The sequence below is a fragment of the Crassostrea angulata genome, chromosome 8, assembly GCF_025612915.1.
Source record: "Crassostrea angulata isolate pt1a10 chromosome 8, ASM2561291v2, whole genome shotgun sequence".
NCBI lineage: Eukaryota > Metazoa > Mollusca > Bivalvia > Ostreida > Ostreidae > Magallana > Magallana angulata.
This window is the reverse complement of record NC_069118.1, coordinates 47,689,273-47,977,630: the sequence shown is the minus strand read 5'-3', so window position 1 is coordinate 47,977,630 and position 288,358 is coordinate 47,689,273. Positions and strand designations below refer to the sequence as shown.

The window sequence follows — 288,358 nt, the reverse complement described above, 5'->3', positions numbered from 1 at the left end:
AAAACGTTGAACGTTGTTGATTATCTTTTTGTGTTGAATTATTGAAAATTTGCAATGAAAGTTGAAAGTTAAAACTAAAAGAGATGATGTTATAACTTACATCGATGTAAGGTAAAACATGTTAAGACATACATGTAATTGTTAATGAATTATACTTTCATTACTGCCAAAACAACGTTGTTAAACGTTAGATGAATTAATTCCCCTTCCGATGACTTTGTCTTATTTTGTGATTAAATAATCTATCTCACAATTATTCTCTGCTCAACAACGGCGCATATTAATGATTTGCGTTTTGCCAAAGGGCGTATCTTTAAACTAAACTTAACTTAAGTCGATATATCACTTTTATTCAATGTTATAGGTAGACTTAAGTTTCGACGTCATCATTAATATATCAATGTTACCGCTTCTAAAACATCGGTTATATTTTCACCAGCGGGGCTGCTACGTACTTCTATTAAAAAGCAACAATAAAATTAGGTACATGTATAAGTTATGAAATATTTTGCTGTAATATGTTACCGAACAGCATTGCGTATTAGCTTGGACCTTTAACTACGAATCTGTACCTGTAAGTCATGAGCTCGAATCCTGGTAGAGCTTTTCTAATTTCACCTTTCCCAAAAATGTTTAAAAGATCATTTTTGGTCAAATATTGCAAAATTTAAAAATTCTTATCCGATGGAAGTATTTTCGCTATAATGTACTCATATCCACTTTAATATCGAAATGTGTTCAATACCGCTTTAAGACATTTGGACGATGTATTGTAGGTTGCCAGTTGCTAGTCATGTTTATCTTAAGTCTTAAAGTTAAACTTAATGTTGGCCAGATTACCAACCTATACACATATTTTAAACTAAAACACAATTTACAATCTGTGTTCACTATCCTTACACATTTTACAATATTATCGCTCACCGCTATGATGGTTCCACTATAGCGAGTAGTTGTAAATTTGCGTCTGTTTTTCATTAATGTTACTGACGCAGGTATTTGAATATCATCTCATTCGTCAAATCAAATCCCGTGATAAATTATGTACATTTTTGATAATTTAACTTATTTTTAACACCACATACCTTTTAAGACAGAAACACCAAGTTACATGATTTATAAATCTTCACTGCCCGTTCTTCAGTGAATCCATATCTACCAAAAGGATGAGGTAAAAACATTTAAATATGTCTAATAAAAGGGGCATTATCACGATTTTTGGTCAACTTCTACCTTTTACAATGCTTTAGAAATACACTTTTAATGATACAGGCACGTATCATCAGGGGTGGTTGGGGGAGCGCCCCCCCCCCCACTTTTTTTGTGAAACAAAGCTTTTTCTTAAATATAGATACAAAAAATTGAATTAACATGGAGTTGACCCCCCCCCCCCCACTTTTCTGGGACCATTTAAAAACTGAATTGAAAATAAGGAAATAATCAGTGAAATTGAAGTTAAAGGTATACCCCCTTTTTTGCTGTCAAGATTTTTTGGTTGAGTCTGCCCCCTCCCTAACTTTCAAAAACGATGCTACCTGCCTGTGATAAAATTAAATTCGAGGGCCAGTCGTTAAGTTTTAAGCAAGATACAAAGCTCTCCATGGAGTTGTCTCTTTCCTGTATAAATATTTTACCTATTTAGTACCACTACCATTCATAAACTGTATTTCATTTTTTACAGTATTTTATTATTTGAAATATAATTACAATTAAGAAATTTTTAATTGTAGTGTAAAATTTTATGAAATTTTTTTTATTTCCTCAAAAAATGATTAATGGCCATTAAGTCAAACAGTATGTCATTGACCTATATTTTTGAAAGTGAAAAATGATACTACAATCAAAGGTCATTAACATGCAATAGGTGGCTTTTCATTATCATCAGTGGAGGGTTTTTTTTCATTCTGAGTAAACGTCATCCTTAAGTTAACTTCTTGACTAACTGATTTATTAATTTCATTGGAGCTAAAATTATGTAGCATACTGTAAATTGTATTCTTTTGATGTTATCAAAAATATAAAGCTTAGTCAAGAGAATTTTGAAACAGTAATGAAGAGATTTAAGAAAAATATAACGTTAATTAAAAGTATTCTTTTACTGACCCTTCCCCAGAACATTTTTTCTAGATCCACACATATTGTCTTATGGTCATTGTGAATTATTGAAATTGATGGAGGAATTTTCCCACATTGCCCACCACATTAGGAAAAAGCAGTAATTAAGTGTGTGTGGTCCATATTGTGAATGTCCTCGATGAACCCGCTGTCATCAACGATTTGGAAAATAAAATGTCTAGATCATTGTTTGGGGTTTAATTCAAGCTAATTTCATAAATGATTGAAATTAGTTGCATTTATTAGCATTTTAAAAAGTATATACATTGTTCGCAGTATATGCATTGTTTGGTTAATTTAACATGCGTATATGCTATGAAAATTATACAAACAATCAAAAAAATCTAGTCTTTAATAAAGGGAAAATCATTTTAATTAAAATTTTGCACATAAAGGGGGCTTCAAAATCTCTTTTTATATAACTGATACAGGTATCCTAAAAAAATATTCACACCACACAACCAAAAATTGCTTTTGCAGTATTCCATTTAAAAAAAAAATCACTGAATATTGAGCTGCCAAAAATGTCGAAAAAATCGGATTACCAATGCATTAGATTCCACGTATTTAATATTCCTTACGTAAATAACAGAGATAACATTATATTATTACGCTGTCACAATTATGAAACGACGAGCAAAATTTACCTAAATTGTGCAATGCGTAGATGATCAATTTTAAAATAGTTTGGAAAATAAAAAAACGGGTATCTTCAAAAGAAAACATGCTCTTATTTATTAATACATACTAGAGCATTTGCGCAGTTGGTGAGAGTGCTTTCATAAAAGTGTAAATAATTAAATAATTTTTATGAAAACGAGGATTTGCAGTAAAAAAGTCCACTGAAAATAGCTTTGCTAAACTGGCCTTGCGAGACTTCGACAATGTGCGTATTGGTATTCTTCCTTTAAACTTTTTGATAGTCTCACTTTTGTGTATTTTCATTCCTATTCCCCTCATACCCTTTAAACATTTTACAACCATCCGTGTCATTGTTAGATGCACAAGCGCAATTATTTCAATTTCAAGGGTATCTGCAATGCCAAATGTGAAATTCTTTTATTATTAAAATCTACTTAAAAAACGTCCAGAAAATTTTACTGCGATCGCAAACGTACTTTTTGTATATATTTGGAGAAATCCTGATTTCACGTCTGAACGATTTTTGAGCCAAGCCGATTTGGCGCAAGATAAACTGATACGTCATAATTATAAACGTCAAAATCGCTGTAAAAACGAAATGCAGTGTTTATTTGAGTTCCTCGTCGCTCTCGATAACTATATATCTATATACTGTTGGGTGGGTTTAAGCCCGTACCTTATTGGTCATACTTTCTTATTTCTCTGTAGATATCGTTATACTTTGGTGTGATGTTACAAGACATTAACTATAACACTGGTAGTGCATATATAGTGAAAGGTTTTGGAGGCACGTGTTCAATAACTTTTCGCGTATGTGACATGAAATAATACAAGTACGTTGTTCGATTAATAATTAATATTGATTTAGTACCATAAACTTTAGAAATAACATCCTCAGAAACACAAATTTCAACCATGGCAAAATAAATATAAAGGAGAAAGATGAATTGCATTATTTGACTTTTTATGAGTTATAATGATGTCGGTTGACATTTAACATGCATAGTCTTGAAGCAGATTTATGGTGCATTTTATGTTTTTTGACGTTATTTGTAATTGTATCTTATTGAGGTAATATATGTCAAAATTTTTGAACGATGATAGAATTCTAAAAACATTGTCATTAGTAATTGTTATCGGAAATTATTTTTCTAAAAATGAGTTAGAAAATTTATTATAAAAATAATGTTTATGTCTTGTATGACACAACAAACATTCCAACTGCATTTTCAGAATAATATATTTATTGTCCTTATAAATTACACTTTTTATTTTCATAATTTTTTTTTTAATTCTAATTGGAAAATATAAAATCTTCAATTTAAAACTATATTTCAACAATTTAATCTTCATGAGTTATCATTGATGTTGGTATTCAATGTAAGATTAAACTTGTTTTGTAGCTAATCACCCACCCACCCACCCCCCCCCCCCCCCCCCCCCCCCCGAAAATCATCATTTAATGTCAGATATCATGTATACGCAATATTACACTGCATCAAGTTAAAATTTTGAAAACTGTACTATGTAATACTTTAAATTCTCCATTTTGATCTTACAATTTTTATTCTGTTCACAACAGAATATATATATTTTTTATACTATATCAATTGTATGACCAATATGAAAATAGTTGTCATTTTTCAGCATCAATCCGAAAATGATATTTTCTTTGCTTTTTGGGAAATTCTATTTCTTTCTTTGTGTGTGTGTAGTGTTTATGTAATCATAGTTTTCCCCATATTTATTGCTTTTGTAAATAGATATAGATTATGAAGTTGAACAGATCCAATCAACATTAGAGAAAATTTCCTTGAAATGATAAATGATTATGAGTGTAATTAAAAAATGCAGAAAAAGTATATATTACACTGCTGACGTCTTTCAGGAAGAATTAAACTCTTAGTAATATGTTTATTCAACGGCGGAGTGGTAGGGCCAGATGAAAAAAATTGATAGACTCTTTAACGAATACGCTATTTTTTCGGACAAATTACGATTTGTTCGGATGAAAAATTATCTGTTCGGACGAATTAGGATTTATTCGCACGAATAAGTTATTTGTTCGGACGAATAAAGAATTTGTTCGGACGTCATATATTTCGTAATACAGCATTTCGGTTTACCGTAAAACAACTTTGTTTCTCGTGTGATTCTGGTATTTTATTTTCCAGATATTCTACATTTTGACAAAAGGACATAAAGAGATCAAATTTGTAAATAAATACAATCAATTAAAGATTTTGAAAATGTCTTTTAATCTATACATTTATATTTTTGAATGGGATCAATTCATATACGATAAACATATACCACACATTTGAGAGATCGATTACAAAGATCTTGCAATCAATTTGTGTAGTTCTTGTCGAGAATATTTGCAAGTTCATGTTCATTTAGGGTCTTTATTTAATCCACTTTTTGACCATAAAACTAAACTTATCAACACTCAAATTTACATTTCAATTCATATACGATGAAGATATACCACACATTTGAGAGATCGATTACAAAGATCTTCAATCAATTTGTGTAGTTCTTGTCGAGAATATTTGCAAGTTCATGTTCATTTAGGGTCTTTATTTAATTCACTTTTTGACCATAAAACTAAACCTATCAACACTTAAATTTACGGACTGTGGCTATAAATGTATGCAAATTTGTAAATCAGTAGCTTCATTTATTTCTCTCACATCGTTTACGTCCGTTACAGGATTCATGGAGAGCAAATTAACATACAATACTTATTATAATACGCGAAAATATGATACGTTTCTTTTCGCAGAATGATGTGCATTGCAATTGGATTTAAAATTTTAGAACGCATTTGTAAATAATCGTGACATAATTGATCAATGTTATTTGCGCTTTAATAAATGAAAGCAATCATTGTTTTGATGTTCTGATGATTTCCTCACTGTTTACGTGTTTTTTAAGGCTTATCCAAATCAAATTCAGATAGAAATATATGTGTTTGATTTGATTAGTTGCCAGTGATTACATTATTTTTGTTAACTTATTTAAGCGACTTACATTGTGATAATTTTCAAAATATTTTGTACAACATGATGTCCACGTTTGTCTTCTTGATTGTCTGTGCTGTATCATTAGTAAGTACATGTAAGTATCCAATGGTTTTTAACTATAATAGGTTAAAAAAAACCTAACTACTAGCAAACCTTTTTAAAAAAAATCAAATACTTGAACAAGTATAAATTGATCATTTCAAACATTTACTATAGTCTGTCCCAAGATATTTATGCTGCATATTTGAACGATTTTTAATAAAAATACACATACCTGTGACTGAAGTGCAATTAAAATCGATGAAAGGGAAAATTCCCAAGATAACTTCGTTCACACATTATCATTTTCCCCTCGTAAAAATTCACAGGAACGAAAACAGATTCCTTACGGAGATTTATAATGGGGAATATTGACATCTTTTCTCCATTCGGAAGTACTCGGGACCCCTCGCGCAATTTCTCAACGTTATCATCCGGGCGTCTTCATCTCCTTGGCAATGGAAAAACCTCGTAGACTTTTTATTTTTAGCCGTGTACTGATACACGACAAGCTAGAGGGGGCGTTTCAAAGGGGAAATCTTGGGATTTTTTCATACTATTGAATGAACATCGTCTGAACCAAGAGGTATTTATAAATATTGAATAATTTAAGAAAATATGCGGCAAAAATATCTTGGGACAGACTATAACAATAAGATTAATCTTAATCACAGTGTACAGTAACTACGGAAGCTTTTTGAGGCCAGCTTAGCAGAAAAAATAATTTCTTTTGCGTTTAAACGCAATAACTATTGCGTTTAATCGCAATCTTTTGCGTTAAATCGCAATAAGTTTTGCGTTTAAACGCAAAAGATTGCGATTAAACGCAAATTTAAAGCTTTTGCGTTTAAACGCAAAGAACATTGTGTTTTAACGCAAAGGTTTGCGTTTAATCGCAAATTTTTGCGTTTAAACGCAAAAGTATTGCGTTTAAACGTAAAAAATTATTGCGTTCAAACGCAAAGGTAATATTGAGTTTACACGCAATAATTTTTGCGAATATACGCAAACGTTTTTGCGATTAAACGCAACAATTTTGCGATTAAACGCAATAATCGTTGCGTTCAATCGCAAAAGGTATTGGGTTTAAACGCAATAGTTATAACGTTTTATTGCAAAACTATCTGACTTTTTCTATTCAGACCAAAAGAAGAGGGTTATGACATGTTATGTATAAGTAGGACATACTAATGTTATGCCACAACCATCCGTCAATCTGCCCATCAAACGTTATGTTAGACATTTCTCGCTTTTCTCGCCGTGCTCTCTCCTCTATTTCTAATGGTTTTTCATATTGTTTCTCATAAATCGAATCTTAATTATTCAATAAAATCAAATAGTCCGCACATACACTGTATAACTGCCATCCATATTGCTTTATTATATCATTGTCAAATGAAAGTGATACTGTTTATTCAATATGACGAACTGATTTGCATTTATTGTAATTGTTATATCACTGATTTGAATTAGTGATATCACCTATTGAAAAAGTGAAAGCATTTATTAGAATTGGTATTATTACCTATCAATCACTTATTTATATTGTGATGTGAACAAGGGATATCACATATTTGAAAAAAATGATACATGTATCACTCTTTGAGTGTGAATAGATGCAATCACCTATTCAAATAGATGATTTTACTTTTTGAAAAGGTTATATAACCTATTCAATTTGGTAATATCTTGGAGACAATAAATTTTCATAGTACAGCTATCAATGCAACTGTTTGTGCAAGTTCCATTTGTTTTCATTTGTCACACGAATCGACATGCCTCTATTTATAAGGCCCCTTGACATAATGCTCTTAGCGATGGAGTCTTTTCCGTTTTTTTCAATCCTACTGTTTCGCACAGTCTAGATACAAAGTATTCGTCTAGCAAACATCACTGGTGCATCCATCAATAGCCATTTTGCATATCATCTCTAAGGAAGAATTTGGAAACAAATATAAGCAAAGACTTATTTTTCTCTTTTTTTTATTTATAGCACAACCCTTCTTTACAGGATACGTTTTCTAGTTCTTGAGGCTCAATATACTTTAATTAATACTAGACTTTGACCCGTGCGTGCACGGGTTGACATTGCATATCGGACATTTACGAATTAGGTACATTTACACACCTTATTATTGACATTTACATAACAAAGTTATAAAAATACAATAAAGCTATTAATTTCACTACACTTTCCTTAATTTGAATAATCTGTGTCTCGAGAAAGGCCCTCACCACAGTTAGAATGCCTCCCTTAAACCCGTAATGTAGCAGAAAATTGCAGAATCGCTCAAGAACGATTTTGGAGAAAGTTAAGTTGCCTTGAAAATAACAGTCAAATTCATCACAACAAACCTTTTTGAGACTGCAAATTGCTTTCAACTAAAAATTTTAATCCATAGAATGGACGAATTCAACACCTTTTCACCAACGTACACGTATTTTCTTTGTAAAACTGGGTCCGTAGGACATTATTCATTTTTACGATAAAACATATTCTATCTTCACACTCCTAACAAATATAATGTCACTTTTTGCATGTAATCAAATATTTTTTGTCATCAGGAAGACAAAAGTAAGTACTTAGTTGAAATGTATATTTGTTATTTTATACTTTCTCTCATAAGAAATCATTAATATATATGAACAGAATATATAGCAAAAGTCCAATGAAAATTTACCCTTATTTGTATTATCATTTATGAGTTTATTCATGCAGATATGATATTGTGGAAACATAAGCTAAAGATCCCGTTAGCGTGAATGTATTGCGCAAGCGCAAGATTGTAAAATCCAAACAATCCAGGTGCATTGGGTTTCATTGGTCTGTGGATTTCCCTCCAGAAGTTCTTTGTATTTTAAGACACTCTTCATATTAAAGCTAAGGAGACAAGACTTAATATTTACGACTTAGAAAGACCTTGATACGTATAGACTTTACTTCATCTCATATTGGTAAGCTAACATTAATTATTTCTAACCATAACAGAAGTGCTAATATTTAATTAATGGTACATATCCTGTAATTAAGCAAATCTAATTATCCTTTTGCACTTTCTTAGTAAGAGTGATTTTTGAGTGAAAGAATATTTATTAAAGTATATTGAGCTTCAAGAACTAGAGATAATACCAGTGAAAACCTTATTTTAAAGTAATCTGTATTTTAGTATTACTTATGGAAATATATATGTAATTTGTAGTGTCTGTCTCTGCTGTGTAAGCTATAATAGCAAAGTGCACACTCATAGGGCGTGGGACTGCCCATTCCCATATGAATGGTAAAGATTATGTTTTATCATTATTATTATAACGTATGTCAAATTTAAAGACATCTCATATATAGCTGTAAAGCATTTTTATGACCTGTATGGATAAAATGTGTAATTACATGTATAATTACATACAAGAGTTATTGCCCTTTAATAAGAGTAAAATATAACGTTGTCCATAGTGTATTTTATACATATCACTTACTATTATTATATTTCATTTCAGGGCATTCATTTATTGATCTGTTATCTATTTATTATATATCTGTAATCGCAATAATAAAGGGATGTCCAGAACCTTATACAGTGTTATATATTAAGTATAGAACCAGCACTGTTTCATTGGCGCCCACGTTGGGACATCCCTTATTGTGATACAGATATTCCCACTCGAACAACCATACGGAGAAGTGCTCATAGTGCCACGCATACATGTACCCATGCACATCTGGAAATGTTCCGCGCTCAGCACAGCTTGCATCCCGATTTCCAGTAGACCTTTTATCCGTATAATACAACGATCAAGTTGCGACAGCTAAATGATCCAAGTGTAACACACGGCTCCGGATGGATGATTTTGTGAATATCCTGTGAATTCATATTCTGTATGCATTGTGTCTGTGCTTTCAATGTCTCTGTGTGTGTTCACTCATCTGTGATGTGATTGTGTATTTTGTGTTTGTATACGTCACGTGACTACAGTCTGTACTGATCAACCGATCGGTGAGTGTTTGAATGGTACCACATTTTTCTATTTTTGGCCAGTTTCATTCCATACGTCATGCAAAATGTTGGCAATTTATATTGTTTGTGTTTAAAATAATTGTGCTGGTATTTCTATTGAGTATATAGATTGCAATTGGTGTATTATTCATGCAGCTGCAGTATTTTGGGGATTTAATTAATTTAACATAGTTAATTAGTTAGAAATTCCATACAGATAAATCAGTTAAGGTATTCATAATTGTCAACTTATTTTGAATTTATTCAGAATTATTCCATACGTGTGTGCAAGAACTTGGTAAGAGAGGTATCATATCGCGCAGCACCATTCCAAGATCCAGATATCCCATTATTACTAATTATCTAATTCACCTGAGTATAGTATATAGATATAACTTCTATTTCTTTGACTGATCAACGTTGACTTATTGACACGACGTTTTCATTCTTTTTCAGACGCAGTCCATTCCAATAAATTCGATGAAGTGTAAGAGTCTCTGAATATCATTGTTGTGTAGCCGAGAAACTACAAAACATACATGTATAGTACAAATATCTGGTGTCTTACCTGACAGTATGCGGCAGACAACAGACAATAATCAATATACAAGGAAAAACAGGGTAGCAGGTGTAGTGTGGTATACAGCAGAATCGGAACTGGAGCTCCAGTAGGTTGCACCAGGTAAGGTTGAGGTGGACCAAGGTCAGAGGTCATGCATAACAATACATATACAATAATACAATGCGTTTACACTACATCATTGATGAACAGCTGATTTTTTGTGTTTTGTTCAGAGATAAATAATTATAATTCTGATTTAATGTAGTTTAGGATTATTTGAAAACCGAATAATGTTTATCAGGTAAGAGTGTTTTGTTTGTTTAACATCACCACAGGTACTTGATTATTGATATACACAGGTTATTTATTTACAAGGCTATTTATATTGACAATATTCACATAGCCTTTTGTGTATTGCATCCGGAAGTGCATAATAGAACGGAAGTGCATTTCTATTTTCATTTTTGAAAAGAAAAAAAACTTTTGTTTGTTGCCCAACAGTATTTACAGTTCTATTTAAGAGCTACCCTCCTGTTTGAATTACAATATCCCTAATAGGTGAGTCTAGAGTAGGTAAATTATATACTTTCCGTTGAATTATTTAGCCCAGTGTTTATTTATTTCTATACGAACGACCCTCCTGATCAATTGTTTTAGGTGTATACCTCTTATTTTATTTGTGTTTATCAAATATGCCGAACATCAAAGGTGAAGAATCAGATAATGATTTAGGTAATCCTTCAGGGATGGCTAAACAAGAGACTAGCGGAGAAAGGACAGCGAAGCAACAGGAATCAGGTGGTGAGGAAATGACTCCAGATGACATGACTCAAGTATGGAATGCATTGAAGAAGATGAAGATAAGACCAGAGAATTTCTTAGCTTGGGCAGCTTCAAATTCCAGTACTGGTCTTCAACCTGAACCACAGAGTGGAACAAAGCAGAAGTCAGTCTCTGAAGCTGGATACCTCAAACCTCAACCCCGGATTTCCATATTCTCAGGAGACAGGAAATCTGATGTCTCATATGATTTGTGGAAATATGAAGTAACCTGTCTGATGAAGGAATCTAAGAGTGAAGAGACAGTACTTCAGGCCATTCGCCGTTCTGTCAGAGGTGAAGCAGCGAATGTGATCATGAGACTAGGAGTAAGTGCATCCATTGTAGAGGTTCTCCATAAAATGGATAGTATATATGGAAATGTCTTGGAAAAGGAAGATGTTTTAGCTGAATTTTATAGACAGAAGGACGATGAATCTTGTTCAGCTTGGCGTTGCCGCTTGGAAGAAATTCTGAATACTGCTGTGAAGTTGGGAAAAGTACTTCCCCGTAACACCAACGAGATGCTGAAAACCATGTTCTACAACGGAATGAGACGAGAACTTAAGGATCTTTGTGGATACTTGTACCATTCCATCCATGACTTTGATTTATTTAGAGTTGAGGTGAGGAAGATAGAGATGGAAAACCCAGCAAAGACCACTGCAGACAAACCCAAGCAGGCCTTAGCTAAGGGAGCTACAGTTTCCAAGACTGACACATCTGTCGATGAAAAGTTTGAGGAATTGCAGGCACAGATCAATCAACTTCAGAGCCAGCAGCAATACTATAGACCTCCTTTTCAAGGGAACAGGCAGCGCCAGCTTACCAGAGAGGACGTAGAGGACATCCTAGTGGCAGGGGACAGCCAGGATATACTTACAGAATGTCTGCACATCCTATTGGTCCCAGTGCTCCCAGACCCACGAATCCACAATGGAAGCAACAATCTGATCCAGTCATTTGCTACAAATGTGGACAAGAGGGGCATATCGCTCTAGGTTGTCGAGTCAGATTGGATCATTTAAACGCCAGGTGGTCAAATCCCGGGGACAAGGATCTGACCAAAGGTACAAAAGTCCCATTTACCAAGAATTAGTTGGAACATCAAATGAGATTCTCGTGGCAATTAACGACAGAATGTTTAGCATTATTGGATACTGGTGCTTCTGTGTCCACTATATCAAAGTCATTTTATGACTCCTACTTGGCCCACACTACTCAGTTCTCACCTATAGGAGAACAGTTGGAAGTAGAGTGTGCTGATGGCCAAGCTTTGCCCTATCTTGGATATGTGTCAGTTAATTTTGCCACTTGTGGTTTACCTTCCACTGATGTTTTACGAGACTGCCTCTTTTTGATTGTTTCAAACAGTGATTATGATACAAGAGTTCCAATTTTAATTGGCACAAACATTTTGAATCGGCTATTAGACATTTTAAGAGACGAATATGGATCTAGATTCCTACAAGATGCTGATGTGCATGCTCCATTTTATTTGGCTTTCAGATGTTTAACATTAAGGGAGAGGCAGTTACAGAGGAATGGGAATCGTCTAGCAATGCTTAAGCTAGCTGAAGCAACTAGAGTCTTGATTCCACCAAACAGTAGAGTTGTGCTTGATGCATACATGGACAAAAAGCTTCCCTATCATAAAGTTCTGTCCATGTTGCAGTCTACATCCAACTCCTGCATTCCTCCCGATCTAGATGTGACACCATCTCTACATTATTATGACAATGATGGCACATCATCTATATCTGTAGAGATAACCAATGTCACTACTAGGACTGTATTAGTCCCTCCCAAAGCATTGATTTGTGAGATGCAGCCAGTTTATCTGGCAGAGTTACCATCTACTGATTCAGTACCCAGCAAGCTAGAAAATATCTTGGATAAGATCAACATCGGTGATCTACTTACAGATGAAGCGACAGACAGATGTAGAAGTCTTATACATGTAGGTAAGTACCAAGATATTTTTTCCACAGGGGCAACCGACATCGGAACAACAGATAAGGTCCAGCATCATATCGAATTATCTGACCCAACACCATTCAAGCAGAGATACCAGCGGATACCACCATCCATGATCGAGGAAGTGAGGACCCATGTCAAGGAACTACTTGCTAGTGGAGTAATTAGGACATCTCATTCTCCTTTTTCCTCCAACGTTGTATTGATCCGGAAACACGATGGGTCCCTGCGAATGTGTGTAGATTACCGGGAGTTGAACTGTCGTACTATCAGAGATAACTATGCTTTGCCACGGATAGATGAGATCTTAGATTCACTGTCCGGTAATCGCTACTTCACGGTGCTAGACATGAAATCTGGATATCACCAGATTGAGATATTCGAGGAACACAAGCAGCGCACCGCATTTACCGTTGGGCCTCTGGGGTTCTTTGAATTCAACAAGATGCCCTTTGGACTTGTAAATGCACCAGCTACTTATCAGCGACTTCAAGAAGAATGCCTGGGAGATTTACATCTTAAGTCCTGTTTTATCTACCTAGATGATGTCATCATTTTTTCAAGATCTATTGAGGAGCATTTTGACCGCCTCAAGTTGATTTTTGATCAATTTCGGAGGTTTGGTTTGAAGTTGTCTCCCAAGATGAAGATTCTAATGAAGAGGGTCAAGTACATCGGACATATTATTTCCGAGGAAGGGGTACAGGCTGATCCGGACAAGATAGAGAAAGTGGAACACTGGCCTATCCCGACAAACCCTGAACAAGTCCGACAATTCCTTGGATTTGCTGGATACTATAGGAAGTTCATCAAGATTTTTTCCAAGATAGCAAGACCACTGATTGACATCATGGCTGTCGGTAAAAAAGCTAGAGGAAAACGGGAATGCCTCCACCTTCGTGGAATTGGGGTAAAGAGCAAGACAAAGCCTTCAGCACTCTAAAGGAAAGACTGACAACAGCACCCATTCTTGGCTACCCTGACTTCACCAAGCCCTTCGAACTACATACAGATGCTAGTATGAGTGGGCTTGGTGCTGTTCTCTACCAGGAACAGGATGGAGCCAGGAGGGTCATCGCTTATGCTAGTAGAGGTTTGAGCAAGTCAGAGCGGAATTATCCGATACACAAACTTGAGTTTTTAGCTTTAAAGTGGTCAGTCACTGAAAAGTTTTCAGACTATTATGACCTGACCTGTAAGCTATAATAGCAAAGTGCACACTCATAGGGCGTGGGACTGCCCATTCCCATATGAATGGTATGGATTATGTTTTATCATTATTATTATAACGTATGTCAAATTTAAAGACATCTCATATATAGCTGTAAAGCATTTTTATGACCTGTATGGATAAAATGTGTAATTACATGTATAATTACATATAAGAGTTATTGCCCTTTAATAAGAGTAAAATATAACTGTGTCCATAATGTATTTTATACATATCACTTACTATTGTTATATTTCATTTCAGGGCATTCATTTATTGATCTGTTATCTATTTATTATATCTGTAATCGCAATAATAAAGGGATGTCCAGAACCTTATACAGTGTTATATATTAAGTATAGAACAAGCACTGTTTCATAAATAAAATAAATTACGGTATATTGCACTGAATTATGATCTTATTTACGATGGAAAATGCGAGTGTAACTTTGAACTAAAATGCTGGTGTTTCTACCGTTTCTGAAAAATAATTACATTTTAAATCGTTTTAGCGGAATATTAAAATTACGTCATCTTTTTAATAAAATTGCGTCATAATTGACAAACCGTCAAAGCCTTGTTACAATGAAGTTCAAAGGCAGATTCGTTTCTACAAAAAACTAGCGAGTCTCAATAATTTGGTTGTAAAGAAAAGTGCCACGAATAAAAAATATGACTGAAGAAGACCATGCACCTGCAACAACCTGATTGGAAGAGAGTTAGGAGGTAGGAAGGCGAGTTGTCGAATTGAAATTGCTCGCAGGGGGATTAAAAGAATGTATTATCTGCAAGGAACCATTAAGTCTCATTTCATGCACCGGTGAGAAAAAATACGGATTGGCATATATTCTCTATGTAGCATGTCGAAAGCGCGGTACTACGAATTCCGTACCCACAGGAAAACGCCACAGAACAAGCGGCAAAGGACCAGCACGTTGCTTTTACATCAACACAAAAATGGCAGCAGGTGTGTAAAATATAAAAGAATGTGTAATTTGAAAAATATAATAAGTTCAATCTATAAACATATCAAATTCTAATTTAAAAGTAATTAATAGCGATATCCACATGGGTTATTTCCACGATTCGAAAGGATTGCGTGTCGGTAATCAATGCGCTATTTCTCCATTCTTTTTTTCATCAATATTTTTTACTCTGATACAATGTATATCGTGATAATCGTCCAATACATGTACTTCTTAATGGTTATAATTACCGTTTCAAAAAAAAAGCAACAATATGTCCGACTTATTGAAATTCTCAATGTTGCTTCTTTTTTATTCATCCTTTTCATTAATAGCAGGACACTTTTCCCGTAAACTCATAATATCATATTTTTTTTTTGGAGGGGGGGGGTGGGGGGTGGGGGGGGGGGGTGGTGGTTACATATACGGTGTATGAATTGCGAAGAATGTAAACCTCTTGATTAAATCAGAATTACATGTACTTATTTTTTACAAAAGAGAGAGAGAGGGAGAGAGAGAGAGAGAGCTTCCATTTTCTTTCAGATATGTCAATATCATAAAATATTTGAATTCGTGAAGTAAAAAAAACACTACGATGTAGAACTACGTCATATTAAATGTTATGTCTGCTATTTCAGGTGTTCAACATCTAAAACTTCGCGAAAAAAGTTATTAATTTGGTATTAGTGATATTTCAATGGAATGTTTTTATGATATTAGTGGTGACGCTCCAAGTTCTTCAAGTGCCGTCTCTAGCGACGGCGGATGGCAAAAGAGGGGAACAGGGCGAAGTTACAATAGTTTGTAAGGTAAAATCTAATGAAAACAGTACTGAAAAAATAATTGTACCCATACTTATGAATAATTGACAAAACCATATTGTATCCGTATCTTTATCTCTGTTTCTTTCTCCTCCTATCTATCTACGAGGGTTGTCCCAAAATAATGTAGACAGGACACATAATTTATAATCTGTTCACTACAATTTCATTTGACTTCTGTGATATCTACAATGACCCTTTGGCAAACAATGCTGAAAAGTTCAAATCTGTACTTTATTTATTTCTCGAGAAAATGAATAATTAGTAACAACAAGTTTTGTCAGGCGGCGCAATGTGCGACGTCGAAAATTTCCGGTTTTACGTTGTTGCTAAGCCCTCCACATCGTTCACGATAACATTTACGTTTTATTTCCGAAAATGTCTTAAAAAATATTATCTTTGAACATGTACTCTGCGTGCACATTCAATATATATTTCTAGTTTTGTTTTGTTTTTAAATATTTTCTAAGTACAAACGATCTGTCGGCTCCAAACTTGCCCTGTATTACTTGTTGTCTAACGTCCGTCTTACCGAAATGTGTTGTTCAACATTTTGACGTCCATTGATATCGTTCGGGGTTTCTTTTTTCCACTTATTGTCATCATACTTGTTTAAATATTTTCAATGTTGTTTAACTACTTATTCACAAAACGCATTTCTCATCGATTTTGTTAATTTCATTTACTTCCAAAGCCGCTTAGAATTTATTTCGTGGTCTTTACAATATTGTATCAGTTACTGCTGCGCCGCCTAAAACGCTGACAACGTCATTTTATTACCAGTTAACTTTTCAACTTGTCACAAAACGCGCTATAGAATATTTAAAAGTTTTGTTATAGCCAAAACATTTTATGAGTTAATAAAAGAATTATTATCAAATATCAGTGTATGTTTTATTTGAATTTTTATATTCAAAAAGTACTTTTCCGCCTAATTTTCAATTCATTATGTTGATTTTAACTTTTTGTTTTTGACATTGCGCTGCATGTCGAATTTCTGATCTAACATGCTTACATTTCTCTAATTTAATCTCAAACAATATTCAATTTTAAAACATTGTTTGAATGCAAATTTCTTGAACCCTTTGTGGTACAAATTTCATCTTCCCTTGTCTTCGATTAACTGAATAACGCCACTTGTCTACGCTATTTTGGGACAACCCTCGTATCTATCTATCTATCTATCTATCTATCTATCTATCTATCTATCTATCTATCTATCTATCTATCTATCTATCTATCTATCTATCTATCTGTCTGTCTGTCTGTCTGTCTGTCTGTCCGTCTGTCAATCTCTCCCTTAGTGTATTTTAAAATAAATATTTAAATTTGTACTTCATCATTTGTAACAGGGCATGTAACTGTTCTGGGGAAGAGCACCAAGAAGTGTCTCTCTTTCGGCGTTGCCTGCAAGACATGTCGAAAATGTAAAATCTGAGCTCTACAAACGTAAAAAATACGTCCAAAACAGTCCATCATTGTAGAAAAAATTGGAGCGGGTCTGCTAAAGGTATGGAACCTTTCCTGACTGTGAAATGCCTAAAATCACTGAAAGATAAGGGGTTAGATGTAAAAACTCTGATTATGGACGATGATACGACTACATTTGTGAGAGCTAAAAATACTGTATCGGACCAGCTAAAAATGTGCAGCGACAAAAGTCACATATTGCGAAATTTTAGCAACTCTCTCTACGAGGTCATGCAGAGATGTCCACAAAAAGCTATCCATTGCCAACACCAATTACTTCAAGAAATGCTTCAGTTACGCCATTGAACAAAATAAAGGCAATGAGGAAGGAATTCGCCAAAATTTAATTTATTAGCGACTGTCCCCCATGCTTTTGGTGACCACAGCGGATGTTATGAGGCATGGTGTGGATACATTAAAAATCCAGACACCAATCAACACAAGAGTTTTAACTTTGGCCGAAATTTACAGGGAGAAATGCTCAAAGAGTCCTTATATGAAGTATTCAGCAAATATGCGGAAAATGCGGGGAAACTCTCAAACCTCAGCTCTTCCAACGGAAATGAAAACTTAAATCAGATGTTTGCCAAGAAAGCACCTAAATCTCAACACTATTCTGGAACGGATAGCCTTTCATTTAGAGTCGCTGCAGCCATTGCCCAGAAGAATGAAGGACACGGCTTTATTATAGAGGTAATACCAAACGCGTTTGCGATAAACATAAGTATATAAAAGACTAACAGATTCCATATTTTGAATCCGTTATATAAAAAGCAAATTTTAATACATGTATTTGTATAATTAAATTGTTTAAAGGTCAACAAGGCCAGCTGCCTGTCACCTGGAAAACGGACAACCACGAGAGCAGGATACCTTGACCGAAAAAGAGCTCGGCAACAGACACGACAAAGTTCACGGCAGGCAAAATTAGATCGGCTGCGTCTAAAAGAAGATCGACAGTCTTCATTGGTGTTGTCGGAACTAAACGAAGGCACAACTTACGAAACTAGTGTAGATTTTGCTGTTTCCCCCGAGAGACAAGAGGAACTAATAGCAGAAATCCCATCAACACCATCAACAAGTTCAAGAAAGCTGAAACCTGTGGCTGCTCAAGTGTCCGATTCTACACTCAATGTGGCAGATCTGGAGACTACGGGATTCTGTAAGTAATTTTCACTTATGCAGTTATATTGAACCTGCAATGTAGTAAAACAATTCGCATTTAATAATCTCTTCGGTTCAAAATGTGAACTATTACAATGTTTTTGTTAGAACATCGATATTTATTAGTAATGAAATATTTTCATTTTAGCCACAAGTAGCAGTATTATTCAGATAGCTGCAGCTCCTCTCCATTCTGACGAAAGTTTCAATAGATTCGCGCAACCTTCTAACGGTTTTATTCCTCCAACGATCCAAAAACTAACAAGGATAGCGAAGCACGGACTGCAAATGTATTATGAGTTGACCCCAGTTTCGTCATATTGAGAGAGACAAGCTCTAGTAGAGTTTGCTACGTGGCTGAACAAGTTTTCTTCCCCTTTGATTGTAGCACACAATGCACAATTCGATGCACGTATTTTAGTATCCTGCTTTTCAGGACATGGTCTGATAGACTTAGTGAAAAAACGTCGTCGGTTTGTCAGACACTGTGAAATTGTTTAAGAAAGTTTACCCCGATCAGCAGTCATATAAACTTCAAGATTTAGCTAAGTCGTTTGCACCAGATTTTGAATCTTAAAATGCAGACAATGCTAAACATGATGTATCAATGTTGAAAAACTTACTAACGAACAAACCAAATATGGAGGAATCACTCCGCGATGCAGTTTTTTCTACCGAGTACGTCATCGCAAACAACGAAAAACTATCAAATAAGAACAGAGACATTGGGAGTTTTACTGACTTAATAACCTCAAACATTCTGACAAAGAGTCAAAGTTCTACGCTGGCAGCACATGGTTTGCAGTCAAACCATTTGAAATTCGCGGTGCAAAGAGGCGGAAGAGAAGGTCTTCTTACCATACTGAAGGGAAAACTGAAATCTTTCAACTCTGTAATAGACAAGGTCATTTCTTTCTATAACGTATGAAAGATAATTTTTGTTATGCTGTTATATTTTAGGCGACATTTGAAATCATGTATGCACCACTATTTGATTCTGTTTTCTAAAGATTAAAATTTATTTGTAAATGATTGAATACTGTTTAAAACATGTCCTCCAGGTAAGATTTTGCATTAAATTTAATTCCCGTTTACTAGAGTAACTGTTTTATGGAGATCAATAAATTTAAAATATCACTTCCAAGTGCAATGAAAAATAAAAGTTCTATTCTATATGTTGTCATTCAACGGCTTTTAAATCAACAAATTAAAAATTAATAAATGCATGATTTCATTTGATTTTCTTGTCGAACAACGCCCTTTTTTCGGCACACAGATGCACGAAACTGTTGACGTCGCGCTAACATGGTGTAACGTCGCGATGAAAATGTAACGTTATGTGAAAATTTCAAATCTTTAAAGTTTTTTTGCGAAAATTTGGCTGAGAACACATATTGATTTTTTTTGTATTGATTAATTCCAAATCTTCTTTGCAATTATTGTGCCGAGTAAAATAAAATTCGTCTGATTTGTTTTAAAGTTATGAGTATGATTTGGAATATGGTTACTGGCGAAAATGTAAATATTGCTATATATTTCATTGAAATGGCGTTCATGGTGTTAACAAACATGGTTGTGTTTAAGATAAGATAACATTATAATTAGGCTGACGAATCAAATAAAAATTTCAGGAATAAACCTTTGAAACCAACTGATTCGACAGACAAATTTTTAGGGAAGGTTGTCTCACAAGCAGTAAACCCGCGAGCTACCTTAAATGTCATCTCTTTCAAACTAACGAATTGGAAAGGTTATTTTGAATAAACGACCATAAACTTCATTTTTAATGAGTATAGAATGGTTTTATTAAAAAGATTCCGATAATTGAAAACATGGTATATGTCCTTTAAGATTTAAAAGTAAATTACTACATCAGTTATGGTTAAATTCTCTTATTTTTCCCAATTGTTTATTGTTGTTGGTCAAATAAACTATATGCATAATATATATGTTACCAGGCTTACACATATGATTTGGTTTTTTTTATTGATCATAAAATGATTATATAATAAAAACGAAACGGAGAATGAATAAAATTTCTTAAATACTTTAAAAATATATATTACTTAGAAGGTTTAGTCTACTCAATTATGGTTTAATAATGAGCAGATTTTTTTTTATATTTTCCGTTTATTATTAGAAAGGAATCAATTTGTATAAACAACATGATAACAAAATTCAAAATTCAGTTATCGAGTAACCATAGAGATACAATGATCACATTATTTTGTTTTTTATTCATGCCAAAGTTTCGCTTTAACTGACGGTATATATCGGTAAAAGCTTTGCTTTATTACCAGTGTTTGTAATAGCATCTAATTCGATATAACAATAGCATTACTTCTTCCTTACATGACAAGGAACTTTGAGTTTCGTAGCAGGCATAAAATTAGACAACGCAATTTGCTTGACCATGAACCACTAGTAATATGTAAAGAAGTTGACGGGAAAATATTATTTAAATTTTGGGGTCACATTCTGACCAAGTCCTTTAAATAGCTTTTTTTAAAACTTGGTTCAGTTGAAGGAGGAACTTTTCCCCATTGTCCACCATACGGAGAATTAGCAGTGAGCTGATTTTTTGTGGTCCATATGGGGAATGTCCACGAGGAACATATTGTTATCAACGGTTATACATGTCAAATCTTTGCTGCAAAGGACATTTTCATGGTAAAGAGAGAATATCACGAATACCACGAAAATTGAGCCACCACGAATACTAATGTTTCCACAGACCACCAATTGCAACCGTCGAATTGAGTGTTGATTTTATTTTTTTTAGATTGATGGTCAAATTAATTCCGTTTAGTTGTCGAAGTTAAAAGCAAAGTAAATGTAATAGCATCAGAACTAAAAATAATAACGTCCAAAAAAATTTCAGGTCGGAATTGAAATAGGTATATATCTTAAAGCACTAATTTTTGTCACTTTATGCGGATTTTTCAAGATTTTATCGCATTTGTGACATTGATTTTTGATCAACCCTCGTATGAAATGGTTTACTTGATCATTTTAAATGATTGAATAAATTTAAATGTTAGAAGTCAAGTTTTGAGAGAGATCCAGAGGTAAAAAGTCTTTGTAATGTAAACATAGCTCGAGTCATATCTGTTTACAAGAGTATGGAATTACCACTTCTTTGACCAAATGACTCGTGGCAAACAAGGTAAACTAATATAATGTTTTTAAAGATAATAAGATAAACAGAAAAAGCAACTTTTGATTGAAACTTTACCAATGAAACACATATGTAAAACATAACAAATCTCTCGCTTTGTTTATAAAACAAAACTCAATATTTTACTTTTGATAAAGCATTAAAAGTACCTATATTAACCATTCAAAACATTAAAATTGATAATAATAAAAAATTGATTTTTAGCTAAAATCGTTTCCAGGTCCCTTTAATATTAACACATACAATGAAGGCACGTACATGTAACATTGTTTTTGAACAAGTGGGAAAAAACAGACTTACCCGAAGTATTTTACAAGCGACAACTAAAGCAATTAAAATTTGATATCGATATTTTTACTGTTAATTTATAACCCCACCCCCCCCCCTCCGGGCAAACAATGCTTACGTGAACCTCGTTAAAATTTCCTGCAAACTAATAAAAGTTGTTTTACAGTATACAAAAATATATTATTTCAGATTGTGGAATTCGGAAAACTAAATTGATGCATGCATATGTAAGTAACATATTCGACTGAAAATTGAGTTTTCATATTTATACAAAACAATCATTTGGATTGCTCAATCCTTGTACGCAATGTTTTTTACCGCAACCACAGCGAAAAAGACTATCGTAAGTTTGTTCAATTTGATAATTATTACAGTTTTTAAAGAGAAAATATTTGGAAAGGAGTGGAACAAACTTATGAAATAAGGATAAAATAAAATAAAAGTCTAATTCTTTAATCAAAGTGCACATTATGAATATATATATATTCTGTATACAAAAACCAATTCAAAGGTACGGAGTTATAACATCACATCCTAATTATCTGTAAAATGCCAATAATAATATTAGTAATTTAAAGCAATATGAGCTGCAATTATTATGATGAATTTTTTTTTAGCGAAAATGTTTTTTCTACTGAAATGACAAAAATATCATGGTTTTTTAAATTTCTTTTCGCATAATTTTTGTGAAAAGGGCCGTTAAGGAGCATTAATTGGAGCGAAATTGAATAATTGTCGTCCTGTACAAAAATTGATTTGCTTTATGTTCCTCAGAAGAGATATATTTCCTCTGACAAAAATTGATGATTTTTTCCAACCTTATTTATCATAAAAATTAAAGTTACATGCAGAGTTAGCATACTAGCAAGTTTTTACAGCAAAATAAAATTTTAAAAAATACAGCTCATATTGCTTTAAGAAGTCAGAGAATGATCGCTCTCTCTCTCTCTCTCTCTCTCTCTCTCTCTCTCTCTGTAAAAAATAATTAATAACATTTTATTATAAATAAAAAATAAAATAAATAAATAAATTATTATAAAATATTATAATTTTATTCAAAATAATGCATGAAGTTATTTTAATCACACAAAACATGATAAGACATTACTATATTTCAAATTAGGGAAATAATAAATTATATTTCCAAGCATTGTATCTACTGTTTGACAATTGAAATGAGCTCTAATTACTTTAAGTTGATTTCCTACTGAAATACGTCATCCGTGAAATTTATTCGTTTTCTAGGGCTTAGTTCTTACACTCGTATATCAATCATGTTTAATCCGAATATTCTCTGAATTTTGATTGGATCCTTTAGGTACACTATCTAGACTATATGAAATCATTATCAGAAGGAACAACCCAATCCACTGAGTCTGAAATATGAAGACTTATTTCATTCTGGTCATTTTGGTTAGCGCATTAACTACGATTGACATCGGTAAGTAGAAATTAAAATTAAATATAAAATAAACATTTCTTTGTGTACAGAATTAAAGGAAAAAATGTTGAATTAATGTTGAAATAATATTGGCGTAGATTTCAAACTTTAAAACCTAAGCGATGCAGTGTAATAAGACGAAGACATCATATTCGTCAATATTATTGGATACTCTTATGTACAAGTATGATTCAATATTGAATGTCAACTTAAAATCGTTCCTTATGAAGATTTAATCGTTCCTTATGAAGATTTGAGTAATAATATTACTTTTAATCTAAACAATTTAAGTCTTCCTCGAAGAAAAAAGACTCAAATCAAAAATTAAGAAAGGAGAAACCGTAGTTTACAAGTGCTTTAAATATTCCAGTTCGGGGACGTCATACATGAAATTAAATAGATTGTTGTTTTATACAGGATAATTTTGCAATCTTTATCATCAGGAAACATGTTTTGTCAATTGTCAGTTGTTTCTTTCATTTCTTGAGAAAACAATGTTAAAACAATGTCATAATACTAATCTAATTTATTAATATTATGAACTTTGACATGAACTGCGTAACGTAGATTCTACTGCACGTTAGATGTCAAATCATAAAAGCTATACATTTTATCATCTTCAAGTCAAACAATGCATTTCCGCTCTTACTTTTTTACAGTCGCGGGAGGTCCAGACTACCACTGTCCACCATTTGGAGAACCTGCAGTAAGCTTGTGTGGTCCGTATTCACGCTGCCCAAGAGGAACATACTGTTATCATAGATACCATCTAGCCGATATTTGCTGCCGCTCATGGGGTAAATCATGGGTTTTGGTTTTATTTAAGTGTCTTCGACAATATTGAATGTACACCGAACTTTCGATGGCGTTTTACAAATGAAATCGTTGATCTGACCAGAAATGTTTTTATATTTTTCAGATCATGGGAAATATTGATCGATGGTTCCAGAAAGAGTAGTTATGTACAAGAAGAACAATATGCGAAATAAAAATAAACACATGTATTCAAATGTACTAAATTAAAAAAAAGTTATGATTTTATATATTTCATACATGACGAAAGGTTACTCTATTTATATTGAGGGAAATAAACTAATCAATATATAATACCGGGGTTGTATGATAGAATCTTCCACATGAATAACTTTTACTTAAGAACAAAAGCATACCTGGGATTAATTTCTCCCCTGGAGAGAAAACCGTACAAAGATATTAATGCAAAGTAGTATAAGTCCCATTGCTACAGAAAACAAACAAGTGTGAAATTCAAACTTTAAGGGGAAACCTTTAGATTAAGATATCCGTACTATTCGATAGTGTATGATTAACTTTGTCATATGATTACTGACAGTGATTACTGACAGTGATTTATATCTATCTGAATATCAATACCTCTTAATCACAGGAATGCTGCTAATGTGCTCAGTAGACATTGAATGATTCAAGGTTCTAATTATAGTGATCAAGGAAATTAGTGTTATTTAAATTAATCTGAACTTATAATTAAAAGGTATTTTTTTATGTGAACTTTAATCTGTTAGTCAATGAAATAAAAAAAACTATGGTCATTTATATTTAATGTTTGCGAAAAAATCGAAAACATCTTATTGCAAACAGATTTTGAATACGCAGCGCCTTCCGGCTTATATCATTTGAAGTGCAAATGGTTATTACTTTACATTTAAACAATAAAATACATTTTTGATGATTTTTGTAAGTACGAAAGTCATGACATTGCAGAGAAAATACATAACCTGCGTTATTGGGTTATTATTTTTTGTACATTTAAACATTTGTGATGATATCGTGATATCTGATACTTGATCAAATATCTGAAATGGCATTGATTAATATATTACATGACAGGATGAACTTATATTTAGTGGTTTGTGATGTCTTCTATTATTTAAGCAAGATATTACTCTCTTTGGGGATTCATGCGACACATGAAGGTAGCGACACTGCAGAAAAAATACACATCTTGCGTTAGCAGGTTATTTTAATTAATCTCTGCAATAGTTGCAACCATTTTAAAAAATAACCCACTTGAACCACCATTGAATCGTTCAGTCTTACTTCTTTTTTTCTCTTTTTCAATTTAATGAAATAAAGTAACTAAATCGTTGTTAATAAACATCAGTACGTTTAAAAGATATAAGAAATGGCAAACTCGTTTAATATGGGTAAACGCTTACACGTGCTTTGAATTAACATCCGGAGTACATGCTAGGACTTTTGGAATAAGGAATCATTCTTTGAGAATTATGATGTGATAATTTCGGTCGGGGTATGGTCAAATCCAATAAAGCCCAAAGGGCTTTATGATAGATTTAACCACCCTTCCCAGGAATTATTACCTCATAATATTCAAAGAATGGTTCCTTATTACTTATATTTATATTATTTTCAATTTGTACACTTTAAAACAACATATTAAAACCACAATTTTTTAAAGTAGCACATGTTATATATTACTAAGCAGTGCAGCTTATACCGTTTTTCGGTTATGCTATATGACACGCCTACTTCTGTCACTCATGTTTTAATAAGTTATTTGGCTATTGGCTTCGTAATTGATTCGTTATGTTATGACGGACAAAGACAGTTGAATATGTAAATATAACACATGTTGATCATTTTATATCTTCAAAATGTATATTTGTTTATCTACGCAGTATGCAAGTTCGTCAAACTTCATATTCGGGACCGCGGATATGGTTAAATGTATTCCGAGTCAACAATAATTTGTTGTACATCCTGTGATTTAGCTAGAGAATATAAAATACATGGAAGTCAAAATGTTGAGAGCCCGATTTCTCATGAATTTTAAATAGTCAGCCTTAAACTCTGGTGATCTTAAAAGATTAAGATAGAAATTCTTTATAATACCTTAATATTTCCTGAAAGACTTTAAACAAAATGTAGAAGCATTTCAACGGAAGGACATCGTTTATTTTAAACTTCTATTCCTATACAAAGAATGATTTTTTTTCTAATAATAAAAAATATGTCGCGATCGTAAAAAACATGTTTGTACAGTTTTATTTTTCTTCCGTGACAATGTAAATAAACATTATTTTGTCAACTAGTAAGAATTTTTTTTAATTGTTATGACACGGCATAATGGTATTTAAGGAAATAACCTGTTAATTTAGTAACATTAAAACTATTGTGATTTATTTAAAACACTGCTGAGTGAAATCATGGATGCAGTTAAGCACGTTTTAGACAGATGTTTGCTTTTTGGGAGTTGCTTCCTGTAGAATCAATGACAAAACAAATCCAAATCTTTTAAAAAAATCAATTAAATAGGCAAATTAAAGAAAAAAAGGCAAGTAAAACAGCAAATTAAATAAAACTCCTGGCAATTCAAATGCAAATTTAAGGAATACAAGAATTATGAATCTAACGATTCAAAAATGTAGCCATGCATCTATTTCATATTTATATCATTTTTTTGAGAACAACTCCTTACAGAGACATATTACTTTGTTGAAGTATTGAAACCCAATGCACTCTGAGCTCTTAGAGCGTACATCGGTTTTTTTGACAAACAAACAAACAAAACCTAACCACACAAAACCAAAACACATCTTTCCGATGAAAATATTTAAGAGGCTGCGTCTAAGGTTGACAAAACCCACAAAACCCCACAGAAAATGAAATCATACAACTATAAATGAGAAATTATACGTCAGATACTTGAACTTGAGTTATGTTTCGGTATCTCAGCATTTCATACTTTATATAGTACACTTATAATACAATATCCTGTTTTTAAATTTCTAACACTGTAAAATAACGGATTTGTATTATAAATGTATTCAAATAAGCGTTAGACGTTTTGATTTTTCTACAAAAAGTAAGAAACACTTCTCTTTATTTACGCCCTTCTCTTAAATAAGAGCCTTAAAAAGTGGTGTAGAAAATAAACGAAAGTCAAAACTCAGTCAAAAATGTGGATCATGAATAGTGCAAATAATAAAATCTCGATAAATGCTATTACTTCAACATAAAATCATAATTTTATATACATCTTTCGATATGGTAAAAGAATTATCCATGTTTAATTAATAAAAAATAATTCGTGCAGTTGTCGAACTGGCATTTCAAAATATTATGCCGTTGAATGAATACTTCGCGTGTACAAATTTAAAGTTGTTGGTACAGAGGACGGCACTGAATTAACATTTCAAGCAACGAGAGTTGACTACAAATAGAGATTCAGGAGTCCAAAGGCCAATGGTGATGGACAGTTCTTTAATGAATTTTCAACGGTTCGTGATGACACTAAAGGCAAGATTGAAAAACTGGTCATTGACAACAGAAAGAAGGGCTTCGATTGTCGAAGGAGACAAAGATGTGATATACGTCATTAACGTAAGGGTATAACTAAGATATTTCTTTGAGTTAAATGACATCCATGATCTCTCGTTTTTTTGTGATTTGACATGAGCAAACATGTCTGGCATGGAACCCATTGTCATACAGCTAAGTGGTTGTATTTACTTTTCACATTTATAGCACTTCATTTCTTCTCAAAAACATTGATGAAAGTACGTTTTCGTAAGCGTTTTGCAGCAAAATGAAAGGACAGGAAGTACAAAAAAGAGTATTGAAGGTCCACCGGTGTGGCAGCTTGAGGGTACTTAAAATTTTTCTGATAATTATATATCTCAAAAATGTTCTGTTGTACTGATGGTCTGGAGAGTGTGTGTATGCAATTTAATAAGGATATCATCTAACGTCCATGTTTATATCTCTACAAAGAACAGCAAATGTGTGGTGTTTTACTGCTATGATGTTGATGAAACTGAGATTTTTTTTAGCAAAGGCTGATCATTATTATGTTCCCATTTGGATGGAGTTGCAAGAAACGTTCGAGAATATTACCAAGGTTTACTGTATGGGTAGTTGCACGTTAAATGTGGTACTATACACCTCAATGTTTTAATCTAAATGGAAAGGGTTGTGTTTTAGAGGCTGACGTTTTGAGCATGTGGTTGAACGTGTAATTAATGCAAACAGTTCTTTACATGCAAATATACAATTACAGTCAAATGTCATGTCACATACAGTAGTAGTTTTTCAACATTGTCTGAGCGTACATGTATATGACTCAAAATACGATGTTTACATGCTTCATACCGAATGAACAAAAGGTTTATTCAAATCCTCTTTGATTTGGTAAATGATAAATATGACAAGACAAATAATATGATTGTATTAATTTTACTTTTTATTTTTTTAGATTCTATTTTTATCTTTGTTCTGGTTCAATCACGCCTCTCTCTCTCTTTCTCTCTCTCTCTCTCTCTCTCTCATAATTGTTGTTTCCTCCTACTCAATCTTTCCATTGTTCTATTGATAAAATCTATCTATCTATCTATCTATCTATCTATCTATCTATCTATCTATCTATCTATCTATCTATCTATCTATCTATCTATCTATCTATCTATCATATCTATCTATCTATCTATCTATCTATCTATCTATCTATCTATCTATCTATCTATCTATCTCTCTCTCTCTCTCTCTCTCTCTCTCTCTCTCTCTCTCTCGCTCTCTATTTATCTATCTATGAAAAATTGACAATAACAAACCGTGAATCATCTAAAAAATCCATGAAACGAAATACATATTCAAAGCAGAGCAACACAGACCTCCAGATAGATAGAGGTAGGATATGGTGCCTAGGAGGAATGAGCATCCTCTGCTGACCGTCTCTTTATTCATCTCTTTATTCATTCATCTCTTTATTCATTCGTCTCTTTATTCATTCGTCCCTTTATTCATTCGTCTCTTCATTTGTCTCTTTATTCATTTCTTTATCTCTTTCAATCTTTTTCTCAATCTCCCCTCTTAATCTCAATTTCTCTTTTTCTCTCTAACTATTTATTGTTTCTATCTCCTTCTTTGTGTTTGTGTATCTTTTTGTATCTGTATTTCCTTCTCTCTCAATCTCTTTCGCTTTCTCTTCTTTGCTCTGTTTCTCTGTTTCTCTCTCTCTCTCTCTCTCTCTCTCTCTCTCTCTGACGTAAGACAAACTTACTTTTAAATCCCTATAAAAATGTACATGTTCTTTCGTTTCCTTAACATTACTAACGAACAGTTTTCATTTCCTTTACAGTGATTAAATTTCTTAGAGGGAAAATATTTTAATTTACGGTCTGAACGCTTAGACATTTGTTGTTAAATGCATATTTGATGCATACATTTGTATCGAAGTGATTTTCCTTATGCGTTTATCAGAGCACTCAATATACTGAAAAAGTTGGTGTTATTTGTTGCATCTAACAATATAGCATTGGATCAGAGTTAAAAAAAAAAAAAAAGGTGAGATACACTTTCATGCTTCTTTCTTTTATCTCTCTTGAGAATTTTTGTTATTCTAATTATTGACTAGTGTGTTTTTAAACGTAATTAATAGCATATATAATTGTGATATATAAACCCTCGGAAATATGCGCAGCATAATATCATTATACGAACCTGTTGAATGAGTATAATTCTAATTTTAGATAAATTATTGACGTTCTTTTATCTAAAGGTAAATTATGGAAGTTTGGCCTTTTACGAAATAGCAGCCTTCTTTGTTTCATTACAATCAGGAATGCAACTTTTTGTAAACATGATTAACTGATCCAGATTTGAAGTTTGCATAACGATTACCAAATATATCGGTATATCATTTTGTTAAAAAACAGGACATGAACGATCAAAATACTATTTCACTTGTAAAGTTAACCCTCTACGACACACTACGATACGAAACAAGTTTACAAGTTTCCTTTTAATTGGATAGGTAAAACATTTTATGCAGTAATAAAACAAGATTCACCATTCATCTTATTCAGTACCATTTTAAGGTGGTTAATCATATGGTAAGTTTTCTTTTGATTATAAATGTCTGAATCATTGATTTATCGTACAAGAAAATATTGAACTAATACATTTGTTTTAAATTTTGCAGATCTAAACTTCATAATTCTTTTTAAAGATTTTAATTTGCCTATCATTATGGAGGACATACGCCAGTCAGTCTCCAGAATGTTCAATAGGATGAGAAAACCTTCTATGAAATCAAGTAAGGTTGCAAATTCTCCAATAAAAGCCGGAAAGGTATTCTCTTCTCCAAACTTACTGCACCTACCCTCAGGACAACTGCAGCAAAAAGCATCGACGCAAAAACGGTCACAATCCTTATCACGAATTGCGGAAAAACAACACCCGGCTCTCGAGGAAGTCAATTCTGATGAATTCAATGAGAAAATTGAATCTCTAATGCAGAAGGGCGATATGGACATCAACAGTGTTCATTATAAGGAGAAACCCGTATATCAAAACACTGTGTTGGTAAGCGGAGAAATCTCCAAGATAAGAACAGGAAAACAGAAAAAAATTCCACCAAAACGGCCACCTCCGCCTAAAGTGTTGCCCCAAAAGTATCAGAATAGAATAAGATCAAGCTTACATCGCAGCAAAAGTGATTCACATACTCTTGGTAATGCATGTGTAAATGCAAAATTTGATGAAGGAAAATTAGATAAATGTAACAGTAAAACAACAGACGGTTTAAATTTGTATATGAATGTTGTTAACAAGTCAAACAATCTTCAAGGGATCTACTATTGTAATCAGTTTGATGAAACCGTGAATGTCGGAGAATCTTACATCTCGATGACGGGACAAAATAACGATATGGATGAAAATGGCTATGTGATGATGTCTCGAGATCACAAGCTGACGTCTTTAACGTGATATTTGCAACAACCTTCAGTGATACATGCATGTTCTTTTTATTCCTTGGTCTAATCCAGTTTAAATATATACATCACTTTATATAAATTTTGTTAAATTTCTCAACGCCATTTTGATTTCAAAAAACCGTAAACACATTGTAAATCATCTCAGTTGATCATTATTGATTTATTTCATGTTGTGTGTGTGTGTATATATATATATATATATATATATATATATATATATATATATATATATATATATATATATATATATATATTCTTTACTTTGCATAAAAAATGTGTGCACATTTTGACAAAAAACTGTTTTCCAATGTATATATTTCAAACCGCGGATAGTGCACATAAAGCTCCGCTGTGCAAGACATGAATATAATAGGTAAAGCCTATGTCTTTTGTGTAAAAACTAACGTTAAAATTAGGGGTGTTCTTTATTATAAAAACAAAATGATAAAACTTCTGTCTAGTTCAAAACAAAGAATAACAGATCAGTTTTTACAAAAGACTATACGAAAATATTTAATTCATCAAAGCTTAAGTTGTTTTTGAACGATGTTCATATGTTGAAAAATCTTAAAGAGAGATTAGAATCTAGTATTTTGATATGAAGTAAGCACAATCTTGTCATAGAAAAAAATGGACAGTTGTGTATTTCAATACATGAATTTCTTCGTAATGATTGTAAAACTAGCATAGCATACGTACTGAAATACAAATTTAATCTTTTACATTCAGCTGTTGGAATTACAATCATTTGAAAGTAATTTTAAAGAAAAATTACGAACACGTTTTCATGGAATTTTGTTTTCGAAATGTCAAATTCTCTAAACGCTCAACTATGTTTTAATAGTAAATCAATTGCAGTGAAATAAATTCATTTTACAACTAACGGAAATCATACGGAAATGATTCACTATCTCAAATTTAAGATTGTTTCCTTTCATTTCAATAGGAAATTTAATGGCGCTCAATTTTTTATATGGAGAAATACTAGTAATGATATTAATATTTAATGATAGTAATATTTTAGAAATACATGTGTTTTGCATATGTTGGACTTTTGCCAATTATTGTAATTGTGTTTATGTCTGTTATTGCATATCATTCTATTTTTGTTCTAGTAAATCATCGTTTTATTTACCTTTACGATCGTCAATATTGCCAGCATCTCGATTTCAAAGATATAGACGGATAACGCGTTCACAGTGGAACATTGCAGATGTTTTATCATTACTTTTATATTGCAAACGCTCAAATCACATATAAAGAGTGTTATAGAATTAAATTAGACATAATTTACAAATACAAATGTAGCACAGCAAGTGTCTTCATTAATCATTATAGTTAATACTTGGTTTTAATGCAAACATCTAATCATTTTACATAAATTAATAATTTCCTTGGGGAAGTATATGTACGCTACATTCTTTATTCTATACAAATGGTAACAAACATTTGATATAATGTTTAACATTATAACATATTAACAATCCTTGATTCTTTTCCTTTTTTCTATAGGCCAATTAATGTTGTCTCTTTTTCTTTACATTGCGATGTGGATGATATACACGGGATTATCTGGTTACGATATAGACACAATGTCAACTCAATATATTTCTACATTTAAATGTCGGTGGTGTCGACGATGTCAACGAGAAAGGAGAATTTCAATATAGACACAATGAATAATTCGATGTTTGCGAGCAATGCGATGTTGACATGTATAGTCAGAATTAAGTCCCGATTTTACATCTTTCCGGACACTGGTGACATAGTTACAATGCTTGACTATAAATGAGTTAGATTTTAATACTTTCATGTAGGTGTAACAGGTAACAGAGGTTACTGGTAACCTTGATTAAAAAGAATCAGGTTTGGGGTTAGGGTTAGAGTTAAGTGAGGGTAAGTTAGCATTAGCTTTAGTGGAGGCTAAGGTTAGAGTATGTTAGGGTGTTGATCAGGGTTTGGTTTATGATTTTCATTAGCTTTAAGGGTTTAGTTAAACAAAAGTTAAACATTTTAACACTGTAATAAAATATGACCTTTGCTAAAAAAAAAATTCACATATGCTACCTTTTGGAAACGCAAATACTGTAGAAGCAGAAATATTAGTTGAGGATTTAATTTCGTTATTTTCGTTGGCAATATAAATCAACGAAATTAAATCCATGACAAATTTTTAACCCTGGTATTAATGAATACAAAGAGATTACGATATGACGAAATTAAATGCCAACGAAATCTTGTTTGGTTAAAAAACAACGAAATTTTGACCCAACGAAAATATATGTTTCTACAGTAGTTCAATTCAAGTCATGTTGTAGTATCCTTCAATGGTTCATATAAATAAATAAATTAATAAATCTCTTTTTGACGTATAATAGTTGATTTTTATACATAAAAATATGGGAAGAATAAATTTAATTTTGATACCTGTGTCCTTATCGCGGGACTATTTATACATAGCAATTCAGTTATCATAACGGGAATTCTTTTGAAATTTGTTAAAGTACATACATCTATCTAACGCATGTACTTTAACAAATTTCTCAAGAATTATCATAATGTCCACCCCTATATCATAATGCCTCAAGTCTATTTTATGAAAGTCGACTTGGGGTTATATGGAGTGTTATGATATTTAATTTATTTAGATCCTCGAGATCTTGTTTCCAACATCCCCACACTTGGCGGGTGCCCTGTCTCCTCCTCTATATGGGGAGTAGCCCGTGTCCCAGTCTGTATAAAAGAGGAGGCAGAAAGAAAGACAGCTTCCAGATGACTACTCTTTTATTAATTAATATGACATTTTAACAATAAATATCAAATTAATTACAATGAAATTTATCAACATTAATATTTATTACAAAAACTCTGAAAATAAAATATTAGTTAAACCCTCTGAATCTATTAACTTTATTTTTGAGAATGGTCGCAAGCGTTATAATTAATCTTACCTGTATAAAAGAGGAGGCAGAAAGACAGCTTCCAGATGACTACTGGAGAGCTGTGTTTCCCGCACCCCCATCTTATACGCACGGACACTGCGCTACAACATTCTCCTCCTAATAAGTAAATGCGATCAAGTGCATACTAATGATCTGACGCACCGTGGTCAGTAGAAGCGTTTTATTTAGATTTCTGACCCGGCGTCGACAGGCTCATCACTGGACTTAATAACACATTTCTCCATGAACATAAATAAACATACCTTATCTATCTAACGCATGTACTTTAACAAATTTCTAAAGAATTTCCGTTATGATACATTCATAAATTTAGGTCCTCTGGATCTTGTATTCTGCGAGTAGTATTTTAAAGATGTATAATAACATACTAACTTATTAACGACAATGATTTTATTTTAGGTTATGTCCAAATGTATCAATTACTCTGTATTAATATTCGTTTGATCAATAATCGATAAAGCCAAATCATTGTTAAAAAATTATTAAACGACAAAGATCGGGCGAGCTAAACGGGACCATACAATTTCAATGAGCCATATAACTCTGGCGTAAAAAAAAAACCCGGAATGTTATCTTCCTATTTCTACAGTTCGTTTGTTATATCTGAGTAATATGTAAGTTAAGGTGTAAAACAAACAATTGTGAAATAAGACCCACCCCAGGCACCACCTTTTGGCATCCATCAAAGTATGAAAAAAACTTAAAGTCGCCAACCCATCGATCTCGTCTATTTAATGGTTATGCAGATTTCATTGATATCATTAAGACAATAGCCGACCTTTTATTCCCAGAAATCTTTAAAAAAAAAACCAAAAAGAATGTGGGATACTGATATGCCATTCTTATTAGTCCCCTACCGGTTTCACCGGAGGGGACTATAGCTTTCCTCTGCGTCCGTCAGTCCGTCTGTCTGTCTGTCCGTCTGTTCGTCCGTCTGTCTGTCCGCCCGTCTGTCTGTCCCACTTCAGTTTTCCACGCTTTTTTTCTTTATGCGTTTGAGGAATGACATGGAATTTGCTGAACAGCTTCAAAATATCAAACTACAGATCAAGTTTACATTTTTGTAGCGTCCGGTTGACATATTCTGGAGAAAATTAATTTTTTATATTCCAATTTTTTAATTTTCGGGTTCGGTATCGGGTTCGGTGTGTATTGAATAAACGAGGAAAGTATGTTGTCCGTAATAATATTGTGCATTACTTTGACCATTCCTTTTATTGTTTCTAACAAACAAAAAAGGTATATAAAATAGTTTCAAGCATTGTGTTGTTAATTTAATCGACAGTTTTTTTTGTATAATTACAATCAGGTTGGTCTGTTGATTCGGGGTACAGAAGACGGTAAGAATGATATTCTGCACTAACAGTGCATTGTTTTCACAAATTTCTACAAACCGGTAGGGGATGTGTATTGCTCATGTAATACTCTCAGAATGCTTGTTAATAAAGACACTGTCAAACATTTTCAATCGAAACCGTCTGAATTAAGTTTTTAAGTTTTTTTTATTATTTCTGATGATCTCAATCAAAAGAAAAGTCAAACTAAGAAATGGTTAATGTTCTATAAATCCAGACACTTTAGTGCTATTTAATATTGTTTGGATTACCATCATTATGACCTTTTAAAGCCATGTTCATTTCAATTACGTAGATCGGTAAATTTTTTGATGTAATGCTACTAAAAGGAATCATACATAAAAAAAGTTTGTTATTGTTTTGACATTTATATATCGCTGATGTTGATATCTAAACGCATTAGCATCTTGATTGAAAATTACTGTGGTACAATGATATGTAAAAGGATCATACCTACAGAAAATAACATTGGTTGAGGACAAATTATTATTTTTAAGAATTATTTTATGAAACTGTCAATAATATAAAATGAATATAAACATCATGTCAAACATTTCAGTTATTTAGTTTTTTCTTCAATTTTGTTTAAGAAAACCATTAAAGGTTCTAGCATGTAAATTCATATACACACGTGCCCGGTTTTGTATAATCATGAGCAAGTGAAAAGATGTACAGGCATAATATCCGTCTTAATCTTCAATTAGCCTGCCTGCAACCGTAGATCTCGAAACGCATTGAATGTTTTTACATCTCCGGCTATTTAACTTTTGTACAACATGGAGTCGCATGCATCATTGTGAAGATGTTGTTTGTTTGAGGGCTGGATATTTATTGCCATTCTTAGGTAGCAAGGAACGGTTTCGAATCATGTACTCGTCAATGCAATATTTAAGTAAAAACGAGTGTACTCTATTTGACGGTCTGTATGTATTATGAAAATTAGTGAATTGATCATAAGTGATAATTTTAGGGTAGCAGGAAGTCATTCCTGTATTTTGATGTAAAGCATGTAGGTCTCATAGTGTTTTAGGGGGTGCTTGGGAGTCAGATGCGAAACAGCGGTTGTTGACAGGTGTGCTCACTTTTCGTGCAAGAAGGAAATAGGTTAGACGTTAAGTAAAATAATGTCAAAATGACATGGATGGGAGGTGGGGCGGTACAGACTGGCAGGGAGAGGACATGTTAGACTACAGGTTGCACCTGGGCTCTTCTCTCTGCAGGGAGCGTGGTATGTTGGGGTCTAAATGGAGCAAAATGAGTAAAATTTTGACAGTCCACTGGGCTTTAAGTAGACGTTTTAATTGACTAAAAAATGTGTGGGTGTAATGTGGGTGAATTTTTAACCTTAAAATGTCCTTTCTTAAGTCCGACAGGTAGTTACAAGTCATTTTGGTCAATGTGCAAATTATAAAATTTCCCGCAGAGGTACATGGGGATACCCCCGCCCCGCAATATCATGCATAAAAATAATCCTCTGCTACTTTAGGCTCTATTTACCTCCCTAATACAAACAGTTTTGTATGAATAAATTGAAAAAAATGCTAACCCTTTAACATTTTAAAATGTAAATTATTTAGAAAATTTATTTTCTATATGATAATCAATGGCTACAATTATCATATTTATAAGTTAAAGACATGTCTAATTGGTTATTTGTTAAACACTACACATTTTAAAGGTGTCCTTTGATTATACTATGTATCTAACATAAAAACAAACGGTATTGCTATCGGTGAAAAATGAGGAAGGTGGCAATTATGGCCGCCAACGCAAAATACTAAATACTTTTTCGCAAGTCAGAAAGTTATGATCGACTTTTCCTTGCATACAGGAAATAAATCTAAAGAAAATCCAACAAATATTTGAACAACAATATTATCCCACAGCAAATACATGTATTGTGAAATCTCTAGTTAGATAAATACAGAGAAATGCAGCGGAAATGTGTTGAGAAAATGTCAAAAATAAAGAAAATTGGATTGTTTGTTTTTATTTTATATAACACAAGGACCATTTTACGTCTCAAATATGTGTTGGGCATCGAAACAATATGCACGTACCGTTGAAACTTTATTTAACAAAATACTATACAGTTTTGTGAAGTATTTTACTCTGAAATAATTTTATATTTTGTTTTTTTAATTTTTTCAAAAAATATTTTATTCTCCGAGGAACATATTGAACAAACACAACACAGTCTTTAAATATTCTTTCATTCAAACTTGCTCGTTCACTAACACTCAATTATAATGGAAGAGGTTGATTAACTTTGAAATCATAAAAAAAGATTAAACAAAAATAAATAATGAAAATAAAATTAAAAAAAACAAGGTAAGGTATAAAAAAGTAAAAATTCATTATAATTTTAGAGAAATCTATAAATAAATAGAATGATATACACATTTTGTGAATTTTTGGTAAGAAAATATTTAAGATACTTTGATACGGCACTTACTACACTGTTATACTGCATGATACAGACAGTGAAAAATATCATGCAGCAAATGATTTCCATTCACGTCTAAAAAATCACCGATTATTGTGACAACCATCTTACCAGCTTTTTTAAATAAACTGTTTCTATTAAGAAAGAGGATTTTCTATTCGTATCCTCTTTTTTTCAGTGCAAAATGAAAAATGAACACAATTTAAAAACAGAAATGAACATGAATTTTATTCATTGTTGTTGTTGAACACAACATAAATTGGTGAACCCACCATCGTTTTCACACGAAAGCACATTTTACAGTACCTTAAAACCTTCATATTCCACAATAACAGTCAAAATATTGGTGACTCAACCAAGTTATTTCATCGAATATCTCACTAACGAATAAACTTGGTAGGTCCACCAATAATAAAATTTTGGCGATTGTATTTTTTTTTAGACAGCATCAAATATGCAATAATCGTTTTGTCTTATACTTTACTGATTAAATTTGGTGAACTCACCAAAAAGTGAAAAATGCAGGCAGAATTTCTTTATCCAAATATTTGGTGGATCTACCAAAGTGAAATTTTCCAAACAAATATAGAGTACAAAGTTGGTGCAATCACCAAAAGTTTCTGAACATTTATCGATGGCACTAAATAAACAGAAACACCGCAGCACATGTCAGTTTATATTCAAAACAAGAAAGTTGGTGAAACCACCAAAAAAATTGACAAAATTCAAAATACCCCTACATGGTGGATCCACCAGATATCAAGTTATACGAATTATAATTTTTTTTTTTACAAAATTGATGGATTCACCAAAGAAACTCCAGGCCGGTAACAATTAGTTTATCGCTGCTATTGAATACATAATTGGTGGGCCCACCAACATGAATGCTATGTTCAGTTTACATAAAAGATCAGAAAGTTGGTGAATCCACCAGAAATATCAACATATCATCATAACTCATAATTGCCTTTGGATTTACAATGCCATAAAAAAAGAAATACGTGTAGAAAGAAATTTCAAAGAACATTGAAATATCATGAAGTGTTTTTGAATTACAGTAGTGAAACATTTTATTACTTGCTTTAAACAAAGGGTTTACATATAACTTTCTCATCATCCATGATCACGTTCTGTATTGTGTCTGTACGTATATTCTCTTTTTCATAAAGAGTTGACTATTTATAAAACATTTGACATATTCCTTGCGCATGTGCGAAAAAAATGTCTCCATCTATTTACAGCATTGTTTCTTACTGTTCTTATATAGCTTAGTTTTTTTCACAGATGATTTGTACTAATCAATATGATAACTTATTGACCATTTCCAATCAGTAAAGTGGATAAAAATTCTTTCTTTATAAAAATGCGTTAAAGATGAACGACGCTTAAACCATGCTTGTTTACCTCCTTCGGATTTCTTGTTACATGTAGGAGAGTCACCCATCCTTATGTAGAACGTTTTCACTATCGAATTGTTGATTGTAATCTTCTAGTGAAGTGGACGAGTAAATTTTCTCAAATCACACATACTATTTTGCATCAAGGTGTGAATGTCTTAATTAAATTAAGTTAATAATCATGTTGACTTTAAGAAGTAGTTCAATGGGATAACCATTTCCTCCTCAGTTTTCAGCCTCGTTGCTGAATCATGCATTGACATCCTCATGTGCATAAGAAAAGGTGCACCTGAAAATACATAATTTTTTTTTTCAATCTTTTTAATTAGATCTTTGATAAAGGCAACAAATCTATGTTCCCTATATCAAAAGTGATAATGCATTTCTATCCTTATAAATGAATACACTTTGCCAATAAACAAATAAAGTAACTGATTACACCTTCTGTATTTTAAGTCTTGTGAGAAAATGTCCTTAAGCTATAATTTCATTTTTGCTTTATAAAATTATTGTAAAATTATTTTTTTAAAAACCCTACTATCATTTTTGAAATAGCATAAATGAGAGTGAGGTAGTGGACAGGCTTTGGCGTATCCAAGTCAGTGGGAGTTAGCATAAAAAATATATACTTAAATGAAATAATATAAAATAAATACGTTAAGAGTAAGAATATTAAGCGAGAGCTTTTTACGTGGATTAACTAACAAAAAATCTTTGAAGATAGTGTAGGGCGAGTTCATCAAGTTTCGGGCAGATACATTGGATCGGACAACTTAGGTTCAAAATCTATCCCCAGGGGCCCGTTTCACAAACCATGCTTTTGACTAAGTTATATTTTGTAAAAAAAAAAAAAAAAAAAAAAAAAAAATTCTTAAGTCCATTACTTATCCGTTTCACTATTCAAGTTTTATCTTAGGAAATTCCTAAGTTATGTCTTTACTTTAAAAAGACAGGTAAATCTATGTCCTAACAAACTTAACATGACGACTGTTTATGTCCTACTGAAAAGAATTATACGGAGATTAAAGCACATTAAAGTGGAACAAAAATAATAAATTACACGTATCATTAAAACCTTTTTCACTTTACTTCTAAACTAAAACATTAGAAGTAAAAATATACATAATATATATCGTTTTGAAAAAAGACGACATCAATCAACCAAACTTGTTGTAAATTTATTAAGACCCGACACTCTAGACCACATTATGAGTACACGTTATACACTGATATTGTTATTATGGATGCATAGAGTGTTTCGGTGGTTTTTGTAAGAGTTATGGTTATAACTCTTAAGGCCCGCCTCATCAGGGGTCTACCTATTATGATTTTCACATTATTGTAATCGTGATTGAATTATCATTTCGCCGATATTCTTGTGCTTACTGTAGGCGATTATAGGTTCATCGGTAAATAATTCTTTGCATATTTCATCATTTTTAAGGACATTCCAGTATTTCAGGATGCGCTTTTTGAGACTCTTCAAGTGTGGGTTGTACTTGGTTATCATGACATTTGGTTGTCGTTGTTTGCATTTTATATCTGTTTTCACCAAGTACTTATTCTATTTGTGTTTTCCATTGAAAGCACAATGGGATTTATTTCCTTATCAGAGTAACCTCTCTTTGATAGGTGTGTCTTGAAATCCGTTAGAATTGTAGATAGAATGCAAGGATCACTGGTATTCCTTGTATGTCTGATGCATTCGCCTTTTATGAACCCTTTAAAGACAGAAGGGCTGTGGGTGCTTTTTCTGTGTAGATATTGAAAATTGTTTGTTGGTTTTATATATGATTTAATATCAAGTATGTTATTTTCCTGAAACCTCACGCCTTTGTTTATAGTAGTGTCCAGAAAATTGACGCTTTTTTCTGAGATTTCATACGTGAATTTTAGGTGTTCGTGACATGTATTGCCGATGTCAAAAAATTCTAGAATTTCATTTTGTGTGCCGTTAAAGGCTATAAAACCATCGTCTCTAAATCGCCCGTGGTAAAGAACTTGATTGGCGAATTTGAATTTTGACTTTATATAGTTGGTGATTTGATACATTCTTGTATCTGAAATTTCTGGAGATGGTATTGCACCCATACTGCATCCTATGATTTGTTCAAAGTATTTTCCATTGAACTCAAAGTAATTGTTTTCCAAGACGCATTTCAATAAGAAGATAAGATCTTCGCTCTCTGGATAAGGAATGTCGATTTGTGGTTTGTCTTATTACAAGAAAAATTTCATCTCATTATATTTCACCCTGATTTGATAAAGCTTTGATTCTACCTGTTGGTCATATTAAGCGACAATCCTCGCCTACTGACATTTTTCCGGCAGCAGTTGGTAGACGCAATCATAGTCTTATCTCCTGAAGCGCAGCATGGCCTAAGGTTTGCATTAATTATTCAAAAAAGCCTCAGCATGTTACACAAACAACTCGCTAAGGATAGGTTGTGGGAATTTCGTCTACAACACAAGAGTAATTCTAGTAATCTTATAAAATATAAAAATAAATGATTTGAATAAAAAGCACTTTGAAAAATACTTAATTTTATCCATACATGATACTTGCATTTCATAATTTTAACCCAAATTTGAGAGAGCCTCGACTCTACTTGGTCACATTTTGCGACAATCATCTCATGCTTATTTGTTTATGGCAGAGGTTGGTAGATAAAAGAAGAGTACCAACTTCAAAAGTCATTGTAATTATTATATTTTCAATTAAACACTTTATATCTAAATAAAAAAGTATAACAAGAAAACATAATTATGGAACTACTTTGTGGAAATCTTTACATTGAGAGGACAGAAAAAATGGAAAATAATAATTAAAGAAAGGTCGTGTCTGACCTTAAACGTTAAAATATCCACTATGATCTTAATACATGTACATGATTGTATATTTGATAACATATTAATTTGGTAGATGTGTTTGTGATCGAATCTTATTTTTTAATTAATTTTCCCCAATCATCATAGAGGTTACAGGTACAGGTATACATATAAATACAGGTATGTCATGATATCACAACGGTGCACCCAGAGATCTCGCGAATATTATATCTGTCAGTAGGCTGCAAAATGCGAGGAATTCAATGTTTCGTATTTTGCGCTTTACTTTACTCCTTTCAGGTTGACGCTTTCAGCAGCTGTGATGCTGATGGCGATTGTCCCGACAATGCCGAATGTGATGGTAGCGGTGACGGTATCATGGGCGGTGGCGATGGCGGTGGTCCATCGGAATGTGAATGTAAGGAAGGCTTCGATGAGATCGACTTGCCGGATATTACGATAGATGGCAAAGCAGCGACAGTCTGTATTGGTATGAAACAAAATATTGATCAATAGACTTGTGATATTTTATATAATTGTTTGTGTATACTTAATTTTTTAACCAGTTTGTGCAATATATATTACCGACTTATAAACAAAAATGCGTACCAAATATCAGGAAAAAACCCCACAATTTTAATTCAAAATTTTTTTTTGTAAGAAAGAACCGCCAGTATAAATAATTTGAATTTAATTAGTGAGATTACATTTACCACTTTTCATATTCAAGAAATATCTGTTATTGTCCATAAAATGATTCAATTATTCGTTCTTAGATTTGGGCATCTGCAGTCCATTTGACAACGAAGTAGATGACTGCGGAGAAAATGGACAATGTGTCATTATCCGGGATAAACATGGAATATATAAAGCTGTCTGTAAATGCAAGTATGGATATGACGGCAAATTCTGCGACGGTGAGTACCTTAAAAATCTAGAACTAAATATTAGTTGCCAAGACTATCACTGAATTTGTCAATTATATCTATAACGTTCTCAATTAAACCTTTAATATCATGGGACACGTGACTTCTTCTAAAAATCGACCTATTCATAAACCGGTTAGTGTTTAGAATTTCAATGATGGTTATTAAGGATATTATCATTATTAAATCACAAACTTGTCATCTTTTATTAAATTTAAATCTCTGAGTTTTAAAAAGATTTGAATTTTAAATGATGCATGCAAATTAGAGATTTATACTCTTTTATCAATCCACTTGCCTTGTGGGATGTTAATTTGTAAAATAAGGCATTGTGAAGTTTAAAAGCTTTACACTGAAAAAAAAATAGAGAAATGGACATATGCCTTAAGCATTTAAAATGTTTTAGGGTTTGTTTATGTTGATGTAAGAAGATAATTCAAAAATGAAATTATATATCTACAAAAAAGATTGGAACACAGAAAGGAAAAACTGTTTGGTTTTAAATATATGAAAGATAGGAATTCTCATTATAATAAGATGAAATTTATTCACGAAAACGTTCTCGGTTACTAATTATTGTTAAAAAAGACAACGGATGCAACATTTAACCCACTGCCGATCAAAGATTTTGTTTTTAATTTTCCAGTTAATACAAAATAAACTAAATATAGTTTATAAAAAAACAAAGAAAGCAACAGCAAAACCCTTTTCACTGACTTAAGAAAAGTCAAGGAGTATGTTGGAAACGACATTAACGTTAACAGAACTTAAAGCAATGTACATGTATTGGGAAAATCTATTGAAATATATAGTTGATGCGTCGTTTAGTTGATAAACCTTAACCTTTTATATTCTGTTGTTACTTCAAATATTCTTGAAACTACTACCAGACACAGCGCGACCAAGAAACCTAAATTGTAATTGAATGATATCAGTAATTTGTCCTACTTTAATTACTTATTTTACGCGAGTACTAAATTCCGCGATTCCGCAGTTCTGTATCAAATCACAAGAATATAAAATTGCGTTCACCAATTTTCCGTTATAATTTCATATAGTTCAAAACTGTTTGAAAAATAAAAAGTAGATTTTAAAATTCGCTTCGGGTTGCTTCTAGCGTTTTTACGCGGAAATTATTGCCTAGCGTTTAATTAGGAATCTACAATATTCAATATCAATCGTAGTTAAATACCATCCCAAAATGGCATTGGTAAGAATGATAACATTTTCAATTCAAAAATACGTGTCTCAAAAAAATTAAACGCTAACAATAACAAGCAAAAAAGCAATGGTATGCATTGAAAAAAATCATGAAATAAATGTGTTAGTGACATTTGAGGTGTCATTTAGTTGAATAAGTTTTTCTATCTATATCATATTTTCACTTCAGAAGTAACCAAAACTACTTCAACACCATATTCAACGACTGGCACGACCAAGAAGCCCAAACCGTGGATCCTTTTTGGAGGAGGAGCTATTCTTCTTGCTGTTCTCGCCGGAGGAGCTGCAGTCGCTGCGTCATCATTTAGCTAGTTATCCTCAAGGTCCTCAAGATCCTCCACAAATGATTCTGATTATGTCACTGACTGGAAATTATTTTAAATAAATCATCGATGCAGTTGAAATGTGTCGTTGGCATTTGTATTTCATTGAATACACAATCATATGCTTAATTCAAAGTCACATTTGGTTAAAAGTCTATATGTCAAAATCATTGTGTTTGCTGCACTGCTACGTGCCTTGTATAGTTCTTCAAACTCTCATGACTTCATTGTTTTAAATTATGACATAAGAATGTTTTTCTTGGGTAAATATTTCAAAAGTTGAAAAGGAAAATCCCAGTAATTGTAAAAAAAACAACATATTAACAGTAAGAAAACAATGATTTTCTCAATATACTAAATTAATCACAAAGATGATGCATAATATAATTAGTTTTATGAAATTGCTGATAAAAACGATTGAAAAGGGGGATAAATGGCTAGAAATTTCATTTATGACATTCATTTGAAAACTATGTATGTAGATGCATGTAACACAACTATTTTTTTTAAGTTTCGGAGTATTCGAAAGGATGGCTTTGTGAGGAATTTTCGTATTCTCTCTCTCTCTCTCTCTCTCTCTTTTTTTTTTTAAGGGTTATTATTTTAGCAGATACCATGTATGTTTTGTAAAGATTTTATCACTTTGATTCTGTATGCCTACATTATTCATGATGCATAAAGTCGCATTTGCTTAAACGCTAGAAGATTAAGATGCCTTTTAGACAATTTTAACATGCTCTAACACTTCTTAATTTAAAATCAACTGATATTGCTGAAAATGGACTGACATTGTCTAACATCTACTGACCGTACCACACTGTACATCACTGATTTTCGCTGTACCTTACTTTACCCTACTACACATATCTACTAACCAGCACTGTTCCCCACTGTACGCCACTGTACAGTCCTACTGACTTCTAGTGTACCCCCACTGTACACCACTATACAGGGTCCTGACCAGCACTGTGCCCCATTGTACGCCACTGTACAGTCCTACTGACTTACACTGTACGCCACTGTACAGTCCTGGTGACTTCCACTGTACCCTACTAAACGCTCCTGTACATGGCACTGACCAGCACTGTACCCCACCGTACGCCACTGGCAGGGCACTGACCAGCAGTTTATAATTAGCCCACTGTACAATCCTACTGACTTCCATTGTATCTCACTGTACGCCACTGCACAGTCCTACTGACTTCCACTGCACCTAACTGTATGTCATTGAACCGGGCACTGACCAGCACTGTACCCCACTGTACAAAGCACTGATCTGCACTTTACTCCACTTTACCATGAATTTGAAAGATAACATTTTTATTTTTTTTGTGTATTTCAATACATGAATTTCTTCATAATGATTGTAAAACTAGCATACCGTACGTACTGAAATACAAATTTAATCTTTTACATTCAGCTGTTGGAATTAAAATCATTTGAAAGTAATTTTTAAGAAAAAATCATGGAATTTTGTTTTCTAAATGTCAAATTCTCTAAAGGCTCAACTATGTTTTAATAGTAAATCAGTTACAGTGAAAATAATTCATTCTACAACTAACGGAAATCATACGGAAATAATTCACTATCTCAAATTTGTTTCCTTTCATTTCAATAGGAAATTTAATGCCGATAGTAATATATTAGAAATACATTCGTTTTGCATATGTTGGACTTTTGCCAATTATTGTAATTGTGTTTGTGTCTGTTACTGCATATCATTCTACTTTTGTTCTAGTATACCATCGTTTTATTTACCTTGACGATCGTCAAATATTGCGAGCATCTCGATTTCAAAGATATAGACGGATAACGCGTTCACAGTGGAACATTGCAGATGTTTTATCATTACTTTTATTTTGCAAACGCTCAAATCACATATAAAGTGTGTCATAGAATTAAATTAGACATTTACAAATACAAATGTAGCACAGCAAGTGTCTTCATTATTTATTATAGTTAATACTTGGTTTTAATGCAAACATCTAATCATTTTACATGAGTTAATAGTTTTCTTGGGGAAGTATATGTACGCTACATTCTTTATTCTATACAAACGGTAACAAACATTTGATATAATGTTTGATATAACATCTTAACAATCCTTGATTTTTTTCCTGTGTCGTTTAAGCCAATTAATGTTGTCTCTTTTTCTTTACATTGCGATGTCGACGATATACACGGGATTATCTGGTTACGGTATAGACACAATGTCAACTCAATATATTTCTACATTTTAATGTCGGTGGTGTCGACGATGTTAACGAGAAAGGAGGAATTCAATATAGACACAATGTTAATTCGATGTCTGCGAGCAATGCGATGTTGACATGTATAGTCAGAAATAATTCCCGATTTTACATCTTTCCGGACACTGGTGACATAGTTACAATGCTTGATTATAAATGAGTTAGATTTTAATACTTTCATGTAGGTGTGACAGGTTATAGAGGTTACTGGTAACCTTGATTAAAAAGAATCAGGTTTGGGGTTAGGGTTAGAGTGTTAAGTGAGGCTTAGGTTAGAGTATGTTGCGAAAGTATTTTAAAGATGTATAATAACATACTAACTTATTTACGACAGTGATTTTATTTTAGGTTATTCCAAATGTATCAATTACTCTGTATTAATATTCGTTTCATCAATAATCGATAAAGCCAAATCATTGTAAAAAAATTATTAAACGACCAAGATCGGGCGAGCTAAACGGGACCATACATTTTCAATGAGCCATATAACTCTGGCGTAAAAAAAAACCCGGAATGTTATCTTCCTATTTTTAGTGTTCGTTTGTTATATCTGAGTAATCAGAAAGTTAAGGTGTAAAACAAACAATTGTGAAATAAGACCCACCCAAGGCACCACCTTGTGGCATCCATCAAAGTATGAAAAAACTTAAAGTCGCCAACCCATCGATCCCGTCTATTTAATGTTTATGCAGATTTTATTGAGATCATTAAGACAATAGCCGACCTTTTATTCCCATGAAGTCTTAAAAAAAAAAACAGGGTGGCATTCTAATATGCCATTCTTATTAATAAAGACACAGTCAAATACTTTCAATCGAAACCGTCTGAATTAAGTATTTAATTAAGGTATTCCGTTTCCAACGGAAGACCTTCTTGTTATTGCTTTGTTTCTTTTTCACTATTATTAAGGTCTTCCGTTGGAAACGGAAGACCTTATTGTTTTTGCTTTGTTTCTTTTCCTCTATTATTATTATTATTAAGTTTTTTTTCTGTCACGTTTTCTCAAAAATGCTTCAGCCGATTTTCGTGAAACTTTCAGATCTTATTCATGACAAAATTTGTAAGAAAATTACACGAGATTATTTTGGTCGTCACTTCCGGTACCGAGATATTAAAGATTTTATATTTTTGCTTGTTCACAATTTTTCTCAAAAAGTATTCAAGATAGGACTTTCAAATTTTCAGAGAAGGTAGAAAGTGAACGGCCGCAGTGCCCTTCGCATATCCGAACATCCGCCGTCACTTCCGGTCGTCACCGGAAGGAAATGAAAAACCTTAATTTTTTAATTTTTTGGATTTGAATTTTTTTTATTTTTTCATTCGATAGAGACGCTCTCTAAACTTCAGAATATGAAATTCGTTTTAAAATCAATCCACGAGTTCTTGAGATTTTGGACTCCAAAGTTCTGAAGCGAGGGTCCGCGTAGCTCAGTCGTTAGAGTGGTGGACTTGTGCCCAGGCGACCCGGGTTCAGTCCCTGAGTGCCGAATCTTTTTTCTCTCTCATTTGTGTTTTGATTAATGGGTTTATCTTTAAAATGATGAATTTGAATGCTTTCCGTTTTATTTTTGTCATAAATAAAAAAACGCTATGTAATCTCTCTCTCTCTCTCTCTCTCTCTCTCTCTCTCTCTCTCTCTCTTCCTCAAGTACAAATGTTTTAGCATTTGAATAAGAACTAGTACAGGTAACGTGGAGTAAATTGGATAGAAGCTAAATGTACATTGGCGTCCAAAAATTATACATATTTTATATCAAGTTAGGGGATAATGTCTATGGATTCAAATAATTTGAAATTCATTGTTAAATGATTGTCTTCTTGTCAAAACGCTATGTAATCAATCTCTCTCTCTCTCTCTCTCTCTCTCTCTCTCTCTCTCTCTCTCTCTCTCTCTCTCTCTCTCTTCCTCAAGTACAAATGTTTTAGCATTTGAATAAGAACTAGTACAGGTAACGTGGAGTAAATTGGATAGAAGCTAAATGTACATTGGCGTCCAAAAATTATACATATTTTATATCAAGTTAGGGGATAATGTCTATGGATTCAAATAATTTGAAATTCATTGTTAAATGATTGTCTTCTTACTGGTTGGAAGTCAACGCTAAAAAGTCATTTTTATTAAAGATGGTGTACTTTTTCCTTTTTTGTGCATGTCTATATACTGATACAAATCTGTTGCCTGTCGGGATTAAGAAAAGCCTCCGAAGTTTATACACGTAACTATACAAACGAACAGGTGACTGCGACAAGGTTTAAAAACTGACCACCCGTTTATGAGTGTGTGAGCCTAAGAATAAATAGATGTAAAAAAAATCAATAGTTACATCTTTCAAACAACGCTTATATATTGTTCTAACATATGTATTTTATTTAGAAATTGTTCAATATGTGATATTTAGAATTTAATATTCTTGAATCTATTTTAGAATTTAATACGTTTAAAATAGAAGTCCCCGACCGACCCCCCCCCCCCACCCCCTCCCAATTCATAAAATCATTAGTTTTTCTGGCCCGATTTTCCTTGATTTTTGATCTTGGGCCTTTAATTACAACTAAGTACCATTCTAGATTACTGTACAAATTACCAGACCAATTCCTTCATTATTAACAGAGTTATGAAGTTTTTGGCATTTGAGTTTCAATTGTCGTGTTTGATAGGTACTGTAAAAAAAATCCCAACTCCCAAGCCCTTCACTCAATCCTAATGATAATTCATTAAAATGAACCTCGGACCCCATTCTTATTGTCTGTCAAATATGCAGCGAATTGAACAATCAAGACGAAATTCCTGAGATTAAACGGCACTTATTGCTTATACCTGGAAATTAAATTTACACAGTACACGCACCGCCCCCCCCCCCCTTCCTATTCACAAAATCATTTAGTTTTTCTGGCCTGATTTTACTGGATCTTTCATCTTGAATCCTTATTTTCAACCTAGTTCAAGTCTAGATTACTGTACTAATGCCCAGACCTATTCGTTCATTTTAAGAGAGTTATGAATTTTTGGGCATTTGAGTTTCGAGTGGCGTGCTTGACATGTACTGTAGAAAAAAATTCTAACTCGATCCTAATGACATTTTGTGTAAATGTACCTCGGACCCCATTCTTATTGTCTGCAAAATATGCATCGGATTGAATAATTAAGAAGTAATTCCTGAGATCAAACGGCGAGTATAGCCTGTACGGGGACTTAAAATTTACACAGTACAAGGGATGTAAGCAGCCGCGTGATTCTGTTGCATGTATATTTCTTGTTTTCCGTTTAGTCTGTATCTATGATAGCGTGTGAACTACTTATGAATGTTAGAAATGTGGAAATTACTGTTATCAAATTTTTACCGAATAAATTTACGTGTTACTGATTTCGTTATTTCTACATCTATAAAGATTTTATCAATCCTGCTGAAATAAAACAGTCAAACATAATAGTAAACGACACGAAAAAAAATTCTCAACACTGAAATACATGGGTAAAATGCATCAGTCATTCCTTTAGGACTTGCCCTAATTGTTGTTAGCCGAATCCGAGATCCACACCTCAAAATCTTATTTTCGAATTATTTACGACGAAAATCAAGCACGGGTCTTTTCACCCCTTTCCAGACACAAACACGCATCAATATTTCAAATGACCTCGCACTGTTACCAAACCTGAATAGTCAGACATCTGACACGTTGTTTTTCATCTCATACAAAAACTCAGCTCCTCTCCCGGGCGGAAACGCCGAAAATTCAAAGACAAATTCGGGAATTATTTTCGCGTAAGCCATTTTTTGAGACACCTGCAAAGGCTGTGTGTTCTAAACTCGCCGGAGCTGAGATTTGTTCTTTCTCTCTATTTCTTTCTCTCCTTTTTACTTAATTTTCTAACTGAAATATTCAACATAATATTGAAGCGGAACACCCTTCTTTTCTTATTGTTATTAGGGTCTTCCGTTTACAAAGGAAGACCCTCTTTTTTTTCTTCGGTTTCTTTTTATTACAGGTCATTTGACCTGTTATTAGGTCAAAAGACCTCTTATTTAATATGAAATAAAATGGGGCTGATCCTTCAAATTAGCGATCCAACGGGGTGTATAATCCTTCATCCATCGCTCTTTTAGATCACCAGATTTCCTGATATGTTTCGTTGATGAAGATAAAAGGCAAGGTCATTTCCTCTTCTAAAAATCGGACGGAAGACCTCCTCGTTGCTCGCAACGAGATCGTGTCTAGTTTTTATTCTTCTTTTTTTTCTGTCACGTTTTCTCAAAAATGCTTTAGCCGATTTTCATGAAACTTTCAGATCTTATTCATGACAAAATTTGTAAGAAAATTACGAGAGCTTTATTGGTCGTCACTTCCGGTACCGAGAGATATTAAAGATTTTACGTTTTTGCTTGTTCACGACTTTTCTCAAAAAGTATTTAAGATAGAACCTTCAAATTTTGAGAGATGGTAGAGAGTGAACGGCCGCAGTGCCCTTTGCACATCCGAACGTCCTCCGTCACTTCCGGTTGTCACCGGAAGGAAATGAAAAACCTTAATTTTTCAATTTTTTAAACTTGAATTTTATTTATGTTTTTATTCGATAGAGACGTCTAAAACACTTCAGAATATAAAATTCGTTTTAAAATAGATCAAAGCATTCCTGAGATTTTGAGCTCAAAAGTTCTGAAGCGAGAGTCCGCGTAACTCAGTCGTTAGAGTGTTGGACTTGTGCCCAGGCGACCCGGGTTCCATCCCCGAGTGCCGATTATTTTTTCTTCCCTAATTTAACGATTTTATCTTTAAAATGGTGGTTTTTATTGTTTTCCGTTTTATTTTTATCATAAATAAAAATAATAACAGTTTATTTGGTACAAATATAGTTCTCGTTTTTGTCAGCAGTTTGCATAATTCAGACGCTCGTCGCATCGCCGGCATCAAAGACATGCCGCCGAAGCGCCCCTGCAGTACGACCGCATTAGAGTTCACTGGGTCGCTTTGCCGGCATAAAAGAAATGCCGCAATCTCCATGATTGTATGCACACAACATTTAGCAATGCACCAACGATATTCTACATGGCTTTAAAAGGAGGACTGATTAGTATTTATTCACATAATTATATAGATACACGCATGCATGTATACATGCGTTTATTGACATATGTTGCTTATATATTGATTTCCTGAACACTATAGAACACTATGAAATCTCTCTCTCTCTCTCTCTCTCTCTCTCTCTCTCTCTCTCTCTCTCTCTCTCTGTGATAACCGGTGACTGCGATACGGTGTGAAAACTGACCACCCTTGTATCTGTGTTTGGGCCTATGTATTAACAGATGTAAACACTGATCGTTAAAATACAGTGTTGAAACAAAGAGTCTGATTATTCACTTTTGATTTATAAAAATCATTACGGCAGGGTGGATTGGGATTATAATCATTTACAATCAGTCTTATAAAGTTTATATTTATTTCAAAAGTCTATAAACATGTACATGTTCGCCCAAAAGCGGGATTAGTGATTAAGCAGCGGGGTCAATAATTCTCTCTCTCTCTCTCTCTCTCTCTCTCTCTCTCTCTCTCTCTCATTATAGCTAGATAAACAATGAATGTGCATATCCGTATAAATTAGCCTAGCGAACATTTTATATGGGTATAATATATGTATTAATTTATTAAATCGGAATTTGAATTAATTATTCTCCCCTTGGAATAAACCCCGTTTCAAAATCGCCCTCACTTGGTTTCAGACTTTTGACGAGTCATCGGACAATATGCTTTGCCCTGCGTATAATCTCTCTCGGATGGGGATCCGATTACTATTGATGAAATAAAATCACTATTATTGATGAAATAAACTGTTTTTCAATTAACTTATATAGCAAATTAAAAATGCTGAGGTGGATTGAAAAAACGCTTCATATAACAACAGTTTCAATCCAGTGTTTTCTCAGACGTCCGCGTCAATTTGTTCCCGCCCATTTCAAACGTTCTGACCTGTTGCATTCATCTCCATGTACCTAATGTTAATGCTATACATATATTAGAATAAAAGTAAATATCAAAGAAAAAATCATAATTAAGATTTTGAGATTTTTAAATTTCAAATCAATGGTACAGTGGCTTATACAGCGCTTATACATTGTTCTAACATATGTATTTTGTTTAGAAATTGTGTAATATGTGATATTTAGAATTTAATATTCTACGTTTAATATAGAAGTCAGCGACCAACCCCCAACCCCCCAATTCATAAAATCATTTAGTTTTTCTGGCCTGATTTTACTGGATCTTTCATCTTGAACCTTAATTTTCAACCTAGTTCAATTCTAGATTAGTGTACTAATGACCAAACCTATTCGTTCATTTTTAAGAGAGTTATGAATTTTTGGGCATTTGAGTTTCGATTGGCGTGCTTGACATGTACTGTAGAAAAAAACTCCCGAGCCCCTCACTCAATCCTAATGAAATTTTATGTAAATGTACCTCGGACCCCATTCTTATTGTCTCCCAAATATGCAGCGGATTGAATAATTAAGAAGAAATTCCTGAGATCAAACGGCGAGTATAGCCTGTACGGGGACTTAAAATTTACAGAGTACAAGGGATGTAAGCAGCCGCGTAATATTTCGGTTGCATGTATATTTCTTGTTTTCCGTTTAGTCTGTATCTACGATAGTGTGTGAACTACTTATGAATGTTAGAACTGTGGAAATTACTGTCTTCAAATTTTTACGTGTTACTGATTTCGTTATTTCTACATTTATAAAGATTTTATTAATCCTGCTAAATTAAAACAGTCAAACATAAAAGTAAACGACACGGAAAAAATTTATCAACACTGAAATACATGGGTAAAATGCATCAGTCATTGTTTGAGGACTTCCCCAAATTGTTGTTAACCGAATCCGAGATCCACACCTCAAAATTCTATTTTCGATTTATTTATGACGAAAATCAAGCTCGGGTCTTTTCACCCCCCTCCAGACACAAACACGCATCAATATTTCAAATGACCTCACACTGTTACCAAACCTAACTAGTCAGACATCTTACACGTTGTTTTTCATCTCATACAAAAACTCAGCTCTTCTCCCGGGCGGAAACGCCCCAAATTCAAACACAAATTCGGGAATTATTTCGCGTCAGCCATGTTTTGAGACACCTGCAAAGGCTGTGTGTTCTAATCTCGCCGGAGCCAAGATTTGTTCTTTCTCTCTATTTCTTTCTCTCCTTTTTATTTAATTTTCTAACTAAAATAATCAACATAAAAGGGTTGTTGGACTGTAGTACAAGTTGAAAAACACTCTTCAATTAAGATTTAGACAAAAACAGTCTTTTATTATTAGGGTCTTCCGTCTTCAGCGGAAGACCCTTCTATTCTTATTGTTATTAGGGTCTTCCGTTTACAAAGGAAGACCCTCTTTTTTTTCTTCGGTTTCTTTTTATTACAGGTTATTAAACCTGTTATTTAGTCAAAAGACCTCTTATTTAATATGAAATAAAATGGGACTGGTCCTTAAAATTAAGGATCCTACAGGGTGGATAATCCTTCATCCATCGCTCTTTTAGATCACATCTGTATTTCCTGATATGTTTCGTTGATGAAGATAAAAGGCAAGGTCATTTCCTCTTCTAAAAATCGGACGGAAGACCTCCTCGTTGCTCGCAACGAGATCGTGTCTAGTTTTTTTTATTATTTCTGATGATCTCAATCAAAAGAGATGTCAAACTAAGAAATGGTTGATGTTCTATAAATCCAGACAGTATACTGCTATTTGATATTGTTTTGATAGTCATCATTATGAATTTTTAAAGCCATATTTATTTCAATAACGTAGATCGGTAAATTTTGTGATGTAATGCTACTAAAAGGAATCATAGAAAATAGAATGAAATACACATTTTATGAATTTTGGGTAAGAAAATATTCAAGATATTTTGATACGGCACTTACTACACTGTTAAACTGCATAATACAGACATTGAAAAATATCATGCAGATTTCCATTCACGTCTAAAAAATCACCGATTATTGTGACAACCATCTTACCAGCTTTTTTGAATAGTGTTCTCTTCCACTTGAATATTTGTATTATACCAAACAGGAATAATATGAAAGTTTTCTTTGAAGAATGATTTGATTTAACAGGACTCTTATTACAACAAAAATTTCATCTCATTATATTTCACCCTGATTTGATAAAGCTTCGATTCTACCTGTTGGTCATATTAAGAGCGTGTCTACGAGAAAACCATGCAAAAGGTGGTGGAAGCAAGGTTCTCTGATCAACTTCATATTTTGTGTGTAACAGTGTGCATCTATATGAATTAATTTGCCACAATATTTTTTTGATGTGGTCAGTCTAATCTTGGTTCTGCAGCACTGTTACTAAAAATAGCATTTTGAACCTTTTAAGAATAAAATTTTGTATAATTCACCAAATTATTGTTAAGAATTCTGAGTTTAGTTTAAATATAAATTCAAAAAGTCATTTAGAGTTAACACTAACAAGGTACACTTGTGTTTTTCATTTTGTGAGAATTCCCATATATTCTTTCTGTTAAGTGCAGATAGGTCACGAATCTGGCATGTTTCCAACTTTTTGTAAAATTGTGAAAATATACATTTTTTAAATGCTTAAAAGTCAGAAAATGGCACTTTAAATTCACTTAATCTGTTTTTAGTTAAAAAGGGACATTTATCTTTACAATATATCAAAAATCTGTCTTTGGACTCTCAATAATATTGTAAATATATTGTCTTAAAGTTGGACATTTTTCAACTTTTAAAACTCTCCAGAATCTGTAGTTTGGCATTAGCTTTACATTGTAACATGTATATTATGGGGGAAAAACCCGACATATTCGCGAGCAAAACAATATTTTACTGAACTGAAGGATTGCTTCAACACATTTCAGGTTTTTCTTTTAAATTAATGCCGTTAAAACACGAGAAATCATGGGAAAATGGGAATTTGAATATACATGTAAGCTGAATTGGACTTATTTGCCAGTGCTACACATTGAGACAAGCAGAGTGCCCATTAGATACACAAATGAATAATAACAGGGGCAAAACTACAAAATTCAAAGTACTGAAATACTTAAAGCCGGGCTCTTTTGGTGTGTAATTTTACATATTGTTTACTACAGATTGACAATCTCTCTCTCTCTCTCTCTCTCTCTCCTCTCTCTCTCTCTCTCTCTCTCTCTCTCTCTCTCTGCATGTATTATGTATTGATCTTTTCATTTTTTTTATACTTGAACTAGAGAGTTTTTAATTCAGGAAGTAGGACCAAATTTCAAAGCCCCCGCCCCCCAAAAAAACCCCCAAAAACAAAACAAAAAAAAACCCAAAACAAGCAAACAAACAAAAACAAAAAACAAAAGGATCACCTCCATAAAAAAAAATGATTAAACATATCTTTGTTGAATTTAACAGAATATTTTTAAGAATGTGGAAGTGGTGTGGTATCAATTGACAATGAATGTCCATCACATTAAATGATCATAGAATAAGGTAGATTTGGTAATTATTTTTGTCCGACAGTATAAAGGATTGAACTTTTATTGTTTGAGGGGTAGAGGGACCCGATATCAAGCCTGAAAAAATGTTAATAAAAAATATGATACATCATAAATTACGCTTAGAATTAGTAAATATCAGCAGAATATCAGCGTAATATAATATAGAGATACATTTTATTAGCATTTCATTTTTTCATTTTTTTTAATCACAATACAATAAGAGAGTGTAAAAAATTTTGACTTTTTTATTAGACTGCTTCATAAATCTGGGACCAGGTCTTCTTATGATGGGTTATAATTAAATTACATCTTAAATAACAATCCCACAAAAAAAAGTTATGAAGTCTATTTTAATATTTGGGATAACTTGTTTATATCGGTAGTTTATGTTTATATTTATATGTGGTTTTCGCAGGTTGAGATCCCCGGGGGAAAGGGTAACCTAACACCTCATTTTTTCCTTTACAACTATATTTTAATTTTAAGAAAATGTACAAACTTTAATTTTTTCCAAGAGGAGATCAACTGCTAATAGAGAGGTAGGGAGTAGAACTCTCTATAAATTTCAGATGTACTTAAATTACTGTGTTACATTCTCAAGAACTTAAAAGCCCCAGCCCCCTCCCCGTCATTTCAAGATTCCATGAAGTCTAACCTTAACATCTATAAAGGGTAGTTTTTAGATGGCCAGTGAAATGTACACGTATAGAAATGTGATGTCTATTGCAACAGACAGATGATAACGATGAAAAATTGCACGAGGCATCCTAGTGAATGCCGAATTATTTCAACATAGAAAGAATAATCTTAGCGTGACCAGGCTACGCTCAGGTCATACCCCATTATAAATTAAATCTTTGTAAGAAATCAGTTCTCGTGTTTGTGGATTTTTTGAAGTAAAATATGATAATCTGTGAATGAGAAATCTTGGAAAATTTCCCCTTCATCTATATTAATTGTACTTCTATCACAAGTTGGTATATTTTGATTAAAATTCTTCCAAATGTGCTGCTCAGAAAATAGCAGTTTATCAGCTGTTTATAGACTAGATACAAGTCTCCACATCAAACTTCAATATGTGATATAGTGAATAACACTAACAAGATGGGGCAATTTTGTGCAATTAAAATCATTCAATATCATAACATATATTAACAACACTCACAGCATTTCTCAATACTTAGCCTGAACTTGGACTTGTATACTAAAGCTTTGTCAACAATCTGACTAGTTTACCTTCTCTACAGAAGAGCGCAACAGGGGAGACAATGCTAACAGTAGTAATGAAATGCAAATGTAAGAATTCTATGAGAAACAATAATAACCACTAAATTTTTTTTTAATTAAAAGCAAAATAGGGTGTTTTTTTCATGTTTAATTACAAATATTGACTTCAGTGGATTAAAATCGCTTGTAAAATAAAATTTCAAAAACCAACAAATTTTCATTTTATTTGAAAATGGGATGTTTTTGTTAATTTATTACTTTTTAGTCCTTGAGAGTCCAAAGATGGATTTTATATATTTGTAAGAATATATCAAACAGTTTCTTATTAACACAAAATTTCAAAAAATAATGTGCCATTTTCTGAGAAATTCTTTCTGAAAAATTGACAAAAATATATAATTATCATTTCTTGGCATCCTGCCAACATTTACACCCTTGGGACTTCATGTTATAAATAGATATATGAAAAAAAATATGCAACGATTAAAGGTTTGAACTTCGTCTTTAAGAATATAGTCTTATTTTTTTCAAACATTGTTTATACATTTTGTAATTAATTACTGAATTTGACAATTTTTCTCTTAACTTTTCTGGATTTTAGAGGCTAATTAACCAGAATGCAATACTGGCCGTTACTATAAATAGAAACACCCAGTGCAAAAACAAACATCATATATCTGACTCTAGATGGGTATCCTTTAAATCTATGATAAAAGTTTGTTCATTCTTGAGACTTGCTGCCGCAGCTTTTTTCCATATTTGCATGGTTTTCTCGTAGACATGCTCTTAAGCGACAATCCTCGCCTACTGACATTTTTCCGGCAGCAGTTGGTCGACGCAATCATAGCCCTATCTCCTGAAGCGCAGCATGGCCTAAGGTTTGCATTTATTATTTAAAAGAGCCTCAGCATGTTACACAAATAACTCGCTAAGGATAGGTTGTGGGAATTTCGTTTACAACACAAGAGTAATTCTAGTAATTTTATAAATATAAAAAAATGATTTGAATAAACAGCACTTTGAAAAATACATAATTTTATCCATACATGATACTTGCATTTCATAATTTTAACCCAAATTTGAGAGAGCCTCGACTCTACTTGGTCACATTTCGCGACAATCATCTCATGCTTATTTGTTTATGGCAGAGGTTGGTAGATAAAAGAAGAGTACCAACTTCAAAAGTCGTTGTAATTATTATATTTTCAATTAAACACTTTATATCTAAATAAAAAAGTATAACAAGAAAACATAATTATGGAACTACTTTGTGAAAATCTTTACATTGAGAGGACAGGAAAAAAATGGAAAATAATAATTAAAGATAGGTCGTGTCTGACCTTAAACGTTAAAATATCCACTATGACCTTAATACATGTACATGATTGTATATTTGATATATATATATATATATATATATATATATATATATATATATATATATATATATATATATATATATATATATATATATATATATATATATATATATATATATATATATATATATATATATATATATATACAGGTATGTCAAGATGTTACAACGGTGCACCCAGAGATCTCGCGAATATGATATCTGTCAGTAGGCTGCAAAATGCGAGGAATTCAATGTTTCGTATTTTGCGCTTTACTTTACTCCATTCAGGTTGACGCTTTCGGCAGCTGTAATGGTAATGGCGATTGTCCCGACAATGCAGAATGTGAATCACGTGAAGATAGTTGTGAGTGTAAGGAAGGCTTCGATGAGATCGACTTGCCAGATATTACAATAGATGGCAAAGCAGCGACAGTCTGTATAGGTATAAAACAAAATATGTGTATAATGGACTTGTAATATCTTATATAATTGTTAGTGTATGCTAAATTTTTTAACCAGTTTGTGCAATATATATTACCGACTTATAATCAAAAATGCGTACCAAATATCAGGGGAAAAAACCCACAATCTTAATTCAAATTTTTTTTGAAAGAAAGAACCGCCAGGATAAATAATTTGAATTGATTAGTGAGATTACATTTACCACTTTTCATATTCAAGAAATATCTGTTATTGTCCTTAAAATGACTCAATTATTCGTTCTTAGATTTGGGCATCTGCAGTCCATTTGACAACGAAGTAGATGACTGCGGAGAAAATGGACAATGTGTCATTATCCAGGATAAACATGGAATATATAAAGCTGTCTGTAAATGCAAGTATGGATATGACGGCAAATTCTGCGACGGTGAGTACCTTAAAGATCTAGAACTAAATATTAGTTGCCAAGACTATCACTGAATTTGTCAATTATATCTATAACGTTCCCAATTAAACCTTTAATACCATGGGACATGTGACTTATTCTAAAAATCGACCTATTCATAAACCGGTTAGTGTTTAGAATTTCAATGATGATTATTAAGGATATTATCATTATTAAATCAGAAACTTGCCATCTTTTATAAAATTTAAATCTCTGAGTTTTAAAAAGATTTGAATTTTAAATCAAGCATGCAAATTAGAGATTTATACTCTATTATCAATCCACGTGCCTTGTGGGATGTTAATTTGTAAAATAAGGCATTGTGAAGTTTAAAAGCTTTACACTGAAAAAAAATAATAATAGAGAAATGGACATCTGCCTTAAGCATTTAAAATGTTTTAGGGTTTGTTTATGTTGATGTAAGAAGATAATTCAAAAATGAAATTATATATCTACAAAAAAGATTGAAACACAGAAAGGAAAAACTTTTTGGTTTTAAATATATGAATGATAGGAATTCTTAATATAATAAGATGAAATTTATTCACGAAAACGTTCTCGGTTACTAATTATTGTTAAAAAAGACAACGGATGCAACATTTAACCCACTGCCGATCAAAGATTTTGTTTTTAATTTTCCAGTTAATACAAAATAAACTAAATATAGTTTATAAAAAACAAAGAAAGCAACAGCAAAACCCTTTTCACTGACTTAAGAAAAGTCAAGGAGTATGTTGGAAACGACATTAACGTTAACAGAACTTACAGCAATGTACATGTATTGGAAAAATCTATTGAAATATATAGTTGATGCGTCGTTTAGTTGATAAAGCTTAACCTTTTATATTCTGTTGTTACTTCAAATATTCTTGAAACTACTACCAGACATAGCCCGAACCAAGAAACCTAAATTGTAATTGAATGATATCAGTAATTTGTCCTACTTTAATTACTTATTTTACGCGAGTACTTCATTCCGCGATTCCGCAGTTCTGTATCAAATCACAAGAATATAAAATTGTGTTCACCATGTTTCCGTTATAATTTCATATAGTTCAAAACTGTTTAAAAAAAGAGTAGATTTTAAAATTCGCTACGGGTTGCTTCTAGCGTTTTCACACGGCAATTATTGCCTAGCGTTTAATTAGGAATGGCATTGGTAAGAATGATAACATTTTCAATTCAAAAATACGTGTCTCAAAAAAATTTAACGTTAACAATAACGAGCAAAAAAGCAATGGAATGCATTGAAAAAAATCATGAAATAAATGTGTTAGTGACATTTGAGGTGTCATTTAGTTGAATAAGTTTTTCTATCTATATCTTATTTTCACTTCAAAAGTAACCTAAACTATTTCAACACCATATTCAACGACTGGCACGACCAAGAAGCCCAAACCGTGGATCCTTTTTGGAGGAGGAGCTATTCTGCTTGCTGTTCTCGCCGGAGGAGCTGCAGTCGCAGCGTCATCATTTAGCTAGGTGTCCTCAAGGTCCTCAAGATCCTCCAAAAATGATTCTGATTATGTCACTGACTGGAAATTATTTTAAATAAATCATCGATGCAGTTGAAATGTGTCTTTGGCATTTGTATTTCATTGAATACACAATCATATGCTTAATTCAAAGTCACATTTGGTCAAAAGTCTATATGTCAAAATCATTGTGTTTGCTGCACTGCTACGTGCCTTGTATAGTTCTTCAAACTCTCATGACTTCATTGTTTTAAATTATGACATAAGAATGTTTTTCATGGGTAAATATTTCAAAAGTTGAAAAGGAAAATCCCAGTAATTGTAAAAAAAACAACATATTAACAGTAAGAAAACAATGATTTTCTCAATATACTAAATTAATCACAAAGATGATGCATAATATAATTAGTTTTATGAAATTGCTGATAAAAACGATTGAAAAGGGGGATAAATGGCTAGAAATTTCATATTATGACATTCATTTGAAAACTATGTATGTAGATGCATGTAACACAACTATTTTTTTTAAGTTTCGGAGTATTCCAAAGGATTGCTTTGTGAGGAATTTTCGTATTATCTCTCTCTCTCTCTCTCTCTTTTTTTTTTTAAGGGTTATTATTTTAGCAGATACCTTGTATGTTTTGTAAAGATTTTATCACTTTGATTCTCTATGCTTACATTATTCATGATGCATAAAGTCGCATTTGCTAAAACACTAGAAGATTAAGATGCCTTTTAGACAATTTTAACATGTTCTAAGACTTCTTAATTTAAAAACAACTGATATTGCCGAAAATGGACTGACATTGTCTGACATCTACTGACCGTACCTCACTGTACATCACTGACTTTCACTGTACCCTACTTTACCCTACTAAACATATCTACTAACCAGCACTGTACGCCACTGTACAGTCCTACTGACTTCTAGTGTACCCGCACTGTACACCACTATACAGGGTCCTTACCAGCACTGTACCCCACTGTACGCCACTGTACAGTCTTACTGACTTCTAGTGTACCCCCACTGTACACCACTATACAGGGTCCTGACCAGCACTGTTCCCCATTGTACGCCACTGTACAGTCCTACTGACTTTCACTGTACGCCACTGTACAGTCCTAGTGACCTCCACTGTACCCTACTGAACGCTCCTGTACATGGCACTGACCAGCACTGTACCCCACCGTACACCACTGGCAGTATATTTGGATAATGTTTACATGTAATAAAAATAAAGATACTTGTAAAAGTGACATTGAAATCGTTCAAAGAAAAATATCCAAGATGTCTTCATTCACATATCAGCATTTTTCGCTGAAAAAAAAAATTTCTTAAGAAAATATATAATATGAAATGTTTACTCCATTCCGAAGTAACTCAGAATATCTTTCTCAATTTTCCAACTTTGTCTAATGTCTCATGGTTAAGTGAGAAGGTTATCTATACAGTTCAAAAATCCAGTGATAATCTAGGCGATTGTATTTTCTGGATTTGTTTTTAGATCTAGAGCTCGCAGAATTGGCCGTGATATTCATACTCGTATTTGCAGACATTTCTATAAATTAGATTTTAGTTTTACATATCTGATAATCAACTTTCTTTTATAAAAGTTTTTTTTTAAAGACGATTTCAAAGTTAGCACAAAACGATAAGCATGCGAATTAACTAGGGTAAGATTGTATATTTCTCAAAATTCTTACTTATGATTCAGAGTACATGTATTCGTAATTCCAGCAGGAAAACAACATAGGTGCAAACGCTAGAGGGATCTTTTAAACGGGTTTAAGAAGTGTAATGATATCTGTGACATTACTTTCCAGTTAACCCTTACATAAACGGAAGTCCCACAAACCTATCCGTAGCTAGGGATTTTGTTGGCGCTTCCGTGATTGAGGATTGTAAACCTAAGGCCATGTTTTGCTTAAGGAGCTGGTACTATTTTTGTTTCTATCGATTGCTTCCGGAGAAATGGCGGTATGAAAAAACATGTGCTAAATTAGATAAACAGATAGAGGCGAAGCTTTCTAATTTTGGGGTGAGAAAAAATCGGATAGAAGACTTTGTATCATTCTTATACTCTGTCCTTAGATATTTATACAGTACATTTGGGTAATGTTTAATAAAAATAAAGATACTTGTAAAAGTGACATTGAAATCGTTCAAAGAGAAATATTCAAGATGTCTTCGTTCACATATTAGCATTTTTCGCTGAAAAAAAAAACAAATTTCTTAAGGAAACATATAATGGGAAATGTTTACTCCATTCCAAAGTAACTCGGAATATCTTTATCAATTTTTGAACTTTATTATCCAGCTACTTTCATTTCTTTTGCAATGCAAAATCCATGTAGACTTTTTATTTTTAGCCATGTATTGAAACCTGACAAGCCAAATGGAGCGTTTTAATGAGAAAGAAGAAATTTTTTCATAATATTGTATGAACCTTGTTTGAACCCAGAGGTTTTTATTAATACAGAATGTTTTTTTAAAAATATGCGACATAAGTACTTGGGAGAGACTAGAGATAAAATAAAGTCTTACTGATTTATTACAAATAAAATGTTGTGACCACGAACAGTGTACACACTATTATGTCAAAAGAAAAAATGTACAAAACGGGAACAGAGCAAACACGGGCCTCTAAAAGGTAGAGGTAAGATCAAGGGCATTGGAGGAGTGAGCATCCTCTGCTTACTCCCTACACCCGCCGTGTTCTCTTTGTCGTAATCTGGGAAAATGAAAAAACTCGTTGACAATTAGGTGATTAGTTATGGTCTAACAATAAGTAAATAAGTATTTAAAACATAAGTTAACCTGCGACTAATTGTAAGATTGTATTTGCTGACAAGGTTGTTGTATCAATCATGGAACTTACGAAAAGATGATATTAATGGATACTGTTTATAGTTCTGTTTTATCAACTTATAAGTACCAAATATCGTTTTCAACAAAAGATATTTCTCTTTACCTCCTAAAAAATAGTTTTGAAAAACATAATCTTTTCTTTAAAATTGGTGCCTGATCATCACTTGACCAAGTCACTTTTTTCCGGAAGACTACTTTTAAATTTCACAATGTCCTATCTAGCGAGACAATAGCGTACACATTTTGACAATAACTGTTTTCCAATATATATATTTTAAACCGCGGATATTGCACATAAAGTTCCGCTGTGCAAGACGTGAATATGATAGGTAAAGCCTATGTCTTTTGTGTAAAAAGTAACCTTTTAAAATTAGGGGTTTTCTTTATTATAAAAACAAAATGATAAAACTTCTGTCTAGTTCAAAACAAAGAATAACAGATCATGGCCAGTTTTTACAAAAGACTTTACGAAAATATTTAATTCATTAAAGCTAAAGTTGTTTTTGAACGATGTTCAGATGTTGAAAAATCTGAAATAAAATGATATAAAAAAAATCTAGTATTTTGATATGAAGTACACACAATCTTGTCAAAGAAAAAAAATGGACAGTTGTGTATTTCAATACATGAATTTCTTCGTAATGATTGTAAAACTAGCATAGCGTACGTACTGAAATACAAATTTAATCTTTTACATTCAGCTGTTGGAATTACAATCATTTGAAAGTAATTTTAAAGAAAAAAATCATGGAATTTTGTTTTGTAAATGTCAAATTCTCTAAAGGCTCAACTATGTTTTAATAGTAAATCAATTACAGTGAAAATAATTCTTTCTACAACTAACGGAAATCATACGGAAATAATTCACTATCTCAAATTTAAGATTGTTTCCTTTCATTTCAATAGGAAATTTAATGGCGCTCAACTTTTTATATTGAGTAATACTAGTAATGACAGTAATATCTAATGATAGTAATATTTTAGAAATACATTTGTTTTGCATATGTTGGACTTTTGCCAATTATTGTAATTGTGTTTGTGTCTGTTACTGCATATCATTCTACTTTTGTTCTAGTAAACCATCGTTTTATTTACCTTGACGATCGTCAATATTGTCAGCATCTCGATTTCAAAGATATAGACGGATAACGCGTTCACAGTGGAACATTGCAGATGTTTTATCGTTACTTTTATATTGCAAACGCTCAAATCACATATAAAGTGTGTCATAGAATTAAATTAGACATTTACAAATACAAATGTAGCACAGCAAGTGTCTTCATTATTTATTATAGTTAATACTTGGTTTTAATGCAAACATCTAATCATTTTACATGAGTTAATAGTTTTCTTGGGGAAGTATATGTACGCTACATTCTTTATTCTATACAAACGGTAACAAACATTTGATGTAATGTTTAATATAACATATAAACAACCCTTGATTTTTTTCCTGTGTCGTTTAAGCCAATTAATGTTGTCTCTTTTTTTTTTTACATTGCGATGTCGACGATATACACGGGATTATCTGGTTACGATATAGACACAATGTCAACTCAATATATTTCTACATTTTAATGTCGGTGGTGTCGACGATGTTAACGAGAAAGGAGGAATTCAATATAGACACAATGTTAATTCGATGTCTACGAGCAATGCGATGTTGACATGTATAGTCAGAAATAATTCCCGATTTTACATCTTTCCGGACACTGGTGACATAGTTACAATGCTTGATTATAAATGAGTTAGATTTTAATACTTTCATGTAGGTGTGACAGGTAACAGAGGTGACTGGTAACCTTGATTAAAAAGAATCAGGTTTGGGGTTAGGGTTAGAGTGTTAAGTGAGGCTTAGGTTAGAGTATGTTAGGTCCTCTGGATCTTGTATTCTGCGAAAGTATTTTACAGATGTATAATAACATACTAACTTATTTACGACAATGATTTTATTTTAGGTTATGTCCAAATGTATCAATTACTCTGTATTAATATTCGTTTCATCAATAATCGATAAAGCCAAAATTTAACTTCAACATCATTGTTAAAAAATTATTAAACGACAAAGATCGGGCGAGCTAAACGGGACCATACATTTTCAATGAGCCATATAACTCTGGCGTAAAAAACACCCGGAATGTTATCTTCCTATTGTTAGTGTTCGTTTGTTATATCTGAGTAATCTGTAAGTTAAGGTGTAAAACAAACAATTGTGAAATAAGACCCACCCAAGGCACCACCTTGTGGCATCCATTAAAGTATGAAAAAAACTTAAAGTCACCAACCCATCGATCTCGTCTATTTAATGTTTATGCAGATTTCATTGAGATCGTTAAGACAATGGCCGACCTTTTATTCCCAGAAATCTTTAAAAAACAAAACAAAAAGAGGGTGGGATACTGATATGCCATTCTTATTAGTCCCCTACCGGTTTCACCGGAGGGGACTATAGCTTTCCTCTGCGTCCGTCAGTCCATCTGTCTGTGTCCGTCTGTCCGTCCGTCTGTCTGTCTGTCTGTCCGTCCGTCCGTCTGTCTGTCCCACTTCAGTTTTCCACGCTTTTTTTCTTTATGCGTTTGAGAAATGACATGAAATTTGCTGAACAGCTTCAAAATATCAAACTACAGATCAAGTTTACATTTTTGTAGCGTCTGGTTGACATATTTTCGAGAACATTAATTTTTTATATTCCAATTTTTTAATGTTCGGGTTCGGTATCGGGTTCGGTGTGTATTGAATAAACGAGGAAAGTATGTTGTCAGTAATAATATTGTGCATTACTTTGACCATTCCTTTTATTGTTTCTAACAAACAAATAAGTTCTATAAAATAGTTTCAAGCATTGTGTTGTTAATTTAATCGACAGGTTTTTTTGTATAATTACAATCGGGTTGGTCTGTTGATTCGGGGTAAAGAAGACGGTAAGAATGATATTCTGCACTAACAGTGCATTGTTTTCACAAATTCCTACAAACCGGTAGGGGACGTGTATTGTATATGCAATACTCTCAGAATGCTTGTTAATAAAGACACTGTCAAACACTTTCAATCGAAACCGTCTGAATTAAGTTTTTCAGTTTTTTTTTATTATTTATGATAATCTCAATCAAAAGAGATGTCAAACTAAGAAATGGTTAATGTTCTATAAATCCAGACAGTTTGGTGCTAATTAATTTTGTTTTGATAGCCATCATTATGACCTTTTAAAGCCATATTTATTTCAATTACGTAGATCGGTAAATTTTGTGATGTAACGCTACTAAAAGAAATCATACATATAAAAAGTTTGTTATTGTTTTGACATTTATATATCGCTGATGTTGATATCTAAACGCATTAGCATCTTGATTGAAAATTACTGTGTTACAATAATATGTAAAAGGATCATACCTACAGAAAATAACATTGGTTTGGACAAATTATGCTTTTTAAGAATTAACTTATGAAACTGTCAATAATATAAAATTAATATAAACATCATGCCAAACATTTCAGTAATTTAGTTTTTTCTTCAATTTTGTTTAAGAAAACCATTAAAAGGGTCTTGCATATAGCGTGGTATGTTCGGGTCTAAATGGAGCAAAATGAGTAAAATTTTGACAGTCCACTGGGCTTTAAGTAGACGTTTTATTTGACTAAAAAATGTGTGGGTGTAAAGTGGGTGAATTTTTAACCTTAAACTGTCCTTTCTTATGTCCGACAGGTAGTTACAAGTCATTTTGGTCAATGTGCAAATTATAAAATTTCCCGCAGAGGTACATGGGGATACCCCCGCCCCACAATATCATGCATAAAAATAATCCTCTGCTACTTTAGGCTCTATTTACCTCCCTAATATAAATAGTTTTGTATGAATAAATTGAAAAAATGCTAAACCTTTAACATTTTAAAATGTAAATTATTTAGAAAATTTATTTTCTATATGATAAACATTGGCTACAATTATCATATTTATAAGTTAAAGACATGTCTAATTGGTTATTTGTTAAACACTACACATTTTAAAGGTGTCCTTTGATTATACTATGTATCTAACATAAAAACAAACGGTATTGCTATCGGTGAAAAATAAAGAAGGTGGCAATAATGGCCGCCAACGCAAAATACTAAATACTTTTCCGCAAGTCAGAAAGTTATGATCGACTTTTCCTTGCATACAGGAAATAAATCTAAAGAAAATCCAACAAATATTTGAACAACAATATTATCCCACAGCAAATATATGTATTGTGAAATCTCTAATTAGATAAATACAGAGAAATGCAGCGGAAATGTGTTGAAAAAATGTCAAAAATAAAGAAAATTGGATTGTTTGTTTTTAGCTCACCTGAGCTGAAAGCTCAAGTGAGCTATTCTGATCACATTTTGTCTGTCGTCCGTCTGTCTGTCTGTCCGTCTGTCTGTCCGTCCGTCTGTCTGTCTGTCCGTAAACTTTTCACATTTTCAACATCTTCTCAAGAACTACTGGGCCAATTTCAACCAAACTTGGCACAAATCATCCTTAGGCAAAGGGAATTCAAAGTTGTGAAAATTAAGGGCCACGCTCGTTTTCAAGGGGAGATAATTAGAAATTAATGAAAAATTTCGAGAAATTTTCAAAAATCTTCTTCTCAAGAACCAGAAAGCCAGGAAAGCTGAAAAGTGTGTGGAAGCATCCTCAGGTAGTGTAGATTCAAAGTTGTGAAATTCATGACCCCCGGGGGTAGGGTGGGGCCACAATGGGGGGTCGAAGTTTTACATAGGAATATATAGAGTAAATCTTTAAAAATCTTCTTCTCAGAAACTAATCAGCCAGGAAAGCTGAAACTCGTGTGGAAGCATCCTCAGGCAGTGTAGATTCAAAGTTGTGAAACTCATGACCCCCAGGGGTAGGGCGGGGCACAATGGGGGGTCGAAGTTTTACATAGGAATATATAAAGTAAATCTTTTAAAATCTTCTTTTCAGAAAATAATCAGCCAGGAAAGCTGAAACTTGTGTGGAAGCATCCTCAGGTAGTGTAGATTCAAAGTTGTGAAATTCATGACCCCTGGATGTAGGGTGGGGCCACAATGGGAGGTCAAAGTTTTACATAGGAATATATAGAGTAAATCTTTGAAAATCTTCTTCTCAGAAACTAATCAGCCAGGAAAGCTGAAACTCGTGTGGAAGCATCCTCAGGCAGTGTAGATTCAAAGTTGTGAAATTCATGATCCCTGGGGGTAGGGTGGGGCACAATGGGGGGTCGAAGTTGTATATAGGAATATATAGAGTAAATCTTTGAAAATCTTCTTCTCAGAAACTAAACAGCCAGGAAAGCTGAAACTTGTGTGGAAGCATCCTCAGGCAGTGTAGATTCAAAGTTGTGAAAATCATGACCCCCAGGGGTAGGGTGAGGCCACATTGGGGGGGGGGGGGGTGTTAAACTTTTACAAAGGAATATATAGAGTAAATCTTTGAAAATCCTCTTCTCAAAAACTAATCAGCCAGGAAAGCTGAAACTTGTGTGGAAGTATCCTCAGGTAGTGTAGATTCAAAGTTGTGAAAATCATGACCCCTGGGGGTAGGGTGGGGCCACAATGGGGTGGTTGAAGTTTTACATAGGAATATATAGAGTAAATCTTTAAAATTCTTCTTCTCAGAAACTAATCAGCCAGGAAAGCTGAAACTTGTGTGGAAGCATCCTCAGGTAGTGCAGATTTAAAGTTGTGAAAATCATGATCCCTGGGGGTAGGGTGGGGCACAATGGAGGGTCGAAGTTTTACATAGGAATATATAGAGTAAATCTTTAAAATTCTTCTTCTTAGAAACTAATCAGCCAGGAAAGCTGAAACTTGTGTGGAAGCATCCTCAGGCAGTGTAGATTCAAAGTTGTGAAAATCATGATCCCTGGGGGTAGGGTGAGGCCACATTGGGGGGGGGGGTGTTAAAGTTTTACATAGAAATATAGAGTAAATCTTTGAAAATCTTCTTCTCAGAAACTAATCAGCCAGGAAAGCTGAAACTTGTGTGGAAGCATCCTCAGGTAGTGTAGATTCAAAGTTGTGAAAATCATTACCCCCAGGGGTAGGGTGGGGCCACAATGGGGTGGTCGAAGTTTTACATAGGAATATATAGAGTAAATCTTTAAAAATCTTCTTCTCAGAAACTAATCAGCCAGGAAAGCTGAAACTTATGTGGAAGCATCCTCAGGTAGTGCAGATTCAAAGTTGTGAAAATCATCATCCCTGGGGGTAGGGTGGGGCCACAACGGAGGGTCGAAGTTTTACATAGGAATATATAGAGTAAATCTTTAAAATTCTTCTTCTCAGAAACTAATCAGCCAGGAAAGCTGAAACTTGTGTGGAAGCATCCTCAGGCAGTGTAGATTCAAAGTTGTGAAAATCATGACCCCCAGGGGTAGGGTGGGGCCACAATGGGGGTCGAAGTTGTACATAGGAATATATAGAGTAAATCTTTGAAAATCTTCTCAGAAACTAATCAGCCAGGAAAGCTGAAACTTGTGTTGAAGTATCCCCAGGTAGTGTAGATTCAAAGTTGTGAAAACATGATCCCTTGGGGTAGGGTGAGGCCACATTGGGGGGGGGGGGTGTTCAAGTTTTACAAAGGAATATATAGAGTAAATCTTTTAAAATCTTCTTCTCAGAAACTAATCAGCCAGATGATTCTTTATAATTGTTAAGACTTTGGCTCCAGGACAATTCTTCGGCCTCACAAGAAGGTTCAGAGTTTGATGTAGCTTAATATCCCATATATAAACAATTGTAAAGGATCTTTTTGAGGACTGCAATACTCAGCATGTGATATGACTATAAAATCATCCTGTTAGAAAAGGGACTAATGATTATAAACATAAGAATATCCAGGGGAGAAAATGGATTTTATTTTTACAGGATCTACATGTATTATTGTACATTGTCCAGATTGTTTGTATTATGACTTCATTAAGCTGATTTTATCATACCCATTGTTCCTCAGGTGAGCGATGTGGCCCATGGGCCTCTTGTTATTTTATATAACACAAGGACCATTTTACGTCTCAAATATGTGTTGGGCATCGAAACAATAAGCACGTCCCGTTGTTTTATATTTTATTCTCCGAGAAACATATTGAACAAACACAACACAGTCTTTAAATATTCTTTCATTTAAACTTGCTCGTTCGCTAACACTCAATTATAATGGAAGAGGTTGCTTAACTTGAAATCATAAAAAAAGATTAAACAAAAATAAATAATGAAAATAAAATTAAAAAAAACAAGGTAAGGTATAAAAAAGTAAAAATTCATTATAATTTTAGAGAAATCTATAAATAAATAGAATGATATACACATTTTGTGAATTTTTGATAAGAAAATATTTAAGATACTTTGATACAACACTTACTACACTATTATACTGCATGATACAGACATTGAAAAATATCATGCAGTAAATGATTTCCATTCACGTCTAAAAAATCACCGATTATTGTGACAACCATCTTACCAGCTTTTTTGAATAGTGTTCTCTTCCACTTTAATATTTGTATTATACCAAACATGAATAATATGAAAGTTTTCTTTGGAGAATGATTTGATTAAACAGGATCTTATTACAACAAATATTCCATTTCATCATATTTCACCCTGATTTGATAAAGCTTCGATTCTACCTGTTAGTCATATTAAGCGACAATCCTCACCTACTTGCATTTTTCTGGCAGCAGTTGGTAGACGCAATCATAGCCCTATCTCCTGAAGCGCAGCATGGCCTAAGGCTTGCATTAATTATTCAAAAGAGCCTCAGCAAGTTACACAAATAACTCGCTAAGGATAGGTTGTGGGAATTTCGTTTACAACACAAGGGTTAATCTAGTAATTTTATAAAATAAAAAAAAATGATTTGAATAAACAGAACTTTGAAAAATACATAATTTTATCCATACATGATACTTGCATTTCATCATTTTTACCCAAGTTTGAGAGAGCCTCGACCCAATTGGTCACATTTAGTGACAATCATCTCATGCTTATGTTTTTATGGCAGGGGTTGGTAGATAAAAGAATAGTACCAACTTCAAAAGTCATTGTATATATCTTCAATTAAACACTTTATATCTAAATAAAAAAAGTATTACAAGAAAATATAATTATGGAACTACTTAGTGGAAATCTTTACATTGAGAAGACAGAAAAAAATGGAAAATAATAATTAAAGATAGGTCGTGTCTGACCTTAAGCGTTAATACATGAATGTATATTTGATAGCATATTTATTTGGTAAATGTGTTTTGATCAAATATTATTTGTTAATTAATTTCCCCCAATCATAGTAGAGGTTACAGGTACAGGTATACATATAAATATAGGTATGTCATGATGTTACAACGGTGCACCCAGAGATCTCCCCAACAATATCGGTCAGTAGGCTGCAAAATGGGAGGAATTCTATGTTTCGTATTTTGTGCTTTACTTTACACAGTTTCTGTTGACGCTGCTTTTGGCAACTGTGATATTGATAGTAATTGTCCCGATAATGCCCAATGTGACTCACCGGAATGTGAGTGTCAGGAAGGCTTTGATGAGATCGACTTGCCGGGTATTACAATAGATGGCCAAGCAGCGACAGTCTGTATAGGTATGAAACAAAATATTGATCAATGGACTTGTGATATCTTATATAATTGTTCGTATATCCTAAATTTTTTAACCATTTTGTGCAATATATATTACCGAGTTACCGACTCAGAAAAAACACAATTTTAATTTTTAAAATTTTTTTGTTAGAAAGAACCGCCAGGATGAATAGTTTGAATTAATTAGTGAGATTACATTTACCACTTTTCATATTCAAGAAATATCTGCTATTGTCTTTTAAAATGACTAAATTATTCGTTCTTAGATTTGGGCATCTGCAGTCCATTTGACAACGAAGTAGATGACTGCGGAGAAAATGGACAATGTGCCATTATCCAGGATGAACATGGATTATATAAAGCTGTCTGTAAATGCGAGTATGGATATAACGGCAAATTCTGCGACGGTGAGTATCTTTAAAACTCCAGAAATAAGACTAGACTATCGCTGGATTTGTGAATTATATCTATAACGTTCTCAATTAATCATTTAATATCAGGGGACATGTGACATTCTAAAAATCGACCTATTCATAACCCGGTTAATGTTTAGAATTTCAATGATGATTATTAAGGATATAATCATTATGAAATCAGAAAATTGCCATCATGAATTAAATTTATATATCTGAGTTTTAAAAAGATTTGAATTTCAAATCAAGCAGCCAATTTAGAGACTTATGCTCTATTATCAATGCAATTGCATTGTTGGATGTTAATTTGTAAAATAAGGCATTGTGAAGTTTAAAAGCAACATACTGAAAAAATGATAGAGTAATGGACATGTGCCTTTAGCAATTAAAATGTTTCAGGGTTTGTTTGTGTTGATGTTAAAAGATTGAAACACAGAAAGGAAATATATTTTTTTTTTGAATAGATGAAAGATAAGAATTCTCAATATAATAAGATGATTTTTTTTTCAAGAAACGGTTTTCGTTACTAATGTTAGTTTAAAAAGACAACGGACGCAACATTTAAACCATTGCCGATCAAAGATTTCATTGTTTTAAATTTTTCAGTTAATACAGACACTAAATATAGTTTAAAAAAGACAAAGAAAGTAACAGCAACACCCTCTTCACTGCCTTAAGAAAAGGTCAAGAAGTATGTTGGAAACGACATTAACGTTGACAGAACTAATAGCAATGTACATGTATTGGAAAAAGCAATTGAAATATATAGTTGGTGCGTCGTTTAGTTGACAAACCTTAACCTTATATAGTATGTTGTTACTTCAGAGGTTATTGAAACTACTACCAGACAGAGCGCGACCAATAAACCTAAATTGTAATTGAATGATATCAGTAATTTGTCCTATCTTAATTCCTTATTTTACGCGAGTACTTAATTCCGCGATTCCGCAGTTCTGTATCAAATCGCAAGAATATAAAATCGTTTTCACCAATTTTCTGTTATAATTGCATATAGTTCAAAACTGTCTGAAAAATAAAAAGTAGATTTTAAAATTCGCTAGCGTTGCTTCTAGAGTTTTTACACGGAAATTATTTCCTACCGTTTAATTAGGAATCTACAGTATTCAAAATCAATCGTATTAAATACCATCCCAAAACTGCATTGGTAATAATGATAACATTTTCAATTCAAAAGTACATGTCTCAAAAAAAAATTGACGTTAACAATAACAAAAAAAAAAGCAATGGAATGCATTTAAAAAACATGAAAATGAATATGTATTAGTTACATTTATGTGTCATTTAGTTAAGTAAGTTTTTTCTATCTATATCATATATTTACTTCAGAAGTAATCAAAACTACCATAACACCATATTCAACGGCTGGCACGACCAAGAAGCCTAAACCGTGGATTCTTCTTGGAGGAGGAGCAATTCTGCTTGCTGTTCTCGCCGGAGGAGCTGCAGTCGCGGCGTCCTCATATGGCTAATTGTCCTCAAGGTCCTCAAGATCCTCAACAAATGATTCTGATAATGTCACGACTGGAAATTATTTTGAATAAATTATCGGTGCAGTTGAAATGTGTTTTTATATTTAACTGAATAAAAAAAGTGAATATGCCTAATTTTGGGTTAAAAGTCTATACGTCAAAATCATTTTGTTTGCTGCACTGCTTTGTACGTTGGGAAGCAAGCTTTTAACATAAATATATTCATAGAATTTCAGCTACACGCCATCCTGTATTACATTTATTAAGTTTGAGTGTTTCTGATTTTAAATCAAAAATGAATTTCAAACCAAGCAACAAGCTCACAGATTTATACTCTATTATCAGAGCCCTTGTCTTGTGGGATGTAAGTTAAGGCACTGTGAGGTTTAAAAGTATTCTTCTGGGGAAAGATATTTGGTCAAATAAAGGTCTTGCACATTAAGAAATCATAATGTTTTAGGGTTCATTTGTGATGACATGATAACATTATTTGGAAATGGACAGTGTGTCATTCTCAAGGATAAAAATCCCGGTGATTGTTAAAAAAAAACCATATCAACAGTAAAAAAACAATGATTTCCTCAATATACCGAATTAATCACAAAGATGATGCATAATATAATTAGTTTTTATGAATTTGCTGATAAAAATGATTGAAAAGGGGGATAAATGGCTAGAAATTTCATATTATGACATTCATTTGAAATCTATGTATGTAGATGCATGTAACACAACTATTTTTGTTAAGTTTCGGAGTATTCAAAAGGATGGCTTTGTGAGGAATTGTCGAATTTTCTCTTTCTCTCTCTCTCTCTCTCTCTCTCTCTCTCTTTTTTTTTTTAAGGGTTATTATTTTAGCAGATACCATGTATGTTTTGTAAAGATTTTATCACTTTGATGCTTTATGGTGGCATATCTCTGTCTCTTGTGTGCAAGTTATTTTTCTATCAAATATGTCGACATGCAAGATAAATATGTCGACATGCAAGATAAATATGTTGACATGCAAGATAATTATGTCGACATGCAACATAACTATGTTGACATGCAAGAAAATTGCAATCAGATGCAAATTATACAAAATCTCAAAAAATCTCAAATATTGCCCACCTGTGACATCCAAGATGCTAGATGCCACCTTTTTATGTCGACATGCAACTTATTTATGTCAACATGCAACTTATTTATGTCGACATGCAACTTATTTATGTCGACATGCAGCTTAGTTATGTTAACATGCAACTTACTTATGTTGACATGCGAGATAAATATGTTGACATGCAACTTAGTTATGTTTACATGCAAGATAAATAACTTATAAGTTGTATGTCAACATAACTTAGTTGCATGTCGACATAAATATGTTGCATGTCAACATATTTATCTTGCATGTTAACATAACTAACTTGCATGTTGACATAAATAAGTTGCATGTCGTCACATGTTGGCGATATTTGAGATTTTTTATAACTCTTATTTGATTGCAGTTTTCTTGCATGTCAACATAGTTATGTTGCATGTTGACATAATTAGTATAAAAATAACTTGCACACAAGGGGCAGAGATATACCACCATAATGCTTACATTATTCGTGATGCATATAGTCGCATTTGCTAAAACACTAGAAGATTAAGATTCCTTTTAGACAATTTTAATATGCTCTAACACTTCTTAATTCAAATCCACTGATATTCCCGAAAATGGACTGACATCTACTGACCGTACCTCACTGTACATCACTGACTTTCACTGTTCCCTGCTGTACCCTACTAAACATTTTTACTAACCAGCACTGTACCCCACTGTACGCTACTGTACACTCCTACTGACTTCTACTGTACCCGCACTGTACACCACTGTACAGGGTCCTGACCAGCACTGTGCCCCATTGTACGCCACTGCACAGTCCTGGTGACTTCCACTGTACCCTACTGAACGCTCCTGTACATGGCTCTGACAAGCACTGTACCCCACTGTACGCCACTGGCAGGACACTGACCAGCACTTTATAATTAGCCCACTGTATAATCCTAACGACTTCCACAGTATCTCACTGTACGCCACTGCACAGTCCTACTGACTTCCACTGCACCTAACTGTGCGCCACTGTACAGGGCACTGATCAGCACTTTACTCCACTTTACCATGAATTTGAAAGATAACATCTTTATTTTTTTAGTACGATACTTATAAGTATTTTTCTTAATTGTCAGATTTATACATAATTTATACAGCCTAAATCGTTATAAATTCAAATCGGAATAAGGATCAGAAACACTCGAATTCTATCAATGAAATACAGCATGGCACGTTTCTGAGTTAATTATGGAATTGTACTTTAAAATTATCTTCAAATTCGTCATGATTAGCTGGATTATCAATGCCTTGATTTTTTGAAATTGTCTAATGTCTCATGGTTAAGTGAGAAGGTTATCTATACAGTTCAAAAATCCAGTGATAATCTAGGCGATTGTAATTTTTTTTAGAACTAGAGCTCGCAGAATTGGCCGTGATATTCATACTCGTATTTCAGACATTTCTATAAATTAAATTTTAGTTTTACATATCTGATAATCAACTTTCTTTTATAAAAGTTTTTTTTTAAAGACGATTTAAAAGTAAGCACAAAACGATAAGCATCCGCATTAACTAGGATAATTAACAAGGGTAAGATTGTATATTTCTCAAAATTCTTACTCATGATACGTACATGTACGTACATGTATACGTAATTCCAGCAGGAAAACAACATAATTGCAAACGCTAGAGGGATCTCTTTAACGGGTTTAAGAAGTGTAATGATATCTGTGACATTACTTTCCAATTATCCCTTATATAAACGGAAGTCCCACAAACCTATCCGTAGCTAGGGATTTTGTTGGCGCTCCCGTGATTGAGGATTGTAAACCTAAGGCCATGTTTTGCTTAAGGAGCTGGTATTATTTTTGTTTCTATCGATTGCTTCCGGAGAAATGGCGGCATGCAAAAACAGGTAGAGGCGAACCTTCTAATTTTGGGGTGAAAAAAAAATCAGATAGAAGTATCATTCTTATACTCTGTCCTTAGATATTTATACAGTACATTTGGATAATGTTTAACAAAAATAAAGATACTTGTAAAAGTGATATTGAAATCGTTCAAAGAGAAATATCCAAGATGTTTTCATTCAGATATTAGCATTTTTCGCTGGAAAAAACAAATTTCTTAGGAAAATATATAATATGAAATGTTTACTCCATTCCGAAGTAACTCGGAATATCTTTCTCAATTTTCCAACTTTTTCATTCGGCTACTTTCATTTCTTTTGCAATGCAAAATCCATGTAGACTTTTTATTTTTAGCCATGTATTGAAACCTGACAAGCAAAAGAGAGCGTTTGAAAGAGAAAATATTTGGATTTTTTCATAATATTGTATGAACATTGTTTGAACCTAGAGGTGTTTATTAATATAGAATGAATTTAAAAAATATGCAACATAAATGTCTTGGGAGAGACCAGAGATAAAATAGAGTCTTACTGATATATCCATACTACTTTATTAAAATAATAGACTCAAATTTTCGGTCTTTGATACCGATAAATCGGAAGAAAAATGTCTTTTGTTTTATATATTCTAAACATCATTGGTACTTGAAGATTACCAATTTTTTATTTTTTCTCAGTTAGGCTTCTCTAATAAATAATCAACGAAATTTCCTCAAAAAATTCTGGAAATCATCTGGATTTGTTTGGTTTTACAATCTTGCGCTTGTGTAATACATTCACGCTAATCTTTAGTAAAATCCACGTGTATTATTGCAATGTTAATTAATTGGAAAGAAGATGTCTCAATATGGCAAAGCGGGTTTATATGCTGTATTGTAAATGATACCATATGTATCAAAGCAAATTTCCAATGAAAATTTACCCATATATGTTTTATCTTTTCTGAGTTTATTCATGCAAATATCATAATTGTGGAAACTTTTGAATAAACTTAGAAAAGATAATACAAAAACGGGTAAGTTTCATTGGAAATTTGTATTCTGTTCATATATAATAATTGCAAAAGTCCATTGAGCTCATTTTCGTAGGTAAAAAAACCCCGCAAAACTTTCGCGATATAACGCGTTAGTCTCGCGAGCAAACGCGAAACTTTCGCAAATAAACGCGTAACTTTCGCGAATGAGTGCAAATTTTTCGCAATATAACGCGAAACTTTCGCGATTAAACGCGAAACCTTCGCGCGTAAACGCGAAACCTTCGCAAATAAACGCTAAACTTTCGCGAATAAACGCATAACTTTCGCGAATAAACTCGCAACTTTCGCGAATTAACGCGAAACTTTTGCGATTTAACGCGATACTAATATATAAATATTGCCATTTCATACCAAATCCCTATGAAGAGATTACAATTGAAAACAAACACATTTTAAGATTTATATCATAAAATACCTATTATTCATTATTATTATAATATCCGTGTGACGTTGATTAATGAAGACAAAATTATCTTTTTTGCATATAGATAATGATAAATTTGATAAAACTTTATAACATTTTTATACGTTATATGTCCAAAGTAGATAATATATAAGTTTGAGCATCATATTACGATTTTCATTTGTTCGCCGTCCTTGTGTTCGAACAGGCATTCATTGATTATCTTTTTCTTATAAAATTAATATAAATTCAACCTCCGGAAACCTTTACAATCTAAGTATTAATTTTCAAATCACATATGTGATAAATTTGGAGGACGAATTTACGTAATCTATATTTGAACCAAAGCTTAAAAATTTCAATTCACAGCTTGACTTATCTTTCTGATATTAAACTAGACGTTAATTTATTTCGCGGCCATATACCATATATTACAATGATATCCTTTCAATTCTACAATGAAACTTAATAAAACTTTTAATTCGAATTAAAATTGTTATAATTAGAATGTGTTGCTGCCTCATTTTGAATAATAATACAGCGCCCATTAGAATGTGAGAAGCGCGATGCATTATGTCCTTTGAAAATCAGTACTAAGATTTCAAAGATTTCCTACGTTTGAATTTTATGTTCATTTGTATAAGAATAGATCTAATTCATTTACATCTTTATATAAGATTATTTTGTTTCATTTAAATTAATGTTTTTGTTTTCAGTAATTGTTCTTCATAGGGATTCTTCTGTGAAATAACAATATTTATATTCCAGTCTCGCATTTAATCACGAAAGTTTCGCGTTTTTTCGCGAAAGTTTTGCGTTTATTCGCGAAAGTTTCGCGTTTATTCGCGAAAGTTACGCGTTTATTCGCGAAATTTACGCGTTATATCGCGAACGTTTCGCGTTATATCACGAAAGTTTCGCGTCTATCGCAAAAGTTACGCGTTTATTCGCGAAAGTTTAATTTATTTAGTTATTTTTTTTCGTACGAAAATGAGCTCAATGGGCTTTCTTGATTAATGATTTCTTATGAGAGAAAGTATAAAATAACAAATATACATTTCAACTAAGTACTTACTTTTGTCTTAGTGTGACAAAAAATATTTGATAACATGCAAAAAAAAATTCACATTATATTTTGTAGGAGAGTGAAGATAAAGTAAGTTTTATCGTAAAAATGAATAATGTCATACAGACCAAGTTTTACGATAGAATTCCGTGTAATGTCTCTGTAGGAAAGAAAATACGTGTACGTTGGTGAAAAAGTGTTGAATTATTCCATTATAGGGATCAATATTTTTAGATGAAAGGTATTTACAGTCTCAAAAGGTTTATAATGATGAATTTGACTGTTACTTTCAAGGCAACCTCATTGAGTTTCCCCAAAATTGTTCCGGAGCGAATCTGCTATATTAAGGGTACATGGAAGGCATTCTAACTGTGGTGAGGGCATTTAACGAGACACAGTTAGAATTTTCAAGCTAAGGAAAGTGTAGTGAAATTAATAGCATTATTGTAGGTTTATAGCTTTGTTATGTAAATGTCAATAATACTATGTGTAAATGTATCTATTTCGTAAATGTCCGATATGCAATGTCAACCCGTGCACGCACGGGTCAAAGTCTAGTTACAAATAAAATGTTGTGATAACGAACGGTGTACACAACGGTGTAAAGGTAAAATCAGGTGCATTGGAGGAGTGTGTATCCTCTGTTTACCTGTCAAAGCGCCGTGTGCTCTTTGTCGTAATCTGGGAAAATGGAAAAACCCGTTGACAATAAGGTGATTAGTTATGGTCTTACAATAAGTAAATAAGTATTTAAAACATCAGTTAGTCTGCGACCAATTGTAAGATTGTATTTGCTGACAAGATTGTTGTATCAATCATAGAACTTAGGAAAAGATGACTTTACTGGAGACTGTTTATAGTTCTATTTTATCAAGTGAACTTATAATCACCAAAAATCGTTTACAACAAAAGATAATTGGAAATCCTCTTCTCGTTACCTCTTAAAAAATAGTTATGAAAAACATAGTCATTATCTTTAAAATTGGTGCCTAATCATCACAATTTACTAATCATTTACAATCTTGCGCTTGCGCAATACATTCACGCTAACGGGATCTTTAGTTTATGTTTCCACAATATCACATCTTCATGAATAAACTCAGAAATGATAATACAAATACGGTTAAATTTTCATTGGACTTTTGCTATATATTCTGTTCATATACATTACTGTGGAATCATTAAAATTCGTGGTGGCTCAAATTTCGTGGTATTCGAGGGTAGCCCTCCCCCACGAATTTATATCCTCAACGAAAACAAATTTAAAAAGAGTTATCTTTGTTACTGAATCAGCATCCCCGCGATTGAACAAAATAGTCACAGTCCACGAAAATTGGCCCCCACGAATTTAAGTGATTCTACAGTAATGATTTCTTATGAGAGAAAGTATAAAATAACAAATATACATTTCAACTAAGTACTTACGTTTGTCTTTGTGACGACAAAAATATTTGATTACATGCAAAAAAGTTACATTATATTTGTTAGGAGAGTGAAGATAGAATATTTTTATCGTAAAAATGAATAATGTCCTACGGACCCAGTTTTACAAAGAAAATACGTGTACATTGGTGAAAAGGTGTTGAATTCTTCCATTCCATTAAATTTTTAGTTGAAAGGTACATGTATTTGCAGTCTCAAAAAGGTTTGTTGTGATGAAATTGACTGTTATTTTCAAGGCAACTTCATTAACTTTCTCCAAAATTGTTCCGGGGCGATTCTGAAATTTTCTGCTACATTACGGGTATAAGGGATGCATTCTAACTGTGGTGAGGGCCTTTCCCGAGACACAGTTAGATTATTCAAACTAAGGAAAATGTGTAGTGAAATTAATAGCATTATTGTAGGCTTATAGCATTCTTATCTAAATGTAAATAATAAGGTGTGTCGATGTACCTATTTCGTAAATGTCCGACATGCAATGTCAACCCGTGCATGCACGGGTCAAAGTCTAGTAGCATTTATAATTAAAAAGTCTTAATTTTTGAGTTTTCTGTTTGTCATTCATATTTGATTGAGAATCAGAAACAATTTAGTTTGTAGATAAATCGCAAGATGTAGGTTTCTGATTTAATCATAAGACTATTCTTTAACATCACCATCAAATTCTGTTACATTAGCTGCGATTATCAATGCGTTGAATTTTTGAAAATGTTTCCTTCTCCTGGCTTAGTGAGAAGGTTATTTGTATAGTTCAAAAATCCCGTGACAATCTAAGCAATTGTTATTTCTAGATCTATAAATCGCGGAATTGGTTGTGATATTCGTACTCGTATTTGCAGACATTTCTAAGAAAATGAGTAATGACGGTTTAATATTTGATAATCAATTTTCTGAAATAAAAGCTTTTCTTTTAAAGATGATTTAAAAACTAGCACAAAACAATAAGCATACGAAATCACTAAGGCACGGTTGTATATTTCTCAAAATTCTTACTCAGGATTCAAAATTCAAAGCATGCGTGATTCCAGAAGGAAAACAAGTGAAAAGATGTCAATGTGACAGCAAACCGGGTTTTCTTTTATGTAAACTATATCCATAATCCATGTCAACCCTTATCCAGTGAAATGGAGTACCCTACATGTATATGCAACATTTTGCCAAAAAATGACTAAGTTCAAAAGCTGGTATTCTTTTCATAAATTATCGGAAATCAAAATCCTAGCAATATGCACACCTCTGATATATGTACAATTGATCTGCAAAAGAACAACTTCCTATCTTGAAAACTGTAGGAGGAGTTATTCGTACAATGAGGGTGCCCTATATGCAACATTTTGCCAATAAGTGACTAAGTTCGAAAGCTGGTATTTTTTCCATAAATTATCGGAAATCAAAATGCTAGCAATATGCACACCTCCGATATATGTACAATTGATCTGCAAAAGAACAACTTCCTATATTGAGAACTGTAGGAGGAGTTATCCGTACAATGAGGGTACCCTATATGCAATATTTTGCCAAAAAATGACTAAGTTCAAAAGCTGGTATTTTTTCGATAAATTATCGGAAATCTAAATGCTAGCAATATGCACATCTCTGATATATGTACAACTGATCTGCAAAAGAACAACTTCCTATCTTGAGAACCGTAGGAGGAGTTATCCGTACAATGAGGGTACCCTATATGCAATATTTTGCCAAAAAAATGACTAAGTTCAAACAGCTGGTATTTTTTCGATAAATTATCAGAAATCAAAATGCTAGCAATATGCACACCTCTGATATATGTACAATTGATCTGCAAAAGAACAACTTCCTATCTTGAAAACTGTAGGAGGAGTTATCCGTACAATGAGGGTACCAATTTGGCAGCCGCCCGCCGCCATTTTCACCATTTTAATAACCGGATTTTTCCGTTGGAAAACCCGGTTAACAACGTAGATGCAAGTGCTAGAGGGAGCTGTTTAAAAGGTGTAATGATATCCGTGACATTACTTTCCAGTTAACCCTTATATAAATGGAAGTCCCACAAACCTATCCGTAGCTAGGGATTTTGTTGGCTCTCCTTTGAAAGACGTTCGTGAACCTTAAGCTATGTTTTGCTGAAGGGGCTGGTACTATTTTTGTATTTAACGATTGCTTCCGGAAAAATGTCGCTAAATATGAATTGCAGGTAAAGTCGAAGCTTTCTAGTCTTTGGGAAAGATATAGTGAGATAACAGTATCATATACATACATATAGTATATACATAAGATTTTGATACAGCGCATTCGGACAATATTTGATAAAAATAAGCCAAGATAAAGTACCTTCGTTTAGTAGCCCTCTATTGAGAGAGAAAGAAGAGAGATGGTGGGAGACATTGAATGACAGTCAATCGCACAGCCATTAGCTCCAAATGCTTCGAACTCCAGAATATAAAATCAGTTGTGTTACGTGTATTTACATACATTGATTTCAATTAAATATCACAATTAAATTATTACACTGTTTTGCAGGTACTTATGTTTATAAGCTAAGACGCATTTCATGAATTTCAAGAGACGAATGAGTCCTTATTGTTATATTTTATGTCGATAATGAATGTATTATTGACAATTTATGTCATTTTTCTTTTCAACTACTGAACTATCAACCCATTTCAACCACGTGTTTATAGTTAAGCAAAGAGTTTACCAGAGTTTGAAGAATTATACAAGCATACATTTGGGTAAACAACTGAAATTTTATGCCTATATTTAAGTTGAAAGTCCATCGCAAATATCGCTGCAACAAGCAGAATGAATTTGCTTGCTATTGATATTATGATCAAAGTTTGAATTCGGTGTATTCATACAAGTACAAAAATCATGAACACATTTTGACTACTTCTTTCCTTCATTCCAAATTTCCAATCAGTGACACAATCAGATTCATTTGTTGTAGTTTGAGGATCTAGAGGACCGTGAAGACACCTAGCAAAATGAAGACGCAGCGGTTGCAGCTCCTCCGGCGAGAGCAGCAAATAGAATCGCTCCTCCTTCAAGAAGGATGCAAGGTTTAGGTTTCTTGGTCGTGCTAAATCTGGTAATAGTTTCTGTAACTTCTGAAGTAACAATATAATATAAAAAGGTAAACCTTACTCAACTAGATGACACATCAACTGTTTATTTTCATTGAGTTTGTCAATAAAATGCGATGATTTTGTCAACGTTAATGTCGTTTCCTACATACACTTTGAATTTTATCCTTTCAGTACGTAGTGTTTGCTGCTGTTTGCTTGGTCTTTTATTAAATTACAATCAGTTACATTTTGTATTTATAGGGAAATTGAAAACGATGAAATATTTGACCAGCAATGGTTTAGATATAGGTTCTTCTATCATATGCCGCTTAGATTGACATTACCCATACAATATGCATAATTACACATTAAAAAAGCTCCCTTTCAGTCCTCTGATTTAAGATACTAACGGTCTCAGATTTTGCGTTTATACCCGTATACCGCATTTACGGAGAGCTTTTTATCCTCAATATTTATCCTGGAGAATGACACACTGTCCATTTTCAAATTATGTTATCATGTCACCACAAATGAACCCTAAAACATTATGATTTCTTAATGTGCAAGACCATTATTTGACCAAATACCTTTCCCCAGAAGAATACTTTTAAACCTCACAGTGCCTTAACTTACATCCCACAAGACAAGGGCACTGATAATAGAGTATAAATCTGTGAGCTTGTTGCTTGGTTTAAAATTCATATTTGATTTAAAATCAGAAACACTCAAACTTAATAAATGTAATACAGGATGGCAAGTAGCTGAAATTCTATGAATATATTTATGTAAAAAGCCAGCTTCCCAACGTACAAAGCAGTGCAGCAAACACAATGATTTTGACATATAGACTTTTAACCCAATGTGACCTTGAATTAAGCATTTTCATTTTTTATTCAATTAAATAAAAAGACACATTTCAACTGCATCGATAATTTATTCAAAATAATTTCCAGTCAGTGACATAATCAGAATCATTTGTTGAGGATCTTGAGGACCTTGAGGATAATTAGCCAGATGAGGACGCCGCGACTGCAGCTCCTCCGAGGAGAACAGCAAGCAGAATTGCTCCTCCTCCAAGAAGGATCCACGGTTTAGGCTTCTTGGTCGTGCCAGTCGTTGAATATGGTGTTGAAGTAGTTTTGATTACTTCTGAAGTAAAAATATGATATAGATAGAAAAACTTACTTGACTAAATGACACATAAATGTGACTAATACATATTTATTTTCCTGTTTTTTTAAATGCATTCTATTGCTTTTTCTGTTTGTTATTCTTAACGTCAAATTTCATTGAGGCACGTGTTTTTTAATTGAAGATAAGACTGTTTTAAAATGTTATCATTCTTACCAATGCCATTTTGGGAAGGTGGTTTATAAACTACGATTGATTTTAAATAGGTCAAAATTCTGGTATCATTCAATTACAATTTAGGTTTATTGGTCGCGCTCTGTACGCTAGTAGTTTCAATGACCTCTGAAGTAACAACATAATATATACGGTTAAACTTTATCTACTAAACGACGCATCGACCATTTATTTTGATTGATTTTTTCAATAAATGTACATTGCTTTTAGTTCTGTAAACATTAATATTGTTTTCCTTCATACTCCTTGACCTTTTTAAAGTCAGTGAATAGGTTTTGCTCTTGCATGCTTTGTCTTTTTTAAACTATATTTAGTGTTAAGTCTGTATTAACTGGACAATTAAAAACAATGAAATCTTTGATTGGCACTGGTGTTAATGTTGCGTCCGTTGTCTTTTTTAACAAACATTAGTAACAAAAATCCTTATATAAAATGGTTAATCGAGAAGGTAGTATATACAATTCACAAACCCAGTAATAGTGTAGGCAACTGTTATTTCTTGATTTTAAAGGTACTCACCGTCACAGAATTTGCCGTAATATCCATACTTGCATTTACAGACAGCTTTATATATTCCATGTTTATCCTGGATAATGGCACATTGTCCATTTTCTCCGCAGTCATCTACTTCGTTGTCAAATGGACTGCAGATGCCTAGATCTGAAAATGTATAAATGTTTTCTTTTAAAAGAGAATGATACATATATATTGAATACGGGTTGTCAAAATGATTTAATTACTTTTGTAATGAAATTATTAGTCCTTATAGTACAATCTGACGAAAAATTGATTTTTCCTTTCTGATATTTACCACTGCATTGTTATATTTTAATAAGTGATAATAAATATTTCTCAGAGTTTCTAAATAAATTAAGCATCCACTAACAATTATGTTAAGATAGCATCACAAGTCTGTATCATTTTTTTTATTCCATACCTATACAAACTGTCGCTGCTTGGCCATCTATTGTAATACCCGGCAAATCGATCTCATCAAAGCCCTCTTTACACTCGCATTCCGATGTATCACCGTTACCGTTATCATCATCATAGCCACCGTTACCATCACCGTCACCATTACATTCGGCATTATCGGGACAATTGCCATCATCACCATGACAGCTGCCGAAAGCAGCGTCAACAGAAACTGTGTAAAGTAAAGCAAAAAGTACGATACATTGAAATCCTCGCATTTTGCAGCCTACTGACAAATATTTTCGAGGAAATTCCTCGGTGCTCTGTTGTAACATTATGATATACGTGTATTTATACATATATAGTGATATAACTGTATACGTAACAACATGTATGATTCGCAGAAGTATTAATAAATAAGGTAGGACCACATACACATACATGTTTAACCAATCATTTGCGTTTCATCAAATTAACAAATACTACTATTCAGTAGATATTATAACCTTAAATATATGTCCTGTTAAAAAAATCCAGGATAAAGAAGGAGATCTTTACAATGCTTTCTTTATCTATTTGTCTATTTATTCATCTATTTATTTACTTTTTTTATTTATATAAGCATTTGATAAGAAATTTTAGGTTTATTTTATTTGAAGATAAAAAAATAATTACCCTGTAGGTAACATAAAAAGTGAAATCAATGGGTGCTTAAAACAGAAAAAATATTAATTTGACATTCCAACGGGTAATCAAATACAAATGATTGCGGGTTGTGAGTTTACATAAACAATAAGTGTGTAAATTATTTTGAGGTACTAGCTCTCTAAAATTGTATACAGATTTCTAAATCCAAATGGTCTCTTAGTCCTAACTTTTAATAACCTTTGCATTTATTTATAAATATCCCACAAACCAATCTTTAACGAAAGATTCTTAAAAGACTTTTGTACCATATGTTATGGTTCTTTTTAGGAGCTGGTACTATTTGTGTATAAATCCATAGCTGCAGAGAAAATGTCAACACGTGAGGGACTACGTTAGAAATGACGAACTAGTAGGGATGAAGGAAGTACTACATCATTTTGAATTATTAACCAGTCTTGTTCATTTTTGAAAAGCTATATTTTTTGGATAAATATTGTAAAAATTGATTCTAAGCGCGGGTGGAAATATTTAAATCATAATGTACTTTTATCCACATTAATATCGACAGATGCCCCGTACCACCTTTATGGCGAAGCATCTGTCTGATAAAGTTTGTTACAGAACACTTTTCTTTGCAGTCGGAATTGAATCAAGGCAGCAATGCAAAGAACGGTCTTTTTGCTGCATAACATTTTGTGACAATTGCGACAAGTCATTCACAAGTAATGATTAAATGAAATATTAAATATTAGAAAAAGAGGGTGTGTTCTGGTGCCTACTGATAAAATATTTAAACGTGTACTAATTTGCGCATGTTCATGGAAAACAGTAATCGACAAAAACTCTCTTTTAAAGTAGACATGACAACAAATTTGTTTGATGAAAGCCTACACTTAATGCTTATTCCTTAAGAACTTTAATTACGGATTAATAGATGTTAACAATATAAATCAATAAATAAACCACAACTTTTACATCTGACCAGAGAAATAAAAAAAATCATATGTATATCGAATCATATGATTGTCATGTGACATATCATGTTAAAATCTTATGCACGCTCATATGTGGATCATAAGAAGCAACATACATATTATTCCTATGAAAATTCCTTTTTATGAGGATCATGTGTATATCACAATCCTGTAACGTTGCACATGTTTTTGCTTTTTTATGCTTTATTGTACAGTAATGAAACAGCTTATATAGTCCACATGTGTATTTGCAGACAATTTCCATAAATTGAACCTGAACCTGTTTGAAAGTTGTCTTGTCAAATATTATTCACATTTACGTCACCAGAAGCAGAAAATGGGATGAGAGCGATTTTTAAAATAGGTAGGACTGTCATTATCCCATCCTTTTTCATTAACATAAAGTCTATTTTGCACAACATCGTCCTTATTTAATCTGGTCCTCGTTTATTTTCTATTCACTCGCCGTATTTCTTTTAAAAAGGTGGCTTTTTATTTAACTTTATATATTATGATTATAGATCGTGTGTATCGGAAGATTGTATTACTGCAATTTTGGACACTTACATATAACAATTTTATCTACATAAGTAAAATAAAGCAATCTGTGTAGGTATATTTAAGGTTACCTAATATTGTTTTGAGTACTTTTTATTACTTTCAAGTTCAAAACTCTCTTTGGAACAATAAAATTTAAAAATCCGTCAACCTTGTGAATCAAAAATATCTTACAACAAAGACGTTTTGTTCTGTAATTATTTTTATCATTCGGCATTACTGGTGATAACTCGTGTTAGTTTCCTGTCATACTATACCCATAATTAATTAGCAAGAGATCACACTAATGCTAAGGGCCGAGTGAGATAGTAACAAGGCACTGGTATCCGTGACATTACATTTCGGTTGACCCGTGTAATATAAAAAGTCCCACAAACCTATCTTAGCGAGAGATTGGTGTATGATTGGTGGTTCCCTTATCTTATGTAAACCATAGGCCACGTTTAGCTTCAGGAGCTTGTGCTATTCTTGTATCTACAAATCGCTCCAAAAAATGACAGCAATGTAAGGATAGTCGCAAAAATTGAAAAAAAAGAATCGAGTCGAGGATCTCTCAAATATTTAGGTGAGGGATGATAGAGCAGTATTATACATAGGTAAGATATTAAACTTGGCTCTGGACTAATATTTTTGTTCAAATATTTGTTACACTTCATTTTCTGTAGGTAAAAAAATCGATTAAAGCCTTATGACATGCGGGAAAGTAGACTTGTATTACGTTTGCGGCCATGGTTGATACTTCCCTCATTTTTTATTAATGTTAAAGTGTACACTTAATTGTTCCATATCTACATTTTCTTTAAAGTATGTATAAAGGCTCATTAAGATATGTCTTTTGAATATTTTTTTTTGGTCATAAACTATTATGTATTTAGTTTTAAAATGTGAACATTTGACTAATATCATTAGTCTGCGGCCTCGGGGTTTATGGAATACACATGGGGTAAATCCCCGTACACCCTTTTTTGACCTGAATAACGAGTTTATTCCCATGTTATAGATATTTTAAAATTATTTTGTTTTACCAGTGATATAAGTTTGATACAAAGAGCCAAAAATTAATATTAATTTAAATTGTGCTGAAAATCATTTATTCCTACCAATAGCTAAAGTATTAAGAAATAGGGATTTTGACAAATTATCTATACATTTTAACGTTACATTGTTTTTACCAAAAATGAAAACAAGAAATGCATTGTGACGTCACATTTTATTTACACCCGGCTTCAGCAGGTGGTACGGAAACTTACACCCGGTTTGTTAGCCAATCATATCTTGCGTTATAAGCGACATTTGAAATATATCTTTTTATACAGCGTTTTTAGACGTGGTCACGTGACCCTGTCTTTTGGTTTACTGCCAGCCGAAGTCTCAAACCGGAAGGCACGCGTAGAACACATGAATTGAGTCTACGTGTAAGAAAATAGTGCAGAAAGTTTTCATGCATTTCAGTAAATATGTATTATAGAATCACGCATTAAATCTTTTTAAGTCCTCTGTGTATAAACAAAATTCTATTTAGAAAATAAATAGTTTTATTGATCAAAATATTCTTGCTCGGGTTCAAATGTGGAATGAGTTACTAACTGAATGCACAGCGCCGTTGACGATTCAGTTGGTGTACGAGCTCATTAATCAGTAGAAGAGGTTGATGGTGGAATCGAAATTTAAGTTCCCAAACGCAATGTGCCATTTTTAAAAAGTTGTGAATTTTATTTTGACAATCTTTCACCTTAATACTACCAAACTTTAACTTTGTTATTTATGTCTCTGATTTTAGGAGTATGATTTTTAATGAAAGGAACGGTTGTATCGTAATTCGTGTAGGTGATGCACGAGTTTACACAAAAAAAGTAGTAAGTGGCGAACGGATTTATTTTTACCTATTAATTTTGCATGAATCGCAAATGAAGAAAATCGTGTCAGATAAGTCGGTCTTAAAAATCAAACGGCGACCGTGACAATCCTTTTTATTGTCAAAGTTCTTGGAATCTTATTGTAAAAAAATATTTCTAACGTCAAGTGCCTGTGTTTGTTATCGGTATACAAATGTTCACTTTGTTTGTTAATTTAGCAGTTTTAGAGTTTTCGGGGTTTTCATAAAATTTTTATTACAGATACCGTCCGACTTGTGGATTTTCCCTTGGATCACAAAATTGAATAAATCTAATAAAATTACCTACTTTGATATAGTTGTTTGATTTTCCCGGTTAGTAGTAATTTTTAGAATTTTTCCTTGGGGTCTTATTTTACATAATATACCGTTGTGTCAATTTTCTACAATTATGAAGGCCGGGATAAAGTAAAATTTAGACAAAGTATCAGACAATCGCAAAAAAGCCCAATCAACATAGATTGTAACAAAAATTCAAACTCATAAATTTTGGAAGCATATTCGAGGAAATCCAGGACAATTACAAATTCAAACTTTCAAGACCCCGTCTTTCAGTACTCTCAGTACTTTGATTTTTTTCTTAAGGAGTTAAATAAAGCTTAAAATAGTCAAGACCATACAGCCCTCTTCTACGTAAAAACGTCTTCACCTTGAGACATGCGAGTACTAGTGTGCAAAATGTCAATGCCCGGTGTTGTTAATAAATCCAATGCGTTTTGTGATCTACGCTGGAAGGCAGGACAAGTTATGACTGACACAGGTATCATACCTGTACATTTATTTATAAAAGGTTCCAATATCACGTGTTTATGTACACTTGTAATCTATTGGTGAGTTGTTGGTCACCTTGTCAGGTTCCATTTGAATATTCATTGCAAGGGTTTTAACCGACCGGTGTTAGCGCGGAAAGTTATATAGCGATTCTAATGCTCTTTTTAGTGCAGATAACTTAGATCCCACTAAAGGTATTGTTTTATTTTGTAGAAATGAAGAAAAGAAAAGACAATTTAATGTATTTACATGTATAAGTAAATAAACTGCACTCCAGAGTGCTTCACATCCTAACATATATGCTGTGTTTTTATTTTATATATTATTTATGTTCATATGAGAGGCAACGAGAAAGAACGTAAATCATTCCTCCCACATTATGCAAAATTGGGAACGGTTGTACGGTGAGGCTTCATATATCCGGACACCAGAGATCTGGGGGCTTCAGTTAACGGACGATTTTTTTTAGAAACAGATTGTTTAAACGTTATTTTGTATTTGCTTCTCATATATCCGATATTTGGCGTTCTGAATCCGGATGGTCTGTTTTTACCATAAAACATGGTCACTCTATAAATTTTGCTTCATTTTACCGGACGGTAAACTTTAATGGTACTCCGATTAATACAATAGAAATATTACGCCTTTCAATTGAGTTTCACTCCTTTCTACCTACTAGCCCCCATGAGTAGCTGGTATAAACACTCTCACTCCCCAAACCACTTTCAAATATTACCAACATTGCTGGTTGGACAGGATTTTTCACGCCTCACTGCACGTGGCTTTGGTATCTTTACGCTGTGCACCCGTCAAGTGACACCACTTTTAAAACACTCTTCTGCTTCAAAGGACGAATGTGCTTAATAAATTTGGAACAGTTTTCATAGTTTTGTGGAATTAATATTTTTAAAAAAATATTTTAAACGAAGTGTCTCATGAATGCCTTGTCAGATTAAGCCGAAACCAGAGGTATAGGAAGAAAACAATAAGAAAAGCATTTAAATTGATCGGAAGCGCATTGTTGGAAAATTGACATGTATATATTGTTAAAAACCTAACGTAAATAGGCTCATTTCACACTTAGACGCAATATATTTAGCTACATTTTCCTATCATGATAGTTTGGTTATTATTTCCTTACTAAAATAACATAAAGCAAAGATTCCTTGTAATGTACAGGTGAATATCCATTGAAAAATCGAAGTTTTTGCTATTTAGTATGAAAGGCAAAAAAAAAAAACAGTATTAGAAACCCATTAAAACATATAGATTATCATTTATGAAAAAATAGACTCATTTTAGATATCCAGAAGCCTCACATATCCGGATGATTGGAACGACATAGTCCGGATAGATGATGTTTCACAGTATATGAGCTTACATACAAGGACCAGATTATGTTATTAAAAAAAAAAAAAAAAAAATAACTCAATTGTTCTTTAAAACATGTATTTATTGGCTTATTGTTGTTGTCAGTTTTATGGAATAAAAGAATCCTAATGAACAAAATTTGTTAACAAGAAGCTAATTGGCCATTACGGTCATCTGATTAGCATATAACCAATACATAAACTTGTCGAGGAGTCTCATATTTTCATTTTAATTAGTTAGGTTTCATTCTGGAGTAGAAAACTAAAAATTTGCAATGACGACCACCACCCTGCCTGAAGTCTTTCAAAATGAACTGTGAAACCTATAATTTTGGCAAAAAACTTAAGATCTGGTCTACAAAATCATGAAGTCAGTTTTCCTTTCAGGTGTGTGTGAGCAAAGAAGATAATTTTTAACATTATATGCATTAACACCTATACATCCATTTTCGCCCTGCCCTAGAGTCAAAACCCATACTCCAGGGGGCATGGAAATTAAAATTTCATTAAAAAGTCAGTTTTTTTTTATACAGATCTGTGATAATAGAGAAGAAAATTTTTAAACATTATATGCATTAACACTATATTGCCATATTGCCCCCCCCCCCCCCTTATGTCCTGAACCCCTGACCCAGGGGCCGTGAATTTCAAAATTTAGGTAGAGGAGTTAGTGGACATAATAACGAGGTATTCAGTTTTTTGCCCAAATGTGTGGGAGTTAAGATTTTCTAAGATTTAAAACATTTTTACTGTATAAACACATTGGCCCCACCCGAGAGCCTGAACCCCTTACAATTTTGGTAGAAGGCTTCATGGATATTATAACGAAGCATTTAGTTTTTAACAAATATATATGGGAGTAGAGAAGAAGATTTTCTAAGATTTAATACATTTTTACTCTATGGCCATTATGGCCCCACACTAGAGCCTGAACCCCTGACCCAGGGGCCATGAATTTCACAGTTTTGGTGAGGGCCTCATGGACATCATAACTATGCAACCAGTTTTTTTCAGTAGAGAAGAAGATTTTTGAAAATTTGGCTTTTTTGCATATTTGGCCCCACATGTGGCGACCCGGGGGTGGTAGAGCCATGAATTTCATAATTTAGATTCCTCTTAACATAGAGATGCCTCACATTAAAAATGGTAACAATCAGCCTTGTAGTTTTTAAGAAGTTAGAAAAGTAAAATTGTTCACGCAGGTGACCAAAAAAATCAATTCAGCTTTTTAAAGACAAATGCGTCAATTTTTTGTAAATTTATATGATCCTTAACATTACGTTGCTTCAAAGTATTTTCTTAGATCTGCTGTTGAAATGAGTCCGTCTTAAAAAGAGTATATTCCTCTAACTATTCTTAGAAGCAGTAAGACAACAAAGTAGTGCTTTTAAGCAAAATAATCCCTATACTTGCTGAGTGTATATATATCAATTGTGACATTTTAAATCAGAGTGCTTGTGTCATTTGGCCCCTCGGTAGAATAACAAAAAATAAATATTGTAAACTATTTGAACTTTATATTTATTTTTGCAAACGCGTAATCTTTGGCATTGTACCTTCACGGAATACTATTTTTAACCAGAATGGTTAATCCTAAGCAAGACTAAATATTTCGTAGGGGTACACTGTTAACTTCCAATTCCCTATATTTTCGTTCTGCCCCCTCCCTCTCCCCCACTTTATAAAGCAATCAAACTATATGAGAGCATATAGGTACATTTTCTTCCTCAACTACGTACTAGTTATAGCATTTTATAAAAAATATAATATAATAGTTATTGTATTTTATTTTTTTTAAAATCCTATAGATGTGAAGAAGAAAAGTGTACATCAATGCGCTCAATTCCTCCAGTTAAAAACATTCAAAAATTTATTTTCTCCATTATAACTAAATGACTGTTGTTTACCTTGAGTAAACTCGTGTGACTTTTATAACTTTACTCACACTTGATTGTTGAAAACACTGAAATGAAAAATGTTGTCATGTGACATGTTAAAGAGCTTTAACAATCAATGTTACAGTATTGACAGGCACATCACTCTAATTTACTAAGGCCCACCCATTATCTTCATCTTTATTAAAAAAAACCAAATGGCTACAAACCAGGATAATTTTTCGCTGTAATATTTTCTTTGGAATAGCGATAATTCCTTTATCCCCGCAACAGAAATGTGTCAGAACTATGAAAACTGTTTTTACGGTGTCGTTTTTATTTACTCGTGTCTGAAAATTTATCAAATTGGTGTAGATTTTATATTATTCATTGTATAAAGAGGAGGCACCAGAGAGTAGTTATATATACTGCATATCATCCTTTAACTTTTTTGTACAAGTATTTAACATACTCTAATTCATATAAAATTTCAATTGATCAACCAAAATTCACCGTCAATCATTTAATTATAAGAAAGATAGAGAGCCCACAATTCTGCTAGGTTTGAGTCACCATTTTGTTCACATTTGTTCACGTTTATTACATTCAGCTGAAGATTTTTAACTCGCACTATAAACATGCACCATAACAAATAAAGGGCACAATTTATTTTTAAAAACAAATCATATACATGTATATACCTACGTATTTCTGTCAGAGATATTAAACTCTATTTAAACAGAATAAACACGAGAAAATGCTGAGCATCTTAACAAAACATATTGCATAAATCGACCATTACGCAAAAGATCAAACCGAATTACCGATATAATGAATTGTATTTTAGTACCTTTTAATAAATCCGATTTTGCTTAATTTGCGCAGTTAAACAGTAAACTGTTTGATTTACCGAAGTCTCTGTTTGATTTGATAAATAAAAATCACAAAATACAGGCGATAGTTCCCAGGTTACAAAACATAAATATTGAAAACGAAACGAAAATCAAAACAAGCTAACACCACCATCATATGTGAATACTGTCAACGCATTGAAATATTTAGCCTCAATTTACTTCACAAAATCGGCACCAATGTATTTTGCATGTTTAAAAGATTCCCTTCGTACTCCAACTGTTGTATAACTTACAAATTCATCACTGTCTGATCGACTCATTTTAGTAGTATGGAATACGAGTCTTTGTAAAATGAGTAAGCAAATCCGGGTCGAGGCAAAATAAAACCCGATGTCGATCGGCAATCGTCAATTCAAAAATACGCATCGTTTTGCAGCAATATTCACAGCGAATACAAATATACTGGTCCGTAATTTAATATCTTGAAATTTTAAAGAGATTGGCAAATTAATAACTCCCAATATTTTGTTTTGCCCCTGCCCGGTTTTGTCTAACCATTTTACCAGGACTCATGCATGGATACCGAACTCGAAGCCATATATAAACTGATTGGAACGCCTTTCCTTTATTAGCCCATAATTTTTGAAATTTACATCTTCCTTTCCATAAGGATTATTTATGCTAAATTACATTGAATTTGACTCAGTAGTTCTTGAGAAGAAGATTTTTTAAAATGCACCCCCTTTCTTTTTTTTTACAGTTTTGAGGTTTTCTCCGCTTTCAATGAAAATGTTTCTTTCATTTCTGCAATTTATATTTATCTTTCCATAAGAATGCTTTGAGCCAAATTTGGTTGAATTTGGTTAAGTGGTTTTAGAGAAGAAGTTCAAAATGTGAAAAGTTTACAGACGGACAGACAGACAGACAGACAGACACACAGACAGACGGACGGACAGACCGATGGACGACGGACAAAATGTGATCAGAATAGATCACTTGAGCTTTCAGCTCAAGTGAGCTAAAATAAAGAATTTGCAATTTTAATAGCAAGTGTCAAAATTATCATTTGATGGAAAGAGTTGATACTGTTTTATGTACACCCTTTCCAAAACTGGGAAATTCCCTACTTTCATTTTCAGAGTTCACAATAGAGCAAAATTTTGCCGCAAAAAGAATCCGACTTCACACCAAGAAATTCTAATAAGAGAGAGACAATTTGATGGGCTTTCGTTTAAGGGGTCCCTCGTTGCTGAAATTTGGGCACCTGAGCTATTAACTCTGATGTTAACATTACCGCCAATGGAAAATGAATTAGTGGACTATACCCATATAGGTTATTGTCAAAACAATTTTTAGAAGCATTATATTGTCATTCGTTGTTATTCTTGGTTTTTACAACATAAACTGTTCTTTAAGGGACAACAACCTGACGTTATATGGTTTTCTCATAATGAAAATATACCCTCTATTAATAAAATACTGTTACATATGGCAGCCATCTTGACCTTGTTAAAATCTGTCACTTTGGCTGGAAGGTTACTTGAAACTTATCTGTAAAATTATTTTGCAATCCCCACCGTCTTTCGGACGAAGAAAATCGTAAAATAATTTTACCGTTGAGTCTCTATATTTGTATGAAATTTAGAAAATTTAAGATGGCGGCGATGTGTACCTTAAGATATATTCATTTAAACAATAAAATGTTTTCTTTAATTCATGCGGCATACAAAGGTGGCTACATTCTTACCTTAACCTTAATTCTCTCCGTGCCAGTAAGCACATAAGGCATGGATATTTGCCTCCCACATGTTGCGGTATGAAGCCTCTCGGCGTGCTGTGTTCCAGGAAGTCCATTCCGCCATGTTTCTTTCTACCATCCGTCACCACATTGTCTTTGGGCGTCTCCTTTTCCTTCTTCCTTCAGTTGTCCATCCTTGGGCTACAGCGCAGTCATCTGCTGGATCTTTTCTTAAAATATGGCCGATCCAGTTTTATCTCCTTCTCCTCATCTCTCCGCTGATGTTAGATGTTTCTGCCATCTCCAGTACAGTCAGATTTGATAAGTGTTGTTGACCCTCCTTATGTATTTTGTCTGGAAGGAATCTATCTTCTTTTCCTCTGTATTTGTGAGTTAATAATTTACATGTTTCACATCCACATAACAATAGGGAGAGGCCTAAGATTTTTGAAAAGTCTTTGTTGATGTTAGCTACCTTCCAGCTGTTACCTATTCTACTGAAGGATGAACCGGATATCGCTATTCTCTTCCTGATGTCGGACGTACCTGACATGCAGCAGCTTTGCTTTACGCCGGTCATAACAGGGAAAAGGGCTGTGGTCTTATTATCTTCAATCACATTGTATGGTGCTTTAGCAATTTGGATCAGATTATTTGGTATGCCATACTTTCCTATGATCACCAAAAGACTGTATATTTGCACCTGCTCGAAATCAACCAAGTAGCATTCCACTCGTTAGCCTCCTGCAGGTTGTTTTATAGGATGAATATCTGGTCGGCATGCCTGTACCTATCCTGAAACCCGCCTGTTCCTTTCTTAGTGTGCGTCTACACCGGCCTGTATTCTGTTTATATTAATACGACCGAGAACTTTGCTGGCTAAAAGTTGCAAAAAGGTTACTCCTCTCCAGTTGCCGCACTCTTGAAAGTTTCCTTTTTATGGGATTTTGCAGACCAGCTCGTCACCTGGTCCACTCCTTGGGCACTTTCTCCTCTTCCCATATTTGGTCAAAGGTGAATTTGAGTTCTTAGCTGGTCTGGACTAGGTCTGATGTCAGCATTTCTGCAATTATCTGATCTTCTTTAGTGGCTTCTACATTTCTGAGCCCCTTTAATGCAGCTCGTACTTCTTGTGTGTGGCTTGCAGAGATATCAAGCTCCCATCCATCTTCCTCATACTCTTGTGGTGATAATTCCGGAATCTTCCAATTTACTAGAACTTCATCAAAATGTTCCTTCCCCCTTGCAAGTCTTGCTTCTTTGCTTTTCAGTAGTTCCCCCATCTTTGCTCTTCATTGCTGCTATTTGCTTGTTTCTTGTCCCCGTCAGCTGCTTTACATTGGTGGAAAGTTCCTTTGTCTCCCGTTTTCAGCTGCATTTTGTGCTCTTTCGGCTTATTTTGCCATCCTGGTCCTCCCATTCTCTCTGCTTTGTCTTTCTCTCTACAGCTTGGCGCAGGTGAAAGATGAGTACATTTTTTAGAATATTTTACGAAAATTTGGTTGAGTTCAAGTACAAAAGTGAATCGTGCTTGGAAAATCAACGGATTTGTGCTAATTGTTTGCAAATCGCTTTTGATTAGTATAAATGTGCCTTATTTTGAGGGTTTTTCAATTGTTTTAACAATATTTTTGATAAGCAAAAATCTATTTCGATCCCAAGAAATTCAACATCAACAGTATATGACATAAAAGAGCAGTATTCTTAAAAATATTTAAAGTCATAAATCATCTGCGTCGATTTGATTTAAATAGTTCATTTGCAATGTTAGGACACGCGCGTCACGTGCCAGGATGTTTATGGATTCACAAAAACGAATGAAATAAAGAAATTAACATCGTTGTCAATATATGTAATAAAGGTTTAGAGAAATACTCCCGATAAAAATTTTTTTTTTGGATAATTCAAATAATATTGTTTTACAGCCTTTAGCTTCAGGACACCTAACGTTGCTGTATACACCGCTAGGCTTCCGTTAATCTTGTCTTGATTCTATACGCAGCACTGTTAAGGTTGCATATGCTTAAATTACCAAGAAATATGTCATCAAAAACGAGCTACAAATATGATGGTCGTATTAATCAAAACTCGCATACAGATTTTCCCATAATAATATTAGCTTAACTCAAGTGTCCCATGTGTTACGACACACATGTGCATTTACCGTCATCACGTGCCTATCACGTGACATCGATATTTATAGACATTTTTCTATGTCACACATATTTTTCAATATCGCAAGGGCATACCCCCGTTGTACATTTATTTGTTTTGCATGTATAAGTAAAATGTGATCTCCTTCACCCAAAAATCACTGCTGCTTTAATGGAATCGAGTTAATTACAACGCCATTTCCAAAAATACACTCGACAATCCATCATTTACGGGGGTATCACGTCATTTTTCATCAACGAAAAAGACAAATCCGGAGAATGAAACAAAGCAGCAGCATTTTTCAGTTACCTCAAAACCTTCTTGATCACTGTGTAAAATATCAAAAGTATCCATGCAGGTTATGCCCTTGCGAAAATGCGTTGAAGATGATGTACATGTATTTTCCTTAACTTAACCCCCTTTTCAAACGCAATGCCGATCTAGATTTCGGCTAAGGGAAATAACTCTGTGGATAAAGTGTTGCGGGAAATGTGAATTACATTACGAGCATTTTGCGATATTTTCCCTTCGCTGTATTGCTGGAGGCAAAATTGTAACTTAAGTAGAAATAAATATTATACATTTATAAATTTCAAGTGACAGCGTGGGTCAGTAATTCATCAAAAGAAAAAAAACATGAGAGATAACTAAGACATGCATTACCTCTTTATATTCCATGCGCGGATCCAGAAAGTTTTTCCGGGGGGGGGGGGGGGGTCCGACAGTTATTTGAGTTTGCCAGGAAGGGGGTGGTCCAAGGTATAATTTTGTAATGTAATTTAAATAAATTTGAATTTTGCAGGGGGGATCTGGTTCCCTTTAGCTGACCACCCCCCCCCCCCCCCCAAAAAAAAAGATCCGTGCATGTAATCGGCGACAACCAAAGCCGTGCATTTTTTCATTTTATTTTTTACCTAAATCAATAATTGGTAAATGAAATATATTTTAAAACACATTCTCTTTCAAAATTGCTGTTTATTTTTTTGAAAGTATTCCTCAACATTGCTGTTAGTTTTTAAGAAAGGACAAGCACAAAACTTTTACCCTCACCCCCTTCTTAATAAACAAATACTCAAACAACAATACATGAACAAAAATGTAAATTCCTAGATTTTGAGTGTTGATCACAACAACAAATACATAGATTTTCAAACATTTATTATTCATTTTTCAAGGGAATATTGAAAAAATAACTCATAGTCAGGAAACTGTTAACAAATAAATAATGGTTTAAATAAATAATATTTGCATATGAACATTAATTTTGACTGTTAAAGTTTTAAACATCATTGCTAATAATTTAAAAAAAAACACCAAGAGTTGCAAAATCCTTAGCTCAGATTCAACATATAAATACATGTACTAAGATTAGGTTTGTATATGTATAATTAACATATATAATCATGTTGATATTTCTGTTTGGAGGTTATCAATGCACATAATTGTTTTCCTCATACAAAATTATGCAGATGGTCTCCACATAGGAAAAGCTGGGTAACAGGCAGGAACATAGGGAGGTAGAACCAGCCAATTCACCAATTGATACAGATGGTCTCACGCGTAAGCCTACAAAGTTTAACATACCGGTATTAACATTATATATTTTAGCACTTGCACTTTACAACAGTATAAACTAAACAATGTCAAATGACGAAAAATGAACTTTCACCCTGAGAAATCTTTTTTGATAAAATACAACCCTATGAGCAAAGAGTTACATGTAGCCTCTGTGAAAAAACACACCGTTACATAGAAGAATAATTGGAAATGCCACTTGGACATTTACATGTACATATATTTTATGTTCTTTCTTCCTAAATTTTGATTTCTTTATATATTAAATATAAATATATATTATTATTAACATTACAGATTTTCTTGTGGCAATTAACAAATGTTCCCAATATACTAAATAAAATCAAGAGAACTTAATACTCCAAGATGACTTAGATATAAATGTTTACAATAGCAGAAAGAACCCCCCCCCCCCATTAAAACAATCTTTATCGTCAAGGGATAATGCTAGGCAATCAATGTTTGCGATATAGTGCATACTCTCAAAGCAAGTTTAATTACATTTCCAGCAGAATGAAAACACACAAATACATGCAGTGTAGTCTCCACCCACAGAAAATATATATGTAAGGCACTGTATTTTTAAATCTTACCAAAAACATGTTAAATGCAATTGGATAAATTCAACCTAGGGGCTGAAGCAGTTGATTGTAATGAGTCACTGGAGCATACATCATATGGAATCAAACACCATGACACGGGTACCCCGCATCTTTCACCTCTTCTACACAACACAAGTAGTATAGGAGTCTACAAATGAAATACATGTATAAGGTACAGCGTAAATGAAATCATAAAAATTACCAGTTATTTAGACTTGAACTCAAATTTTATGCAGCGATACAAGTAATAGTTGATTAGTATGAAGTCTTTGAGGCTGGCGATCAGCTAATAAAGGTGTGAAAAACAAAAAATAGCACCTCTTATTTTGAAACCTCAAGGCTATCACTCTTTTTCTTTCTAGATTATGTATTCCGGTCAATTAAAACAAATAAAGTCAAAATTTTACAGTGCACTACATAAAAGCTTTGAATCGACATAGCCGCCTTAACTTCAGATAAGTCTCAACGAAATGTTTTGACTGACCCCTGTCATTGAAAGCAGGGTGTACAGTAATTGCATGATGCGAGTTGAATGAAGGGGATGACAATCTAGTTGTAGCTATTAACAATGTAATGTTACCTAACAAAGATAACTGTATTGCTTTGAAAAAAATCTTTAATTGTCTGCAAGGACAGTCAATGCGCCTGACAAATAATTTCATTTAAAAATTGTTCTGATAATTTAAACATGTTAAAAAACCTGATCATGTTGATATTTAAGATGACACGGGTACCCCGCACCTTTCATTTAAAATTGTTCTGATAAATTAAACATGTTAAACAACCTGCATGATCATGTTGATAGTTAAGACTGGTCAGGAAAACAATACAATATTAGAGACTCAGAGGTAATAATTCTCACAACAATTAACCTATCTTGTATCATCTTTTTTTTTTATTCTAGACCATAATTTTACATATACTGGTAATATAAATTATGACACACTGTTATATTGAAATTAATTCTAAATAAATATTAAGACTATTTAATTTCAATGTAAACAAGCTAAGCAGTGACATTTTCATTTGAAGCCACATGGATCAGCAGTCAGGCCTCGGGATCATGAAGCAATCTTAGACTTAAGTCAAAAATTGTACACTGTCTTAACCCCTCTAGATTGAAATCACTGACAAAATTGAAATGCTACTAACATTGTCTTGATATAGATTTGTCAATTACAAATTTTAATCGATATTTAATGATGAACAATAATATTATGGTTGCCTGAAATTTTGACTTAGTCTAATATTCCTTCATGATCCTGAAGCCTGAAGTGATACTTTAAGGCAATTTGTCAGAGTAAAAATGATTTCTTTTAATTAATTGGTACACATGCAAAAATTAAAATATTGATTATATACCAGTCCATGTAAATATACCATCACAGTCTAAAACAGTGGCACTACTTATCATCTACATTGATACATGTAAGGCGTCGCTGATAAATAATCAATGTGGAACTGGAAGGTTGTGCATTCAGGTAAAATCTGATGTCATGGGGAAAAGCTGATAAATCGCCATCGACATTTATTTGTCCAAGACGTTTTCAACAAGTTGGATTTAAATACTCTTTAAATATTTTTTAAAATAATAAGTTATATGCAATTAAAGTATAGATATACATAATCATTTGTGTAACAAAATGACATGCTAGTGCTTTGAAAAGTAATAAAACTTCATAATTATTTACAACATGTGGTCGTATGAAAACACATAACGTTATCGATCCGTACATCACTTTGTTGTTTCAGCACACAATAAGTACTGCGTTTACATTCTTTGTCATACTGTTTGCGTTAGTTTATGAAATGATTTTACCAATACTTACCATATCTCCTGCATAGTTCGACATCCACACGCATAGTATCAATCCACAACATCTCGGCGCACATGTTTACATCCATGCCTGCCATTTTGCTACCAGCTAAAAATAGTCGACACGTCACGGATCGATACAAGCGTCGGAAGGGAGCGGATCGGAACCAAACGACAATTAATGTTTTCATTGAAAATAAGTAAATAAAGATCATTATTGCACAATGAGGGGTTTAATATTTGATTTAACTCTCTTCAACAAGAAATTAAATCCAAAAACTAATCAACTACCATTAATAGATGCTATTTACGTTAAATTACATATCTAATGAATATTCATGAGTTCAAAGTTGATCAAAATAAGCCCCGCCTCCAAATTCCAGCCTTAACTGTGCTGCGTAAGATCTTGCGCCATCTATTTTTGCTTTAGTTCTCTTTCTTTCATCTATTAGCTACAATATGTCTTCGCTGATCAAAGACTTGCTCTATTCTTTCCTGTAGCCTAGGATTTCTTCTGTTGAGTTTGCATAGGCTATATATTGTTCTATCCTCATTCTCCTTTTCTTTGATTTCGTTACAGCGAATTACAGAATACCGGTAGAGTTTTCAATAGCTTGTTGGATTGCTCAATAGGGTATTGAATACCCTATTGAGCAATCCAACAAGCTATTGAAAACTCTACCGGCATTCTGTAATTCGCTGTAAGTTTCTCTCTCACGCAGTCGTTGCAATTTGTTCTAACTTCCGAGTCTTTTTGATGCGTCCTACGTCCAGTCTTAATCTCTTGAAAGAAAAAGTCGTAGTCCGATCCCCAGTCTTCACCATGTATTGATTGCTGTTGGCATCTGCTCCCCTCATAACTTTGGTGTCTAAGACTGAAGATCTGTACCTAGACTCGAGCTGTTATTATCCTATAACTGATGGGTGTCCATTCGATTAGTAATTTCACTGCACTCTGGCTTATTATTATGGCAACTCCTCCCTTATACAGCTCTTCATCTCCGCTGTAGATGACAATCTGGGCCGAGGCCACTCTTGTCTCTTTTCTGCTCCCGTCCATCGACACTCACTGATTCCTAGAATGTCTAGCTGGTATCCTTTTATCCCTCTTGCTATCTCTGCTGACGTTCCTCCTCTGTACATTGCACATTCCAGTGTCCGATGGTGGTTGTTCGCTTGTTTGTCACTGGGGAACTAGTTGAACGTTTGGCTTCCCTCTGGCTTTCCCCCTTTGTCGTCCTGCAGTCATCATTGGCGGTTCCTGCTTTACTCAGTCTTCTTGTTGTAATACTATGTCTATAGTGTCCGTAACGTCTTGTTTTCTAGGAAGGGTTGTTGGCGCAACGCAAACCCCTATTACCTCGCGAAAATGTGGTTTGGTTCAGGAGTTTCCTTCCTGGCTACTTTCCATCCTTGGATATTGAGCACTGTCTGCCCACTTGGTTTCTTATCGGTATTTTTTTCTTTTTTTTCAAAAGGGTGGCTCCCATCAGCCACGCACCTCCGTTCACTTGACTCTTCTCTAATTTAGTGTTTTGGCGGTGTGATACGAGGTTAATAAGTTATAAATGGTTTTGAAAAAGGAATCGGTTTATAATTTAGGTATTCCTTTTATTTAATTTTACTGCTGCAAATCCGCCTCATCAGGAGTTTATTCGCATTACTGTATATGTATGTACATAGTTCATAAATTAGTTATTGTTTAATTATTGAGGAGGTGAGAATATCACCAATATTTTGATTTCGTTTGTAGGACACAATCAGTAATTCTGAGAAAATTTGTCTACATTCTTGTTCTCTTGTAAGAATGTGCCAGTATTTAGTCAGTTTTTGTTTAAGATGCCGTATGCCTGGGTTATATTTGGTGACAAAAACTAGAGGATTTTTTTGGTTTTTGCCAATTCGCATCACTCTTTACTCAAATTCACGTATGAATTCTCTACCCAAGAAATTAATTTTCTCGATACAACGGTGTTTAAAGGAAATAGATTTTAATCAAATCTAATCCTTGACATCAAAACCTATATAAAACCATCAAATACATTCCAATATTTGGAACGTAGCAGTGCTCATGATTCCTGTGTTTTCAGAGGATTTATTAAAGGCGAAACTATACGCCATTTAAGAAATACAAGCAATGAAAATACTCTACTTAGTATTCTACGTGAATTTGAAATGCATCTCTTAAAATGAGGCTACAGTGAAAAAGAAATCAAAACAAGAATACAAAGTGTACTTGCAAACTATAGCAGAGACAGTTCATTGAAAAATAAAAACGAAACTAAAAACCGAAAAATTCCTCTAGGATTTGTCACCAAATATAACCCAGGCATACGGCATCTTAAACAAAAACTGACTTAATACTGGCACATTCTTACAAGAGAACAAGAATGTAGACAAATTTTCTCAGAATTACCGATTGTGTCCTACAAACGAAATCAAAATATTGGTGATATTCTCACCTCCTCAATAATTAAACAATAACTAATTCATGTACTATGTACATATACATACAGTAATGCGAATACACTCCTGATGAGGCGGATTTGCAGCAGTAAAATTAAATAAAAGGAATACCTAAATTATAAACGGATTCCTTTTTCAAAACCATTTATTACTTATTAACCTCGTATCACACTGCCGAAACACTAAATTAGTGTAGAGTCAAGTGAACGGAGGTGCGTGGCTGATGGGAGCCACCCTTTTGAAAATGTAACACAACTATTTTTTTTTAAGTTTCGGAGTATTCGAAAGTATGGCTTTGTGAGGAATTGTCGTATTCTCTCTCTCTCTCTCTCTCTCTCTCTCTCTCTCTCTCTCTCTCTCTCTCTCTCTCTCTCTTCTTTTTCAGGGTTATTATTTTAGCAGATACCATATATGTTTTGTAAAGATTTTATCACTTTGATACTCTATGCTTACATTATTTATGATGCATAAAGTCGCATTTGCTAAAACACTAGAAGATTAAGATGCCTTTTAGACAATTTTAACATGCTCTAACACTTCTTAATTTAAAATCAACTGATATTGCCGAAAATGGACTGACATTGTCTGACATCTACTGACCGTACCTCACTGTACATCACTGACTTTCACTGTACCCTACTGTACCCTACTAAACATATCTACTAACCAGCACTGTACCCCACTGTACGCCACTGTACAGTCCTACTCACTTCTAGTATACCCCCACTGTACACCACTATACAGGGTCCTGACCAGCACTGTTCCCCATTGTACGCCACTGCACAGTCCTACTGGCTTACACTGTACGCCACTGTACAGTCCTGGTGACTTCCACTGTACCCTACTGAACGCTCCTGTACATGGCACTGACCAGCACTGTACCTCACTGTACAAAGCACTGATATGCACTTTACTCCACTTTACCAAGAATTTGAAAGATAACATTTTTTATTTTTTTTAGTACGATATTTTTCTCAATTGTCAGATCTATACAGAATTTATACAGCCTAAATCTGTGAAGTTGCTGTTAAAAATTCAAATTGGACTAAGGATCAGAAACACTCGAATTCTATTAATGAAATACAGCATGGCACGTTTCTTATGGACTTGTACTTTAAAATTATCTTCAAATTCGTATTTGCAGACGTTTCTATAAATTAGATTTTAGTTTTACATATCTGATAATCAACTTTCTTTTATAAAAGTTTTTTTTTTTCAAAGACGATTTAAAAGTTAGCACAAAACGATAAGCATCCGCATTTAAAACTAGGATAATTAACAAGGGTAAGATTGTATATTTATCAAAATTCTTACTCATGATAGTACATGTATACGTAATTCCATCAGGAAAACAACATAATTGCAAACGCTAGAGGGATCTGTTTAACAGGTTTAAGAAGTGTAATGATATCTGTGACATTACTTTCCAATTAACCCTTATATAAACGGAAGTCCAACAAACCTATCCGTAGCTAGGGATTTTGTTGGCGCTCCCGTGATTGAGGATTGTAAACCTAAGGCCATGTTTTGCTTAAGGAGGTGGTATTATTTTTGTTTCTATCGATTGCTTCCGGAGAAATGGCGGCATGCAAAAACATGTGCTAAATAAGATAAACAGGTAGAGGCGAACCTTCTAATTTTGGGGTGAAAAAAATCAGATAGAAGTATCATTCTTATACTCTGTCCTTAGATATTTAATCAGTACATTTGGATAATGTTTAACAAAAATAAAGATACTTGTAAAAGTGACATTGAAATCGTTTAAAGAGAAATCTCCAAGTTGTCTTCATTCACATATAAGCATTTTTCGCTGGAAAAAAAAAACAAATTTCTTAAGAAAATATATAATATGAAATGTTTACTCCATTCCGAAGTAACTCGGAATATCTTTCTCAATTTTCCAACTTTTTCATTCGGCTACTTTCATCCTTTTGCAATGCAAAATCCATGTAGACCTTTTATTTTTAGCCATGTATTGAAACCTGACAAGCAAAAGAGAGCGTTTGAAAGAGAAAATATTTGGATTATTTCATGATATTTTATTAACAATGTTTGAACCTAGAGGTGTTTATTAATATAGGATGAATTCAAAAAATATGCAACATAAATATATTGGGAAACACTAGTCTTACTGATATATCTATACAACTTTATTAAAATAATAGACTCAAATTTTCGGTCTTTGATACCGATACATCGGAAGAATAATGTCTTTTGTTTTATATATTCTAAACATCATTAGTACTTGAAAATTACCATTTTTTTCTTTTTTTCTCAGTTAGGCTTCTCTAATTGATAATCAACGAAAATTCCTCAAAATATTCTGGAAATCATCTGGATTTTTTTTGGTTTTATAATCTTGCGCTTGCGTGATACATTCACGCTAATCTTAAGTAAAATCCACGTGTATTATTGCAATGTTGATTAATTGGAAAGAAGATGTCTCCATATGGCAAGGCGGGTTTATATGTTGTATTGTAAATGATACCATATATCAAAGCAAATTTCCAATGAAAATTTACCCTTATATGTATTATCTTTTCTGAGTTTATTCATGCAAATATCATAATTGTGGAAACTTTTGAATAAACTCAGAAAAGATAATACAAAAACGGGTAAGTTTTCATTAGAAATTTGTATTCAGTTCATATATGTCAATTGCAAAAGCCCATTGAGCTCATTTTCGTGGGTAAAAAAAAATAAAGCGAAACTTTCGCGATACAACGCGTTAGTCTCGCGAACAAACGCGAAACTTTTGCAAATAAACGCGTAACTTTCGCGATTAAGTGCGAAGTTTTCGCGATATAACGCGAAACGTTCCCGATATAACGCATTAGTTTCGCGAATAAACGCGAAACTAACGCGATTAAACGCAAAACCTTCGCGAGTAAACGCGAAACCTTCGCAAATAAACGCGAAACTTTCGCGAATAAACGCATAACTTTCGCGAATAAACTCGCGAATTAACGCGAAACTTTTGCGATTTAACGCGAAACTGTTATATAAATATTGCCATTTCATACCAAATCCTTATGACGAAAAACAATTGAAAACAAACACATTTTAAGTTTTATATCATTATTATTATAATATCCGTGTGACGTTGATTTATGAAGACAAAATTATCTTTTTTGCATATAGATAATGATAAATTTGATAAAACTTTATAACATTTTTATACGTTATATGTCCAAAGTAGATAATATATAAGTTTGAGCATCATATTACGATTTTCATTTGTTCGCCGTCCCTGTGTTCGAACAGGCATTCATTGATTATCTTTTTCTTATAAAATTGATATAAATTCAACTTCGGAAACCTTTACAATCTAAGTATTAATTTTCAAATCACATATGTGATAAATTTGGAGGACGAATTTACGTAATCTATATTTGAACCAAAGCTTGAAAATTTCAATTCACAACTTGACTTATCTTTCTGATATTAAACTAGACGTTAATTTATGTCGCGGCCATATACCATATATTACAATGATATTCTTTCAATTCTACCATGAAACTTAATAAAACTTTTAATTCGAATTAAAATTGTTATAATTAGAATGTGTTGCTGCCTCATTTTCAATAATACAGCGCCCATTAGAATGTGAGAAGCGCGATGCATTATGTCCTTTGAAAATCAGTACTAAGATTTCAAAGATTTCCTACGTTTGAATTTATGTTCATTTGTATAAGGTTAGATCATTTACATCTTTATATAATATTATTTTGTTTTATTTAAATTAATATTTTTGTTTTCAGAAATTATTCTTCATAGGGATTCTTCTGTGAAATAAAAATATTTATATTCAAGTTTCGCGTTTAATCACGATAGTTTCGCGTTTTTTCGCGAAATTTTTGCGTTTATTCGCAAAAGTTTCGCGTTTTTTTGCGAAAGTTACGCGTTTTTTTGCGAAATTTAAGCGTTATAACGCGAAAGTTTCGCGTTATATCACGAAAGTTTCGCGTTTATTCGCAAAAGTTACGCGTTTATTCGCGAAAGTTTAATTTATTTAGTTATTTTTTTACGTACGAAAATGAGTTGAATGGGCTTTTTTGATTAATGATTTCTTATCAGAGAAAGTATAAAATAACAAATTTTCATTTCAACTAAGTACCTAATTTTGTCTTAGTGATGACAAAAAATATTTGATTACATGCAAAAAAAAATTCACATTATATTTTGTAGGAGAGTGAAGATAAAGGAAGTTTTATCGTAAAAATAAATAATGTCATACAGACCAAGTTTTACGATAGAATTCATTCCGTGTATTGTGTCTGTAGGAAAAGAAAATACGTGTACGTTGGTGAAAAAGAGTTGAATTATTCCATTACAGGAATCAATATTTTTAAATGAAAGGTGTTTACAGTCTCAAAAGGTTTATAATGATGAATTTGACTGTTATTTTCAAGGCAACCTCATTGATTTTCCCCAAAATTGTTCCGGAGCGAATCTGCTAAATTAAGGGTACATGGAAGGCATTCTAACTATGGTGAGGGCATTTAACGAGACACAGTTAGAATTTTCAAGCTAAGGAAAGTGTAGTGAATTAATAGCATTATTGTAGGTTTATAGCTGTGTTATGTAAATGTCAATAATACTGTGTGTAAATGTATCTATTTCGTAATGATTTCTTATGAGAGAAAGTATAAAATAACAAATATACATTTCAACTAGGTACTTACGTTTGTCTTTGTGACGACAAAAATGTTTGATTACATGCAAAAAAGTTACATTATATTTGTTAGGAGAGTGAAGATAGAATATTTTTATCGTAAAAATGAATAATGTCCTACGGACCCAGTTTTACAAAGAAAATACGTGTACATTGGTGAAAAGGTGTTGAATTCTTCAATTCCATTAAATTTTTAGTTGAAAGGTACATGTATTTGCAGTCTCAAAAAGGTTTGTTGTGATGAATTTGACTGTTATTTTCAAGGCAACTCTATTAACTTTCTCAAAATTGTTCCGGAGCGATTCTGAAATTTTCTGCTACATTACGGGTATAAGGGAGGCATTCTAACTGTGGTGAGGGCCTTTCCCGAGACACAGTTAGATTATTCAAACTAAGGAAAATGTGTAGTGAAATTAATAGCATTATTGTAGGCTTATAGCATTGTTATCTAAATGTAAATAATAAGGTGTGTCGATGTACCTATTTCGCGAATGTCCGACATGCAATGTCAACCCGTGCATGCACGGGTCAAAGTCTAGTAGCATTTATAATTAAAAAGTCTAAATTTTTGAGTTTTCTTTTTGTAATTCATATTTGATTGAGAATCAGGAACAATTTAGTTTTCTAGAAAAATCGCAAGATGTAGGTTTCTGATTTAATCATAAGACTATTCGTTAACATCACCATCAAATTCTGTATCATTAGCTGCGATTATCAATGCGTTGAATTTTTGAAAATGTTTCATTCTCCTAGCTTAGTGAGAAGGTTATTTATATAGTTCAAAAATCCCGTGACAATCTAAGCAATTGTTATTTCTAGATCTATAAATCGCGGAATTGGTTGTGATATTCGTACTCGTATTTGCAGACATTTCTAAGAAAATGAGTAATGGCGGTTTAATATTTGATAATCAATTTTCTGTAATAAAAGCTTTTCTTTTAAAGATGATTTAAAAACTAGCACAAAACAATAAGCATACGAAATCACTAGGGCACGGATGTATATTTCTCAAAATTCTTATTCAGGATTCACAATTCAAAGCATGCGTGATTCCAGAAGGAAAACAAGTGAAAAGCTGTCAATGTGACAGCAAACCGGGTTTTCTTTTATGTAAACTGTATCCATAATCCATGTCAACCCTTATCCAGTGAAATGGAGTACCCTACACGTATATGCAACATTTTGCCAAAAAATGACTAAGTTTAAAAGCTAGTATTTTTTTCATAAATTATCGGAAATCAAAATCCTAGCAATATACACACCTCTGATATATGTACAATTGATCTGCAAAAGAACAACTTCCTATCTTGAGAACTGTAGGAGGAGTTATCCGTACAATGAGGGAACCATATATGCAACATTTTGCCAAAAAATGACTAAGTTCAAAAGCTGGCATATTTTTCATTAATTATCGGAAATCAAAATCCTAGCAATATGCACACCTCTGATATATGTACAATTGATCTACAAAAGAACAACTTCCTATCTTGAAAACTGTAGGAGGAGTTATCCGTACAATGAGGGTACCCTTTTGGCAGCCGCCCGCCCGCCCGCCATTTTCACCATTTTAATAACCGGATTTTTCCGTTGGAAAACCCGGTTAACAACGTAGATGCAAGTGCTAGAGGGAGCTGTTTAAAAGGTGTAATGATATCTGTGACATTACTTTCCAGTTAACCCTTATATAAGTGGAAGTCCCACAAACCTATCCGTAGCTAGGGATTTTGTTGGCGCTCCTTTGAAAGACGTTCGTGAACCTTAAGCTATGTTTTGCTGAAGGGGCTGGTACTATTTTTGTATTTAACGATTGCTTCCGGAAAAATGTCGGCATGCGAAAATTGTTGCTAAATATGATATGCAGGTAAAGTCGAGGCTTTTTAATCTTTGGGAAAGATATAGTGAGATAAAAGTATCATATACATACATATAGTATAAACATAAGATTTTGATACAGCACATTCGGACAATATTTGATAAAAATAAGCCAAGATAAAGTACTTTCGTTTAGTAGCCCTCTATTGAAAGAGAGAAAGAAAGAAAGAGAGAGAGATGGTGAGAGACATTGTATGACAGTCAATCGCACAGCCATAAGCTCCAAATGCTTCGAACTCCAGAATATAAAATCAGTTGTGTTACGTGTATTTACATACATTGATTTCAATTAAATATCACAATTAAATTATTACACTGTTTTGCAGGTACTTATGTTTATAAGCTAAGACGCATTTCATGAATTTCAATAGACAAATGAGTCCTTATTGTTATATTTTATGTCGATAATAAATGTATTATTGACAATTTATGTCATTTTTCTTTTCAACTACTGAACTATCAACCCATTTCAACCACGACTTTCTCGTATTTATAGTTAGGCAAAGAGTTTACCAGAGTTTGAAGAATTATACAAGCATACATTTGGGTAAACAACTGAAATTTTATGCCTATATTTAAGTTGAAAGTCCATCGCAAATATCGCTGCAACAAGCAGAATGAATTTGCTTGCTATTGATATTATAATCAAAGTTTGAATTCGGCGTATTCATACAAGTACAAAAATCATGACTACTTCTTTCCTTCATTCCAAATTTCCAATCAGTGACACAATCAGATTCATTTGTTGTACTTTGAGGATCTGGAGGACCGTGAAGACACCTAGCTAAATGAAGACGCAGCGGTTGCAGCTCCTCCGGCGAGAGCAGCAAGTAGAATCGCTTCTCCTTCGAGAAGGATGCAAGGTTTAGGTTTCTTGGTCGTGCTAAATTTGGTAATAGTTTCTATAACTTCTGAAGAAACAATATAATATAAAAGGTAAACCTTACTCAACTAGATGACACATCAACTGTTTATTTTCATTGAGTTTGTCAATAAAAAGCGATGATTTTGTCAATTTTTAACGTTAATGTCGTTTCCTACATACACTTTGAATTTTATCCTTTCAGTACGTAGTGTTTGCTCCTGTTTGCTTGGTCTTTTATTGAATTACAATCAGTTACATTTTGTATTTATAGGAAATTGAAAACGATGAAATATTTGATCAGCAATGGTTTAGATATAGGTTCTATCATATGCCGCTTAGATTGACATTACCCATACAATATGCAAAATTACACATCAAAAAAACCCGCTTTCAGTCCTCTGATTTAAGATACTAACGGTCTCAGATTTTGCGTTTATACCCGTATACCGCATTTACGGAGAGCTTTTTATCCTCAATATTTATCCTGGAGAATGACACACTGTCCATTTCCAAATTATGTTATCATATCACCACAAATGAACCCTAAAACATTATGATTTCTTAATGTGCAAGACCATTATTTGACCAAATATCTTTCCCGAAAGAATACTTTTAAACCTCACAGTGCCTTAACTTACATCCCACAAGACAAGGGCACTGATAATAGAGTATAAATCTGTGAGCTTGTTGCTTGGTTTAAAATTCATATTTGATTTAAAATCAGAAACACTCAAACTTAATAAATGTAATACAGGATGGCAAGTAGCTGAAATTCTATGAATTTATTTATGTAAAGAGCCAGCTTCCCAACATACAAAGCAGTGCAGCAAACACAATGATTTTGACATATAGACTTTTAACCCAATGTGACCTTGAATTAAGCATTTTCATTTTTTATTCAATTAAATACAAAGACACATTTCAACTGTATCGATAATTTATTCAAAATAATTTCCAGTCAGTGACATAATCAGAATCATTTGTTGAGGATCTTGAGGACCTTGAGGATAATTAGCCAGATGAGGACGCCGCGACTGCAGCTCCTCCGAGGAGAACAGCAAGCAGAATTGCTCCTCCTCCAAGAAGGATCCACGGTTCAGGCTTCTTGGTCGTGCCAGTCGTTGAATATGGTGTTGAAGTAGTTTTGATTACTTCTGAAGTAAAAATATGATATAGATAGAAAAACTTACTTAACTAAATGACACATGAATGTAACTAATACATATTTATTTTCCTGTTTTTTTAAATGCATTCCATTGCTTTTTCTGTTGGTTATTGTTAACGTCAAATTTCATTGAGGCACGTGCTTTTTAATTGAAGATAAGACTGTTAAAAATGTTATCATTCTAACCAATGCCATTTTGGGAAGGTGGTATATAAACTACGATTGATTTGAAATAGGTCAAAATTCTGGTATCATTCAATTACAATTTAGGTTTATTGGTCGCGCTCTGCACGGTAGTAGTTTCAATAACCTCTGAAGTAACAACATAATATAAAAGATTAAGCATTATCAACTAAACGACGCATCAGCTATTTTTTTTGATTGATTTACAACATAATATAAAAGATTAAGCATAATCAACTAAACGACGCATCAGTTATTTTTTTTTATTGATTTTTTCAATAAATGTACATTGCTTTTAGTTCTGTCAACGTTAATATTGTTTCCTTCATACTCCTTGATCCTTTTAAAGTCAGTGAATAGGGTTTTGCTGTGGCTTGCTTTGTCTTTTTTAAACTATATTTAGTGTTTTCTGTATTAACTGGAAAATTAAAAACAATGAAATCTTTCATCGGCAGTGGTTTATATGTTGCGTTCGTTTTCTTTTTTAACAAACATGAGTAACAAAAATCCATAAATAAAATGGTTATTCGAGAAGGTAGTATATACAATTCAGAAACCCAGTAATAGTCTATGAAACTATTATTTCTAGATTTTTAAGGTACTCACCGTCACAGAATTTGCCGTAATATCCATACGCACATTTACAGACAGCTTTATATATTCCATGTTTATCCTGGATAATGACACATTGTCCATTTTCTCCGCAGTCATCTACTTCGTTGTCAAATGGACTGCAGATGCCTAGATCTGAAAATGTATAAATGACTTTTTTTTTTAAAAAAGAATGATACATATATATTGAATTCGGGTTGTAAAAATGATTTTATTACTTTTGTAATGAAATTATTACTCCTTATAGTACAATCTAACGAAAAATTGATTTTTCCTTTATTGTTACATTACAATAAAATGATTATAAATATTTCTTAGAGTTTCTAAAAGAATTAAGCATACACTAACAGTTATGTAAAGATATCATCACAGGTCTGTATCATTTTTTTTATTCCATACCTATACAAACTGTCGCTGCTTTGCCATCTATTGTAATATCCGGCAAATCGATCTCATCGAAGCCTTTCTTACACTCACATTCATATAATCCACCTTCACATCCACCATTACATACATCATTACATTCGGCATTATCGGGACAATTGCTATCAATATCACAGTTGCCGAAAGCAGCGTCAACAGAAACTGTGTAAAGTAAAGCACAAAGTACGATACATTGAAATCCTCGCATTCTGCAGCCTACTAACAAATATTTTCGAGGAAATCCCTCGGTGCTCTGTTGTAAATTTATGATAAACGTGTATTTATACATATTTAGTGAGTTACCTGGATACGTAACAACAGGTATGATTCGCGAAAATAATTAACAAATAAGGTGAAACCATATACACATACATGTTTAGCCAATCATTTGTGTTTCATCAAATTTACACATACTACTATTAAGTAGATATTATAACCTAAAATTTATGTCTTGTTACAAAAAAGCAAGGATAAAGGAGGTCTTTACAATGCTTTCTTTATCTATCTGTCTTTTTATTCATCTATTTATTTACATATTTATTTATATAACCATTTGATACGAAATTTAATTAACTTATATTGAGGTACTATCTCTCAATAATCTCTACAAAATTGTATACAGATTTCAAAATCCAAATGGTCTCTTAGACCTAACTTTTTATAACCTTTGCATTTATTTATAAATATCCCACAAACCAATCCTTAACGCGAGATTTGTGTTCCGGTTTCCTTAAAAGACGTATGTACCGTAGGTTATGTTTCTTTTAGGAGCTGGTACTATTTGTGTATTAATCCATGGCTGCAGCGAAAATGTTAACACGTGAGGGACTACGTTAGAAAAGACGAACTAGTAGGGATGAAGGAAGTACTACATCATTTTGAATTATTAACCAGTCTTTCTGCAAAGTGTCTTCAAGGTTGTTGATTTTTTATTCTAAACGGGTGAAAGTATTTCAATTATAATATAATTTTATCCACATTAATTTCAACAGATGTCCCGTACCACCTAAATGACGATGCATCTGTCTGATAAAGTTTGTAACAGAACACTTTTCTTTGCAGTCGTAAGTGAATTAAGGCAATGCAGAGAACGTCCTTTTTGCTGCATAACATTTTGTGACAAATGCGGCCGGTCATTTACAAGTCATAATTAAATGTTATTAAATGTTAGAAAAAGAGGGTGTGATCTGGCGCATATGGATTCAAACGTGTACTAATTTGCGCATGTTCATGGAGAACAGTAATCGACAAAAACTCTCTTTTAAAGTAGACATGACAAATTTGTTTGATTCAAGCTTACACTTACAGCTAATTCATTTAGAACTTTACTTGCGGATAAAAAGATGTTAACAAATTGAAAATAAATCAATTAATAGACCACCACTTTTAAATCTGACCAGCGAAATAAAAAAATGTATATCGAATCATATGAGTATCATGTGACAGATGTTAGAATCATATGCACGCTCATATGTGGATCATATGAAGCTACATACATATTATTTTTTTGAAAATTCCTTTTTATGAGGAACATGAGTTTAATCAATAATCATGAAAGAATAATTGTTGTAATAATATAAGGAATATTCACTGGTGAATGAATTGTCAATCTTAGAATGATACATGTATATATCTTAATGGAAAAAGACTAAGGGGACAAGTAACGTATGAATATGAATTCTTCTTGTTTACATTTCTTGAGGAAAGTGATTTTTAAAAAATCATTTTGCGTTAGTTTTGTTTTCTTCTACGTGATACATGAACATCAATATTCTAAACATTTGTTGTAATGTTGTATTTGTGATCATGAATAGACTTTATTCTTTTAGATCAAATGTGTGAAGAGTACCTGACTATAGTAAATCTTAAAACATAATCAACACTGATCGATTATAATAAGAAATGATTGTTTCTAAAAGCGTTGATAAGAGGTTAGGGCCCATGTTAGGGGTTTATGTCCCCCTTGATTTTGATCACACGATCTTTATTGTATCCAAAGTTGCCAATGCTCATACAAACTATTGATGCCATAATCATCTTGATATTAACTAAACTTACTAAAGTATGCCGACGATAGAGTAAAATATATTTTCTGTACGAGTACTCTCAGTACTTTGACGATTTTCCTTATTGGCCGTTCACCTGTACTGGCGTAATGACTGCTGTCAGTGCCTACTAACTTCAGCTTGGTTATAATGCCTAACAGTGGAGTAAACTTTTCATAATTTTGTTTTCATCATTAATTCCGCGTGATGCTTTTCCATACCCAGCAGTTTGTAATAGTGGAAATCCTCAATGAAAGTATAATTCATGAATAATGGGAAGAAAATAAAAGATGCAACGGCAAAGCGCGAAGATGCGAAGACGAAAGTGCCAAGTTGCGAAGGCGAAGAAGTGATACTACTATCGCTTCTTTGCCTTTGCAACTTCACACTCTCGCCTTCGAATCTTCGCGCTTTCTCCTTATGATACAGGTGCACCTGACAGGCATGGATGCTGAATCAGAGCCATAGGTTGGGAATGCTTGAGGAGGTAAAGGTTTTAATTGCTGGTGCCCTCTGATGACGATATCTTAGTTATTACTGGTCCTAACTTCACCAAACTTGCATGGATGCACCTGACAGGCTTGAAAGCTCCCATCCATCTTCCTCATACTCTTGTGGTGATAATTCAGGAATCTCCCAATTTACTAGAACTTCTTCAAAGTGTTCCTTCCACCTTGCAAGTCTTGCTTCTTTGCTTTTCAGTAGTTCCCCAATCTTTGGTCTTCATTACTGCTGTTTGCTTGTTTCTTTTCCCCGTCAGCTGCTTTACATTGGTGGAAAGTTCTTTGTCTCCTGTTTTCAGCTGCATTTTGTGCTCTTTCGGCTTTCTTTGCCAACCTGGTCCTCCCATTCTCTCTGCTTTGTCCTTCTCTCTACAGCTTGGCGCAGGTGAAAGATGAGTACATTTTTTAGAATATTTTACGAAAATTTGGTTGAGTACAAGTACAAATATGAATCGTGCTTGGAAAATCTACGGATTTTTGCCAATTGTTTGCAAATCGCTTTTGATTAGTATAAATGTCTTATTTTGAGGGTTTTTTAATTGTTTTAACAATATTTTTGATAAACAAAAATCTATTTCGATCCCAAGCAATTCAACATCAACAGTATATAACATAAAAGAGCAGTATTCTCAAAAATATTTATGATTTAAAGTCATAAATCACCTGTGCCGATTTGATTTAACTAATTCATTTGCAATGTTAGGACACGCGCGTCACGTGCCAGGATGTACATGGATGCACAAAAACGAATGAAATAAAGAAATTAACATCGTTGTCAATATATGTAATAAAGGTTTAGAGAAATACCCCCGATCAAAGTTTTTTTTTTGATAATTCAAATAATATTGTTTTCCAGCCTTTAGCTTCAGGACACCTAACGTTGCTGTATTCACCGCTAGGCTTCCGTTAATCTTGTCTTGATTCTATCAGATCTTGCGCCATCTATTTTTGCTTTAGTTCTCTTTCTTTCATCTATTAGCCACAATGTGTCTTCGCTGATCAAAGACTTGCTCTTTTCTTTCCTGTAGCCTAGGATTTCTTCTGTTGAGTTTGCATAGGCTATATTTTGTTCTATCCTCATTCTCCTTTTCTTTGATTTCGTTAAGTTTCTCTCTCACGCAGTCGTTGCAATTTGTTCTAACTTCCGAGTCTTTTTGATGCGTCCTACGTCCAATCTTGATCTTTTGAACGAAAAAAGGCGTAGTCCGATCCCCAGTCTTCACCTTGTATTGATTGCTGTTGGCGTCTGCTCCCCTCATAACTTTGGTGTCTAAGACTGAAGATCTGTACTGTCCATTAATAAGGAGGTAATCAATCTGTGTTTTAACTCTTCCACTGGCAGGTACCAATGTTGCTTTGTGTATGTCTTTATGGAGAAATAATGTTCCTGTGATCACTAGCCCGTTAGTCTGGCAAAAATCACACAGATTCTCACCGTTCTCATTTTGAGTGCCCAGTTCATGTATGTTCATAGTTCTTTCGTATCCCTTGTTATCATTTCCAACTTTGGCATTGAAGTCCCCCACAACTAAGATGTCGTTCTTATTGCATTCATCCAATGTTTCTTGTAACTCTTGGTATAGAACTGTTCTTCCTCTTTCTTTTTATCATGTGGCGCATATACCAGTATTATTGTCACTCTTCTATATCTTGTATAGACTCGAGCTGTTATTATCCTATAACTGATGGGTGTCTATTCGATTAGTAATTTCACTGCGCTCTGGCTTATCATTATGGCAACTCCTCCCTTATACAGCTCTTCATCTCCGCTGAAGATGACAGTCTGGGCCGATGTCACTCTTGTCTCTTTTCTGCTCCCGTCCATCGACACTCACTGATTCCTAGAATGTCTAGCTGGTATCCTTTCATCCCTCTTGCTATCTGTGCTGATGTTCCTCCTCTGTACATTGCACATTCCAGTGTCCGATGGTGGTTGTTCGCTTGTTAGTCACTGGGGAACTAGTTGGACGTTTGGCTTCCCTCTGGCTTTCCCCCTTTGTCGTCCTGCAGTCATCATTGGCGGTTCCTGCTTTACTCAGTCTTCTTGTTGTAATACTATGTCCATAGTTTCTGTAACGTCTTGTTTTCTAGGAAGGGTTGTTGGCGCAACGCAAACCCCTATTACCTCGCGAAAATGTGGTTTGGTTCAGGAGTTTCCTTCCTGGCTACTTTCCATCCTTGGATATTGAGCACAGTCTGCCCACTTGGTTTCTTATCGGTATTTCCCTTGACTTCTCCATAATTGGGTGTGGCCGCAAGGCAGCGGAGGTTTGGAATCAGAGTTTTCCTTCTCTAAGATAAGCTGTCCTCCCAGACTAATGAGTCTTATCTAACCAAAGCACTGGTTTTCAGAGGCCAGATCATTCGCCTTTGTCCCTTCTGCTGTGCCTCTTTATATCCCGCACTCCCTAACTCCCATACAATTACACTTACTTTCATTCATGTACTGCAGCCAGCGTGTGAATTTAATGTTTGTAATTCTTCTGGCTGAAAGCCTTAGTTACACATTATACAGTATGTTTTTGCAAGGTATATAAAATAATTGTACCTCAAAATACATTTCACATTTATAGTTTTATCAGGTTTCTGCATGCATGGACATTTTCATGCCAGTCCATTGTCTGTACCTTAATTGCCACTGTCCCACATCATATCAAACATCGCCTGTGAGCATTGCCAAACATGAACATGGACAATAAAAAAAAACATCGCAATTTCCTATCACTGCCACGACAAATGTTTTAAGTTTAAAGCTGACATGAATTCATAAATAAGCATTACTTCCCTTCTTTTCTCAGACTACCGCCATATATTTTGTCGAAGTAAGGCATCACTATCTGAGCAAATAATACGGATACCTTGGAAATTCTTTTAAAGAATAAATGTATTTTGTGTTTTATTGATTGTAGTTTCCTTTATTCTGTATTACAAACATTTTACTTCAATATGTGTAGTTCATGATCATGCATTTAGAAGTCCGTGCAACTTGAATGCCTCGATCGAAAAGCAACCGACTGTTACTTTCGTATATTTACATTTTCAAGTGTCTTTGTCTGTGATAACACTATACGTATCGATTTTGTACTATATAACCCATAATACAAATGACGCCAAATTGAGGCGCAAGCGGGGTTTGCTTTTTTATATTTAAATATTTAATCGTACGATGGCTTAAAATTATATAAATGTAAGTAATAAGGAATCATTCTTTGAATATTATGAGGTGATAATTTCGGTCGGGGCGTGATCAAATCTATCATAAAGCCCTTCGGGCTTTATTGGATTTGATCACGCCCCGACCAAAATTATCACCTCATAATACTCAAAGAATGATTCCTTATATATATAACACAGTGGCAGTAGAGGACCGATCGAAACTAATATGGCGACCAAATGCTTATATGAATTCATTTCGGCTCTAAAGACCCAAAGATATAAAGAATATTAAACAGAAATGTCTATTGTATTATGTGTACATGTATAAATTGTGTATATATATAAATTATATTGTAAAAAGATATATAAGGTGTTGGGTTTTGACTAAGCAGACACGACGGATCATGAATTTAAATTTACACCATTTTCATTGTATCAACAACAACCCCCCCCCCCCCCCAACGGATTAGGAATTTGAAGATTTTGGAGAAATATTCAAAATTTCCCCTTTTTCTTTTTTGCTTGACAAGATATTTTGGACGAGTCTGTCCCCCCCCCCCCCCCACTTTCAAAAACGAAGCTACGTGCCTGCATACATATTTTTAATAAACATTGTGATATTTTATCATATATAGAACTGTTAAATATGGAATTTATAAGAACAATAAAATGTTTCTTTTTTTGGCGGCGGCGGGGGGGATTGATGTACTGTGGCTTGCATTGCAGAATACACTGCCAGCGTTAGAGGTGATATCAGTCATTATACATCCAAATATTACTTAAATAGCTCCTAATCAACCTATATAGTCCTATAAAGTCACAATTTATTTTTCTGATCGGTTCATACTAACTCTGGATCAGGATATGTTAAATACATCTGGACAACAGTACACGTACACTTTGGAAAAATATATGCATTATTTTTTTTTTATACTAAGTAAACAAACATTTGGTTATAAAGTGGGGCTCCTCTACCAATTGTAAGAGGGAGTGCGGGAGGTGTATTGAAAATTTCATTTCAGGGTACTTAATTCAAAAAGTAAATTTACCAAAGAAAGACAATAAAATCATAGTAGTCAACAAACTTTAATATGGTTGTTTAAAGAACAGGGAAAAAACAAATACATTAAAAGAAACATACCCAGCACATTACCCATGCACTGCATTTTGGATATACATGTACATAATTTTTAAAAATCTTGTAAATTTTCATATAAAACCTTTTTGGATGTACATGTAAGAAACAAAAAGAAAAATATGCATTTTAAGCTTAAACATACCGTATATATATTATACAGTTAATTTTCTTGTTCTCTGTCTGAAAATAGTTTAAGGTATTAACAATGATGAAAGTAATCATCACCATGAGGTTCCCAGTTTATCTGTCTAAAACAAAGACAAGTAAAATACTGCCCTATACAAGTCAAAAGAACTTTAAACTCTCCATCATCTGCTCCTTGTCGAGACTGGATAGTTTCAGCTTGTATACTCTGCACACATGTGGTCAATATCTGCATGCACGTGGTCAATTATCATCATATTTCCTTAGGTATTAAGTAATCCTCCCATGGAAGGGGCCTAATATTCTGCACACAATAAATAATCTGGTGTATTGATATACTACATGTATGATTTAAATCTTCTTCCACAGTTACATAATTTGAGGTGCATCAAACAAAATAAAACAATACACTAGCTCATATAGATTACAAATGCTAATTAACCCATTAAGGAATCATTCTGAATGAATAACCAGTTGATATAACATCTACAGTAAAACATGGTTATAGCGAACACGTTTATAATGAATTGACGCCTGAAGCGAATTGATTTTCATTCCCCGCGACTATATCATATGTTGTTAACTTGACGGATGTTACGAATTACGCTTATAACAAAGCAAAATTACCCGTCCCTAGCACTTCGTTATAACCATGTTTTACTGAATACAGAAAGTACTGTAAAATTGGCTATTAACGCTGGTGGTTATAAGTACATTTTTTCTATTGTCAAACAATATGAAGGGTATCATAAATGCAATAAAATTATTGCAATTGCATGATTTACCACTCTAAAGTTTTAATTTTTGTAAACATACACTCTGGGCCATTATACATGGTTTTAAGCCGACCCCGTAACCAGCGTAAAATTGCCCCCACGCATAAATAAACACTTTTACAGTAGTCTGCAATTCATCTTTCTCCTTGAGCTCTTCATTACATTTTTAATAATTATACAACAGTCACATAACATTACCTCCAGTTACACAGTGCCCCTACCTCAGCTCTCTGTGGGGTTCTACTGCTCTCTGACCAGATTGGACAGCTCCAGCTTGTACTGGGCACATCTCTGTACACAGGTCTGGTGAGTGGTATACTCCTCGGGTAAAGCCTCGCGCACTGACACACACTTGATCACATTCTGATGACTGTCAAAGGATCCTACTATTCTGTAAAATAATAACAATCATCTGTATACAAGAATTTACATTTAATATCCCCCCCCCCAAAAAAAAGTTTTAATTGTGTAGTCAGACTTGCTTATAAGAAACTATAAAGAAATCTCTGTTATTATGAAAATAAAAATTCCTTCTTTTAAGGACCCTCTTAGCATCAATGAATTGAATGAAAATGAATTATTTTAATGTCAAGAAATTGTATATCACATTATATTTACATTCTACTGTGTTTTTCCATTAAATTCTGTGTTCTTCAAATGCCTCTAAATGCAACAAGTAGTCAAAGGTCAAATTGACGAGTTTTATTATGACCTCACAAACGTTGAACGCTGTAAACTGCAACGTCACAAGCGAAAATCAAAGTTCACGCTTGTGGCTGTTACTGTGGCTCTTCCATTAATATTAACTTACCCTTAGGATAAGATAGGAATTTTAAGGTATGAATCACATTTGCAGACAAGGCAAGAAGTTAAAAAAATGTAAATATAAGCATTAAATCATGATTTTTTGAAGTATACACCCTCATAACTGCAGCGGTGTGTGCATACAAATTGAGTAACGCGCGTTAGCGCGTTATGCAAATTTGTATGCACACACCGCTGCAGTTATGAGAGTGTATACTTCAAAAAATCATGATTAAATGCTATAATATATCCCTAATTAAATTCCCAAAAGTGTGCAGTACAAAGATGTTTAAAGTTTGCAATTACAATTTTAAATTACAGTAAAACACGCTTATAACGCAGTCCCAGGGACGGGTAATTTAACTTCGTTATAAGCGTTACAACATGAAATAGAGACTTGGGGAATGAAATTCACTTCGCTGTAAGCGTCAATTCATTATAAGCGTGTTTGCTTTAACCGTGTTTTACTGTATAGATGTAATTACATATACATGTATTCATATTTTTTTAATAGCCTCTTACTCTATTTTCTAAGCTTTCATTTTCTTAGTTTAGTGATTCTATTTTTTAAATGAGGGTGTAGGCTGGTAATAGACATTAGAAATTATATGTATTACAAAGTATTTGTACTAGTACTGCTTGACCTAACTGATTGGTAACCTTATAAGTTTATCTATAGCAAAATGAGTCAATACCTGTAGAGTTTTCCTCGGGTCAGCTTTGGTAGAGAGTGGTCCTGCAAACAAGCATACACAGTCATTTGTACATTGTACTAAGATTGCATAATATGACTAGTTCTACATCCATTGAATCATCATACAGTATCATAAAACAGTCCTATAACAGACACATTGTAAAGATCTATGTACAAAAATACTGTGATCAAGAAAAACTGTCAATTCTGAAGAATTTCAGTTCTTGATAATTATTTAAAAGAAGTTTGCATGAAATGTTTGTGCAATGGGGAATATACTACCACTAAATCAATATATAATTACCTCTTATATTAACTTTTATATATATATATAAGTATGACATAAATAAATGTATGTACTCACAATTTCATAGAAGATACAATCCATTGAAGCTGCTCCCTCTTTGATATTAAACTTTTTGGCATCAATGTCTGGTACCTTTATAGTGGCCGAGTTCACTTGGGCTAAAATCAATTCAAGAAAACGCATTGATTTGTTAACGCTAATAAAATTCAGGTAACACACTGACTTCACATTTTATTCCAATGCCATGTGCACATCAGATAACACAGTACACTGCAACTCAACCCTTTTTTTGTAGAAGATTTAGACTTACAGAGTTATCTCTCTTAGATAATTACATGTAACAGAATATTAACATTAATTAAAATTTCCTTTTTTTTTCTTTTGTGATATCCGACTATAAAGTAAAAAAAATTTAAAAAGATTTTAACATGTTTGAATATAACATTTATACAAAAATGATGACCTTCATTGGGTTAGACTACCCTCGGGTCATCTGGGGATTATTCTGCCCCTTTACATGCAAGTAATGTATTTAAAAATTTATAATAATGTCTTTCATATCATTTCACGTGAATTCTTCGGGCATCTTTTCCGTCTGTAAAATGTTCAGTAGCTGCATGCCATCAGCTCCTCGCTTGGTCAGACAATTGGCTAATTGTACTTTTCCTGGAATTCATTTCACCAGAACGTTGTTATTCTTAATTTCTTTTATTGCAGCTATGTCTATTCTAAGGCGTTTATCATCCACCATTTTTGTAGACTTTAGTGCTTCCACCACGCTCTTGTTGTCAACAAATGCTGTAATTGGTTCTTTATCTGAATCCAAATGACAGATTTCCTCCAGTAGTTTTCTGTAATACAGCGCCGGTTCTAAGCCCTCTTGCAAACTTCAAGCTTCAGCAGCTATTGTTGACCGAACAACTCTCTTAATTTTGTTGGCCTGCCAATGGATAGAACAGCAGTTTCCTATACGATCTTTAATCCACAAAATTTGACCCCCTGTGCTTCCTTCCCCCTCACTTATGTTTGCTAGTGCTGCATCCATAAATAGGAAAATCTCCCAGTCTTTTTCAACTGCTCCATGGAGAAGAGGGAAAACTTGAATATGGATTATGTCTTTTAATTTTCCCATGGTTTTAATAGCTTTCAATAGGTCTGCCACTGTTGCTGTTTTTAATTTTGTACTTAGATCCACTGACTCAAATGCTAGATCGGGTCGCGAACCTTGCACTGCCCAGTTGAGTTGTCCAACTAATTTGCGGTATAAAGTTTGTTCATCATTAGTAAGTTTTTCATGTTTTTGTATCGCTCTTTTCGGGTCAATTTGGGGGTGATCCAATTTATCCATAAATTTTGAGTGATCTACCATAATTTCATTTTCTCTCTGTTTAATGTGAAATCCAATTATGTACTGGAAATCTGTCTCTTCCACTTTATCAGCTAGAAATCTCTGTTTTAGTTTGCACAACAAGTCTTCAAATTCTACTTCTCCTGCATGTAGAAAGTCATCTACATGGCAGCATACTATTCTCGTCAGTCTTTTCCGGATTGTTTAGTAAACACTGCAGGATCCATCTTTGACTGATTGCACCCTAGTTTTAGGAGTTCATCCCGTACACTCATATAAAACTGACGGGCACCATCTTTTAGACCATATAACCCATGCTTGAGTTTCCATACAAATCCAACAGGTGTATCACTTTTCTTGGGAGGTTTGATGTATACATCTCGTTGTAGTTGGTTCCCTTGTAGGAAAGCAAACTTTATATCGGTAGTTTTAATAATCCATCGTTTGCTTCCTGCCACTGCAAGAAAAATTCTAATAGCTCCTTTTCCCACTGTTGGACTATCTGAAGGGATAAACGAATGTTCTTCAAAACCCCGTGCAACCAATCTGGCTCTTGTACTTGTATCTTTGCCAGTTAAAACCCATCTTGTTGATAATGTTTTCTGTCCATGGTCCTCTACTTCATCAAATGTGTCGAAATGATGCAATTTTTCTAGCTCTGTTTGCTTAGCTTTTTCTATTAACATTTGATCCTGTGATGCTTCACCATTGATGTCAGCTTAGCTGCAATAATGTAGCCCTCTCCCGATTTTTTTTTTTTTTTGGGAGAGGGCTACAACTCTATAGGATCTCCGTAATGGTGCAAGTGCGGGAGTGATTCACTCCCGCAACGATTTCGTCTCAAATCGTATATAAATGACAATAACATCTGCAATTCTTACCTGAACTCAAACATTGTAGATGTCTATGGCATAAATTAATCCAAAAATATCAGATATAGTCCATATATCGGTTATTTTCGTGTATGTCAACAACGCAAGTTGAATTTGTCCGCCATGTTTACTGATCTTGACCGGTTTTATTTTGGGACAACCAATGAGAATTTAGGAGCGGATCTTGAACTGAATGTAGGAATTCCCCTAATTTAAACATAATTAACGCGGTAAATATGAATTTTCCATTCAATACCATTTCCTTAAATGATGTTTTAGTGATAGAACGACGTAAGATCGATTATTAATACTGACATTCACGTTATCAAGCCCATCAAAACTCCAAGCGTAAATCCCATAAAATCACGCGAGAACTGTCATGGCTGCTGAAAAAGACGACTGGTAAACATGCTGATGTGTTTTAACTGGTTTTGATTTATATACGGTTAGTTTGTTCAATCTGAATTAAAAAATCATTTTATCCAAAGAAAGTCACATATAAAATCGATCTTTTCAGACCGAAGTCAGCCGCATTAAAACATTAATTTTGCACCATTACGGAGATCCTATGGAATTGTAGCCCTCTCCAGTAAACATCAGATATAAAAAAATCGGAGAGGGCTACATTATTGCAGCTAATGTCAGCTATGTTAATTAACTTTCTCTTCATCAACTGCTTTCCACTCCACTTTGTCTAAGTCTGTGCTTTTATCTTCATTGTCTGTAATGTCCCTGACATTAAACCATGAGGGATATCTTCCTGTTGCTTTTCCAGCACGCCCCAGTACTTTAGCTTCAGTCCATTCTTCTGAGTTTGGCAACTTGTATGTGATTTTGTCATTTTTTCGGGGTAATTGTCTCTGTACTGAATCAGTTTGTGGTGTTTCTTCCTGGTTGTGTTGTACTGGTGCCCGAGTTAGAGTTTCTAAGACAATACTTGGGACAACAGCTTCTGTTTTCTTTTTGTCCTCCTTGCTTCTCTTTTCACTTTGTTTCTCACAGAAGTCTTTATCAGTTTCTATATCTGATTGATCAAGGTTTAATTTTGCACAGTCTGTTGGGGGATACTCTCACAAAAACACCTCCGTGTCTCACAAATACAACTTTTCCATCTTGGAAAACCACCTTTCCAGGTCCTAACCAGCGCTCTCAACCTTCTCTTTTGTAAAACACCAAGTCTCCATTGTCATACTTTTCTTCTGCTGCCCTTACTTTCGTACACAATGCTCTTCAAATTCTTTCATCAGCTTCACTCAGAATGAAGGCACGCCTTGCTTCATGCAAGGTGTTCAAATGTTTAGACAATGTCTCTGAACTTGTACTTCCTTCTAACGCAGGCAATTCAGCTTTCATGATGTTTGGCAGATTTGGATTTTGTTCAAATATTAACTGATGACTGCTAAAACCGTTCCACATTTGCAAGGAGTTTCTTGCCATATTTGCCCATGCCAGGAGTGTCTCGATGTTAACAGTTTTGTTTTCATCTTCAAGTTTAGTAAGCATCATGTCTGTTACCGCATGAACGCGTTCACAAAGTCCATTTGGTACAGGCTCATTCCCGCTGTTGAACATAATCGAATATTGAGGATGGATGCTATTTCTCGCATTTCATCTGAACTGAATTCTCCACCGTTGTCCGACATAATAGCTCCCATTACTCCAAAATATCCTACCCAGAACTTCATCATAGCGTCAATGACATCACTTGGTCTTTTTTGTTGTATGAAGACAGAAACTGTAAATCTAGACCACATATCTATCATATGCAATATCCAGCGTCCCTTGTATTGTTTGAGGTCCATCGCAGCTTTTTCATTGAATTCCTTTGCCATGGGCATTGAAACTATTGGTCTTGGTGGTGTTTTAGCATAAACTTTGCAAGATCACATTTTGGTTCAATTTCCAACAATTGCTCCTCAAATTCTTCCATCCATGCTCCTGCATCTTTTAACAAAGCTGCAAGTCTCTTTTTAGGGGTGTGTGCAAACTGTCTATGAAGTTTCAAGAGAGCTGCCTTTCTTTTCTCAGGTTCCAATTCTTCCAGTTTCACCGAGTTCACCTCCTCTACAAGTAAAGTCTCTGATTTGTCCACTGGTATACAATAATGGCCAGATGTGGTTAGATTAAGTGAAACATCTTGTCCCAAAATAACAGCAGTGTCCTTCTCCAAATCCAATTTTACTCCTGCTTTTTTCATTGTCGTTCTAGAAAGTAGTAAGGGGATGTCTGAATCAACTACATCTGTTTTGACAATAACAGGTTTACCAACTAAGCACACGGGTAGTTCATACTCTCCTTGAGATTTTAATCTTGTTCCACCTCCGAACTTAAAAATTTTATGTACTTCACGCCTCACAATTTCCTCACGTTCACTCTCCTTCAGTGAGCTTAGGTAACTCTCTAACCATGTTTTTCCACAAACAGTGCTACAAGCACTATCAAGAACAGCACAGTTCTGCGCCTCTGTTCCAAGTAGGCTTACTTCATTTTTATGGAATCCAGTGAACAAAACAGCATGTTCTACTGAAGGTTCTTCCTCTGTTATATGTACTTTTGACAGGTTTTCCCAACTATCTGGACATTTAGCTACAAGATGTCGAAAAGATCCACAAGATCTACAAGTCAGAATTTTTCCATCAGCACCTTGTGGGTTGAGATTTTTAGTTCCTCGTTGTGATGAGAAAAATCCTAAACCTCTTCCTCCTCCTCTACTGTTGAACCAGCCACTTCTACGATATCCGCTGTTGCCTCCTCTTCCTACATAACCTGCAGCCAATAGGGCCTCTTCATTTTCTGCTAAAAAGGTGGGTTCTAGTTTTATACTCTTACTGTCACACGGAGTGTGACATCCCTCACCCATGAATTTCTTCAGGGGCTTTTTTGCTTCTTCATATAACGTTGCTTTGTTTTCGTAATTCATCCCAGTCAAAACTAGCATTTTCTGTTCCTTTGTGATGTTAGCTTTTCTTAACACTTTATAAAATTCTAATATTTCTGATGGTAGAGTCATTTTCTTTTTCTCAATTTTTCTGTACTTACTGTCAAATATTGCAATGAATTCATTCATTGATTGTCCTTCGCTTCTTTTGAGGTCCTCGAACTCTTCAAACTTTTCCAAACTATCAGCTAGGTCGTCTTTAGCAAGATGTTTATCCAGAAATTCAAGTAGAGTTTTGAATCCACTTTCCTTTTTTAGATCTTCAAGCTTGATTTGTTCAAAAACTTTCTCTCGAATTTTAGTTTCATCTTCTTCAGGTAAATTAAGTAAGTGCAATATTATAGCAATACCTTTCTTCTCTTTTGCAAGCTCTGTTATTTCACTCCAGGCCAATAATTCATGTTTGTATAGTTCATAAGGCTTCGATTTGGAATTGAACACTGGTGGGTTTATCTTGGTTGCCAAATTGGATATTTTCCCTCTATTTTTTTTTTCAAGAATGTCATAAACTTTCTCTTACACAGTTTTCTGACTTACACTTCAGTCTAAAAGTTAGGTTCACGCTCTGCTACCACTTGTTAATGCTAATAAAATTCAGGATACACACACTGACTTCACATTTTATTCCAATGCCATGTGCACATCAGATAACACAGTACACTGCAACTCAGCCTCTTTTTGTAGAAGATTTAGACTTACAGAGTTATCTCTCTTAGAGAATTACATGTAACAGAATATTAACATGATTATTCCATAAAAGTTTTAAAAAATATTAATAACACCCCATAATATGAATGAATACATGAACATATAGACAAATTATTTATGGACTCTTCACTTCCGAGAACTCAGGTGAGCAAGACATGCACCCAGTCACCAATTAAATGCATTAAAAGACAGTATTGAAAAAAGTTAGCCGCATTATGCATACCATAAATTTCAAACAGAAATGACAGCATTCCTCTAAGGTGTTCCCAGTTCTTGATTCCACCCAGGTCAGTGGCTATGATTCTCAGCGATCTGTCCAAAGCTGGCTTTGCAGTTACCTTAAGATATAAATATTCCTCAAGTTTTTAATATAGATTTTTAATACACGGAAGTTTGACCTGCATAACTGATGCAGATCTCCCCAAAATAGAATTTGAGAGCTACATGCCATTGGGTGTATGTGGAGCTAGCTTCTAAATGCCTCAATATTAACCCAAACAAAAACTTTTCTTAAGAAATCATATCAAAATCACTTAAGAAATCATATTAAAATCACTTAAAAATCATATCAAACTCACAAATTCATGATTTTGTTCTATGATTTAGACATGATCCATTAAATGAATCATACCCTAATCATAGGTGACAAATAAGGAAGTATGATCCTGATGTGGTTTGTTTCTTGGTTTTGAGTCTGCTATGATTTTCTTGTGATTCTGGTATGTGCTATTATCTTAGAAGGCAACAGAGCATGCGTTTGAAATGATTCGTTAACTGCCAGATAAACTGACCACTAAGAATTAAGATTTCTGCATAACAGGAAGTTGAGTTGCAAATTTTGAATGTTCATCTTGGAGCCTAAATGTGATGTACATGTCAGGAACATTTGTTATTGTTGGGCATCTTGCTCTATCTTGCCATATTTATAAAGTGAATTTATAGAAGTATTTTGGGGGAATATATTCTTATACACTTGAGGTAAATAATATTTTATAAAGACTAATTTACAATACACTATCAAGAGATTTATTAAGTGAAGCAAGCAACTAATGCATGGATGTACATGTATCATTAGTTCAGACCAGAAGCTACAGACCTGCGGCTAGGTTTTGAAATGCATACGTAATATTTTAATTTGTACAATTCATGTAATAATTGCTAGAAGAGTTTGAAATAACAATAATTAAATTATCATCTAAATTATGGAAGACTTTGATCCTGTGTTCTAATTCAGATTATATTAATTAATTGGCTTAACGATACAGTTCATGTGACATATATGTATACTATTTTTCATATTTGGTAATTGACAAAGTATTTCAAATATTAAAAGTATATAATTGTCTGTTGCAAGTTATAAATTAAGTGGTCATTATTTTTAAAAGAAATTATTGTATAATTGTCCTTTAACAGGTCATATAAGGATCATGGTTTTGATACGAGTTGTTAGTTACAACTGATCATACCAGGATCATGGTTTTGATATGAGTTGTTAGTTATACAACAGATCATACCAGGACCATGGTTTTGATACGAGTTGTTAGTTACAACAGATCATACCAGGGCCATGGTTTTCTTGCAATTTGTTTAGTTTAACAGATCACTCGAGAATCAATATCCATTAACTCATTTGCATGTGAAATTTTCCTATACCGAAATCATCTCAAAACCATGATTTACACATAAGCCATTGATATGATCCCGTAGGCTATTTTTTCTGTTTGGGAAGGTTAGTTTTGTACTCGATCATTTACCTAATATTCAAGCAGAGCGGCTGAGCCTTAGATAACATTGATTTTAAGTTATAATTATCTCTGACATGAAATTTCTAAATTGATTTTGCAATATAAATCTATCTGATAAAAAAACATACAGTATGTACTGTACTCATACTCTATATAAATCAATTTCTATTGTAAGATGATGACATTTTGTTTAAATTAATTTCCAAGGCAATATCTTAGAATTTACCAATTAACATGACAAATACAGCTAAAAACATCTATTTCTATTTCCAAATTTTATACCAATTCTTTCATTTATCCTCTGTCATTCAAATCATGCATGCAATATCAAACAGAATACATGAACAGCCTAAGAACAATAACTCAAAGAATATATAATGATACATTGCTGGATTACATTTCAAAATTTGGGTAATGGGTGGGGGCCTTCTCTCAATTACCAGTACAAAATCATATTCTATTGGTAAGAACGGCATACTATGCAATAACCTGATTTTTGCTGGGAGTGTCAGTTTTCTGAGCAGCGGCTGTTTTTGACTGGGGGTGCTGCACTGTGTTAGACAAGTGTTCCCTGTTAGTGATAGTCTTGGCACAAATTGCCCCATCTCCTGTAGCACTGGGTATCTACAATTAAAGTGTATATAATCATATGGAAAGGTCTCCTTTAATTAATTTGTTGCAATTTTCATTTGAGAGATACGGTAAGTGGATATGTACAGGTACAGATGTGTAAATTAAATAAATTGAAATTGACAAAATTAAGTTCTGTAAAATCAGGGTGAGTTAAACAAATTTAACTTCAATACTGCTGCCTTGGTCCCTTATTGTATATCTTTCCCTCTAAAAAACTAAAGACATTGGATGCATGATCACACATTTGTCATTGAAACACTAACATTTTTTCATATAAGACCACTTTTAACTTAGATCTTTGTCAATAACTACCTGAAATGAGGAATCAATAGGTTTGTATCTTCTGTCCATGCTAGGAGAGATGCCCACCATGTCATTCACTGGCTGCCTCTGTCCCCCATCTCCCCACTGATTCCATTGCTCAGGCACTGCAGCCCTACCACTACCATTAAACGGCATGGTACCAACATTGTTGGTATAACCACTACCACTGTTCCACTGGTTTTGCTCGCTGTGTGCCATTGCATTAGAACTGTTACAGTACATTCCATTGCTGTTGGCTCTATCCTGGCCTCTGCCATTTGATGTTCTATTTAAGTCACCACCATTTCTACCATACCCCTGCCTATTGTAGGTATTTTGTCCCTGTTCCATTGCATATGAACCACTGCTATGGTCTCCATCATAACCTGTGGTACTTGCTGTTCTGCTGAAGTTGGTACTCGCAGATCTATTGAAGCTACCACTATTTCTATTGTACCCTTGGCTCTTGTTGGTATTTGGTCTCAGCCCAACTTTATTTGCACTTCCGCTTCCATAGTTAGATCCCCTTCCTGAGGGTCTGGGATATTGGCTCTGACCCTCAGTACCCACTGACTTTTGGTTAACATTGTATCTAGCAGCTTTGGGATTGGGAGGGTTGGGAGGGATTAGCTCCATGCTGGAGGTCCCCGTCCCCCTTTGGTTGTTCCTGGGTTGGCTGTAAGAACTAGGGTTGGAGTTGTTCATTCTCCCTTGCATTTGTTCACATTGCCCTGGTGCTCTGTGGTGAAACTGATATCTAAAGGGAGGAAACAATATTAATTTGCCATAGATAAATTTTTTTTTCAAAAATTGTTCACATGGAATCATATATTTTTAATAATTCATCCTAGTGATAAGTTTTTCAGCTCTTCCTTAAAGTCATCATCGCAAACCATGGCCAATGTGTACACGATTCTCTCCTCTCTGACTGGGGTCGCACAAAACATGAATATCTAGTACCGTAATTCATTAATATATTGACCGATTAACAGGTTAAAATGTGAAGCAACAGACGACACATAAATAATCAGCATTACAATACTTTATGTACATAAGCAGCCACGGGTAGGAGAGAGCTTTGCTGCAATAATGTAACCCTCTCCTGATTTTTTTTTTTTTTTTTTGGGGGGGGGGGGGGGAGGAGGAGGTAAACAGTAAATATCATATACCAAAATCGGAGAGGCTACATTATTGCAGCTAGAGATAGCTATGTGGACACCGGACCATGGCTTGAGACAATGCCTTAAAGTCGGAACAATTAACAATACAGTAAAACTCCTTTAGTACGAACACAGATATTGCGAATTCACGGATATAGCGAAGTCATCTTGGATCCCCAGCTATGTAAATTTAATGAATATCTTATATGGTTATAACGAAATACGGATATAATGAAGTAATTTCTTAGGTCTCAGTGACTTCGTTATAACCGAGTTTTGCTGTATAACAATTAACATCAAAACACAAGGAGCATCAACATCTATCTTTGATTTAAGGCTCTCATCCTTAAACAATCATGTAACTATACTACATGTACATAAAGACTTCCAGAATGAGTAATATCATTAAAGACTGCATACTACTGTAAAATCATTAAAATTTGTGGTGGCTCAATTTTCTTGGTATATGTGCATCCATGAAATTTACAAACCCATGAATAACAAAAAACCCACAATCCATGAAAAATTGGCCCGCATGAATTTTAATGATTCCACAGTATACTATACCTGGAACTATTGTTCATTGCTTGGGGCTGATTGTTGTTCCATTGCGTGCTAGTGTTGTAGGACAAGGAGGGGTCTTGTTGATGCGACATCTGATTATCATAGAGACTTCCTGCAGGTTGGCTTGTAAAGCTATCATTCCTTGAATATTCTGATGGACAAAAACAAAAGTATCAAGTATTTATTAAATAGACTGCACAGTATGAAGTTCTTACAACACTGCTTTAAATTTCACAAACAGAAACTGTAAGTGTTCAGTTATAGTACAGTATTTGTGTTAAAAAATTAACAGTTAATTAATTGCATAATTAAACATTTTTAAAGATGATTATTAATAAATGACATATTGATATTAGCATTATTTTTAGAGGACAATGATTAGGTGGTTCTGGTAAATCTCATTATGGCATAAATGATTAGACAAATACTTGAAATATAGAAGTACGCATGTGTATACCTAAATTGTTATATCTGCCATCATGCGAAGAAGAGACAAACTGCTCCTGTGGCTCAGCAATGATTGCTTCTCTAGATCTTTTTTTGCAGTTAAAAATTGGTAGGAGTGGGGCTTTTCTGTTCATCTTCTGGAAATTGAATAATTTGCCCTTTAATTCACTGAAACTTAATTGGGCCATTTCTTTTTTACGGGGCAAATTGATGAAGTTTTATCAGTTTATAGTATGTATAGGGTGGTAAATAACATAGACTGTATATATGCTCTCACTGTTTCTTCATATTTTACAAAACTTATATGTCAATTTGCCCTGTCTTCAAATTAACACTTCGATCTTAACTAAAATCTAAGAGCTATAGAATATATCAATATCATAAAAATTCTATTCTATTTTTTCTTTGATTCTAAACTTGGAGCACGGCGTCAAATACCATTTCAAAAATCTGTGTATGGCACAGGTGCTCGTCACGATCTTTTTGTTTTCTAACAATGTCACCAACAGTTTTTTATAGTATAGGAAGAAGACAAAAAGTTCGTGACGCTGATGTGTGTAACGTTACAGCAGACGACTCGATTTTTCATAATATCGGCATTTCTCCTTTACATTAAAATCGCTGAACAGAAGAAGAAAAGATGCCCTGAACTTACTATTACTTCCACAAACAAGAGAGGATATTTTTTTCTGAAAATAAACAGTGCAGTTTTCGGCTAAGGAATCTTGCGCGTCTTGTCACAATCTCAACTGAAGAGTTCTAATACAAGAAAGGTAACTCATTTTCTGGATAGCCTTTTACGCGCCAAATTTGAATAACATTTTATCACGTGTCGGACTCTCATTCATTCAAATGATGAAACTGACTTTTCAAACAGAGTAAGCTGTATTCTTAAGACATATATATATAAATGTATTAGAGCGATGCATCTTATAAAAGAGGTGTTCTGAAAGAAAAACTGTCCATGTCTCGGTAATTAAAATTCAAAGCTCGTTAATAATAACCAGAGACAAAAATAATTATAAATAAATTTTATGTCTCGTTTAGCATTCAGCTATTCACCTTGAGCAGATATAATCAAACATAAAAATAAGGTGGAATAAAGGCTTCGATATCTTCTCTGAAATCGAAAACTTATTTTCTGTGTGCGTGTATGTTGTTGTGTTTGGGGTGTGTGTATGTGTTGGGGTACGCCACCGCATGTACATGAAAATTTATATGTCGGATATCAAGTTAATTCCTGCATCCCTTATACCAACTAGACTTAGTGGAAGATTTTCTGTTAAGCGCTCCCCACCTAAAAAAAAATAAAAAACCAAACAAACCAAACAAACTGGCAAAAAACAAACAAAAACAAAAAGCAAAAAAAAAAAAAATGAACAAAACAAAAACAAACAAAACAAAGAACCATTTTAACAAGACCTTGGACGTAGCTATCTATTTCTTGCGTCAAAACAAGTTAAAAATGACGCGGTTTCAAGCGAAATATACGCACCGATTGCGTAGTCTTAGCTCAAAAGCCAGACAAATCTTAATTGCTGATTTCAGAGACCCATGGCCGAGTAGCTGACAATGAAATAGTCAGGCCTACGTCACATTGCTGTTTAACACAACTACCCAAAGCCCAAGCTCTTGTTAAAATGGTTCTAATATACATGCATGTATGACCAGAAATATCTTGAAATAATAAAATCGAAATTTTTTGACAAAAAATTTGTCCAACAAATTTTGGTTCAAATTTTCTCCAATAAATGTTAATACTATATATTATAATGTATTCTTCACCCACCTCTTACATGATTTATTGTTTATCAAAGATTCCAAATGATTCAAGGTCATCATTATTACGCTTCTGTGTTAAGAAGGGCGTGCTTATTTAAAGTTATTATAGATCGAGTTGAATTTTTAAAAAAAAGTCTTCTTATTAAAAAACCCCATATGCACACATGCATGCACACAAAATTGTCGAAAATTAAACAATTTCTTGAAATTCTATGTTAAATCATGGGAGAAGTAATCCCGATATCTGTATTCATTTTGACATCATTTTAAAGATGAGGTCAAGAGCTTGTTCAATTCCGGTTTTGTTTTTTTTGTTTCTTGGTTTTTTTTTTTTTTTGAGAGACTGTACATAGGCATTCTAGATATATTTCATTAGTAAAAAATGGACAAAACTCTGAAATTTGTTCCTTAATATTTTCTACATAATTCACGATTTTTCCTTAATTGTGTTTACCAAAAGTTTTAGCCCTGGTACATGTACACCCTATCAAACAAAGCTATTGTAATGAAGCAACATGAGTGGGACTTTTTTTTGGGGGGGGGGGGGGGGGGTGGTATTTTTATTTGACTATTGAATTTTTTTTTTCAATTTAGATTGAATTATATATTTCAACGATCAATTTACTCTTGAGAATCCTGTAAAAAAATATGTATGATATGGTATGGTATGGTATATGGTATGGGATGGAATGGTATGACATGACATGACATGACATGACATGACATGACATGACATGACATGACATGACATGACATGACATTATAGGATGAAAGGGAATCAAATGATATGCTATGATATTTCAATATATTGTAATGAGATTCCAATGATATGCTTTAAGATTTATATCTTATGCTTTACTATGATGTAAAAGATAGCTTGAAGTGACCGTCATTTTATGCACATTTATTACATCTTATACTGTGCTGTGCTTTGAGATTACATGCGAGTAAAATTATATTAATACTTTGAGATTCTTTAGCAATGATATGAGATTCCTATGCAATGCTGTAAGATCCTATGCTATGCTATTTTAAATCAAAATGAAATGATTAACGATGTGGTATGCTATGCTATGATGAATGAGGATTAAATGATGTCCTATAAGAAATTTAAATAACACATCATTTCAATTGGAAATACATTACATAGCATTGGAATCTTATAGCATATCATATGATCCTCATTTATCATAGCATAACCTATCAGGGCATACCATATCATGTAACAACATATAATCATAAAGCATTTCATTTCATACTATCAAAGAGTAGCATAAAAATGTAATGCTATGAGATTTCTATGCAATGTTATGATATTTTAATTTGTTATAACAAATTAAATTGATAACTTGTTATAACAGATTATTAGTTTGTTATATCAAATTGCTAATTTGTTAAAACAAATTACTACTTTGTTAAAACGAATTAATAAAAAAAATTAACGCTTCCGTATTAAACAATTGAAAAAAAAGGTGCATGGTTTTGTAGAAATACTTGATACTTTTATGTACAGTTAATTATTGCATGTTTAAACCTTATTTATCTGAAATGGATATAAATATAAAAGATATACACGAGGGATTCTCAACTTACTGGATAACTAAAACAGTTTAGATCAGTGGAAAGATTTCAATTGCATATCCAAATCTTTAAATACTCAATTTCTTTAATTCATAGAGTTTTCAAATTAATGTTAATTGTTCAATAAGCCTTACAGGACACCTAAGTATTTTAAGTACAGAATTAAACGTGTTCTGACATATTTTATTGGAATCCTGCTGTGAGCGTTTTTATTAAATAATTTGAACAATTAACAGGTTGCAACTTTAAAGCCATGCATGTTTAATTAAGGTCTTCCGTTTTCCAACGGAAGACCTTATTGTTTTCGTTCGGTTTCTTTTTAGGGTCTTCCGTTTCCAACGGAAGACCCTCTTGTTTTTCTTCGGTTTCCTTTTATTATTATTTTATTTTTTATTTTTTTTCTGACTCCTTCTCGGCCTTATATCTCAAAAAGTTTTCATCCGATTTCAATGAAATTTTCAGAGCTTTTGTAAAGTTACCGTGCCTCAAAGATGGTAAAGTTTCAGCATTTACGTCACTTCCGTTCAAATTTGGCGGCCATTTTTAAATTTAAAAAAAGTGATTTTGTCCGGAAGAAATCTCCGTTAACTTTAAAGATATCGCTTTGAAATTTTTACTGATGATAGATGTATCAATTCTATAATGTACTGGGGGGTTTAAAAATTTCTTCATCAATTTTGCTCAAAACCGGAAGCAGTTCCAATTTTTGGAAATTTTCATTTTTTTGAACAAAATAAGACAATACTACAGTCTTATAGAACTTGCCATGGTGAATTCAAATCTGAAATCCGTTTGAAAATCGAACGACGCATTACAGAGATATCGGGGTTTAAAAATTGATTTTTCCGGAAATTTTGATTCCGCGTCCTTGGTTTAAAAAATAGTGTAATGTTCAAAGTAAAATTAACTCGTACCAAAAATAATTGTTAAGTCGTACTTGAACACATTCGGATTTTTTTTAATTAAGTCGTTCTTGAAATCGGAAAGGTTTTGTTAATTCGTACTCAAAATCATTCGGATTTTGTTAAGTCGTACCAGGAAAAATTCGATTTTTTCATCTTTTTATTTTAGTTACTCTTGTTATTGGTTTTAGAGCTCTGCTTCTTACAGGAACTTCCAGCTTTACTTCCGACATTAACGGAAGACCCACTCGTTGCTTTGCAACGAGCTTTGCTCTAGTTCCCTATTATTATTTTTTTTCTTCTTACAAAATTTGTGCACGCGATTTCTCCGAAATGGCTCGGCCGATTTTCATGAAACTTTAAGATCTAATAGATATTGATTTGAACTTAATATATATTTTTTTATTTTGATGACGTCATATCCGTTTTAGAGATATTGACGTTTTAGCGATTTTTAGAGGGTCATCTTGTCCATCGAACTCCTCATAAACGGAAAAAGATATCGAATTCAAATTTTCACTAAATTGTAGAGGAATGATTGTAGTTTTGCATAAAGTGAATCATTAATGTCTGGCACAAAAGACGCCGAAGCTCGCCTGGACCCGAAAATTGAGATATAAAAAATGTAGTGATTTTTCTTGGTTTTCCTTATGTATCTCTTTTCCCGAAAATATTTTGTTAAGACATGTAGAGCAATTAAAATTTATATTTAAAAGAGCTTTCATTTGACACAAAAAAAGGGGCTGGCCCCTCAAATTAGGGGTTAAAACGTCTCTAAAGTCTTTCTTACATAGCAATTTACTTAGAAATATTTTTTAATATGTTTAAGAAGCAAAAATGTTTATCTTATTGATATTCAACAAATCATTGTATAAAAAATTTCATGCGTTACGTAATTTAGAGTTTTAAGGGGCCAGAAGTCCAAAATATCGGTCACATGTATCACAAAAAGGAGAAATATTTTGAAATGCAATATAGAATAAAAGATGCTTAGAATGCTTATCTAAACAATATTCAACCATCAAAAAATCGTTCAGTTGCCCCAATAAGGAGATAAGGGGTCAGCCCCTCAAACGGTCTTTTCCAAATAGCTCAAGAACGGTAACGAATTTCTAAACACTTGTTGAACAAAATATGTTTGATTTTAATAGACCTTTCATTTGTCATCAAGAAAAAGGGGCTGGCCCCTCAAATTAGGGGCCAAAATGGCTCTGAAGTCTTTTATCCATAGCATTTTACTGAGAAATATTTTGTAATATGTTTAAGAAGCAAAAATGTTCATCTTATAGATATTTAACAAATCATTATAAAAAAAATTCATGCGTTACGTAATTTAGAGTTTTAAGGGGCCAGAAGTCCAAAATGTCGATCACTTCTATCACAAAAAGGAGAAATATTTGAAAAGCAACATAGCATAAAAATGCGTAGAATGCTTATCTAAACAATATTCAACCATCAAAAAATCGTTCCGTGGCCCCAATAAGGAGATAAGGGGTCGGTCCCTAAAACGCTCTTTTCCAAATAGCTCAAGAACGGTAAGGAATTTCTAAACAATTGTGGAACAAAATATGTTTAATTTTAACAGACCTTTCATTTGACATCAAGAAAAAGGGGCTGGCCCCTCAAATTAGGGGCTTAAAGGTCTCTTAAACATTTCATCCATAGCACTGTACTGAGAAATATTTTGTAATATGATAAGAAGCAAAAATGTTATCTTCCAGTTATGCATCTATTTATGATAAAAATGTTCTCATATGTTACGTAATTAGGGATTTTAAGGGGCTAGAAATCTTTTGATAATAACTTTTAATTGTGAAGTACTTTGTTATACATAAAACAATAATGTTCATCGAAACATTATTAACCTATAAATGACATCTCTTTACTCCTTTGTTACGTAATTAGGGATTTTAAGGCACCAGAAGTCAGAAATTTCGATCTTCAAAACAAAACATTCTTAAAAAATAATTAATGTGCTTAAGAATATGAAACAATCAGTTTATTTGTTAACCGGTCCCTAAAAGAAGTAATAGGGTCGGTCGCTAAAATGATCTTTTCCAGATATCTCGAGAACGGTTTATATATAATATAACACTTGTTGAACAAAATGTATTTGACATGACATGAGCTTTCCTTTGACATCAAGAGAAAGGGGCTGCCCCTTCAAATTCAAGATCCAAAGGGGTATATAATCCTTCATCCATTGCACTTTAGCCCCCCCCCCCCCCCTCTGCATTTCCTGATATGTTTCGTTAATGAAGATAAAAGGTAATTTCATTTTCTCTTCTGAAAATCGGACGGAAGACCTCCTCGTTGCTCGAAACGAGATTCTGTCTAGTTTATTTTATTATCGGTTCAAGGTAACTAACAAAATATCTTCATTTTCAGTTTTAAATTGTTATGCTTTCAGGTAATTAAAACAATAAAATACTTTTTTTTGGGTGATTCATGCGGAATATGAAGGCGGCGACATATTGCAGGAAAAACTTGATATATAACCCGCGTTAGCTATTTTCTTTTGTTAGTTTTGTTTGATTTGTTAGCTTGTTTTTTTTTCAAAAGGTAGATCTCAAAAATGTGAAGTCCACATTTCTTCTTCTTGATGGTCCAATTAACGTTATATAGATGATCGTAGTGCAAGGATTATTGCATTCGCTTCTCGACCTCTGCAATCCGAGTTCGATTCCCGTGATCGACTCTGGTTGCATGTGAAAGGGTATGGCCGGTGGTCGCTCGCTTGAGTTATATTGATCTATTGATCAATCGTTGTGAAATAAATAAAGTTCAGTTTTGTTAATTTTTCTTCTTTCTTAAAAATGAGGCTCGATATTGTTAATATAGATTTTTATCTGTAAGCTTTGTTAAACAATTAATAAAATCGCAAATACATGTAAACATTGGCATGGATAAGAGTTAATATTTTACAGTTCTTGCAAAACACACTCACACTAAATGTAAACCAATATTAGATGTGTTTTTTGGATTCACAGTTCAAATTTGTGCATTCAAAACATGGATCTTTCTAGAACATATCTAGCAATTTACGTTGTACATGTGTATTTTGTACAGCGAAATGATTCCAAACGGTAAATAACATTGTTATCATTTTCGCGTGTCGAAAATATGTAACGAAGTAAACAATTCTAAATGTTGGATTTTGCGCATTGGTTTGTTTGTCGTACGTGACAGTTGAGTGTGACGTCACGTTAGATTTTCATTGGTCAATAGTAACACACCTACACTGAGGTGAAGGTCATACACAGTTTGTGTATCGAAAAGAACATGGCGTTCGGTGGAAGAATTTTAGTAAAATCGCTGAATTTAGGCGATTTACTAAGTGGAAAAGTGTCAACTAATATATGTAAACGAATGTTTAGGAGACATATTAATCATAAGGTAGGATTCGATTTAAATCTGTTTTGTTGATTTTGTGTAAAATTGAACCAAAAATTATATTGTCTGTCTTTTTTGCATGACCTTAATAACAGCTGATTTCCGGTAAACCTTTTCGATGAAAGTTAGGCTATATGATTTAGTAAATATGGTCTTCATGTATGAAAATGTTCATGGTTTAAAAAATTGAAACGATGTCGTATTTGTTAAAAACGTTTGTGTATCAAAATCAAATGATTTATGATTTTTACACGGTTTGGGTGGTGGGGGTTGTCGTTTTACCTGGTATTGGTCTTATTTGTCAGTTTGCCTAAAATATCAATGGCAATGACAATAATTCAACATGTGTTCAGCAGTTCGTAAAGTTGTATGTAAACAAAGCACTCCTTTTGAATCCGGTGTATTGCATCATCACTCATGCGTAGCCCGAACTGCGTTGCATCATCACCTTGTTCGCCCAATAAAAAAAAATAGAATAAAAAGTAAATTACGGTAGACAAATTTTAGCTTAATAGCATTATTTAAAAAGCTTGGTAGAATTTGACTCTCAAACATTTGGGATGAAATTTTGTGTGTGAAGTGTTGGGGGGGGGGGGGGTATTTACTGAAATTTGGTTGGTTAGAACATGCAGTATGTATGTCTCCCAGTTTTCTAACTTAAGGCAAAAATCATAGTCAATTTGTCAGTCCTCCAATTTATCTATTGTTATGACTTTATCATGTTTATTAGTCTTAATTTCACATAAAAATATGACTTTTGTTGGAGATCCTGTCTGAGGCAATGCCTGGATTTGGTTTGAACCAGATAAGATCAGTATATCTATTCATTCTGCTTGGTCAGTATTACTTAAAAGTATTCCATTCTTTCATAAAATATAGTATTGTAACCAATTTCACAGTGAGGTAGAAATATTATAGAACCATTTTAACAAGAGCTTTGACTTTGGGTAGTTGTGTCTAACACTTAGGCCTGTCTATTTCATTGCTAGCCATTCAGCCATGGCTCTTTGAAATCAACAGGATTTGTCTGGATTTGAGCTAAGACTTATGCAGTCGATGCATATTTTGCTTGAAACTGCCTCATTTTGAACTTGTTTTGACGCAATAAATAGATAGCTACGCCCTACTGTCTGAAAGTCCAAGGTCTTGTTAAAATGGTTCTAAGATTCCTTTTGGGGGAATTCCTCAAACTTAAATTCATATAGATTCTTTGGTGCAGAAGGAAATTAGTATGATTCACAGTTCACACCAGATAAACTCAACATAGCTCAAGTGTATGTGACACACTGTTTAATTCTGACAGCTTGCATATTTATCAGAACACCAAAGTTTAAGATGCAAATTTTTTTCTGGACTTGCCACACACAAATGTTTTTTGACTCAGTGTAGATAGGCAGATAATTTCTTTTTCAAAAATTTCAACCTCTGACATATGAAAATATCAATTGGATAAACATATGAAATATGCTATTAATCTAAGATAGAATAACGTAGCAAATGAGGATACTTGCATGTATAAAAAAGTATCAATGTATTATTGTCCCTGTTAAGGCACATGGTGTGAATTTACAGCAACTGAATCGATAATACCAACCATCCATATCCATTATAGATATCCAAATGTATTGTTCTGACAGTATATGTAATTAACATATAAAAATGAATTTTTTTTCCAATATTACAGTCAAGCAGAGGACATGATTTCGGATTTTTATTTGACATCGACGGCGTCATCAAGCGCGGAAAAAGGATTCTTCCCTCGGCAAAGGACGCCTTTCGTCTGTTGACGGACAAATCCGGAAAGTTCCGTCTGCCTGTGGTCTTTGTAACGAATGCTGGGAACACCTTTAGGCAGTCTAAAGCTGACGAACTCTCGGAACTTTTAGGAATCAAGGTTTGTCTAAAAATAAGAATCATGTTTATTTAACTTTTTTCTTTCTCTGAATTAGATGTACATATGGAATCATGTAAAAAATCTTTGATACCGATTATTGGAAAGAAATGGGATGCCTTTATTTGGTAAGTCAATTCTCATTTCTACAGATCTTTTAACACTTTTATCTGGGTAACGGTTAGCTGAATTATGTCATTGATTAGATCATTAGCCGATGATCTGCAAGTCTGGAGTTTGTGCATATATAGTGCTGAAATGTTAACTATTTTTACCTAAGAACAAATTTTTCAAACTATTTTATGGTAAAATATTGTAATAAATGCAAATTCCTATAAATCCCCCCCCCCCCCCCAAAAAAAAAACCAGTAATAATTGTAGCTGGTTTTATCAATTATTTTATCTGACAAATTGAAACATGCTTATTCAATGTTGTTTAAATTGAAAAATGTTTTAATATTTGTACATGTACTAGCGATTGTTTTGTTTATGTTGTATTACTGTGGTCGGAAATACGTTAAACATTTTGGAAACTAAGTACATATTTATTTTACTTCCTGCATCAGTTTTATTACTCGTGGAAATTTATTCAGTTTATAGAAAAAGAAAAAAAAATTATTGTGCATTTCTAATTCATGATTTACTTGTTGTGTATAGAAAAAAAAATGTTGGCATAAATAAAACTGCCAATTCATGTAGGAAAAAATGAAATTAAAAAAAAATATATACCCATAACACCTGTAAAATCAGATTAATTGGTCTGCATGAACACATAATAATCTGCCATAAGGGCCAGATCAGATTTGTAAGTCCACATAACATAATTTAAATTTTGTATAATTATATATTGACAGCATCAGCTATGATTTATTAAATTAAATATTTTATGTTTTATTGTGAGACAACATTACAGTATATGTGTATATATATATATATTATATATAGTTGAGTGTATGGGGAATTTCCATTCAACTTGTAAAACAGGTAGTTAAATGTAAATGTATTAATACCTTTCCTTTAATAATCTGTTTTTCACCTGTGACAAAATTTGTCCCCGATAGATCTATAGTCAGTACTCCACAGCAGTGTCCTAAATACTTGTACCCGGTAGATGTCCAATCTCACCTGAGTCGGGTCAACTGAGACTTTTAAAAAAGTCATGGCACAGTGCAAAAAAGTTGATATTGTTCTTACAATACAAGAAATGTCAGAAAAGTTGTGGATTGTGACTATTGTCTCATCTTTATTTACATTAAAAGCAACAGATTTGGAGGGTTTGTTTGTTTTGATCGTCATTGTATAATTTTTATGCAATAGACATGTTAGAGCTATTATATTATTAAAGTGCCCACCTGAGATTTTTGATGACATGCAAATACACTTCAACATGAATTTCTGACAAGAGCCTTGCTATTTTAAGAACTATTCCCCTGTGGTTTTGATCTAAAATTAGCTACAACAGAAAGAGTCACCTTTGTAAGGAAACCCTACCTGTGCTAGGTCAGCATACAGACACACTGGAATCGTTGTAGGACACTGAACAATCCGTTGTTTTGGTTTGTTTAAAAGAGGGCTATAATAGTACTTTTGTTGTTTGACTTTATCACAAGTTCCATTGAGTTTTTTCTTATTTACCGATACCTGACTACCAAAAATTACTATTGAAATGAAGCGATAAATTTCAATGATTTATGTTTTGCTTAGATATATAAGTTTTTTATTGCTTCCGTTAATTCATTAAAGTAAAATACAAAATAAAATATGAACAATAAAATGCCTGACTTAATTATTAATCATTACCATTATTTTTTATACTGGTAATAATTATATGCAACATTGTGTTAAAACTTATTATATGATTTAGAATTTTAGAATCAGCTAGAACTTCCTTACAAGTCATAATTAACATTTTAGTCTGTTCTTCACCATGTTTTGTGTAAATAATAGTGGCCCTGAAGTTCCAGATTAGGGAAGGTCCGTTGACCAATGCAATGAACATTGATGAACTTGTAACTGGATTAAATTTGATCTTTATTAATTTCTAGTGCATATGGTCAGTCACGAATAGATTTGCCCCGGATAATGAACTAATTATAATGTAATGGTACATGAAATCTATGAACTATAGTGAAATGTCATATTCAATTAAATCCATGCTAACTTGCTGAAAAATCATTCTCCATCAAATATCATACACGCTTAATATAATATGTTTACAGTAATGTATGATTTTTAGTTGAAAATCAAATGTAGTATATTTTATTAAGAGTTCCAATTTTAATATTACAGGTTAGTACAGAACAGGTTGTGATGTCACACAGTCCTCTCAAGATGTTCAAGCAGTTCCACAACATGCACACATTGATCTGCGGACAGGGGCCAATCGAGGGGATCGCCCGGGACCTCGGCTTCTCCAACATCATCACTGTAGACCAACTCAGGGAGCTATTTCCATACCTAGATATGGTCGATCATTCCCACAGGAAAGTAGAGGTATGTCAAAACCATTTACACTTGATGAAAATTTCTTAATATGACCCCCCCCCCCACCCCCCCCCCCCACCCCCTTCATTGGGTAGGGTTATATAGTCTCAAAGGTTTTTATTTAATCAAAATAAATGATTTGGAGGGGATTTATATTAACATGTATGTATTTTAGAGAAAAGGAAGTGAATAGTATTGGGTCAGTGCATTAAAGAAAGGCATTACATACTAAATTGGACAGGTGTGTCTCACCCGAAATTTTGAAACAGTTACAATATACATGGCTGCATCTGTATATATTTTTCTGCTTTGGGATAATCCAGGTTGAATTGCCAGATATATAACTTAGATTTACAAAATTGATTGAATTATAATATATTTTCAATTATCCTTTTATATCATAGATAAATAAACTGTACAATCTTTTAGCTGTGTTGTATCAGTCAGTCAGTCAGTCAGTCAGTCAGTCAGTCAGTCAGTCTCTCTCTCTCTCTCTCTCTTTCTCTCTGAGCTTTCACACATGCATATTAAATGCTTCCACTTTAAGATCTCTGATTTAACCTTGACATCTTCTCTCTTGGTGTGTTCTCTTTTGACATCTGCAGATGTGCAGCTAGGGGTCAGATCCCGGACAGTCTAGATACTTCCCCAGCCTTTGCTATAGTATTATGGATTCCTGCCAGAGTGGGTCCTTTTATTATTCTAACTTGCAAAGAATGAAGATTCTAGAACTTGACTTCATTCATGCTTTCCCATTGTAATCTAAGGTGCACTCCGCTTGCCATATAATAGGGAACTAAAGTGGCCAATTAATTAAAGATTTAACCTTAATCTGCTATTGTTTTGTTATTTTCTACCTGACTGTTTCTTCTTATTTCTTCATACGGTGCCTTCTATTCAGTAGTTAATGTCTCATGTTTTTGTAAAAGTCATAATATTAGTTGTAATCAGCTCTTTTCTAAGTCAGAAAAACTCTCCCATTATATGCCTATATTGTTCACTGTAACAGCGTCCCAGTTTCCATTTGTAACAGTTACTGAAGAATCAATAGATTTTGTAATTAGGTTGCAGTCAAATTGAAGAGTGAAGTATCATCTGGCAAGTCATAAAAGCCCAGCTATTAAGATTTCAAGGAGATTTTATTGCAGACCTCTATTCAGATATTATGTAATGTAAAAAAAAGCTAACTATTAAATGTCAAGTATACTTGCTACTGAGGTGTGACTGAGGTCTGTTTGATGCAGACTTTTGCATTGATAATTAACAGCTATTATTATGTAGAAAGGGTAATTTTTGCGTGGACCCTGAGGTCCACGCAGAAAATATATAAGCGAGGTTAAACCGGATGCAATGGGGAAAATTCATTCTGCGCATGAGCTAGCCTGGTTCCTGTGCGTAATGGGTAGCTCAGGGAACCAGGCTAGCACACGTTTAATATCTGAATCGGGATCGGGATTCCGTGCCATATGTGTTCATACGTTCAAAGGCGCTGTAATTATAATGTTGTCGGTAAACAGTACAGAAACAAAGTATTCCTTTAAAGAAATGATTGGCATGTGATATGAACTATCAGTATTATGAAATAAGTTAATGTTATGTCGAAACTACAACATGCATCAAATAGCATAATCTGCAATGTTTTGTTGTTTTCCGAATACACAATCATGTAACTTAACTTTACTTTTATAGCAGGCGAGGCTAGAGTACTTCTCGATTAATTTTTTTAAAGCATTTAAGTATGATTGAATAATTATGTCCCTGCATAAAAGTTTAAATCTCAAGAAAAATACATCAAAATATGAAATTTTTAATTTACACTGCATAGTTAACAAAGTAGTGCGAATCGTATTGTGTGCGCAAATAGTAGAATTCACCGAATGCATGATACTATACATGCAAACTTCATTCATAGATAGATCATAATTATTTTAGAAGTATGAACCCTTTAAATTCTGAGATAAAAAGTCAGGGCTATACATAAATGTATACGTAATACAACGTACAAATTTAGTGGTTAAAAGCAGAGGGCTAGAGTCGGTGGAATCTCTGATAATCTTAAGGCTTTCACGTTTTCGTTGGAAACACCTGCAAATGGTCCACGTATTGTAGTCCTTTTTTAAAGGACAGCAACTTGTTTTTATTATAATTGATACTAGTAGATGCATATGGGGGTACAATATCTTGTAAAAATGAAATGAAATTGATCATATACAACATGCATGTAGTGTGCAAATAAAAGGAGAATTGACGCAGATTCTGTTTTATAAACTCAGAGCTTGCAACTGTTTATTGATTTTTGAATTATATCATTTCACAGCTCGCATTGAGTTGAATATTGAGGCATACATGTTTCAAACTTATCAATTATATGTATACTTTTATGTGTTTCAGCCCTGTCCAGTAAAATTTGCAAACTTCAAACCAATAGAGGGTAATTACACATTCTACCATTCTATACGAACATGTAATTAAGAAGGGGGATTACTCTGTTGTAGTTTGTTTTCAACATTATAAAATTTGCCGTCTTTCAGACCATAAGTTAAAATTGGAGGCAATTATTAAATGATATGAGAGGGAAAAAATCATGTTATAATTATTGTTTTCTTTATTTTGAACCAATAAAACAAAGACTGAATTTTTCAATATAATAATATATGATTATGTATATGTAAGAACTATGAGTTACTCCACCACCCAGGTTAATTTTGTATTCTTCTGTTTTGTAGCTGTGGTGTTATTCGGTGAGCCGAACCAGTGGGACTCCAAGTTACAGCTGATAGTGGATGTACTGGTCAGCAATGGGATGCCCACCCAGCCCCCGCAGGAAGTTCCCTCCACCCACCTCCCAGTCCTGGCCTGTAACATGGACCTTTTTTGGATGTCGGAGGTCCCCTTACCTAGGTAAATAAAGAAAAGGTGTTAACTAACAACCCCCCCCCCCCCTCCCCGTCACTCCTCTCTCATGTAATGAGGCACCTTTACGGTTTACCTGGGTTAAGGAAATAAAGGTGTTACTCCCCCTTTTTACCATGTTATATCGAAGGTCCCCTCAGTTTTAACAACTCCTCCTTCCCTCTCTATTATGTCAGATGTCCCCTTATCCAGTTAACCGTTATTCCCCCCCCCCCCCCCCCCCCCCCCCCTCCCTTGCTATGTCTGAGGTACCTTTACCCAAGTAAATAAATACGTTAAATCCTCCTTCCCCCACTCACCCCCAGCCATGGTAAGTCAGAAGTCCCCTTGCCTAGATTTTTAAATGTGTACTTTGATCTAAGAGGTGCATAGAATAAATCTAAAATCAACACAATCACTGTTTTTGCATGTTGCTGGAGAATCCTAAAAAAAGGGCTTTAGTGCTAGACCAGGGGGTGCATTTTATGAAACTTTTGTGACTTATAATACCAGTACAGCCAAATCAATGTATGTTTTTTTCATAAAATTAACAAACATTGGTTTCAACTCAATACGTGTGACACAAGTAAAATATGATTGTATAACTATTGAAAGAGGTACGTGTATGCATATCGTGCTATGGGGAGAATTATACAGGAATGTTTAATATTTTATGACTTTGTCTTCATGTAATTTCCTTTGTAATATGTGATCTAGAGGTCTGAACTTCATTCATTGATATTCAGACTTTGTATAATTTTAACAAAGAGAGAAGCTATAATGATATAAGCTTCATGTAATGGTCAAAGAAAATATTTTGTTAATTTTCATGTAATCATGCATTAATTATCTATACTTATAAATTAAGGCATTTTGCGAATAAACTATAAAACGCCTGCACCAGAGTACTTGCTTACACCTTTGGTATTTCAACACATGCGTGATGCTGTCCGTAAGGTATAATTGAATTTTAACTGATAAGTTATTATTGTGAAATTAATCAAAATCCTACTTTCATTTTCGATAAACAAGCCCGAAATAGCAAAAATGAGAGTAAGGTGGTGGACACGCTTTGGCGGATCCAAGTCAGGGACAGTTTGCATCAAAATATATAATTGCAATGAAATATTATTGAATGACAACGTAAAGAGTGAATATATTTACTGTGAGCCTATTTAGAGAATACATTAAAGTTAAGATTTGACAAACGTTGAATAAATAAAATGAGTAAATTCGTTTCTTTAGTGGGCGATTTTAGTTTTGATACCCATTCGCTTGAGAACTTTCCAGAATGGGGTAACCAAGAACGCGAATGGACTAATTGACGAAAAGTGTAGGACGGGTTCATCATGCATCGCGGGCAGATACCTTGGATCGGACTTCTATTAATACAAAAGTTAATAAATAAATAAAATGGAACAATTAATGCGATTTTAATATAAGCCAGATACTTTGAACCTGACAAGTTTGGTTAAAAATATGTATGCAAATGGATAATAATGCATAACCTAACGTGTTTTAATTTAATTTTATACTTTTTTGTATCACGACAGATGTAAACCTTGGTTGTAAACCTAAGACATAAATTTGGTGAAAAGATAATTGTATTCTACGTAAATGTTTCATAGGGATGCCCCCCCCCCCCCCATGATTGTTTTTTAAAAACAGTCTTTTATCTGAACTTCTGATTTTTTATCCCCGTCCGTTCCCCTAAATCTGCAATGCAGTTTGTTTTTTTTTTATTTCAATTTTAAAGAAAAATGGGACAAAGATAATACAAAAAAGGAACAAAAATATGGTTCAACATATTAAGCATTATATGATAATAATGTGTAAAGTGTTAAATCCAGCGATTGAGCGGGGTATCATCTAGTAGTAACATATAATACTGTTACAAGTTTGATGAAGCATTGATCGTTCCATTTTCAGATTTGGTCATGGAATGTTTTTGACTTTTTTGGAAACAGCATATCAAGTAAGGATTTTTTTCCTAGAAATTCAATCCTTAGACTTTTTGTTTACTTCACAATTGAAAATAAAATGACAGTGACATATATTATTAAAATACCGTAAATGTAAATTAATTTTAAACCGTTTTGATTTTGTGTTGCAGCAATATACAGGGAGAGAGTTGAAGTATTCAGCATTACTTGGCAAACCCAGCATGTATACCTACCATCATGCTGACAACATTTTGTGGCAACACGCGAAACAACTCGGCTTCAAACGACTGAAATCTCTCTACTGTGTGGGGTAAGATGGATTCTTTTAACCTGTGTTCTACAAATGAGGTATCATTTTCCATAGAAAGTAATGTACCGGGCACTCATGTATGAATGTTTTGTCATGGATTAACTAAGCGGTAAATGATTTCACATTTTGGTACGATGCAACACAAATCTAGCTCAGATATATATTCTACAGTAGCTCTCCTATATATACAGTAACTGTAGATTCCTTATTTTACGCCAGACTCAGTACTTAATTCTGCAATTCAACTGTTTTCCATCAAATCGCAAGTCTTAGAATATTAAATTGCGACCGCCAAATTTATATCATAATTTATTTTAGATTAATTGCGTCCAAAAAATAAACGCTAGATTTTAAAATCTGCAAGATTTGCTTTAAGTAATTTTACACGAATATCAATTCCTTGCTTTTGATTTTCAGAAGCATAATTTATTTAATTTTAATTAGGAATTTACAGTACTCCTTAAGATTTTTATAGTAACACATATTTTTTTCTTCTCAAATTTAGGGATAATCCAAATACAGACATATATGGAGCCAATGTTTATGACCGTTACCTGAAAAAACGTGAGTCACATAAGTTGCAGAAAAAGAAGAAACGAAAGATGGCTGCTGCAGGAGGCGGAGGAATTTCCGCAGACGTTGAATTCGAGGAAGATGATGACGATTTGGTTTCCGAGGAGGATGGTCAGGCAAATTACGCCTCAAGTTGTACCTCCATCTTGGTTTGCACTGGAATCTTTAGCAACAGCAGTAGTGCGTCACATCGTAACCATAGAGACTTTGTCATTGACCCGGAGCTGGTCAAACCTGGACACACCACGGACAACGTGCTAGGAGCGGTCAGATATGCGCTAGAGAAGGAGAAGTTTTTATGATGCTGATTAACGATTTAAATGTTGGCATTTTTTAATCTGAAGAGGAAAAGAAAGAACTCGGATTGCTTGAGGATTTTTTTATTTCTTTTTACACTTTTCACCTTGTTTACAATTGTTATGAAGATGAATGAAAGGGTCTATGATAGACTATCATTGTCTATAGTTTCCAATCTCCACTAACTCCATATGCTACTTACTACTGTAAAAAGTATGTGATCCAAGAGCGGATCTTTGTTTTTACATGAAAAATGGATGTTTTCAGCCTTTTTCGTTGAATTTTTTAGATGTTGTGGTTTGACTTTTAGTTAAACTTTTGTACTCATATGAATTTGAAAGCTACTGTCAGTGTATTTATTTATTGTCATTTTTTTTAAGGTTCTCTGTTTTGTTTCATGGATTAAATTAGGACCTCCCTTGTGTCATGGACCTTGAGATGCATCGGTGTTTATAGTATGATATTATTAATATCAGTTTGTTAATGATTGAATCAATATATATTTAGTATTACTTGTAACTAAGTACTAACTTAATGATTATGTTCAGTTTGAACAGAGACTGAATTATATTGTTCAAAGTTTGAACATAAATTAAATTGAACTTCCATAGAAGTATTGAAATAAAGTGATTTTATGGTAGGATTTTCTCAATTGAAGTTTCCATGAGAAAGATGTATATGTATTTTTGTGCATCAAATCTGGTAGAGGGCCATTTTTCCCCAGAAAACTTTGTATTTCTATAGATCTCATTAGTGTTGCAACACAAAATTTTGTTGAAGGAAGTATTGAAAAATTGTACAAGCAGAGTTTAAAAGGTGTATGAAGCTATGGGCACAATACATGTCTTCTATACAAAGTGTAACAGTTGACTTGTACCAATACTTGTCAAACTCAGAAAATTTACTCCTGCTTGTAAATTGACAATTTTATGTATGATTTCCTTCATGATGCCAGTGCCAGTTTAATTTGTTTTAATTTGTTTGCATCGTCATGTATAATTCATGTAATGTCTTGACAATGATAGAGCTTGAACAACATTGTCAGAGAACAGACGTGTTTAAACGCTTTACTGACTCAGAAACAAAGATGACTTATACGTGTACTAGAGATTATATAATTATACACATATACATTGATGTCTATGTTATATCTTATGGTTTTTTTTTCTTTACTATATATCAATATAGTATTTAGATGTTGAACATTTTCAATTACTGTGACTTTTTGCAGTTTTTGTGAAGATATAAAAGCTACAAAGTCAGTACCATGAAGAAAATATGGTTTATAACATTTTTTTTTCATTATGTGTTCTTGCAGTCAAAGAAATAATTGCACCTTCTAGTAATTGCATTGGGGTTTTTTTTCCCTCTCTCCTTCCATTTTTAAAATATGCTTCATCAACAGAACTTATGCTAGAAACAATTAATGCATGAGAGATATAGCTAAAGAAAAGAGACCATGCATGCTTGTACAATTGTACATTTAGTTTGTAAGACAGAGCCGCAGAAAACTATTTAGTTTTATGTTAAATGTGGGCTATGTTTTGTTGCCTGAAATAGCATATCATTTTTCCTACAAGAAAAGCACAAATATTTTAAAATAAAGCAAAACCTTAGGTCAAAAAGTTGCAAATGGCTTTTAAAATATTAAAAATCTATGCATCTTTGTTCAGAACAACTGTTAATAATTGGAAGAGAAAATAGATACCTGTTTTTACTGTATTGGTTGTCGGACACGTACGATGTTGATAACGTAAAAGTTATCATTGAAAAGTGAAAAAATAGAGAGGGTATTGAAGGAAATGTTTGTACATTTTTAAAAAGTTTGTTAACGTAATACACATGAGAATGCCAAGATCCGTTGAAAGAAATGTGTTGCCGTACTTGTAATTTTAATATATATGAAACTTTTGGTTGATGCACGTACATGTATAATTACAAGGCATGTAAAATATACATTCATGATATTCATTTGTTTGTTAAAGATTTGTGACTACCGGTACCATGGCAAATAGCGTTCCTTAGTTTGGGATTTTTTAAACGTATTACTGAGAATTTTTTCCTTTTTTTTTTTTTACTTTGAACTGTCAATCTTTTGGCTGTTGAATCGCTGTTGTGGAGAGAGACTCGCATCAAGATGTCACCTTGGTGTTAAATTATTAAAGAATAAAATGTTGATTTTTAATTTCTTTTTGTCCTCTTTTTCTTTATGACATCATTAAATGAACTTCAGCACTGGTATGAATTACAGTATAAAGCATTTAATTTCAGAAACTTTATTATCATAATGCCATTGAACATGACTGGTGATAAAATGGATAGCAGCAACAAATATAAATGATGGCGAGACTACATTTAAAATTGTTCGTCAATTAAGATATTAAAGGGGCATGGTTACGATTTTGATCAAATTTTATTTTTATGTTTTTATTTTTTACAATGCTTTAGAGATGCATTTCTAATCATCAAATTAAATTTGAGAGTCATTGGTATAGTTATAAGCAAGATACAGGGCTCACAATTCTTCCTCATATAAACAAGGCTCGTGCCCTGTTATGTTTACATATGTTCCATTAGCTGCAATAATGTAGCCCTCTCCGATTTTTTAAATCGGGAGAGGGCTACATTATTGCAGCTAAGGTTCCATATACCAGTAAAAAATCTTTTTACAGCTTATTTGTCTATCTTTTTATTTATTTTAACGAGGCCGAGTACAGAACGAGTACGCACGCTTTCGCGCAGCGTTTCATTTGTATTGTGACGTCATCTTTTTGCTTGGTTGACGCAATGGCGTGATAGTTTCAACTGCAGATATTCAGCAAAAATTGTTGAAAATATCTCGTTTGATGCGTAAAAATAATGTTATATTGTGGAATAAACATAAATGTCTCGAAGTATAAGCTATATTTGGGCTCGGGTCGAAAACGTGAAGAGGGTTCAGCAAGCCTAGCCCTCTGTCACGTTTTCTTAACCTGCATAAATATAGCTTAATTCATAATTATATATATCAAGACAGTAATCATGTATTTTATAGTAATGACCCTTAATATGTGATGCTTTATTTTTTTTTATTACTTAAATATGTCTGAATGTTTTAATAATACTATAATATAGATCGCCTTTTCCGCCATTGTCAATTAAAAAATAGCCATTATCTGACAAATCTGGGAAATTGGGCATATAAAAATTAACTTTGATAAGACCCCTGGAACAAACCAGGAGGTAAAAGGTTTTTTTTTCATTTGACCATTTGATGCCTTTTAGCAATAACTTTAATATGTAAATAGAAAAAAAAATCCCTAGGGCAGAAATTTGAAAAAATGTAAAAAATATGCAAAATTGATACATTTCAAGCAAAATCCCATAGGGTCCTATGTTAAAGATTTATTTAACAAACTTTGAGATGACCCCCTAAACAAACGGTGTGGTAAATGTCTTATTTTTTAATCTTAAAATAATAATAATATCAGTAGAAATTCATGTAAAAAGTTTCATCCAAAAATCTAGGGCAGAACAAATTAGACCTGGCCTCGTTAAGCATAGATATACAATTCCTAACGTTTAACACATTCGTTTTAGGTTTAAAACTGAAATTTTTACTTCAACTTTCAAAATGTAAACAAACATTTTGTTTACATAGCGAAGAATTTCAAGCGCTGTAACTTGCCTATAACTAAACAAATGAGACTCAAATTTCGGTTGCCTATTAAAAATGTCTTTCTGAAGCATTGTAAACATTAAAATCGGAAAAATGATTTTTGACCAAAATTGTGACCATGCCCCTTTAAATGAAAGATTGGGTTGTTGACGAATTCAAATCGCTTGAAATATTTACAAATATGAATATCCTTATGAAATATTCACACATATAAAAGTTGGGGGGATGTGAAGAAAGTGGTTGAATGATGCACTGCAGAAATCGTGGTGAAACAAGAGATGAAAAATTAACAAATATTTAATATTTACAATTATGAAAGGATCAATTATATCATAATGTAAGAGAATAAATCAGTCTTTTTAAATTTCTAGAACACACTGTTTTTAAAACTTCCACAGAATATTTCCATCAAAAAGTCTCCCAAGAGAATGAAGACATAAAGTAAAAACAGTAATTGTTTAAACTTTATTCCAGCCAAAAAGCTAGTTTTTCAAAGCAAATGTACATGTACATAGTATAAATGACTGCATAAAATATATATCTATACATGTAAATTATGAGACGGAAAAGTTATAGAATGATGTAAACGAACAAGGTATCAATGAATTATGACAATGTCTTTTTTAATAAAAGACTACACAGCTTCTGATAAGTGTAAGTTGCATGCAGTAGCAATACATTTAATTATGGCGTTCCCACCAAATCATTTGACATCTTTTGTGTTTGTTTGAAATACTAAGAGCATAATAATGGAAGGACTGAGTCCATGGTTAGCTACTCAATAAAGCATTTAAGATGCAAGAATAAATTGCTCTCATTCATACATCTGCTGCCTTCACTTAAAAAATGTATTTTTTCTAACAGATCACAGAACCTGTCAATCATTGAATTGCTACCAATCATAAGCCAAGCATTTTCTTTGACTCCTCCTCCTCCGCCTGTAAGTCATCACTGACATATTTCTGTAACAGTTCCATCTTCTTTCTCTGTATGAGAGCTTCTTCAATCTGAACAGAATGGAAATCATATTTACATGTCTAATGTATATTTGCTAAGTAACATTTACATCTTAAATGTTCTTAAAAAGAAGAGCCTAAAAACCAAGTATGATTTTCTCTTGAAATGCAACAAATACGTAAGATAAGAATTGCGTAAAAAAAAAATCATTCATACTTATAAACACAATACATGTACCATCAAATGTCAAAGATGTTCTGTTTTGAAAAGAGAGATTGGAAGGAGAAACAATTTATGTTTTTTCAAAAACAATTGTGGAAGTCTTTTTCTCTGTTTATCAAATCTCCACATTATCATTAAAATAGAATGTATACCTCCTTCTGTGATGGTACAGGTACGTGGGCAATGAAATGTTCCTTCACTGGGACAACCTCTTCCTCAGGAACCTCCATCTCTACCTCAACATACTAAAAGAGCAAAAATATTACAATCAAAGTCCTGAAGGTACTGATACAAACCATTAATATAATTATCTTGTAGAACTGGTAAAGAAGGTACATTCAAGGCTAGTGCTATGGATTACACTAACTCTCGTACATGCAGTTTCACATAAATTCAATTCCTCCTTCTTAAACAACACATGGATTTACCTTCTACATACGATAAAGTAGATACATGTAATTCTATATGAATGACATATAGTGTATATTACATTTTTAAAATTCCTAATATAAATAAATGTAAACATAGCTACAAGGACAGTCACTTCCCCCTCCTTTTGGAAACATCATGTGGATATAAACCTATTACATGGTATACATGTAGATACATGTAATTATAGGGATGGGTATTACTACATGTAGATGTAGATGACAATCACTTCCTCCTCCTGGAGCTAAATGTGGGTATACTAGTACCTTTATAAGTGATATGTTATTTAAGGATCATGTATTGCAAGAAGGTCCTATTATTGCTACATGCATTTACATGGACACTAATCTCCTCCATCTGATGCTACATTTGGATATACATATACCTTCATAAACATAGATCATTACATGTAATTAGACGTAGTATTTGTGCTTCTATACATGTAACTATATGGACACTCACCTCTTCCTTCTGGTACAAGGGCTCCTCCTCCTCAGCCTCCATTTCAGTTTCAGCGGGGGCTTCCCCACGGGCCGCGGCCTCTTTCCTTTCCTTCCATTCTCTTATTTTCTGGGCCATCACTTGAAATTGAAAAGAATTCTTTAAATCATTAATGACTGGAAATTAACGAAATACATGTACACTACCTTGTAAACATGCATCACTTGTAGACAGTGCAATTTGTGTATTTCATTTTCACATATCTTTTTAAAATATACATCATGATTGTAATAAATTTGATGATTAGTTTTAAAATATGATGTAAAATATCTACATTGCACATTTTCATTATATTGATGCCAGTAGGGACTATACCTTTTTTCTCCATTTCCTGTTCTAAGGGAATGATACGCCCATCATCTTCATCCCTGTAACCATAGTAATCAGCATCGATGTGCTTCATCAACTCTCCACGTGTTTTACGAGCAGGAGGAGGAGCTATTAAATGGAGATATTTAAATCAGTACTGTGAAGCAAAATGCATGTTAGTCTTTAAATATATAAAAGATTAAATTATTATGTTACGTTATGTTAGTCTTAAAACATATGAAAGGTTAAACTATTATGAAATTATGTACAATTTTGTTTAAGACAATTTCTGTTTATTTTAAAACCATCACATTAAATCCCCAATCAATCACGGAAAAAAATATTGTATTATTAACATGAACATTCACTCACTTCCTAACTATGGTACAAGCAGACCTCAAGGTAAAAATTCAACAATCTACTATTTTTCTCATACCCCCAGAAAATTCACTGCATAACAACAATATTTAAACCAAAGCATGTTATGATGTAACTATACATCGATGGAAATGCAAACTATCATCTTACGCTCTTGCTCAAACAGCTCCCTGACCCCTGGGAGATCACGGGCGGCCCCAAAGTACTTGTAGCCCTTGTTTCCCGGCACTTCTTTGCCCTCATGGTCCAGCATTTTGGGTCCAATTTTCTATGTTAAAACATTCATCAAATAAAATATTTAAGATGATAAACAAGTCATCACATTTTGTAGGGATCAGAATAAGTGGTTTCCCTTGGTATTGCAATCCACAAAATTTAGGTCCACACAATATATGACACATCTCGCCAAATTTGAGGATTTCACAGTACAATGTATTCAACATTGATTATTACGATGTAATTGTTGGAGACCCACAGCCAGTCTTGCATATGCTTATTGACCTTGGACCAAATCATTGAACCTTTAGTTTTCATGAATATTCCTCCTAATTGGTTGAAAAATGGAAATTCTTTGGTTTTTTGGAGGGATGAAAATGAAGATCTTGGTCATGTTGGCATTGATGTAATTATTTCACTTAGTGTGAAGGAGCCAATCGGAAAGAATGATTTAGCTAGTTGGCCTGCTGGTCATGTGTTTCCGACAATGGTACACTACTAGAATGACAAGTTCTAACTTCTTCAGACCTTTTTCTTGAAGAGTTAGACAAAATAAATACCTTGTAGTCAGGGCCTCCCAGTGCCTTTATCTGGTCATCCCAGTGACCTTTCTCTCGGAGAAGTTTGTTGATTTCATCGTTCATATCTCTCAGTTTGAACTCTCCAAGACCAGCTAAAAGGTTACGAGATGAAATATTTCATTGATTTCAAACAGATATCACAATTACATGTACCGTATATACTCGCCTATAAGTACGGTTCGCCTATAAGTCGGTTGCCTTTTTCCAGCTTTAATTTGAAGATTTTGCTGTTGACTCCCTTATAAGTCGGGTTACTTTTTCAGGACAATTGATGTACAGATACTCTCAATAAAATACCACATTCTATCATACATGTTTTGAGTTCTAAAAAAAATTGTCATTTTTTCACCCCATAATTTTTTCTAGACTATTTCTATCATGGGTCTATGATGTTAATAACTTTTGATTTAAATGTCATTATTTTTTATAACACTAATTACAAGTTGGTAATAGCTTTAAAACTACCAGGTATTTAAATAGAGTCCTTTTGAAAATTTGATGATAGTGATTTATTTCCTTACTGACTGATTAGGTTGGTAATTAGCCCCTTAAACTGGGGTTTTGGCTTGTGTTGTTTTAGGTGACATGACCCCTATTTCTATTATCACCTTAGGTGTGAAAAACAGACTGCTTGAATTTTCTTTTTATGAACACAGGTTCAATGCATTTATCATAATCTGTTTATTATTTAAAAAGAAATATAACTTACTTCTCTCTTGTGAAATTTTTTTACTATGTCTCGCCTATAAGTCGGACCCCCCACTTTTCACTCAATTTTCTACTCCCAAAAATCCGACTTATAGGCGAGTATATACGGTACATGCAAATTTCAATCAAAATCTTTAAGACAGTTGATATTATATCTAAAATTGTCTCTAACATAAACTTGTACAAAGGAACTGATTATAGTGAATTATATTAAGTAAACATCATAACATGATATCTGTGAGCCAATGCTCACTAGTGATATCCGGCCCGCTCTGCTGTGAATACTGTAGAAGCAGAAATATTCGTTGAGGATTTAATTTCGTTATTTTCGTTGGCAATATAAATCAACGAAATTAAATCCATGACGAATTTTTAACCCTGGTATTAATGAATACAAAAAGATTACGATATGACAAAATTAAATGCCAACGAAATCTTGTTTGGTTTAAAAACAACGAAATTTTGACCCAACGAAAATATATGTTTCTACAGTATACAAATTAAGCAAAGTCGACATTAAACAGAAAGTTGATCTCTAATTGGAACAAAAATTAATCCCACCATATAGCAAAGACAAACAAAGATTTTGTTAAAATTTCAAGCATCTGCGATTAATAATTGCTGAGAAATCTTTGATGAAATTTTTTTTTAGATAGACAGACAGACACACAAAAGTTAAACAGTATACCCATCCCTCTCCTTTGGAGCGAGGGTATAATGATACAAAAAAACAGTGAAACTTTTATTTAAAAAGTCTATTTTCATCAACAATAATTCTTACCATTCTGAATCTGTGCCATCTTTCTGGAGATCTCCCCTATTATCTGTCGCCTCCATTTCTCTGCTTTCTTCACGTCGTTACACTCAGTGGCTAAATACGGCCTTCTTTCCTGGCAGAACAAGCAGTGAGTTCAATTAGAATTTAAAGTTTAAAATTCAAAACCTATTTAGAAAAATTGCAAGTCAGAAGGAAAACGATGTAACATTTGATAATTATCCATGTTTAAGTTAGAATTATATTTAACATCATTCTCATAAAATTTACCTTGAAACCTGAAAAACCTAAATTTTACAACAAGGATGTGATTGGCAGAGAAAGAAATGAAGGTAATCAAATCAGTCTAAACTTAGAACAAATATAGTAACAAATTTTGAATTTCAAATCTGCATGACTACGGAAAATTCAGATCTCTTGTAATCATCATGGACAAGTAACAGTGATTCACAGGAATAAAATTCAGAAGGTTGTAGGTTCAGATTCTTTGAGTTATCAATATCAAACATAATCTAATCATGCATGAACTTCAATGAAGTTGATTTTTACCTGTTCCTTGTTTTTGTCTTCTAAATGTGAGGCTCGCCACCTGGCCAAGGTGGTCCTAAAATGATAGTCAAGGAAAATATGCTTAATCTGATAATCGTTATAATTCTGTATCTTCATTAACACAAACCATAATCATATGATAATTTCGAGTCCACAGAAAACCAATGTCAATCACTCTAAAGTTCCCATCAATGTTAAATCCAGTGAACAGTCAAAGGTTTGTCATTTTACGATATGTTTGGTTAAATTGGATGTGCTGTGGGTTTTAACGGCTTTTAATAATTTCAGTTTGACCCCTCGATTCTGTCAATGAGCAGTCTCTACCAATACACGTCAATATCATACAACAGTTTTAAGATTCATGATTGTAGTATATGTAAATGTAGCAATTGTACAATGTCTAAAATTTTGTTTTTCATCATTAGAGTAACAAAAAATTTAAAACGATAAGGAAAATAGTGATGATGTAAATGTCAATTTCAAATTAATGTCAAGTTTTGAACATACCCAATTTTTAAAAACTTCAAATTATTGAAAAATGAATATGATTATCCATATCTGCACTATACTTGTACATGTACTCAGATATAAGAACATCTCTACATTACTGAGCCAAGGATTCTGAACTTTTAAGTCCTTACCAGAACCCTATAAAGTAATGAAGAGTTAACCCCGAGTAAACCCAAAGTAAATGCAGAGTACAACCAGAGGGGACAAAGAAGGTGTGAAAGCAGACGCTACACCTGTATTTGGTATATACAAAAGGGGAGGTTTACATGAAGTTAGATGGTAAGATTAAAGATATGTCTACTTCATACCCAAGTGCGCAAAGTGGACCCCAAAAGCAAACTCCGAACAAACCCAAAGTAAACCCCGAATTAGAACCAAAGTAAACCCAAAGTGGACAAAAATTTTTACAAACCCAAACTAACCCCGAAAGTATGTGGTTTAGTTGGGGTCTGCTTTGGTGTTAGGTTGGGTCTGGTCGATACTGTAAGCTCAAATTAACTGCCAATTTTTGTCAAGTGTCCATATCAAACAAAAAGATAACTTGTTAGCTAAAAACAAAATTTTAGCATGAAATTTGGCTCCAGATTGTCTGTTGGACAATGGGTTTGATATGGTTGACTGACTAACAACCTGTTCATCATAGCTACCTATGTAATTCAAAAGATCATATACTCACATCGCCTTTTCACTGTTTCTGGCCTGAAAAGGTAAATTTAAGATATGTCAAATGTTTAAACTCAGTGAAAGGAAAGTATTTTCCCATCATAACAGGCATAGTTATAATCAAAGGAAATCAAGAGAAAAACTACAAATTCAACAACGAATTTTACTCACCATTTTATCTGTTTAATTTTTGACCATACACAGTAAAGAAACCATCGGATATTATCCGCTTTTACAACATAAAGAAGTTCTCATGCTTCGTGCTTTGAACGTCTTTTTGTTTACAAACCGGAAATGCTTTTCTTGAAACTAAAAGAGAGAATCATTTTTCGTTTTGTTTTGTTTTACTAGCCATGTACGTTTCTTGCACAAAATGATGTATATGTGATATTTTTTTAAATTTTTTTTTGCAAAGATAGTTAAAAATCGAATTCAAATTTACTGAAAAAAAAAATCAAAGAAAATCCGGAATACATAAATTTACTCTTTACTCCTTTAATTTTAGCAAGTGATACGTACTTCCTCTTGTAGAACACGTTGTTTTAACTTTCTCAAAGAAATCTGAAATGTGAATTTTCTAGTCTTTAATTCACGGATAATAAAATGGTAACGTATACAACATATTCAAATGTCAGTGAAACTGTTAGTATAATCTTTAATTCAGCAAGTATTGAAAATATCAGGGTATATGTTAGTATATACGTCCCTGAGTATATACACAGGCACACTGTGTATTTACATATAGCAGGGGTAGAATTTTTCGATATATGACTTATTAAGCGACTGATTGATAAAAATTCAGGTGCCTGTGGTATATACTGGGTTTTCTACCTGAGATATTTTTGTTTATAAATCCCTTTTTAGTATTAAATGTGTATGGATAATGTATAAATCAGATGAAGACGGAGAAAAAGGTTGTGAATAAGATTTCGTTTGGAATGGTTGTGATAATTGGTCCATCCAAATTTGTTAATTTTTTTTATTAAATCTATACCTGTATTTCTAAGCAATTCTGTCATAGACAAATGATACATATAATTTAACTGATGCAGTAGAATCAGAAACTCAGTTAAGTGCTTCTATGTCATCTAGTGATTCATTTTGGCATGTGTCCTGTGTGAAACACATACAAATTACCGTATTCTCAGGACAAATGATGTGCACCCTAAAGGACGCATTGAATTTAGAAATACTGATACACATTTTCCTGGACGCCGTTCCTTTCTAATCCTACTTAGTAGATGCCTGCATCATTACTGCAGGAAAATTGATGTTGATCTTGATGCCACCAAATAAAAACCTTGAAGCTAAAATTACATCAGAACCAGGGTAGATTAATCAGAGTTTATGAAAAAGTAGATAAGTGGCAGTTAATCAGACATTAATATTAACAACAAATGCTGGAAGGGACTCTGATTCAGAATGTGACATAAATGATAGTGGTTATAAACACTAAACACTAAGCCTGTCTCAGAGTCTTAAGTTTGATCATTTAGAATTTAAGTTTAGATAAATAGAACTTGTTCATTGTGGAAAAAATATGGACTCATTTTTTCAGCTTGGGACTCATAGTTATGATTACCAGAAGGGGTCCTCTGGACCCATAAAAACTATCAAAATGAATTACTGGTCTTCTAATTATGTATTTAATAAAACTTTGAAGAGATTGATATTACAACATGTACAAGGTCTGTGAAAAATGAAGATGCTCACAACATGCACAATGTATAATATCAAAATGTCTTGATCATTCAATTTTCAGATAAGGCGTCAAGCTCGTTTGCGGAGGGAATACCTATACAGAAAAGCTATCGAAGACAGAGACAAAACAATCCTAGAAAAAAAGCAGAGATTAAAACAAGTGCTCGATGGTAAATAAAGACTTCATTTTTTGTGTTAAAGTCATGTTCATTATTTTGTTACTATTGTTACCCCAATTTGTTGATGAAAATGAAAACTAAATATCTTAAAATTTATAAAATGATTGAAAGAATTTAATATCTAATATTACTTGTAAAACTAGTTCAGGAAAACCTACAGGTGAAATGTTTTCTATAAGATTTCAATTGATAATTTACTGGAGATATGAATTGTTTCAGACAATAAAGAGATCCCATCAGACTTGAGGAAGGATGCAATAAGCATACAGAAAACCTTAGACTGGGAAGGTCCAGGAGGAGAAGGTTTGTATCTCACTCAGACTCATGGCTACCTCACAGATCAATACAGACACTCACTCAGACTCGTGGCTACCTCACAGATCAATACAGACACTCACTCAGACTCATGGCTACCTCACAGATCAATACAGACACTCACTCAGACTCATGGCTATCTCACAGATCAATACAGACACTCACTCAGACTCATGGCTACCTAACAGATCAATACAGACACTCACTCAGACTCATGGCTATCTCACAGATCAATACAGACACTCACTCAGACTCATGGCTACCATACAGACTACTCCATATGGAAAGGATTTGTTGAAGTTTTTAATATCGTCTTATTCAGCTGATTTCATAATCACTGTTTCTCTCAACCAGAGTGTACCTGATCATATTACTTTAAACAGTCTAGATTTTGCTAGAATTCTATATCTTCTTATTTAAGTTGGTGTCATGTTGAATTAATAATTGAAAAAAGGAAGCCTCCCAAATCAATATTATTTTATTTGATTATTAAAGGAAATTTGACATCACACTATAATAAAACATACACCCATTGTATACATGTACTACTTTTCATTCTCTCACTACAGGTATAGTGAACCATGTGGATGATGAGTATAAATGGGCCGGTGTGGAGGATCCCAAAATCATGATCACGACCTCCAGGGATCCAAGCTCTAAACTCAAACAGTTTGCAAAGGTTATTTTTAATGTTTTTACATATATATATATATATATATATATATATATATATTACAGTTTGGTCTGGGACTGGACATTAAAAATATATTGTGAATATTTTTCTGATTAAATTTATTTTCATAAAGTTCATCTATTAGGTACACTCTTAAAATATTGTCCTTATTTTCATATAAAAAGATTTGATAAAACTATGCTTCAAATTACGGAAAAAATATTTTCAATCTGCTGTCTTTGAATTCCAGGAGGTGCGTTTAATTTTCCCGAACAGCCAGAGAATAAACCGTGGCAACTATGAAGTGAAACAGCTGGTGGAGGCGTGTCGTTCTAACGACGTGACTGATCTCATCTTACTGCACGAACACAGAGGTGTTCCTGGTGAGTGAATCAATATAACAATTTAATAAATCTAACTCTAGGCTTATTTTTTCTTTGTTCAAGATTTCCTTTTCCATCGAATTAATTAGCCATTAAAAAAAATTAATCAGAAAAATATCAAAGAAAAATAATATTTGATAAATGCCTTGTGGTTTTGAAAAGTGTGACTAAAAAATTCTTAAGTTATATGTTGGACTTCAAAAGTGAAACAAGATTTTGTATGGCCATAAGACCTCAGTACATGACAGTACAATAACAGCGTAATAGAGGTCTATGCTTTAGACAGATTGCAGAACTCATTGTTTTCATGAATGCCATCTTGGAAATCATTTTACAGTATGAATGAGGCACCCCAGACATTGTTCAAACTTACAAAATGTGCATGAATTGCAGTTGTATATACATGTATAACGTACTAGATATTAATCAAATTATACCTATCAGAAATAATTTTCCACTTGATAAACAAGACTGAATATTGAAATGAACCCTGCTTTCTCTCTGCAGACGGCCTCATAGTGTGTCACCTTCCGTTCGGGCCCACTGCGTATTTCACTCTGTCCAACGTGGTGATGCGACACGATATTCCCGACGTCGGAACCATGTCTGAACAGTTCCCCCATCTCATCTTCCACAACTTCTCATCCAGACTAGGAAACAGGGTAAAATTATTGTCTTCAATGCATGGAAGAAATACGATATGTTTGTTAGGGAAGCTTGTCGGTTGTTTCATCATGACGAAATTTTTGTCATACCGGTATATATTCAGCTGTTTATGTGAATAGACTAAGATTTTATTATAGATTTTTTGTGACATACTGGTATTAAAAAAACCCACAATGGTATGCATTCAGATAAAAAAAATTTACATGTTATTTTGAAAATGAAAAATAAGGAACAAAATATTCCAACTCTTTTATGCATTTCTTGATACACAGGTGAAGAGTATCCTGAAGTATTTGTTCCCAGTCCCTAAGGAGGAAAGTAAGAGAGTGATTACATTTGCCAATGATGATGATTTCATTTCATTTAGGTAAGCTTTTTAATGGATAGACAGTTTACGATATATGTTAAAACATGTATGTACATTTTCTGTATATAGAATAGCTGTACTTGTACATGTATACACAGTATTATATAAACAGCAATAATTTATATGATACTGTATAGTAATTTATACTTCAGTTGTTATTTCGGAGATAAAACCCCTGCAGGTGCTTTATAGTGATCAGTCTCTCTGTGTCATTATCACCTGTCCAAATCACTTTTTCTTCCCCTTTGCCTTATTTGGGTCATATTTGACCCACAGAGAGCAGCTGGGTAGAGGATGAGGAGTGACCTTGAACCAAATTCCTTGTTCAATGGTTAAAGTAATAACAGATAAATGATGTGTTTAAAAATACTGGACCTTATTTTCTCTTCCCATGGTCCTATCTGGCTCATGCTTTACATAAAGAGTGAATGTAATGGTGGGAACTAAGATTCTAGGTCAAAGGTGAAAGTCATGGCAGATAGTTTTGGAATTCATGTCAACCATATTTATCTCCCTTCAAACCAATCTGGGTCAGACTATCTAAAGAGTAAATCTGTACATGCACATGTATTCATGCTCATAGTATCCGAGAAGCCTGTCATAAGACATTTGATGCAATGATTTAATTTATTATAAATGTAGATACATGTAAGTGTGCATACAATGTACAATCAATACATACAATGATTACAACCAAACATTTCCTATGACAGGCATCATGTGTACAAGAAGACAGAGAATGGAAAAGATATAGAACTACAAGAAGTTGGGCCTAGATTTGAAATGAAAAGTGAGTATTAACACAATTTTATATCCAGTGAAAAATTTATGCATTTTTTGGAGCAAACTTTGTGCTGATAAGGCTGCATAATAAAAAAGATATTACGATGTTCTGTCCTATAGTGATTTTTTTTTTCGACCTCATATTAAAGATCTTAGGACTTTGTTTTTAATTATTTCCCTCTTTGTTACAGTTTACCAGATAATCCTGGGTACCATAGAAAATGTAGACACAGCTGACACAGAATGGGTGTACAGGCCATACATGAACACTACAAAGAAACGCAAGTTCTTATCCGACAACTAACCGCTATACAGCTGTGTTATCCTAATGTTGACTGTTCACATAAATGCTGGAACTTTTAGAGTTATGATTTTGAAAAATTTACGAGGCAGATATGAGAAGACAATACATGAACATTACAAAGAAACCCAAGTTCCAACTAACCACTGTACAGTGGTGTTATCCTAATGTTGACTGTTCACATAAAAATTGGATCTTTCGGAAAAATAATTTTGAAAAATTTACAAGGCAGAAATGAGAAGACAATTTAGGGAAAGTGGTGATTTCCCATTTGAAGATCGATACATGAATGCTTAAAAGGGGAATTCATCCATCCATTGGACTTTTGTTTTCAAAGCCCTCTACAGCTGATGTGTTTCATATTAATAGATCAGTTTTAATGGCTGGCATTTTAAATGAAGTTTTATTTATGGTGGTTTGAAGAATATATTCATTATATCCTCAGTCCTACCATATGGATAAATGTATTTCATTCTGACAGATTATGCACACTTTTCTATCAAAAAAACAGATTGTTTGCTGTTAAACATGATTTGAATGTGACCTAGACTTCTGTTTGTTTGGAAATCATTTCATCATTAATTTTTTTTTGAATATACATACCTGGCATATAGTATGTATAATGTAATAAGTAAATCCCACATTGTGATTTCTGTCTTCAGCATCATGAATATGTACATGTATAAAAATTAAAAGAGACTTAAAATGTTTGTCAATGAAATCTTTTTATTTTTATATACACTGTATGCTCATATTTCATATATCCTAAAATGAGGTAAGTGAGACACCAATGTTACATGACAAGGAAAATAACATGAGGCTCTTCTGATAAAAAAGGAAAATATTATTATATTGCACATGACCCTGCAATTATGTACACTAGTTTGAGTAAATATAAAAAACAAAGTGACAAGCATGCTTTGAATAGAAATACAATGTAGCATTGAATTAATATCTGAGCAAGAGTATTGGAATATTGTCCTGACAAAATTTTATATCAAATCTTCTACTGCAAGAAAACTTTGTTTACTTCCTAGCTGTTTCTTATAACATTGGCTGGGCTAAACTTTTAAAACAAAAAAATCAAAATAACCAAATACATCATTGAACCAATCAGTTTTTTAACTGTGTAAAAAACTTGTGGGTAGTTGGTTGTATGGATAGTTTATCAAGGATGAGTTCTTCAATATTGGGAATGCATTATTTGAGAGTAAGAACAACACTGGACAAAAAGTCAAATCTAATGGCCTGCAGGTAATCTCTGTGTACTGAAGATGGATTTTACTGACAGCTACTGGATGTTGACTCCAATGTTGTTTACTTCTCATTTTAACGAGCACTGTAGAATCATCCTGTCTTGGTTTTGCCACCTTTTTCTGAAAGCTGGGATTCAAACCTGTCCAAAAGTCTCTTGATTTCTTTTCTGAGTAGAAATTAAGGAAGATGAGGGTATGCATTAATAATACAGTAATCTCTTAATACATATGAATGTCTTAATAAAAGAAGATTAACGTATCAAAAACAGGCTATGCCTAATATCATCATTGAGTTTTATATCATCGAAGAGTTTTTAACAAAAGGATAACAGGACTGAAAGACAATGGAGAACACCACCCAAAAATTTATGATTTAGTACTCCCTTTTAATAAATTGTTTGCCCTTTATCATTTAAAGGATACATTTGATTGCCTAGCTGGTACACAGGCTGCATGCTTTTACTCAACTCCTCGCATTTCGCCATAAGAGCATACATCGACTGAAATCATTAAACATATTTATATCATATACATCTAGTTAGTACAACATATATTTCTGTATACAATCCTTTGATTACTGCATGACTGGCTTATTTCTGTGAGCTGTTATTTTTGTGGTACTGATACATGCATATACTGTACCTCTGTTGAAAAAATTTTATTCTCTGCAGTTTCTGATACATGTAGATCTGGGAAGTTCAATTTATACCTTAATACTGCTATCAACTGAATCACATGTAGTGTCCACAGACTTCTTATAGGCATCCAAACATCCAACCGTGATTGCTGACATCTGAAAGCAAATCAAATTTATACAACTGTTTTACAATAATATAAAAATTGTATTTATACTGGTAATATCAAAGGCTTATCCATATTTGATGAAAAAAATAATTCCTTAAGTTTGTATATTGTAATTTCACTAGTCCAAGATTATAATAGAAGTTACATGGTACATACAGGTATACAGTACAATACAATATATCTATAAATAAAATTAATATACTTATTAAAAAAACTCCTAACACATTAGTAAAAATATTACCAATGAAATTGAATTGATTACTGTAAACGTATTACATTTGGCTGTGTATTCTATTTAGCATTTTTGGTGGAAAACGGCGCCCGCTAAATCAAGTACGTCGCCAAATGTAAAATATGTAAGTAGATAAAAATTTACATTTAGAAATGCGCTAAATCAAATCTATGCTAACTTGTTCAAAAATCATATTCCGCCAAATATCGTACACGCTAAATATAATATGTTTACAGTATTACATTCTATGCAAAGTATCAACATTCATTGTGTATTGACCAGTTACTTTGACTGACTTTGGTGTACAAAGTTTGAAAATTATGTAATTCTGTTCCATTTAATCATGTTTTTACTGAATAGAGTACCTGTGATTTCATGCAAACTCTCACCTTGTGTAGATTTGACCGGAGGTTTCCCATCAGTAGGTCCACATTGTCGGCCACTCGTTTAGCCGCCATCTCCAACTCCATCACTGCCATGGGGTCAATAGGTGGAATGTCGATCGGACTGTGGGGAAACTGGCTGCTGGGTGACCTTGACATTTCAGAGGTCAAGGACGCTCCCATGGCCGAGGAGTTCCCACTGGATATACTGGCAATGCTTCTACAGCTGGAGGTCCGGCTACTCAATCCACTGGATTCTGATTCAGAAAATTTGACGTACTATTAAAGGTATCTTATTTCGTGATGGTAATAGTTGTGAAATATTTGGAAATAAAAGTAATAAACACTTCAATGATGGCAAGATCAATTATAAACATATATGCATTTAACCAATATCTGCATCCTTTCCCTTTGAAAGTCAGTGGATGTTGGCCAATTATATTTTTGACTCTCCAGATTAAAAACTTTTGGCTTGCAAAAAGTCTGAAAATATACCCCTCTCCTAAATTTAAGTGATCAATGAATCAAACATAAAAATATATCTAGTAATGCTTTTGGAAATGTTCAGCTCTGATAGTAAATATTACAACATCACACAGATAAGTTTACCAGTTTTTGGCAGAGGACTGCTTTGTCTGATTTTCTCCTGCAAATCATCTGCCACAAACTCAAACAACTCCCCTTTCTTGATAACAACTCCTTGCGGCATACTTTTGGACAACATTGTCTCCTCGATGTTATCAAACTCTGGGTCCTTTTTCCCAGAAGGCATATTAGCCAAATTATTATAACACTCAATGGCTACTCCATCACTCTGACTCCGTTTCTTCTCGTAGTGTTGCAGTGATTGGGAAAGATTCAAGCTCTCTGGCCTAGGCAATTCCTCTGAAGATCCTCCTCTCTCTCCCCCATCTTCTCCTTCACGCATGGAATCATGCTTTTCCCGTTCCAGTGCATCATTTTCCAGCTCTTCTGCTTCTACAGGAGAAATCACATTCCCAGACTCCCAGCTATCTGAGCTGGTATTCTGCCAGGTCCTGTACTTGACTTTAGTAACTACTGTCCCTTCACTGCTATCCTCTGACTCTAAAGACCCTCCACCTTGAGTATCATCCTCAGTCTCTTCAGTTGTCACAATATCTTCAGTTGTCACAACCCCACTTTCCAAATTGCCCAACTCACTTTCATTTTTATTGACAATGCCACAACCCAATTCTTTCTCTGTCGGAATGTTTTGTTCTATGTTGTCATTATGAATGTTTACTTCTACCTTGTCATTATCACACTGAGGTGGATGTGGATTTGTACCGGTACCTGCTGTAGTTTCCATGTTGTGTTGAATGTGGTAGATCTACAAATGATCCATAGTTGGTGTCAGCAGATACATGCAAGTTTTCAACGGCGCCTTGGCAATATAAGAGTTTACGAACTAAATCAATCGTGTGATCATAGTTTTATAATCATAGAAACAGTATAAATTAAAATCAATCAATAAATGGGTAGCTACATAAATGTGTCAATAAATTTCAAGTGTGGTAACTTCACCTTTGGTCATTGGATTGGCACACATTAAATTATTCTGAAGAGGAAATTCGAACACAGTTAACGGTCTTCATCGGTCAAGTTATTTATGATGGAATGACACTGCAGTGAGATTTAAGCATTCTTAATTAATCCACGGGCGTAATTGCAATATTTACCATTCATTGTCGTAATATGAAAGTAACAAAACACAAAAAAGACGCTAATGAATCAGAGTTAATCAAACGCGTTAAGTAAAACGAAACTAAACCAACATATTAGAATCCGGAATGATGCAGACGGCCGCAATTCTATTTATCCCTCTTCCCATACATTTAACTGCTTATTGATTAAAATTAACATTCTGTGTTGTTCTACAAAAGGCGACACACAATATTCACTATAAGTTAAAATTAAGCTGTGCTTTTTGTTTTTTGTATATAAAAAAATATTTTGAAATCGTATATGTACTGTACATGTAGTAATGTATATGTACATGTATAAAGCATTTATAAATCAGCTACTAAAATAATAAGTTGGTAAAGATAACATCTACATTAAATTTTATTAAAATCCTCTGCTCATTATTTAACAAGTGAAAAGCTGTCAATGTGACAGCAAACCGGGTTTTCTTTTATGTGAACTGTATCAATAATCCATGTCAACCCTGAATTGATAAACACTATACCTACCGTATTCAGTGAAATGGAGTAACCCATATGCAATATCTTGCCCAAAAAAATGAGTAAGTTCAAAAGCTGGTATCCCCCCCCCATCAATATGCACACCACTGATATATGTACAATTGTTCTGCAGAAAAAACAACTTTCTATCTTGAAAATATAGGAGGAGTTATCCGTACAATGAGGGTACCCTTTTGGCAGCCGACCACCCGACCTCCCGCCATTTTCACGATTTCAATAACCGGATTTTTCCTTTGGAAAACCCGGTTAATAAAACAAAATATGATATTTTATGAAAATGCATCACGATCTTTCCTTGTAAATAAGTTACACAGAGTTCAAATTAAAAAAAAAATCAGACTTTGATTTCCTTTATTGCTTACAAAAGTCAATATGCTTCATATAATCATCCATGTTAATAGAGAATATAATGCAATGGAATCAGATGTATAATTCTCTACATGCACATGTCTATATTTTTTCTAGAACAAAATTTTTCCTCACAGAACTGATATATTGACAATAATAATAAATAACATGAAAAAAATTACCCCATAGCATTTGTTTTTTCAAGGTTTAATTATTTAAAAAATTCTCAGTTTTCAAGAATCATCCATGTACTGTAACATTAATAACTAATATACAGTCTGTCCCAAGATATGTACGTGTAGCTATGCAGCACATATTCTCTTAAACTATATTAAATATTTATATTTACCAATTTGTCTTAATTACGGAAACTTATACCGGTAGTTAATTCATAGCTCTATAGATACAGCCGGACGGAAATCTACACGCCCCATTTATCGATTGGTCGACATGATTAATCTACAGCGGCTGAAACTGATAAGAAATTGACAGGACTGCAATTGACACGCCGTTTATCGATTGGTTGAAACCTACATCGACTTAAGAAAAATCATGGACTGCACGAAATAATCATGATGATGTCAGACTTAGTCTCACAGGAGACGATTTGGCCGTTTCTTTTAGCTAACGCACTTATGTACATTAACAGTAATTTAGAAAATTTTACTGACATTTCATAATCAATTTAATAATTACAAATGTAGTTATACTCTGTCCCAATATTTTGATAATCATAAATACCTTTGTGCTCAAACTACGTTTATCCACTAATATGAAAAACGTCCAGATTATCTGTTGTGAAACGCCCCTTCTACCGCTTCAGGTTTCAATATACACATCCCAAAATAGAAAGTCTACGGGGATTTTGCATTGCATCAGCCATTAATAAGCCCGGATGATAAAGTTGAAAAATTGCGCGAGGTATCCTGAGTACTTTCGAATGGAGAAAAGATGTAAACATTTCCCATTATATATCTCATTAAGAAAGAAGATGGGGGGGGGGGGGGGGGGGGTAAGATGGCGCAACTGCCCAAAGGTAAAATACAATTTCAAATTTAACATTTTTTCAATTAAATACATTTGATATGTTATAATTTAAGTTTACAAAAGGGTAATTTGTAAATATATTCAGTTTCAAATATTTCAATAAACTATAAGAAAAGAATAATAAATGTTAAGTTTTGGTGGTATCGAACCCACAACCTAAAAACCCAAGTTCTTTAAAGTTACCTAATGTCTATAGTGCTCTAACCACTGAGCCATTTCATTCACAACAAATTGCGTTGTTTAAATACTATATGAGACGTTGGCCAAGAATTTATGGACTTGTATTATTTTTCTAAAACGTTCAATTGTTGAGCTACAAAATGACATTTTTAGAGTATAGTGGGTCATCTCTCCACATGCATTTTTGTTGATTAAAATCGGTTTAAATTCCATTAAACCACATTTAGACTATGTCAAAAATATGGAGCTCAGACCCACTCTATAAAAGAAAATTTAAAGGCATTGAAGTTATAAAAATGACACTATTTGGAGGTTTTGACACGCATGCGCCAGTTGAAATCAACCTATTGCAATTATTTAAAATATCTAAGAGTTACAAACCGATGTTACGTTAAATATACATTGTTTTTTTAAAATCATTTTTTTTTTAAAGTATCAGATTTAATGATATTTAATTTTGCAGTATCTAATCATTCCTCAAATGGGCATTTTACACGCCTTATTCACCGATCTTCTTTGTTTTCATTCCTGTGAACTTTTATGAGTGAAAAATGATAATTGTTCAATGAAGATATCTTGGATATTCCCCCTTTCATCGATTTCCACTGTATTCATAGGCGACGGAACCGGGGGGGGGGGGGGGGGGGGGGGCTGGGGAGCACCCCCCCCCCACTTTTTTTGCAAAGTTAGACCTAACCATTAAGCACATAGCAGAATAGATGTTCAGCCCCCGTACTTTTTTTTGCCGCAAAATATAATTGTTCCTTAATGTACCTTTGAAATTAGGATTTTCATGATTTGGGGAAAAAAAATTATGGTAGGAAAGATTTTTTGTTTTGGAAGTATAGGATTAAGAAATGAAAGTACTCGAATGTTAACAGTGAAAAATGGTGCTAGGTATTCCGGGTGACTTCTGTAGAAGTACAACTGGAGAATAGACGTAAACATTTCACATTATAAATCTTTTAACTCAGACATCTGTTTTCGCTCCTGTTAATTTTTCAGAGTGAAAAATGATAAATGTGTCAATGAAGATATCTTGGATATATTCCCTTTCATCAATTTCAACTGCACTTTTTTCACAGGTATGTGTCCTTTTACTAAAAAATTTCCAGATGTGCTGCATAAATATTCTGGGACAGACTAAAATCATTCTCTTATTAAAAAGATTTTTAATTGTCAACATGTATGAGCATAATACATGTACATATTTATGTACACTGTCAGTCAATATTTTATAAAACAGTCAAAATCCATTGAACCCATACAAGTTGTATAGCATGGTCTTGAAATCTGTCCATGAGGGTCTACTTGTCCTTTGTCTTCATCAAGTGTATTAATACATGTACTTCCAGTGGGTTAGGGGACTCCACATGTATATGTGAGATCAAACAGATTTTATTGGCAGCCCTATCCTTCTGCTGTCACTAACCAGGTTCATCAGATTAGAGGAGATCTGAAATGCATTTATATCATGGTGTACACGATTATCATAGTAAAAATATGGGCAAGAATGATAAGTTTTGAGTTTTTTAACCAAAACATTTTTAAAAAAATTAAGATATCGGTATAAAAAAAAAGGTAGGGTTTTTATTGTACCGGTATATTATAATAATCGATTTAATTTTTTTCACTTGTAAAAAATATTCCTTTTTTATTATAATGGCAATAGAAAGTGAACACTGCCAAAATATGATATACTGCAGCTAAAGAAATAAAGAACATTTTTGTTGAGCTTTTGACATTTATGATTGATAATTGAATGCATTATATGATAATATACCTGTAAATTGATATTGTATACAGTTTGGATTAAGTGTAAAATTTTTCAACAATATATTATTTGTACTGTAGGCATTGAAATGCATGTAATGTATTTAAACTGATATTGCATAGATAAATCATATTATTACCTGGTGTATCCTAAATGCACATCGTTTGTTTTCATAGCAATTAAACAATGTTAAAGCACCATGCAGCTGAACTCTGAACCTGGAAAAACATGCATTTATACTTCTGAGAATTTTTTTTTGTTTTTTATTGTTAATTCTCACATGGGTTTTTAAGAATCTACTCATTGTAGTTTCAAAATAACCAAATTAAGCAATTTTTGTGAGTACAATAATGTACTTTAGAGTATTTTTTACATTAAGTGCATGATTTAATTTCTGTAATTTACAAAAAAGTACTTCACACAAGTTATATTTTTTTTTGTTGAACATGTTTAAAGTTAAAGAAAATGTCTGTAAACAGAACAAAATAAACACATGTATACCACAGTCGGTTTGACATACATGTGTTTATTGACCCGGTACATGTATTTATTTTCTTTCTGTCTGTAAACAGAACAAAATACATATACATGTATTACCGTATGTTTTTTAGAAAAGACATTTTCTTTAATACCATACATTCCAACTATCCTGATTTTTGCGGGATTCTCCCGATTTTACATCGTCATAAATACAAATCCCAATATCCCGATCGGGATTACCAAAATAACATGAAATCCCGATTCTCAATACCGGTATATAGTTACTGTACATTTTGATCCAATTTACCTTTCACAGGTGACCAATATAGCCTCACGAAATAAAGGATCATACTTCAGTACATCCACAAAGCTTTCCCCTATCTAAACAAGAGAAAAACATAAAATCAGTTTAATTCAGCATCAGACCTTTACAGCCAACCTCACACAATCTTACAGAGGATCAGCTTGTTATGTTTTTTTCTTTCTTCTCATGAATAACTAAAGCCCTATGCTATTGCAATTGGCCTAACCACATTCACACTTTGGTTAAGAAAATCTGACTAATTGTGTAGATGCAGCTAAAACATGCATCTACAAAAAAAATACAGAACCTTCAATGTTTTTAAAAAGCCATAAGCCTCCAAAACTAAAGCGAATTGCCTTCCCTTTGGTGAATTGAGAAAAATAAATATTCATGAAAACTGGAAACTGGAAGAGTTGGCCCTCATTCAAGACTGATCATTACATGTACTATTGTCACAAGGTATCCAAAGACGAGTTCAATTGTCCAACATCATGTAAATGGGATTTTAAAATGCATGTACTAATATTTAACTACATAAAGTTTCACAAAAGGGAAACCATTTTTAAGGTGGATAGCAAGCTTCATCAGAAAGTTAGGACTACTATAATTGTGTTAAGAAGGCTGGATTGTCAACGAATTGGAACTACATGTACATTAAGATCTAAAATATTAATATATAGGCACAAACTATTTTGTATATATTTATATATACAAATCCTCATATTTTGATATAAAATTTTGTTATTTTAATTCCTGTATCTTTAACAAAGCTGTTCCTCTAAAAGAGATTGATATACTGTTGAATCATTTTTAAATTGTGGGGATCAAAGGGATCAATAATTCTCTTGTTTCGTGGGGACATAATTATCGAGAAAAATTTAATAATATTAAATGTTTGTATATAGGTTCATGGGGATGTACATTCGTGGGCAAGGGTTATACCCACGAAAGCCACAAACATTGGTCCCCACGAACAATGATGATTCCACAGTAAACTATGTCTTAAAATGGCTACTGACATCCAGCCCACTTAAGTTACAAAAATAAATGAAACAAAAGATGTCATAGGTATATATGTGATAACTGAGTAACATTAATCTGAAACTTTCTTACGTATCATATACAAGAAAATATTTATTTTTCCTTGACAGCAGACAAATTTAAGACTGGGGGAATTCAATACAATTTTTAATTAGTATATCAATTAAAAAGAGAATTTATTTTAGTTCTGACTATCTGGATGAATTCAAGACACTGCAAAACGGTATGCATGCATACAAGGACCCCCCTTCCCCCCCCCCCTCCCCCCCCCCCAAAAAAAAAACATGTATGTACAGTACATTTTTGTATATATACATGTAACATATAATAAAAAATTGCTACATGAATCGAATTAATTTCCATAGAAAAATGCTGAAAATAATTGGTATTAGATCAGGGTCTTTTATTTTTACTCATTAAAAGTTAAAATGTAATATTTTTATATTTCAATATCCAAATACATTATTTTTATACGTATAATATTGTATTTTTAAATCATGATGTTGATTTTTCTACTTTAATTACCTCTCCACATAAATTCTTGACAGCTTGCTGAACTGCAAATTTGAACATAGTTTCTCCAATATCTTTGTACCCTTCATTTTCAAACTCTCTACAAAATTAAAAGGAGAACGAACTAAAGCTTGAAACTGTTACCATACAAACTACAGTATTAGTTTATATATAGATTCTGTATTATAACCTTGTATTCTTATACATTAAATTCATTTAGAGCATAAGCTGGTATGCTTCAACTTGTACTAGAACTTCACTTTTCATTTCTCTAATGAAAAAACAAAAAATCTATACTAAGAATACACTGTACATTGGAAATGATCAAAAACAAAATTCAATATAAAAAATAATTAATCTAAATGCTGTAAAATTATATCTGATGCAAGGATTAGTTTGTTCACAGGAGTCGGCGAATTTATCAATTTGTTGTTGCTCGTGAAGCTCACTGGTAGGATTTTTGCCTGTTTCTTATTTATTTACAACAAATTGGTAAAATCGCCGACTCCTGTGGTTTGTTCTGGGATCTCATCCCTAGCTGACACACTTGGTCAAAATAACAATACATGTATAAGCATAGCTGCAGGTCTGTAGCTCCCGGTCTGAAAAAAATTGGATGGACGACCTGGGAGCTACAGTGCCTCCCATAGTGAAATCTGCAATTTACGGCGCACAAAAATGTGCGCTAGTTTTGGGCTAATTAACCTTATTTTTACACAAATTCTGTGGAAAACATTAGTACCATTAAATTCTTCAGTCAATATACTACTGATATCGGTACTTTACCTGCCTCAAACATTCTCTTAAACACGATAACCGACCTCAGAAATTGAAGAATGTTAAATTCAGGTCGAGATCGAGAGTCGCCATTTTTACATGTAAACAAACTGCACCACTTCACATTACGGGGCTGGTGATGGTGTTTAAAAGAATATCAGAGGCAAGTAAAGTGATGATATCTGTAGTAAAGTGTCCAAGGAATTTTTTGGATTCAAATATTTGTATAGAATGTGTTTGGAAATAAGGTTAATCAGTCCAAAACTAGTGCAAATTTTTGTGCGCCATAAATTGCAGATTTTTAGAATGGAAGGCGCTGTAGCTCCTAGGTCGTCCATCCGAATTTTTTCAGACCGGGAGCTACAGACCTGCAGCTAGTTTAAGCATAAACTTTTTTTCTTCTTAATATTTGATTGACAACGTTTCAGATTCTGGTACATCTTTGTGTTTTATCATGTTTAAACAGTCTGTTACCTTATCTAACAGATTTGATAGACGGTTTTTATTGATTATCAGACCCAGTAACTCTTAAGGCAGAGGACTTAACAATCGGGCCTTTAAATTTACATTACATGTTTGCGAAAGTTTAACTTCATTTTTTTTAAATTTTAGCAGTTTAGAGAAAAAATCTATACTCACAACTGGATTCGAAAATAATATTTCTTGGATACTGAAAACTTGGTCTTTCTGACTTTCATTGCAACAAATATCTTTAATCACAAAACACCAAAAGCTAGTCTAAGCCCCAGTTATAATACCGTATAAGAACAAAATGCAACCAAAACATGATAACAAGAAAAAATCAAATCGGATGCAAAATATCTAAGATAGAGGTGAAAAGGAGACGACGGAAAATGATATCCCGGTATTGTTTATTATGGATCAGCAGCCGTGAGAACTCGCTCCAATTAAGGGAATTTTGGTGAGTGTGCCGGAAAATTTCTTCAAAAGGGGGGGGGGGGGGGGCATGGGCCACATCGCCCACCTGAGCAACAATAGGCATGACAAAATCAGCTAATTGGAGTCATAATACAAAATGATATGACTAAAAATCATCCTGTAATGTTAGGAACGGAACTTGATTATAAACTTATAAATATCCAGGAGGAAGATGGATTTTTATTCATACAGGATCTACATCGATCCCAGGGACCATGGTTCGAACAAACTTGAATCTACCCTACCTGAGAATGCTTCGACGCAAGTTCAGCTTTCCTGGCCAATTGATAGTGATACGTTAACAGTCTGGTTAAAATAATTTATGATTATATGCCAATTTACATGTTACAGTGTGAATGACAATGAACAATCCAGCAAATGTTAAATTTATAACAAGGTTCAAAGATTTTGGTCAAAAATTATTTTGCCGAATTTAATGTTTACAATGTTTCAGTAAGGCATTTCTAATAGGCAACTAAAATTTTTTGTTATATATGTAAAACAAAGCTTTTGTTAACATATTGAATGTTGAAATGAAATTTTCAGTTTAAGCCCTATAGTGAATGTGTTAAACGTTAAGAAGTGTTTAATCATTGTTAAAATGAATAAGAAGATCAAATCAGCTTGAAAAAGATTTTTTACTGGTATCCCCGAGTACCCAAACTCCGTCACCATAAGCAGAAAACCTCCCGCGTTTCTCTGTAAATTATTTTTTGTGGTTTTTATCATTTGCAATCACTAAATATAATCTGAAACAATGTGATTTATAAAATTATTAACAAAAATATTTTTATTTTTATTCAAATAAGCCCACTGAATACGACGTTTATCACACGTGCTATCATAACTTATGAACCTAACTCCGTCACCCACATGTTCTATGATATGGCAGGGAATGAAGACACATTAACAATTTAGTTAAAACTCAATTTGTATCTAGGCCAAGTTATAATAAGTAAAAATGGTGCATACAATTTAAATTGTATTTAATTTTATTGAAATGAAATGATCGCCAGAATAAAAAATGGGTCCATGTAACAACAATCACAATGGCCTTTTCAGAATTTATGGATGCCGTTTGATTTATGTCCTTATATATTTCAAATATTTTATATCATTAATTAATATATTACTTATTAAATTATTTATTTATTACATTTTTAGAAATGTAGCATATTCTAAATAGCGATAAACCGGATATGTCTATATACCCTGTATAAGGCAAAAGTATCGGCATGAGCGATTTGACGTTACCATCAAGAGTAGTGCATAAAGGCTATTGCGGTCTGAAAAAAATGTATTAATTACCTTAATCAAAAATGTATTACATGTGAAATGTTTCATCTTGACCTCTCTAAAAATGGCTGACCACCGTAAATGATCGAATGGGCCCGCATGTCAGAAATATCGATATTGTAGTGCACCCGTGAAAAAGTTTTAGCTGATTTTACACAATTAATGGTGCATAAAACGAACAAGGTTTAATTCTGTAATTTTTTGACATATTCTTAAATTTAACCGTTGCAAATTGTTGACATTTGATTAAAGATTTTTGACATGTAAAAAATGACGTCAGAATCGTACTTGATTTCAAACGGCGAGGAGTTTCCCGAAAGTGACGGAGTTAGGGTAGTGACGGAGTTAGGGGGCTATGCGATATATTGAACCTATGTAAACATGAACAGGGCACGAGCTTTGTTTACATGACAAAGAATTGTGAGCTCTGTATCTTGCTTATACCTCTACGACTGACTCACAAATTGTATATGATCATTAGAAATGCATTCCTAAAACATATAGTGTATGATAAAAACAGAAAATAGAATTTGACCAAAATCTTGACCATGCCCCTATAATAGAAAACTAACAAAGTACACGCAGAGTCATTATTTAATGAGTAGATGAGTACATGTATATACAATGTATTCTTACATAAATGAAAAGAAGTATGCACATATTGGAATCTAAAAATGCTTAGTTCTCCAGAAAAAATGAGTAATATATACAACAATTTTCAAAATAAACAACCTTTATAAGCAAATTTACATGCATTCAATATATAATTATTTTATTTTCAACTTCAATAAGAATCCAACTGGATTGAATAAAAAATACAATTATTTACAAATAAGAGCACTGTAAAAAAAACCCCCACCAAAACTCAAAGATTACAATTCAATTTTCTTTACGTAAATGATATTGATACAATATATTAGTCTCATATTCGAAGAATTAAAATGAAATACAAAGAAACAATTTTGAAATATTTTATGCATTATTATTATTGTAGCGTTATAAATAGCTGTCATCAATTGTCAGCATTTCGATACCTTAAAAATATTACAACAACAATAATACTATCATAATGGATAACTGAAACGAGAACAAAAACAAAATACCAGACAGAGGGAACATTTAAAAGATCAAGTGAAATAACTAATAATATTTGGCTTTAAAACATTTAAGCTCCACAGTTATATCATAGTTTTTTTTTTAAATCTAGAATAATTATGTTAACAATTTAAAGTATTTCAAATTTGATTTAACGAATTATCGTAATCTGCTATAAAGAATATAATTGTTGAATTCATTTGAATTTCGTTGATTTTCTTTGATGAATTCGTTATTATAATAGCAAATTTGTTCCATTAGCATTTAAATCGATTAATGTGACAGAAATTCTTTGATTCTTAATTCTTTCAAAATATTAATTAATATTATGTGAATTTCTCCACTGTTAACAGATTTCTCAAAAAAAAAAAAAACCAAAAACAAAAACAAAAACAAAACAAAAAACTTCAATTATATTTTCAGAACAACGGAAATTTAAAATGAATCTCAAATATAAAATAATGAAGATAATTATACATGTACTCGTGCACAATTTATACAAACAAATATAAACATTTTCCAAAAATGCCGTATTCTTTATCATTGACAACACCTTCACGAGACCTTGGCGCATTTGAGTAAGTAAGTATGGATTTCCGAATCTACAATTTTTTTTATTTTGCAATTTTAAACCTTACGTACGTAATCTGTTCCCAAAAACAGAAAAGCCATGTTTTTCTTTCCGTCGAGTTGTAGAAATATTATGGCGTTCAAAAAAGCATAAACAGATCGAAGAACGAAAAATGACTTGTCAGTTTAAAAATTCAAAGCATCTGGTTTACGAAATAACATCCTTTACGCCTTCAATGAAAATATCCCAGTCTATTGAGGCACCTGCAGCTTCCGCATCTTGTAAACCTTTTGTAAATAATCCTAAGGTTGCATTCCTAGCATTAGTATTTTTCCACTTTAAGATTATCTTATGGATTAGTGTTGTAAAGGAGTTTGAATTCTCAACCCTAGAGGCATCTATATCTGTTTGTTTCAGCTTCAAGGCTTTACCAAAAATCTCGATGTCGCTTCCTACAACCTTGTTGAACTTCAGCAAGTCATGTTCAGTCAAGATGTGAGTTCTTTGTCTACCTGTTAGTCTTGTGAAATGGTCCTCTGTTCGAAATAAATCAATTAAGAATTTTAAATGAAAGCGGGTTTGCCAGAGGAGAGAGTTTATACATTCAAACAAATATTTTCAATATGATCTGACGTTTACAGTTTCGTGTTCATGCATGATTTGAAATATACCGAATACTGATTGTTGAATATCCTCATTGAAGGAAAGCTTGATCTTCTTTGGGGATTTTTTCTACAATAGCACAAGCAAGTATTATCAAATAAAATGAGTTGATAAATAGAATAATATCATTTAGAATTACATAATTGTTTATGGAAATTAAGGTACTTAACATAATTATGCTTACAAATTTACATTTACATGTAAAAACCTGGCGAAAAAAGGATTCAGATCAATTCAACAACTTGGAGAAAATATGTTCTGAATAAAAACCTTTATACTTAAGGGGGCATGGTCACGATTTTGGTCAAATTCTATTTTTTTCTGTTTTTATTATGTACAATGCTTTAGGAATGCATTTTCAATGACCAAATGAAATGGGAGTGTCAGTAATGAAATTATAAGGAAGACACAAGACTCATAATTCTTTGTCATGTAAAAAAGGCTTGTGCCTTGCTTTAGCTTACATTAGTTCAATATACCTGTAAAAGTTCTTTTCTAAACTGATTTTTCCATTTTCGTATTCAATTCAAGCACGAATAAACAGATCTTGCCGTTTACCACATTTATTTTCGGTCTTAAAGGGGCATGGTCACGATTTTGGTCAAATTTTTTTTTTCGATTTTAATGTTGAAAATGCTTCAGTAAGCCATTTTAAATTGGCAACTAAAATTTGAGTGTCATTTGTTGAGTTATAAGCGAGTTTCAGAGCTTACAATTCCTCGCTATGTAAACAAAGATTTTTGAATGTTGAAGTGAAAATTCCCTGCTTTAGACCTAAAATGAATGTGTTTATGGTTAGGAACTGTTTCTTTATGCTTAAAAAGAATATGAATATAGACAAATCATGTTGAAAAAGATTTTTTACTGGTATATTGAACCTATGTAAACAAAAACAGGGCACGAGCCTTGTTTACATGACGAAGAATTGTGAGCACTGTATCTTGCTCAAAACTCATCGACGGGCACCCAAATTTCATTTGATCATTAGAAATGCATTCATAAAACATTGTAAATAATAAAAATAGAAAAATAAAATTTGACCAAAATCGTGACCATGCCCCTTTAAACTTCTAAAACGGTCTAAAAGATTTCACTTCAACGTTCAGAATGTAAACAAACGCTTTGTTTACATTGCAAAGAATTGTAAGCGATGTAACTCGCTTTAAACTCAACAAATGACACCCAAATTTTAGTTGCCTATGAAAAATGCCTCACTGAAGCATTGTAAAATTTTTGATCCAAATCGTGACCATGCCCCTTTAATATCAAACGTTTTTGTTTAAAAAAAACCTCAATCATATAAGGGTTCCGAAGTATTTTATAAAGCATTCAAGGGGTTTACATGTATAACAATGTAGAATAATAAAAATAAGGTAAAAGTTACTCTTTCTTGTAAGAGATTGTTTTAAGATTTTGTAATGTCCGATGAAGTAAATCATGCTTTGTAATGGGGCCTACCTTGCAGGGGTATCACATTTTTATTTTGTGAATCTGCAATTTGACAGAAAATTTTGGCCAAAACGTTCAAAGGAGCTGGAGACAAATTGCAAATTTTGTACCAACAATCAGAAAATACCAATTGTCGATAAAAAAGCCACTTAATGCAATGATTTTTTAATTCTTTTTCTTTATGGATCATCGGAAATACACTTCATATAACACGATTTAGATTGTGTAAATTATGTACGTGATTTTACTGCCATATAAGTAAAAAAAAAATTTCTTTAATAAGTACTTATTCGTCTTTGGTATGCATTAAGCTACACCAAGAGTCCCTTTACAGCGTGTGACACATGCTTTTTGTTTATCATGAGCTGTGTCAACACTTGTGCTCGGTTAATTATAATTATTTCCATGAAACTTTTTTACAGTCGGATATTTTTGTATATTACCCATTGTCCATATTAATTTTGTATTATGCTCTTTTGTTATTGGCATAAATTTTCGAAGAAATTAATATTTTTTGTGTTCCTTAAAAAACCTCAAATAACCAGTAATATCCAAACTCATGGCATATACCTCAATTAAATTTCTCTGAAATGTAAAAAGGCCCAAAAAGAGGTTCAAAAGTTGATTAAAAAATTTAAACCGACATAAATCATTCTTCACCAAAAAACATGATGTCATTTTAGGTTTCAATATGAATATACATGTAATATTTTTAAAGACACGCCTTTAACTCAGTGGGCCGATAGCTAACTCTCCAGAATAACTGTGTCATTTGAAACCAAAATTGGCAAAAAGCATGATTTGGAGAGGAACTCTTGGGTTTTTTCACATAAAGAACCAGTGGGCTTGTTCATGAAGATATCTTACGACTAAGATAATTATGTCTCAGAATTATTTTTGGACATTTCTTATTCATAAGTCAGTTTCTCAAGGCCGTCATAATATATGACACCTCTTAAAGAGCATCTTAACTCTAAGACATCAAAACAAACGTCTTATTTTTAAATAACGTATTAACATGTAGGTTGTGAACCACCACTTCCTAAAGGAAGAAGAAACCGATATCTACACCTTGTCAGAGTACTTTGGGATATAAAAAAACATACATACTAAATATTTACATGTATTTGGCTGTAATGTGAAATTACAGCATTTCTAAATTGCATGGCTCAATATAGCTAGCAATGCAAAACTTAGTTGTATTTGAATCCTAAAAATGGCACAAAGAATAAATTGTATCAATAATAGATGTGCTTGCCAGGAGGGCAGTAGCTAAGACCTTTTTTAAGTAACTTAACTTCTTAAAGTTAATCGTCTAAAGGTTTATTAACTATTTCTAAATCTTAATTAACCTTTAGTAGTTCCCATTTTATCCAGCAAATAATAAGCGAAGAATTATATCTGATCGGAATGTAATGAGACATTGATAATAAAAATATCATTGATTATTGTGCAAGAAAATATATTTATAACTATATTTGAATCTAGATTTATTTGATAAATGGAGAAAACTAGCGGTTGTTGAGATACAATTCAAAACCAATAGAGATGATAAATATTATGTCATGTCTACATACACATCATTGTCTACATTTACCTGGGCAAAACATGCTTGAAACCAGTACAATTTCCACTGAGTAAAGACAGTTTCTATACCCCTGCTTGAAAATCTCCTCCCAACCCCACCCTTGAATTACACGAGTTTGAATTTGTATTGTATCAATATATCCTCTTCCAACCCACCCTGGAGTTATACGAGTTCAATTTTGTATCTGATCAATACTTGTAGAAGTGTTTAAGACTCTTATCTCGGAGAATACCGATCTAATTAAGGTGACAATGGCTCACTATATTTAACATGGGCGATAAAAATTGTGGAAATAAAATGCTTTTTTTACTGAACGATTAAACATTTTTTATGGATGACCTGGAATCGGTTCAAATGAAATAAATAATCGTAATTGGTGGACCAAATACCACATTAGTAACATAGTAATTAAGAAGGTAATTGTTTATTCAAGTATGTTAATGATAGACATAACTATTTTCACAATGATACATTTTGATGATATTTTATTTTGTAAAAGGAAATTAAGTCAAAATAAGATACCTCAACTAAAATACGTCTGAAATAGCTTCAGTTTACATCTTAAGATATGTATTAGAGTGGTCATAAAATATATCTTATGATATATCATAAGACTTAATCTTAAAGAGACAGTATGGTGCATCTTAGTAAAAAAAAATTCCGATCGAGTTCGGTAAAAACTTTCAGAAAATTACAAATTTCTCCATGAGATCCTTCTATAATTATTTCATTAGAATTAATAACTATTCACAATCCATAAATATATACATTGCAACATGTTACGGGGTTCCGCTTTCTATACTATACATGCGTATTTAATGTAAACAAAACACACACAGGGCTCGCAAAAATTTAAAATAACCAGAATAATGATTTTCGTAAGCATGTACTTGTATTATGTGTTTTTATCACCGGAGTTGTCACAAACTAAATCCATTTTTGTAAGCGAGGCCCCTTGAGGGGTTATTTTATGTCTATGTCTGTTCATTTTAAAATGAACTAAAAATCAGCAAACCATTTATAATTTATTTATTTATTCGTCATAAGCGTCATCATCCCAGTATAGTTAGGGCGGTCAATAAAAATATTGGCAAATTTTTGTTATGAAAAAAAAGTATACTTTAGTTCAACTGGAATGTCCTTTTTAAAGCCAATAACAGTCACTCAAATGCAATATATTTCTGAAATATATACATAACAGTACAATATTTTATGTTCATAGTGGTCACACGATATGGAAGTCGCATGGTACAAGCAGATGTATTTGTGGTTTTGAGGTCATTTAAAAACTTCAATATTGCAAGGGCATAATCATGTCAAAATTCACAACTGGATTATAAAATAACTTGATGTTATATAGTAGATTTTGAAAAACGTTGCGAACTTTGTAAGATAAGATTATTTGTTAGTAGAAACCGTAATTTATAATGCATATGTTGGATAATTTTGAAGGCCACAAGGTTAATGTCATTAAAAAAAAATAATTTGTAAGATTTTACAAGGATTGTAGAAGTTTTTAAGTTACATAACATATTTCAAATTAACATGTAAAAGTTTGTCAGGATCAGTTAAGGGTATGTCTTTGCAATTAAGTGATTTATTTAGGTACTCAGCTTTAAGGTATACGATATTTTACACAAAACCGAGATTGCCTCTCTATACGATGCATACTTATAACAAAATGAAAATAAGACTTTAACGTTATAGGTAGCATTCCACTAAAAATAATGTTAAACAAAACATTCATTCATGATTTTCCGTTATCTTCGCTAAAAAACTGCATGATAGTCTTCAATGACCTTACTTAATGCGTCATTTTGAAGCAAATGACGTCATATTTTGTAGTACAGCGAGAACGACATCTCGCTTGTTTTTCAGTGTGTACGATATAACGGACATCAAAATTGTAAGTAATAGCATATGTTGTTTTCAATTAAAAGGTTAGCCTAAATTAATTTTGCTAATAAATAAATTAATAGATACTTTTGAGGTTTGTAATACACTGTAATGTCATAATGCACATTCCCCGTACTTTTTGTCTGAACGAAATTTATAGACAGCCTTAATTGTGCTGCGATCTATTTCATAAAACGAAAACTTATATAAGTTGAAAACACAGTATTTCTTTTTAGAACACTCTCTTTAAACATTGTTTTATATTTTCACGTGCTGCAGACTATTTTCCTATTTCACTTTGGTTTTTTTTTCAGTGAGCAAAAACAAAATAATTATAGTAATAAACTAGACACGATCTCGTTGCGAGCAACGAGTGGGTCTTCCGTACGATTTTTGAAAAGATTAGATCATACTTATCAATTCAAAGATAAAGCCGTAGATCTAAGCGAAAAAAAGTAATAAAAAAAAATTGCGGCACTCGAGGCTTGAACGCGGGTCGCCATGGCCATGTCCACGACTCTATCGACTGAGCTACTCGGACTCTCGCTTCAGAACTTGGACGCTTAATTTCTCGAGAATGCCTTGATCGATTTTAAAATAAATTACATATTCTAAATCAGTTAGAGGGTCACTATCAGGTGTAAAAATTTCCAAAAAAAATATTCAAAAATAAAAAAGTCGAAAAATTCAATTTTTCAAATTTCCTTCCGGTGACGACCGGAAGTGACGGCTGACATTCTCTATACCGAGGTGCACCAGAAAAACGATAGATCTATCATCTCTGAAAGTTTCAGTCCTATATCTTTACTCGTTTTTGAGAAACCTGAGAGACAAAATTGACTTTAAAAAATCGTAAAACGGCGATAACTTCCGACCGGAAGTAAATTTTGAAAAAATGTCACGGGGGTACAAACTTCAGATGGCGAGGCATCATCAGTGAAAATTTGAAGGAAATCGAATCAGCCATTTACGAGAAATCGCCTGCACAAAATGTGTAAGGAAAAAAAGAATAATAATAACTAGATTCGATCTCGTTGCGAGCAACGAGTGGGTCTTCCGTTCGATTTTTGAATAGATTAGATTAAATTTATCAATTCAAAGATAAAATCGTAGATCTAAGCGAAAAATAGAGAAAAAAATTTTGCGGCACTCGGGGCTTGAACCCGGGTCGCCTGGGCCATGTCCACGACTATATCGACTGAGCTACTCGGACTCTCGCTTCAGAAGTTTGACGTTTAATTTCTCGAGAATGCCTTAATCGATTTTAAAACAAAATACATATTCTGAATCAGTAAGAGGGTCACTATAAGGTATAAAAATTTCATAGAAAAATATCAAAAAGTAAAAAAGTCGAAAAATTCAATTTTTCAAAATTCCTTCCGATGACGACCGGAAGTGACAGCGGTCATTCTCATGACCGAGGTGCACCAGGAAATCGATAGATCTATCATCTCTAAAATTCTCAGCTCTGTATCTTTGCTCGTTTTTGAAAAACCTGACAGACAAAATTGACTTTTTAAAATCGTAAACGGACGATAACTTCCGACCGGAAGTGTATTTTCAGAAATGGTTAAAAAACAATAAACTTCAGATAAATTCGCGTTAATGTCGAAAATTTGAATGAAATCGGTTGAGCCATCTCTGAGAAATCGTCTGCACAAAATCGGTAAGAAAAAAAAAGAATAATAACTAGAGCAAAGCTCGTTGCAAAGCAACGATGGGTCTTCCGTTAATGTCAGAAGTAAAGCTGGAAGTTCCTGTAAGAAGCAGAGCTCTTAAACCAATAACAAGAGTAATAAAAATAAAAAGATGAAAAAAATCGAATTATTCCTGGTACGACTTAACAAAATCCGAATGATTTTAAGTACGACTTAACAAAAACCTTTTTGATTTTAGGAACGACTTAACAAAAAAAATCCGAATGTGTTTAAGTACGACTTAACAATTATTTTTGGTACGAGTTAACTTTACGATAAACATTATGCTATTATTTAAACCAAGGACGCGGAATCAAAATTTCCGGAAAAATCAATTTTTAAACCCCGATATCTCTGTAACGCATCGTTCGATTTTAAAACGGTTTTCAGTGTTAGATTCAGCTTAATAAGCTCTACAAAACACATATTCATTTTTGATTTGATCAGAAAATTCATTTTTTCGAAAAATTTGTTTCACTTCCGGTTTCGACGGGAAGTGACAGATTTTCATTTCGAGCCTTATTACAGAGGTAAATCGACCAATTTATAACCATTGAAAATTTCAAGCCTCTAGCTTAAAGCGTTTTTGAGAAAAGTCCGGGACAAAATGACTTTTTGAAATTTTTAAAAATGACGTCACGTCAAAACGGATGTGATGTTCTCTTTAATACTTTTACATTTTTGAGGGACGCCAACTTGCAAAAATCTCTGAAAATTTCATCAAAATCGGTTTAAAACCTTTTGAGTTATGAAGCAAAAAAGGAGTCAGAAGAAAAGAAAAAGAATAATAATAATAACTAGAGCAAAGCTCGTTGCAAAGCAACGAGTGGGTCTTCCGTTAATGTCGGAAGTAAAGCTGGAAGTTCCTGTAAGAAGCAGAGCTCTTAAACCAATAACAAGAGTAACTAAAATGAAAAGATAAAAAATCGAATTATTCCTGGTACGATTTAACAAAATACGAATGATTTTAAGTACGACTTAACAAACACCTTTCCGATTTCAAGAACAACTTAACAAAAAAAATCCGAATTGTTCAAGTACGACTTAACAATTATTTTTGGTACGAGTTAATATTACTTTGAACATTACGCTATTTTTTAAACCAAGGACGCGGAATCAAAATTTCCGGAAAAATCAATTTTTAAACCCCGATATCTCTGTAATGCATCGTCCGATTTTAAAACAGCTTTCAGTGTTTGATTCAGCTAATTAAGCTCTACAAAACACATATTCATTTTTCATTTGATCAGAAAATTCATTTTTTCGAAAATTTTGTTTTACTTCCGGTTTCGACCGGAAGTGACAGATTTTCATTTCCAGCCTTATTACAGAGGTAAATCGACCAAATCATTACCATTGAAATTTTCAAGCCTCTTTCTTAAAGCGTTTTTGAGAAAAGTCCGGGACAAAATGACTTTTTGAATTTTTTAAAAATGACGTCACGTCAAAACGGAGGTGACGTTCTTTATAAAACTTTAACATTTTTGAGGGACGACAACTTGCAAACATCTCTGAAAATTTCATCAAAATCGGTTAAAAACTTTTTGAGTTATGAAGCAAAAAAAGAGTCAGAAGAAAAGAAAAAGAATAATAATAATAATAAAAAGAAACAATAGAATAACAAGAGGGTCTTCCGTTGGAAACGGAAGACCCTAATAAAAAGAAACAATAGAATAACAAGAGGGTCTTCCGTTGGAAACGGAAGACCCTAATAAGAAAAGTGAAAAAGAAACAATAGAATAATAGAAGGGTCTTCCGCTGAAGACGGAAGACCCTAATAATAGAATTGAAAAAGAAACCGAAGAATAATAGAAGGGTCTTCCGCTGAAGACGGAAGACCCTAATAAATAGTTTGCAACTCTGACTGCGTGGTTGAAAGTATTTATGAGCATATTTGTTGCAAGAAAATTATCTATCTGCAATGTAATCCTTATATTTGATTATCATTATTATAGAAACTTGAGAACTTGTAGGAACGAATCCACCCAGAATATTTGACAATGACTCATAAAAATTACCCATAAAAATACGCTTCTTAGCGACACTTAAATAATATTTCAAATAAGCATTAAGTTTTATTGAGTCATTCTAGCTTTATCTTAGAAATAATGATCATAACATTGATGATTGGATGCGAAGATATTGAGATGTTTCGGACCCCACTTTTAGCTACATGTACTGACTATTACAATATTTTTTTAGTCATACTTTTGTCTTAAAAGGCCTAGAGAGTTTTATCTATTTTTTGTAATTTTTATGTACCATTGGTTTTCCTACTTACATGTATAGTGAAAATTTGTACTTTTTATAATCACTAAATTGTGCCAATATTTCGATTGAGTTGAGTCTCAACCAATGATTTACTTGTATTGGTTGTATATACTTTTATATATTGAAATTTATCAAGTTTGATGAACAATTCTTTTCAAAACATATCTTCAAGCTGTGTTTCGATGAATTATGTTTTTTTTAATCTTAGCGTTATGACTGAAGAAGGAAGCATAAATGTACTTATTTACATAAACACTAATGTGTCTAAGAAAAGATCCAATGGATTATTTAGGTCGACTCTTACATTGTCCTTGTTATTATTAAAACATATCAAGACATCGCATTGTCAATTCACCTGTAAGATTGGCAAAAATAAAGTTTGTTTGTTTAAAGTGTCTTAAAAATCGATATTTTGTGACAACGATCAAATGACGAAAAATTCATTGATACTTAAAATATTTAAGAAATGTTGTAAACGATAGTTTGATGACTCATGAAAAGATCATTAATAAAATTTTGTGTATACATTTTTTCATTTATGAACTTTTAAATTACATTAAAAAGAAAACAAAAGTTTAAAAGGAACTATTATTTCAAAATTATTTGCTACATTATTAATTAAACTAATTAGTTTAATAAGTAATGAAACTAAACATTTCTTTAATTGAAATTTAGAATCATTGGTGTCTCATGTTAAGTAAAGATAGTTTTCGCTATTGAGTGATGATGCAATATAATAAATTTGAACATCAGAGTAGGCATTAATAAAACCGATGCACATTATCTGGATACAAAAACAAAGCTTTATTTATATATTTTTCGTACATATTAATTACTGAACAGCAGATGTACACTTATCGAAACAAGAGTGTAGTTGATGTGGTGAACTTTCACTTAAAATGCGTAAGCTTTACACTAGTAATGCACAATTGCATCGCCACTCTCTAGAAAATGTGGAAAGAACGTGACGACCTAAATTCGTAGATAGGGAGAGGAAATCGGTAATTTTAAAACAGAATTCTTAACCTATATGCCTTTTTAATTATAGCTTTCAAACGATACATGTATTAACAAAATGAAATATAGGGTGAAAACACAATATTTCTTGAACACGAAATGAAATAACAACAGATTAGTTATAGACCCTGTAGAAAAAGGAAAGAATTAGAAATAACATCCAGACGTGAGCAATTTAGTTGGCGGAATGCTGTCTTGCTATCTAGATTTTGTTGCTTTATGCGTCGACCTAACAGCTTATTTGAAATGAGCTGGTTAAAAACCCTAGACCTATGTATAAGTATTCTGTAAGTATACTGTGAGAAATGGTAAACTCTTAGTCATACTTTGGCCTCACGTATTATATTCACAAATCATATTAATGTTGTTTTTTTATCCGAATTCCGTATTTTCCAACTCTGTTTAAAACTTGATTACGCCCAAGGTACAAATTATTTACCCCGTTTCTGCAATTGGTAGGTAAAATGTTTTTAAAGTACTCACTTTCTTAAAATACTCCAATATTGATCTATTTCCTAATTCTGCTGCAGACTTCACTTTCGTTAAACATCCTTTAGATTTCTGATGTTTTAAAAGATGTCCCTTCCGATTCAACTTTCCACAAAATTCACAGAGTTCCAGAGAAATAGGATCTTCGTTTTCTTTCTGCATTTGCCTTGATATTTTTTTAGTTTTAACAACCTATAAATTAATGAATATAAATAAAACTGGTTTTCCCAATCTATAAATAACAATGTACAAATATATACCGCATAATTAATGAACACACAGAAAGTACATACGCACACATATGCCAATGCAGCTATCACTTTCTGCAAGTTGAGATGCATACTATAGACAAAATATTTAATGATTATATATTTTTGTAATTCTAAGTTAAGCTACACTGCACTGTACTGCACAAATTCCGCATACATTGTATTAACAGTTGGTTTTAATAACAAACAGGTAAAGGGGGATAATTCTTATTATTTCTCAAAATGAAATATTTTTAATCCAATTGACAACGAATACACAAAAACATGACGTGAACTCATTTTTCGTTACAATGAAATGGCATTCTGAAACTGATAAGGGACACATAAACACACACAATCCATTATCTCAACAATGCATTATAAGAATAAACCATGGCGCCTTATTTGAAAAAAAAAACTGCTACAAAAAAGATATAAACTATATACCTATTACAAATAATATCATTCTACAATGCTACAGAACGACACATCATATAATTAAAGACAAAAATCCTCAAATCTGTGATCTTTCAAGGTATTATATGCATAAAAATAATCGTTTACTACCTTTTACTACCAACGTTCGCGTTGTCAATATGCTGGGCGGAAGTAGCAAAGCAGTATGGTTATCAGTATAACAGAGGAGGTAACTCCTGTAAAATTTTATGTCTTTATCAGATGACCTATGCCTCTTTGTTGTAAAATACTGTGATGCTCTCTAAGGGATGCTTCTCTTTTTCTAAATATTTGTCAGGATTCTTTTATACTTGTAAAGAGTCTAGAATTACCAGACTATTCGACTCTCCGGTTAAAAGAAACAGCTTTATACAGTTTACTAAATTTATTGACTTGTAACCCTCAAAATATAACAAATACACTAATTAAAACAATAAACAGTAGAACTTTGGTTCCAATTAGTTAATTAAAGGGGAGAGTGGTTTACATACCTGCCCTGATAATGTCTCTCTCTCTCTCTCTCTCTCTCTCTCTCTCTCTCTCTCTCTCTCTCTATATATATATATATCCAACTCTTGTCTATTCTCAAAATTGTAAACTTTACTGTTTTAAATTTCATAGTAAGAGAAATAATCTCTAATATCAGAAATTACCTAATAAATAATAAAACTTATAACATTCAGAGAAATAATCTCTGAAAATACGTATTCTCTAATACTAAATCTTTGCTTTAAATTCCGAAAAGTTTTTGTCACTGAATATTAATAAATTTAATTATAAAATTAATTAATTTATTCAATTAAGGGATTAACCCGTTAATTAATATTCCGTAATGCCTAAATTCTCATCTGAAGTAATTAAGGGAATAACCCGTTAAATAATATTCACACGGCTCAAACAAAAATACGTCTGCTCTACTTGGCTGTAAAAGTGAGAGTCCCCGGAGAAAACCCACCCTCGGTATATATAGAATCTTAGATCCACCGGGGCAACGAACGTGCCCAGATAGAAACCATCGGAGCCTCACCGGATAACCACCGGTGATCATAATAAAACTATGAATACATCTGTATTATTCATATAAATAACATTAATACACAATAGAGTATTTTTATCTTCAATGAATACACGTTATACATCAAAGATAATTTAAGGTCAGATGAATACATTAAACATAACTTTCGGTGCAACAATGGCGACCTAGAAGTGAAAGTAAGTACAACACATATTTTATATGAATTGTACTAGATAAAAATAATGTCTGATCATGTGAATGTAAGTAACACATTGTAGAATAAAGGTACAATGTATATCAACAATAAGCAACACGGATTTCATCCATAAATAACAAATTCAACCCTGTAAATATATAAACAACAAACACGAGTGATGTAGAGGGGTCGTATCAAAATTAAAAAAATACTGCTGATCAGCTGGTCGATCGAGAAAGGATAACAAATATAATGAATAAATAAATATTCATAACATGAATAAATTATAACAACACGATTGTCAACTCTAGCTAATGCTTTGGCTCCACATTTTCCTCTCCTTTAAGTTTTAATGTCCTCATGAAACAATAATAAATATCATAGACAGATACAATCATTTGAATTTTCTTTATCACAGAGAAAGTAAATAACACACTCAAAAATTTAAATCAGGCTATGTTGAATATAAATACACTTATCTCACCATACCATATCTTAATACATATCGACCTAAACACTTCAATAGCATCATCAGTCCTTTTTAACAACTTTGGATTTCACTGCAGGTCTTCCGGTTGATGCTCTGTTCGGTTTGTATCCGAAATTAGTCCTTCTCCTATAACTTGACGTAGATAGCCTTTGATCTCTTTCCCTTCTTTCAGCATTTCTTAAGCAAGTAACCAGTTCGTCGGCGATGATGGTGTTTTTTCTAAGCCCTATGTTTAAAGAAGTCAGCAATTGGTTTTGTTCTATCATCAGTTTATGTAAGTCCGTCAAGGCGACCAACAAACTAGACATGATATTGTCTTAATATTCTTCTTTGGTCTCTTCTTTGTCAATTTCCTCCATTATAGTGTCCTCTGATAGAATTTCTTCCAGTAGATCAAATTCTTTACCTCATTAAGCAGGGGAAGGTCCATGGCAGCATTTTCTGTCGTCCCCTAGTTGTTGTTGTTGTGTGAGTTACTGGGTAGCACAGGTACCTCAACCTTCATATCTTCTAAAGCAATTGATGGTGCATCTTGACATCTCTCCTTCCAGACTCTTTTACTTTCCTCTACCGGAAGCTAATGAATAAGGGTGTTTTCAGTTGGCCGCAGATCATTCGCAGGCAGAGCCCTTCTTGTCAATCTTCTCGTAGTTCATAATGAAGGCCCTACAAAATCAAGACAGTTCATGAACATAATACACATTTATGAATGAAGTTAGACAATTCACGAATATAATAATCATTCGTGGAAGAAAAACTGTAGTTCATAGATATAATAAACATTTATGGACTAGATCTATCAACTTTTCAAATTTATTCTATATCAGACAGCGAGTCTCAGGACATCAATTAAAAGGATTATTTATCTAATACTGGATAGCTAAGGTTATTCTTTACAATTGATATATGTTCATATACATAAAGAATATATCATTCAATGTGGTATAGAGTCAATGTTAAAGTCTTAATTTAAACTCTCTCGAGTGGTTTCTATCCAGGATGATTTGCTGTTTCCTGTGTTTGTTTTTAGTTTGTCTATATTTAGACACTTTTGACTTCCCTTTTGGTCTGTCTGAGTTCTCTACAGAAGGCGCTTATTTTCTCAATGATTACAGCTGGTCCCGTATACAGGGGTTGCAGTTTTCTACATTCCCCGATTTTTCTGGTTTCATCCAGGACTTAAACAACATCGCCAGGCTGAAGTCTCCGCACTGTACTCAGCTAATCGTACTGATCCGAAATGCGTTTTGTAGGTGTTTCCTAGCTGTTTCGTGTGATTTAATGAGTGTTGTCCTCAGGTTATGCGTATTCTCTCCTACATTCAGAGGTTCAAATGTTTCTCTGGATTCATCAACTAATAATTCCGTAGGTATTCTATTCTCTCTACTCAACATAACAACCTTTGGAGTCATTCCGGTACTTTCTTGGACGCTGGCCCTATAAGCTGCTGTCAGGTATGGTAGATTGTCATCCCATTCTGTGATCTTCTCTTATGAATGATTTTATCATTTGGAAAATTGTCATTTTGAACCTTTCCGCCAATCCGTTATATTTCGGATTCCTTGGTGTTGTTCTAGTCTTTCTTATTTCTAGGAGATGACAAACTTCGTGGAATAATTCCGATTCAAAGCACCTGCCCTGATCTGTATGAATAGACAAGGGACATCCACATTTTGTAATGAACTCTCTACATACTGTGTTTGCACATGTCGGTGCGGTCTGATCCGGTACTGGATACGCTTCTGCCCATTTGCTAAAGTGGTTCGTAAGAACTAGTATGTGTTGATTTCCATGTACAGATTCTGGGAATGGGCCAACCAGGTCTATGGATATTTTGTCCAGTAGGGCCCCAGTGCGCATGTCTCCTAGAGGTGCTCGTGGTCTCTGATTGTTTCATTTTTGAACAAACATCGCATATTTCAACCCAAATGTTAAAATTTTCTCCTATTTGGAACCAATAGAATCGCTGTTGTAGTTTCCTTTACGTTTTCTTTTGTCCAAGATGTCAGCCAAGAAGACTATTGTGAATGAATCTCAACACCTCACTCCTCATGCTGTAAAAAAAACCATGAACTGAGTGTATATCGATAAACCATTCTATATCGATAAACCATAACTTATACAGTATTCCTTCTCTGATGAATAGTGATGGCCAAAGATGCCAGTAGTGTCTCAATTCAGGACTCTGTGTCACAAAAGTTTTGTATTAATTCTGGCCGTTGCTTCCTTTTGACCCATCTTAGCACTTCTCTTAGTATAAGGTCTTCAATTTGTAATTCTTGCGTTCCATATACTCCAAAGTTGTTATAGGTTGGCGTGATGTTCCCGCTCTTGTGTTCACTTTGTTCACTTTTATAGGTTCTCCTGGATCGTTGACTATCCCTATTTGCCTCTGCCTCCTGTTGAGGTCCCACCATCATTTCAGACTTTCTATTGCATTTATTACATGGTCTGCACTTCAACGGCTCGAGCATATCTTCATCACCACACATACATTCCTTTAGGTTGCAGAAGCGAGACATGGCATCAGCATACGGATGCTTTGTTCCGGGGCGGTACTCAACGGAGAAATCGTATTGTGACAGAATCTCTATTCATAGGGCTTTTCTCCCTTTTGGTTCTCTTAGCTTGAGTAACCATACTAGCGCCTGATGTTCTGTTCTCTCGATAAACCTTTTACAAAGTAGATACTGGTGATAGTATTCCCCAAAATACCGGATGGAAAGTTCTTTGTCAGTCACACAGTAGTTGGCTTCTGCTTTGTTCAGGGTTCTACTACCAAATGCTATCAACTTTTCCCTGCGATCTTGTTCCTGATTCAGGACTGCTCCTATCGCACTATCGCTGGCATCAATATCAAGTATATATGTTTCTTGGTCCTTGGGATATGCCATCACTTTTGATCCAACTAATGCTTCCTTCAAGGCTTGGAAAGAGGTTTGACATTCTTCGACCCAGACATATGGAACATCCTTCTTAATTAACTTGACCATTGGCTTGACCAGATTGGAGAAAGTCTGGATGAATCTCCTGTAGTAGCTTCCTATGCCTTAGAATTGTCGGATATATGTGGCGCTCTTTGGTACAGAACATAAGAGTACCTTGGTCACATTGTCTGGATTAGGCAGAATTCCTTTTTCATTGATCACATGACCTAGAAAACATACCTCCTTCTGTAATAGCTCGCACTTTTCTGGCTTTAGTTTTAGACCTGCTGTCTTTTTCCTGTCAAGTACATCTTCTATTCTTCTCATATGTTCCTTGAAATCTCTCTGCCAAATGCTACAATGTCATCTATGTATATCAGACCGGTTAACCATTGAAGTCCAATCAGCGCAATCTCCATGACTCTGTTGAAAGTTGCTGCAGAGTTACATAGACCAAACGGCATGCAGGTGAACTCATATAAGCCGTATTTCGTTTCAAAGGCTGTCTTCGGTATACCATCTTTTTTCACAAGTATTTGAAAATATCAAGATGTCAGATCGAATGTTGAAAAGAGTTTGGTCTCACTCGCAGCATCCAAAAAGTATCCTTGGAAGAGGGAAGGCATCAATTTGTTTACACTATTTACTTTCCTGTAGTCTATACATGGTCGTATCTTGCCACTTTTTTTCCGGACTAGAACAATCGGGGAAGACCAAGGAGAATTTGATTCTCTTATCACCCCTTGTTCTTTCATTTGCTGGACCGCCTTTCTCTCTTTATCTGACAGTGCTAATATGACACGACGAGGACGCTGCTTTATTAGTTTCGCATCTCCTGTGTCGGCACTATGTTCATATAATGTGGTCCTCCCTGTCGTTTTCATCTTTGGAGACTGCATTTTGAAATCTATGTAGTATATCTTTTATCACTTCCTTTTCTTCTGAAGTTCTTTCTCTGACAGACTTATCAAACAAAAGTTTCAAATGAGTAGAATAGATTCGTTTCCTGAACCATCAGGATCTTCAGCCTCTTCTTTGCTTGGCAATTCTTGTCGAGCCATTCTGGCAACTTCCTTTGGTTCCCTAAATCTGTCAAATTCGTCAAAACTGTATCCCCTTCTAAATGTTCTATTACTTCATGTTTCATAATTTTAGCTGATGTTGAGAATGGATTTAGAACTCTTACTGACAATTTTTTATTAATTAGATTTCTTTGGATTTTAACAACTTCATGAGCTACCACAACATTGCACCGAGCTGTAAAAAGTTCTGCTGGTTCTAGTATGTAATCCCAACTGTGGTCTTCCTCTGTTTTATCAAAATCTAGTTCCACTTCTATCACAGTCTCACTCTAGCTTGGAATATGGCAATTGTCACTTGACTTCACTGTTAGTATCTTCCCAGGCATCCCCACACGGAATCCTGGTATCCTTCGGCCTTTCCAATCTACCACTCCCTGTGATAGCATTATACCAGTTGTCCACTTGGACTGTTCTGCAAAATGTCCATTCCCAATAGTTGCTCATCGTAAATGTTGGCTACTATTACCTATTTCTGTAATTTCTCTCCTCCTAATTCAACTTCAAAGACAGCTTTACCATATTATTTAATGTTCGAGTTATCAGCACCCCTGAGTGATGCGGCTGGTGATAATTTTGGTCTTGTATCTTCATGGATCCGGTCCTCTTGTATACTTCCTCTGATATCAGGGTTTTTGATGCTCCTGTGTCAGTCGTAAACATGACGTCAACGTTTTCAACTTTTCCCGATACATAAAAAACTATCATCTAATGTTTTTCCTCTTCTTATTACATCTTCTGATTTACTTCGGAGTACACCTAGCTTTTTGGCAGACTCCATTCCATTATCAGTCAGACCATTTTCTTCTAATATCTCATGGGTCTTCTCTAAGCCTGCAGAGTTAACCATTTGCAATTTAAAGCATTATCGGGTTCTTCAGTTTGAGTCTCTTCTGTCCTTTGTTTTGGTCTAAATTATCTTGCTCTTGGGTTCAGTGTTTGTCCTTGAGGCTCTGTAGAATAATTCATGGTATTCTTGTTCCTGTTAGGATAATCTCTGGTGAAGTGTCCTGGCTGATGTCAGGCAAAACATGACTTCTTGTCCCAAGTTTCTTCTGTCTGTGGTTTGATTTCCCGAAGTTTCTCTTCGCTTTGCTTCTGTTGTCATTCCAACCGAATGCTCAATTGTTTCGGTTTGTTGAACTGTGGTCCTCATCATCGACTTGTACTTTTCTAATTCTCGAGAATCCATGGTTTGTGGTATTTCGGTCATTCCTTGTGGCAGTTACTTTATAATATACTACTTCGTTGTAATGTACAACATGCAGGACAGCTTCATCTAAGGTCTGGGGATCCTTATTCAATTCTACATAGATACGCGCATGGTCATCATTGAGTCCTGCTAGGAAGTGTGACACTAGATCCTCACGCCTAGTTCTGGTATTTCTAGTGGGGTGCGCCTTGTCATATAGCCTCTTGAGCTCTGCTGCAAATTCTTCTGGAGACTCGTACTCAAATTGCCTCCTGTAGTTAAATTTTGTTCTGTAGCTCTTGCATGACTCTATTTCCCCATAGCGACTATTCAGCTCTTTGATTAATTCTCTGTAGTTTTTGAGAGTTGTCGCTTTCAGTTGTCCATAAGTGAAATCAGCAGCAGTTCCCTGTATCCTGGGTAGGATTTGTCGCAGTATTTCTTCATTATCCCATCTTCAGAGTCCAGCAACAGCTTCAAATATTGAATGACATACTGTCCAATTCTCCTTGCCAGGAAAAAACAGGCAGCTTGGAAGTTTCTTCATCTTTACTCTGGATAGTCTGCTTGTTGACACAGATGAAGTATCGGAACAGTGACCATCTGATGAATCATCTTCTGATTCACTGCTATCGCTCCGTTCAACAGGTCTATGTTGTCTTTTGTGCTTCCTGCTGCTCTTCCTTGATAGAGTATTCTCCCTTGTTGTAACTCATTATACTGAGAGGAGCATATGAACATTCTGGGTCCTTCGCTGTCTCTCTTCTAGGTTGATGTGCCATCACATGGACTGCATTACTAAACATAGACTCAATTGACTTAACTGTATGAGTCATGTATGAGACATTACGTTTGAAATTAGAACAGATTAATATCATTTTTATGAGTAAAACACTCAATTTGTACAGGTCAACATCCCAACGACTTTTGATATTCTTTGACCATATATATTAAATTTGACATGGCGATCCCACTTCTACAGCACGGCGTGGATCAAAATATGTATAACCTCAGCGATGTCTGGTTCCAGTTTTTTGGCACACTTGAATTTGCTCGAATAATGACTGTACAGTTAAGCGCTTTATAAGGACATTTTTGGCGGCTGGGTATCATTTTACTAGAATCATTTTACTAGCGCCGACATAAACAATCGAGTAATCAGAGAAAAACTGAGACGTTTTAGTGTGAATATTGCCGAACCTAGTAGCTTAAAACAGATATGTCGATCAGCAATAAGAGAACGTTAAAGGAAAATTGCAAAGGATACAAATTTTTTTGATACCTTACGTTTCCAACGCAACTTAAAGATTACTGAAAACTCCATGATATCATCGACATTAACAACTCATATATCCATTTTAGAGCAAATTGTTAGGAACCCAATTTGATTTGTTTTCAATTTCAAAAAACGTCAATAAATATTTTGAACAAAGAACTTTAATCTGTTCTTTTCTTGTTTTTGAAAAGGTACAGTGTTTGATGACCTGATAATATAAAATAAAATAGCGTATACATTACTTTAAGGCAATAAATAATAATTAGAAGTCGTTTACATACTCATATTTCCCGGGACGGTGAGAAATACTGGTAATTCCCGGGAATTACTGGTATTTCCCGGGAAATACTGGGAAATAAAGTATAACTACATATTATAGTACTTCATAATACATCAAATCCTTTTCCTTGAAGATGAATAGGAGAGTTATCTAGTATCTTTAAATTTTTTCCCTCTATTGCCCCCCCCCCCCCCCCAAACAAAAAGATGCAGATGGTTAGGAACTTATGTTTCTTTATTTGATAAGCAGAAGTCGTTTTAAAGTCCCCAAAATGCCACTTGCCATAGATATGCTCATAGGCTATTGAACTTTCCATACTTTTATGAATTCCAGTAACTTTTTTCCTTGAAAAGAAGAAACCCAAATTCAAGTTCATTTGTTACTTTTAGAAAAAAACCGAAAAAGATTGAATCTTTTAAAATTATAAAATTTTCCGTTTAACATGTAGGCTTATTTTATCAGAAAAATCTCTTAACTAGCCAGCTCTGAAAAGGAAAGATTGAGAAATTGTCCACTAAATATAAATTCGAATGCATTTTTCCAATGTTTACAGCATGATCAACAATATGTACATGCTGTAGTTGATTGTAATCAAACGTATTTTTTGTTCACTCTGGTTATGATCAGCTGTACGACTTTAAAAGTTTTAGTTTTTGAATAACTTTTGATTTTTGTTTTTGGTAATTCAATTATCATCAAATGTCCTCCTGACTAACCCCTTTATATCAAGTGCTATTAATATACGTTAAATTTCACGTGTTTCTCTCTCTCTCTCAAAAAAAAAAAATTGAACAAAGTAATATTGACAAATATTTGATATTTTGTTTTTGGCAGTACATAAACAATGGTCGGGTTATCCGGTGCAGACATAAACTCGTCGAATAGAAAATAAATGTTTTATTCTACCTTAAAACGCCGTTGCAAATACTTTGCGGTTGCTCTGAGTCTCTAGCAAATTTTTCAGCTTATCAGAAATGAACTAAAGATTATACTGACTAGTAATATTTTCACATTACTTAAAATCATCCTGGTTTACCTTCTGGTGAATTTTCGGGGCTTGTATAAACTGAATTTGTTGATATAAAAGGAAATTATATTCTGTCATGGCTGCTATACACTTATCAAAATAAAGGAAAGGAGAAAAGAATGAAAAAAATGGAAAGAATTTCGGTGCACGTAACATTTTTGTTTTCACTTTGCTCTCCAATGGATATAAAACACAAATTCATATATCATATGTGTAGTCATGCATGTGGGGAAATAGTTGTCATTTCAAAAAATAGAATTTCGCTGACTGTCACCTGACATGGTATGACACATTGCAGAAATAGACTATATAAACAAATGAATTATACTGCACAAATCTATTTTCAGTTTCATCTCCTGTGATCTTTGTAACATGTAAGTATGTAAGCTTTATTTTAAATTTTCTTGAAAACATTCATTTTTTAAAAAATATCGTTTACAAGAATCTGCTCAAATAATTCTTAAAAAGACGTGTTAAGTCATCAATTAAAATCATCATTCATTTTACATTCATCTAATACAAACATATTTGTATGGAAACCCGTTTTATCAATAGTTCGAGAAAAAAATATCCAGACGGAAAAATAATTTGTTTTCGATGCTGGGGAATTATCACTGTTCTTGGAGGACCAATGTTCGTGACTTTCGTGGGTAACCCTTGCCCATATATTTACACCCTCCCTACAAACGTATTTACAATCATTTGTTTTATATTTACTAAAAAAATTCTCACGAACTTGCAACCAACGAATTAACGTCCTACGAGCCAGGAGGAATTTTCATACCGACAAACATAAACCCCAAGAAATAAAAGTTATTAATACATACATGGGTAGGTTAAGGCAACTACGAGTTTAATAATTGTCGATATTATTGTCATTTTTTAAAAAAATTGTTTATTTATATGAAAACAATGCTTATTGTTAATATCAAGTGAATGTTTATTATGGAATTGTATTTCTGCTCCTGTCGCTCTTTGAAGCTGTGGTGCCATGGTATAACCTGACAGTAAAGGAAAGAGTCTTTCTGATTTTCGACATGTCAAAAGTAAAATTGATAAAAATTAATGTTCTTTAAATCAAGATGAAAGAAAATTAAAATATCATATTTTTCGTTCTTTTTTTTTTACTAACATACAACTTGCCATAGAAATAGTAATCAAAGTTTTAAATACAATATTTTTGACGGAACGTTGGCGTAGGAAAATATCATGTTTTTGCAATTCAGTATTGCTGTAGATTCATGAGTCTATTTAGCATTTTGAAAACAATAACATTAATTTTTGAATTTTTTTTCTAATATGAACTAATGATAAGATACTTGCGGTTCAGAATATGTTTTTAAAATATGATTGGCCTTTCAAATTACATTTTAATAAGCTTTTTAAGCGCTCATTCTATAAATAGATTTTTGTGTAACAATAAAAAATATTGTAATATTGGGAGCATCAAACATAATAGAAATATCTTCAAAATTTAAGAAAATTAGAGAAAATGCGGTCTAAGCAATAGCATTTAAGTTTTAATATTTATTCCGATTAATAAGTATACGCTGATAGACATTCTAATGTTCTTTCATTGCATTGAAGAATAGAAACGTCATACCTTAAACAGATGTCTATATAACTGCAGATAACTACATTCATTCTAATGTTCTTTCATTGCATTGAAGAATAGAAACTTCATACCTTAAACAGATATCTATATAACTGCAGATAACTACATTCATTCTTATCTTCCTTTAAGTTGAGGGAAATTATTGTGACCTTGACCGGACCTTTATGCGAAAGGTCAAATTTGATTAAACTGATATATAGATTATATGATCTGTTTGACAGTGACAAAATTTCACGAGTTTCTTAATATAAGGTTTCTTGAGTGAAATATGACATCATGTTGCTTATTGTGACGTCTTATTGATCAGAGGAATTTTTTCCTCATTCACCCCTGAGAGTTGCATTACCATTCCCGCAGAAAACTTGTTAGAGCATGGTGGTCGTGTAATTTCTATTTATAAAGCGCGCGATATTTAATATGTTTTACGGTGTTACCGTTTGGGCGAGCGCAGAAGAAACCACACATCTGTAATCATTGTTAAATGCAACCAGTGGACTTTCCCTAACCAAAAAGCTTTGGCTTTGTCTCGAAAACTTTTACCACCGCAAGGAATTCGAAGTTATCAAACTTTTATTTCAATGGTCCCTTCCTAGGCTTTTACACTTAACAAACTACCACTGAGCATTAATACAATGTTAAACAGACTTACTAAAATATTTTGATAAACAAAAAGCCGTTTTTTTTTTAAGTAAATACAATTATTTTTTATCGATCATTAAAATCAGTAAACAATAAATTGTGTGTCTGTGTTATTTTTCGTTCTGTTCCTTGCTGTTACCTGTGTTTTAATTATTTTCCTCTGTGACATCAATTTTGTTTACGCTCTATATGTAGACATGTGCCCTCACTCTTTTTTAGTGTATGATATCCAATATTTTTGAAAGGTTTGACCACATATGCAACTATAACAAATACATGTAGATATTTTAACAGTTCAATTGTTTTCCTTTTATTTATTCATTACAGAATGACATGGCTGCACGTAGATCTAATAATAATTGGACTTCTCTTTTTTAATAATTTTTGTCACCTACCTAACGTATGCATATATGATTGGATCAATATGACAGTAAATTTAGCATGGAACATGTGTATTTACTAAGCAAAAAATTATCAAAACAAAACTAATCAGCCAAAGAGTCACCGTTAACACTGATACTGAATACTTCCTACACATAACATCTAATACAGATGCTTGATCCACCTCTAAATGTATCGCAGGAAATTAAAACTCGAGATCACTGTGACGTCATACTTAACTTTCTTTTGCGCTCGACAGTTTTCGTAAATTTGTCGGACAAATTCGGGAAAGGAAATGACGTCATATGTCAGCAAAAGTTCAGATAGGTACAGGTTTTTTTTAGGTAAGCATATTGGATGCATACTTTGGTGTTTTTGAAGGACTTTTTTATTGGTAAATGAAAATAATGTATGCGATTTACAGGTAAGAATTTTCCTTAGAAACGCTTCCTGTTCCGCCATGTTGCTATGCACCGCAAAGGATCACTGGGATAGTAGAACGTTTTCACGCGGGTCCACAAAATTGTCTTTAAACAATGTGCAGATTACAAAGCGAATTTCCTCCGTTCGTACACGTTGTCTATGGAGCCCGCTACGCGAGCGGCGCTTCGCCCCGGCTCGCTGCGCTCGCTATTAATAAAAAGAACTGTCCTTACAAACTAGTAGACAAATTATTGACCATATAAAAGGTGTATCAAATTGAAAGATATCTTCCGTTTTTGAAAAAAAAATACGGTTTTACGTGTTATATATACATATTGAATTTTTTTTAATTACGTGAGAGATAGGTAGAAATTTTCAAATGTCTCTCCATTAAGAATTACTTTTGAAAATTAAAAAAATAAATTATTCACGTTAAAAGAATTTCTAGCGTTTTGGTTAAAGTTATTTGAATTTATTGACTCATTCTGAGATATCACCTGACAAGTGTACAATCATGTATAAGTCTAAAATACATAATTTTAAAGAATAAAAGGTGTGCATTTCTATCTTATTTTTAAAAAAGCGCTCCAGTTTTTTTCTTTACTGAAAGAGGTTTTTGATCTCAAATTAATTATATAATTGATTGATAAATAGATTTCAAATAAACTTTCTTGGTTTTTTTGCAGCTTGGAGATGGGAAACATCTTGCAATATTTCCTAAGTGAACCACCAGAACTTGAGGACGCTTTAATAAGCTACGCCTGGAACTCACGTAAGACAAACAAATTGTAATTCTACATTTTAAAGTACATTGTACCATGCAAGTGTTTAGCATGCGTGGATCCGGATATTTCTTTAAAGGGTATGATTTCGAGGAAATGTTTTGTTTTCAAGGGGGAATTGATCCCTATTTTAGGTTATTTGTGAATTCAGAATTAATAAGTATGAATATTCTGTCGGTTGGGGGGTGGGAGGATATCTGAGTTTCGGATTTTTTTTCATTACGATCTTCCATCTAGATCCGGACATGTAGAGTACAAGTATAATTTCACAAATCTGAACGTGCAAATTAAATGCTTGGTTTAAAAAAAACACTGCAAAATGTATCGTCATGTTTGCTCAGTTTGTTCAATGTACCTTATGTGGCTCCCTTCTCAGCAATATTTTTATTTAAAGTGGCGGATTCAATTTTCAAATTTAAGATACCAACGAAATGAAACGTATCGTGGGTCTAACTATCGACATTGTCAGAAACTAAAGGCTTTTCTACATAGAAATCCTGTGTGTCCAGTTGTGTAATATAAAGAAAACCTATAAAACAGAGTTCCTACAATGAATTACATGATGTATCAGCCACTTAAGTCAATTGATCGATTGTGATAGTATGTTTTCCAATGTTAAGAGACTTAATTTACATGTTTAATGTAATCAAACCTTGCACAGTAGATTTGTAAGTACACATGTAAGTATGTTACATCGTTTCTTATCACTTAACTATTCTTTATTACAAAGTTTACTATGAAAGTAAACAATGATTTAACTAGTTATGACAATGTTCCACCAAAGTTCAAGGTCCTCATTCAATTTATGATGATTTTCTTTGATATATTTGCACTTTGCAGTATATTTTGAAATCATCTACATTTTAAAATGGTAAGAAAGTATAACCAAACAGACAGTGTTTTAAACATTGGAATCTTAAAATAAATATAATTTACACCCATTTATTAATCAAAGAGATGTAGAAATGAAAGTATACGTTTCTAGAATTTAATCAAGGCAGAAGCAGCTTCTGATGGCTTGGTTGCATTTCTTAACAAATCGTAATTTTGAATATCTTTTTTTTATCATGAAAGAATAAGTACAAATGTTTACTTACGAAACTTTAATCTGTACCCTGTAAAATCTCTAAAATTCATGACCTGCTAAGGGCTCCATCCCCTCTGCCACTACCAAGGCTTTGCCCTCGATCAAATAGGGCCTCAGAGCTGACCCCACACCCACTGGTTTTTACTGTCGGCCCCTGACGTCAAATCATGGATCCTCCTCAACGCAGAGGTTTAAATAATGTTAAATACAATTAAATTATCGGTATGATATATTGTAAAATAAATACAATTAAAAAAAATAAAAAATTAACAAAACATGTCTTAACTGTGTTACATGTATTTTCTGATCAGAATCTCTTCAGTATATATGCACCCCTTTGTCATAATACGTTTTCGTTCGATTTAGATTTTTTGCTGTTCCATATAGATTGTTATACAAAGATCTATATCTTTAATCAAGTATTACATGAATGTGAGAAACAGATGCATGTAAGAGTTGCAATTTAATTTATTTACTGATGAAAAAAGATTGCCACAACATTTCAAAATTTATATTCTTATGAATTCTATATTCATTTCAATCATAAAAATAAAAGTACCATAATAAACAGCATGTCTCAAACTAAACACGCCCAGTGAGTAAACTCTGAGTCATAATCTCATTTCATTTAAATCATTGTTATGACGCCTTCGTCCGAGTGCTACATATACATCCAATGCAAGTCAAAAAAAGGAAGCACATAGTATTATTTCAATGAATATATTTGAAATTAATAAGTAAAAAAAACCAATTACCTCATGGATTAGCGCATTCCATCAATTATCATTTTATTACAGCAAACGTTGTATTTTTCATGTTTAATAGCGACTTTGTAAAAAAAAAAATAAAACGGTGTTAAACAGAAAAATCTCACACTGGACAAAGTTTTATATGTACATGCATTACAGACTTATACTCTGTCAAAAACATTGTTTAGTGTTCCTTGACTGTAAGACAAAATACGTACAGGTATGGTACCCGTTCAATTCTTTTTCATTGTATTCAAACATCATTGAATAAATACTTCTTGAATCATTAAAAAAAATGAAAACCAAAATGCTTTTTGATTGCAAACAAAGTAATTCTATGATTAATATCCCTAAATCTAGGAAAATTTGACCAAATAAAAAAAAAATCGTAAGTAAATAATTGAAAAGTACGTTGATCTATAATCATGCACAATCATTGGCAAATTTTACAGACAATTTTACATATGAAAAATTTTTTAAATATTTTTCTCATATTCTTATTTTTATTTTATATGATTTATGTTAAGGATTTTGTTTTACAGTGCGATTAAAAAGTGTCGACACTCTTATCATAAATAAGGTAACCTTATGGACGAGAATATTTGGATATACAGAGGAGAATGGAATGGAAGTTTACAAAGAATATACTCCTTTAGTTATAGCCTGCATGTGAGTTAATTGTACACTATATAATGCCTGGAATAAAATGGTGCATAAACAAACAAAATCACATTATCTATATAGCAGAAATTACCAAACACAGATAATTGTGTCTTAAAATTAACTTGCATATAGAAGCTATTATCTATATGGAAGAAATTACCAAACACAAGTAATTGTGTAATTAGATTTTTACTGTTTGGCGTTTTTGGTCGTGGCAATAAAAGCAGTTTGAACATTTGAATGTCTATAATTAGAATGTAAGATGGTAGCAGCAGCAGCAAGAAGCAAAATGAGCAGCAGCATCAAATCAATAGTATTTGATTGTTTCGGGTTAACTGCGAACAATATATTTGTTAATTATTTACACAAACTTGTCACATTAGTTGAATGGACGGGTGCACTGAAGGTTTAAGGCTGCCCCACAAGGGGAACCCAATTCAACTCACCCACGACCAAAAGCCATCTATTAAATTTATGATTATAATGCTTTAGGGATACCCTATTTAGTATTAAGTTGCATTGTTTGTATGTGAAATAACCCTTCATTGGCGTTCGGCCGGAAATACGGTCTCAAACCCTTTCCGGAAATATTCAAGGCCCCACTGAATGTCACTCAAGAATTTGTTGTTACCCAAAGGATTGAGATGCACATTACCATTGCCCCGAAAACTGGTTGATGTTCCCAATAATATCTGTGTGTTTAATATATGCCCTCAAGCCCTGTTTTTGACATGATGTTGCCCTATTGTCTCCATAGCTTCAAGATCTGAAGAATATCTATAAGACTTCCGTGGCAATATTTGCGACCAAACTAACTTAGTCTTCGGTAGGCTGGTTATGCTCTTGGACATATGTTCTATCAACTCAGCGAGGAGCCAGTCAGAGTCACCTGAATCATTACCCCCACAATGATTAACAAGAAAGTCAGGGGCTTACTCTAATTTAGTAAGATATATGACCTTTTTTTCATAGGTCAGTGAAATTTAATCCGGCATACCCTTGCCACCATATTTCTATTTTCAATCTTTTCAACCCCAAGTTGATCCCTCCTGTTCTAAGCATGGCTGCCAGAAAGACATGTCTAATAATGGAAGACACCACACACCATACTGCAGAATCTGAAAGCAGAGACTTTAACAGCTAACTACTTTAATAGGGCAACGGATATAGGATTTACAAATTTGTGATTTCCATCTGCCTGACTCGCAAATAGAATCTGAATGGCAACCTTGCTGATATGCAGCGGTGGCAGCCCCTATCCGAAAAGAATGTACTTTGTATCGATGGCTATGCAGTCCTAGCGCTTTAGGCCTAGTGGTTTTATTTATAACTGCTGAGAACTGGAATCTAGTGAATGGGCTACCATCAGATTGACAGAATAATAGACCGTTAATTAAGGGCCTCATGGACATAAAGGCTAACATATACCTTACTGGACAATGAAAACTGGAAGATTTTTTAATGCAAAAAGCTACCCCTCTCACCCTCTGCCAAATTGGTCTGATGGTTAAAACATGTTGGACTTGTCTAGGGAAAAATTGATGTCCGATACATTAATGATAGTGGATGGACTATTGCCTTTGGAAAACTTTAAATTAAAAAGATTGTAATAATTTTTTTTAGATATGAACGAGCTAAACTTTTTGCTACCTTTTAGCCCCAGTTGATTTTGAAAAGGGTTTGTATACCGAGCCGATTAGAATGATGAGCCCGAGCCAAAAGGCATCTATATAACATGCATCTGGATGCTATTATATCACATATCTTCTCAGAAAGGATTAATTTTATTTCCTTTTATTTTATAACAGATTGTTAGTTTGCATATTTTAGCCTTATCATACTCTCTCTCTCTCTCTCTCTCTCTCTCTCTTTCTCTCTCTCTCTTTCTCTCTCTCTCTCTCTATATATATATATAAATGGGACATGCGTCAAATTATGTCATAGATGATTATTCAAAAAATTGATTAAATTTATCAAGATTTTATTTATGTTTATTTTGTGCTTGAAAAGTTTTGAAATAACGTAACAACGTGATGGACAGCTGTTTGTAATACATGTTCCAACTGAATTTCAGGTATAGGGAATTAAAACTAGCCACTGAACTTATAAAACTTGGCGCAGACGTAAACTTACAAGTTCGTCCAAGGGATATGCAATTTCCGTCCGAAGAGGGTGTCCCACCGTTGTATTTTGCAACAAATGTTGGAGATGCAGAGATAGTTAAATTATTGTTGAATTCAGGTAGAGTTCGTTTTTTCCCCCTTTTTTGTTTGTTTTACATACAAATGAAATAAAAGAAAGGAATAATTCTTTTTGACAATCTTTATTTTACAGATCTCATCAATGATCTATATCATCATTATAATTAGTAATTTGTCTGATTTTGTAATGAATGTTTCTCAATGCATGTTTTATAATATGTTGTTCGTAAGTTCAAATCAAATGATTTTACTTGACTCTGTGTTCATCATTTTTTTAAATTCTCAATTAATGAACACAATGTTTTAAAGGGGGGGGGGAGATTGTTTGGTTTGTTATTCAACGTTATTTCTTGTCATGAACTTATATATTTGTTGAATATATAGGGGCAAATGTAAATGGATTTCAAGGTCGTCGGCAGTGTGTCGAACTTGAGGAACCCGAGGAAGAATTGTACAGTATCTTTGATCACGTTGGACGAACTTATTCCCGGTATAATAAAGGCTGTTACCGCCCACAACACTTCTTGGAACTTTATCTTCAGGCCGGGGCAAAGTTGAACACAACGAGATGGGGACCTTGTCTGTTTTTTGGGTAATTATAACAGATTACATTCTGAAAATGTCACCTCGTTCTAATTATGCGAAAACAGAGAAGAGGGAGAGAATTTCGTCTTTATCACAGTTTGTCAGTCATTCTGTCCCCACTCCGATTTCCAAACAAGTTTGAAAACTTTCTTTGTTTGCTCAGTTCTTAATATTAAGGTCCTCCGTTCGCCAAGATTTTTTCCTTTAAAATGTAATGTGACAAAAATGCGTAAATAGATGTTCTTCAAAAGGCATAGGCACAAACATTGCAATAACACTCAAATTAACATATATAGTGTAGCGGATAGTGGATGGAATATTTAATTTGTTGATACAAGCACCAAATTTTGCATGAAGGTTCCTTGAACATTACTTGATCAAAAAATATCGTTGGCCATTCAAGTTTTGGTCATTTTCAAGATGGCCGCCTCTAATTTCAAAATGGCGTTTTTTTCCAAAATGTTTTCATGATATTTTAAATATTTCTGGGTAATGTTTTTATTTTCTGTGAAATTATGAAGAAAAATTTGTTGTATGATATAATTTGATGTTCATTTCATATATAAACACTCTGCGCATGCGTTTAAAAAGATGCTGCAGCTCATTTTTTAATGTACATGATCTAATCGTCTAAGCAGTTGCACTGCAAAGAGCAGTGCAAAATAATTCGGACTTGAAACATTTGCATTCCCCAGAACAACTAATATTACAGCATAATTTCAGTAGTTCTTAACATGAAGCCGCCATTGGTGGTAAGGATGTCCAATGTGAAATCTGAAAACCGTAATCTTTATCCCAACCCTATCTGGAAAGGGATGGTGAGTTTTGTTACTTACATAGTAACTGACCCAATGTATGTTTAGCTTGCAATACAGATCTCTTAATATGCTCTACAAGAGCAGCTTCTGAGGGATCGAGGGATGCTATTGTACGGACGCTGCTTACGAGCAAAGAGGTCAAGGCGCGTGTCATTTACTCTATTGGCAGTGCTGGACCGAACGTACATGATGTGTACAAATTGATTATATGTTCTGTCACACAGTCACAAGGAGAACTTAAGAATCCGAATACCTCTGCAACGCTCTCAAACACATTTCAGCCTGCCATGCTGTCATTTTACATGTCCCATCAAATACGGACTCTGTATCACAATCCGTGAATGCATGAAAGAATTAAAGTGCTTTTGAACTTGGACCCACTGATCAAATATTATCATGAATTGGTATCGATCACAAATTCCTGCCCTTTCACCCATAACTCATCAACCTTCAAATCATCAAAAACACCCACACCAATAACAACAACAATCTGTATCCGAACTTAATTTGATACTACCCAAGGCTTCATGTTTTGTATGTAGGAACATACAAATGTCAGCTTCTTCATGGTTTCAAGATGATACAAAGTCTGTATCTATAGCTCTGTTACTGACAACATTTTTTCCTTTGTTACAACTACAGTAGTTTCTGTCGTTATAGTTACAGATACGATTTTGTTTGCTAAAAACCCAATAGTTCAGTTTTTTCTCGATACACCGAAAAAAAGAGTTCCAAGTCTACTGTTTCCAGTTACCTACCCTCTAGATTCTTTGACAGTTAGCAATATCGCACCATCATCACCTTTTACATTTGCACTGTTCTGCTCATGGGCTTGTGCAATGGCTATGCTTGAAAAATTCAGTGATTCAGTTTTTCTAATAGTAAAGTTTCCAAACAAAAAGCTGATTCTTCAAAGACATAGTTAGCAAATTTAGAAGATGACTGTAGCCTGTTATCTAGACTTTTATTTCCTGTCAGAGCAATGAGATTTACAAGAATTTTTGGAATATGAAACCAGAAATTCCCCCCTCGCTTTCTCAAAATGTTTTTTTTGAATACTGGTGTGAAATCTAAGTCGATGCCTATTTTGGCAGCTAGTCAAGTATTGCCAAACAGTGTACCGACAGTTCCCTCACTTGTTATTGACGGTCCATCATTATTGTCAATTGAAAACAACCGAACAATGTCAAACCTTTGATAACTATGCCAATGACATTATCCTAGCGCACTTCGCTTGCGCAAGGCTATTGTCTTCGATGTTTACAAAGATGATAACCATTAACTTGTAGGTGAAACTAGCAGAAAAAGAGGCATTAGATCTGGATGGAAGATAACTAGAAACACTGGACCGCCAAACTCCTGGAACACTTTTTTTTCGGTGTAATGAGAACAAAACAAGACCATCTGGATTTAAGCAGACCAAATCGTATCTGCTACTATTACGACAGAAACTACTATAGTTGTAACAAAGGAAAAAATACAAATCAATGCAAAATGCAAATGCAAAACATGCAGCCGTGGGTACTATCAATTCAATCATCACAGTGAGTTCGGATACAGATTGTTGTTGTTATTGGTGTGGTTGTTTTTTATGATTAAAATGATGATGAGTTATGGATGACATTTGGAAAGGGCAAGGATTTGCGATGGATACCAGTTCATGACATTGTTGGATCACTGGGTCCAAGATCAAAGCATTGTCATTCTTTCATAGATTCACGGACTGGGATACAGAGTTCGCATTTTTTGAGACAGGTAAAATGACAGAATGGCAGGCTGAAATGTGTTTGAGAACGGAACAGAGGTACTCAGACTCTTAAGTTCTCCTTATGACAGTGTGACAGAACATATACTTTATAAACTAGAAGAATTTGTACACATCATGTACGTTCGGTCTAGCACTTCCAATACAGTAAATGACACGCGCCTTGGCCTCTTTGCTCGTAAGCAGCTTCCATACAATGGCATCCCTCGATCCCTCAAGAGTTGCTCTTGTAGAGCAGATTAAGAGATCTGTATTGCAAGCTTGACATACTATCATCGTGTGAAATGTCCCCCTTGGACATGACACCTTTTCCCCTGTCACTGGCGTTGAGTGACTTTGATCCGGACACCCTTTATTGACACTCAGTTTATCTTAGTAATCCGTTAATTGAAGTAGCTCTTTATATTTACTTTTCTATTATTCTCTATTGTTAAAAATGTTTTGTTATCTATGTGTAATTGTTGGCCATGTTTAATTATTCGACAGTTGGAGAGCGACAGTCAAGGCGCTCGTACCACCGACTCCCGATATCCTGGAATATTGAAATAAGTTGCGGAGTTTTAATAAATCTTGTAAAACGAATACCGACCGACTTGTGCATTTTCTATGGGTCACAATACATTGGGTCAGTTACTTTGAAAGTAAAAAACCACAGCATCCCCTTCCAGATAGGGTTGGGATAAGATTGCGGTTTTTCGGTTTCACACGGGACATCCTTACCATCAATTGCGGCTTCATGTCAAACACTACTGATATGTTGATGTAATATTAGTTGTTCTGGGGAATGCAAATGTTTCAAGTCCGAATTATTTTGCACTGCTCTTTGCAGTGCAACTGCTTAGACGATTAGATCATGTACATTAAAAAATGAGCTGCAGCATCTTTTTAAACGCATGCGCAGAGTGTTCATATATGAAATGAACATCAAATTATATTATACAACAAAGTTTTCTTCATAATTTCACAGAAAAAAAACATTAGCCAGATGTATTTAAAATATCATGAAAACATTATGAAAAAGGCGCCATTTTGAAATAAGAGGCGGCCATCTTGAAAATGACTAAAACTTGATTGGCCAACGATATTTTTTGATCAAGTAATGTTCAAGGAACCTTCATGCAAAACCTGGTGCTTGTATCCACAAGTGAAATATCTTGCTGAAATATTGACCTAAGCCGCTACACTAATATCTGCCCATAGAGAATGAAATAGATAATATACATACAGCACAGGGAAATTCACCATCTTGGAGCTCTACCTTTTTCTGGCCTTGGAGTCAAGACCTCTGGAACCCACTTATCTAGCAGTGAGCGGCAACCGTTTTTTCACTCGGCCATTTTGGCAAGACAAATCTTGCTTTCGGTGACGAAAATCTATATATAATATTTAATTTGTTAAATGCACAATCATGGAATGTCGTCTGTCACTTCCAGTCATCATCGGAAGTGAAACAAAAAAGATTGTTGTTCCTTGTGAACTAGGGCATCACATGACCCCTTGGTCATCCCTACCCCAATTATGGCCTCGCTTTGTTTGCATGATTTTATATATAATGGCCCGATTATAGTTACATTTTGATAAGTTTTTTTAATTGGTTTTAACGAGGCCGGGTCTAATTAGTTCTGCCCTAGATTTTTTAATGAAATTTTTTACCTGAATTTTTTCTGATATAATTATTATTTTAAGATTAAAAAATAAGACATTTACCACACCGTTTGTTTAGGGGGTCATCTCAAAGTTTGTTAATCTTTAACATAGGACCCTATGGGATTTCGCTTGAAATGTATCAATTTTGCACATTTTTTTAAACTTCTGCCCTAGGGATTTCTTTTCCCATTCTACATATTAAAGTTATTGCTAAAAGGCATCAACTGGTCAAATAAAAAAAACCTTTTTACCTCCTGGTTTGTTCCAGGGGTCTTATCAAAGTTGATTTTTGTATGCCCAATTTCCCAGATTTGTCAGATAATGGCTATTTTTTATTTGACAAAGGCGGAAAAGGTGATCTTAATAGTATTATTAGAGCATTCAGACATATTAAGTAATAAAAAAAAAAAATATAACATCACATATTAAGGGTCATTGATATAAAATACATGGTAACTGTCTTGAAATATATGAATTAAGCTATATTTAGGCGGGTTAAGAAAACGTGACAGAGGGTTAGGCTTGCTGAACCCTCTTCATGTTTTCGACCCGAGCCCAAATATAGCTTATACTTCAAGACAGTTATGTTTATTCCACAATAAAACATTAATTTTACGCATTAAACGAGGCATGTTCAACAAATTTCGCTGAATTTCGCTGAATATCTGCAGTTGAAACTATCACGCCATGGCGTCAACCAAGCAAAAAGATGACGTCACAATACAAATGAAACGCTGCGCGAACGCGTGCGTACTCGTTCTGTACTCGGCCTTGTTAAGGAGCAGCCTAATGTGTACCCTCAGAGATCATTTGACTTGTTACTTTTATCCTCAAGTATTTACGTATTACTTATCAATTTTAAAAAAAGCACTTATTTACGATCGGGTTAGTTATAGACTCGATCAGTGTTCCAATAAATGAAGGTAAGACATTGAGAGGCGGGATGAAATTTTATGGTGCAAATCTATCTGTACCATTCCATTAAACAGAAATTTTCATTCATTGAGTTCAACTACGGTTCCCTTTTTATTAACAGGTGTTAAAGTTATTTATTTTTGAAAAATTCTCGCAACTATGGTCAGGTTCACATGTACGCCGGTGTGTTGTTTTACGCAAATGGACCCAAAATGAATCCTAAGATTATAACATACAGCTGAATTCAAAGTTGATGAAAAAATTCATTCAAAACGACTCGGTTTTTTAATACTTACGGTTTTGTACGTTTAAAAATAATTTTCTCCAGACCTATTTATAACAAAATACAATTGCTTTAAAATTAGGGCGTGGGTGGGTGCCGGTAGGGGACACGTATTTCTTGTGCAATGCTCGAAGAATGCTTGTTTATTTAAACAGATCTAGATTTCAGAATTATTCCTCTGTTAAAGACTGCTTAATCATAACATGCAAATTATTTATTTCACAACGGTTTCATCTTTTCTTCAAACGAAACTCTCTATATTGATAAATGGATATCATGACAATAAGAACTAAATCCTCTAATTTGTTAATGTCAAAAAATGGTGGTACAGGATTCAAAAGGATTGTAATTTTATTATCTTATATCGAACATATACTTTATTTTATACGTAGGTAACCTTATGAGATCCAACCTTCGACAAAGCATGTTTGTGTTGAATACACAACTTTAACATGTTTACACTCATACGAGAGCAGTTATTAATGAAAGATAAGACACGCTGAATGTGTTTGGGGTTTAGATTTATAACGTTTGTAACGATTAATTCGTGTTTTTATTCCAAAATATATAGGAGAGGAAAAGTCTTCAAACCCATACACGAAACATCGAGTATTTCACCTGGTCTAAATTTCGAATGTGACAGTGCAATCCTACTTCTACAGCATGGTGTGGATCCAAACATGTATAACATAAGCGATGTCTGGTTTCAATTTTGTAGACACACTCGCTATTCGTGTTTCGGTGGTTGTGTCAAGTTTAGCGTTATTTTGGAGACGTTTTTGGCGGCTGGGTATCATTTCACAAGTGTCGACCACAGCAATCGAGTCATCAGAGAAAAACTGAGACGTTTTGGTGTAAATGTTGCCGAACCAAACAGCTTGAAACAGATGTGTAGATCAGCAATAAGAGAACGTTTAAGGAAGAGTACTAAGGATACAACGATATTTCCAGCCATTGATACCTTACATATTCCAACATTAATGAGAGATTACTTAAAACTCCGTGATATCATCGACATCGACAGCTTAGATGGTCATTGTCGAGGCGGTCCTGTACATAAATAGGTATAAATACAATACAGTAAAACACGGTTATAGCGAACACGCTTATAATGAATTGACGCTTACAGCAAAGTGAATTTCATTCCCCAAGTCTCTATTTCATGTTGTAAACTTGACGGATATAACGAATTACGCTTTTAACAAAGTACTATTGCCCGTCCCTGGGACTTCGTTATAAGAGTGTTTTACTGTACAGTAAAACACGGTTATAGCGAACACGCTTATAATGAATTGACGCTTACAGCAAAGTGAATTTCATTCCCCAAGTCTCTATTTCATGTTGTAAACTTGACGGATATAACGAATTACGCTTTTAACAAAGTACTATTGCCCGTCCCTGGGACTTCGTTATAAGCGTGTTTTACTGTAATACAATAAATACAAAAATCTCACAAACTTTTAGAAAGTATTAGATTTAGGAAGCATGATCTCCATATGAGTTGTTTAAGTTTACAAATTTTAATCCTTTTTTCCATTATTATTTATTTACAATGCGTTTCTAAGGTACTTGTTATGAGTAACCTGAATTGTAATGCCATGAACAACCAGGTACAATAGAGATACGATGCCCACAAACCTTTGTTTTGTAAACTGAGCTTGTATAATGTTTTTGGCTACGTCGGTTGTTTACTAAGTATTAATATTCGTTAACACTTCATTTGATTTAGATTTTTTTATCATTTGCAAGTTACCTATCTTTTCAGTTTGATAGTTTAATATTATCTAATGTTTTCAAAGTCTCATTTATTTTAAATATGGAACTTTGTATCTGGCAATTGTGTTTACAAAACAGGATGTTTTTAATATAACAAATAGTATTATGCTTTGTATATTTTGCCTAAAACTTTACAGTATGACATTTGATAGTTTTCTGTCTTTTTAAATGTATGGCATTGCACCTTTTTATCCATTATAAAAATTTTAAGATAAGAATTTGAACATTTTAATTACATCAAAATGTTATCACGCCCAATGGATACGGGTGAAGTTTTATGATTTAATCTTGATACGTTGATGATGAGTCAAGAGCTGCTTTATGTTTAAAACCAGTCATTATGTCAAAGTCGGCTTTTTTTAACGGAACGCTACATTTATGTAAATCTGTGATGCAAATTTGATAAATGCCTGATTATTTTTGAAAGGTTCTGTAGAGTAAAAGAAATCAATGATTTAATTATCTTTCCCTGGGTCTCATTTGTTTTAGCTCACCTGAGCTGAAAGCTGATATGCTTTGGAAAAAAAATTGACAAAAAACTAAGATTCATTTGGCACTTCGCATATGGGTAAAGTCTTGCATCTTGACTGGTCCATTCTTAGGTTCGTATAAATAAATGTATTATAGCATACAATTAACAGGGATATTATACCAAGTCATGGCTGCCGTACATCTGTTTACAAAATTCATGGTATGGCTAACGATTTAATCCTAGTGCTTGATATAGGATGTGGGCAAGACAATAACAAACTGTCAACCATCTCATAAATCCATAAAACGAAATACAAATTCAAAACAGAGCAACACGGACCTCTAAAAAGATAGAAGTAGGATAAGGTGCCTAGGAGGAGTGAGCATCCTCTGTTGACAAGTCACACCCGCCGCTTTGTCACAATCGAGCATGTCATCGAGGTAAATGTTAAAATCGGGAAAATGTCATTTTAGGAAAAAAAACGAAACGTTGATGATTTGGTCTGTTTGCGATGGTCAAAATACCAACATGGAGCAAACACGGACCTCCATTTATCTAATCACTTGATTATTTGTTTGTGATCATGCATGCGAAGAAAAAGCTGTCATTTCCAAAAATAGAAACCTGTCGGTCGCCTGACTTGACTTTTGTATGACACATTTCGGAGATTTACATAGGCAGGTCAATGATAAAGTGAAGGTGTATACAAACACACACAGCTAATCATCACACCTGTGGTGCGTTTTCAGGTAAGTATTTGTATTTAAACATGATTATGTATTTTTACAGAATAAATATTGTACCTAAAATCATTCCTGAAACAAAAATCATTCATCTACAAGCTTAATTAATCAGAAACTGCTTTGAATAACATGTTTACATACATCAAATTCAGTAAACATTGAGAAAGATTAAATTGTATGGAAACCCATTTCATCAATGACTTTAGAAATAAAATATTCTGATTTCGTCTAAGTTAGGATATATTTTTTGACTAAGAGCATGTTCTTGATGTACATATTTTTGTCAAAAAATTTGAATACTTTTATCGTTAAAAAAGGGGGCCCTTTTCTGCAAACTTCAAGATAGATCATTTAAAATTGAGAAAAAAAATCGCATTGTTAAAGATTTAAAACAGTTATATATGTGGTTCATTTATTTAAAAAGAGCTTGGATTTTTGTTTCTCAAAATAATAATATTATGCTTGCTTTATACCATTAGATTATAAACAGATTTTCATGATTGATGTACTAGCTGTTCGAAGATGGGACAAATTTTGCAATATTTCTCGAGTGAACCACCAGTGTGTAAAACTGAAGAGGATTTACTAAATTACGCTTGGAAGTCAGGTAAGCTTACTTTAACAACTCCGAATAAGCATCAAAATTAATTTGTATCAAGACACAGTAAGCTAATATAAACATCTTGAAAACATTATATTTTGAAGAAGCAATATCTACTTTTTTCTGAACATTTTGTTTTTTTCTTTTTTTACAGTGCGATTAAAATGTGTCGACACTCTTGTTAAAAATGAAGTTACCTTGAAGATGCGAGGAATGTATGGATGTTCCGAGAACAATGGAATAAAGGTCCTCAAAGAATATACTCCCTTAGTTATAGCATGCATGTGAGTTCATAGTGTAATAGACGATACCTGGACTTAAATTGTGTAAAAACAATTAAGTCAAATTACATCAAATATCTACGAGGGTCCATAAAAAAAATACAAAGACTTTTGCCATAGCTATGTTATTTAGCGTCATATAACTACTAAATTTAGAAGACATATTTAAATAATTGTTTTCAACCATTTGAAATAAAAAAAAGTTTATATATTCCTTTATTTTTAAGAATTATTTAGAATCTAATCCTGCAAAAATTAGGCCACGGCGCACGGTCAAACTTAATGTTCTAGATCTGTCAACAATAAACCATATTATGTTGAAAGTAATATCTCCATAAATTGGGCTTAAAAACAAATAATATTGAAACCTAAAATTAAGAATTGTCATGATATACTTTGTACTAAATAATAACGGGATATGTAGATTTGTTGAACAGATATAAGTCACTAAAGACATTTAGTCGTCCTTAAAATTGATTAAAAACGTTAACGTCGCCGAACGTCACGGCGCAACGAAAAGAATAAACAGTATGGATTTAACTCGAAAAAAGCCGATAAAAACTGTGGAATGCTCAGTGGTTGAAAAATAAGTATAAGGTTATTTTCACATTTGTGTTTAACTTTTACATATTTTGCTGGGGTTGTGGTAGCTGTATTTTGGACTTCAAACAGACCGGAAGAGAGCAGAATATCTGTAAATATTTTGTCAATAGAATAAACAGCGTCATCTGACATTTAGGGATTTTTTTACTGTAAACGAAGAGACATGCGGTAAAAAATAAGAAAACTTTGAGGAACAAACTCATGATTTTCGAACAAATGTGAATAAATTAGACGACAAGTGATATAGTGCCGATTTAAATTGCATGGTGAAGAGCACAGAAGACTCAGGGTGATATAAGGATTGGATATTTCTTTTAATAACTGTACGTGCGTGACCTTGACTTCGTGTTTTCAACGTTACAGTGCGCCGTGGTGACAAAAAATATTGGTTTTAAAATCGGTTAACTGAAATACCTCTTCATCAAATGGAATGAAACTACATATATCTATAAAATATGTGTTGCTGCATAACATAATCTGTAAGTTATAACTTTTATGAAACAATTATGATAGACAGCCCAATTGTCTTCGTATTTTTTGATTGACCCTCTTACTACAAGAGAATTATTTTTGTAAACCATAGTTTAAAAATATAGTTATACTACACCTTACGGTAAATTTGCACACTGTCCAGACCTTAACCTATTCTAAATAAATATCTTCAAATATACACTTTGTCACGTTGATTTCAAAATAGAACAAACAGGCTCAAGTCATAAATGACGATTTGATTATTTCTACAGTTGAAAATATTATGATTAAGGTGGTATGGAACATTTTCATGTCGTGACGTATTATTTATCAAAATATGCATTAAATCAAGTATGATTTTATGAATAGTTTCTTTCCCAAAGTTGTCAGCTAACAGCGTAGAGCAGGGGTTAAACAGGTTCACTACGTATCAATTCAAATACCTCTGGTGATTTTAAAATTTATACCTTTTCCTAAATATTTTAAACGTATTTTTAGTTAAATATTGTAAAATTTGAAAATTCTTAACCGGTGAAGTATTTTAATTATAATGTACTTTAATTCACATTAATATCAAGTGTCAAATACTCCCTTAAAATTAATCTGGTTCTGTTCTTGCACATTGTGTGCTTAAAAAGTTCCAAAATATGCGTATTCCGCGGGTGTTTTTATTTTTTTTGTACATGTTATGCAAATTTACTGAATTTCAGGTATAGGGATTTGAAACTGGCCACTAAACTTATAAAACTTGGGGCAGATGTTAACCTATGTCCCCAGGAAAACCGATTTGCGTCTGAAGAGGGCGTTCCACCATTGTATTATGCAACAAATGCGCGAGATGCTGAGATGGTTAAATTATTGTTCAATTCAGGTAGAGATTTTACTTTAAAATTTTTACTTACTTAGTAAAGAAACATAGAATTGATGTTGTTTTGTCTATAGTTTTATTTATTCACTGCATCAATGATATTCATCAACACAATAAAGTTAGTTGTCCGGATTTATGATAAAATGTCTTTTTATGTCTGTTCAGATGTATAAAATTCGTAATATAAAATGAAATGAATTTAGAGAAAATTGCATATTCATTCCTAAATTATTTTTGTTTCATTAATGCATTGTTGTTTGGCGTTAATTGTTGAACGTTTTACGAGTAAAATATATCTCTGATTTATTAAACAGGGGCGGATGTAAATGGTCTCAAAGGTCGTCAGCAGTATTTGAACCTCCAGGAACTAGTAAAAGAACTATACAGTATCTTTGATATCAACCGAGGAACTTATTCCAGGTCCGCTAAAAGCTGTAGTCGACCGCAAGCGTCTCTTCAAGTTCTCGTGGAACTTTATCTAGAGGCCGGGGCAAAGTTAAACACCACACGATGGGGACCTTGTCTGTTTTACGGGTAAATAATTTGGATTGTTTTGTGCTGTTATTAAGGTTTTCCGCTCTCAGCGGAAAACCTTACTATTATTCTGAAAAATTTTCAAATTTGTTATTATTTTTTTTTCTTCTAGACGCCAACTTTGATCCTTAATATCTCGCTTGTTTGTTCACCGATTGTTTTGAAATTTTCAGGACTGATAACATGCCGCGTGATGTTGTCGTTGCATATTTTAGTTGAGGAAAATCCCTATCCGGTTTTGAGTTATTCCTCTTTTAGTAAAATTTAACGACTTCTTTTGTCCAGGGGGTTTAGCTTTAACGATGACTGGCAGAGTCTCAAAGATGGGCTGGTTTGGAAGCTAATACATTGAATTTGTGCGAGATATATTTTATTTATTATTTAAATGCAAATAAAAAGGGTGGTATAGATGTTGAAACAAAGGTAAGAAAAAAAAATGAAAAAAATTCGCGTATTTTCCGTGTTAGTTTTCTACCTGATAAAAATTTGTTATAACATGTATTTTACAAGTTCTTGGTCTTACCCAGACCTTTCATTCGGTATACCGAAAAAAGGGCTGGCTCTTATAATTAGGGAGTTAGAGGCGTCCAAAGTTTCTTGTCAATAACTTAAAAAGGAATAAATATTTGTAATGCATTATTGAAGCAAAGTTGTAAAGAAATTAATTTTGAATCCTTCTAGAGTATTCAATTTAATGTTTTCGTAATTTATAGTCAGTATTTGAAAAAACAATTGTTGTCAGTTCGGTCCATTTTTGTTGGGGTGCGCACGTTTATGAGGTTATGAAAGGGCTTCTTGTAATGCACTAACTGATACATGTAGCGCGCAAAAATAATTCCACATAAAATTCCAAAATGTTTTTATACATATGTACATTTTCATATCATAAAGATAAACCTCTTTGACCTTATTTTTGTTGTTTGTTTCATAACTGTGCCCCTGTCTATATTTAGATGCATTACGAGACTCAGGTAACCGATCGATAGGAGAGTCGCTAGCTGTATTCAGGCCGTCACCTAGACGACAGTGCATGTGCTTGTAGAGCTGGACGTACACGATTAACGCCCCACTGTGTTACTGTAAAAGAGACATTTTGAATTGTTTCAGTACTGGGAGATGTGTTAATAAAATGGTTCCAATGCATGGTAATTAAACTCAACTTTTCTACAATACGTATACACGGCCGTCATATAAAGCACAATGTGTATTACTGACATGACAAATGTACGCTGGCAATTCAAACGAACGCGGGATTGCTCCCGATAGAACAATTCTTTTAAAGCAAAAAAAAAAATACTGAGTTACTTGCAAAGCATCTACAAACGAAAATACCAAACAACCTTCAGCAGCAACTTATAAATTATTTATTCCATACACAATTCTAAAGAGGTAGTTAAATAAATTTTATAAATGCTTTATACTTGTATTCGCTATCTTCCATGGAAAAAAGTGGCATGGAAAAAATGTTGTTCAATGTTCATCAAATACGCTGTAGCCTTAGCAATCGAAAATAATTAACAAACTGTATATTGATAGATTGACATATCAACAAACATTCAGACCCGCATTGTGTTTTCTTACTAGTTCTATAAAACGTAGACTCAATGACTGAATTCTTTACCGTTTTCCGTCTGAGTTCTTTTGAATCACGTGTGTACGTTCATCAAATACGCTGTAGCCTTAGCAATCGAAAATAATTAACAAACTGTATATTGATAGATTGACATATCTACAAACATTCAGACCCGCATTGTGTTTTCTTACTAGTTCTATAAAACGTAGACTCAATGACTGAATTCTTTACCGTTTTCCGTCTGGGTTCTTTTGAATCACGTGTGTACGTTATGTGTAACCATATAGATGAACACTTTAAGTGTTTAAATTTTAAAAGAAATTGTGTACATGCAGAGCATTGCAATGCTAGGACAATAAAATTCCAACAATGCATATGGTGAGGCTGGTCAGACTGATACTGGTTCTGCTTGTTCTACAAATAGCGAATGTAAGACGAAGTATTTGAGTGTTATATTTTAAACAAATATAAGTATTGCTTTCTTAAAAGCTTGCATTACTCAACAAAGTATTTTATTGGAATCATTCTTAGTTACCTTAGCTGCATATATGTACCGCTCTGTCTGTATCCCGGAAAAATTGACTACCATCCGAAATTTTTCATACAAGGTCTACAGACTTGCAGCTAACATTACCTTTAAAAATACATTTTAGAATTTGCCGCTGTTTATAAATTTATTAAAAAGACGCGCAGAATCAAGTGGTTATATGGCGTTTGATATGGGATTAATGACGTCTATTTATATTGTTTTCATTAAAATTATTTCATTATTTCAAGCTTTTGGGAAATCAGTTTCACATGTTATATGACATTAAGATGTCCTCTCTCCACTTTTTCTCGAAGCAACTATTTTTTTTTAAATTTACATTAAAAAAATTGAATTATCATGGAGTTGCTCCCCCCCCCCCCCCATTTTGGTAGCATGTAAAAAAAATGGTATGAAAATCATGAAATTATGAGTGAAATTTTGAAAATTTTGGAAAATACAATTTTTTTTTCTTTTTTTACTTGTCAAGATTTGTTGGATGAGTTTGCCCCCCCCCCTCCCACTTTCAAAAACGATGCTACGTCCTTGGAAATTACTCATTTCTTTATTCCCCTCTTTAATAATCAAAACAAACTAACAAACATAACCGATCCAGATAAATATAATTACATGTATCAAAAATAAACTTTAAAAACAAACTACACATTCATCCTTTACCCACAATATTGCCTTTTCGATATTTGTCATCGTTGTAGACCCGTGTAACAATCTGTTAAGTAGGTGCTTGCACGAAAAAGAACCCCTTCTTGATCTACATTTTCATTAACGCATACAAAGAAAAAATATATTTTGATTTATTTTTGAATTTCTTTTGATGTAAAAAAAAAAGAGAAGAAACATGGTTCTCAGTCTCTCTTTATGCCTGTTTGTTAGCGGTTAATCGAAGTTCATTTTGAATATCCTTTTGTAATTTAAAAAATGCGATGTAAATTTTTTTCATGCAGTATTTCGGATAAAGCAATGAAGAGTTGCTTCTTGAAATTTTATCTATCCATAAAATTGTAAAATGCTGACATTGAAAATTGTACCCGATTTCTTTCTTTTTTTTTAAGGTAAAACTTTAATGATTTAAAAAATGATTCTTTGAGACAAACAAATTGACATAATCCATAAGAGTTTAAAAATGTCTAACTGCAGGTCTGTAGCTTTTAGTCAGAAAAAGAATCGGATGGACGACCTAAGACACAGATCGTCCATCCGAATTTCTTGAAAATTGCCATTATTTTATTACGCGGACGCAATACTCACCGAGACTAAATGGTTCGTATCTTAAGTTTTAAGATACAACTGCTTTGAAAGGTAATATTGGTTTTCTGATAATTATGAACATGAATAATTAAATAAAAATGGTTAAAATTACAGTAAAGTTACCGGCATCGGTCTTCTCCGTGCGCGGATCTAGAAGGGGAAGGGTTCCAGACCCCCCCCCCCCCCCCCGCGAAATTTCTTTCAATTACGTCTACATTATAAACTTACCAAATATGCCTCGGACATCCCTTGGCAAACTCAAATAACCGTCTGACTTTTCAACCCCCACCCCGGAAAATTTTTTTGATCCGCGCATGTTCCCCCTCCTCGAAATACAAAATTATTCTTCAAAACCCCTTGTAAAATTTCCAGGAACTCCGCATATATACTAATAGATTCATTGGCGCTTGCGTTCGATAAAAATGCGTGTAAAACGTTTGCCAATGGTCTATTTACCATCGTACCGAGCATAACCACAGTCCCACTCTGTGAATAAAATGCGGCGAATCAAACTAGAGACAACGTGTTAAGATCTGTATTTGCTTATAAACATGTAGTATCATCGTGAAAATGCACTGTTCAATTATTTTTTTTTTACTTTACTTGTAAAATTCAACATCTGTTTCGTAATTTTTTCTCACAGTTTATTTCTTACATAGTTACTTTTTTTATTTAGTGATTGACACTTTTCAGACTTTATGCGTGATTTCAAAGACACAGAGTGTCATGTCTCAAGGACTGTTAATCTCTTAAAACAACATTGTGCAATTATCAGATTTTCATTTCTTGGACATCAAAGACTCATTGAGTTTATTTAATTATTTTATATCTGTGAACCTTTCACTCAGCTTACTCATATCATTACCTGTTAATTGCAATTTATACTCATTGTTAAGATTCTTATAAATAGTTATGTACAATTGTCAATGCGCAGTCTGGAATACGGCGGCCAGCCCCGGCCACGTCCGACTCTCCCACAGTCTTGAGTCCGGAGGCCACTTCTGGCCATATTCGACTTGTTTGTAACATGTCTGTCTGTTAAATTGTTATAATGTTGCCATCGTTGAGTCTCGTCCAATAATGTGGAATCCTGCATCAATTGCCTGTTTATTTCTCTGGAACTGTATACTGGTGGACCTTCGGGAATACGGCAAACCTACCCTTCGTTTTAGCTTACGGCCCACAGCGCGCCCCAACCTTTTACCTTATACACTTAACGCAACATTCCCTCACCCGGTTCGTACTGCACACGACCGATGCAGATCCAGACGAATTTTCTATCACCGTAAAATCTACGCGTTCACAGAAATATAATACTTTGTTTCTCAGTGTTTACACATCTAATATTGTACGATGGTCAGCTATCAATTTTTTGTAATACGTCACAAGTATGACGCAGCTACGACGGAAAACCTAATCGTTGCTTGCAACGAGCTCGTCTCTAGTTTCTATATATTATTTCTGTTAAATGTGATCTCTTAAGGACGACGGACCCAATTTATTTCACAATGGTGATTTTTTCATAAAATTTTTACTTAAGTAAAAAATTATCGATTTAGATTTTTAAAAGAGGCCACTTAAAAATTCGTTGGTATCACTTTTTTTCTAAACTGAATATATTGGAAAAAGGCATTCTTGCAAAAATAATAGATTAAAAAAATCAACAATAAACTGTCTAACGAATTTAGACATAATACTTACGTGATTATTTTAGTATCATTCAAAAGTGACCATGTCATCGACTTTTTTCGAAGGGATGCCAAAGTGCGGAGAGTTGATTTTCTTCAATTTTTCATAAACAGTACTGCGAACATTCTAAGAGTTATGTAGAACATTTTGAGGGTGGTTTGTGAAATAAAACAACACCAGAGTGTGTTTAACATTTGTTATGATAAAATACTTCTAATCAAGAGCACAGGGGTGGTTATATTCTTTTTATAAAACATTGTCAGGTAAAAAGGAAATTTGTGTGAATGTTAAATAATGTTAAAAAGCACATTTAGTATGTCTCAGTCATACCAAGTTTAGCCAATACTTGTACCATAAAAACATACATTGATGACGTAAAGCAGCTATAAATTGCGTCAATAGCGATTTTGCCAAGTGTTTTAGTGATTGTGTCGTATTATTGAAATTCAAATATTTGGTACAATGTACAGACCCTTCTTTAAGGTGCGCGATACGCAAAGCGAATTGGGTACGTTGTATTTAAAGTATTAATGATTCCTTTCCTGAGTTTTATTCTATCAAATCAAATTAAGCATTTGATTTAATTTGATAAAATTAAATTCAGTAAACGACAAATATAAAAAGACTGAGAAAGAACGATTAAAATAACAACCAAAACCCACAAAACCTTCGTTGATCTATTTTGTACACAAATTTCATCAGTATATAATGAGACCTACATTTTGGAGCACAGTGGTTTCTTCGCCTCATCAACCTAGTCGAAGGTGGTCCGTAAATTTCTCTAATGAATTTTAATATTTACATCTTCGTAACGAACAGAAAATGGCATTGTCATTAAATTGTCACTCCTACTAAACTAAGCTTGCAACGCACGACCTTTGGCGAGGTAAAAGTAAAAAAAAATTGAAAAGTTTGTGGTCAGAACTGGGTACTTTTTTGGCTCGCCGTAGCAATTTTTGGCTCGCCGTAGCAATCAAAACTGAGTGTGATACAATTTAAAGTCACACAAACAAGTATCTGGTAACGTATAACTACACCACACCGTGATATTTTAACTTTTCTATGAAACAAATTAAAAATGCTCAATCATTACCAAATAAAGTCTATTGCACTAACAGCGTTTAAGGTTTTCATATATTTATACTGATTTATGCATGATTGTTCTTTTACACATAGGAGAGGGAGAGTCTTTGAGGCCAACTGCCCAACGACTTTAGATATTCCTGGACCATTTTTTAAATGTGACACGGCAATTCTACTTCTACAGCACGGCGTGGATCCAAACATGTATAACCTTGGTGATGTCTTGTTCCAGTTTTCTGGACACAATTGTTTTCGCTCGAATAATGATTGTGTACAGTTTAGTACTTTATTGGAAACGTTTTTGGGGGCTGGGTATCATTTAACTAGCGCCGACATAAACAATCGATTCATCAGAGAAAACCTGAAACGTATTGACGTTAATGTTGAAGAACCCGTCAGCTTGAAACAGATGTGTAGGTCAGCAATAAGAGAACGTTTGAGGAAAAGTTCTAAAGATACAACGATATTTCCAGCTATTGATACCTTACACATTCCATCCCAGCTGAAGGATTATTTGAAACTCCGTGATATCATCGACATTTGTAGCTCATCTATCCATTGTAGAGCTAATTTTTGAAAACGCAATGCAATCTGTTTCTTATTTCAAAAGGCGTAAATAAATATCTCGTACCTGAGATTTTATTGGATTTCTTAAAGTTACAGTAGTCAGTGACTTGATTTAGTTTTTAAAACATTCCTCGTTGCAGTTTGTAGTTGAAATCCATACCATTTACATGTAACAACTTGTAAAATCAAAAAATCTCTGAAAGAAAAAAGACTGAAAGGATATAGAAAAATGGTGATGTCACAAACGTTGTACGCTGTTAAGTGCAACTTCAAAAGCTACAATTAAAGATCACGTTTGTGGCTGTTACAGTGGCTCTTCAATTAATTTGAAATTACCCATATGATAATACAGTAATTTTTATGTATAATTCACATTTGCAGACAACGCTTGTTGTTCAGTTTTTATGCACACACCGCTGCAGTTATGGGACTTTATCTTTCAAAAAATAAGGATCCAATGCTTAAAAGCAATTTCATATTATATATAAGAAAATATAACACTAATGATGATATTACTATACTATATCCTATCATACATGATTGTATTGTATCATACGATATGTGATATTTTATAAATAGTGCCTGTTTGGGAGGGTAAGAGTTGAAATTGACACCCCGAGAAAACCATTGACAATGGTTTTCGAGGGGTGTGAATTTCAACTCTTACCCTCCAAAACAGGCAATATTTATTTTATTATACTGAATGTCTTAATTTCAAAGAAAACTGCACTGCTTTTATATAGAAATGACGTGAATTCTATGGCGAACCGTACGCGCATAATTTCTGCGCATGTAACAATTCGTTGTGTTACCCGTTGCCAACTGTGTTGCTAACGCTGAGGGTAATAGAGCGGATTATCAACTGCGTCTAAACCAGTCAGATTTCAGTATTTAACATAAAAGTATAATAATGTATTATATGATAGTTTATCATATGATATTGTATCAAGTAACATGTATTATTATCGCATGATTATGAGGGAGATATGAAGATGTTTTACCCAGTTAAAATCATTTCCGGAGGGCATATCATATACTACATATATATTATTGTAACAGTAACTTGATCCAAAGGGTCAAATCACTTCGAGTTGCCAGGCGCGGATCATCAGGTCAAACGAGACGCGTCTTTTTAAAAAGTTTTAATTACAAAACTTCGTTTTTAAAATAAACTGTATGACGTTTACTGATATAACGTTGCCCTCGGGAAATATCATTTTCCCTGCGGGAGTAAATCTTTATCTCCCTCACAAAAATGCAATAAAAATATTATTTCTTATCAATTTATTTTATCTACTGATATCATTTTGTATTATATGATATGGTATTGTATCATATGATACATGTAGGATATTGTATTAAATAACTAATCATATCATCTGATGCATTTTGTTTTTATGCAATATGATATTGAATCAGACATGTTTTATATTTTATCAGTGATTCAATGACATAAGATGCAATACCATACATGTATGATACACTATAAAAAAAACCCTAATCCTGCATCCGCCACCTATACACTTCAGTTCACCATCCAAGACTGTGGTGTGTATTGGCATCAAAAGTTCCACCAGCCATGCATTTGTTGAAATTAGGACAGTAACTGAAATATGGTTATCAATGAGCAATTGTCATTATCTCATAATACTCAAACAATAATTTCTTATTATTTAAATAATAACAAAACATCAACAAAACGAATCCTCAATTTTATAACAATTATAACTACAAGTACAATTGCAAATTTTTACTCTATAAATTTGTTTACATATTTTAAGAGAACAACAAATATTGAAAACAATACAAAATCATTGTAAATATATGTTTATGGTAAACGTGATAAATACCATTCAAATCAGCATCTTTTAAGAATCATACTTTGGGGGACTCAAATGCACTCAGCATTTGTAAACAACTGTACATGTACAATACGCACAGTAGCGAAATCATTTTAATATTTTCTACAATCAATTTTGTCTTAATAGATATAACTACATGTATAATGTTGTTGTTTTTTTCGAGCAGAGTGTGTATATACATGTAATAAGCTATTGACTTAAAATATTAATAAAAGTATAAATAATTGGCCTAAACTACTAATAGAAATTAAAGCAAATAAGGTTTTGAAACTTGAAGAAAAGGTAATTTAAATCAATACATGTTTTCTATAGAGGTGAAAAAAGGGTTGAAATAAAAAATAAATTAAAAACCTGAAATGATAATGCATGCATTTTAACAAAATCCTTCAGGAGAAATATTTATATTTTTCAGTGTTTTTCACTCTGTGTAAAGATCAAATTTTTCATTTTATAATGGAAAAAATATAAGTAACAAGAAATAATTCTTCGACTTTAATGGGGAGTACGGTCAGTACATGATTAATTCAATCATAATGATTAATTCAATCACAATGATTAATTCAATCAAAATGATTGACAATCATAATGATTAATTCAATCAAAATGATTAATTCAATCGTAATGATTAATTCAATCGTAATGATTAAATCAATCATAATGATTAATCAATCATAATGATAAAATCAATCGTAAAGCCCCCCGAGCATTAGTGGATGTGATCGAATGCCCGACTGTAATGATCTCCCCATAAAAGATAAAGAATTATTTCTCATTCATCAACAACTTTTTTTTTCTATTTTTATTCAACTTACAAACACATTGCACAAAATCATTTGATCTGGAGAAAATTTATGGGTTATTTCAAATGGAACAAAATTGTTTTTCAATGACAAGAAAAAAATAGCTGGAGCATATATTGTTACCCTGCACCCATATTTGTTTATCACCTTTTTATTGCTTCATGATTTTTAAGAAGTAACTTCTTTCACACCTTGATCAAAAACATCCCAATAAATACTAGCCCCTGTAACTTCTGCATCCATCAAACTCTTTGTAAAACGTCCTTACGTTGCCATTTTACCATTTTTGTTCTTCCATATCTGAATTATCTCGAGGACTTGGGTGGGCACCGAGAATAGATTTACCATTCAAATCACATCAATGTCTCCTATCAGCTTGTCTCAGCTGCAAAGCTGACCCGAATATAACAATACCAGTACCCACAACTTTGTTGAATTTGAGCAGGTATGTATCCGTCAGAACATGAGTTTTCTGGTTGTCTGTCAGACTTGCTAAATGATCTGATGATGACAAAAAATTAATAAATATGTAAAAAGAAATTCATAATTTTTAAAAACCCAATTGATTTTATTATATCTTTTACTTTTAGAAAAATTTTTTTTTTTTATTTGACCATTTGATTACATTTAGCAATAACTTTAATATGTAGAACAGAAAAAGAAATCCCTAGGGCAGAAGTTGTAAAAATATGTAAAAAATGTGCCAAATTGATAAGCTTCAAAATCTCATAAAGTCCTATGTTAAAAATTAACAAACTTTGAGGTGACCCTTTAAACAAACGATGTTGTAATTGTCTTATTTTTTTTTATCTTAAAATAATAATTATATCAGTAGAAATTCATGTAAAAATTTTTATTGGAAAAGCTAGGGCAGAACAAATTAGACCCGGCCTCGTTAATATGGTCTGTAGCATTCCAAATGTTTTAAGTGAATTAAGAAAACAAAACAAACGTATGACGATTATACAAGAAAAATCATAGTAAGATGATGTGCCCACAGTTCTGTGCTATGTGAATTTTGAAATAAAAGACATCAATCAACAAAACTTGGTGTTAATTCATTAAGACCCGACACTCTAGACCACGTTATAAAATGATATTGTTATTATAAATCCAAAGAGCGTTTCGGCTTCTTTATATAATTTTTCTGATTTTTAACTTTTTAACTTTTAGGGCACGACTCCTCTAAAAGGTCCATCGATTATGGTTTTTCGTCATTGAATGATCATTTTGCTGATTTTCTTGTGTTTATTGTAGGCAAATATGTTCATTAGAAATCATTTTGTTGCATATTGCACCATTTTTAAGGATAATCTAGTATTTGAAAATGCACTTTTTAAACCCTTAATGCTATACACGCTATAATTTGCGTCACGTTTGAATCACAATGAAAACGCATGTGTTTGTCTCCTTATAAAAGTTACCTTCATTTTTTGAATTACAATGGTGAATTCCATCCCATAACAAAGATATACATTTTCGTTTGTTTTTTCCTATGGAAAGTTTTTCCTTTTCATGAATATTGATGAAGGAAGAGTAAAAGCGACCCCAAATGCGCATGTCTGTGGGAAATCAGGTGATCGTTATATTTTGATTACTAGAATTATATATCCGTCTTAATTTAGAATATGCTTAACGGTTGTTAATTTGAAATGTATACATGTATCATGTCAGTGTAATACGTTTGTCATTTACAATAACCTTACTTTTGCATGTTTTAATTGGATAACGAACTGTATACAAGAACTGAATAAAGATTTATATGGAAAACTCATTGGCCTATGTCATTGTTAAGGAAGTAAAATATACATGCCCACACGCTCGTTTTTTTGTGTTTTTTGTGTGTTTTTGTTTTGGTGTTCTTTTGTTTGTATTCGTATATAGGACACATTTCTGCTTTACTGAAAAAAACTATATCCTTCGTGAAACTATAACAATTATGGAAGTGAGACACTCATAAATTTGTGTATGATAAACTAGATTTAGCTGTCAAAATCACGTAATAGATTGATGATCATGAGGAGGCATGTAACTTTCTTGACAGGAAAATAAATATTTTTCATTGTTTAATATTTGATAATTTTGTTATGTGATCGAATTAAGCTTAAAGGTAGCTTTAAAAAGTAACCAAACATATGAATTTTCCTTGTTAATCAGAATTAACGTAGATTTTTGTGTGTATAGATTAAACTTGGTTATCATGGGTTTGGTTTCCGTTGTTTGCAAAGAAGGGTGGAATAACAGTTCAGAAAGATTATACTACCTTAATCATTGCACGCCTGTGAGTTCATTTCACGATCAGTAATATATATGTTTACCTAAATTGTACATGAACAATAATGTAACATAATATAACATTAACAATTTTATTTGTTATGCCTTTCATTGTGTTTTTTTTCAGATAAGATCAATGTTGTATTTTGAAGAATTGCATATTTGTTCTATCAATATCTTAACTTCATAATTCCATTATTGCTTTGTGTTTGATTAATGCTGTTTTTTGAATAACGTTAACATTATTTCATACATCAGGGCCAGTTGTTAATAGTCTTAAAGGTCGTCGACAGTGTTTGAATCTTCAGGAACCTGAGGAGAATTGTACAGTATCTTTGATGTCGTAAGAACTTATCCCCGGTTTGTGTGAACTGTGATCGGCCGCAAGCGTCTTTTCAAACCTTAGTCGAACTTTATCTGGAGGCTGGGGCAAAATTGAACACGATTAAACTCGATGGGGACCTTGCCTGTTTAATGAGAAAATAATCTGAATTTCACAGTTATATATGGTGTTCCGAAATGGGACCACTTTGAACTTCGCACTTTCGCCTTTAGGGCGGGGGAGCGAGAGTGCGAAGTTGCGAAGGCAAACATGCGATGATGCGAAAGCAACGGTGCGAAAGTGCAAAGATGCGACGGCGAACCGCAAAAGATATGAAGGTGAAGGAATGATACTATAAACGCCCGCTTTCGCACCGCCGCACTCCTGCCTTCGCTTTGTGCGTATGCAGCATTCTTTATCGTTTAAAGATAATTTTAGCTATTAAAATTGCGTCTGCAAAAAAAAAAAAAAACAAAAAAAAACAAAAACAAAAAAAACAACAACATAATTATGAGAAATATTTCTATTAAATTAAAATCTAAACATTTTGTCCTATAAATAAATTCAAATGTTTCTTTGTTTAAAGCATGGTATTGAACTTAGCGTAGTAGACTGGTAAGTGACAGAAGTCTGAAGGTGCACACCTATTATGGCGGGCATTGCATGGCATATGCATAGAGTACATAATAATAAGGCTTAGCCAGCACTGGTAAAAAGTTTTGTCATATTACCCAGTAAAATATTTAATGAACTTCCATAATAAGCACAGTGGCCGCCACATTACCTTGCGAATGCATACTAATCACATTCGATAACATTCAGCAAACCTCGGGCGAGTTCGATACCAGCATCAAATATAATTATGTTATCGACCAAGAAAGAGAATAAACGCTAAGGCGAAGTAGCGAGGGCAAGAGTGCGAAGATTGCAAAGGCGAAGGAGCGATAGTAGCTAGTATAACTCTCTCGCCTTTGCAACTTCGCATTTTCGCCTTCGCCTCTTCGCCCTCGCATCTACGCACCTTCGTTCCTTCTATCGCCTTCGCAACATCGCACTTCCGCCTTTGCAACTTTGCACTCTCGCATCTTCACCCTAACGGCGAAAGTGTGAAGGTCGAAGAAGCCCCAACGGAAAAAAATATCTCTTGAATGAGATCTTTTTTGGTATACAAGAGAGAATTTTTAAAAGTGGATGTTATTTTATCAAATTAACTTAAGGTTATCCGATCCTCAGCCTCAAAGTATTTTTCGCATCATAGACATGTCATTTATCCTTCAAACTTTAGAAATCAAATAAAATAAAATGAAATTTTTAGATCGAGACGTTTTGGTGTAAATATTGAAGAACCTAGCAGCTTGAAACAGATGCGTCGATCAGCAATAAGAGAACGTAATAGGAAAAATACTAAGGTTCCAAAGATTTTTTCCAGCGATTGATACCTTACGTTGTCCAACACAACTTAAAGATTACTTAAAACTCCATGATATCGACATTAACAACTCATCTTTCTGTAACGTGTTTTGTCCTGGGTTCTCAGGGATAATATTTGAAATCAATTTTCCTCTAACTCTACCTGAGTTAATAATGATTGGTACAGTGATTTTTCTCTAATTGGGTAACGTTTTAATCACTATGAATAATAAATGGGGATAATGTGTGAAGTGGGTTTTCTGTACTGTGTGTCTTTACCCGGTTCCTATTGAGAGAGAGGTACTTGGTGTCTCAGTCTTCTTCAGATGTACTACACCAAGCACCTCACCTCAATTCCCTGGGTTTCTTGCCACTAGTTTCTATTTAACCCTACCTCTTAACTCTTCTATTTTTCTTCTTTCTATTTTCTTTCTTTCTATCACAAGTTTCTTCTCTGCTGTTTCCAGACGACTCTTCCAGACTCTACAGCACAGCTGTTTATATAATCTTGGAGTAGTCCAGTCCAAGGGTAGTCAGGTTATTCCATTTCCCCACCCAAATCTAATTCATCACAACGTTTATTGTAATAAGGCATAATCATTACATATCTATTGTAGAGCTAATTGTTTATAACACAATTTGATTTGTTTTCAATTTCAAAAAGCGTCAATAAATATTTCGAAACAAAGAACCTCCTTAATCTGTTTTTCCTTGTTTTTGAAAAGGTACAGTGTTTGATGACCTGATAATATAAAATAATATAACGTATACATTCCTTTAAAGCAATAAATAATACTATTAATTAAAAATCGTTTACATCTTAATTTAAGTTCTCATAGTACAGTGCGGATCTATAAGGATTACTTTCATTTGCCTTTTTTCTCTGTTGCAGTCTCGGCACCTATAAAGTTTTCAAAAAAGACACGACCCCAAATTAAAAAAATCCATCTTCAATGCAATATCAAACCGATTGACATTTTTGCCTGTTTTTAATTCAAAAGTATTATTACATCAAATATTAATTTGAATTATAACACAAAAGACACAGCAGTATAAAATCCTACGTCAATACATCCGTCACACACGAATATAAGCTGCTGGGTTTGTAAGTCAGTATTCAGTATCTCTACAAAGCGTCGCGTGTCTTCCTCAAAAGAAAAGTCATCCAAAGAAAAAAAATTGTACATTGAAATTAGTGATGAAAGCCATCAAGAAATCCGTATTTTCTAGCTCGAGTCAAACGAAATTTTATCCTATCCTCCTTATTTACCGCTTATATTTGTCATCAGTGTAAACAAATTTTAGATAAATGTGCAAATTTAAATGATGACGCTATACCACAGAAACAGTAGAACAATTCAAAAATTCGTGTGTTAAATTGTACCATTTACCAATAATTAGGATGCAATCATTGTAGAGCGCGTAGATTCGAGTGCGGATTTATGTTCTCTAGAAAGGAATAAATGCTTTCATGTATTAAGGATTTTACTGTCCATTTCTTTGAAGACCTATCAGTACGTCGAACTACAAAGATTGACATTATATTTAAATAGACCTGCACATGTTATTGGCGAAACCTACTTTTTTTATATAGTTTTTAATTTAAATATTTCAATAGTCACTAACTTCAAAACCATTATCATGTGATTTCAAGATCTAAAATAATGGAATAACACAATTTGTTTATAAAATTGATATATCAGGCACATATCAGGAGGAAGAGGGGGTTGTCCCTCATACTGTTTTTTAAACTTACATATATAAAATTGAAATGTGTGGGAGTCCCCCATTTTGAAGGGGAACATATTTGAAAACCGTGGTAATATAAACAAAATTAACGTTAAGGTAGAAGTTTGTTTCGTTCTACCTATCCCCCCACGGATTAGAAAATAAAAAACCCAACAGATTGACCCAAAAATCTATACGACCCCCCCTCCCAATACATCAAATCCTTTCCCTTGAAGGTGAATAGGAGAGTGTATCTAGTATCTTTAAATTTTCTCTCTCTCTATTGCCCCCCCCCCCCCAAGAAAAAGATGCAGATGGTTAGGTACTTATGTTTCTATATTTGATAAGCAGAAGTCGTTTTAAAGTCCCCAAAATGCCACTTGCCATATATATGCTAACAGGTTATTAAACTTTCCATACTTTTATGAATTCCAGTACATTTTTTTCTTTGAAAAGAAGAAACCCAAATTCAAGCTCACTTCTTACTTTTAGAAAAATACGAAATAGATTGAATCTTTTAAAATTATAAAATTTTCCGTTTAACATGTAGGCTTATTTTATCAGAAAAATCTCTTAACTAGCCAGCTCTGAAAAGGAAAGATTGAGAAACTGTCCACTAAATATAAATTCGAATGCATTTTTCCAATGTTTACAGTATGATCAACAATATGTACATGCTGTAGTTGATTGTAATCAAACGTATTTTTCGTTCACTCTGGTTATGATCGGCTGTACGACTTTAAAAGTTTTAGTTTTTGAATAACTTTTGATTTTTGTTTTTGGTAATTCAATTATCATCAAATGTCCTCCTGACTAGCCCCTTTATATCAAGTGCTATTAGTATACGTTAAATTTCACGTGTTTCTCTCTCTCAAAACAAAAAAAATTGAACAAAGTAATATTGACAAATATTTGATATTTTGTTTTTGGCAGTACATAAACAATGGTCGGGTTATCCGGTGCAGACATAAACTCGTCGAATAGAAAAATGTTTTATTCTACCTTAAAACGCCGTTGCAAATACTTTGCGGTTGCTCTGAGTCTCTAGCAAATTTTTCAGCTTACCAGAAATGAACTAATTATTATACTGACTAGAAATATTTTCACATTACTTAAAATCATCCTTGTTTACATTCCGGTGAATTGTCGGGGCTTGTATAAACTGAATTTGTTGATATAAAAGGAAATTATATTCTGTCATGGCTGCTATACACTTATCAAAATAAAGGAAAGGACCAAAGAATAAAAAAAATGGAGAGAATTTCGGTGCACGTAACATTTTTGTTTTCACTTTGCTCTCCAATGGATATAAAACACAAATTCATATATCATATGTGTAGTCATGCATGTGGGGAAATAGTTGTCATTTCAAAAAATAGAATTTCGCTGACTGCCACCTGACATGGTATGACACGTTGCAGAAATAGACTATATAAACAAATGAATTATACTGCACAAAACTATTTTCAGTTTCATCTCCTGTGATCTTAGTAACATGTAAGTATGTAAGCTTTATTTTAAATTTTCTTGAAAACATTCATTTTTTAAAAAATATCGTTTACAAGAATCTGCTAAAATAATTCTTAAAAAGACGTGTTAAGTCATCAATTAAAATCATCATTCATTTTACATTCATCTAATACAAACATATTTGTATGGAAACCCGTTTTATCAATAGTTCGAGAAAAAAATATCCAGACGGAAAAATAATTTGTTTTCGATGCTGTGGAATCATCACTGTTATTGGAGGACCAATGTTCGTGACTTTCGTGGGTAACCCTTGCCCATATATTTACATCCTCCCTACAAACGTATTTACAATCATTTGTTTTATATTTACTAAAAAAATTCTTACGAACTTGCAACCAACGAAATAACGTCCTACGAGCCAGGAGGAATTTCCATACCGACAAACATAAACCCCAAGAAATAAAAGTTATTAATACATACGTGGGTAGGTTAAGGCAACTACGAGTTTAATAATTGTCGATATTATTGTCATTTTTTTAAAAAAATTGTTTATTTTTATGAAAACAATGCTAAATGTTAATATCAAGCGAATGTTTATTATGGAATTTTATTTCTGCTCCTGTCGCTCTTTGAAGCTGTCGTGCCATGGTAGAACCTCACAGTAAAGGAAAGAGTCTTTCTGGTTTTCGACATGTCAAAAGTAAAATTGATAAAAATTAATGTTCTTTAAATCAAGATGAAAGAAAATTAAAATATCATATTTTTCGTTCTTTTTTTTACTATCATACAACTTGCCATAGAAATAGTAATCAAAGTTTTAAATACAATATTTTTGACGGAACGTTGGCGTAGGAAAATATCATGTTTTTGCAATTCAGTATTGCTGTAGATTCATGAGTCTTAGCCTTTTGAAAACAATAACATTAATTTTTGATTTTTTTTCTAATATGAACTAATGATAAGATACTTGCGGTTCAGAATATGTTTTTAAGATATGATTTGCCTTTCAAATTACATTTTTATCAGCTTTTTAAGCGCTCATTCTATAAATAGATTTTTGTGTAACAATCAAAAATATTGTAATATTGGGAGCATCAAAAATAATATGAATATCTTCAAAATTTAATCAAATTAGAGAAAATGCGGTCTAAGCAATAGCATTTAAGTTTTAATGTTTATTCCGATTAATTAGTATACGCTGATAGACATTCTAATGTTCTTTCACTTCATTGAAGAATAGAAATTTCATACCTTAAACAGAGGTCTATATAACTGCAGATAACTACATTCATTTTTATCTTCCTTTAAGTTGAGGGAAATTATTGTGACCTTGACCGGACCTTTATGCAAAAGGTCAAATTTGATTAAACTGATATATAGATTATATGATCTGTTTGACAGTGACAAAATTTCACGAGTTTCTTAATATAAGGTTTCTTGAGTGAAATATGACATCATGTTGCTTATTGTGACGTCTTATTGATCAGAGGAATTTTTTCCTCATTCATCCCCAAAGAGTTGCATTACCATTCCCGCAGAAAATTTGTTAGAGCATGGTGGTCGTGTAATTTCTATTTATAAAGCGCGCGATATTTATTAATAAAAAGAACTAGAACTGTCCTTACAAACTAGTGGACAAATTATTGACCATTCAAAAAGTGTGTCAAATTGAAATATATTTTCCGTTTTTGAAAAAAAAAATACCGTTTTACGTGTGATATATACATATTGAACTTTTTTTTAATTACGTGAGAGATAGGTAGAAATTTTCAAATGTCTCTCTATTAAGAATTACTTTTGAAAATTAAAAAATTAAATTATTCAAGCTAAAAGAATTTCTAGCGTTTTGGTTAAAGTTATTTGAATTTATTGACTCATTCTGAGATATCACCTGACAAGTGTACAATCATGTATATGTCTAAAATACATAATTTCAAAGAATAAAAGGTGTGCATTTCTATCTTATTTTAAAAAAAAAGCGCTCCAGTTTTTTTCTTTACTGAAAGAGGTTTTTGATCTCAAATTAATAATATAATTGATTAATAATAGATTTCAAACAAATTTCCTTGGTTGTTTTCCAGTTTGGAGATGGGAAACATCTTGCAATATTTCCTAAGTGAACCACCAGAACTTGAGGACACTTTAATAAGTTACGCCTGGAACTCACGTAAGACAAACAAATTGTTACTCTACATTTTAAAGTACATTGTACCATGCAAGTGTTTAGCATGCGTGGATCCGGATATTTCTTTTAAGGGGCATGGTTTAGAGGAAATGTTTTGTTTTCAAGGGGGAATTGATCCCTATTTTTGGTTATTTGTGAATTCAGAATTAATAAGTATGAATATTCTGTCGGTTGGGGGGTGGAAGGATATCTGAGTTTCGGATTTGTTTTCATTACGATCTTCCATCTAGATCCGGACATGTAGAGTAGAAATATAACTTCAAAAATCTGAACGTGCAAATTAAATGCTTGGTTTTAAAAAAAAACACTGCAAAATGTATCGTCATGTTTGCTCTGTTTGTTCAATGTACCTTATGTGGCTCCCTTCTCAGCAATATTTTTATTTAAAGTGGCGGATTCAATTTTCAAATTTAAGATACCAACGAAATGAAACGTATCGTGGGTCTAACTATCGACATTGTCAGAAACTAAAGGCTTTTCTACATAGAAATCTTGTGTGTCCAGTTGTGTAATATAAAGAAAACCCATAAAACAGAGTTCCTACAATGAATTACATGATGTATCAACCACTTAAGACAATTGCTCGATTGTTATAGTATGTTTTCCAATGTTAAGAGACTTAATTAACATGTTTAATGTAATCAAAACTTGCACAGTAGATTTGTAAGTACACATGTAAGTATGTTACATCGTTTCTTATCACTTAACTATTCTTTATTACAAAGTTTAGTTTATGAAGATTTTCTTTGATATATTTGCACTTTGCAGTATATTTTGAAATCATCTACATTTTAAAATTGGTAAGAAAGTATAACCAAACAGACAGTGTTTTAAACATTGGATTCTTAAAATAAATATAATTTACACCCATTTATTAATCAAAGAGATGTAGAAATGAAAGTATACGTTTCTAGAATTTAATCAAGGCAGAAGCCGCTTCTGATGGCTTGGTTGCATTTCTAAACAAATCGTAATTTTGATTATCTTTTTTTTTTTATCATGAAAGAATAAGTACAAATGTTTACTTACGAGACTTTAATCTGTACCCTGTAAAATCTCTAAAATTCATGACCTGCTAAGGGCTCCATCCCCTCTGCCACTACCAAGGCTTTGCCCTCGATCAAATAGGGCCTCAGAGCTGACCCCACACCCACTGGTTTTTACTGTCGGCCCCCTGACGTCAAATCATGGATCCTCCTCAACACAGAGGTTTAAATAATGTTAAATACAATTAAATTATCTGTATGATATATTGTAAAATAAATACAATTAAAAAAAAAATAAAAAATTAACAAAACATGTCTTAACTGTGTTACATGTATTTTCTGATCAGAATCTCTTCAGTATATACACCCCTTTGTCATTATACGTTTTCGTTCGATTTAGATTTTTTGCTGTTCCATATAGATTGTTATACAAAGATCTATATCTTTAATCAAGTATTACATGAATGTGAGAAACAGATGCATGTAAGAGTTGCAATTTCATTTATTTACTGATGAAAAAAGATTGCCACAACATTTCAAAATTTATATTCTTATGAATTTCTATATTCATTTCAATCATAAAAATAAAAGTACCATAATAAACAGCATGTCTCAAACTAAACACGCCCAGTGAGTAAACTCTGAGTCATAATCTCATTTCATTTAAATCATTGTTAAGACGCCTTCGTCCGAGTGCTACATATACATCCAATGCAAGTCAAAAAAAGGAAGCACATAGTATTATTTCAATAAATATATTTGAAATTAATAAGTAAAAAAAACCAATTACCTCATGGATTAGCGCATTCCATCAATTATCATTTTATTACAGCAAACGTTGTATTTTTCATGTTTAATAGCGACTTTGTAAAAAAAACGGTGTTAAACAGAAAAATCTCACACTGGACAAAGTTTTATATGTACATGTATTACAGACTTATACTCTGTCAAAAACATTGTTTAGTGTTCCTTGACTGTAAGACAAAATACGTACAGGTATGGTACCCGTTCAATTCTTTTTCATTGTATTTAAAAATCATTGAATAAATACTTCTTGAATCATAAAAAAAAATGAAAACCAAAATGCTTTTTGATTGCAAACAAAGTAATTCTATGATTAATATCCCTGAATCTAGGAAAATTTGACCAAATAAAAAAAATTCGTAAGTAAATAATTGAAAGGTACATTGACTATAATCATGCACAATCATTGGCAAATTTTACAGACAATTTTACATATAAGAAAATTTTTAAATATTTTTCTCATATTCTTATTTTTATTTTATATGATTTACGTTAAGGATTTTGTTTTACAGTGCGATTAAAAAGTGTCGACACTCTTATCATAAATAAGGTAACCTTATGGACGAGAATATTTGGATATACAGAGGAGAATGGAATGGAAGTTTACAAAGAATATACTCCTTTAGTTATAGCCTGCATGTGAGTTAATTGTACACTATATAATGCCTGGAATAAAATGGTGCATAAACAAACAAAATCACATTATCTATATAGGAGGAATTATCAAACACAGATAATTGTGTCTTAAAATTAACTTGCATATAGAAGCTATTATCTATATGGAAGAAATTACCAAACACAAGTAATTGTGTAATTAGATTTTTACTGTTTGGCGTTTTTGGTCGTGGCAATAAAAGCAGTTTGAACATTTGAATGTCTATAATTAGAATGTAAGATGGTATCAGCAGAAGCAAGAAGCACAAAATGAGCAGCAGCATCAAATCAATAGTATTTGATTGTTCCGGGTTAACTGCGAACAATATATATGCTAATTATTTACACAAACTTGTCACATTAGTTGAATGGACGGGGGCACCGAAGGTTTAAGGTTACCCCACAAGGGGAGCCCAATTCAACTCACCCACGACCAAAAGCCATCTATTAAATTTATGATTATAATGCTTTAAAGATACCCTATTTAGTATTAAGTTGCATTGTTTGTATGTGAAATAACCCTTCATTGGCGTTCGGCCGGAAATACGGTCTCAAGTCCTTTCCGGAAATATTCAAGGCCCCACTGAATGTCACTCAAGAATTTGTTGTTACCCAAAGGATTGAGATGCACATTACCATTGCCCCGAAAACTGGTTGATGTTCCCAATAATATCTGTGTGTTTAATATATGCCCCCAAGCCCTGTTTTTGACATGATGTTGCCCTATTGTCTCCATAGCTTCAAGATCTGAAGAATATCTATAAGACTTGCGTGGCAATATTTGCGACCAAATTAACTTAGTCTTCGGTAGGCTGGTTATGCTCTAGGACATATGTTCTATCAACTCAGCGAGGAGCCAGTCAGAGTCACCTGAATCATTACCCCCACAATGATTAACAAGAAAGTCAGGGGCTTACTCTAATCTAGTAAGATATATGACCTTTTTTTCATAGGTCAGTGAAATTTAATCCGGCATAACCTTGCCACCATATTTCTATTTTCAATCTGTTCAACCCCAAGTTAATCCCTCCTGTTCTAAGCATGGCTGCCAGAAAGACATGTTTAATAATGGAAGACACCACACACCATACTGCAGAATATGAAAGCAGAGAGTTTAACAGCTAACTACTTTAATAGGGCAACGAATATAGGATTTACAAATTTGTGATTTCCATCTGCCTGACTCTGAAATAGAATCTGAATGGCAACCTTGCTGATATGCAACGGTGGCAGCCCCTATCCGAAAAGAATGTACTTTGTATCGATGGCTACGCAGTCCTAGCGCTTTAGGCCTAGTGGCTTTATTTATAACTGCTGAGAACTGAAATCTAGTGAATGGGCTACCATCAGATTGACAGAATAATAGACCGTTAATTAAGGGCCTCATGGACATAAAGCCTAACATATACCTTACTGGACAATGAAAACTGGAAGATTTTTCAATGCAAAAAGCTACCCCTCTCACCCTCTGCCAAATTGGTCTGATGGTTAAAAACATGTTGGACTTGTCTAGGGAAAAATTGATGTCCGATACATTAATGATAGTGGCTGGACTATTGCCTTTGGAAAACTTTAGTCAAAGTTTGCAAAAAGCTCCCCCTCTCAGCCTCTGCCAAATTGATCGTCCTTTGATTGCCTTATGGTTAAAAACATGCTGGACTTGTCTAGGGAAAAATTGATGTCCGATACATTAATGATAGTGGCTGGACTATTGCCTTTGGAAAACTTTAAATTAAAAAGATTGTAATAATTTTTTTTAAATATGAACGAGCTAAACTTTTTGCTACCTTTTAGCCCCAATTGATTTGGAAAAGGGTTTGTATACCGAGCCGATTAGAATGATGAGCCCAAGCCAAAAGGCATCTATATAACATGCATATGGATGCTATTATATCACATATCTTCTCCGAAAGGATTAATTTTATTTCCTTTTATTTTATAACAGATTGTTAGTTTGCATATTTTAGCCTTATCATACTCTCTCTCTCTCTCTCTCTCTCTCTCTCTCTCTCTCTCTCTCTCTCTCTCTCTCTCTCTCTCTCTCTATATATATATATATATAAATGGGACATTTGTCAAATTATGTCATAGATGATTATTCAAAAAATTGATTAAATTTATCAAGATTTTATTTATGTTTATTTTGTGCTTGAAAAGTTTTGAAATAACGTAACAACGTGATGGACAGCTGTTTGTAATACATGTTCCAACTGAATTTCAGGTATAGGGAATTAAAACTAGCCACTGAACTTATAAAACTCGGCGCAGACGTAAACTTACAAGTTCGTCCTAGGGATATGCAATTTCCGTCCGAAGAGGGTGTCCCACCGTTGTATTTTGCAACAAATGTTGGAGATGCAGAGATAGTGAAATTATTGTTGAAATCAGGTAGAGTTCGTTTTTGTTCCCCCTTTTTTGTTTGTTTTACATATAAATGAAATAAAAGAAAGGAATAATTCTTTTTGACAATCTTATCATCATTACAATTAGTAATTTGTCTGGTTTTGTAATGAAATGTTTCTCAATGCATGTTTTATAATATGTTGTTCGTAAGTTCAAATCAAATGATTTTACTTGACTCTATGTTCATCATTTTTTTGAATTCTCAATTAATGAACACAATGTTTTAAAGGGGGGGGGGGAGATTGTTTGGTTTGTTATTCAACGTTATTTCTTGTCATGAACTTATATATTTGTTGAATATATAGGGGCAAATGTAAATGGATTTCAAGGTCGTCGGCAGTGTGTCGAACTTGAGGAACCCGAGGAAGAATTGTACAGTATCTTTGATCACGTTAGACGAACTTATTCCCGGTATAATAAAGGCTGTTACCGCCCACAACACTTCTTGGAACTTTATCTTGAGGCCGGGGCAAAGTTGAACACAACGAGATGGGGACCTTGTCTGTTTTTTGGGTAATTATAACAGATTACATTCTCAAAATATCACCTCGTTCTTATTATGCGAAAACAGAAAAGAGGGAGAGAATTTCGTCTTTATCACAGTTTGTCAGTCATTCTGTCCCCATTCCGATTTCCAAACAAGTTTGAAAACTTTCTTTGTTTGCTCAGTTCTTAATATTAAGGTCCTCCGTTCGCCAAGTTTTTTTCCTTTAAATTGTAATGTGACAAAAATGCATAAATAGATGTTCTTCAAAAGGCATAGGCACAAACATTGCAATAACACTCAAATTAACATATAAAGTGTAGCGGATAGTGGATGGAATATTTCACTTGTGGATACAAGCACCAAAGTTTGCATGAAGGTTCCTTGAACATTACTTGATCATAAAATATCGTTGGCCATTCAAGTTTTGGTCATTTTTAAGATGGCCGCCTCTTATTTCAAAATGGCGTCTTTTTTCATATTGTTTTCATGATATTTTAAATATTTCTGGGTAATGTTTTTATTTTCTGTGAAATTATGAAGAAGAATTTGTTGTATGATACAGTACCCGCAACGTTATTTTTTTACAATCCTATCCAATCGTATCGTGTATCAATCCTATCGTATCGTGCGTGTATACTGTTCTATCGTGCGTTAATTCTATCCTATCGTGCGTGTATACTGTTCTATCGTGCGTTAATCCTATCCTATTGTGCGTTAATCCTATCAGGTTTATCGTTTATTTTCAACAATTCTTCCGTTTATCATATCGTGTTAATCGTTTCGTGCCTTTTCATAAGTATTACTAAGTTGCAACTCGTTCGGTGCGCCGTATACGAATATTTATCGAACAGTAATTGTAAAATCCTATCCAACATTCCGTCAGGATACTAATTTTTATTTTTTTTTAGATCAAAATTAACCAATATTATATGTAAATCATATCTGTTAACATTGAAAATGAAAAACGAAGTTCTTAGGAACAAGGTAACATATTTACCTGTATATCGAATATATTAAATCGTACGCAGAGTGTATACCTGCGTAAACATTAACTTTTATGCAATATAATTTTGTTACATCATATTTTACAGAAACAAAACTATTTATGATATAATTTATATTTAATCAAAACCCGAGTTGTATTTTGAACCCGTTATTTTCCGAGTGATATTTGATTTCAGGCTGAAATGTTCTCGACAATCAGCTAGGGTGTAATGAAAACAATGTTAACAAATCGTACGCAGAATGTGTATCTGCGTAAATATTTATTTAACTTGTCTGTTATAATTCGTTTTTAATGCATCATTTTCTTACACAGAAGAAATGTACGTATGAAAGATTTTATATTTACTTTATACAAGAGTTGGATTTATATAATCAAACCCGCTATTTTCCGAGTGATTTAATTTCGGGCTGAAATATTCGCGGCGATCGGCTAGGGTGTTCAGTAATGAAAACAATTTTAACACTACAGAAAAGTTATTGATCATTAAAGCTCATAATTTTAGTTGAAAAACAATTAACTGGTCATTTTTATACATTGTATAAATGATGCAGCGATGATTAACAACTCGGCAATTGTTACTAAAAAGAAAATCCACGTAAATCTTTATTTGTACGTGTTCTCTCTCAAATTCTGCCATTATCAGTATGTTCGTAAATATCGTTTAAAGCGATCATACGTTTATCATGAACATCGTGTATCCTTTCCTATCGTGTATCAATCCTATCATATCGTGCGTGTATACTGTTCTATCGTGCGTTAATCCTATCCTGTCGTGCGTGTATACTGTTCTATCGTGCGTTAACAGGTCTAGGCAACCTCCGTTTTTGGAGGATAGCTCAATTTCAAGATGGCTGCTGATTTTTACCATATATGGAAAGTCACTTTGCATTGTGGGTGTAATTATCCTCCTTTTTTGGAGGATAGCATGGGTATATTTTAAAGGCTTTGTGCATATCTTTAATGAGAAAATGCAAGCACCAGACCATATGGGAATTAAAGTTAAGGAAATAAACTAATGATTGTATGCGGCGATTTGAAATTCTATGTATAGTATTTTCACAATATGCTTTGAAAGAGTGTACTTCCTGTGTTCAGTTTTACAAATGACATAGACTATTTACATCTTTTTCATTTAATAAAAATCACAATACAGTGATGTTTATTCCTCATTAAAACATTAATGAGTTCATTCACGTTTAGAGACACATAATAGATATCTTGATCTGCTATATTGTACATGTACAAAGTAAATGTTTGCATATACCTTAGGAACTTTGTAGCTCTTATTCTAATTAATTCACAGGTTATTAAGTATCATTTAAATTTAATCCCTTCACACAAAAAGACATTGTTAAATTTTATCAATCAAAATGATACCATTTATAATTATCAATTATCCTGAATATTGAAAAAAATGTGAGAGTCTTCACATAAAATATTTTTCTTTAAAATCAGCCCTGTAATTATTTAAACATAAATATTTATTAAATATTATCAATAGATATAATTATTTATAGCTAAATAAGGTGATATTTTTATTGTCTAACAATTATATTTTATTCATAGTTAACTCCCTTTGTAACAACAGAGTTAATTGCCCTTCATCTGAAAAGATCCACCAAGGGGCGCAAACATCTATCCTCCAATTTTGGAGGATAAAATCTATCCTCCAAAAACGGAGGTTGCCTAGACCTGGTTAATGCTATCCTATCGTGCGTGAATCCTATCCTATCGTTTATCTTGTAAAAAATAACGTTGCGGGTACTGCATAATTTGATGTTCATTTCATATATGAACACTCTGCGCATGCGTTTAAAAAGATGCTGCAGCTCATTTTTTAATGTACATGATCTAATCGTCTAAGCAGTTGCACTGCAAAGAGCAGTGCAAAATAATTCGGACTTGAAACATTTGCATTCCCCAGAAAAACTAACATTACATCAACATTTCAGTAGTTCTTAACATGAAGCCGCCATTGGTGGTAAGGATGTCCAGTGTGAAATCTGAAAACCGTAATCTTTACCCCAAACCTATCTGGAAAGGGATGGTGAGTTTTATTACTTACATAGTAACCGACCCAATGTATGTTTAGCTTGCAAAACAGATCTCTTAATATGCTCTACAAGAGCAGCTTCTGAGGGATCGAGGGATGCTATTGTACGGACGCTGCTTACGAGCAAAGAGGTCAAGGCGCGTGTCATTTACTCTATTGGCAGTGCTGGACCGAACATACATGATGTGTACAAATTGATTATATGTTCTGTCACACAGTCACAAGGAGAACTTAAGAATCCAAATACCTCTGCAACGCTCTCAAACACATTTCAGCCTTCCATGCTGTCATTTTACATGTCCCATCAAATACGGACTCTGTATCACAATCCGTGAATGCATGAAAGAATTAAAGTGCTTTTGAACTTGGACCCACTGACCAAATATTATCATGAATTGGTATCGATCGCAAATTCCTGCCCTTTCACCCATAACTCATCAATCTTCAAATCATCAAAAACACCCACACCAATAACAACAACAATCTGTATCCGAACTTGATTTGATACTACCCAAGGCTTCATGTTTTGTATGTAGGAACATACAAATGTCAGCTTCTTCATGGTTTCAAGATGATACAAAGTCTGTATCTATAGCTCTGTTACTGACAACATTTTTTCCTTAGTTACGACTATAGTAGTTTCTGTCGTTATAGTTACAGATACGATTTTGTTTGCTAAAAACCCAATAGTTCAGTTTTTTCTCGATACACCGAAAAAAGAGTTCCAAGTCTACTGTTTCCAGTTACCTACCCTCTAGATTCTTTGACAGTTAGCAATATCGCACCATCATCACCTTTTACAATTGCACTGTTCTGCTCATGGGCTTGTGCAATGGCTATGCTTGAAAAATTCAGTGATTCAGTTTTTCTAATGGTAAAGTTTCCAAACAAAAAAGCTGATTCTTCAAAGACATAGTTAGCAAATTTAGAAGATGACTGTAGCCTGTTATCTAGACTTTTATTTCCTGTCAGAGCAATGAGATTTACAAGAATTTTTGGAATATAAAACCAGAAATTCCCCCCTCGCTTTCTCAAAATGTTTTTTTGAATACTGGTGTGAAATCTTAGTCGATGCCTATTTTGGAAGCTAGTCAAGTATTGCCAAACAGTGTACCGACAGCCTCACTTGTTATTGACGGTCCATCATTATAGTCAATTCAAAACAACCGAACAATGTCAAACCTTTGATAACTATGCCAATGACATTATCCTAGCGCACTTCGCTTGCGCAAGGCTATTGTCTTCGATGTTTACAAAGATGATAACCATTAACTTGAAGGTGAAACTAGAAGAAAAAGAGGCATTAGATCTAGACGGAAGATAACTAGAAACACTAGACCGCCAAACTCCTGGAACACTTTTTTTCTGTGTAACGAGAACAAAACAAGACCATCTGGATTTAAGCGGACCAAATCGTATCTTCTACTATTACGACAGAAACTACTATAGTTGTAACCAAGGAAAAAATGCAAATCAATGCAAAATGCAAATGCATAACATGCAGCCGTGGGTACTATCAATTCAATAATCACAGTGAGTTCGGATACAGATTGTTGTTGTTATTGGTGTGGTTGTTTTTGATGATTAAAATGATGATGAGTTATGGGTGACATTTTGAAAGGGCAAGGATTTGCGATGGATACCAGTTCATATCATTGTTGGATCACTGGGTCCAAGATCAAAGCATTGTCATTCTTTCATGCATTCACGGACTGGGATACAGAGTTCGCATTTGTTGAGACAGGTAAAATGACAGAATGGCAGGCTGAAATGTGTTTGAAAACGTAACAGAGGTACTCAGATTCTTAAGTTCTCCTTATGACAGTGTGACAGAACATATAATTAATAAACTAGAAGAATTTGTACACATCATGTACATTCGGTCTAGCACTTCCAATACAGTAAATGACACGCGTCTTGGCCTCTTTGCTCGTAAGCAGCTTCCATACAATGGCATCCCTCGATCCCTCAAGAGTTGCTCTTGTAGAGCATATTAAGAGATCTGTATTGCAAGCTGGACATACTATCATCGTGTGAAATGTTCACCTTGGACATGACACCTTTTCCCCTGTCACTGGCGTTGATTGACTTTGATCCGGACACCCTTTATTGACACTCAGTTTATCTTAGTAATCCGTTGATTGAAGTAGCTCTTTATATTTACTTTTCTATTATTCTCTATTGTTAAAAATGTTTTGTTATCGATATGTAATTGTTGGCCATGTTTAATTATTCGACAGTTGGAGAGCGACGGTCAAGGCGCTCGTTCCACCGACTCCCGATATCGCGGGATATTGAAATAAGTTGCGGAGTTTTAATAAATCTTGTAAAACGAATACCGACCGACTTGTGCATTTTCTATGGGTCACAATACATTGGGTCAGTTACTATGAAAGTAAAAAACCACAGCATCCCCTTCCAGATAGGGTTGGGATAAGATTGCAGTTTTTCGGTTTCACACGGGACATCCTTACCATCAATTGCGGCTTCATATCAAACACTACTGAAATGTTGATGTTATATTAGTTGTTCTGGGGAATGCAAATGTTTCAAGTCCGAATTATTTTGCACTGCTCTTTGCAGTGCAACTGCTTAGACGATTAGATCATGTACATTAAAAAATGAGCTGCAGCATCTTTTTAAACGCATGCGCAGAGTGTTCATATATGAAATGAACATCAAATTATATTAAACAACAAATTGTTCTTCATAATTTCACAGAAAAAAACATTACCCAAAAATATTTAAAATATCATGAAACATGAAAAAAGACGCCATTTTGAAATAAGAGGCGGCCATCTTAAAAATGACTAAAACTTGAATGGCCAATGATATTTTTTGATCAGGTAATGTTCAAGGAACCTTCATGCAAAATCTGGTGCTTGTATCCACAAGTGAAATATCTTGCTGAAATATTGACCTAAGCTGCTACACTAATATCTACCCATAGAGAATGAAATAGATGTACATACAGCACAGGGAAATTCACCATCTTGGAGCTCTACCTTTGCCCGGCCTTGGAGTTAAGACCTCTTGAACCCACTTACCTAGCAGTGAGCGGCAACCGTTTTTATCACTCGGCCATTTTGGCAAGACAAAAATCTTGCTTTCGGTGACGAAAATCTATATATAATATATGATTTGTTGAATGCACAATCATGGAATGTCGTCTGTCATTTCCAGTCATCATCGGAAGTGAAACAAAAGAGATTGTTGTTCCTTGTGAACTAGGACATCACATGACCCCTTGGTCATCCCTACCCCAATTATGGCCTCGCTTTGTTTGCATGATATATATATAATGGCCCGATTATAGTTACATTTTGATTAGTTTTTTAAATTGGTTTTAATATGCAGCCTCATGTGTGCCCTCCAGAGAACATTTGACTTTTGTTACTTTTATCCTCAAGTATTTACGTATTACTTATCAATTTTAGATAAGCACTTATTTACGATAGGGTTAGTTATAGACTCGATCAGTGTTCCAATAAATGAAGGTGAGACATTGAGAGGCGGGATGAAATTTTATGGTGCAAATGTATCTGTACCATTCCATTAAACAGAATTTTTTTCATTCATTGAGTTCAACTACGATTCCTTTTTTATTAACAGGTGTTAAAGTTATTTATTTTTGAAAATTTCTCGCAATTATGGTCATGTTCACATGTACGCCGGTGTGTTGTTTTACGCAAATGGACCCAAAATGAATCCTAAGATTATAACATACAGCTGAATTCAAAGTTGATGAAAAAATTCATTCAAAACGACTCGGTTTTTAATACTTTTTGGTTTTGTACGTTTAAAAATAATTTTCTCCAGACCTATTTATCACAAAATACAATTGCTTTAAAATTAGGGCGTGGGTGGGTGCAGGTAGGGGACACGTATTTCTTGTGCAATGCTCGAAGAATGCTTGTTTATTTAAACAGATCTAGATTTCAGAATTATTCCTGTGTTAAAGACTGCTTAATCATTACATACAAATTATTTATTTCACAACGGTTTCATCTTTTCTTCAAACGAAACTCTATATATTGATAAATGGATATCATGACAATAAGAACTAAATCCTCTAATTTGTTAGAAGACAGCAATGTCAAAAAATGGTGGTACAGGATTCAAGAGGATTGTAATTTTATTATCTTATATCGAACATATACTTTATTTTATACGTAGGTAACCTTATGAGATCCAACCTTCGACAAAGCATGTTTGTGTTGAATACACAACTTTAACATGTTTACACTCATACGAGAGCAGTTATTAATGAAAGATAAGACACTCTGAATGTGTTTGGGGTTTAGATTTATAACGTTTGTAACGATTAATTCGTGTTTATATTCCAAAATATATAGGAGAGGAAAAGTCTTCAAACCCATACACGAAACATCGAGTATTTCACCTGGTCTTAATTTCAAATGTGACAGTGCAATCCTACTTCTACAGCATGGTGTGGATCCAAACATGTATAACATAAGCGATGTCTGGTTTCAATTTTCTAGACACACTCGCTATTCGTGTTTCGGTGGTTGTGTCAAGTTTAGCGTTATTTTGGAGACGTTTTTGGCGGCTGGGTATCATTTCACAAGTGTCGACCACAGCAATCGAGTCATCAGAGAAAAACTGAGACGTTTTGGTGTAAATGTTGCCGAACCAAACAGCTTGAAACAGATGTGTAGATCAGCAATAAGAGAACGTTTAAGGAAGAGGACTAAGGATACAACGATATTTCCAGCCATTGATACCTTACATATTCCAACATTAATGAGGGATTACTTAAAACTCCGTGATATCATCGACATCGACAGCTTAGATGGTCATTGTCGAGGTGGTCCTGTACATAAATAGGTATAAATACAATACAGTAAAACACGGTTATAGCGAACACGCTTATAATGAATTGACGCTTACAGCAAAGTGAATTTCATTCCCCAAGTCTCCATTTCATGTTGTAAACTTGGCGGATATAACGAATTACGCTTTTAACAAAGTACGATTGCCCGTCCCTGGGACTTCGTTATAAGCGTGTTTTACTGTACTACAATAAATACAAAAATCTCGCAAACTTTTACAAAGCATTAGATTTAGGAAGCATGATCTCCATATGAGTTGTTTAAGTTTACAAATTTAAATCCTTTTTTCCATTATTATTTATTTACAATGCGTTTCTAAGGTACTTGTTATGAGTAACCTGAATTTGAATGCCATGAACAACCAGGTACAATAGAGATACGATGCCCACAAACCTTTGTTTTGTAAACTGAGCTTGTATAATGTTTTTGGCTACGTCGGTTGTTTACTAAGTATTAATATTCGTTAACACTTCATTTGATTTAGATTTTTTTATCATTTGCAAGTTACCTATCTTTTCAGTTTGATAGTTTAATATTATCTAATGTTTTCAAAGTCTCATTTATTTTAAATATGGAACTTTGTATCTGGCAACTGTGTTTACAAAACAGGATGTTTTTAATATAACAAATAGTATTATGCTTTGTATATTTTGCCTAAAACTTTACAGTATGACATTTGATAGTTTTCTGTCTTTTTAAATGTATGGCATTGCACCTTTTTATCCATTATAAAAATTTGAAGATAAGAATTTGAACATTTTAATTACATCAAAATGTTATCACGCCCAATGGATACGGGTGAAGTTTTATGATTTAATCTTGATACGTTGATGATGAGTCAAGAGCTGCTTTATGTTTAAAACCAGTCATTTTGTCAAAGTCGGTTTTTTTTAACGGAACGCTACATTTATGTAAATCTGTGATGCAAATTTGATAAATGCCTGATTATTTTTGAAAGGTTCTGTAGAGTAAAAGAAATCAATGATTTAATTATCTTTCCCTGGGTCTCATTTGTTTTAGCTCACCTGAGCTGAAAGCTGATATGCTTTGGAAAAAAAATTGACAAAAAACTAAGATTCATTGGGCACTTCGCATATGGGTAAAGTCTTGCATCTTGACTGGTCCATTCTTAGGTTCGTATAAATAAATGTATTATAGCATACAATTAACAGGGATATTATACCAAGTCATGGCTGCCGTACATCTGTTTACAAAATTCATGGTATGGCTAACGATTTAATCCTAGTGCTTGATATAGGATGTGGGCAAGACAATAACAAACTGTCAACCATCTCATAAATCCATAAAACGAAATACAAATTCAAAACAGAGCAACACGGACCTCTAAAAAGATAGAAGTAGGATAAGGTGCCTAGGAGGAGTGAGCATCCTCTGTTGACAAGTCACACCCGCCGCTTTGTCACAATCGAGCATGTCATCGAGGTAAATGTTAAAATCGGGAAAATGTCATTATAGGGAAAAAACGAAACGTTGATGATTTGGTCTGTTTGCGATGGTCAAAATACCAACATGGAGCAAACACGGACCTCCATTTATCTAATCACTTGATTATTTGTTTGTGATCATGCATGCGAAGAAAAAGCTGTCATTTCCAAAAATAGAAACCTGTCGGTCGCCTGACTTGACTTTTGTATGACACATTTCGGAGATTTACATAGGCAGGTCAATGATAAAGTGAAGGTGTATACAAACACACACAGCTAATCATCACACCTGTGGTGCGTTTTCAGGTAAGTATTTGTATTTAAACATGATTATGTATTTTTACAGAATAAATATTGTACCTAAAATCATTCCTGAAACAAAAATCATTCATCTACAAGCTTAATTAATCAGAAACTGCTTTGAATAACATGTTTACATACATCAAATTCAGTAAACATTGAGAAAGATTAAATTGTATGGAAACCCATTTCATCAATGACTTTAGAAATAAAATATTCTGATTTCGTCTAAGTTAGGATATATTTTTTGACTAAGAGCATGTTCTTGATGTACATATTTTTGTCAAAAAATTTGAATACTTTTATCGTAAAAAAAAGGGGGCCCTTTTCTGCAAACTTCAAGATAGATCATTTAAAATTGAGAAAAAAAATCGCATTGTTAAAGATTTAAAACAGTTATATATGTGGTTCATTTATTTAAAAAGAGCTTGGATTTTTTATTCTGAAAATATTAATATTATGCTTGCTTTATACCATTAGATTATAAACAGATTTTCATGATTGATGTACTAGCTGTTCGAAGATGGGACAAATTTTGCAATATTTCTCGAGTGAACCACCAGTGTGTAAAACTGAAGAGGATTTACTAAATTACGCTTGGAAGTCAGGTAAGCTTACTTTAACAACTCCGAATAAGCATCAAAATTAATTTGTATCAAGACACAGTAAGCTAATATAAACATCTTGAAAACATTATATTTTGAAGAAGCAATATCTACTTTTTTCTGAACATTTTGTTTTTTTCTTTTTTTTACAGTGCGATTAAAATGTGTCGACACTCTTGTTAAAAATGAAGTTACCTTGAAGATGCGAGGAATGTATGGATGTTCCGAGAACAATGGAATAAAGGTCCTCAAAGAATATACTCCCTTAGTTATAGCATGCATGTGAGTTCATTTTGTAATAGACGATACCTGGACTTAAATTGTGTAAAAACAATTAAGTCAAATTACATCAAATATCTACGAGGGTCCATAAAAAAAATACAAAGACTTTTGCCATAGCTATGTTATTTAGCGTCATATAACTACTAAATTTAGAAGACATATTTAAATAATTGTTTTCAACCATTTGAAATAAAAAAAAGTTTATATATTCCTTTATTTTTAAGAATTATTTAGAATCTAATCCTGCAAAAATTAGGCCACGGCGCACGGTCAAACTTAATGTTCTAGATCTGTCAACAATAAACCATATTATGTTGAAAGTAATATCTCCATAAATTGGGCTTAAAAACAAATAATATTGAAACCTAAAATTAAGAATTGTCATGATATACTTTGTACTAAATAATAACGGGATATGTAGATTTGTTGAACAGATATAAGTCACTAAAGACATTTAGTCGTCCTTAAAATTGATTAAAAACGTTAACGTCGCCGAACGTCACGGCGCAACGAAAAGAATAAACAGTATGGATTTAACTCGAAAAAAGCCGATAAAAACTGTGGAATGCTCAGTGGTTGAAAAATAAGTATAAGGTTATTTTCACATTTGTGTTTAACTTTTACATATTTTGCTGGGGTTGTGGTAGCTGTATTTTGGACTTCAAACAGACCGGAAGAGAGCAGAATATCTGTAAATATTTTGTCAAAAGAATAAACAGCGTCATCTGACATTTAGGGAATTTTTTTACTGTAAACGAAGAGACATGCGGTAAAAAATAAGAAAACTTTGAGGAACAAACTCATGATTTTCGAACAAATGTGAATAAATTAGACGACAAGTGATATAGTGCCGATTTAAATTGCATGGTGAAGAGCACAGAAGACTCAGGGTGATATAAGGATTGGATATTTCTTTTAATAACTGTACGTGCGTGACCTTGACTTCGTGTTTTCAACGTTACAGTGCGCCGTGGTGACAAAAAATATTGGTTTTAAAATCGGTTAACTGAAATACCTCTTCATCAAATGGAATGAAACTACATATATCTATAAAATATGTGTTGCTGCATAACATAATCTGTAAGTTATAACTTTTATGAAACAATTATGATAGACAGCCCAATTGTCTTCGTATTTTTTGATTGACCCTCTTACTACAAGAGAATTATTTTCGTAAACCATAGTTTAAAAATATAGTTATACTACACCTTACGGTAAATTTGCACACTGTCCAGACCTTAACCTATTCTAAATAAATATCTTCAAATATACACTTTGTCACGTTGATTTCAAAATAGAACAAACAGGCTTAAGTCATAAATGACGATTTGATTATTTCTACAGTTGAAAATATTATGATTAAGGTGGTATGGAACACTTTCATGTCGTGACGTATTATTTATCAAAATATGCATTAAATCAAGTATGATTTTATGAATAGTTTCTTTCCCAAAGTTGTCAGCTAACAGCGTAGAGCAGGGGTTAAACAGATTCACTACGTATCAATTCAAATACCTCTGGTGATTTTAAAATTTATACCTTTTCCTAAATATTTTAAACGTATTCTTAGTTAAATATTGTAAAATTTGAAAATTCTTAACCGGTGAAGTATTTTAATTATAATGTACTTTAATTCACATTAATATCAACAAGTGTCAAATACTCCCTTAAAATTAATCTGGTTCTGTTCTTGCACATTGTGTGCTTAAAAAGTTCCAAAATATGCGTATTCCGCGGGTGTTTTTATTTTTTTTGTACATGTTATGCAAAGGACTATATATGATAAGGGCCTAAAATGGCCCCCTAAAATGAACATCATCATTTTACTATCATTCTTTGTTTTCTTAGTACAGATATGTATGTGATGTGTTTACAAAATATTCATTTTGGTTCAAGTGCCCACAATTTAGAAATATGACATTGTAAAGACAACCTTTTCTCGCCATTTTTGCATTTTTAGCGTAAAACAGCTTGTTTTCAAACAGTTTTTCCTTCTGAAAACATAGAGCGCATTCTTGAACAAATAAAATATTTTAATCAGAGATGTATCTAGCCAAGACTAATAAGTGACAAAAAAATTTTCCTTGTTCAAGCATGCGCTCTATATTTCCCATTTGTAAATAGATAAGAAAAATGTCAATTTTTGGCTGATTTTGATTGAATTATAGAAATGTCGTCACTTCTGACGTCATATACTACCAGTGAGTGCAAATAAATCAAATAAATAGATGAAAAATATATTTTATATCAACTCTTCTAAAAAATTAGTTAACATTTTATTGTACCCGAAACACTTTAAAAATGGCGAATTATGGGGGCCAAATTTAACTCTTATGATAATCATATATAGTTCTTTACTGAATTTCAGGTATAGGGATTTGAAACTGGCCACTAAACTTATAAAACTTGGGGCAGATGTTAACCTATGTCCCCAGGAAAACCGATTTGCGTCTGAAGAGGGCGTTCCACCATTGTATCATGCAACAAATGCGCGAGATGCTGAGATGGTTAAATTATTGTTCAATTCAGGTAGAGATTTTACTTTAAAAGTTTTACTTACTTAGTAAAGAAACATAGAATTGATGTTGTTTTGTCTATAGTTTTATTTATTCACTGCATCAATGATATTCATCAACACAATAAAGTTAGTTGTCCGGATTTATGATAAAATGTCTTTTTATGTCTGTTCAGATGTATAAAATTCGTAATATAAAATGAAATGAATTTAGAGAAAATTGCATATTCATTCCTAAATTATTTTTGTTTCATTAATGCATTGTTGTTTGGCGTTAATTGTTGAACGTTTTACGAGTAAAATATATCTCTGATTTATTAAACAGGGGCGGATGTAAATGGTCTCAAAGGTCGTCAGCAGTATTTGAACCTCCAGGAACCAGTAAAAGAACTATACAGTATCTTTGATATCAACCGAGGAACTTATTCCAGGTCCGCTAAAAGCTGTAGTCGACCGCAAGCGTCTCTTCAAGTTCTCGTGGAACTTTATCTAGAGGCCGGGGCAAAGTTAAGCACCACACGATGGGGACCTTGTCTGTTTTACGGGTAAATAATTTGGATTGTTTTGTGCTGTTATTAAGGTTTTCCGCTCTCAGCGGAAAACCTTACTATTATTCTGAAAAATTTTCAAATTTGTTATTATTTTTTTTTCTTCTAGACGCCAACTTTGATCCTTAATATCTCGCTTGTTTGTTCACCGATTGTTTTGAAATTTTCAGGACTGATAACAGGCCGCGTGATGTTGTCGTTGCATATTTTAGTTGAGGAAAATCCCTATCCGGTTTTGAGTTATTCCTCTTTTAGTAAAATTTAACGACTTCTTTTGTCCAGGGGGTTTAGCTTTAACGATGACTGGCAGAGTCTCAAAGATGGGCTGGTTTGGAAGCTAATACATTGAATTTGTGCGAGATATATTTTATTTATTATTTAAATGCAAATAAAAGGGGTGGTATAGATGTTGAAACAAAGGTAAGAAAAAAAAATGAAAAAAATTCGCGTATTTTCCGTGTTAGTTTTCAACCTGATAAAAATTTGTTATAACATGTATTTTACAAGTTCTTGGTCTTACCCAGACCTTTCATTCGGTATACCGAAAAAAGGGCTGGCTCTTATAATTAGGGAGTTAGAGGCGTCCAAAGTTTCTTGTCAATAACTTAAAAAGGAATAAATATTTGTAATGCATTATTGAAGCAAAGTTGTAAAGAAATTAATTTTGAATCCTTCTAGAGTATTCAATTTAATGTTTTCGTAATTTATAGTCAGTATTTGAAAAAACAATTGTTGTCAGTTCGGTCCATTTTTGTGGGGGTGCGCACGTTTATGAGGTTATGAAAGGGCTTCTTGTAATGCACTAACTGATACATGTAGCGCGCAAAAATAATTCCACATAAAATTCCAAAATGTTTTTATACATATGTACATTTTCATATCATAAAGATAAACCTCTTTGACCTTATTTTTGTTGTTTGTTTCATAACTGTGCCCCTGTCTATATTTAGATGCATTACGAGACTCAGGTAACCGATCGATAGGAGAGTCGCTAGCTGTATTCAGGCCGTCACCTAGACGAAAGTGCATGTGCTTGTAGAGCTGGACGTACACGATTAACGCCCCACTGTGTTACTGTAAAAGAGACATTTTGAATTGTTTCAGTACTGGGAGATGTGTAAATAAAATGGTTCCAATGCATGGTAATTAAACTCAACTTTTCTACAATACGTATACACGGCCGTCATATAAAGCACAATGTGTATTACTGACATGACAAATGTACGCTGGCAATTCAAACGAACGCGGGATTGCTCCCGATAGAACAATTCTTTTAAAGCAAAAAAAAAAAAAAATACTGAGTTACTTGCAAAGCATCTACAAACGAAAATACCAAACAACCTTCAGCAGCAACTTATAAATTATTTATTCCATACACAATTCTAAAGAGGTAGTTAAATAAATTTTATAAATGCTTTATACTTGTATTCGCTATCTTCCATGGAAAAAAGTGGCATGGAAAAAATGTTGTTCAATGTTCATCAAATACGCTGTAGCCTTAGCAATCGAAAATAATTAACAAACTGTATATTGATAGATTGACATATCAACAAACATTCAGACCCGCATTGTGTTTTCTTACTAGTTCTATAAAACGTAGACTCAATGACTGAATTCTTTACCGTTTTCCGTCTGAGTTCTTTTGAATCACGTGTGTACGTTCATCAAATACGCTGTAGCCTTAGCAATCGAAAATAATTAACAAACTGTATATTGATAGATTGACATATCTACAAACATTCAGACCCGCATTGTGTTTTCTTACTAGTTCTATAAAACGTAGACTCAATGACTGAATTCTTTACCGTTTTCCGTCTGGTTCTTTTGAATCACGTGTGTACGTTATGTGTAGCCATATAGATGAACACTTTAAGTGTTTAAATTTTAAAAGAAATTGTGTACATGCAGAGCATTGCAATGCTAGGACAATAAAATTCCAACAATGCATATGGTGAGGCCGGTCAGACTGATACTGGTTCTGCTTGTTCTACAAATAGCGAATGTAAGACGAAGTATTTGAGTGTTATATTTTAAACAAATATAAGTATTGCTTTCTTAAAAGCTTGCATTACTCAACAAAGTATTTTATTGGAATCATTCTTAGTTACCTTAGCTGCATATATGTACCGCTCTGTCTGTATCCCGGAAAAATTGACTACCATCCGAAATTTTTCATACAAGGTCTACAGACTTGCAGCTAACATTACCTTTAAAAATACATTTTAGAATTTGCCGCTGTTTATAAATTTATTAAAAAGACGCGCAGAATCAAGTGGTTATATGGCGTTTGATATGGGATTAATGACGTCTATTTATATTGTTTTCATTAAAATTATTTCATTATTTCAAGCTTTTGGGAAATCAGTTTCACATGTTATATGACATTAAGATGTCCTCTCTCCACTTTTTCTCGAAGCAACTATTTTTTTTTAAATTTACATTTAAAAATTGAATTATCATGGAGTTGCTCCCCCCCCCCCCCATTTTGGTAGCATGTAAAAAAAATGGTATGAAAATCATGAAATTAAGAGTGAAATTTTGAAAATTTTGGAAAATACAATTTTTTTTTTCTTTTTTTGCTTGTCAAGATTTGTTGGATGAGTTTGCCCCCCTCCCTCCCACTTTCAAAAACGATGCTACGTCCTTGGAAATTACTCATTTCTTTATTCCCCTCTTTAATAATCAAAACAAACTAACAAACATAACCGATCCAGATAAATATAATTACATGTATCAAAAATAAACTTTAAAAACAAACTACACATTCATCCTTTACCCACAATATTGCCTTTTCGATATTTGTCATCGTTGTAAACCCGTGTAACAATCTGTTAAGTAGGTGCTTGCACGAAAAAGAACCCCTTGTTGATCTACATTTTCATTAACGCATACAAAGAAAAAATATATTTTGATTTATTTTTGAATTTCTTTTGATGTAAAAAAAAAAAGAGAAGAAACATGGTTCTCAGTCTCTCTTTATGCCTGTTTGTTAGCGGTTAATCGAAGTTCATTTTGAATATCCTTTTGTAATTTAAAAAATGCGATGTAAATTTTTTTCATGCAGTATTTCGGATAAAGCAATGAAGAGTTGTTTCTTGAAATTTTATCTATCCATAAAATTGTAAAATGCTGACATTGAAAATTGTACCCGATTTCTTTCTTTTTTTTTTAAGGTAAAACTTTAATGATTTAAAAAATGATTCTTTGAGACAAACAAATTGACATAATCCATAAGAGTTTAAAAATGTCTAACTGCAGGTCTGTAGCTTTTAGTCAGAAAAAGAATCGGATGGACGACCTAGGACACAGATCGTCCATCCGAATTTCTTGAAAATTGCCATTATTTTATTACGCGGACGCAATACTCACCGAGACTAAATGGTTCGTATCTTAAGTTTTAAGATACAACTGCTTTGAAAGGTAATATTGGTTTTCTGATAATTATGAACATGAATAATTAAATAAAAATGGTTAAAATTACAGTAAAATTACCGGTGTCGTAGAATTTAAGGTCCGCCCCGTAAAATGGTCCGGGGCGGACCATTAATGTTAACATTTACGGTCCGCCTTTGCTCTAAACGGGTCCGGCCCGTATAAGAAAAGGTCCGCCTAACATAAAAGGTCCGGGGTATATTTTTCATTTTTTTTTTCAATATTGAGTATTTTGGAACAAAATAAGTGGGATTATTTTGTCATTCTTTTTAAGGAGTACCTACCCGTAGTGAGTCAGACTGCTATATATCCAGCACATAATATAAATGAAATACATATACATGTAGCTTGGTGAACACAAATAAATCACAATAATTATTTCAACTTTACTGGTCGATCTTATATTAACAAGAAATGAAACTGATTGGTGTCATTAATTAAACAATGGCTAGAACCAGGTGTTATATATACACACACCACCCTGCAGGTGTGAGGGGTTCACACCTTCAGGTGTTTGACTGTTTGAAGTTGTTGTGTAAACAATTGACATTTCACACGTCTCCTTTTTGCGCATCTTTCCAATATGATACAAGCTTAAAAACGTTACCCATTTTAAAATCAAATACTATTTACAATTCAATTACAACGATACCTGCAAGCGGTTTATCATTGCTATTTTTATTTGCACTAGGGCATATGTGTAAGTTATGTTAAGTCATGTACACAACATGTACTATATCGAATATCTTAATATTAATTGAAAATAAACGATTTATTTAAAACAACTCCAACCTGCATTAAAAAAGGATCCTCTTTTCAAATGCATTGGGAGTGTTTTACATTTATCGTTTATTTTCAGTTAATTTTTAGAACATGTTGTACATGACTTCAAAGAAATCTCTATCAAAAAGGTCAACTATACCGAGGATTTAGATTGGGGGGGGGGGGGGCTGTGTCTTGTCCTCAAGCACCTGTGCAAAATATTAAATATTTTGTGTGAAAAAGGCAAATGTTTACATCCCGGTAAAATTTTATTCTAGATTTCTGCCTGCCTGGTACCCCCACATATATAATTTATATTTAATTATTTTTTTCACAAATATTGTGTCAATATTATGACAAGCATTTCTAAATGTCCTTAGATGAAAATCGATACAGTAACTGTCAAACATAGAGGACAAATCTATCAACAAAACGGACAATCGTTTGCTACAATGGATTCCATGCATTTGTCACATTTTTAAAAGGTCGTCGGATAAAAATCAATTTAAATATGTTATATTACTTCTCTTGCTTGATATTACTCTAATGTTATGGTCTTTTTTTAAGGACACAATACATATATATGTAATCGGTCTCGCTCCTTTAATAGAAATATTTTAACGATGAAAATCATTTATATAAATATTATTATTAGATAATGTGTCACTACTCTGAATACATTTGAAAAATAAACCTACGCTGAAGTCAATTTCATGTCCACTCCAATATTAAGAAGATCAACTGAAAAATATCACAACAAGAATCTATAACAAACTAACTGCATCCATGCAGTCATGCAGTGGCGTCGGAAGCAAATTAAAAGTGGGTGAGTGGGGGGGGGGCGCTAGACTAATCATCAGAAATTTCGACACAAAAAATACCTAATTCCAAAATCAGGTAAATCCTAATCCGTGGGGAGAGAGAGAGAAAGAGAGAGAGAGAGAGAGTTGTAACTAAAAAAAAAAGAACATATTACCCAAAAAAATTCTTCCCAAATCATGAAATTCCTAATTTCCGAATCCGTGGGGGGGGGGGGGGGGGGCTGGTATAATCTTCAATTCTCAATATCACTAATACTATTCCATTCTTTTTATGGTAAATTTAGGAACAATTATGTTTGCTGCGAGAAAAAGTAGGATGTGTGCCTAACGGTTAGGTCTAGCTTTGCAAAAAAAAACAAAAACCAATTTTTCTAAAATAGCATCGGGATAAATCAATACAAGTATCAATTTGAATATTAATTATCTGCATTCAGTATTTCGACGGGGCGGACCTTTTTATAAACTACATGTAAACTATTGGGTCCAACCCACTGAAACAAAAATCATCATTATATAAGAGTCAACGCATACATGCATTTTCCTATTTAACAATGATACATGTACCATTGCTGCATCGAGACTGATCTCAATTAATCTATACCAATGCAAGACCGCTAATATTAGACACTATCCCTTTTGATAAGAACATCAATATTTTTCTCCATGGAGATACATATTTTTCTTTAAACCGCAAGGATATTGTGGTTTTTTAGGCAGTTTACAAATATAATTATATATCTGCATTAAAGCGCTTTGTAATATAGCAGTTTATCACAAATTATACACCTTGCATTTACATGTTATTATTTTCTTGCTCAACGCAATTTTTGTAAGTATCAGTTCATTCTTTAATTTTTCATAAATGTGCTTTCAGAGAAATCATAACTTAGACATATCAAAAATTTGAAATTTGTAAACTTTATTGATGGAAACGGATTTACTTATTAAGTGTTTACTTGTTACCAAATCCTTGCTTAATTACAAGAGGAGAGAGATTAATTAAGAGAGAGAGAGAGAGAGAGTGAGAGAGAGAGAGATTATTACAACATTATCCCTTTCATTCCTTTTTTAAACACTTTACCGGTAGTCAATTAAAACATGATTTTTAATTATAGGTACACGTATCATCTAATTAATTTCATTTGTCTTTTCACACCCTTATATCTACCACAGCTACGTATGTACACTATATTGTCAACGAATACCCTCTTTTACGGTAATCCACATATGCGACCTTTTATCATTTAAACTAGTGATAAATTTACCTAGAGACGTATACATTATTAGTATATTATCATAAGTTTCTGATCTACTGAAAATAAACAAAGTACAAGCTAAAAAGACAATCTTAGTTGCGAAGAACACTATACAGCGGAGACGTTGTTTTTCTTTCTCAGCTATGGGGTGTATTCTGTTTAGCACAGATGTGAATGCCTGCAGGGCTTCTTTTACCCGTGTTCACCTGTTGTGAAACCCTCTGCTAATACATATACACCGGAAGAGATTTAAAAACAAAGGGACTATACATGGTGTGTGCAAATTATCGACAAAATACTCCTGGGTTTTTTTTCAAATTCTTAAACAATTGGTCAAAATCTAACCCGCTATTCATATTTGATATTCCACAAAGTCATTTATTAAAATAATACCGTCATACTTGTACCATACGCAAATGGCCGGCTGGATTATGTAAACAAAGACATCTTTAAGATACAAGTGTATTAGCAAAAGAAAATAATTAATTTTAGAGAAACTTTAATAAATGACTACGGGTAGGACCTTTTCTTATAAGGGAAAGCCGGACCTTAAATGTTAACATTAAAGGTCCGGCCGGACCATTTAACGGGGCGGACCTTAAATTATACGACACCGGCATCGGTCTTCTCCGTGCGCGGATCGAGAAGGGGAAGGGTTCCAGACCCCCCCCCCCGAAATTTCTTTCAATTACGTCTACATTATAAACTTACCAAATATGCCTCGGACATCCCTTGGCAAACTCAAATAACCGTCTGACTTTTCAACCCCCACCCCGGAAAAATTTTTTGATCCGCGCATGTTCCCCCTCCTCGAAATACAAAATTATTCTTCAAAACCCCTTGTAAAATTTCCAGGAACTCCGCATATATACTAATAGATTCATTGGCGCTTGCGTTCGATAAAAATGCGTGTAAAACGTTTGCCAATGGTCTATTTACCATCGTACCGAGCATAACCACAGTCCCACTCTGTGAATAAAATGCGGCGAATCAAACTAGAGACAACGTGTTAAGATCTGTATTTGCTTATAAACATGTAGTATCATCGTGAAAATGCACTGTTCAATTATTTTTTTTTTACTTTACTTGTAAAATTCAACATCTGTTTCGTAATTTTTTCTCACAGTTTATTTCTTACATAGTTACTTTTTTTATTTAGTGATTGACACTTTTCAGACTTTATATGTGATTTCAAAGAGACAGAGTGTCATGTCTCAAGGACTGTTAATCTCTTAAAACAACATTGTGCAATTATCAGATTTTCATTTCTTGGACATCAAAGACTCATTGAGTTTATTTAATTATTTTATATCTGTGAACCTTTCACTCAGCTTACTCATATCATTACCTGTTAATTGCAATTTATACTCATTGTTAAGATTCTTATAAATAGTTATGTACAATTGTCAATGCGCAGTCTGGAATACGGCGGCCAGCCCCGGCCACGTCCGACTCTCCAACAGTCTTGAGTCCGGAGGCCACTTCTGGCCATATCCGACTTGTTTGTAACATGTCTGTCTGTTAAATTGTTATAATGTTGCCATCGTTGAGTCTCGTCCAATAATGTGGAATCCTGCATCAATTGCCTGTTTATTTCTCTGGAACTGTATACTGGTGGACCTTCGGGAATACGGCAAACCTACCCTTCGTTTTAGCTTACGGCCCACAGCGCGCCCCAACCTTTTACCTTATACACTTAACGCAACATTCCCTCACCCGGTTCGTACTGCACACGACCGATGCAGATCCAGACGAATTTTCTATCACCGTAAAATCTACGCGTTCACAGAAATATAATACTTTGTTTCTCAGTGTTTACACATATAATATTGTACGATGGTCAGCTATCAATTTTTTGTAATACGTCACAAGTATGACGCAGCTACGACGGAAAACTTAATCGTTGCCTGCAACGAGCTCGTCTCTAGTTTCTATATATTATTTCTGTTAAATGTGATCTCTTAAGGACGATGGACCCAATTTATTTCACAATGGTGATTTTTTCATAAAATTTTTACTTAAGTAAAAAATTATTGATTTAGATTTTTAAAAGAGGCCACTTAAAAATTCGTTGGTATCACTTTTTTTCTAAATTGAATATATTGGAAAAAGGCATTCTTGCAAAAATAATAGATTAAAAAAATCAACAATAAACTGTCTAACGAATTTAGACATAATACTTACGTGATTATTTTAGTATCATTCAAAAGTGACCATGTCATCGACTTTTTTCGAAGGGATGCCAAAGTGCGGAGAGTTGATTTTCTTAAATTTTTCATAAACAGTACTGCGAACATTCTAAGAGTTATGTAGAACATTTTGAGGGTGGTTTGTGAAATAAAACAACACCAGAGTGTGTTTAACATTTGTTATGATAAAATACTTCTAATCAAGAGCACAGGGGTGGTTATATTCTTTTTATAAAACATTGTCAGGTAAAAAGGAAATTTGTGTGAATTTTAAATAATGTTAAAAAGCACATTTAGTATGTCTCAGTCATACCAAGTTTAGCCAATACTTGTACCATAAAAACATACATTGATGACGTAAAGCAGCTATAAATTGCGTCAATAGCGATTTTGCCAAGTGTTTTAGTGATTGTGTCGTATTATTGAAATTCAAATATTTGGTACAATGTACAGACCCTTCTTTAAGGTGCGCGATACGCAAAGCGAATTGGGTACGTTGTATTTAAAGTATTAATGATTCCTTTCCTGAGTTTTATTCTATCAAATCAAATTAAGCATTTGATTTAATTTGATAAAATTAAATTCAGTAAACGACAAATATAAAAAGACTGAGAAAGAACGATTAAAATAACAACCAAAACCCACAAAACCTTCGTTGATCTATTTTGTACACAAATTTCATCAGTATATAATGAGACCTACATTTTGGAGCAAAGTGGTTTCTTCGCCTCATCAACCTAGTCGAAGGTGGTCCGTAAATTTCTCTAATGAATTTTAATATTTACATCTTCGTAACGAACAGAAAATGGCATTGTCATTAAATTGTCACTCCTACTAAACTAAGCTTGCAACGCACGACCTTTGGCGAGGTAAAAGTAAAAAAAAAATTGAAAAGTTTGTGGTCAGAACTGGGTACTTTTTTGGCTCGCCGTAGCAATTTTTGGCTCGCCGTAGCAATCAAAACTGAGTGTGATACAATTTAAAGTCACACAAACAAGTATCTGGTAACGTATAACTACACCACACCGTGATATTTTAACTTTTCTATGAAACAAATTAAAAATGCTCAATCATTACCAAATAAAGTCTATTGCACTAACAGCGTTTAAGGTTTTCATATATTTATACTGATTTCGCGGGGGTGTTAAGGAAGCATATGGGCTATTTATCGTCTTATTTTGACTGTTATATTCAAAATCGTAGAATTAAATAATTATTTTGAATAGGATCAAAAACTTAGTATTGTCCTTTAAAATAGATGTCAGTGCAGTAAAATCGGGTAGTACATTACTGCCACACTGGTGCATTATCACGTGACAACTATAAATAGATTACGTATATTCCTTAACATAAAATGAGATAGAACAACACTACCCCGCGGTTTCCAAAATAAAATAAACATACCAAATGAAAGCAAAACATCTCAGTTTAATCAAAACCGCTGCTAGAATCCTATGTTTTTCCTTATCAAAAAGATATTCATCCGGTTCTCATAAAACCTTCCCAACTTTTATATAGTTTGCACGCAAAACGGCAAATTGCATCAAAACAACACACAACATGGGATTCTAGCAGCACTTTTCAATTTAAGCATTGATCAAACTGACGATACGTATAAAATTTCAAATTCAATATATACGGGGTAGTGTTGTCCTACTCGGCTTTTTATATCGTAAACAACGACAGAGGAAAGCCTGGCCGAGAAAGAAAAGCAAATTTACATACCTTTTAGCGAATGATTGATAAAACTAACATATCCCCCAGTATTTTGATGTTCAATTCTCAATAAATCACACCACAATACTTTATTAGAGTTCTTAGATTAGTTATATTTTGAATATGTTTACAATGCTTTCCGATCAAATTCACACGGCATTCAACTTTTAGTCATGACGTCATCAATGTAAAAATCTACGTAATACAAACTTATTTCTGGAAAAAATTGTCTACAGTATTTTTTATTTGTTTTTTATCTACGTTTCGTTGCTTAGATATTTGAATATGTATATAATAACTAAGATTTGTCATTTCATGGAATTATATGTAGTCAGATTCCATATGCTTCCTTAACACCCCCGCGTTATGCATGATTGTTCTTTTACACATAGGAGAGGGAGAGTCTTTGAGGCCAACTGCCCAACGACTTTAGATATTCCTGGACCATTTTTTAAATGTGACACGGCAATTCTACTTCTACAGCACGGCGTGGATCCAAACATGTATAACCTTGGTGATGTCTTGTTCCAGTTTTCTGGACACAATTGTTTTCGCTCGAATAATGATTGTGTACAGTTTAGTACTTTATTGGAAACGTTTTTGGGGGCTGGGTATCATTTAACTAGCGCCGACATAAACAATCGATTCATCAGAGAAAACCTGAAACGTATTGACGTTAATGTTGAAGAACCCGTCAGCTTGAAACAGATGTGTAGGTCAGCAATAAGAGAACGTTTGAGGAAAAGTTCTAAAGATACAACGATATTTCCAGCTATTGATACCTTACACATTCCATCCCAGCTGAAGGATTATTTGAAACTCCGTGATATCATCGACATTTGTAGCTCATCTATCCATTGTAGAGCTAATTTTTGAAAACGCAATGCAATCTGTTTCTTATTTCAAAAGGCGTAAATAAATATCTCGACCTGAGATTTTATTGGATTTCTTAAAGTTACAGTAGTCAGTGACTTGATTTAGTTTTTAAAACATTCCTCGTTGCAGTTTGTAGTTGAAATCCATACCATTTACATGTAACAACTTGTAAAATCAAAAAATCTCTGAAAGAAAAAAGACTGAAAGGATATAGAAAAATGGTGATGTCACAAACGTTGTACGCTGTTAAGTGCAACTTCAAAAGCTACAATTAAAGATCACGTTTGTGGCTGTTACAGTGGCTCTTCAATTAATTTGAAATTACCCATATGATAATACAGTAATTTTTATGTATAATTCACATTTGCAGACATCGCTTTTATTCAGTTTTTATGCACACACCGCTGCAGTTATGGGACTTTATCTTTCAAAAAATAAGGATCCAATGCTTAAAAGCAATTTCATATTATATATAAGAAAATATAACACTAATGATGATATTACTATACTATATCCTATCATACATGATTGTATTGTATCATACGATATGTGATATTTTATAAATAGTGCCTGTTTGGGAGGGTAAGAGTTGAAATTGACACCCCGAGAAAACCATTGACAATGGTTTTCGAGGGGTGTGAATTTCAACTCTTACCCTCCAAAACAGGCAATATTTATTTTATTATACTGAATGTCTTAATTTCAAAGAAAACTGCACTGCTTTTATATAGAAATGACGTGAATTCTATGGCGAACCGTACGCGCATAATTTCTGCGCATGTAACAATCCGTTGTGTTACCCGTTGCCAACTGTGTTGCTAACGCTGAGGGTAATAGAGCGGATTATCAACTGCGTCTAAACCAGTCAGATTTCAGTATTTAACATAAAAGTATAATAATGTATTATATGATAGTTTATCATATGATATTGTATCAAGTAACATGTATTATTATGGCATGATTATGAGGGAGATATGAAGATGTTTTACCCAGTTAAAATCATTTCCGGAGGGCATATCATATACTACATATATATTATTGTAACAGTAACTTGATCCAAAGGGTCAAATCACTTCGAGTTGCCAGGCGCGGATCATCAGGTCAAACGAGACGCGTCTTTTTAAAAGTTTTAATTACAAAACTTCGTTTTTAAAATAAACTGTATGACGTTTACTGATATAACGTTGCCCTCGGGAAATATCATTTTCCCTGCGGGAGTAAATCTTTATCTCCCTCACAAAAATGCAATAAAAATATTATTTCTTATCAATTTATTTTATCTACTGATATCATTTTGTATTATATGATATGGTATTGTATCATATGATACATGTAGGATATTGTATTAAATAACTAATCATATCATCTGATGCATTTTGTTTTTATGCAATATGATATTGAATCAGACATGTTTTATATTTTATCAGTGATTCAATGACATAAGATGCAATACCATACATGTATGATACACTATAAAAAAACCCTAATCCTGCATCCGCCACCTATACACTTCAGTTCACCATCCAAGACTGTGGTGTGTATTGGCATCAAAAGTTCCACCAGCCATGCATTTGTTGAAATTAGGACAGTAACTGAAATATGGTTATCAATGAGCAATTGTCATTATCTCATAATACTCAAACAATGATTTCTTATTATTTTAATAATAACAAAACATCAACAAAACGAATCCTCAATTTTATAACAATTATAACTACAAGTACAATTGCAAATTTTTACTCTATAAATTTGTTTACATATTTTAAGAGAACAACAAATATTGAAAACAATACAAAATTATTGTAAATATATGTTTATGGTAAACGTGATAAATACCATTCAAATCAGCATCTTTTAAGAATCATACTTTGGGGGACTCAAATGCGCTCAGCATTTGTAAACAACTGTACATGTACAATACGCACAGTAGCGAAATCATTTTGATATTTTCTACAATCAATTTTGTCTTAATAGATATAACTACATGTATAATGTTGTTGTTTTTTTCGAGCAGAGTGTGTATATACATGTAATAAGCTATTGACTTAAAATATTAATAAAAGTATAAATAATTGGCCTAAACTACTAATAGAAATTAAAGCAAATAAGGTTTTAAAATTTGAAGAAAAGGTAATTTAAATCAATACATGTTTTCTATAGAGGTGAAAAAAGGGTTGAAATAAAAAATAAATTCAAAACCTGGAATGATAATGCATGCATTTTAACAAAATCCTTCAGGAGAAATATTTATATGTTTCAGTGTTTTTTACTCTGTGTAAAGTTCAAATTTTTCATTTTATAATGGAAAAAATATAAGTAACAAGAAATAATTCTTCGACTTTAATGGGGAGTACGGTCAGTACATGATTAATTCAATCAGAATGATTAATTCAATCACAATGATTAATTCAATCAAAATGATTGACAATCATAATGATTAATTCAATCAAAATGATTAATTCAATCGTAATGATTAATTCAATCGTAATGATTAAATCAATCATAATAATTAATCAATCATAATGATAAAATCAATCGTAAAGCCCCCCGAGCATTAGTGGATGTGATCGAATGCCCGACTGTATTGATCTCCCCATAAAAGATAAAGAATTATTTCTCATTCATCAACAACTTTTTTTTTCTATTTTTATTCAACTTACAAACACATTGCACAAAATCATTTGATCTGGAGAAAATTTATGGGTTATTTCAAATGGAACAAAATTGTTTTTCAATGACAAGAAAAAAATAGCTGGAGCATATATTGTTACCCTGCACCCATATTTGTTTATCACCTTTTTATTGCTTCATGATTTTTAAGAAGTAACTTCTTTCACACCTTGATCAAAATCATCCCAATAAATACTAGCCCCTGTAACTTCTGCATCCATCAAACTCTTTGTAAAACGTCCTTACGTTGCCATTTTACCATTTTTGTTCTTCCACATCTGAATTATCTCGAGGACTTGGGTGGGCACCGAGAATAGATTTACCATTCAAATCCCATCAATGTCTCCCATCAGCTTGTCTCAGCTGCAAAGCTGACCCGAATATAACAATACCAGTACCCACAACTTTGTTGAATTTGAGCAGGTATGTATCCGTCAGAACATGAGTTTTCTGGTTGTCTGTCAGACTTGCTAAATGATCTGATGATGACAAAAAATTAATAAATATGTAAAAAGAAATTCATAATTTTTAAAAACCCAATTGATTTTATTATATCTTTTACTTTTCGAACATTTTTTTTTATTATTTGACCATTTGATTCCATTTAGCAATAACTTTAATATGCAGAACAGAAAAAGAAATCCCTAGGGCAGAAGTTGTAAAAATATGTAAAAAATGTGCCAAATTGATAAGCTTCAAAATCTCATAAAGTCCTATGTTAAAAATTAACAAACTTTGAGGTGACCCTTTAAACAAACGATGTTGTAATTGTCTTATTTTTTTTTTATCTTAAAATAATAATTATATCAGTAGAAATTCATGTAAAAATTTTTATTGGAAAAGCTAGGGCAGAACAAATTAGACCCGGCCTCGTTAATATGGTCTGTAGCATTCCAAATGTTTTAAGTGAATTAAGAAAACAAAACAAACGTATGACGATTATACAAGAAAGATCATAGTAAGATGATGTGCCCACAGTTCTGTGCTATGTGAATTTTGAAATAAAAGACATCAATCAACCAAACTTGGTGTTAATTCATTAAGACCCGACACTCTAGACCACGTTATAAAATGATATTGTTATTATAAATCCAAAGAGCGTTTCGGCTTCTTTATATAATTTTTCTGATTTTTAACTTTTTAACTTTTAGGGCACGACTCCTCTAAAAGGTCCATCGATTATGGTTTTTCGTCATTGAATGATCATTTTGCTGATTTTCTTGTGTTTATTGTAGGCAAATATGTTCATTAGAAATCATTTTGTTGCATATTGCACCATTTTTAAGGATAATCTAGTATTTGAAAATGCACTTTTTAAACCCTTAATGCTATACACGCTATAATTTGCGTCACGTTTGAATCACAATGAAAACGCATGTGTTTGTCTCCTTATAAAAGTTACCTTCATTTTTTGAATTACAATGGTGAATTCCATCCCATAACAAAGATATACATTTTCATTTGTTTTTTCCTTTGGAAAGTTTTTCCTTTTCATGAATATTGATGAAGGAAGAGTAAAAGCGACCCCAAATGCGCATGTCTGTGGGAAATCAGGTGATCGTTATATTTTGCTTACTAGAATTATATATCCGTCTTAATTTAGAATATGCTTAACGGTTGTTAATTTGAAATGTATACATGTATCATGTCAGTGTAATACGTTTGTCATTTACAATAACCTTACTTTTGCATGTTTTAATTGGATAACGAACTGTATACAAGAAGTAAATAAAGATTTATATGGAAAACTCATTGGCCTATGTCATTGTTAAGGAAGTAAAATATACATGCCCACACGCTCGTTTTTTTTTGTGTTTTTTTTGTTTTTGTTTTGGTGTTCTTTTGTTTGTATTCGTATATAGGACACATTTCTGCTTTACTGAAAAAAACTATATCCTTCGTGAAACTATAACAATTATGGAAGTGAGACACTCATAAATTTGTGTATGATAAACTAGATTTAGCTGTCAAAATCACGTAATAGATTGATGATCTTGAGGAGGCATGTAACTTTCTTGACAGGAAAATAAATATTTTTCATTGTTTAATATTTGATAATTTTGTTATGTGATCAAATTAAGCTTAAAGGTAGCTTTAAAAAGTAACCAAACATATGAATTTTCCTTGTTAATCAGAATTAACGTAGATTTTTGTGTGTATAGATTAAACTTGGTTATCATGGGTTTGGTTTCCGTTGTTTGCAAAGAAGGGTGGAATAACAGTTCAGAAAGATTATACTACCTTAATCATTGCACGCCTGTGAGTTCATTTCACGATCAGTAATATATATGTTTACCTAAATTGTACATGAACAATAATGTAACATAATATAACATAAACAATTTTATTTGTTATGCCTTTCATTGTGTTTTTTTTTCAGATAAGATCAATGTTGTATTTTGAAGAATTGCATATTTGTTCTATCAATATCTTAACTTCATAATTCCATTATTGCTTTGTGTTTGATTAATGCTGTTTTTTGAATAACGTTAACATTATTTCATACATCAGGGCCAGTTGTTAATAGTCTTAAAGGTCGTCGACAGTGTTTGAATCTTCAGGAACCTGAGGAGAATTGTACAGTATCTTTGATGTCGTAAGAACTTATCCCCGGTTTGTGTGAACTGTGATCGGCCGCAAGCGTCTTTTCAAACCATAGTCGAACTTTATCTGGAGGCTGGGGCAAAATTGAACACGATTAAACTCGATGGGGACCTCGTCTGTTTAATGAGAAAATAATCTGAATTTCACAGTTATATATGGTGTTCCGAAATGGGACCACTTTGAACTTCGCACTTTCGCCTTTAGGGCGGGGGAGCGAGAGTGCGAAGTTGCGAAGGCAAACATGCGATGATGCGAAAGCAACGGTGCGAAAGTGCAAAGATGCGACGGCGAACCGCAAAAGATATGAAGGTGAAGGAATGATACTATAAACGCCCGCTTTCGCACCGCCGCACTCCTGCCTTCGCTTTGTGCGTATGCAGCATTCTTTATCGTTTAAAGATAATTTTAGCTATTAAAATTGCGTCTGCAAAAAAAAAAAAAAACAAAAAAAAACAAAAACAAAAAAAACAACAACATAATTATGAGAAATATTTCTATTAAATTAAAATCTAAACATTTTGTCCTATAAATAAATTCAAATGTTTCTTTGTTTAAAGCATGGTATTGAACTTAGCGTAGTAGACTGGTAAGTGACAGAAGTCTGAAGGTGCACACCTATTATGGCGGGCATTGCATGGCATATGCATAGAGTACATAATAATAAGGCTTAGCCAGCACTGGTAAAAAGTTTTGTCATATTACCCAGTAAAATATTTAATGAACTTCCATAATAAGCACAGTGGCCGCCACATTACCTTGCGAATGCATACTAATCACATTCGATAACATTCAGCAAACCTCGGGCGAGTTCGATACCAGCATCAAATATAATTATGTTATCGACCAAGAAAGAGAATAAACGCTAAGGCGAAGTAGCGAGGGCAAGAGTGCGAAGATTGCAAAGGCGAAGGAGCGATAGTAGCTAGTATAACTCTCTCGCCTTTGCAACTTCGCATTTTCGCCTTCGCCTCTTCGCCCTCGCATCTTCGCACCTTCGTTCCTTCTATCGCCTTCGCAACATCGCACTTCCGCCTTTGCAACTTTGCACTCTCGCATCTTCACCCTAACGGCGAAAGTGTGAAGGTCGAAGAAGCCCCAACGGAAAAAAATATCTCTTGAATGAGATCTTTTTTGGTATACAAGAGAGAATTTTTAAAAGTGGATGTTATTTTATCAAATTAACTTAAGGTTATCCGATCCTCAGCCTCAAAGTATTTTTCGCATCATAGACATGTCATTTATCCTTCAAACTTTAGAAATCAAATAAAATAAAATGAAATTTTTAGATCGAGACGTTTTGGTGTAAATATTGAAGAACCTAGCAGCTTGAAACAGATGCGTCGATCAGCAATAAGAGAACGTAATAGGAAAAATACTAAGGTTCCAAAGATTTTTTCCAGCGATTGATACCTTACGTTGTCCAACACAACTTAAAGATTACTTAAAACTCCATGATATCGACATTAACAACTCATCTTTCTGTAACGTGTTTTGTCCTGGGTTCTCAGGGATAATATTTGAAATCAATTTTCCTCTAACTCTACCTGAGTTAATAATGATTGGTATAGTGATTTTTCTCTAATTTGGTAACGTTTTAATCACTATGAATAATAAATGGGGATAATGTGTGAAGTGGGTTTTCTGTACTGTGTGTCTTTACCCGGTTCCTATTGAGAGAGAGGTACTTGGTGTCTCAGTCTTCTTCAGATGTACTACACCAAGCACCTCACCTCAATTCCCTGGGTTTCTTGCCACTAGTTTCTATTTAACCCTACCTCTTAACTCTTCTATTTGCTTCTTTCTATTTTCTTTCTTTCAATCACAAGTTTCTTCTCTGCTGTTTCCAGACGACTCTTCCAGACTCTACAGCACAGCTGTTTATATAATCTTGGAGTAGTCCAGTCCAAGGGTAGTCAGGTTATTCCATTTCCCCACCCAAATATAATTCATCACAACGTTTATTGTAATAAGGCATACTCATTACATATCTATTGTAGAGCTAATTGTTTATAACACAATTTGATTTGTTTTCAATTTCAAAAAGCGTCAATAAATATTTCGAAACAAAGAACCTCCTTAATCTGTTTTTCCTTGTTTTTGAAAAGGTACAGTGTTTGATGACCTGATAATATAAAATAATATAACGTATACATTCCTTTAAAGCAATAAATAATACTATTAATTAAAAATCGTTTACATCTTAATTTAAGTTCTCATAGTACAGTGTGGATCTATAAGGATTACTTTCATTTGCCTTTTTTCTCTGTTGCAGTCTCGGCACCTATAAAGTCTTCAAAAAAGACACGACCCCAAATTAAAAAAATCCATCTTCAATGCAATATCAAACCGATTGACATTTTTGCCTGTTTTTAATTCAAAAGTATTATTACATCAAATATTAATTTGAATTATAACACAAAAGACACAGCAGTATAAAATCCTACGTCAATACATCCGTCACACACGAATATAAGCTGCTGGGTTTGTAAGTCAGTATTCAGTATCTCTACAAAGCGTCGCGTGTCTTCCTCAAAAGAAAAGATCATCCAAAGAAAAAAAATTGTACATTGAAATTAGTGATGAAAGCCATCAAAAAATCCGTATTTTCTAGCTCGAGTCAAACGAAATTTTATCCTATCCTCCTTATTTACCGCTTATATTTGTCATCAGTGTAAACAAATTTTAGATAAATGTGCAAATTTAAATGATGACGCTATACCACAGAAACAGTAGAACAATTCAAAAATTCGTGTGTTAAATTGTACCATTTACCAATAATTAGGATGCAATCATTGTAGAGCGCGTAGATTCGAATGCGGATTTATGTTCTCTAGAAAGGAATAAATGCTTTCATGTATTAAGGATTTTACTGTCCATTTCTTTGAAGACCTATCAGTACGTCGAACTACAAAGATTGACATTATATTTAAATAGACCTGCACATATTATTGGCGAAACCTACTTTTTTATATAGTTTTAATTTAGATATTTCAATAGTCACTAACTTCAAAACCATTATCATGTGATTTCAAGATCTAAAATAATGGAATAACACAATTTGTTTATAAAATTGATATATCAGGCACATATCAGGAGGAAGAGGGGGTTGTCCCTCATACTGTTTTTTAAACTTACATATATAAAATTGAAATGTGTGGGAGTCCCCCATTTTGAAGGGGAACATATTTGAAAACCGTGGTAATATAAACAAAATTAACGTTAAGGTAGAAGTTTGTTTCGTTCTACCTATCCCCCCACGGATTAGAAAATAAAAAACCCAACAGATTGACCCAAAAATCTATACGACCCCCCCTCCCAATACATCAAATCCTTTCCCTTGAAGGTGAATAGGAGAGTGTATCTAGTATCTTTAAATTTTCTCTCTCTCTATTGCCCCCCCCCCCCAAGAAAAAGATGCAGATGGTTAGGAACTTATGTTTCTATATTTGATAAGCAGAAGTCGTTTTAAAGTCCCCAAAATGCCACTTGCCATATATATGCTAACAGGTTATTAAACTTTCCGTACTTTTATGAATTCCAGTACATTTTTTTCTTTGAAAAGAAGAAACCCAAATTCAAGCTCACTTCTTACTTTTAGAAAAATACGAAATAGATTGAATCTTTTAAAATTATAAAATTTTCCGTTTAACATGTAGGCTTATTTTATCAGAAAAATCTCTTAACTAGCCAGCTCTGAAAAGGAAAGATTGAGAAACTGTCCACTAAATATAAATTCGAATGCATTTTTCCAATGTTTACAGTATGATCAACAATATGTACATGCTGTAGTTGATTGTAATCAAACGTATTTTTCGTTCACTCTGGTTATGATCGGCTGTACGACTTTAAAAGTTTTAGTTTTTGAATAACTTTTGATTTTTGTTTTTGGTAATTCAATTATCATCAAATGTCCTCCTGACTATCCCCTTTATATCAAGTGCTATTAGTATACGTTAAATTTCACGTGTTTCTCTCTCTCTCTCTCAAAAAAAAAAAATTGAACAAAGTAATATTGACAAATATTTGATATTTTGTTTTTGGCAGTACATAAACAATGGTCGGGTTATCCGGTGCAGACATAAACTCGTCGAATAGAAAAATGTTTTATTCTACCTTAAAACGCCGTTGCAAATACTTTGCGGTTGCTCTGAGTCTCTAGCAAATTTTTCAGCTTACCAGAAATGAACTAATTATTATACTGACTAGAAATATTTTCACATTACTTAAAATCATCCTTGTTTACATTCCGGTGAATTGTCGGGGCTTGTATAAACTGAATTTGTTGATATAAAAGGAAATTATATTCTGTCATGGCTGCTATACACTTATCAAAATAAAGGAAAGGACCAAAGAATAAAAAAATGGAGAGAATTTCGGTGCACGTAACATTTTTGTTTTCACTTTGCTCTCCAATGGATATAAAACACAAATTCATATATCATATGTGTAGTCATGCATGTGGGGAAATAGTTGTCATTTCAAAAAATAGAATTTCGCTGACTGCCACCTGACATGGTATGACACATTGCAGAAATAGACTATATAAACAAATGAATTATACTGCACAAAACTATTTTCAGTTTCATCTCCTGTGATCTTAGTAACATGTAAGTATGTAAGCTTTATTTTAAATTTTCTTGAAAACATTCATTTTTTAAAAAATATCGTTTACAAGAATCTGCTAAAATAATTCTTAAAAAGACGTGTTAAGTCATCAATTAAAATCATCATTCATTTTACATTCATCTAATACAAACATATTTGTATGGAAACCCGTTTTATCAATAGTTCGAGAAAAAAATATCCAGACGGAAAAATAATTTGTTTTCGATGCTGTGGAATCATCACTGTTATTGGAGGACCAATGTTCGAGACTTTCGTGGGTAACCCTTGCCCATATATTTACATCCTCCCTACGAACGTATTTACAATCATTTGTTTTATATTTACTAAAAAAAATTCTTACGAACTTGCAACCAACGAAATAACGTCCTACGAGCCAGGAGGAATTTCCATACCGACAAACATAAACCACAAGAAATAAAAGTTATTAATACATACGTGGGTAGGTTAAGGCAACTACGAGTTTAATAATTGTCGATATTATTGTCATTTTTTAAAAAAAATGTTTATTTTTATGAAAACAATGCTAAATGTTAATATCAAGCGAATGTTTATTATGGAATTTTATTTCTGCTCCTGTCGCTCTTTGAAGCTGTCGTGCCATGGTAGAACCTCACAGTAAAGGAAAGAGTCTTTCTGGTTTTCGACATGTCAAAAGTAAAATTGATAAAAATTAATGTTCTTTAAATCAAGATGAAAGAAAATTAAAATATCATATTTTTCGTTCTTTTTTTTACTATCATACAACTTGCCATAGAAATAGTAATCAAAGTTTTAAATACAATATTTTTGACGGAACGTTGGCGTAGGAAAATATCATGTTTTTGCAATTCATTATTGCTGTAGATTCATGAGTCTTAGCCTTTTGAAAACAATAACATTAATTTTTGATTTTTTTTCTAATATGAACTAATGATAAGATACTTGCGGTTCAGAATATGTTTTTAAGATATGATTTGCCTTTCAAATTACATTTTTATCAGCTTTTTAAGCGCTCATTCTATAAATAGATTTTTGTGTAACAATCAAAAATATTGTAATATTGGGAGCATCAAAAATAATATGAATATCTTCAAAATTTCATCAAATTAGAGAAAATGCGGTCTAAGCAATAGCATTTAAGTTTTAATGTTTATTCCGATTAATTAGTATACGCTGATAGACATTTTAATGTTCTTTCATTTCATTGAAGAATAGAAATTTCATACCTTAAACAGAGGTCTATATAACTGCAGATAACTACATTCATTTTTATCTTCCTTTAAGTTGAGGGAAATTATTGTGACCTTGACCGGACCTTTATGCAAAAGGTCAAATTTGATTAAACTGACATATAGATCATATGATCTGCTTGACAGTGACAAAATTTCACGAGTTTCTTAATATAAGGTTTCTTGAGTGAAATATGACATCATGTTGCTTATTGTGACGTCTTATTGATCAGAGGAATTTTTTCCTCATTCATCCCCAAAGAGTTGCATTACCATCCCCGCAGAAAATTTGTTAGAGCATGGTGGTCGTGTAATTTCTATTTATAAAGCGCGCGATATTTACTAATAAAAAGAACTAGAACTGTCCTTACAAACTAGTGGACAAATTATTGACCATTCAAAAAGTGTATCAAATTGAAATATATTTTCCGTTTTTGAAAAAAAAAATACCGTTTTACGTGTGATATATACATATTGAACTTTTTTTAATTACGTGAGAGATAGGTAGAAATTTTCAAATGTCTCTCTATTAAGAATTACTTTTGAAAATTAAAAAAATAAATTAT

General features: G+C 33.3%; 16 protein-coding genes, 2 long non-coding RNA genes and 3 pseudogenes across 23 annotated transcripts in view; 13 read left to right on the top strand and 8 right to left on the bottom strand.

Annotated features, from left to right (window-relative positions):
- Positions 1-14,192: 14,192 nt before the first annotated feature.
- LOC128161037 (uncharacterized) lies at positions 14,193-18,085 on the top strand (annotated as a pseudogene).
- A 116-nt stretch (positions 18,086-18,201) lies between these two features.
- Positions 18,202-19,730, top strand: LOC128161036 (uncharacterized; annotated as a pseudogene).
- A 3,850-nt stretch (positions 19,731-23,580) lies between these two features.
- Positions 23,581-24,767, top strand: LOC128158599 (uncharacterized). The gene is made up of 3 exons (XR_008240016.1): positions 23,581-23,709; positions 24,369-24,506; positions 24,629-24,767. It is a non-coding gene; the product is annotated as an uncharacterized LOC128158599 (long non-coding RNA).
- A 17,900-nt stretch (positions 24,768-42,667) lies between these two features.
- LOC128161655 (uncharacterized) lies at positions 42,668-45,013 on the top strand. Of its 2 annotated transcripts, none has more exons than XM_052824977.1 (3): positions 42,668-42,961; positions 43,248-43,388; positions 44,788-45,013. In XM_052824977.1, the coding sequence occupies exons 1-3, from the start codon at positions 42,721-42,723 to the stop codon at positions 44,928-44,930; spliced, it is 525 nt and encodes a 174-aa protein (XP_052680937.1). In that variant the 5' UTR covers positions 42,668-42,720; the 3' UTR covers positions 44,931-45,013. The 2 variants fall into 2 exon arrangements, with proteins under 2 accessions (XP_052680937.1, XP_052680935.1); XM_052824975.1 differs by having other exon boundaries at positions 42,677-42,961; positions 44,791-45,013.
- Positions 45,014-59,500: 14,487 nt separating this feature from the next.
- Positions 59,501-61,716, top strand: LOC128157914 (protein draper-like; annotated as a pseudogene).
- Positions 61,717-72,853: 11,137 nt separating this feature from the next.
- Positions 72,854-75,079, top strand: LOC128157699 (uncharacterized). Its single transcript, XM_052820295.1, has 3 exons — positions 72,854-73,104; positions 73,369-73,509; positions 74,863-75,079. The coding sequence occupies exons 1-3, from the start codon at positions 72,903-72,905 to the stop codon at positions 75,003-75,005; spliced, it is 486 nt and encodes a 161-aa protein (XP_052676255.1). The 5' UTR covers positions 72,854-72,902; the 3' UTR covers positions 75,006-75,079.
- Positions 75,080-85,915: 10,836 nt separating this feature from the next.
- Positions 85,916-87,623, bottom strand: LOC128161621 (uncharacterized). Its single transcript, XM_052824934.1, has 3 exons — positions 87,287-87,623; positions 86,869-87,009; positions 85,916-86,133 (listed from the first exon to the last, which is right to left on the bottom strand). Exons 1-3 carry the CDS (start codon positions 87,621-87,623, stop codon positions 85,991-85,993), a joined length of 621 nt encoding a protein of 206 aa, XP_052680894.1. The 3' UTR covers positions 85,916-85,990.
- A 13,525-nt stretch (positions 87,624-101,148) lies between these two features.
- LOC128159993 (uncharacterized) lies at positions 101,149-104,487 on the bottom strand. The gene is made up of 3 exons (XR_008240222.1): positions 104,106-104,487; positions 102,268-102,424; positions 101,149-101,665 (listed from the first exon to the last, which is right to left on the bottom strand). It is a non-coding gene; the product is annotated as an uncharacterized LOC128159993 (long non-coding RNA).
- Positions 104,488-111,506: 7,019 nt separating this feature from the next.
- LOC128157743 (U3 small nucleolar ribonucleoprotein protein IMP4-like) lies at positions 111,507-171,091 on the top strand. Its single transcript, XM_052820351.1, has 10 exons — positions 111,507-111,520; positions 165,706-165,748; positions 166,905-167,013; positions 167,242-167,325; positions 167,907-168,016; positions 168,261-168,393; positions 168,901-169,055; positions 169,332-169,426; positions 170,140-170,216; positions 170,401-171,091. The coding sequence occupies exons 2-10, from the start codon at positions 165,746-165,748 to the stop codon at positions 170,511-170,513; spliced, it is 879 nt and encodes a 292-aa protein (XP_052676311.1). The 5' UTR covers positions 111,507-111,520; positions 165,706-165,745; the 3' UTR covers positions 170,514-171,091.
- Positions 114,908-116,642, bottom strand: LOC128157745 (uncharacterized). The gene is made up of 3 exons (XM_052820353.1): positions 116,330-116,642; positions 115,925-116,065; positions 114,908-115,124 (listed from the first exon to the last, which is right to left on the bottom strand). Exons 1-3 carry the CDS (start codon positions 116,640-116,642, stop codon positions 114,982-114,984), a joined length of 597 nt encoding a protein of 198 aa, XP_052676313.1. The 3' UTR covers positions 114,908-114,981.
- Positions 123,139-137,387, bottom strand: LOC128157740 (uncharacterized). Of its 3 annotated transcripts, none has more exons than XM_052820347.1 (10): positions 137,294-137,387; positions 136,649-136,775; positions 136,195-136,342; positions 134,477-135,224; positions 134,021-134,155; positions 132,010-132,124; positions 125,978-126,078; positions 125,615-125,655; positions 124,314-124,506; positions 123,139-123,643 (listed from the first exon to the last, which is right to left on the bottom strand). In XM_052820347.1, the coding sequence occupies exons 2-9, from the start codon at positions 136,770-136,772 to the stop codon at positions 124,356-124,358; spliced, it is 1,563 nt and encodes a 520-aa protein (XP_052676307.1). In that variant the 5' UTR covers positions 136,773-136,775; positions 137,294-137,387; the 3' UTR covers positions 123,139-123,643; positions 124,314-124,355. The 3 variants fall into 3 exon arrangements, with proteins under 3 accessions (XP_052676307.1, XP_052676305.1, XP_052676306.1); XM_052820345.1 differs by lacking the exon at positions 137,294-137,387 and adding an exon at positions 137,077-137,218; XM_052820346.1 differs by lacking the exon at positions 137,294-137,387 and adding an exon at positions 137,077-137,218 and having other exon boundaries at positions 124,337-124,506.
- Positions 144,144-156,871, top strand: LOC128157741 (haloacid dehalogenase-like hydrolase domain-containing 5). Its single transcript, XM_052820349.1, has 8 exons — positions 144,144-144,299; positions 145,981-146,190; positions 148,477-148,680; positions 151,063-151,102; positions 151,398-151,572; positions 153,493-153,538; positions 153,677-153,816; positions 154,322-156,871. Exons 1-8 carry the CDS (start codon positions 144,186-144,188, stop codon positions 154,689-154,691), a joined length of 1,299 nt encoding a protein of 432 aa, XP_052676309.1. The 5' UTR covers positions 144,144-144,185; the 3' UTR covers positions 154,692-156,871.
- Positions 158,220-165,446, bottom strand: LOC128157744 (pre-mRNA-splicing factor ISY1 homolog). The gene is made up of 10 exons (XM_052820352.1): positions 165,314-165,446; positions 165,156-165,178; positions 163,970-164,024; positions 163,427-163,535; positions 161,917-162,029; positions 161,291-161,408; positions 160,769-160,891; positions 160,415-160,533; positions 159,676-159,768; positions 158,220-159,351 (listed from the first exon to the last, which is right to left on the bottom strand). The coding sequence occupies exons 1-10, from the start codon at positions 165,314-165,316 to the stop codon at positions 159,244-159,246; spliced, it is 864 nt and encodes a 287-aa protein (XP_052676312.1). The 5' UTR covers positions 165,317-165,446; the 3' UTR covers positions 158,220-159,243.
- A 125-nt stretch (positions 171,092-171,216) lies between the features above and the next one.
- On the bottom strand, positions 171,217-174,922 carry LOC128157742 (BLOC-1-related complex subunit 6-like). Its single transcript, XM_052820350.1, has 6 exons — positions 174,731-174,922; positions 173,795-174,536; positions 173,192-173,442; positions 172,476-172,559; positions 172,190-172,266; positions 171,217-171,933 (listed from the first exon to the last, which is right to left on the bottom strand). The coding sequence occupies exons 2-6, from the start codon at positions 174,513-174,515 to the stop codon at positions 171,858-171,860; spliced, it is 1,209 nt and encodes a 402-aa protein (XP_052676310.1). The 5' UTR covers positions 174,516-174,536; positions 174,731-174,922; the 3' UTR covers positions 171,217-171,857.
- Positions 174,923-177,706: 2,784 nt separating this feature from the next.
- LOC128157645 (ribonuclease P protein subunit p14-like) lies at positions 177,707-182,686 on the bottom strand. The gene is made up of 5 exons (XM_052820209.1): positions 182,514-182,686; positions 181,110-181,197; positions 179,547-179,620; positions 178,899-178,977; positions 177,707-178,441 (listed from the first exon to the last, which is right to left on the bottom strand). Exons 1-5 carry the CDS (start codon positions 182,570-182,572, stop codon positions 178,373-178,375), a joined length of 369 nt encoding a protein of 122 aa, XP_052676169.1. The 5' UTR covers positions 182,573-182,686; the 3' UTR covers positions 177,707-178,372.
- A 2,009-nt stretch (positions 182,687-184,695) lies between these two features.
- Positions 184,696-197,031, bottom strand: LOC128160226 (uncharacterized). The gene is made up of 3 exons (XM_052823524.1): positions 196,840-197,031; positions 186,447-186,507; positions 184,696-186,311 (listed from the first exon to the last, which is right to left on the bottom strand). The coding sequence occupies exons 1-3, from the start codon at positions 197,005-197,007 to the stop codon at positions 185,983-185,985; spliced, it is 558 nt and encodes a 185-aa protein (XP_052679484.1). The 5' UTR covers positions 197,008-197,031; the 3' UTR covers positions 184,696-185,982.
- A 10,311-nt stretch (positions 197,032-207,342) lies between these two features.
- LOC128160660 (uncharacterized) lies at positions 207,343-224,276 on the top strand. The gene is made up of 6 exons (XM_052824021.1): positions 207,343-207,405; positions 210,776-210,861; positions 213,250-213,376; positions 215,445-215,611; positions 215,956-216,163; positions 222,156-224,276. The coding sequence occupies exons 2-6, from the start codon at positions 210,783-210,785 to the stop codon at positions 222,646-222,648; spliced, it is 1,074 nt and encodes a 357-aa protein (XP_052679981.1). The 5' UTR covers positions 207,343-207,405; positions 210,776-210,782; the 3' UTR covers positions 222,649-224,276.
- A 53-nt stretch (positions 224,277-224,329) lies between these two features.
- Positions 224,330-235,232, top strand: LOC128160659 (oxysterol-binding protein-related protein 1-like). 2 transcript variants are annotated; one of them, XM_052824020.1, is made up of 6 exons: positions 224,330-224,581; positions 225,066-225,182; positions 225,331-225,460; positions 227,242-227,402; positions 227,714-227,933; positions 234,167-235,232. In XM_052824020.1, the coding sequence occupies exons 2-6, from the start codon at positions 225,098-225,100 to the stop codon at positions 234,648-234,650; spliced, it is 1,080 nt and encodes a 359-aa protein (XP_052679980.1). In that variant the 5' UTR covers positions 224,330-224,581; positions 225,066-225,097; the 3' UTR covers positions 234,651-235,232. The 2 variants fall into 2 exon arrangements, with proteins under 2 accessions (XP_052679980.1, XP_052679979.1); XM_052824019.1 differs by having other exon boundaries at positions 224,331-224,581; positions 225,055-225,182; positions 234,167-235,230.
- A 9,222-nt stretch (positions 235,233-244,454) lies between these two features.
- Positions 244,455-260,642, top strand: LOC128161594 (uncharacterized). The gene is made up of 6 exons (XM_052824906.1): positions 244,455-244,533; positions 246,588-246,673; positions 248,994-249,120; positions 251,357-251,523; positions 251,844-252,051; positions 259,440-260,642. The coding sequence occupies exons 2-6, from the start codon at positions 246,595-246,597 to the stop codon at positions 259,930-259,932; spliced, it is 1,074 nt and encodes a 357-aa protein (XP_052680866.1). The 5' UTR covers positions 244,455-244,533; positions 246,588-246,594; the 3' UTR covers positions 259,933-260,642.
- Positions 260,643-261,435: 793 nt separating this feature from the next.
- Positions 261,436-276,728, top strand: LOC128161593 (oxysterol-binding protein-related protein 1-like). Of its 2 annotated transcripts, none has more exons than XM_052824905.1 (6): positions 261,436-261,688; positions 262,174-262,290; positions 262,440-262,569; positions 264,938-265,098; positions 265,410-265,629; positions 276,201-276,728. In XM_052824905.1, exons 2-6 carry the CDS (start codon positions 262,206-262,208, stop codon positions 276,682-276,684), a joined length of 1,080 nt encoding a protein of 359 aa, XP_052680865.1. In that variant the 5' UTR covers positions 261,436-261,688; positions 262,174-262,205; the 3' UTR covers positions 276,685-276,728. The 2 variants fall into 2 exon arrangements, with proteins under 2 accessions (XP_052680865.1, XP_052680864.1); XM_052824904.1 differs by having other exon boundaries at positions 261,438-261,688; positions 262,163-262,290.
- Positions 276,729-286,486: 9,758 nt separating this feature from the next.
- LOC128161442 (uncharacterized) overlaps positions 286,487-288,358 on the top strand; it is a 12,152-nt gene continuing 10,280 nt past the window's right edge. Inside the window, exon 1 of the mRNA XM_052824726.1 lies at positions 286,487-286,565. The gene's annotated coding sequence lies outside the window, so the exon portion shown is untranslated. The remainder of the gene's footprint in view (positions 286,566-288,358) is intronic.

Excerpts from the sequence above, each read along its gene's own strand:
- LOC128161655 (XM_052824977.1), top strand. The coding sequence starts at position 42,721 with ATGCGAGGAATTCAATGTTTCGTATTTTGCGCTTTACTTTACTCCTTT. Across the intron at positions 42,962-43,247 it reads AGCAGCGACAGTCTGTATTG|ATTTGGGCATCTGCAGTCCA; the intron begins GTATGAAACAAA and ends ATTCGTTCTTAG. Across the intron at positions 43,389-44,787 it reads TGACGGCAAATTCTGCGACG|AAGTAACCAAAACTACTTCA; the intron begins GTGAGTACCTTA and ends TTTTCACTTCAG.
- LOC128157699 (XM_052820295.1), top strand. The coding sequence starts at position 72,903 with ATGGGAGGAATTCTATGTTTCGTATTTTGTGCTTTACTTTACACAGTT. Across the intron at positions 73,105-73,368 it reads AGCAGCGACAGTCTGTATAG|ATTTGGGCATCTGCAGTCCA; the intron begins GTATGAAACAAA and ends ATTCGTTCTTAG. Across the intron at positions 73,510-74,862 it reads TAACGGCAAATTCTGCGACG|AAGTAATCAAAACTACCATA; the intron begins GTGAGTATCTTT and ends TATTTACTTCAG.
- LOC128161621 (XM_052824934.1), bottom strand. The coding sequence starts at position 87,623 with ATGTATAAATACACGTATATCATAATGTTACAACAGAGCACCGAGGAA. Across the intron at positions 87,010-87,286 it reads AGCAGCGACAGTTTGTATAG|ATCTAGGCATCTGCAGTCCA; the intron begins GTATGGAATAAA and ends ATACATTTTCAG. Across the intron at positions 86,134-86,868 it reads TTACGGCAAATTCTGTGACG|AAGTAATCAAAACTACTTCA; the intron begins GTGAGTACCTTT and ends TTTTTACTTCAG.
- LOC128157745 (XM_052820353.1), bottom strand. The coding sequence starts at position 116,642 with ATGTATAAATACACGTTTATCATAAATTTACAACAGAGCACCGAGGGA. Across the intron at positions 116,066-116,329 it reads AGCAGCGACAGTTTGTATAG|ATCTAGGCATCTGCAGTCCA; the intron begins GTATGGAATAAA and ends ATACATTTTCAG. Across the intron at positions 115,125-115,924 it reads TTACGGCAAATTCTGTGACG|AAGTAATCAAAACTACTTCA; the intron begins GTGAGTACCTTA and ends TTTTTACTTCAG.
- LOC128157740 (XM_052820345.1), bottom strand. Across the intron at positions 134,156-134,476 it reads CTATTGATTCCTCATTTCAG|ATACCCAGTGCTACAGGAGA; the intron begins GTAGTTATTGAC and ends CTTTAATTGTAG. Across the intron at positions 126,079-132,009 it reads ATTTCTGTTTGAAATTTATG|CCCAAGTGAACTCGGCCACT; the intron begins GTATGCATAATG and ends AATTGATTTTAG.
- LOC128157741 (XM_052820349.1), top strand. The coding sequence starts at position 144,186 with ATGGCGTTCGGTGGAAGAATTTTAGTAAAATCGCTGAATTTAGGCGAT. Across the intron at positions 151,573-153,492 it reads TCGGAGGTCCCCTTACCTAG|ATTTGGTCATGGAATGTTTT; the intron begins GTAAATAAAGAA and ends TTCCATTTTCAG. Across the intron at positions 153,817-154,321 it reads AAATCTCTCTACTGTGTGGG|GGATAATCCAAATACAGACA; the intron begins GTAAGATGGATT and ends TCTCAAATTTAG.
- LOC128157744 (XM_052820352.1), bottom strand. Across the intron at positions 159,769-160,414 it reads CCTTGTACCAGAAGGAAGAG|TATGTTGAGGTAGAGATGGA; the intron begins GTGAGTGTCCAT and ends TTGCTCTTTTAG. Across the intron at positions 159,352-159,675 it reads CTGTACCATCACAGAAGGAG|ATTGAAGAAGCTCTCATACA; the intron begins GTATACATTCTA and ends CATTCTGTTCAG.
- LOC128157743 (XM_052820351.1), top strand. Across the intron at positions 168,394-168,900 it reads CGAACACAGAGGTGTTCCTG|ACGGCCTCATAGTGTGTCAC; the intron begins GTGAGTGAATCA and ends TTCTCTCTGCAG. Across the intron at positions 170,217-170,400 it reads GCCTAGATTTGAAATGAAAA|TTTACCAGATAATCCTGGGT; the intron begins GTGAGTATTAAC and ends TCTTTGTTACAG.
- LOC128157742 (XM_052820350.1), bottom strand. The coding sequence starts at position 174,515 with ATGGAAACTACAGCAGGTACCGGTACAAATCCACATCCACCTCAGTGT. Across the intron at positions 172,560-173,191 it reads TCCGGTCAAATCTACACAAG|ATGTCAGCAATCACGGTTGG; the intron begins GTGAGAGTTTGC and ends ATTTGCTTTCAG. Across the intron at positions 171,934-172,189 it reads TACCAGCTAGGCAATCAAAT|AAAAGAAATCAAGAGACTTT; the intron begins GTATCCTTTAAA and ends ATTTCTACTCAG.
- LOC128157645 (XM_052820209.1), bottom strand. The coding sequence starts at position 182,572 with ATGAAAGTCAGAAAGACCAAGTTTTCAGTATCCAAGAAATATTATTTT. Across the intron at positions 181,198-182,513 it reads TATTATTTTCGAATCCAGTT|AGAGTTTGAAAATGAAGGGT; the intron begins GTGAGTATAGAT and ends TTAATTTTGTAG. Across the intron at positions 178,978-179,546 it reads ATATTGGTCACCTGTGAAAG|GTTCAGAGTTCAGCTGCATG; the intron begins GTAAATTGGATC and ends ATGTTTTTCCAG.
- LOC128160226 (XM_052823524.1), bottom strand. The coding sequence starts at position 197,007 with ATGCAGAAAGAAAACGAAGATCCTATTTCTCTGGAACTCTGTGAATTT. Across the intron at positions 186,508-196,839 it reads TATTGGAGTATTTTAAGAAA|AAAAAATCCCCAAAGAAGAT; the intron begins GTGAGTACTTTA and ends GTGCTATTGTAG. Across the intron at positions 186,312-186,446 it reads TATTCAACAATCAGTATTCG|AGGACCATTTCACAAGACTA; the intron begins GTATATTTCAAA and ends TATTTCGAACAG.
- LOC128160660 (XM_052824021.1), top strand. The coding sequence starts at position 210,783 with ATGGGAAACATCTTGCAATATTTCCTAAGTGAACCACCAGAACTTGAG. Across the intron at positions 210,862-213,249 it reads AAGCTACGCCTGGAACTCAC|TGCGATTAAAAAGTGTCGAC; the intron begins GTAAGACAAACA and ends TTTGTTTTACAG. Across the intron at positions 213,377-215,444 it reads CCTTTAGTTATAGCCTGCAT|GTATAGGGAATTAAAACTAG; the intron begins GTGAGTTAATTG and ends ACTGAATTTCAG.
- LOC128160659 (XM_052824020.1), top strand. The coding sequence starts at position 225,098 with ATGGGACAAATTTTGCAATATTTCTCGAGTGAACCACCAGTGTGTAAA. Across the intron at positions 225,461-227,241 it reads CCCTTAGTTATAGCATGCAT|GTATAGGGATTTGAAACTGG; the intron begins GTGAGTTCATAG and ends ACTGAATTTCAG. Across the intron at positions 227,934-234,166 it reads GGACCTTGTCTGTTTTACGG|GAGAGGGAGAGTCTTTGAGG; the intron begins GTAAATAATTTG and ends TTTTACACATAG.
- LOC128161594 (XM_052824906.1), top strand. The coding sequence starts at position 246,595 with ATGGGAAACATCTTGCAATATTTCCTAAGTGAACCACCAGAACTTGAG. Across the intron at positions 246,674-248,993 it reads AAGTTACGCCTGGAACTCAC|TGCGATTAAAAAGTGTCGAC; the intron begins GTAAGACAAACA and ends TTTGTTTTACAG. Across the intron at positions 252,052-259,439 it reads GGACCTTGTCTGTTTTTTGG|GAGAGGAAAAGTCTTCAAAC; the intron begins GTAATTATAACA and ends CAAAATATATAG.
- LOC128161593 (XM_052824905.1), top strand. The coding sequence starts at position 262,206 with ATGGGACAAATTTTGCAATATTTCTCGAGTGAACCACCAGTGTGTAAA. Across the intron at positions 262,291-262,439 it reads AAATTACGCTTGGAAGTCAG|TGCGATTAAAATGTGTCGAC; the intron begins GTAAGCTTACTT and ends TTTTTTTTACAG. Across the intron at positions 262,570-264,937 it reads CCCTTAGTTATAGCATGCAT|GTATAGGGATTTGAAACTGG; the intron begins GTGAGTTCATTT and ends ACTGAATTTCAG.